The sequence below is a fragment of the Tursiops truncatus genome, chromosome 18 (assembly GCF_011762595.2).
Source record: "Tursiops truncatus isolate mTurTru1 chromosome 18, mTurTru1.mat.Y, whole genome shotgun sequence".
Classification (NCBI taxonomy): domain Eukaryota; kingdom Metazoa; phylum Chordata; class Mammalia; order Artiodactyla; family Delphinidae; genus Tursiops; species Tursiops truncatus.
This window is the reverse complement of record NC_047051.1, coordinates 6,226,513-6,470,305: the sequence shown is the minus strand read 5'-3', so window position 1 is coordinate 6,470,305 and position 243,793 is coordinate 6,226,513. Positions and strand designations below refer to the sequence as shown.

Sequence of the window (243,793 nt, the reverse complement as noted above, 5' to 3'; positions counted from 1 at the left end):
TTATATTCTGGTCTTTTTTTTTTTTAATCTGCATGCTATTTTATTTCCATTAGAAAAATATTACCTATATAAAATTTTGTCAGCTGCTTCTCCTTTACCTCTACCATTCAAACTTAAGTGCTTTAATTTTACTCAAGTAAAAGCAGAATCGTGTTATCTGACACGAGAACTAAGTATTTCACACCATTAAATTAACAGGGTTTAACTGAATTAGGTGTGCTCCTTAGTATTTCTCAGGAATAGCAACTCATCTTTCCTACATGGCACTTCCCTTTACTTTTATTTTTCTGAGTAACTATGTAATGCGTGTCTCTTCTCCCACATCCAGTAATATGAGTGTTATAGAGGTGTAATTTATAACATCAGTAACTAGATTCATCATTAATCTTCAATTCACATTCAATTCCCCTTATTATGTGGTGTTTCCAAAATAACTTCAGATATTTCAGTCAACCTTACGCTTCCCAACAAAGATTGTAAAAATTAAGATGTTAATTTAAAAACATTATTAAGATTCCAGACTAAATAACACTGGGCCCACTCAGAGCGATGCTGTCATGAGGGGTCCTTGCACAGCTACTGCTTCAGTCTCAACACTTTGCCCTCCTCTGGGCAAAGCAGCAACCTGAGCAGCTCTCGCGGGAAGACTACTCTGGAAATACTGCTTGTAGATGTCATTGACAGTATTGAAGTCGTTTATGTCAGCCGGCAGAACAGCTGTTCTTACCACGTTCGTGAAGTCACAGCCCGCTGCTTTCAGGATTTCACCCATGTTTGTAAGAGCTTGTTTAGTCTCTTCTGCCACCCCTCCTGGCACAAGCTATCCACTTGCAGGATCCACGGCTAGCTGTCCTGAAATGTAAATGGTCCCATCGACTAGCACAGCCTGACTGTAGGGACCAATGGCCGCTGGGGCTTTCGCGGTGCCGATCACCTTTCTGATCAAAGACGACACGGCTAATGCTTTTCCCTTGGAGACAACTACCCCGTATACTGCTCCTACACGCGTCTCACGGGTCTGTTCTGGTCTTCTTAAAATTGCCATTTAAGCAAAACGAGTAGCATCCCCCGAAGGGTTTGTTAAGTGGAAGTACAGCATAGCCTAGAGAACCGATGATAAATACGGATTTTAGGCATTCTAATTAAAACTCTTGGCCCTGCTGTGCATAAACGCTATGGATTTTCCTTTTTTTTTTTTGCGGTACGCGGGCCTCTCACTGTTGTGGCCTCTCCCGTTGCGGAGCACAGGCTCCGGACGCGCAGGCTCAGCGGCCATGGCTCACGGGCCCAGCCGCTCCGCGGCATGTGGGATCTTCCCGGACCGGGGCACGAACCCGCGTCCCCTGCCTCGGCAGGCGGACTCTCAACCACTGTGCCACCAGGGACGCCCTATGGATTTTATTAATACGGCAAAACTCAGCCTGACTCTCTACGTGCCCTTGGAGCAAGGAGACCCCACCTTTTCAACGGCATCATTTGCAGTGACTCTGCTCCCAGCCAACGCCTCTTTCAGTTCAAAACATCTTTTCAGATTCAATGTAAATGCATCTTACAAACCCACTGTTTGTCCAACGCATCAATTGATTTGACTCATAAGCCACTCTTGACCCTCTTGTACATCCCTCTCCTACAAATAATTTGGGCCTCATGCTTCCTTACTCTTCCTTCCTTCTAGTAGTTTCTCTTTAATAAAAAAAAAAAGATTATTGTCAAAACAACCTTTGGTTTCTCCTTTCTGTCAGTAAAAGGAAACAATGATTGAAACAGCTGTGCCCAGGAGCACACAGCCATCCAGAATGTAACAGCGTCTAGGAGATGTTGACAAGCGTAATTTACAGATCGTCACCGTTATGAGAAAAAGAAGGGATGGATAAACAAATGCAATGGCACTTTGTGATGGCAGTTCCACTAGGACAGACGGCTGGGGGCAAGACAACAGCCTTGGGCAAGATATATACAGTGAGACACAAAGTATGAACCTGTCTTTTCAGTTCAGATGGAGACAAAAGGCGAAAACGTGCCCATCAAAAATCATATACTAACAGAGTCAAACTCAAATTCTACTCAGAGGTAATAATCCGATATAAGTCATTCACAGACCCTGTGCCATAGCGCATTTCCCTCGTTTTTAGCCCAATCTGCAATGCCTGCAAAGGTGGCTTAATTACTTCTCAGTTTGAAGATAAAATGATGTGTAGTAGGAAAGTCAAAATTGACTTGATTATTATAAGCTATGAACGTGGCTTTTAGCTGTCTTGATAGCTAGGAAGCCAAAATAAAGAATTAAATCCAAGCTCTGCGTGTGCAGACAGAAGCCGGACTTTGGATCCTAGAGAACCAAGTTTAGTCTGAGCATTCTTTCCGTTTGGGGAGATGGCAGAGGACTCTTCTGTTTAGAAAGCTCGGAGTGCTGCATTTCATCAAATGTCACCTCATCTACCCACAAAATGAATCAGGGAAAGCGTAAAAGATGAAGAGAAGAGGACAAAGCCAGCCTTCTGGGTCGCACCTTGATTCTTCCACTGTTGAGATCCGCAGCTCCCCAGGGCCTGGCGCCGGCGGACTGAACGCCAACCCTGGGCATATACGCTGGGGTTGAGAGCAGACTGAAGGCCAATCCCGGGGACACGCTGGGGTTGTGAGCAAGCCCGGGATGAGCCGTAGCCCCCTCATCCTGGTTGCTGCCCAACCACGGGGTGATTTCTTGTAGGCTGGTAGAGGGGGGACAACCCACTTTGGCTCTGGGGCAGGGGCTGTGCTGGGTCCTCAGAGCCACACAGCTGTGGTTTCACAGGGCAGCACAACAAAGTTCTGAGCTCCAGCAAACGGTGCACAGGCTGAAGCGCTGCCACCACCATATATGCACTGTGTTTCCTTCTTTCTTTCTTTCTTTCTTTTTGATTATTTTACTTGAAGTATAGTTGATTTACAATGTTGTGTTAATTTCTGCTGTACAGCAAAGTGTATCAGTTATACATATACATATATCCACTCTTTTTTAGATTCTTTTCCATTGTGGTTTATCATAGGATATGGAATATAGTTCCCTGTGCTATACAGGAGGACTTTGTTGTTTATCTATTCTATATCTCATAGTTTGCACCTGCTAATCCCAAACTCCCAGTCCATCCTTCCCCCTCCCCCTTGGCAACCACAAGTCTGTTCTCTATATCCATGAGTCTGTTTCTGTTTTGTAAATATGTTCATTTGTGTCATATCTTAGATTCCACATATAAGTGATACCATGTGGTATTTGTCTTTCTCTTTCTGACTTACTTCACTTAGTATGATCATCTCTAGTTGCATCCATGTTGCTGCAAATGGCATTATTTCATTCTTTTTTTATGGCTGAGTAGTATTCCATCGTATATAGGTACCACATCTTTTTCCATACATCTGTCGATGGACATTTAGGTTGTCTCCAAGCGTTGGCTATTATGAATAGTGCTTCTACAAACATAGGGGTTATGTGCTCTATTTCTAGGTGGGACAGGCTAACGGAGCTTCTAGTTTTTATAATGATAGCTGTAAATATCACTAAGAGGATTTTAAAATGCTAACTGCCACTGATAGGACCTCAGTTCCTTAGATTGTGGAAGGTACTACATCAGTCTCAGCAAAATGGCATCACCGTCCACCCAGCTAAGCAACTGGAAACCAAGCTCTCCCTAAACACCTTTCCTAAGCACCCCACACCTCACAGCCAACCCTTCACCCACTCCTGCTGGTTTACCTTTCCCAGTATGGGAAGATGCAAGGAAAGGTTTGATCAGAAAGCTAAAATAATCATGTCTTTCTCCCAGTGGGTGAGAATCTTCCTCCTCTTCTGGCAAACAAGAAAATGTCTCACTTCAGTTCACGTCCGGATGAGATGGTGGTGTAGGTGCTGGCGATTCTGTCACTGATTGACTTGACACATGGCCGCTCCATCCTGCCGTTCATCTGCCCCGAAGGCTGCGGTGACAGGACAGATGGCCACCAGTGGAGGGAGGGCTCCAGTGATGCCAGGCAGTAGGACACCTGCACTAAAGACTTCAGCGCTGGGGAACACCGGGGCCCCTGCCCAGTGTGGGTGTGATGGGGCAGGGGGCTAAAGGAATTCTCTAGCCCCCTTTTCTGATGGGAAGTGCAAGACCAGTAAAGAAAAGGCTCTGGAAGGAAGCAATTGGGACCTTCTTGGCTGTCTCTGCCATCTCTAAACTTCCTACCCCCTCTCTGCCTGGGCATTTGGGCAACAAGGGCGGGCAACTCAGTGACCTGTGGGTGTGGGGTGCCCAGCACCCAGGGGTGCTCCAAGCATCGCTCCTCAGAGAACAGGGACAGGCTGAGTTACTCTCGGCGCCACTGGGACAAGGAAACCGGAAATGATCTGGTCAGACCATAAAAGAACATGTGCTGGGAGAGTATTTTGGTAGAATCATCCTGTATTTCTTACAAATGATGACACATCTTCAGCCTGCCTTACGACGCTCCTGATACCTTACCTCACGCTCACCCACTGTAGCCCAGAAGTCAGGGTGCCTCTTGTTCCCTGAGGGACCCTGGGGGCCCAGCAGCATGGCTGGCACACCAGAGACCCAGAAGAAAAATGAAATGAATGGATGAATCGAACTGGGATTGGAATTAAAATCTGGTCCCAACACTAGTGTTATAAACTGATATGGTGGTTCCCCCTAATCGTATTTTGAAAACTGTAGTTAGATGTTTTCAGGTCACCAGTACTATTTGAGCAGCAGCTGTGGTCCGTTTTCAGCTGGGAATAACTGTCTCAGGTGAAGGGGCTTAAACTAAGGCAGTCTGGACACAGGAGTGGGGTGGGGACACTGCTGGCTGGCGCTGCCGCGTTTGAATGATTCCCAGGCTGTACTCGTGGCGGCACTGGCTGTCTGCAGTGTGTGGCCCGGAGTGAGGTCGGCAGCTGTGGCCGCACAGCTCTCATGTGTCCGAGCTGTTGTCGGGACCGAAGATAAGAGAAACAAACCACACAGAATACGAGCCTCAGCGATCCCAAGTAGCAGAGGCCCTTGTTTCAGTCCTGTTGCTCTCCAGGGGCCCAGACTGTTCAAGGATGTGGGAATTCTATAGTTTGGGCCGAGCCCTTCTCCTGGACTGTTTGGATTCCCACCCTACGTGCTGAAAGAGCACCCAGAGCATGAACACACGTGCTTCTGCATCTGAAACTACTTTCTCCTGGACAGAATATAACAGATCAGACCCTGGACTGCAGAAAGCTGGTATTGTTATTGAGTGGGAGCATAAATCCTGACTATATCAGAAGTTTCGGATAATATCAAGAGTCCAATGAACACAGGATCTCCACTGGACTTGGACAAGTAAATGGAATGAACCCATCAGGACTTTGTTTCATTATAAAAAAGTCTCTTCCAACGGAAGAGAAGATAATCCTTTTGGCTGTGATATTTCCCCTTGCTGTCTTCCTCTCACAAAATATATTCATCCAAAGAGGATGTTTTATAAATACACACAGATATTTTTTCTCCCTTTCTTTGGGGATTCTGCTGTGGTGCACTGAAAAAGGATAAATCAGCTTAAGAGAATTTTTCAAAACGCAATCCCACTCCAGGTTTAATTATAGACAATATAGGTCAAGTTATTTTAAATAGGCCCCAAAGTGGTTGTCCCTGAACTACTTTGTATGTTTCGCATGAGTCCGTTTCCCTATTACTGAAAAAAGTGGACAGTCAGAAGTTAGACAAACGCCTCCTCTCTGTAAGTAGCCTGTGGACAGGCTCCCTGGACAGTAATAAGCAGATGGAACTAGAAGATGCTGATGTTATGGTCACTGGGTCTCCTTTCCTAGCACATCAGGAGGGCGAGCCCACACCCGCGGCTGCCCTCTCCTATGCTCCCGTGTGAACACTTTCTGATGGGCTCTGAAATCACAGGGGCTGGCTCCCACTCCCAAAGGAGGCAAGGGGAGACGGCAGGCCTGGCGTGGCAGCAACGCAAAGCCCAAAGCCTGGGAAGAGACATCCCCCCTGTGCCGACACATGTTTTTATTCAAATCAGAAGACATTTTTCCAGGTGAACCAAAATCCGAGAATAGTCATTTACTCCATTTCTGGCTTGGCTCTCCAGAGCTGTCCATTCCCTCTCAGTGCAGGGCCCCCAGGTTTGATTACAGGTCACCCCAGCTGCCCCCAATAGTTGAGATTAGGAGTGGAAATAGACATCATTTCCTTGAGGCCCTCACATCTATTTTAAAATATCATTTTCACTAAGCTGGCTATTAGATACTGCCTAAAGCTCTGCATGACGGTGGGAAAGAAACACACATACATAAATGCGCACGCGCGTACACACTCAATTTTCATGTCATTTGAACTTGGGTTTGCCGTTTGCCAGGACTGATCTGTCTTTTAACAAGACCAGGAGCCACTGAAATAGAAAGTCACAATTCCAAGAATACAAGTCTCATCTTCAAATACATCTCTGTGTTAAGCGGCTGGATGCTGTGACCCAATGTCTTATGTATACGCTGCGATCTTCAGTCGGCCTCCCACCTCGCTCCCGCTGCCCCTGTCACAGCACAGAGCTGTGTTAATTCTCTCTTCTCCTGCTCACGTCGGTGTATCACTATCTTCCCCCCACCTGTCCCTCAGCCTGCCAGGTGTGTCCCGTGTGAGTATCAGTTTTCCCAGGAAGCCTCTGCACTCACTTCCAGCACAGCCCGAGCTCTGCTCATCAGTCATACACTGACTTATAATTTCTCACTGTGTCACGTGGTGACAAACGAGGCCAACTCACAAACGAGGCCAACTCCGGAAGGAAAAGCACTGTGTTTTATACCAAAGAAGAATCTCTTTGGACCCAGACCATGAAGGCCCCCAGGAGATGCTCTGCCACTTCCTCTTAAAAGTCAGACAACACGTACCAGCTACCGGTGTCAAGAGTACCGGTTCTATTTAGCCTACTGGAGATCTTCAGTGATGTCTCAAAGGACCTCAAGCTCTTCATGTCTGAGGACTCAGTCCAGGAACCTCCGCGGAGCCCACCCATCACATCTTCCATCTCAGTGAGTGGTACCCCATTCATGTGGTTCCCCAGCCAGAGACCTTGACCTCAGCCTGGCAGCTACCTTTTCCTCACCCCTTATTCCAACACATCACCACTCTTACCCGACTTACCTCCTAACATCTCTCCCACCACCATGGACATCTCTCCATCTCCACATCCATCACGCTGGTCCAAGCCACCACCATCCACGCCCGTGTGGACCACAGCCTTAGCTTCCCATTTGGTCTCCCTGCCCGTCTGTTCTGGAAACGTGAGTCTGCTCAGATCACCGTCCACACAGGGTCTTCCTTTTGCTCCTCCGTAAGGAGCGGGCTCCCCCTCACTGTTTAGGAGGCCCTGCAAGGTCGGGCCTGTCAACCAGCTACCCAGCCTAGGGCTCTATCGGCGCCCCCTCAACTCCATGGACTCGCACGTCCCCTCCCCTCCGCAGTGATTTTCCACACAGGCCCCTCTCCCCGCCACACCTGCTGCCATCGTGTCCCCTCTTTCTTCCATCTCAGAGCCTGCACCCCGGAGCTCCCAGACGAGGTTGCACCCTCCAATACCGTTTCTTGTATTTAAAAGACGTGCTCAATCCCTCCACCAAGCTCCACGAGGGCACAGAGCACGTCTGCTTTGCCCTCTGTTGTATTCCCAGTCCCGAGCACAGCTGCTGGTCCAGAGCAGGCACTTGACTTGAGGATCATTTTCTGATTCCACAGTCATCATCACCAAGTGGCAGCATCTTCCAACCACTTTCGTGGACACTAGCTCGGTTCACCCTCAGAACGGTCTCCTTTCACAGATGAGGAAAGTGAAACAGACAGAGGGTCTGTGGACTTTCCAGACTGCAGTGCTGACAAGGATCGGGCTGGATCCGTTTTCTGATGCCCAGTTCTGTGCTTTCTCTACATTGCGCTTTCTCACTTTACTGTACCAAGTATGAATGTAGCAATGAAGTCTGAAGGACCCTGCCCCTGGGTCAGACTCCAGCCTGGCTCTGCGTCACTGTGTGACTTCAGGCAAAGTGACGCTTCTCTCTAGGTCCCAACAGTGCCCATCCACAGGGCTGCGGAGAGAATTAAACGGGACAAGGGGTGGTGGGCCCCTGCCAAGGGCTTGGTCCACAGTAAGATACGTAAATGTTAGCTAGTAACAAGGAGGGATAAGCAGTCTTACTTCCAGTACCTCTACGTAATTCCCCTACGCTAGCAGGTTACTTTCTACACTGTAACTATGCTAAATGCCATAAGCGCTACAGCTTCTGATTATATAGCATCAAACCCTTTTGCTTCGTCGTGTTAGGGATTTTAGCCCTTCTTTGCTTGCTACAGATGCAAACTTTCTCCTCACTCTGGCTAGCCTACTTTATATGCCCCAGAGCTTCCCCTCTCTTCCTCAACTCCGGGACCACCTGTATCTGGGCAGAAGCCCAGAAATCTGCCCCTTTGGTCCCCCGGCTATAGACTCCCAGGGGCAGGAAGGATTCTAGCCAGCCACAGATTCTCATTTGGGTTGTTCTACTTCTTTCTTCCCTGGCTAGGCCCAATCCTCCTAAAAATCAGTGTAGATTTTCCTAGAAGGGAATGCAGGAGCAGGCGGCCACGGCTGTGCCCGGGCAGGCACTTGCTCTGGGGCAGCCTAAGCTGACCTGCTTCTGCTTTGCTGAGAAGCGTACTCTGTCCATCCATCTCGGGTGCATTCCTTCTTCTAGCAGAACAGCTTACCTATTGCAAATAGAGGTTAATGACTGAGACTACCAGCACGGGACAGCTCACTGGCTATGCCAAATCCACCCCACGGAGAAATGAGTTCCCCGTCTCCTGGGAACTCCCCACTTTAAACCCTGTTATCTTTAAAGCAAGCGCTAACATGTGTTACTTGAAATAACAATACAAACTCACGGAGTACGGGTGAGTTCACGGTCTGAGACTGTTCTCCGGGGTCAGCTGAGATTCACAGCTGCCCAATGTCAGGACTGATGATGGCCACTCTGATGCCAGCACGACCGTGTCCCCTAAGCCTCTCTATGTCCCCGGCTATGGGACAGGGGTACCCTGGGATCTGAACGACTGGTTACCCTTGTGTTTCTTCCTGTTGTGAGAGGCTTGTGAAACACCAGGGAAACAGGACAGGTTGAGAGTCAGATGCCTTCAAATCCTGGCTGTGCTTTGCAGCCTTTGCGACTTAGCCTCTCTGAGCTCCAGTGTTCCATCTGAAAAAAGAGACTGTCTCATGTATAGTCTCTGGGTGGTTGTTATAGCCCTGGGGGGCCTCATCTGGCGGCTAGAACATATTACCAGGTCAAAACACACGACTTCCACCATTCCTCCCTATTTTCAGTTATAACAATTCTTTAAAGGTATGTTATATATATGAACTTCAAAAATTCAACTACTCCCAAGTATAGTTTTCTTTTTCTCTGACTGCCCGTAATCTCTACCTCAAGCCTCTGATTTTCCTCAGTTTGGGGAAAGGTAGTCTAGTTGCTTTTAGGCGAAAGTTAAATCGCATAATTTCTCAATTTAGATTGACAGAAATCAGCCACTTTCCAGTTCGAAACCCCCCTCTCCTGGGTTTTCTTCTCTCCTATGCCACCCCGGCTTGATTCCAAGTGGGTCCTGGCGTGGGCAGGGGCGGGTGGCCTCTGTTTCTCCTTCCATCATGCTCCTGGGCTGGCAGCCTTTGAGCTGTGACTCATCTGGAAGGATTCTGAGTGTCGTCTTTCACATCACACCCACTGCTGTGTATAACCATGCCTTAAGGGCTGTGATCCCTGGCTCTGTCCTCACAACGTCCTCACTGTGGCCTCTCGTTGTCATGTCCACGCCCATCCCCTGTTCCATCTCATGTTGGTGGTGTTCTCCATCCTTTGAAGCTCTCGGGAGTCTTATTCTGCCCTCCCCGCTCTCTACCCGCCTCTGCTCTGTCACCCTCAATCCACTGCAGCTCGAGGGAGGTCAGGGAGGTCTGTCACCACCAGGAGTCCAAGTGAGACGAACAAGGCAAAGCTCCCCATCACCCTGGGATCCCCCAAATTATGGGGGCTCCACTGGGTTTTAGTCTCTCCTCTTGGACTTATCCTGAGGCAGGTGCATACAGACTAAGATTGCATCTTGAGATTCTTCTGGAACACTCTTCCCCCTTCCCAGCTTGGATAATTTCCCTCTAATTGAGGAAGAGTAGGAGGCTGGAGATTAACACCTGCCCAGATTAACGGCCCTCTTCAAATCTTCTGGCTCTCAGGCTTTTCAGGGTGAAGCTGAGAATCTGAGTCCTTGTTGAACTACGAGGCTGTACTGTTTCGAGTGGTTACCCTGTCAGAGGCCAACCAAGTTAGAGGCTGGGCCAGAGCACACCGACGGATGCTTTGAAGATGACTCACCACAAACTGACACTTTACACACTGTCCTGCTATAGATGTAACTTGTTGCCGTGAAGAAGTGAGAATCTGTCTCACCAAACACTAAATCTATTTGCCTTTCCTATAAGCTTCAAAAGAATAAGACCCAAAGGATAATAAGAAAATGACCATATGGACTGTGACTTTTTCTTTTCAAAAAAATTTACTTAAAAAATTAAAAAATAGTATCATTGACTGTGTTGTGTGTGTGGGAGACTTTTATGTGTACGGTTCTATGAATTTAAAAACATGTATAGATTTATGTAACTACCACCACAACCAGAATATAGAACAGCTACACTACTCCAAAAATCTGCCTTTGCACACCCCACATCCCTGAACCCTGGCAACTACCAATCTGTTCTCCATCACTATGGTTTTGCCTTTTGGAAAATATCATATACATAGAATCAGAGAGTATATGCAAATTCTCGAGTGTAGCTTCTTCAACGCAGCATAATGCCTTTTAGAATCACGCGAGGTCTCACGTGTATCAATAGTTCATTCCTTTTTAACACCTGTGGGGTCTGTGGCGATTTCCCCTCTTTCATTCCTGATGCTGGTAAGTTTGTCTTTTTGTTTGTCAGAATTACAATAGGTTTATCGATTTTACTGACTGTCTCAAAGAACCAGCTTTCAGTTTCATTGATTCTATTATTCTTCTGTTTTCAATTTCATTGATTTTTCCTCCTATCTTTATTATTTCCTTTCTTTTGCTTGCTCTGGGGTTATTTTTGTGCTATATTGTACCCTATGATACATGCTACAAGAGTAATTCTTTTTCTAGTGTCTTGAGGTAGAAGCTTAGATCACTGATTCAGACTTTTTGTCTTTCCTGAGTTTCTAATACTATAAATATCATCCTAGGCACTATGTTAGCCATGTTCCACAAAGTTCTAAATGTTGTAATTTTATTTTCCTTCAGTTTAAAGTATTTTCTAATTTCCCTTGAAACTTCTTTCTGATACACGGGTTATTTGGTAGTATGTTATTTAATTTCCAAATGTTTGAAGATTTTCCTGTTATCTTTCTCCTACTGATTTTTGTCTAATTTCATCAAGGTCAGACAACATATTTTGTATGATTCTAATTATTTATTTATTTATTTTATTTTATTATTATTATTATTTTTTGCGGTACGCGGGACTCTCACTGTTGTGGCCTCTCCCATTGCGGAGCACAGGCTCCGGACGCGCAGGCTCAGCAGCCATGGCTCATGGGCCTAGATGCTCCGCGGCATGTGGGATCTTCCCAGACCAGGGCACGAACCTGTGTCCCCTGCATCGGCAGGCAGACTCTCAACCACTGCGCCACCAGGGAAGCCCCATGCTTTTATGTCTTTTGGAGAACTGACCCCTTTATACATAATGCAGTGTCCTCTTTATCTCTGATGATCCACTTTGTTCCAAAGTCTGCTTTGTCTGAAATTAATATTGCTATTCCAACTTTCTTTGGATTAGAGTTAGCATGGTATATCTTTCTCCATCCCTTTACTTTTGTGAGTATCTTTATTTTTATTTATTTTTCTTTTAATTGGAGTATAGTTGATTTACAGTATTGGGCTAGTTTCAGGTACACAGGAGAGTCTTTATATTTAAATCGGGTTCCTTGTGGACAATATATAGTTGGGTTAAAAAAAATCCTTTCTACCTCTGTCTTTTAATTGGTATGTTTAGACCACTCACATTTAATGTGATGATTATTCTAGTTGGATTAATATCTTTGTAACTTTTCTAATCATTGCATTTATTCTTCGTTTCTTTTTCCCCCTCTTCTTCGGCCTCCTTTCTGCCTGTAAAATAGATATAAAATTATGGCCCTGCATTTCTTTCAAACTGCAAAAATAATGGGGAAATACTGTTGCAGAAAAGTTTGAGAAATGATATCACTTCCTATTTATTTTGTCAGCACAGTTCGCATGTTGTCTCTGTTTTCAAGAGAGTACTGTCATGTCATAGAGGCTCAGTACATTTGAATTTTAAATGTTTCTTCCTCTGTTCCTGGTAAAGCAGATGTCACGGGCCTTCACGCTCTCCAGGGACTGAATTACAGATATAGATTGTTTGACTCTCAGGTTTGTGCAATATATAATTGCTTTTATGAATTATCTCTTAGGGAAGCTGCTTGCAGTGTGTGACATCTATCTTATTCTTGCTTAGTACTTTGACTGTCAGGAATAAAATGAAAAATGAAAGCAGTTGTGTGATTTTAGTATCAAACCTAATTTCAATTACGTCTGTGGAACAGGCAGGTCTGCAGTTCGCACTTTAGTGAACAAGGGGCGGAGAGTGGCACCTGCTTTTTGTAAAACGCCCTGGAATTTAAGGGAATATTTGGCAAGCACTCTTCTGGGGGCACAGATTTCATTTCCAGCCAATGCCCTGTAGATGTCACCATTGCCACTTCTCACAGGGAAACGTTCACCGCGGGCTGACAGAGGCCAAACTTGCTGAACCATTTGGTTGTCAAGGAACCAGGAGAATCTGGTCGTCCTGACCTGTTCACAGATACTCCTGTGAGCGTGCCAAACTCTGGGATATATCCTCATTCTGTGTCATTTTCATCCACTGTCTGGTACCTGGTATTACAAATCACTCCAACCTACAGAAACTCCTCCCTCGTTTGGCTTCTTTGAGGTGGGACTTCCCCTGTTTTCAACAGCCTTTCTCACCATCTCCTGCGTTTCCTTTCTTTCCTGCTCCTCCTTGGGCTGAGGGGCTGTCCTGTGTCTGCCTTCCTCTTCTGTACACATGCTCTTGTCAATTTCCTCCCTCTATAATGTCACTTCTATACAAATGTCTCCCAAGTCTACAGCTTCCTTTCTACAGCTTCCTTTTTCCTCCCCTGACATCTAAACCCATGTTTAACTCCCTAATGGAGCTCGCAGCATCACAAAGCACAAAGAATCTTGGAAACCAACAAAGGGGAGCCACTCCAGGCAGGCAGGGATGCTGCCTGTGGGATGGCCAGAACCCATCAGCTGAGCTAATTTAAGAGAAGCAGAAATTCACAGCCACAAGTAACTATAAAAAAATAAGCTCATCCCACCTGAAATTCCTGAGAGGACGGGAGATAGGGAGGATGCTCCTGGAACGTGGGATGGCTTCCATAACTGACACCCCAGGCCAGGGATTCTTACTACTTCAAAGAGCTGCTTGGCATAGCTGGGGCGGGGAGGGGGTGTTCTATCCCTTGATATTGGGAATATTTTGATATCTGGGGGTTACGCTAAGCATTTCCTTAAGCTCAAGTCCTAAGGGTAAAAGCTAACACTCATGGTTCTCCCAGCAAAGGAATGTGGTCACAATGACCTTTGGGACACAAAAGTTCTTTTAGAACAACAATCACTGGAATAGCCAATTTACTATTTCATCAACATTCCCATCAGGTCATATACTGAACTGTCAGAAATGCCAACCTAGGTGCTCACTTTTTCTCTAAGGCTTTAGTTATTCAAGATAAAATTAAGGAAGAAAAGATAATCACAGGGCACTGTTTATAAGGGGGAGAAGCACAAAATACTATATTTAAATGGACATTTTTAGGATTTAGGGAGCAACAGAGAGCGTACGGTTTTCAGGGTTTTTTTTTTCTTTTTTCTTTTTTTGGTTGCATTGGGTCTTCGTTACCGTGTGCAGGCTTTCTCTAGTTGCGGTGAGCGGGGGCTACTCTTCGTTGTGCGCAGGTGTCTCATTGCTGTGGCCTCTCTTGTTGCGGAGCACAGGCTCTAGGCGCGCGGGCTTCAACGGTTGTGGCTCGCAGGCTCTAGAGCGCAGGATCAGTAGTTGTGGTGCACGGGCTTAGTTGCTCCGCGGCACGTGGGATCTTCTCGGACCAGGGCTCGAACCTTTGCCCCCTGCATTGGCAGGTGGATTCTTAACCACTGCGCCACCAGGGAAGCCCCTCGGTTTTCAGTTTTGATCAGATGTAATCATTGCCCTGAAGCTCCCGGTGGGAAAGTGTCCTGACACATAAACTCCCTTGGCAGCCGGATACAACAGCTTCTCTGCTGTTTTGGGGCCCTAGGGCAGACTTTCATCCGATGATCCATGCGAATGTATCAAATGGCAAAAGCAAGCAAGCATGCATTTATTTTCCAAAAGGATTCTACACAGCCTGCTCGGATGGAAGCAGCCAGCTATGGAGCCCGGAAGGTGAATCTGGGCCACCTTGACCAAGAGGAGCCGCCGTCTGTTACAGAGGAACCTTCGCACTTCCAAAAACAGTTCCGAGTCCCTGGATTTCCATCCGCAAATCATTAACTAATCTACCCTGGGCTTCAAGATAGGGAGGGGCCACCACTCTGCAGACAACCAGGTTGGACTGTCCTCTGCCCGTACACACGCTCCCCCTCCTCTTTACTCACAATAATCCCTCCCAGCTCTCTGTCCCGGCCCCTGCCAGTCTCCTTCCCAGGGCGTCCCTTCCCACTCACAGTGCTGGGCTTCTACCAGAACATACACCATTTTTGTTTGTGGCTTCAGGTTGACTATTACCTTAGATCATTTTCTCTAAGCATCCTCTACATGTGTTTAACTTTTAGATTATTGTTTCACATTTTGTTCTTCCCCCTTAACTACATCAAAACCTTGAAGGCTGGGTGGAGAGAGAGAGAAACGACCACAATATTGTGGGAAAAATATGGGGTGGATACGGGCTGACCTGCATTTGTATCGTGGCTCCATTGCTTTCCAATTCTGTTGTCTCTGGAAGGCTACATAACCTCCCTGAGCCTCGGTCTCCTCGACTGTCACATGAGAATAGTGTCCACACCAGGGTGGGTTAAAATACTATATGTAAAGTGTCTAGGACATAGGAGATGGTCAATAAACAGGAGCGATATTGTTATTAAGGTGCTTTGCCTTCTACTTTTTTGAACCCTCCACAGAACCTTTCATATGGTCGGGGCAGGGTTGATAAAAATCTACTAACATAAGTGAATTAAAGATGAAAAGTTAAGTATATGAACTATATTTAAAAATATGTATCCCTAACTAACAACAAAAACATAGATAAAATGGGACTAAAGCTGCAACTAAAGAGCTGGCAAGACACAACTAAGGAGCCTGCCTGCCACAACTAAGACCCAGCACGACCAAATAAAAGAAATAAGTAAATATTTTAAAAAACATAGATAAAGTGAATACGGAAACATGTCATTAAGTATTAAACCTAAATGATGAGTATTTGGGTGTTATTCTTTCCACACTTCTCCACAATTATTCAATATATTTTTTGTGATAAAACGTCAAAGAGTAAAAGAAAAAAATATACATTCATACATATACACTTTAGGGAGAAGGAGGCTGATGCATCATTAATTTTGATTAAGCTTAGAAAGTACACAAATGCTTGACATAAATTTTCATGCCTTGTAGGCCTAAACTATTTAATAAGAAATAAGAAATAGTTAAAAACCATCGTCTATCACATTCATAAAGTTAATGATAAAAATGACACAAACCAATATGAAAAAATATAGAATAAATATAATAAATCTGATTAAAACTAAAACGAAAATAAATACACCCTCAGATGTAACCTGTGTAAAACCTGATGCTACAGGGCGAGGCAGGACCACCTCCTGGATTAGCCGCCAGGGGCTGCCAAAGAGTAGCGTTCCCGGGAACCAGGCAGCAAAAGGTAAAAGTCTTTTAACTTGACCCTGAGAAGTGAGAGTCCCTGAGAATCACACTTATTAGTACAGTCCCCCCAGAGGTCTGGGACCACGGATTTCAGCACAGCTGTCTGGCCTGTGGTGAGGACCGTGCCTTGTTAGGGGGAACCGAGCTGCCTGGAACGAGCACAAGCGTGAGGTAGGTGTTGGCAACTAAATGTGGCATCTTAGCATCCCTGGACGCTGGGCTCAGGCTGTACCACAGCTGACAGCTTTCACAGCCGCCCTGCCAGGAGCTGTGAAACATGGGGCAGAAATGAAAGATCCCTATCCAGGTTCCGAATTCCTTTTTCCAGTGACCTCCATACTTAATAGCATCAGCACATTCTGGAAAAAATATACAGCAGCAGCAGCTGAACAGCTGGACTAGAAGATTAATTCTATTCTTAAAGTTCACCCCAAGCCAAATCCTTTATATACATAAAATGAAATAAGAGGGGTGTGGTCTGTGTTTCAGCTTTACATTCCTCACATATGTCTTATTCAACCCGCTGGAGAGTAAAACATTTGTCACATTTTCCTTGTCCTCAAAAAGAATGTTTTACTGAATATTTGTTCAAAGCACCTTTGCCCATTAATTCACTCCATTCTCACAATAACCTTGTAAAGAGTTATTATCAAACCTATTTGAAATTGAGGAAACTGAGAGTCAAAGATGACTCTCATCAGAGGTGATTCTGCAGCGGGAAGCCGAGGGGAGCAAGGACGTATTCCCGTTGGTGATGCTGTCACGGCTCAAAGAGGGGCCGCAACTCGCTCAAGGTCTCGTGCAAGATGGAGGTGGAGGTGGGACCGGCTCCTTGCTGGCACGGCCCCCTCTCTCCACTACGCCTGCTTTGTAGACGAATATGCTACAGCGTAGAAAAGATACAGGGGTAGAGTTCCAGCAGGGTCTTCTAAGCAGAAGAGCAAAGAGATACTGCTTTTTCAGGCTGGCTATGGAGGCCACGCCCTGCACAGCTGCCATGCTGGGCTGTGACCATTGCCCCATATATAACAATAATAATAATAATGCATTGGCTTCCCCCAAGAGGGACACGGGTCATGAGAGCATCTCAGGATCCTGAGCCCTTGTAGTAGGGGCCCCATCATCAGAATTCCCAGGTTGCCTGGCCTCCACTTCCCCGCGTGCTCCACTCTGGTCACACCCCCTGGTCTAGTCTGGTATTCCTGGAAAACTCTCAAATCAATCATCTTAAACCATGTAGAACACATGCCAGCCTGAGTGGAAGCCGCTTATGTTCAACTGCAGACTTTAAAAATGTCCATTTTTTCTTCTGAGGTGTCTCTGGAGAAAGAGTTGAGATCAGAAGGACGGAAAAAAGAGCACACCGTGTGGGAAGTGAAATGCCATGGCCATTGGGGAGGCCTGTCTGGAGCTGCTGGCTGTGACTTACTGAAAAGAAAATGAAATTCGTGCCCACCATCCATCTTGCTGAAATGTCATGCCGAGTGCGGCTCCAGCCAGTAGGGGGGTCTCATGGAGATGGCTACAAATCACCTGCCCTTGGGTCTCTGCTTGAAGAGCCATGTGTATGCTGCAGTGAAATAAAACTCGTGGTCCATGGGCCAAAAGGAATTTTCCTGGGGCCTAGAAATGCATCACTACAGGGAACCGACCCTTATTCAACACAGGAACTCTCTTCTCTGCCATGACGCCATAAATGGGGTCCAAAAGTTCTAACTTGAAAACACAGCGCATGTTACCAATGTGTTAATTCGATGTCTGCTGGCATATCTATCCACACGAAACCTTTATCAAGGATTTGTCATGAAGCTGGATGATGTATGGAAGGTGCAATCCCAGAGCGGGCAGAGTTACAAAGTAAATGTTATCACTGAACTGCAACGAACAACGCTGTTTTCCTCTCTTTATTAAAGACTTCACAGTCAGTGGAAAATACACATCCAGCTGAAGAACGGAAAACACGTCACTCTTTGTCTAATAAGAAAAATGCTCAATATTTACCATGGCAAGTCTGGCCCCTTTGGCACCTCAAAAATGTGTTTGTAACTTTAATTCTTACAGGGGTGAGAACGCAGCAACTGCAGCTCTTTAAGGTTGACCCCAGTGGTACTAGACCAGAAGGGAAGACATAAAATTCAAATTGGCCATTTACTGCTGGTGTTAACACTTTGACCAGGGAAGAGGCAGAAACTATTGGTAAAACTGAAACCTGTTTGTCTTGTCTTCCATCACAACAATAACTTGGTAATTAGCTCTTTGGGCCAGAAGCTTTAAGCAAGAAAGGAAACAACAGAACAGGTCAGCTCAGGCTTCCACACTGTAGGGCAAGAGAGGCTGCAGGCTATCGTCAAAGGTCAGAGAGCCCTCCACACTTCACGGTACAGATAATAAAGGAAACCAGCGGGCATGGTGCTGGTTAATATTCTTCTGATTTTCTTCTTTAAATTAGTTAGAAATTTAGTTAGTTCATTTTCTTAGTTGGGGGGCATTTATAAAGCATTTTTACCTTCATTTACAGATACCGGAAGGTCCATACATGAAACTAATGCCTTACGGGTTACTGATGTGCTAACTGATAATGTTTAAACCTCAAAGGTAAATGTTCAAGTTCTCCCCCAAACAGGGCTTGGCCACCTCAGGGTGGAGCACGAACGCACAAAGACAGACAGACCCGCGCTCCCACCGCCGCCCTTTCACATTCAGAGGCAGGAAAGCCAAACTACACCATGGCTGGTAACAGACTCGGAGTCCGGATGGCCCAGGAGCCTCTGGACACTCAGGCTGAGGGAACCAAGCCTCTCTGCACTGTCAGAAGAACCGAGGGGGCAGGGAGGACGCCCCTACCCCATGCTGTCCCGCGTGCACTGTGAGCGTGGCCCCGAGGAGAGGCCCCAGCCCGGCACCTTCCGGGTCCCCTCAACAGCCAAAGTGGCACCGCCCTGTGGCCCTGGCTCCCTCTGTACTGAAAGGTGTAGACAGTTCAGACCCTGGCCGTCTCGGGTCTAAAATGCAAACATTCACGTGCTCCATTCTCTTCCAAGACCTCACCTTCAAAGCGTTCATTTATGCCCTTTCCCTTCTTTTTTACACCATTTTCCCTTCTGCAGTCCAGGTTATGGATCCTTCCTCCCAGACTAACGTCTTCCACGCTCAAGTCTAAACTGGGCACCCAAAACATTACGCGGTGCTGGCGGAGATGCTGTATGACCTGAAAATCAAACTGGTCTCTAACCCCAAACTCGAACTGAAACACACACACACAACAACCGTCACCACCGCCATCCTCCCCGCGAACCGAAAGCCCTTCAACATTCACCAGATGTGGACTCACCTTCCTGAAGAAAAGCTGAGTGGACACGGCGAGTGCCTCAAAGCCCCGGACGGCCTTCCTCAGCTCCCCCTGCACGAGGCCCAGCTGCCGCGCCTGCTGTTCGTACCGCTCCTTCAGCCGCTGCACCAGCTGCCGCTCGGCCTCTCGGGCCTGCGGGTCCGGCTTGGGGGAGGCCCCGTTGCGGGGGGCCGTGGGCCTCTGCTTGGGGTATCCTAGAAAGAAAAACAGTCACCTGTGAGTCACATTCAGCCCGAATGTGACAACCGCTCCTTATGACCGAAGGATTCCATCAAGTAGCTGACAAGGAATTGCCCATCATTTGTCATTTTAGGTGTTACAAATGAAAAACGGGGACTTTAAATATGACTCTGTTGATGTGGTCTGAAGTGCAAGGTTTCAGGCCTGGAAAAAAGAGTACCACACAAAACGGCCCAATTCCTTCTAGCTGCCTGCATTCTTCTGGGTCTGCTTAGAGAGACTGGAGCAGTTGTGTTTTTGTTTTTGTTTTTGTTTTCTTCAAGGGGATTCCTCTTTGAAAATGTCTAATGGGAAATCAATCAGTCAATCCAGGTCGAAGTCAGAGTTAACACCTAGCAACTCTTTCACTGGGCATCGGGGAGTAAACGCCTACACGCCCTCCCCTCCCTTCAACCCTTTCTTTAATGTCAGGTTCAAGTCACGTGTCTGATGACCTCTGCTGCAGGGATTTCTGGCTTTAGATTCCTACAGCACCCATGCCCTGCATGTGAGCATTCACACCACCCCCACGGCTGAAGGTCCAGTCCCAGCCACCATAACCCCTCACCTTCTAACGGGAGCCCTGCTTTTTCTCATCTTTCACTGCACAGAAGCCAGAATGATCTCTATAAACAGAAAAGAGCCCACGGCCCGCGTGGACCCCTCCCTCCACTCCTTACGCTCCGCTGCAGTAAGAAGAAAGTGCTCGTTCCTTACACGGCCCACAAAGCCTCTGAGATCTGGCTCCTGCTGGGCAAATGTTAGGGGTGTGTGTTGAGAAGGGTGCACAGAGGGAAGAACCAGAAACTCTGCCTGGGGTTGGGGAGGCTTTAAGAAGATTATCAGGCTGAAGCATTAAGGCGTAAAGGCCCAGGAAAGAGCTCAGAGACAAGCACTGCATCACGGTCCCAGACCCTCGGGTAAGCAAGAGTCTTCCTCGGATCGGCTGTACTTCTAGCATGAGGCTCAGGCAGACCTGACACCCCCAGAGAGCCCTGCGGTGGCCAGTGGACTTACGTTCCCAAGAATATTCTTTCCTTGGCTCCAACAGGTCACGTCCTAGAGGACATGACAGGGACACGGACCACACAATCATGAATAAACTTTAATGTTTCCACCGTTCTTTCGTCTCCCCGCTCTGCCTCCAAAACATCAGGGCGTAACATATAGAACAAATCGGAAAGCAGTGGCCTCTTCGGTACCTGATACCGTGAGCTGCAGCAGAGTCATGGGCCTGAGAACACACAATGGCCTCACCTTTTAAGGGGAAAAGATTGTTAACTGATCTAAATACTTCTGATTGTTAATTTAATGGTAACCATGCTAATTTTAATCAAATCTTCCTCCTTTTAAGAAATCATCAGAGGGCTTCCCTGGTGGCGCAGTGGCAGGCGCAGGAGTCCGCCTGCCAATGCAGGGGACGTGGGTTTGAGTCCTAGTCCGGGAAGATCCCACATGCTGCGTAGCAACTAAGTCTGTGCGCCACAACTACTGGGCCTGTGCTCTAGAGCCCATGAGCCACAACTACTGAAGCCTGCGTGCCACAACTACTGAAACCCGCACTCCTAGAGCCCGTGCTCCGCAACAAGAGAAGCCACCGCAATGAGAAGCCCGCGCACCGCAACGAAGGGTAGCCCTGCTCACCGCAACTAGAGAAAGCTCGCGTGCAGCAACGAGGACCCAACGCAGCCAAAAATTAATTAATTATAAAAAAGAGGAAATCATCAGAGACTGGAATATGACATATCTTCAACTAGTACGGCTTAATGGAATAGTAGAATGTGAAATTATTGCTTCTTTAAAACTGTCTTTGCGGCATAAGAGTATACAGCATTCCAGAAGGCAAATCAATCTTAATATATACTTAATTCCAACATTCTCAATACTGAAAACAAAAGAAAAATAACTACTGACAAAGTGTGAGAAATTTCACTGCCTGCATTAAATTCTAAGGCACAGCCTAAGGCCCAAGGCACACTTTCCTCAGGGTTACCGTTTGCCATTTTATCACTGCGGCTGGTGATTTTATAAACACTCCAGTGTTTGTAATGTGTTGAGGTACCGGGTGCCTGACACCATTACAACAGAAGGCACTTCTTTTAGAAATCTAAAGAAATAATAAAACATCCTTCCAGCTCAGCCAATTAAAGCTAATTGCAATCTATAGCATACAGAGTTACCTCTGAACTTGTGGATATTAGTAAATGTTCATGTTTCCCTGTGTTTCTGGCTGTCAGATTTATCCTCTATTATTATTACCATCATCATCATTATTTTTAGGTTAGCAATTATATTGTGAACAGCCGATATGAAAGGATTTGGTGAAATCCTATTCTTGGTGTTTACTTTGATACTGGTGTTGTTATTAAACCGGTTTTATTCACACACTCAATATTCGAGGGTTCTACTGAACACCGGTATACTCAGTCCACGTTTCTACTCCTGGGGCCACCAAACCGATGTTCTGAGCCAGGACATTGGCTCCCCTGTTAACATCAGCTTTTGACATGAACATATCAAGCCAATGTTTAGCCGTACTGTGACACCACACTGCCTGATGAAACCAGTCCTTGCGTGGGACTCCAGGCTGGCGGCACTTCACAGCACAGACCAACGCTCAGGCCTCAGTGCTAAGACTACTGGAAGGAAACGTGGAGAAACAAGGTTGCATGTGAAGTTCTCTATCGCTTTTAGTTGAAAAGGGATATGGGGAGGGGGAAGGGTAAGCTGTGACAAAGCAAGAGAGTGGCATGGACATATATACACTACCAAACGTAAGGTAGATAGCTAGTGGGAAGCAGCCGCATAGCACAGGGAGATCAGCTCGGTGCTTTGTGACCGCCTGGAGGGGTGGGATAGGGAGAGTGGGAGGGAGGGAGACGCAAGAGGGAGGGGATATGGGAACATATGTATATGTATAACTGATTCACTTTGTTATAAAGCAGAAACTAACACACCATTGTAAAGCAATTATACTCCAATAAAGATGTAAAAAAAAAAAAGAAAAGGGAACTGCCATCTTTTTAAAAATTGGGTTGGCCAAAAAGTTCATTTGGATTTTTCTGCAAGATGTTATAGAAAAACCCAAATGAATTTTTTGGCCAACCCAATATATCAAATATAACTTTGCCTGTGACTAATAATCATTTGACTGTCGTCAGCATAGCTCTGATCCTCGCTAAAAACAGCATTCTTTTCCTGTGCTGTGGATTTTGTCAAATATGTCTACAGTTATTCCCTGAAGTATCGTTCTGTCACTCACTTTCCTGTCCGCCCATATGTCCGACCATCCCCAGGACGGTACGGAAGGACGGCCTCACAGCCTCACCCACCGTCCTGGGGACAGAGAGCTTATGTTGAAAGAAGATGAATGACACTCAGCCAGCTTCACCTGGTTCATTAAAAATTAAAAAGGATTTTGCTTCCTTCTGCTGTCTTTTCTTAAAAGCCAGCACATGATGAAGTTTAAATACAAACCTGCTTAGGAAGTAAAGGGTAAATGGGAACACGGGACAGAAAAGTTGTGAGCCAGTGATCACAGGCAGCTCATGGAGCACATGGTCGGCACTGGAATGACTGTGATGACGGTGACCCACTTCTGACCTCTTACACCCAAACTTCTCTGGAAAAGCCACCATACACGCTTCAAATGAGGGCCGTGCCACATCCCCTGAGGACATTTCCATGCGCTGGAAGATTTTATTACCTCCTTCCCTGTTCTTTGTGGTACTTATATTGTTTCTGGGGAGGTCAAAGGTTCAAGGCAGGCAGACATGCCACTGACTTCTGTCTGCAGCCAGGTAGAGTCAAGTTACGTGTGTTTAGTCTCTTTCCAAAAAAAAATCAAAACTCTGGTCGCCTAGAATATTCTGATTTCCATCCAGTTAAACTAGGAAACTGAGATAGCTTCATCCACCAGAGGGCAGACAGCAGAAGCAAGAAGAACTACAGTACTGCAGCCTGTGGAACGAAAACCACATTCACAGAAAGATAGACAAAATGAAAAGGCAGAGGACTGTGTACCAGATGAAGGAACAAGATAAAACCTCAGAAAAACAACTAAATGAAGTGGAGATAAGCAACCTTCCAGAAAAAGAATTCAGAATAATGATAGTGAAGATGATCCAGGAGCTCGGAAAAAGAATGGAGGCAAAGATTGAGAAGATGCAAGAAATGTTTAACAGAGACCTAGAAGAATTAAAGAACAAACACCTGGAAGAATTAAAGAAAAAACAGACAGAGATGAACAATACAATAACTGAAATGAAAAACACACTAGAAGGAATCAATAGCAGGATAACTAAGGGAGAAGAACGGATAAGTGACTTGGAAGACAGAAGGATGGAATTCACTGCCACGGAATAGAATAAAGGAAAAAAAATGAAAAGAAATGAAGACAGCCTAAGAGACCTCTGGGACAACATTAAACACACCAACATTCGCATTATAGGGGTCCCAGAAAGAGAAGAGAGAGAGAAAGGACCGGAGAAAATATTTAAAGAGATTATAGTCAAAAACTTCCCTAACATAGGAAAGGAAATAGCCACCCAAGTCCAGGAAGCACAGTGAGTCCCAGGCAGGATAAACCCAAGGAGAAACACACCGAGACACACAGTAATGAAATTGACAAAAATTAAAGACAAAGAAAAATTATTGAAAGCAACAAGGGAAAAATGACAAATAACATACAAGGGAACTCCCATATGGTAAACAGCTGATTTCTCAGCAGAAACTCTATAAGCCAGAAGGGAGGGGCACGATATATTTAAAGTGCTGAAAGGGAAGAACCTACAACCAAGATTACTCTACCCGCCAAGGATCTCATTCAGGTTCAATGGAGAAATCAAAAGCTTTACAGACAAGCAAAAGCTAAGAGAATTCAGCACCACCAAACCAGCTCTACAGCAAATGCTAAAGGAACTTCTCTAAGTGGGAAACACAAGAGAAGAAAAGGACCTACAAAAACAAACCCATAACAATTAAGAAAATGATAATAGGAATATACATATCGATAATCACCTTAAATGTGAATGGATTAAACGCTCCAACCAGAAAACACAGGCTCGCTGAATGGACACAAAAACAAGACCCGTATATATGCTGTCTACAAGAGACTGACTTCAAACCTAGGGACACATACAGATTGAAAGTGAGGGGATGGAAAAAGATATTCCATGCAAATGGAAATCAAAAGAAACCTGTAGTAGCAATACTCATATCAGATAAGATCAACTTTAAAATAAAGAATGTTACAAGAGACAAGGAAGGACACTACATAATGATCAAGGGATCAATCCAAGAAGAAGATATAACAATTATAAATATATATGCACCCAACATAGGAGCACCTCAATAAATAAGGCAAATGCTAACAGCGATAAAAGAAGAAATCGACAGAAAGACAATAATAGTGGGGGACTTTAACACCCCACTTACACCAATGGACAGACCATCCAGACAGAAAATTAATAAGGAAACATTAGCCAATAGACCAGATAGATTTAGTTGATATTTATAGGACATTCCATCCAAAAACAGCTGATTACACTTTCTTCTCAAGTGCACACAGAACATTCTCCAGGATAGATCACATCTTCGGTCACAAATCAAGCCTTGGTAAATTTAAGAAAACTGAAATCATATCAAGCATCTTTTCTGACCACAACGCTATGAGATTAGAAATGAATTACAGGGAAAAAAACTGTGAAAAAAAACACAAACACGTGGAGGCTAAAGAATACATTACTAAATAACCAAGAGATCACTGAAGAATTCAAAGAGGAAAGCAAAAATTACCTAGAGACAAATGACAAAGAAAACACAATGATCCAAAACTTATGGGATGCAGCAAAGGCAGTTCTAAGAGGGAAGTTTATAGCAATACAATCCTACCTCAAGAAACAAGAAAAATCTCAAATAAACAATCAACCTTACACCTAAAGGAAGTAGAGAAAGAAGAGCAAACAAAACCCGAAGTTAGTAGAAGGAAAGAAACCATAAAGGTCAGAGCAGAAATAAATGAAAAAGAAACAAAGAAAACAATAGCAAACATCAATAAAACTAAAAGCTGGTTCTTTGAGAAGATTGATAAACCTTTTGCCAAACTCATCAAGAAAAAGAGGGAGAGAACTCAAGTCAATAAAATTAGAAATGAAAAAGGAGAAGTTACAATGGATACCACAGAAATACAAAGCATCATAAGAGACTACTACAAGCAACTCTATGTCAATAAAATGGACAACCTGGAAGAAATGGACAAATTCTTAGAAAGGTATAACCTTCCAAGACTGAACCAGGAAGAAATAGAAAATATGAACAAAGCAATCACAAGTAATCTGTGATTTAAAATCTTCCAAAAAACAAAAGTCCAGGGGCCAGATGGCTTCACAAGTGAATTCTATCAAACATCGAGAGAATAGCTAACACCCATCCTTCTCAAACTCTTCCAAAAAATTGCAGAGGAAGGAAAACTCCCAAACTCATTCTACGAAGTCGCCATCACCCTGATTTCAAAACCAGAAACAGATACTACAAAAAAAAAATAAAGCTACACACAAATATCACTGATGAATATAGATGCAAAAATCCTCAACAAAATACTAGCAAACAGAATCCAACAACACATTAAAAGGATCATACACCATGATCAAGTGGGATTTATCCCAGGGATGCAAGGATTCTTCAGTATATGCAAATCAATGAATGTGATACACCATATTAACAAATTGAAGGATAAAAACCATATGCTCATCTCAATAGATGCAGAAAAGGCTCTTGACAAAATTCAACACCCATTTATGATAAAAACTCTCCAGAAAGTGGACATAGAGGGAAACTACCTCAACATAATAAAGGCCATATATGACAAACCCACAGCAAACATCATTCTCAATGGTGAAAAAATTAAAGCACTCTAAGATAGGAACAAGACAAGGATGTCCACTCTCGCCACTATTATTCGACATAGTTTTGGAAGTTCTAGTTTGGGAAGTTCTTCTCTAGAACTAGAGAAATAAAAGGAATACAAATTGGAAAAGAAAAAGTAAAACTGTCACTGTTTGCAGATGACATGATACTATACATAGATAATCCTAAAGATGCCAGCAGAAAACTACTAGAGCTAATCAATGAATTTGGTAAAGCTGCAGGATACAAAATTAATGCACAGAAATCTCACGCATTCCTATACACTAACAACGAAAGATCAGAAAGAGAAATTAAGGAAACAATCCCATTCACCACTGCAACAAAAAGAATAACATACCTAGGAATAAACCTCCCTAAGGAGATAAAAGACCTGTACTCAGAAAACTATAAGACACTAATGAAAGGAATCAAAGATGACACAAACAGATGAAAAGATATACCATGTTCTTGGATTGGAAGAATCAATATTGTGAAAATGACTATACTACCCAAAGCAATCTACAGATTCAATGCAATCCCTATCAAATTACCAATGGCATTTTTTATAAAACTAGAACAAAAAATCTTAAAATTTGTATGGAGACACAAAAGAGCCTGAATAGCCAAAGCAGTCTTGAGGGAAAGAAACGGAGCTGGAGGAATCAGACTCCCTGACTTCAGACTATACTACAAGGCGACAGTATGGTACTAGCACAAAAACAGAAATATAGATCAATGGAACAGGATAGAAAGCCCAGAGATAAACCCGCGCCTAATCTATGGTCACCTAATCTATGACAAAGGAGGCAAGGATATACAATAGAGAAAAGACAGCCTCTTCAATAAGTGGTGCTGGGAAAACTAGACAGCTACATGTAAAAGAATGAAATCAGAACACTCCCTAACACCAAACACAAAAATAAACTCAAAATGGATTAAAGACCTAAATGTAACACCAGACACTATAAAACTCTTAGAGGAAAACGTAGGAAGAACATTGTTTGACATAGTCACCGCAAGATCTTTTTTGACCCACCTCCTAGAGTAATGGAAAAAAAACCAAAAATAAACAAATGGGATCTAATGAAACTTAAAAGCTTTTGCACAGCAAAGGAAACTATAAACAAGATGAAAAGACAACCCTCAGAATGGGAGAAAATATTTGCAAATGAATCAACGGACAAAGGATCAATCTCCAAAATATATAAACAGCTCATGCAGCTCAATATTAAAAAAACAAAAACAAAACAAACAAAAAAAAACCCAATCCAAAAATGGGCAGAAGACCTAAATAGACATTTTGCCAAAGAAGACATACAGATGGCCAAGAGGCACATGAAAAGCTGCTCAACATCACTAATTATTAGAGAAATGCAAGTCAAAACTACAATGAGGTATCACCTCACACCAGTTAGAATGGGCATCATCAGAAAATCTACAAACAACAAATGCTGGAGAAGATGTGGAGAAAAGGGAACCCTCTTGCACTGTTGGTGGGAATGTAAATTGATACAGCCACTATGGAGAACAGTATGGAGGTTCCTTAAAAAACTAAAAATAGAATTACCATATGACCCAGCAATCCCACCACTGGGCATATACCCAGAGAAAACCATAATTCAAAAACACACATGCACTTCAATGTTCACTGCAGCACTATTTACAGTAGCCAGGCCATGGAAGCAACCTAAATGCCCATAGACAGACGAATGGATAAAGAAGATGTGGTACATATATACAATGGAATATTACTCAGTCATAAAAAGGAACGAAATTGGGTCATTTGTAGAGACGTGGATGGACCTAGAGACTGCCATACAAAGTGAAGTAAGTCAGAAAGAGAAAAACAAATATCGAATATTAACACATATATTTGGAATCTAGAAAACTGGCACAGATGAACCAGTCTGCAAGGCAGAAATAGAGACACAGATGTAGAGAACAAACGTATGGATACCAAGGGAGGAAGTGGTGGGGGGGCTGGGGGGATGAATTGGAAGATTGGGATTGACATATACACACTAATATGTATAAAATAGATAACTAATAAGAACCTATTTTATAAAAAAATAAATAAAATTCAAAAAACAAACAAAACAACAAAACAAACACAGACCTTCAAAATGGGGCTTAGTGATGGTTTGGGAGTCGTTAAATGAAAGAGTAAAAGTACTAGTTTTTTACTCTCTGACCCTTGTAAACTTCCCAACTGTTAATGAGGCTTATCCCCAATGCAAGTGTTCAATGTGAAATATATGAACAGAAATACCTAGACCAGTGTCTTGCGGTGACCTTCAGACAGACGATTTCACGTGTGCACTTCATGTCATGTGTTTTGTGGGGACCAAAATATCTGACGACTTTTACCAAGCACCTGCTCTGTGAATGACACAAGCACAGCCCAGTGGATATGCAAAGGAATGAGGTCCTGCCCTTGCCGGTAAGCAAGCGTCAGGAGGGGCCCGGACGCGGCTGGGTTTCTAGTATTGACTCCTCACCGGGGCTCTCACCGCTCAAGCACACTGCTGATCCACTCTGCAACATCTCTGACAGATCTCACGGGTTTGGGGGCATACCCTAAATCCAGAACATTCTCCCATTATCTCGGTCTTGCCCCAATCACATCCTACTGGTTGCATTACTCTGATTAGGGGCAGAGAGAATCTACGATGGTCCCAGTGACAGCTGACAACCCAGAGGAAAGAGCTAGTAACCTTATATTGTTACAAAGGTGAATGCAAACAGTTTGCGTGCAAAGGCTGAGCGCCAGCAAGAACACGACCCTTCAAGATGGAAAGAGAACATGAAAAATTCATCTGCAGTCATCTGGTCACTATCCAGAGGATTCTAATGGAGGGAAAAGCCTGGTTTAATTTTAAAGCTGGAAGCTTAACTGACATTATAACAAGCAAACTGTGCAGCATTGGGACCTGCATATTTATAATCTCAGAGAAGGCCCATGATCTTAATACTTGTAAACAAGAAAGAAAAGAATGAAAGGACACAACTCTGACAGCCCTCCAGCTTAAGGAAAAGCACTTCATGAGTTTGGTCCACATCCTAACAGAGAGGGGGTCTGTTTCTTGCAGGCTAGCACCAGCATGACACCCCGGGGAGCACCCCAGGCCAAATTCTTTGTGGTCCTGGACAGGCTTTTTCTTAAACGGATCTAAATTTATTTCAGAAAAATTTGCCCAGCGGCACACTCCCTTCTACTTAGCACTGGCACTCGTTTGCCTGCACGTGGTTAGTGGCGGGGAGAGGTGAAGGGCAGACGGCATCACGGTAGGAAATTTCCTTCCGGCCAGTTCCGAGCACGGGTGAGGGCAGGAATTACTAAATTGGGCAGCGCCCGGCCGTATAATAAGTACCCTAGAAAGAAGAGGTTTACCTTTCCCACTCCAATGAAAGAGCAGACTTTTCTATTTCGATGTATAGAAAAAGAGAGAGAAAAAAAAAGGATGTTACAAGCAGAGTTTCCAAAGACAACTATGAAAAATCTGTTACTATAATCCACGCTCTAGACAAAAACTGATGTAAAATAGTCTCATCTTCAGGAAATTTCTTATTATTTACCAGAAGTATAAGTGCTATTTATGAAGGTAAATCTGATTGCCTCCTTTCTTTGAGGGTGAAAAATCATGGTTTAATAGTATTATAGCAATTGCTTAATTTTTATATTAAAAATTATAGCTACTTCTGGCCAAGATGAAGGATGGGATTTCCCTTCTCATCTGAAACTACCCAAAACACTTGACCAAAATATATAAGTCAGTGGATTTCAAGACATTAAATATTAGGAAATGAAGCACAGTGAGCCCCAGAGTCAGAAAACAAATGAAGTGCTCCCCACAATCCCTACAATCACCTGACCGTATGGCCTGGGTGGCCTTCCAGGCCATGGCACAGAGAGGAAACCCACGGGGAGCCTGGTGGCTTCCCCAAGTCGGGAAGGTGGAGCTGCGGGCTCGGGAAGTTCAGAGGTCAGAGGTTACAGGTCAGAGTAGTCAAGAGGACAGAGACAGACAGAGACACACAGAGGGACCCCTCGAGTATCTGGACAAGTCTGATCAGTGCAGCCTGTGAGGACAGTGTCCAAGGCCAGGGAAAGCATTCCAAGCAGGATTAGAGGGAACACTCCCAAGAGCTCACAGGAGGCCAGGATTAGTTCTTGTCCCACTGGTAGAGTGGAAAACCTCACGATTCCCAGGGCATCTGAACACCCGGGAGGGTCACGCCCTGGTGCTGTGCTAAAATCAGCCTTAGACTGATCGCTAGTCGGGACCACGTAACAAGGCTGATGAGAAAGACCCAAGATGCTCAAACTCTTTCCAAGTCACATAGTTTCACCCAAGAACAAAGCTTAAGAATATTTACAGGATTAAAAAACATCCAGTACCCAAAAAGGAAAAATTCACAACGTCTGTCAGCTAAAAAAATATTCAGGCATGCAAATGTGCAACCCATAATTGGGAGGAAATGCAATCAATTGAAGCCCGCCAAGAAATGACACCTGTGATTAACAGTTATTATAACTATATGCCATATATCAAGAAGCTGGAGGAACAATTGAACACGTCAAGTAGAAACAAAGAAGACAAAAAAAAAAGACCTAAATAAAAATTCTAGAGATTAAAACCTCAAATGTCTGAGATGAAAAATACACTGGATGGGATTAAGAGTAGATTAGACACTGCATAAGAAAAGATTAATGACATGGATTTTCATAGCAGCATTACCCACAGTAGCCAAACGTTGGAAATAACTCAAATGCCCATCAACTGATGAGTGGATAAACAAAATCTGATATATCCATGTAACGGAATATTATTTAGACAAAATCAGGAATGAAATATTGATCCATGTTTTGACATGCATGAACCTCGAAAACATGCTAAATGAAAGAAACTGAAAGAAAAGGGCACATACTGTATGATTCCACTTATATGAAATGTCCAGAATAGGCACATCCCTGAAACACAGAGTAGACTAGTGGTTGTCAGGGGCTGCGGAAAGCAGGGGATGGGAGTGACTGCTGAGGGGTGTGGGTTTCTCTTGGGAGTAAATGAAAATGCTCTGGAAGTAGTGGTGACAGCTGCACAATTCTGTGAATATACTAAAAACCACTGAACTGTACACTTTAAAAAGGTGAAACGTACAGTATGTGAACTACAGTTCAGCTAACAAAGAAACTCAATCAGAATGTTCTGACAGACCCGTCTGGACAGGGGGACTCGGGGCGTTTTGCTGCCGTTTTATCAAAATGCCAGGGTCAAAACAGCTGCCTCAGAATGTCCTGTGTCCCTTTAAAATATGCTTTCTGTTATCAAGAAGCTTAGAGTCATGGAAGGGTAACAGGTCTGATATGTTGGTGCAGCACATGACCATGACCTGCAGCACAGACATAATTCCTATTTTACCAAAGAAGCAGTTGAGACTCAGAGAAGTTATGTTATTTGTCCAAAGTCATATATCACGTGAGCTACTGAGCCAGGATTTGAACCTGGTTCAGTCTGTTCTTTTGGGCCAAGCAACCTGGCAACCTTTAGAATTTGCAGAAGAGTTTCGAGTGAAGGCAACTCAGTGTAAGCATTTTCAGATGCAGGAAGAGAGCCAGTAGGAATTGGTGTCACAGATTGAAGGAAGGAAAGTTTCAGGAAGGGAGTGATCAATAATGCCAAATGCCACAGAGATGTGATAAGGAACAGGACATGTCCACTTAGACCTAATAACCAGGAGGTCACTTGTGGCCTTTGCAGGGCAGTGGAATGGGCGGGGTGGGGTGTGGCGCTAGCCGGCAGCGACGGGAGGAGTCCCTTGTAAGCAAATGGACAAAGACGGGGATCATGGAAGACTCTTTCCCAAGCCTGGCTACAAAGGTGGGGAGAGAAGTGGGTCAGAAATACGCAGGTCAGGGGAATTTTGTTGTTATGGCTTGTTTTGTTTTGGGGATGGGACTGATGACATAAAACACAGTGACCATCCTCAGCTTATCTACAGATCAGCAGGGGAGGGGAGCACACCTCAACTTCACCAGCCACTCCTCACCCAGATGACAGTAGAAGGTTCAAGGCCTGATATAGGCATCACTGGTCCAGTTCCCTTTCTTCTTTGGTATCCAGTAATCTGAAGAAAGGAGAGTCACCCTCAGAGAGGGATGAAGGAAGCAAGGAGGGGAGGCTGGAACCAAAATACTATGCCCCCAGGTCTGTCCATTATCCACTACATAGGTTTCTGTTCACCAAAGCTGGCTTGAAATTCCCCTGTGGTAATCTGGACTCGTGTTTCTGCTCCCTTGCATGCATATCCTGCTGTTTTGAACTGAATGTTTGGGTTCTCCCAAAATTCATATGTTAAATCTCTAATCCCCAATGTGATGGTATTCTGAGGTGGTGCTTTTGGGAAGTAATTAGGTCATGAGGGTGAAGCCTTCATGAATGGAATTAGTGGTCTTGAGAGAAGAGACACGAGAGAGATTACCTCTTTCCCCCACATGATGACACAGCAAGAAGGCATCCACCTGAAAACCAGGAAGAGGGTCCTCACCAGTAGCCAAATCAGCCAGTGCTTGGATCTTGGCCCCCCCCAGGCTCCAGAACTGTGAGAAATACATTTCTGTTGTTTAAGCCACCGGTATGGTATTTGTTATAGCACCCTGAGCTGACTAAGACACCTGCAGAACGCCCTTGAGTGTGAGTGGAATCTGTGAATAGGACGATTATGTAACATTATATACAAAGGGGGAGATTATCCTTGGTGAGCCTGACCTAATCAGGTGAGCCTGTTAAAAGCAGACTTTTCTCCAACTGGTTGGAGAGTGGGAAGTCAGAGATTTGAGGCCCGAGAAGCATTCAACACACCATTACTGCTTTGAAGATGGAGGGAGCTGCATGGCAAGGAATGAGGGGGCCCTAAGAGCTAAAAGTGCCCCTACAGACAGCCAGCAAGTAAACAGAGACCTCAGTCCCACAACTACAAAGAAGTGGTTCTACCAACAACTTGAATGCGCTTGAAAGTGGATTTTTCTCCAGAGCATCTATTCAAGAACTCAGCCTAGCCGATACCATGATTTCAACCTTGTGATATGCTGAACAGAGAACCCAATGAAGCTACACCTGGATGTCTGACCTGTGGAATTGTGACCTATAGAACTAATAATTGGGTGTCACTTTTAAATTTTATTTATTTATTTTTATATTTATTTTTAGCTGTGTTGGGTCTTCGTTTCTGTGCGAGGGCTTTCTCTAGTTGCAGCGAGCAGGGGCCACTCTTCATCGCAGTGCACGGGCCTCTCACCGTTGTGGCCTCTCTTGTTGTGGAGCACAGGCTCCAGACGTGCAGGCTCAGTAGTTGTGGCTCACGGGCCTAGTTGCTCCGCGGCATGTGGGATCTTCCCAGACCAGGGCTTGAACCCATGTCCCCTGCATTGGCAGGCAGATTCTCAACCACTGCACCACCAGGGAAGCCCGGGTGTTATTTTTTAAAAAGAAAAGGGAAAGGAAAAGATTAGCAAACATATAGCAGGAGAAACTAGCCAAAATTAAACACACAGAGAAAGAAGACTGAAAGAAATGAACAGAGTATCAGTTTGGACAGGTGTGGGGCAACTACCAGTGGCCTAATATATGCTTAATTGGAGTCCCTGGAGATGAGGCTGTTAGGGTGGAAAATTTTTGAAGAAATAATGGGCAAAAATTTTCAAATTTGATGAAACGTACATACCCACAGATCAAACAATCTCAAGAAAATTCAAGCACACACAACAAATCCCACAAAGAAAATGACACCAAAGTATAGTGTAATCAATTTGCTCCAAACCAGTGATAAAGAGAACATCTTTAAAGCAGTCAGAGAAGAAAAAGACACACAGGCACAGAGAAATAAAGATAAGGATGACAGTCCATTTTAAATTGGGAACCATTCAAACCAAAAGACAGTGGAACAACATCTTTAAATACCTCAAGAAAAAAATAATGCCAACTTGAATTCTGAACAAAATAAAAGTTATCTCTCAAAGATGAAGGTAAACAAAAACAGGAAGATTTTATCACCAGGAAACCTCCACTATAAGAAATTTTAAAGGAAATCCTTCGGGTAGAAGAAAGATGATACCAGATAGAAATCTGGATCCACATAAAGGAATGAAGAACACCAGCAGTGAGAACTAATTGAGTAAATCTATAAGACTTTTGCTTAAGAAGAAAACTGAGTGCTGATAATCAAAAATAACACTGTAGTGTGGGTTTATACACAGAACATACGTGGAAGGAAAATGTTTGCTAACAGTAGCACAAATGCCAGGAGGAGAGAGATGGCAGCATACTGTTGTAACTCTTATACTATATGTGAAGTGATATAATAATACACTTGAAGCTAGAATGTGTAAAGATGTAGACTCTGAACCTTAAAACCACCACTAAAATAACACGACAAGATATAGGTAGCTAATACATCAACCAAGGGGAGGAATGGAATCATAAAAAATAAGTAATGTAAAAGAAGGTAGTAAAATAGGGGGAAAAAAGAACATGTGGGATAAATAGAAAATAATAGCAAGATGGTAGATTTACTCCCAATCAAACCAATAACATTAAATGTACATCAAAGGTAGAGATTTGAGACTGGATAAAAATGGAAGAGCCAAGGATAAACTGCCTATAAAAAACCAACTTAAATATAAAGAGACAAATAGATGAAAAGGAGAAGTATGGAAAGAGGTATTCCATGCTGAAATGAACAGGAAGCTGAGTGGCACTATTAATATTGAATAAAGTAGACTTCAGGGAAAAGAATATTACCAGGGATAGAGGTTCATTTCATAACGATAGTGGAAAATTCATCAAAATGATAAACAATCCTAAACATTTATGTACCTAATAACAGAGCTTCAAAATACACAAAGCAAAATGATGACAGAGCTGAAAGGAGAAAGACAAGTCCCCAGTTATACTCTGAGATTTCAATAACCTTCTCTCAATTACCGATAGAACAGTAGACAGAAAATCAGTAAGGCTATAGCATACTTGAACAATGCTATCAACAAACTTGAACTATGACACTGTAGAATATTCCACACAGAAACGGCAGAAAAGGCATTCTTTTTAAGCACATATGAGAGATTCACCAAGACAGCCCTTGGTGTGGGTCATAAGACGAAGTCTCAATAAATTTGAAAGGATTCAAGTCATCCAAGGTATGTTCTCCAACCACAATGGAATTAAATTAGAAATAAAATCAGAAAGATCTCTGGAAAGTCCCAAATACTTGCAAACTAAAAAAACACATTTCTAAATAATCAAGGGGACACAAGAAATCAAAAAGGGAAACCTGAAAATATTGTGAACTCAATGAAGATGAAAACCCAATATATCAAAATTTGTAAATTATATATCTAAAAGCAGTATATAGAGGAAAATTTACTGTACTAAGTGCACACTAGAAAAGCAGAAAGACTTCAAATTAATGACATTAACTAATTAAATCCAGTGTAAGCAGAAGAGAAATAATAATGGTCAGAGTAGAAATCAACTGTATATCCTTCTGCAAAAAGAGAGTCAAGCCATACCTCACACTATATACAAAAATTAAATTAAATGGATCATAGACGTAAATATAAAACCTACAACTATAAATCTTTTTAGAATAAAATGTAAGAGAGAATCTTTGTGACCTTGGGTTATGCAAAGATTTTTTAGATAACACTCACAATACGGTCCATAAAAGAAAAAAATATGAATTGGACTTCTTGAAAATTAAGAACATCTAATATTCAAAAGACATTGTTAAGAGAAGCAAAACAAGCCACAAATTGTGAAGAAAAAATTGCAAATCACATAGCTGAAAAAACTGTATCCGGAATATATAAAAACTCTCAAAATTCAATAAAAAGAAGACCAAAAAAACCCAAATGATGAAAGATTGGAATATATATTTTATCAAAGAATATACACAGATGTCAAATAAACAAAAAGATGCTCAACATTATAACATCATTAGTTATTAGGGAAATGCAAATTAAAACCACGAGATACCACTGTGTACCTACTATAATGTATACTATTAAAAAAACTGACCATACCAAGGGTTGGCAAGGATGTGGAGAAACTGGATCTCTAAGACACCACCGATGGGAATATAAAATGGTAAAACCACTTTGGAAAACAGTTTGGAAAACTTTTAAACAGTTTTAAAAAGTTAAACACATAGCTACCATATGACTCAGGCATTCCACTCCTAGCTATGTGCCGAGAGGACTAAAAGCAGAAGGCCATACCAAGACTTGTACAAATGTGCACAGTAGTTTCATTTATAACAGCCAAATCCTTGGGGAAAAACCCCCGAAGTCTCTCAATAGGTAAATGGATAAACTGTGGTATTTACACAGTGGAATTCTATTCACCAATAAAAAGGAATGGACAATTGCCATGTTGGATAGATCTCAAAAAAGCCATGCTGAGTAAAAGAAGCCAGATAAAAGTAGAGTATATATGATTCCATCTGTATCAACCTTTAGCAAATACAAACTGATCTTTAGGGACAGAGTGGGGACTGGGGTGTGGGTGCAGAGGGCTAGGTGGACGGGATGACAAAGGGGCACCAGGAAACTCCAGGGGATGGTGGACACGTCTGCCGTCTGGACTGTGGTGATGGTTTCACATGTGCATACATATGTCGAAACTCACCAAACTGTACACTTTCAATATGTGTAGTTTAATCTTTATTAATTATACCAAATAAAGATGTTTCAATACAGAATGCCACACACTTTCTTTTGTTTCGTATTTTCTTGGCATAAATATTTCAGTCCTTTTATTTTCAACCTTTTAGGATTTTTTTTTTTTTTTTTTTGCCACGTGTCATGAGGGATCTTAGTTCCCCGACCAGGGATTGAACCCGTTGAGGAACTAAGATCCCTGCAATGGAAGTGTGAAGCCCTAACCACTGGACCACCAGGGAATTCCCTAGTATTCTTCTATTTTAGGTGTGTACTTTGTAAAACAGTCTAAAGCTAGATTTTACATCATACAATGTGCACTTGATAAATACTGTGTGACTGTTTAATAAATGAATCCAGTCTGCTAATCTAAATCTGTGATTCAGTCTAAGAGTTTAGTTCATGTACATTCATTATGACATATTTAAATTCATTTCTTTTTTTAAAAAAATTTATTTATTTATTTTTGGCTGTGTTGCTGCGCGCGGGCTTTCTCTAGTTGCGGCGAGCGGCAGCTCGGCTACTCTTCGTTGTGGTGTGTGGGCTTCTCATTGCAGTGGCTTCTCTTGCTGCAGAGCATGGGCTCTAGGCACACAGGCTTCAGTAGTTGTGGACGCGGGCTCAGTAGTTGTGGCGCACAGGCTTAGATGCTCTGCGGCATGTGGGATCTTCCCTGACCAGGGCTGGAACCTGTGTCCCCTGCGCTGGCAGGCAGATTCTTAACCACTGCGCCACCAGGGAAGTCCCTGAATTCATTTCTAATACCTTATTTTATTCTTTCAATTTCTTCCATATCCCTACCTCCTCCCTTCCTTCTTTCCTCTCTCTTCCTCTCCCTGTTTTCTTTTTCCTTTCTCCCTCTTTTGCTTTCATTTATATAGATTTAAATTTTTCTTAACCCCTCTTTTCAACTTTTCCCCTTACTGGTTCAGAACTCTATTTTATTGGTAATTCTAAAAATGTTAACATGTATAGTTTAACTTAACCAAGTCTGAAATTACACAATGTAAAACATCTTTACTCTCTTATTGGTGAATAGAATTCCACTGTATAAATACCACAATTTATCCATCTACTTACAATATAAGGACCTCACTCACAGTGGCTTATTTCCTTGTGTGTGTAGCAGTTTCACATTTTATTCACCAAGTGGACACAAGTACTGTAGCATTTTAAGTTGAATTTTCAGACTGTAGCGGTAGCAGGCATTCCAGCTCCCTGATTGAGGCAGGGCGGATTGAGGTGAGGATTTCCTAAGGGAGGACTGGTTCCCTTCCCACCTTCTCTCAGAGCCAAAGCACAATAGGCCAGACTCCTGCAGGGTGAGCTTTTTTCCCTTCCTAATTTGTCTAGTGAGGGTGTTGCCCTTCAGAAATTCCAGATTTATGAAGGGTTCTCTGATCTCATCTCCCACCCTCTTTAGGCACTGGGCTTGTAATAGGGAAGAACAAATCTGACTCCATATTAGATCTGTTTCTTTTGCTTTGCTGCCTGTGCTTAGTCATGCTGGCTCTGCACCTTTTGTAAAAGAATGTTGCCTATAGCCTGAACTATACAGGATAGCCTATTCTCAAGGCGCTGACCTTTAAGAAGGTCATTCTTATACAGAAAAAATGTTGCAGAACAGAGAAAAGCATTTGTCTTGTTGGAGGTTTACAGGAACAGCCTAACCTGACCTACACCCACAGCTGCAAGAACAAAGGATTTCGACACCAAGAAGTTTGCAACAACTAACCGCGCCCCTCCCTTACCTTGCCTTTAAAAATGCTTTGCTGAAACCCTTTGAGCAGCTGGGGGTCTTGTGGGCACAAGCCACCCATCTCCTTGCGTGGCCCTGCACTAAACCTTTCTCTACTCCAAACTCCGAAATCTCCGTTTGTTTGGCCTCGCTGGGCATCATGCACACGAACTTTCGATTGGTAACAGGTTTTGTCTCCTGACCCTCTCGTGTGTGGCTTTGGATTACTTCCTATACATTTTTAATTTACCAGAAATATTAAAAAGTTCACTATTCTCCAAGCTTTCTGGTTAACAGTGTGGCAACTAAGAGTGCAGTTTTGGGATTCAGAGTGTCTGCATTCAAACCAATACTCTACTACTTACTTCCTGTGGCTCTGGGCAAATTAACAGAAATCTCTGTACCTCAATTTCCTCACGTGTAGAGGGAGAGGCAATAATAGTACCTGTCTCCCAGTTACTGTGGGCCTTAAATACATGGATCTATCTAAAGAGCTTAGGACTGTGCGTGGTAGACGGTAAGAACTCAAACATTAGCTGCTATTACTGCTACTACTTGTGTGCTTAAAGAAAATGTTCTGAGGTTATATCGCACTCTATTCTACAAAGGGGTTGATACCTTACAGCATGAGTTTTCTTAATAAACCATTTTCAGCTTTCATGTGACATTACATAGCTTATTCCTATCAGGATGTAACTAAACGAAATAACAAGTATTTGATATCTACCATTTATTTCTCTGTTTTTCTTCTTTTTGGGAAATATTCTCTCTTGAAGTTAGATCTCCAAAGTCTATTTTTCAATTATAAATTATTTTATATTCTGTTGGAATAGGAGATACTCCTACACAGAGAAGAATCTACCACTTCAACGTAGCATAACATTTTGTGTTTTAAGACAAAATGATGCCAACAGCTGGTTCATTTCAGCTAGACTCAGAACACATCCATACGTGTATGTCAAGCCCTGGAACCATCACTCATACCACATGGGCTGGCACTGCTCCACTAATGACATTTGAACACAATAAACTCCAAGTTCAAGTCTCCGCAGATAACACAGTTCACGTTTCTTAAATACCTGGCGAATGAAGCTTGGCGGCTGAAGCCGACATTCTCTTAGGAGATGAAACTGCAGGTTTATTAGCATCTTGATCTTTCTGTACTTCTTTCTTTGTTCCTATACACAGTTTAAAAAGAGAAAAAGAAACAAAGAGAGTTCATTACAACTGAAACAAACACAGACTGTGTGTGCAAAGGGAGGCTTAACAAAAGGCACAGAGAACAAATAATATTTGGGTGATTTGTTGCTATGGCCACCACCCCCTGTGCTTCAGGAATGACACACTTGTTTAGAGCAGAGGGAATTTCGTTTTGAGTGGTCAGAGGAATAAGTACACTGCTGTCTCTGATTTGATGAAAACCACCCCTATCTCTGGAGGTCACCGCACCCCAACGACCCTGACAAACTATCTGGGAATTAAAACTGTGCTGTCCTCAGTCTGCCTGCCTCCTTCTGCCAAAACAAATTTTCATGACATGGAGAAGGAAGCTGTAGCCGAATCTAACTGCTGACGACTCCACCATCATGACAGTCGAGCCGCAGGGGACACAGTCTGCCTCTAATTAATTTCCACGCAGCTGGTCCACCGAGGTGACCTGGACAGCCTCTGAGCTCGCTCTCTGCTGCAGCTGAGGCTTTGTAGAACCTGCTGGCAGAGCCGGCTGCAGCAGCACGGGACAGCCTGAGCTCGGGCCACGTCTAAGACCAGGCACTCAGGACACAGCACCGTTTCTCCCTTGTGTGCTGGGCACAGACCCTCCCCGTCACATCCCCTTCATCAGAAAGTCCAAGAATGATGGATGGAAGATCAGGAATAACGCCGACCTGGGTGTACCTAGACCCGTCTCCGCCTCAGCACAGTTTATTATGTCGTTTCAGAAATAAACCCTCGAGATGGTGATGGCTCCTTAGAAGCGGAACACAAACTTCCCACTTTGCCCCACGCCCTGCACCCTTACTCCTCTTCCAGAGGTAACCAGCTAGCAATTTGGCGTTTACGCTTCCAAACCACGTGTTAGCTGTTAAAATAGCTAAATGTGTGATAATAAACATACTTCTACTTGTTTCTTTGTGCGCATGTACCAGTATCTTTACAGGATACACGCACAGATACACTTTTGCTGGGTTAAGATCCTGCTCATTTGCAACATTACCAGACACAGCCCAACTGTCCTCCATAAAAGGCAACTAAATTTACACTCCCAACCAAGTGTAGGAGGCCAGTTCTTCCTACACGCCCCATGCCCTACCGACACTGAAGTCTCATCATTTCAATTTCTGCCAGACACTTAGAATCTTTTCACATTGGTCATGTGCATTTCTTTATTTGAAAATTGCCTAATTAAACCCTCTGCCCATTTTTCTTACTGGTGTGTAGGAACTCTTCATTTATGCTGGATATTAATCCCTTGCCTGCTATACAAATTGTATTTTCCAGCCTTTCACTTTTTACAACTTATTTAGAGTACCTTTCCTTCTACAGTAGTTTTAAAATATTTAAATGTTCAAATATGTCAACTTTTCCCTTACAGCTTTAAAAGCACTATTACAGATCATTTATATGTATGTGTGCGTGCAAGTGTGTGTGCGTGCGTGCGTGTGTGTGTGTGGATGACTGGGGAGAGATCATTTCCAGGCTTTGGAGAGGGAGGCACGTATCTGGAGCCAACCTCTCTGTCCCTGTCTCCTCTTCTGGCCGCCTGACTGGGCTACTGCTTCTCCCGACACCACCGGACCTGCCTCACCCCTCTCTATCCTTGTCCACCTGTCTCCTGCGGCTCTTCCCACACACCTGTGAGCACCTCCTCTGTTTTGCCGCCTTTGGACAAACTGTTGGAGTCTCGCTGGTTTACCTCTTCTTTGCATGTCTAGCCACTACTTTTTTCTTCCTACTCTCAAAAAAGGTGCTTCACGCATTTAGCGAACATACCCCAAGCCCTTCCCGTCTCAGCAAACGGCTCCACCCTTCACTCACTGTGCTCAGGCCGAACACACAAGGAGTCACCTTGTTCGGCTCCCAGCCCCCATTCAGTCCATCAGCAAAGCTTGTTGGATCTCCTCGGTGAACATCTCCCAGGTCTGACCACTTCTTCCCCCTCCCCACTGCCCCTGCAGAGCCCAGGTCACCATCGCCCCTTCCTCCTTCTTCAAGGCCTCCCACCGGCTCTGCTACCACCACCGCCGCCCCTCTACTGCATATGCCCCCAGGGCAGCAGGTGAATGAACTTCAACCCAACTTAGAGCAAGTCATTCCCAATCTCAAAACCCTCCTCTCACCTCCCAAGCTACTCAGAGTGAAATGCAGACTCCTCGCCACACTAACAAGGCCCTACAGACCAGCGCTACCCAACAGAAATACAATGTGAGCCACTTATGTAATTTCAAATTTCCTACCAACAACATGTAAAATGTACGAAGTCCAGTGCGATTACCTGTAATAATATGTTTTATTTAAACCAACGTGCTGAACATCACTTCAGTGTCCAGCACTGGTCATACTTCAAGGGCTCACTGACTGACTGTGGGCCAGTGAACAGCACAGCCCAGAAGTGCTGGTCCCTAGGCTACATCAGACACCTGTGGGAGTTCATTTTATGTGTCAACCTGATGGGGCTACGGTTGCCCAGACATTTGGTCATACCTTATTCTAGATGAGAGTAACATTTGAACTGGTAGACTGAGTAAAGCAGACTGTCCTCCCCAGTGTGAGGGGGCCTCATACAATCTGTTGAAGGCCTGAGTAGAACAGACAGTTGGGTAAGATGGAACTTCAGCTGCCTGACTGGTTGATCTGGGACATCAGTCTTCTGCCCTTGGACTGGAACCTACACCATGGGCTCACTGACTGCAGGTCTTGAGACTTCTCAGCCTCCATAATCATGTGAGCCAATTCCTCACAATAAATCTCTTTTTATATATATGTATTCTATATTCTATAATATATATAATATATACTATACTATACTATATATGTACTCTATACTATATTCTATAATTATATATATACTATATATGAGTATATATAAAGTATAGACATAATTACATATTTAAAATATATAATATATTTTTATATATTATATATATTTATAAATATATTAAAATATATTAAAATCTATATATTTAAAAATATATTTATATATTTATTATAATTATATATTAAAATATATTATATAAAGTATATATGTAATAGTATATATGTTATTCATAATAAATATAATAGGATATTCTGTATTATAAATATATTAATACATAAATATATATTATTTTCCTATATAAAATATGCTATGTATGTACGTATATATCTCCTACTGTCTCTGGAGAACCCTAGCTAATACACACACACACACACACACACACACACACACACACACACACACACACACACACACACACACACACACACACCTCTGCACCTGCTCACACACTCCAGCCACACTGCCAGCCTTGCTGGTGCTCAGACTCGTTGTACTTCCTCCCATTCTGGTCACGTTAGCTTGAGCTCCTTCTGCGTGGAATATGCTTCCCCGAGACCTTAGGCTTGGTTCACTCATCTGCTCATTCAGGTCTCTGCGCAGATGGCAATCTTCAGGGAGGCTGTGCCTGACACTCCAGGTAAAACAGCCCTCCTGCCACCTGCCACTCTGCCCCTCACCTGCTTCATTCTTCTTCACAGCACTTGTCACCGCCCAAAACATCCACACATCTGTTTGTTTACTGTCCACCTTCCCCACTAGGACATAAGCCCTGGACAGCGTGGCCATTCAGTCTAGGCCCCACTGTCCGCCCATCTCCTACCGGGCTCTTTTCAAGGCAGGCCATGTCCAGGCATTTGGGGGTTACAGAAGGCTGGACCGGCGGGGTCCTGAAAGCCCAACCCTGACTCCACTCCACTGAAGCCACGCCCACTCTGCAGAGTATCCCACTTATGGATCATCTCACTCTTCTATTGCCTCCCTCTGCTCAGATTTTAGGTTTCAACGAACACAGAAAGTCAGCCAGACTCCTAGGAACTCAGAAGGGAAGAGTTAAAGGCCAAAGTGTGTGCTAAACACCACACTTTAAGGGGTAACTAAACGTAAGTATTTATTCAGAGTCTCAAGAGTTTCCATCCAGCCTTCATGGAGTGCTATCTGGCAGCTTCCATCAAAAATTTAAACAGTGACAGACTTGACCCAGCAATTCTGCTTCTACAGATCTCTCTTTGGAATACTTCTGCAAGTGTGAAAAGATGCACATTTAAAGACATTTCATACATTATTCACAACAACAGAGATGTATAAATAACCAAAAATGCACACAGGGGAATGATTAAATAAACTACTGTATAACCATATGATGTAGCACTACGCCACCATTAAAAAGAATGAGGTTGTTCTGTATTATACTGGCATGGAAAGATGTCCATGAGAAATAAATTAAAAAGCTAGCCGTTGAACAGTATGCACGGTATTATCCCATATTTATGACGCAAAAATGTTACCTGTATTATAGTTGTAAATATATAAAAATAACTGAAAGGCCATTTACTAGTTTTTTTTTTCCATTTACTAGTTTTTAAATGTTTTTAATAATGGTTACTTCTGAGAAGCAGGATCAAGGGAATTTTACTTTTTATTTTAATATGCTTCTGCATTATCTCCACTTTTAATGATGAGCACACACATTACTTTTATAATAAAAAATAAAAGGCCTGAAACCAAAACCAAAATGAAAATAATCTATCAGCTCTCTGAAAGGATAAGGAAGGAAACCAGCCTAGTGCAACCAATTCTACGAGAATCACTTTGATCGGAAGTTCCACGACCCTTCCCCCAGGAACACAGTGCTGCCTGGAGAATTCCTGTGTGGTTCTGGGAGCTCTTGACGGCACAGAAAATTAAGGCGATTAGTCAAGACTTACAGCTGTTCTTGCAGTTTTCTTGCAATCTGGACTCAGCTTAAATGTTTTTTGAGTATACCGTCAGCTTTCGTTTTACTCTGTAAGATCCCAGAGTACCCAGCAATGCCAGTTTTGGTCTCACGGTTTTCCTGCTGCCCCTCTGGCCACTCTCCCTTAGTCCTTTCCCTACGCCTAGTAAAGCTGCCCCAGGATTCTGCCTCGACCTTCTCCAGGCCACTCTTCTGGATGAGCCTGTCCATTCGGCGTGCTTATACCACTGAATTATACCCACTGATGACTATAGAAATCTGTTATTTCCAATCCAGATGGGCCCAGACACCTCTCCTGAGATCCAGACCCGTTTCAAGGTGTCAACTAGACATGACCACTTACCTACTGGATGACCAGATCATCACACCCTACACGGAGCTAATTATCTTCCTCTCCAATCCACTCCTCTTCCAATATCTGCTTTCCTGGACACCTGTCCCCCTAGTCACTGAGACCAGAAGCTAGTGAGTCCTCGGCCTTATCCTCCCAAATCTAATCGGTTACTAAGTCTCTCTAATTCTGCCCCTTTATCCACCCTCACGGTTTCCCTTAGCTAAGTCCTCCTCATTTCTTGCTGGGACAACTAGGAAAGTCTCCTAAGTGATTTCTCAGTCTGTGTCTCACATTCATCTTTAGTCAATTCACCCTCCTTACAGCTGCCAGGACGACCTTTCAAATTACGTGATTTTACTTTTAAACGCTTTCCAGGGGCTTCCCTGGTGGCGCAGTGGTTGAGAGTCTGCCTGCTAATGCAGGGGACACGGGTTCGAGCCCTGGTCTGGGAGGATCCCACATGCCGCGGAGCAACTGGGCCCGTGAGCCACAACTGCTGGGCCTGCGCATCTGGAGCCTGTGCTCCGCAACGGGAGGGGCCGTGATAGTGGGAGGCCCGCGCACCGCGATGAAGTGGGTGGCCCCCACTCGCCGCAGCTGGAGAAGGCCCTCGCACAGAAGCAAAGACCCAACACGCAAAAATAAATAAATAAAATAAAATAAAAGCTTTCCAAAGCTTTCCCTGGTCTTCAGTAGGAAGCCCCAGTTCTGTGTTGTGGAACAGGCAAGCTCCAGGATTGCACTTCCTCTGCTGCGTGTCCCCTGCTGTGACACCGTGGTCCCCTACGATGCTCTGTGCTCCCACTGGGCTGTCTCGTAGTCTGGAGGGCTCAGTCTCTCCCTCAGCTGCTTGGCCCACCTCATCATCCTCAAATTCAGCTCATCCCCTCTCTTAAGCCCTTCTGTATGAGTTTCTGGTTTGCCCCTGGTACAAATTACCATGACCTTGGTGGTTAAAAACAACACACATTTATTCTCCTACAGCTCTGGGGTGGGGGGTTGTCAGAAGTAGGAAATCAGTCTCACTGGGCTACTGTCAATGTGTCAGCAGGGCTGGTTCCTTCTGGAGGTTCTGGTGGAGAATCCGCTTCCAGCCTTCCTTGGCTGTGGTCCTTCCTCCACCTTCAAGGCACTTCACTCCGGGCTCTGCTTCCATCATTACACCTCCTTCTCCTCCACCTCCTCCCTCCTTCCTCTTATAAGGACCTTGTGATTACACTGGGTCTATCTGGATCACTCAGCACACTGTCCCCATCTCAAGAGCCTTAACTTCATCGCATCAGCAAAGTCCCTGTGGCCTTGCAACGTAACATTCATAGGTTCCAGTGACTAGTACATGGACGTATTTGGGGGCCATTATTCAGCCTATCACACCTTCTCTGTCTACCTGAATGAAAAAATGAAGAAACTCTTTTTGCTCACCAAAAAGGTACTCAGTACTTGGCCTATATGAGCACCCTGAATCCCTGTCACTCATTTATGAAGCTTTTCCTAATTTCATCAACTCCTCTTGAATAGCAGTCTTTCCTTAGAGCCCATTCAGCTTTCCCTGTTTTCTTTCACCCAGCGTAGACTGTATGCCTCTAGTGGATGGATGTCTCTTATCTGGCCTGACCAGCTTCTATTTACTGAACCCATTGCTGACCTTTGAGGAACCAACTCTTCCCTGCTCTTGGTCCATGTAGTTGGGTGGGGCTGACCTGCCTGGATCTGGAGGTGGGCATGTGACCTAGGCCTGGCCAATCAGAGCTCTACATCACGCCAGTGTGACAGAGCATCTTGGCTTAGAAATAAAAAGATCCAACCTGGGATAATGAGAACCCTACCTTGAGAACTTTGCTGGAATTACTAGAAAAGAATTCTTTTTCTGATAGACACCTAGGCTGGTGGGATGTAAATCCGAACTGCCTTTGACCAATAGAAAAGAATTCTTTTTCTGATAGATACCTAGGCTGGTGGGACGTAAATCTGAACTGCCTTTGACCATCTTTGACCAAAGGGGAGAGCCTTTGTGAACAAGAAGCTAACCAAGGGGAAAGAAGGGGCAAGAGTTGGAAAACATTGATGATGACCTTGTTTAAGTACCGTGTACAGCCTCACCTTACATTAGCATCATCTCCTGAACTTATCAGTTATATGAGCCAAAATCTCTCTGATCTTTTGCTTTCTTTTTTGCTAAGGCAGTTTGAATTGGGTTTCTGTAACTTGCAACCAAACAAGACCTGAATTACAGGATGCCAGCCAGTGGAAATAGCTCCTTAATGAATACATATACACACTCATCTCTCATGGGGCTGTATATTGGCCAAAACTACTCCTTGTGTACCTTACACAGGCTGAGATTCAGAGCTATATAAACGAATGTGTATATACAAGATCCAGAGCCCTATCATTGGGGTGGAAGGAAGAAGGCGGCAGGTGGGGAAAGAAATGCCAGCCTCACTCTGGTCTCAGACAAGAAGTCATAGAGTTTCATTTGAAACATGGTCACAGATGGTAGTCACCCATTTCCAGACGATCCCTACACAGTCAAATGGCCCTAAAGCGTTTCACCATAAATAGAGCAGCAGAACGCCACCCTAAGGCCTAAGCTGGAAGGTGCTCCCTGGCAAAGTGTACAGAGCTCCTTGGAAGAGGGAAGAATAGCGAGCGAGCTCAGCTTCTCATGCGGACAAGGTCTTCCACGGTGATCTGAGTGACCCTGACAAGTGTTTGTGTTTTATTCCAAGACCCACCTTGTGGTTTATTACAACCTGTTCACCACGATGCTTAAGGCCAAGCCCACCTGTGTGGGAGCCGTGAGAATGTGACTAAAGCTGCCCAATCAAGAGCGATGGATGAGCACGAGGCTGTCCTCTTAAAACAATATGATGGGCTCCCCTGGTGGCGCAGTGGTTGGGAGTCCGCCTGCCGATGCAGGGGACGCGGGTTCGTGCCCCGGTCCGGGAGGATCCCACATGCCGCGGAGCAGCTGGGCCCGTGAGCCATGGCCGCTGAGCCTGCGCGTCCGGAGCCTGTGCTCCGCGACGGGAGAGGCCACAGCAGTGAGAGGCCCGCGTACCACAAAAAAAAAAAAAAAAAAAAAAAAAAAAAATGACGACAAGTGTCAATGGCTAAGTCAGGATCCTCACTGAGCACATCAAAATGGAAAGAAAAATTCAATTTAAGATAACGGTTAGAAGAATGCTATATACTTTTTTTTACAATACGCACATCAAAAAAAAATCAAAGGGAATTTGCAGAGGCTCTTAACCTCACCCACAATAGGCCACAAATCCCTGCAAATCAATCTTGGTAGAAGTAAGAAAAGATAAGAAAAAAAGGATAAAGAAATATGCACAATAACTGACTTTATCCCCCAACCGTCTAACCTTCTCACTCCATCCACCTGTGAAAGCACAGGTAACGGGGCTAATTCTTCCCCCAGCCCTACAGACCTCACCCAAACAACATGAAAAGCCATGTTAGGAAGATGAAGGGGAGCAAGAAGAAAAAAGAAAGGTCAGCGTGGCAACAACGAGTGCGATGAGCATCAGGAAGGGAATTGGAGGAGGTGATTAGGAAAAAATGAACTATGTCATCAGGAAGTAGGGATTCTGATGTCACTTACGAGACAAACAGAATGAGGGAACATTTCAAGGGAAAATTTATAGGGGTTGAATAGGATGAAGAAAGGAAATGTTATCTAGATACGAATACATCAAATAAAAGAGGAACCTGGATGAGGTATAAATGAGAGACAGAGTGCGTAAGAGAGGATTCAGGAGGGCTTGCAGGGATAAAAGAAGGAAACAGGTTTTAGCTGCTTTTAAAAAAAATCAGCAGGAATATCTGATGTTGGTGAGAATGGAGTTAATGAGGGAGCAATCTGAATACACTCGAGAAAATGCTGGATTTAACCTGTTTAAGGTTCATTCCATGTCAACTCCATTTATTGCATGCACGAGGGCAGACCTTGTAGCTGGAAATTTAAAGTAAAATAAAGGAGGTCTCTGTCCTCAAATAGAGACCTACAAAAAAATCAGACTCACAACAGAGACCTAATTACTTCCTGGGATAAAAGCAGGGATGATTTAATTCTGAAGATTGTTATGAAAAGGTAAGGATAAAAGAATGAAGAAGTGGGTTTGGGGGGAAAATATTATATCTGTTTAAAAGCTTTGTAATCCCCCAAATATATTCTTATTCATTCATTATTAAGCACCAAGTAGGCACCAAGCACTGTCCCAGTGCAAGAGATACCTCTTTTTGGATCTCTCCTGGTGCACATGACACTCAGTACTCCCAACAATGAACTCTGTCACCTAACGAAACTTCCTCTCAGTCCTATTTTCTCTGTCCCGGTAGATGTGTCTTTTGCCTGAGCCAGTAATGTTGATCGCATCCTTATCCCCTCCCTCATTCTTACTTCTTATATGCAATAAGATGCCAAATCCTATGAAACATACATCTTGTATCTCTCTTAAATTTAGTCCACCTCTTTTTTTCGTAGTCACTGCAACTCCTTAATTCAGATCACTGTCACTTCTCTTGCAGAACTGCACACCACCTCCTACCTTCTCTTCTCTCCAGTGAACTGTGCTCCAACTCATCCTCCAGACCTCAACCTAGAGGTCTCTGGATACTGCTAATATGCTCTGTGGCTACAAGCTCATTGCACTATAGGTTGAAAGCCCTTCACCTGTCCGTGTTCCCCATTAGACAATGCATCACATGAAAATCGCCCACTCAGTAAATATTTGTAAATAAATAGAGCTGGTTATCATTACTAACTAATCACGTTCTTCCTTTGTGGAAAATGAAGTCAACCTTGAGATTAGGTAAATTCCTGATATTCTGAAACCTCTTGTTATTTTCTTCCTCTTTTTCATTTCTTCTGCAGTACCTCTCTCTCCCCACCTAATAAACAGGCACATCCTAAGTGAGTAATGAGAAATCCCCTTACACACTCTTAGAAGAAAAATAAGTAAAGCTCTGCATATGATGGATCTGTGGGTGGAAAATAATCCAGTTCTGGGGAATCAAGACACTGCGTGATCTATTAGGCACTGAGAAAATGTGAATAAGTAAGTCGTGGTGCAAAAAGTACTTTGTATTTTTGAAACTACCCAAATAGATACTGGGGCTTTATTCATTGTGGCAGTTTTAGTTAGGTAAGCCCAAATGAAAGAAATGGTCTGGGATTATTTGTCTCATTCCATCCAATAATTTACTTTCACATTAATTCAAGAACACAATAAAATTGTGCTTTTCACAGCTAACGTTTTCCCCATATAAATATGGTCTACTTAGTATTAAATGAGTGCCCACACGTTAGTTCCCTGTAGTTTTATTCCAAAGGCTGCATCATCCCTTTCTTATTTTCTGAACTATTCATTCCTTGAAAAATCCAAAGCATTCCCTTATTCATTTGTTCATCATGTATTTATTGGGCGGGTCTACCGTACTTGATGGGGTGTTAGCTGTTGGAGAGTCCAAGGTGAAAGACAAAATCTTTACGTCCAGAAATTCACTAACTAGTGGGACATGTAAGTAGTGACAAGATGATGCATCAGGTGCCAGCCCAGTGGTCTGGCTAAAGATTTCTCAGGGAGCTCAGAGGAAGAGTCAGGTAGGGCCTCACCGAAGAATGTTATGTTTGAGCTGAGGTGTGAACTATGAAGGACAATCACCACGAAGGACAGGACACAACAGGCGTGGGACCATGCGCAAAGGTACAGCACGTTCAGGGGCAGCAGGGTGGGGTATGAGACGTGAGGGTTTGCTCGAGTCCCACCTTCCTGGTCTCTAGCCCTCTACGACCTCCAGCTGCACCAGGCAAATATTAAAAATGCTTAGCATAATGCCAGGCACCTACAAACATGGTACTTATTAACAATATTAACTTAATTGTTATAAATGTTTGTTTAGAACCTATGGATTATAAGTGCAGTGCCAGCGTATTAAATCATTCCTGAATCAGGGTGACAAGAATTACACATTCTTCTTTTTCCAATAAGGAATCGAAGGTTAGAGAAGTCAGGTAACTGAATTAAAGTCACCCAGGTGTTGCTGGGTCTAACTTCAAAGCTCACTCCCTGTTTCCTCTGCCATCCGAAGTCTGTGTGGTAGAAACTCTCAATTAACAGTGGCTTACTAGTAAAGTTATTCCACTCATTGGAACAAAAATCATGTGGAGACAGAAATATGTCCAAGGTATCTTTGTTTTTTTAAACCTAAAAAGATGTAGCCAATGAATAAGAAAAGGGTCCCGTAACCTTGCTGTTATATTTTCCCAGGTCATGGGCACAGAAGCACTGCAGGCTGGCAGCCCAAGCAGGTGGGTTCTCTGCTGGGTGATGTTGGTCACAGCAGCTGTGTGAAGAGGCCCGTCACTGTCAGGGCTACAGAAAGGGCACCGGCACCGGGTGCAAGTACGGGCTCTGCAGCTGGATGCCGGGGCTTACACCCAACCCGTAAATCTCCTCGTTTTGTTATCCTGGGAAAACTACTTGATCTCTCTAATCCACAGTTTCCTAATCTATAAAATAGTCTTAAGAATAGTACCTACACATCATAAGGTTTTTAAGTGACGATGAAATGAAAAGGTGGGTACGACTAAGCATACAGTAAGTACTCAATAAATGCTGGCCATTATTATTATTACAGTTGCTCATCAATGAACCATCACATCTGTTTGTCCTGTTTAATATTTATCCCATTGTCCCAGCTCGGATACACAGCATGGTACTGTCACATCACTTAAAGCTGCATATACTTAATGAGTGAGGCATTCGGCTTTCATTCATTCCCCATCTACCTGCCATGTGGACTGTTCAACAATCAGAGCTACTGCTAGGCTGGGGGACTCTGTATTTCAGGGTCCTGCATCTGGTGGTCGTGTGCAGGCTTCTCATTTTCAGCATGGGCTTTAGACTCCTAGCAGTGAGGCTGCTTTGGGGCCCAAAGCGGTTCTCCACACAAATATGCTGATTGATGGATTGAAGACGGACAATATGAAGACTCTGCAATGTCCAAGAAACGTGTTATTCTTTGCCACTTATCTTAGAAAACGGATGGCTGGCATTTGTCTCTTTCTTATTATATTTGCATTTATTCTAGCTCCCCCCATCCCTGCTCGAAGACAGTAATTAGTATTTGGTATTTCATCAGTGTAAGGTAGCTAGTAAAACATATAAATCTGGAATGAATTGGAAAGTTTTAAACACTGACATGTAATTAAAAGTTCCATGATCCTCAGGCTAAGAGATGGGGCTACACCATGGTAGCACTTTGCATAACAATGCATTTATAGTACAGGAGGCAGAGTTCTGAAGCATATAAATGTCAGAAATCACAATGGAAAACCGGCTCTCCAGGACCATTTGCATTAATTACTTCTGGGCCAGCTCCCATAGCTCTTCGAGGCTGACAAGCAGAGTGGGCAAAAATACCAGGCGTGTAACCTCTGAGATGCAATGCGTGCGTACACTCTTAAGTGAGAGCTAGGGTTTTGCGCCTTACCTTGGAGGGACCACCACACAATAAAAGGTTTCACATCAGCCTGCAGGGGGCCTAACAGCAAGGAGGGTCACGGCATTTTATAAATTCTCTCTGGTACAGTGAGCGCGTCCCCCAGTGCTTCCCAAAATATTATCCATGCCGCTGTTTCCATGGAAGAATTTGAAAGGCAAAGCAGAGAAAGGGAAATGTATCCTGTCCCTTACTTGGATCCTCCTGTGGCATTTCATGATAATTGTTAAACAGCCCTCTAGGCCACTAAACTGGCAATAGAGGATGAGGGTATCAGAGCTTTAAACTCAAGTGTCCACACACACACACACAAAATCAAACTGTCCCAACGAACTGCTTAAAGGGCAATGTTTGTGTAATGATTAAGGCCAGGGTGGACTCACCAGGAAAATCAGACACTGATGAAGAAGCTGTAAATTTTCTGTACATTTTTTTCACGCTGTCTGTCTTTTTAGCACTTCACAGCTTGCAAGTTTCTCCATAAAAGGGACGGAAGGGGAAAGGAGGGTGTTTATTTTAAAATTAATAAGGAGTCTAGTTTTTAGCAGTCCTAGCCCAAGATTTTAAGGGGAGGGAAGCTTGGGAACCTCTAAGATTTACGAAGAGGGAATCCATGTGTTCACCTGCACGAAATGCCGTTCCCCACCATTGGTGCCTGGCAACTTCGACTGACCCGTTAGGTCTCTGCCTGCGCAGTTTTTGTGCACTACAGTAGGTCTGTATGATACGCCTCCGCTGTGCACTCAAGCATAACTGTAATTAAATAATTACATGTGTAAGTACAACTTTTATGTTCCTCTCTCCTGTTACACCATGGGCTCTGTAGCAACAGAGACTGTTTCTGTCTCATTCATCATGATTTCCCCAAGCATCCAGCACGGAGCTCAACTCAAAGAAGGTGCCCTGTAACGTCCGTGGAATGAACGGATGCCCGTCACTCCCCGGGGTGACTGAGCTGGACCCTGGGGTCACAGCGTGTGACTCACAGCGCCTCCTGGCCGCTGCGAGGAACCTCCCCACTGCTGGCCAGAAAGAACAGCAAACAGACCTTCCAGGACACCCACGAATGCCACCCTCTGAACGATGAAATGGACAGTCACTCCATCCATCATCCCGCCATACTTTCCTGTCTCTATGACCTCATGCAAAGGAATGGGTCTCAAATGTATGGATTTTTCTCCCACAAAAGTTCTTTCTAACACTTCTACTCTCCTCTATCCCCAACCCATTGCAGGTTCCCCTTTGGCTTCACAATGACAAATGAGCTAAAGTTGGGCTAGCCACGGGGACCCAGCCTCAGGGAGAACACAGCCAACACCAAGTGATAACACCATCTGCACTGAAAAGCCCAGCACAGCCTAACTGCTTTGAACTTGCCTCCTTCAGGTCCCACTCCCGGGTCAACGCGGGCTTCCACATTGTGAGGTGCCGTGATCCCCTCACTGTCAGAGAAATGATAGGTTCTTAGAGCTGTTTATGTTAGAAGAGCATGTGCTACGGCAAGGAGAACCTCTCAAACCATCCAGACCCAGGATTCCAGGGGCACAGTGATCCCTTTACCTGTCCTGTCCTTTCCTAGAGCAGAACATTTTATTTCAGCAAGCTCTTACTCAATCTCTTCATTGAAGAGAAGAAGAGTCACCAAAAGACCAAGGTTACGTTTCTAGAATTCTTCCCTTTACACAGCCACAGAGAGGATGTTCAGTACTTTTTTTTTTAACCATTAGCACTAAATCCACAGCAGTTTCCTTTGTCGTCACACTGATGTCAAGAAGGCAATGGGGCTTCCCTGGTGGCGCAGTGGTTGAGAGTCCGCCTGCCGATGCGGGGGACACGGGTTCATGCCCTGGTCCGGGAAGATCCCACATGCCGCGGAGCAGCTGGGCCCGTGAGCCACGGCCATTGAGAGTGGCCGTCCGGAGCCTGTGCTCCGCAACGGGAGAGGCCACAACAGTGAGAGGCCCGCGTACCACAAAAAAAAAAAAGAAGGCAATGAAAAGAAAAATAATAACAAATAAATAAATAAAGGGAATTCCCTGGCAGTCCAGTAGTTAGGACTCCGCGCTTCCACTGCAGGGGGCATGGGTTCAATCCCTGGTCGGTCGGGGAACTAAAATCCCACAAGCCGAGGGGTGTGGCCAAATAAATAAATAAATAAGAAGGCAATGATCATTATTAACTTACAGGAAGATGATATTATAGGAGTGGATCATGCTTAGCACAGTGCATTAGTTCTCAACCTGTGTCTGGAAACCTGGGGAAAGAGGGGCATGGACAGAATACAGAATTATTATAGGGGTTCTGGGAGCTGTATGTGCAGCAACTAGCATTGTCCCAGAAAGAGAATTCAACCTCTAAGCTGTATTTTTCAATGATAGTTATTTCAATAAAATGTAATTAACTGGCCTCCATCTGTGTAGGAATCTGTAAGTGGCACAGCACAAAGGTTAGGTATATACCTTTTAAAGTCAGACAGATCTAGGTTGATTTCACGTTCTGCTGCATAGAAGCTGTATGACCGTGGGTGGGAGGGGGGTTTACTTTATTTCTCTAAACCCCAGTTTCCCCTAGAGCTAAATCAGGTAGAATATAGAAATCCCCAAGCATACTGCATGGTACACAGAGAATGCTCAGTAAACATACTTTTGAAAAGAAGAAAAGAAAAAAGGAAAAGACCTGAACAAAATAGTTTTGTTATTTATATTCCTGATATCTAAAACATTTAAGCATCCTTCCAATTACCCAACATAGAATATTACACTTAAGACAAATGAATATTGACTTATTTGCCATCATAAACTGAACTAAGACAACTCTTACTTTAGAGGGACAGCTGAAAACACATGCCAATCATTTCCTTCTAAGGGTCCTCTAAACTCTCGATTATAGAGTTAAATTTCATAAAGGATGTACTCCTAGATTATACTTTAGCTCCAGTAAAATATCTCTCCAAACAACTCATTTAATATTGTCTCCTTGATTTAGTTGATTTATGGCTATAAGAAATTGCTACAGTCAAAATATGTCTGCGTTATTTGTAAAGCCGTATTTCAGTGTGACTCCATATTTCTGCCTTTAGGAATCCATCATAAAAACACCCTGCATTGCTCAAGCCCTGCCCATTCCCAGGAAGGGCTTGTTCTCCTGACTGGCCTTTGGCCAGCTCCTGGGAGCTGAGCTTCTGGCATGTTCTGACTGAGGAAAGCGTTCTGCCTACCTGAGGTCTTGGGTCACATGGTACCAGTTTGCCTAGACAGTCCAGCAGGTGCTATATGCCAATGTAACTGACCCATAATAAAAACCCTGGACAACCAGACTCAGGTGATGTGCTGTTGCATATCGTTGCTGAAGGAATTAAGCACACCTGTATGACTCCACTGGGAGGGGACCCTTGGGACCTGGTGTCTGGTTTTCTCTGAACTTCGCCCGGTGAGCTTTCTTCCTTTGACTTTTTACTCTGGATTCTTCCACTTTCACAAACTGTAATGATGAATATAACAACTTCCGAGTCCTGTGAGCACTTCTAGGGAAATCATCAAGCCTGAGGGTAGTCTGGACAACCCCAGCAAAATGTTTTTGCAAAATAAGCTTATTGCAATTCCTTGCTTTGTGGTAATGAAACACTGAAAACAACCTAAATACTGAACAAGGGATAAAGAGTCCTACAAATTGGGGTAAATCAATATGAAGTTCTTACGACAGGACTAAAAGTTAAATTTTCACATGTTTATCGTGACATTGGAAAATGCTTAGGATATAATGTTAAGTGAAAAAGCAAGATACAGAAGTATCTATAAAGCATCAGCTCAATTATGGGGAAAAATCCATACCTGTTTAGAAAAAAGAGTGAAAGGAAATATGCCAATATATATTATTGGTAGCTATTCATGGACTGAGATTATGAGATATTTTATTGTTTCATTTTTTTCTATATTCTTCATGCATTTTTCTGGGAGCAAATTATTATCCCATTTTTTACTGAGTTGTTTTTATGTATTTCATTGTAAAAACTGAAACATTTGGAAAAATTCTAACTATAGAAGGAATACAAAACTTAAAAATGCAAGTTCTTTTTCCTAATCACAATTTTTCTCCAATTGGACACCACACTGATAATAGCTATTAACTATTTAAATGATACTTTCCACCTTTTTTCTATAAATATACAAAAAGGTATACGTTAAAAAAAGATTTATTTTCATTTCGAGTTTTGAAAAAATGAGATCATGTTCTGTAGCTTTTCTTGCTTTAACAATATATTATGGACAGTTTCTGAATAATTCCTATCGATCTAGCTCAATCTTTTCAATAACTAAATAAGCGTCTATTGAATGGATACATATTGTAACCTATTTAAATATGTCCATATTGATGGATATTTAGATTGTTTCTAATTGTTTAGTATTATAATCAGTGTTGCAGAGAATGTTCCTATACATATATCATTGCTGCTTGAGCAAGTATTTTTGTAAAAGAGAGTCCCAGATGTAGAAATACTGGATTACACGGTAAAGATAGTTACATTTTCATAGATATTAACAAACTGACCCCCAAAAGACTGTCCCAATTTACATTCCCACTAATGCTATAAGAGTGTTTTTTTGCCATGTTCTTACCAACACCGGCATGTAATAAACCTTTTTATTTTTTCTAATCCAATATGAAAAAGATGGTATCTTATTAAAAAAAACTGAACGTATTTAGTCATTAGTGAATTCGAACATCTCTTCATGTTTATGGCCACTGACCTCTTTGTACTTCTATTGTATAAGTCACCCATTCATATATTTTACCTACTTTTCAAATGAAATTGTACTTTTTCTATTGATTTTCATAATAACACTTTGTTGAAGCATTTTCATTCAGTTTACCATCCTTCTTACCTCTAGGATGTCCTTTATTGCAGACAATTTAAAATTTGTATGTAGGTAAATCTATCATTTTTTAAAGGTTTCCAGGTTTCACATCATGTTTAGAAAGGCCTTCCCTATTCCAAAATTTTAAAATATTATCCAATTATTTTCCTATCAGAAAAGATATGTTTAAACTATACAATTAAAATTATTGTCCATTATGTTGTTCAATATGATTTTTTTTAAATTCACAGAGTTAAAATTTTACACATTTGTGCTTAAAAAATAAGTTTCTCTCTTCTGATAAAGTGGCACACTCTTTTTTTTTTTCCCCCTGATTGTGTTTCTTCTTTTGCCCTTGCAGTCAGGAAGCTCTGAGCCCAGTTTTATCAGGCTCTTCTCTTTTTTATTATTTGGATTTTTATCCTTGTATCTCTGTTATTCTGTGCCCTTTACTACATGCTGCCTTGTATCTTTTCTGAAATCAGAAAGTGAAAACATAACACATAAATCAGAAAATGATTAAACAAATAATAAATAGAAAGTGATTAAATAATTTTAAAAGTCTATTATATTTAATTTAAACTTCTTCAGGTCATTTGTTTCTTAATCCATCTTACTATGAATTCCTGGTCTGCTAGAATTAACTGGCAGCCAGCTGATCGGATTATAGCTCTCTTGCTCTCACTCTAATTATCAGTGTACAAATCTGTTTACCTTATTTTGAGCCCCTCAAGGTTAAGGACTGTTCTAATTATTCTTGAATCCAAGTCACCTGGAATCACCAAGGGAAAGAAGCAAAGCATCACAGTTTAGAAATGTTTCCAACAGCATGCCCTTAAAACAAGGGTTGGTGTTACCTAAGTAATTAAAATAACCCAAACACCTCACAGTCCCAGGAAATACAATTATTTGGAATTTAACTGTAATCTGCACGCCTGCCTTCTGCTTTTTAATTAGCTTGATGACAGAACAAGGTGATGTGAAAGCTGATTTGGTAGTAGGAACTAGATTTTATTTAAATGAAAAATTCATAGCAGTGGAACAAATGCAAACCTAAAATTCGGTAATAAAATATATCTTTTAACCACAATTTTATACTTGTTGTTAAATTAGGTGTTAGAGTGGGATGCAAGTTAGAAGAGAACATCCTGAAATCTCTCAAGGGAGCCCTTCTGCTTCATTTTCCCAATCCGTGCCTTCCCCTGATGACTGCATGTCACAGGGGTCACAGCCATAGTCTACACAGCGGCTGGCCTGGGGTCCTCCGTCTAGTAAAGGGTGGTGCTTAATCCTCGTTCTAAAACACCCTTGGGGCATCCTTGGCAGTCCAATGCCTTCCAATGCAGGGGGTGCAGGTTCAATCCCCGGTCGGAGGGCTAAGATCCCACATGTCTCACGGCCAAAAAACCAAAACATAGAAAACAGAAGCAATATTGTAACAAATTCAATAAAGGCTTTAAAAATGGTCCACATCCAAAAAATAAATCTTAAAAAAAACAAACACCCTAGCACCTCCTCCTTATGTCAATAATGGGAAAATATCTAAGAAGCTTTATGTCTTTGGAAAAATCGAACACAGAGCCTTAGGGCGTCATTGAAATAGGCTTCCGAGCAGACCTTGACTAAGGCTCGGGAGCTCTGTCCACTGCCTGTCTCACCCAGTCCTCCAGAGTCTGGGGCTACCCCCTCTGCCCCCCACTCCCACCCCTGCGGACCCTGGAGAAGGAGGCTGCAAGTAACAGAGCAAGGCTGGCAGAGCTCACAGTTACAGAGAGGAAAAACTGGGGGAGAGAGAGAAGGGAAAGAGAGATGTGACTGGGGGCAGCTGCCAGCTGCTTCTACCGGACGAGGCCTGTGGAATTTGCCATCAGAGCCTAAGAAGCTGACCTCGGGGCAGCTGCATAAGGGATGTGAAACAGGTGGGAGTCTCCGAGCATCTGCTGGAGCCTGTTCTAGGACACGGGGAAAGGCAGGACTCTCACTTGTCCTCAGGAACTGGTCTATTGCTTCATTATGTAACAACCTGCCCAAGTCACAAGTACTTTCTGAGCACTCGGTGTGGAAACTGGTAACATCATGGTGACCCTTTCTCTGCTGGGAACATCCCTTACCCCCCATGAACGCACAATCCCTCCTCACACAGTATCATTCCTTCCCCTCTCTTCCTTCTGGTTAAACACCTACTTTTCATGGCATCACCAACCGAATTCTAACCAAGACGTCTCAAGGAGAGCCTGGCCTGAGGCAAGGAATCCTGTGTACCATTTCTGTTTACCACCATCCCCAGTTCACACATGTGAAATCTAATGGTAATGGGGGACCACAGATGGAATTCTTATACTCCACAGCGGGATACTTATATTATTGTGGAAAAAGCACAGGACACATACACAACCTATGTGATTTCCTGACGCCACCACATGACTTGGGGCAAGTCCTTTCACCTCTGAATCTTGATTTCCCATCTGCAAACTAATACTTTCCTTGTCCACCACTCTAGGTTTTTGTGAGGACCAAATCACATTTAGCACATTAAAGTGTTTTATAAAGTAATACAAAGTGGAAGAGAATTCTTGTTATCAAGATCACATGGCTTTCCAAAATCCGCTACAGAGCAGAAGTATTTGAAAAAATAATGAAATTTTTATGGTCTTAAACACTGTTGCTGCCTTGCCCTCTATTCTTCGCACCTGAAATACCTTATTTCCATTTAGCTCTACCTCCACTAAAACAGCTAAAACAGCCACTCTCTCTGCACAGTTTTCAATGGAACACTTTAAACATGTACTGAAGCAGAGAGACTAGTCTAGTTAACTATGTACTCTATCACCCAACTTCAACAACAAGCAATACCCATGTTTCATCTTCTGTAACATGTTGACTCCACGTGCCACCATCCTGGGTTATTCTGAAGCAAATCCCAGAAAGCGTATCACTTCATATTTGTGCGTTTCTAAAAGACGGCTTTTTAAGAAAACATACCCACAGGGAGGGATAAATGAGGAGTTCGGGATTAGCATACACACACTACTATATATAAAACAGACAACCAACAAGGACGTGCTGTATAGCACAGGGAACTCTATTCAGTATTTTGTAATAACCTCTAAAGGAAAAGAATCTGAAAAAGAATAGAATATATGTATATGTACAAATGAATCACTTTGCTGTACACCTGAAATTAACACAACATTGTAAAGCAACTATACTTCGATTAAACAGAAACAAAAACATAACCACAAATACTACCATCATACTCAGAATAGCAATAATAGTTTCTTAATGTCATCTAAGAGCCAATGTTGGTTCACATTTCCTCAGTTATCTTTAAAAAAAATTTTTTTTGGTGTGTTTGTTTGAATTAGGATACAAAACAAGATCCGTACTTTGCAACTGGATGATAAGTCTAAGTTTTTTATAATCTACAGGTTCCCCCTCTATATCCTTTGTCCCCCTCCCAGAATGTTTGTTTATCTGCCTTTTTTTTTTGCAATTTTTGTTGTTATTTCTACTGTTGAGTAAGTTGGATGGTTTGTTTTATAGAGTTTTTCAGTCTGGTTGGTTGATTTTATTCCCATGGTGTTATTTAATATGCTTCTTTGTCCTTTCTCCTTCTAGTAAATTAGTAAATCTAAAGGCTAGGGCGGATTCATTTTTCCCCCGAGACTAACTCACATGTAATGTTGTACATCAGTATTAGTTCGTAACGTCTGGTTTTCCCTTTCCATTGATGATCATTGCCTTTACCTACTGATTCACTAAAGCTTTGAAAAGGTGATATTCTATCATACCTTATTTATTAACTAGAATGCTTTTAAACACTAAAAGAGAACTTTGCCCTCCCAACTATTTGGTTATCATGAGATACAGACTGAATAGGAGAAGTGGCTAAAATATTTTATTCTTTTCTTTCTTTACCAAATTTCAAAAAAAGTTTCTTAGCATCAACCAAAGTGTCTAGTTTTTATCTTATTCTGTATCATTATGACCTCATGGATACACATATATTTTGATTTGATGAATATTATTCTACTGCAATTATGAATCTTATTTATATTCAATCTCTTCCTTCCTTCCTTCCTCTCCCTCCCTCCCTCCCTCTCCCCTCCCTCCCTCCCTCTCCCCTCCCTCCCTCCCTCCCTCTCTCTCTCTCTCTCTCTGTCTCTCTCTCTCTCTTTCTTTCTTCCAGTAGGAGCTTATTCAGTCTGACTCTTGAGTTGATAGAATCCTAGTAGTCTTTGAATTCCTCTTGGCTGTCTGTTCTGGGGTCTACAGTTCCTGCCCTAGACCTGGAACCAGCCATTTCTTCGAAGACCCTTATCTCCTGTTAATGCAAAATGTATTGAGAGATCACAGTCTGGGCACTGGGGGTACTCTATGCTATTGGTCTAGTCACTGTTTATAACTTTTCAGTGGACAGAGCTGGCAATACTTTTTTTTTTTGCGGTACACGGGCCTCTCACTGTTGTGGCCTCTCCCGTTGCGGAGTACAGGCTCCGGACGCGCAGGCCCTGTGGCCATAGCTCAGGGGCCCAGCCGCTCCGCGGCATGTGGGATCTTCCCGGACCAGGGCACGAACCCGTGTCCCCTGCATCGGCAGGCGGACTCTCAACCACTGTGCCACCAGGGAAGCCCGGCAATACTGTTTAATGATAAATTTCAGATAAGTTCATACTTTATCCCATAATGCCCATATCCTATTTTTCCCATAATACACACATTCAGAATAACAGCAGATTTGGAATCGCCATAGCCACGCTACCACCAATAATGTAATTACTAAAAACAGTTTAAGATTTTTTTTGCAATTCTTTTTGAACATAGAGTACATGCTATTAGGGTGGAACAACCAAATTACTCTTTTAAAGTCACTTGGAATAAGTCTTCTTATTCCATGGATGTATGACAATCCATTCAGCTGGTCCCCTGTGGAGGGACAGCTGAGTCGTTTCAGTATTTTGCCATTTCAAACAGCACTGCAGTGAATCACTTTGTGCATTCTGCTTTTGCCAGTCTACCTTTGGGAAAGATTTCTGGAGGTGGGACTGCTAAGTCAAAGAAAAAATGCACATGTGATTTTATTATTAGATATTGCCCATTTCCTTTCATAGGAGTTGAGCTATTTTATATTCCAGCCAGTACACGTACGAGAATGCCTCTTTTCCTGCAGATTCACGACAGTGTATGTTTTCAAACATCTGGATGTTTGCCCATCTCACAGGTAAGATACTATAGTCTATTGTAATTTTACTTTATGTTTTTCTTATTATGAGCGATGCTGATTCTCTTTTCATATGGCTAGGAGCTATGTGCATTTCTTTTTCTAAGAACTGTCTGTTCAAATTCCTAGTCCATTTTTCTGTAACAGTGGTTTCACAAGTGTGATCTCTAGACCAGCAGGATATGCAGCGCCACCTGGGAATCATTAGAAATGCAAATTCTCAGGCCCCACCTCAGACCTACTAATGAGATGCTAGGATGAGGCCCAGTAATCAGTGTTTTAACAACCACTTCAGGTGATTCTGATGCACTAAAATTTGACAAACACTGGTCTATAGGATTGATTCAACAACTGTATTTTAACTCAGTGCAGGCTTGACTAGTTATTTTCTATTTAAACCAAGGCCAAACCGTTAAACTGGAACCAAGAGTCAAAGGCCGTGTGACATTCATTCATTGATTCGTTGATGTATCCAACCATTAACAAACAGATGGTAAGTAGCCACTGTGTGTCAGTCACTGGGGACACTGCAGCAGCGGGGATACTGTGCTCAATAAAATGGACAAGTCACTGTCCCCAGGAGCTTCTCCTCCACTGAGGAAGAGCAAAACCAAACAAGTCAATTTAAGTCTTACCAAAGGGGATTACAAGGTGGTACTCCATTGAAGGGCAAGTGGTCAGGGAAATGCAAATTTAAAATAACACTTCCACCAAATGGACAAAAAATTTTTAAAATGCTATCTATTCTTAGCAGGGATATGGGTGGAAAGGTGAAGCACTGCAGCCTCTTTGAAAAGGAATCTAATCATATCTATTAATGCATCAAACACAGCCATCCCACTGCTGGGGATCAATCCTGTAGAAAGAATGCCACCAAGGACACGTACTGCAGCATTGTTTATAGCAGCAAACACCAGTTACAAAGTGAATGTCCACCAGTGGGGGAATGGTTCAATAGATCATGGTATATCCACGCCAGGCAGCCATTGAAAAATGAGCCATACACTGACCTGAGGGCAGCTCTATGACATACTTTGAGTAAGGAAAGTAACATGTAGAAAAATGGGTACAATCCAATCTTACTTTTAGGAACTCACGCAAGCCCATCTGCGTGTGTACGTATATGCACTGGTACATGAGTACAAGAGCACAGAAGAATAACCTGGAGCAATGAATAGCCACAGGGGTGAGCCATCTACCGTGGATTCAGGCTCAACATCCAAGCTTCCTTCCTCTTAGTGTGTCTTCCTACAGCGCGGAAGATGGAAAGCTAAGCCACATGCCGCGTGCTTGGACATCCCACGGGCAAACGTGTACGCTTGCGATCTGGGAGGAGAAGGCGGGGCGGGGCCAGCACCTTCGTTTGTCACACCTTTGCGTCAGCTGAATTCCCTGTGTCCCTCACCAGCTTCCTGGGTGTGGAGGCGCAGGGCTCGGGGCACTGGCTTTGCGGGTGTGGATAGAGCAGGCACGGTGTGAGCTCGGGAGCAAGGCTTTCTGCGGTAGCCGCTGATCCCTGCATCCCAGCATGGGTGGTGCGGGCCTGGGACCAGCAGGTGGATGGAGCCCCTGAATCCCTGTAGAGGCAGCAGTTGCCCCCAGGGATCAGGGACCCACTCCCGGGGGCACAGTCTGCAACTCACTCCTACTGGCCTTCCAGTGATTTCATCAGCGCCTGCTTCCCTGAACCAAATTTGCCTAAAACAGCTTGATCCTTTTTTCTTTGCAATAAAAACTGTGTGGTCTGATGGGCTACCAGTCACAGAGAGGAGTGAGAGGGAGTTGTGAGAATTTAAACATAGGAATATATGAAAGTGCCTTGAAAATTGTGGTAGTGTTATTATTATTAATTTTAAATGCCATCTGAAACTCATCTGTCATCCCATCTAGACAACTGATTTACCCAAGGACTTTCAAAAGACTTTAATGCAGAAGAGGCTCTCCACTGCGGAGCTTCTCCACAGCGCAAGTCTTACCCGCCGGTGTGGTCGTGGATTTTGGCGCTGGAAGCAAACTCCTGCGAGGTGTTGTCACACTGGAGGATGCTGGAGGGGCCACCCGGGCAGCCCCTTTGGGTGTGTCTTTGGAAGGCAGAGCTGCCTTCAGAGCCGGCTGGTCTTCAGTGCCAAAGGCTGAACCTGTGGAAGCATACAAGTTCATGAAAAATGGATGGACCCCCTTGCCGTGTGCCACTGTCGACCATCCTACCGCTGCCACCTGCTTTAGAACCTGACCCGACTCCTAGTGAGTGGCCCTGAAAAGCATTTCTCTGGGACCAGATGTGGAAAAGAGCTCCCTTTAGCCACCGCAGGGGAGTCTGTCATCCAAATCCCCCTGCCAGGGGCTCCACCAAGGCCAAGAGCAGCCTCACTTCTCTGAAGATTTTACACGTGTGCTCACGCACACACAATCTGCTTGTGTGGATGTGGAGCTGCAGACACACACGGTAAGCATTTATTTTGTGACTCACAGGGGATGAGCAACAGTGAGAAACAGTGTGAGTGACCCAGGGGAGACGAGAGTAAGAACGCACATGTGCACCACTGGTCCAGGAAGTGTATTCGGCGCTCCCTGAAACCCAGCTGATTCTACCTTGAGAAGAAGAGGCTTGGGATGAAGGTAGACGGGTGAGAATATGGAGACAGAGAATCCCTTTGAAACTCATGAAGCTTTTTGTCTGAAAAGCTGAGGCCTCATCAAACTAAGAGGACCTTGCATTAGAGCCCAGTTTACTGCAAAGGCAGATATTTATTCATCATTTCGGTTTCCTATTCAACACAGAACAGGCTCTGCGTCTATAGGACAGCTTGTTTACGATGGACTGCTCTGAAGATAGGGCATCCTGGGATTTGTGTCAGATTTAAATGCCCGGAATGGCCGTGGTCTAATATTTTCCTCTATATCTTTTCAAACCTATTATGGTTTATACATTTGTAATCTCTTAAAGACAATGACACCACCATCTATTCCTATTAAAGGATAAATCTTCTAAATGTACCTCTGGGTACAGCTGCAAGGACTAATCTACTAAATTAAACAGAGTCTGACTATACTGAGATTACCGCTTGTTGGGGATAAAACTATCCAGTTAGGAACGTGACCATCTACTGTGGAAAACAGGCAATGACAGGTGGAAGAAGTATACAGAATTTTAGTGAAAGATTAAATTGTTTTGTTTTCATCATTTTAAAAGGGTAGTCATAACATTCTATTTAGACAGGGCCTGCATCAAAATGATAACATTATTAAGTGGCTTTAGTGTTAAAATACTCAGGAGTTTTATTCAACCCCTTAGAGTAAGAGATGGCTGCTCTCCTCCCTCTGAAAGTCTGTTTAAAATGGGTAAGATCTGTTTGGTTTCTAAAGAATAGTGTATTTAGGAAGGAAAACTAAAGAACGTGTGATTTCCTAACAGAGAACCTATGCCCTATAGTTCTTTGAAGGTCCCGTGCAAGGTTTTAAATAGTTTTAAACAGGGCTAGGAGAATGCATTTGCTCCACACAAACAGAATAAAAATGATGAAACTCCGCTGAAAGGATGTACACTGTATCCTGAATTTCAGATTAAAAAGCAAGCACAGGACAGCCATATGCAGAAAAATGAAACGACCGCTATCTCACACAGTGCACAGAAATTAACTCAAAATGGATTAGAGACTTGAATGTAAGACCTGAAACCATAAAACTCCTAGAAGAAAACATAGGCAGTACACTCTTTGACATTGGTCTTAGCAATATCTTTCTAGATGTGTCTCCTCAGGCAAAGGAAGCAAAAGCAAACATAAACAAAAACTATATATAGAAAACTATATATAGTTTTCTATATATAGAAAAAAAACTATATATATAGAAAACTAAAAAGCTTCTGTATAGCAAAGGAAACCATCAACAAAATCAGGGGACAACCTGGCAAATGGGAGGAGATATTTGCAAATAATGTATCTGATAATGGGTTAACATCCAAAATATATAAAGAACTCACACAACTTAACAACAACCCAAACCATATTAAAGAAAGGGCAGAGGAGCTGAATTTTTCCAAATAAGACATACAGATGGCCAACAGGCACATGAAAAGATGTCCAACATCACTAATTAGGGAAATGCAAATTAAAACCACGAGACATCACCTCACAACTGTCAGAATGGCTGTTATCAATAAGACAAGAGGTAACAAGTGTTGGGGAGAAAGTGGAGAAAAGGGGGCCATCAGGCACCGTTGGTGGGAGTGGAAATCGAGGCAGCTACTATGGAAGATAGTATGGAGGTTCCTCAAAAAATTAATGATAGAACTACCATTTGATCCAGCAACTCCACTTCTGGGTATTTGTCCGAAGAAAACAAAAACACTAATCCAAAAAGATACCTGCACCCCATGTTCACTGCAGCACTATTCACAGTAACCAAGATATGGAAACAACCTAAACGCCCATCAGTGGATGAATGGACAAAGAAGATGTGCTACACAAACACATACCTACACACACACCACGTAATACTACCCGGCCATAAAAAGATAAACTCTTGCCATTTGAGACAACATGGATATACCTCAAGGGGATTACGCTAAGTGAAGTAAGTCAGACGAAGAAAAATACTGTATGGTTTCACTCATATGTGAAATTATAAAAAGCAAATACCCCCCAAGCCAAAATAAATGAAAAAACTAAACCAAACAAACAAACACATAGATACAGAGAACAGCGGTTCCCATAGGAGAGGGCTCCGGGTTGGGGGCTGGCGGCAGGAGGGCGAAATGGGTAAAAAGGATCAGCTGTATGGTGATGGATGGAAACGAAAATTTTGGTGGTGAGCACGTTGTAGGGTATACAGAGGCAGAAATATAATGGTGCACACATGAAACCTATATGTTATAAATCAATGTTACCTCAACAGAAAAATAAAGTAAGCACGTGTCTGATCGAAACCTCATCAAGAAAAGGGACACCGGGCACCTGCAGAACAGTGAGTCTTAGCTTCTGAATCACAGCACAGGCTCACCAGTCCCATCCTAGGACTCAGAGAATCTCTGGGGGTTGTAGGACATTTTGAGGGGGGATGGCAATGGCTCGGCCACTAGAAATATTTCTCATGGAATTATCTAATGTTCAGCCTCTGCTGACACACTGCCAGAATCATCTATTCACTGCAATGTGTAGTGGAAGTTGAACGGAACATAAAATCTTCCACACAGAGCCTTCTATTTAACTATTAAAGTTTCTTAAGAAGGGGAATATTTTGTAGCATTTGTGGAGTTCAAATGCCCTTTTATCAAATGCTCTTGTGCCTGGCATTATTCTCTTACGTGAAATTTATAATTCAGTGAACATGTCAATTTGGAGATCCGGCTGCTCTCCAGGCTGGGAAGTAATTCATCTGTTTGAAGAAGGAAGCATCAAGGAAGCTCTGTACTCCCCTCTGAGAGAGGTCTTGAATACCGAAAAGTAAAACAAAACAAAATAATACAATACAATAAAATAAAACTGAACCCTGCTCTTGTCCCTTATTGTGGGAGACAGCTCAGCAGTGAACAGTACCCCTCACTGAAAACCAGCTTAAGTCAGCCAGTACTTAAAGACACATGATTCAGTAAATGACAAGTACTCTGAATTTGGAAACGGCTGCTGAATTCTGTAACTGCTCGGAGACTTCACAACAATGCAGACGACATCAAACCACGGCATGGTAAGAGGAGAAAACAACCGGAAATACACCGTGCCTGTGTGAGCCGGAAAGATGCTCTGGAGGATACAGCTAGTGAAAGTGGTCCACGCATCTGATCAGTCATCCCATTCCCAACCAACCAGAACCTACTGTGTCCCGAACCATCCACATGATAAATGGTGCAGACTCGGGGGAAAGACAACCAGGCCTCCTCTCCCTCCCACCTCCCTGCTCCTCGTTTCTTCATCTGTAAGTGACGATAACGATAACTGACTCCACAGAGCTGCTGTGAGAATCAAAAGAGCTAATGCAAGTGGATTTTTAAAAAGGTGATGCAAGAGTTAGTCAAAAAAAAAGAAAAAACCAAACGTTTAGAGCGGTGTCCGGTGCATGGTATGCTCTTATGTGTTAGTTATGAACACTTACAGGCTAGCAACACAGCAAATGAGCTTTTCATAGGAACCTGGAAAGTATTCAAGGATTAATATCAGATGTCACATCATCATCACCAAAGTATGAAGGGATTCCTCTGCTCATAATAACCAAAGGACTACAGCGTCCTGCTTCACTGCCGGATAGGGGCCACCTTTTGTAGATATCCAAATCATCATATCATTGACTTGCTATTTGGAAAGTAAGATCTCCTTCATTAGAGTGTGAGAATTTGCAAGGCCTATATTCTGCACGGTTATAGAATTCAGCTGGGTCCATTTCTATACATAAACCTGATCTCTCTACCTTTTTCTCTTCAAACTGTCAGGACAACGATGCTTGTTCAGCACCAAATCCTAGGAGAAAACCAGCTTCTTATTCTTCCTCCAGGGACAGCTCCTACAGTTCATTCCCCACATGCCTGAACACCCTGAGCTGATCAATTGAGTCTTTCAAATTTTCACTGGCGGTCCAGTGGTTAGGACTGGTATTCAAGTGGTTGGCGCTTTCACTGCCATGGCCCCGGGTTCAATCCCTGGTCGGGGAACTAAGATCCTGAAAGCCGTGTGGTGCAGAAGAAGAAAAAAACTTCATGAAGTCATGAATTTCAGACCATATTCAAAAACTAATTAAAGGGCTTCCCTGGTGGTGCAGTGATTGAGAGTCCGCCTGCCAATGCAGGGGACACGGTTCGTGCCCCGATCTGGGAAGATCCCACATGCCGCGGAGTGGCTGAGCCCGTGAGCCATGGCCGCTGAGCCTGCGCGTCCGGAGCCTGTGCTCCGCAACGGGAGAGGCCACAGCAGTGAGAGGCCCGCGTACCGCCAAAAAAAAAAAAAAAAAAAAAACAAACAAAAAAAAAAACTAATTAAAAATGAATCAAAGACATAAATGGAAGGGCTAAAATTATAAAACTCTTAGAAGAAAACTGAGATTATGCTTTCTCAGATATGACACCTAAAGCACAAGTAACTAAAAACAGATAAATCAGACTTCATCAAAATAAAAACATTTGTCCTTCAGAGGGCACTATTAATAAAGTGCAAAGACAACTGACAGAATAGAAGAAAATATTTACAAATCATATATCTGATAAGGGCCTAGTATCCAGAATACATAAAGAATTTTATAGCTCAACAATAAAAAGACAAGTAACCCAATTAAAAATGAACGCAGGATTTGAATAGACCTTTCTCCAAAGAGAGATATTGATACAAATGGCCAATAAGCACATGAAAAGATGCCAACGTCACTAGTCACTAGGGAAATGCAAATCAAAGCCACTAAATACCACTTTCAACCCAGTAGAATGGGTATAATTAAAACACAGACAATAAGAAGTGTTGGTAGAGATGTGGAAAAATTGGAATCTTCATACATTGCTGGTGGGATTGTAATACAGAGTAGTCTCTTTGGAAAACAGTTTGACAGTTCCTCAAAATGTTAAACACAGAGCTACCATATGACCTAGCGGTACTACTCTTGGGTATATGCCCAAGAGACTTGAAATCATATGTCCACACAAAGCCTTGTACACAAATATTCATAGCAGCATTATGCATAATAATTTAAAAGGGAGAACCGCCCAAACGTCCATCAAGAGATGAATGGTACATAAATGTGGTTTACTCATACAACAGAATATTACTCAGCCATAACAAGGAATGAATTACTGATAGAAGCCACAACATAGATGAACCTTGAAAATGTTATGCTAAATAAAAGAAGCCAGGCATGAAAGGCGACGTATTATACAATTCCATTTATACGGAATGTGCAGAATAGACAAAGCACAGAAGCAAGAGGAGATTAGAGACTGTCAGAGGCAAGGGGGCCAGGGGAGAGAGGACTGACTGCTAATGGGTAAAGGGTTTCTTTCCGGGGGTAATGAAAATGTTCTGGCATTAGGAGTGATGGTGTATAACCTCGTGAATATACTAACAACTACCAGATTTATGCATACAAGGGTGAATCTTATGGTATTTGAATTATCTACAAAATCAATCAATTAAAAAATTCTCATACATCAGTTTTCTTTCCTGGATCCCCTGGTTGGAACAGGTTCCTCGAATTGGGATTCCGCTCTCACCTCTCCCCTGAGAACTCCTGTTCTCACGCAGGAGTGATTATTCCTCCTTCCCATCCAGCGTCCCTGCACTGTGGCTACAGCAGATCCCAACCCGTCCGTCCCAGGGTGCTTCCGTCTCCTGGTGGCACACTCTTCAATAACACAGAAAAGAACACCCCTGGAACCCACTACTGCATCCCACCCACTACAGCAGAAGGCCCAAGCTCCCAAGTGAGAAGGATGGCATCGCCAACTCCTTCACTTTTCTCATCTACTCCCACCAAATTAGGTGTGGGTCTCAGCGGCTCTGGTCCTACGCCACAGACAGAGGAGGCCACGTGCAAATTCAGGCCAGACAAGGCTGCACTAAAGGAATGAAAGTCCCTCACAGGACCTGAGGCACTGGGCGGAGGAAGTGTAGATTTATAGGAGCCCTGATAGCCCCCTACAAAGCGATGAGTGGGATCTACCCAACCTGCTCGAAAGGATCATTCTGACCAAGACTGCAGTCAGGACGAGATGTTAGGGTTTGCGATGCACATCCCAATGCTCTTGTTACCACTTCATTTACTGGGAAGGCCAATAACTAAGACTGAACTTTATTATTTGTTTTGTAAGTATACACAGAAATTTTATTTATTCTTTTTTTTAACATCTTTATTGGATAATTGCTTTACAATGGTGTGTTAGTTTCTGCTTTATACCAAAGTGAATCAGCTATACATATACATACATCCCCATATCTCCTCCCTCTTGCGTCTCCCTCCCACCCTCCCTATCCCACCCCTCTAGGTGGTCACAAAGCACCGAGCTGATCTCCCTGTGCTATGCGGCTGCTTCCCACTAGCTATCTATTTTACGTTTGATAGTGTATATATGTCCATGCCACTCTCTCACTTCGTCCCAGCTTACCCTTCCTCCTCCCCGTGTCCTCAAGTCCATTCTCTATGTGAGACTGAACTTTAAAAGAAGAAAGAATGGCAAGGAGGAATGAACACTAACCAGACCAGGATGAGGCTCTTAAGGGGAAGGTTGCAGAAGAAAAGCAAATCAGTTATTAATACTGTGAAGGCATTACAGCCAAAGTGGAAGAAACATGTTTTCCTGATTCTGAGTATTCATCCATATTACAATGATTAAACTAGTCTCTTCACTGATTTTTTAAAGCAATCCCAGGCAATCAAGTTGTCTAATGTTCTGGCTGCGCGACTGCCTCATTGACGCATATTTCATTGATTTGGCAGCATTTATCACCTGGCAGCAAAATTTAGTTTAATTATTAAGGTACCAACTGGATGTTTTATTTACCACCTCCTGCATATTTTAATCCAGGTGGATGCTTTATTTCTCACTAAAGAGCTAAAGTAAACCTGCTAGCTCACCATTTCGGCAAAGAAATATCTTTGTCAAAATGAAGGAGACTAAGCCTTCTCTGTGCCACGCTCTGCCCCAGGCAGGAGGCACAGGACAGACGTGGTCCTGTCTTCACAGCACTTACATTCCAGTGGGGGGACACCTGGAGCACAGACAGGGACGGACAAAATCATCTCAAACTGCGACCAATTACAAAAGAAACACAGGAGCAGGACCAACTCAAGGGTGAAAGGGGTACTTTAAGTGGAGAGGTTGGGGAAAAGGTAACGTCTAAAGCAAACATTTCTCTCAGCTGCACACTGGCCCCCGCCCCCTCCTTTATTCTTGATTATTAACGACCATCATTGTTCTGGAAACTCAGAATTAAAGCGTCAGAATCCTCCTGACTCTCTCCCTTCTGTCGACCAGTGCAAGTCAGTGGGCTTCCATTTCCGTTACAGACTCCAAATTTAAATCCCTGTCTGCTCCTGCGGGCACCCAGGTCAGCCCCTTAGCACCTGTCGGGGACACCATGGCATGGACCCCACTCTTCCCCCGTCCTCCCCTATTCCTTCATTCAGTGAATCCGCCTCCCTATACCTCTGTGTGGTCTTCCACATAAACTCCAAACTCTTGTTTGTGGCCCTCGAATTCTTGCATTATCTGGTCCCAACGTATTTTTCCCACCTCAATTCCCACATCACATCAAGAACCATACAAACTCCAGGCAGGCAGGATTCTACCCTGTGAATTCCTGCCCCGCCATAAACAAGGCTACGCTTCAGAAGTATATGCTGTATGAACAAAGTACTGAGTGCAAACCTGTCCCGTGGGGTCAGTGCTTCCTTTAATAGTCAACTCTTCTTCTCAATTTCTGAGCCCAGAGACACTAAAAGCTTCACACTTCCCTCAACAGCTCCCACGAATGCAGTCACTGAGCACGGCCAAGGTGGGGCATCGGTTGCCTAAAAGGTGGGGACTGTCTATGGTAGTGCGGTGGTTTTCAAACATTTTTAAAAACAGTACACAGAAAGATAAACAGAATTTAATGGTTTTGGGGTCTTTTTGCCCAAGCACCCCTACCCCTCTCCCCAAGAGAGGGTACCATTTACCTACTACTTTTCCTCTATATCATTTCAGTACTTGCTTTAGTCTCATCTCACACATTCATCTCTGGGTTTCATAAAGTTTGAGAGGATAACAGTTAAGTGGTTAAGACTGCCTGGGTTCAAGTCCTGGGCAAGTTGTTCATTCTCTCTGTGCCTCATTTCTTCAACTGTAAAATGGGGATAACAGTGGTATCTACTCATTAGAGTTGTTGTATTAAAAGGGTTATTACACGTTTAGAATAAAGTGCTTAGGACAGTATGAGGCACCTATAAGCCCTTAGGAAAGGCAACATTGACCTTACGCCACTAACCCAACACTGAGCCTCATTCAAAGCCCATCAGCCTTGTCAGCCTACTGTCTCTTGTCTTTTCTTCCAACCACCAACATCTCACGGCTTCACATCTTTCCAAGGCAGTAACTGGAGGCTGGCTCTGAAGAGGCAGCTCTAAAGAATCATGGTTCTTCCTCTATCCACCTTTCCCCAGTAGCCTAAGTCCTAGTGAAAGAAGGAGAAACACATGGCATGCATTCCACTACTCCCACTTCACCTAGAGTGAATGTTAACTTCTCACTAATCCAGGGCTGGCCTTAGCATCTTCCTCAACACAGTACTCCAGGAATCTGGTAAATGATTCCAGCCCTGGACCAGAGGACATCATGGCATCCTAACCATCATGGCATCCTGATCAGGATGCTGGATTACACAGCATCCTAATCAGGCAGCAGGACACACTTCTCTAGGTCAGGTACTGGGTAGAAGAGGGCTCCTCTAGGTCCACGGAAACTCTCTGGATTCCTGCTGCAGGGCCTCCCCTCCTGAGCTCTGCTGGCTGGACTTTGACAGCAAGGTCTTAAGAATAATAACAGTAATAGTGCCATATAGCAGAGTCACAGACACCACAGGCTCTGCCTAAATTCAATACCTGATGTGAAACCTACTAGTAATATTCTCTTTAAAGAGTTAATTAATTAAGCCTCTTTTATGAAATGGCTTATTTATTTACCCTCTGTCATTAGGTTAACCTGAGAATTATGTTCTTTTTTCAATTGTTTTTTGTTTTGTTTTGTTCTGGCTGTGCCACGTGGCATGCGGGATTTTCGTTCCCCCACTAGGGATCGAACCTGTACCCCTTGCAGTGGAAGCGCAGAGCCCTAACCATTGGACCACCAGGGAATTCCCAACCTGAGAATTAAATGAGAAAATACATATAGATCACTTTGCAAAGTGCCTGGTACTCAATAACTGTTAGCTGTCATCACAAGTATCATCAGCTGTCATTCTGTCAAGTGCCCCATCTGTCCCACGTGACTCCTAATGGCACCTTGTTGTATGAAATCCTGTCCCATGCAAGCCCTACGGAAATACCCTCAAGACATCCCTAACTCCACCAGATCAATAAGGGAAGCAGATTAGCAGACGCCAACACTGACAGCCATCTCTACCTTCACACGTTCCCACTGCTTCAATAGGTAGTTTTCACAGTGCCCCAGGGCTAGGCATACTTTCCCAAAATTTCCTTCTTTTAACAATGATCACAATTAAATCATCACAGAGGATTAGAAAAAAAACCCCACCTTTGTCCCCCTACTCTCTATCCACCCCTCCCCATCCAGACTCTCCAGAAAAGCTTCCTCATCTCTTCCTGGAGTTCATTCTAATACATAGCAAAGAGGGTCCTCTTTTTTTTTTTTATGTCTGCTCAGGAAACAGGGGGAATATGGGTGCAGTTGAACTGGTAAGGTGAGATTCACAGTCCAGGAACACAAAGGTTAAAGGGAGAGTGGGCCTGTATGAGTGGTGCCCTTCCCTCCCATCTGTGACATCCTGCAACGTGGGCAGGCCTTCCCGTCTTCCGTAGCCTCATTAAATGCCACCTTCTCTATAACATCTTCTCTTAGTTCCCCTCTAGGGAACAGAGCTACTGTAAGAAAAACCAAGCTAGTTAACAAAGAGAGCAAAGGCCAGGGGTGATCATACCATCTCTCTTAAAATCATAGATGTAATCATGGAAGATAAAAGTCAGCATCACCCAGCCCAGGACACTTGTGACTTAAAGCTTCTTTTTGACTTGAGAAATTCTCTTTAATATTTACCAAGTCACATTCCCAAAGGAGAGAACATGGTCAAATATTGATGCAGGTTAGTGACTTAAAAGACCAAGGGCTAACACGGTATTTCAAGAGACTTTTGAGTAATTAAAAGCAACTTCTTACCATTCCTCTTTTATATCAATTAGACCAGTTGTAATAAATCCCTTTTCCTTATCTGAAGTACTTAAAAGCTTGAGGCCTCATCCATGAATACTCTGGTTCATCACTGTGTGAATCTTTTAGTAGTTAATACCTTGGGGAAAACAGTTAAACTGGAGCATTTTAATTATATGCTTAATATGGGAGTTGTTAAAAGATAAGAGCAACTGATCTGAACTCAATTTAAATTCTGCTGAAGTTATTAATAAGCTATAAGAAATTACAGAAATGATCAAGGGCTTATCTACTGGCTTTTATTAATAGAGCAATAAGAAAGGTTAGGTGTTCCACTTCCATAGCTTGGATTTGGGGCTCTAATATAGTTTGCTATTTGTGTCACAGATCTGTTTAATTAATTGTTTTGAAGCATCCGAGGAATGCATGAGTTACTACACATCAAACACCGCTTCTGTAAGCCACAGTCTGGCAGCAAACCAAGTCCAAATCCTGAGAAACCAAGTCAAATGTTGAAAAGTGGGTCATCGCAACTGAGCCCTAACCTTCTTTCCTATATATTTATAAACCCTTCAGGGGCTGCTAGAAGAAGTCAGAATTGTACCTCTAGCCGGGATTTCTTGCCCTCTGAAAAAGAACCCTTTCTACTTAGTAGTTTCTGGAGAATATGAAACCTTTACGGGAGAAGAAACTGAACAGCCTGTTAAAAAATGAACAGCCGGGCTTCCCTGGTGGAGCAGTGGTTGAGAGTCTGCCTGCCGATGCAGGGGACGCGGGTTCGTGCCCCAGGTCCGGAGCCTGTGCTCCACAACGGGAGAGGCCACAGCAGTGAGAGGCCCGCGTACCGCAAAAAAAAAAAAAAAAGAAAGAAAAGAACAGCCTATTGGCTTTAGGAGGTTTGCCAACTTGTAAATCCAAATAATATTCATCCCTTGAACTCTAAGAATTTTCTCTCCCCTCCAGAGAGCTAGAAAATTCTCCCTTTTCCTTTAGGGTCCAAGAGGGTAGTTATCTTCCTTTTTTTTTTTTCTCTCTTTCAACATAGTATTGGTTTTGCTCCTCAGTGACAACTTCATTATTTTTTCCCTTTGGCCCAGAGCTTTCCAAAGGGCACTATCTACATCTTGGACTGGATACGTCTTTGCTGTGGAGGCTGCCCTGAGCGTCGTAGGATGTTTAGCAGCGTCCCTGGCGGCCTCTACCCAGTGGATGCCGGTAGCACCCTCTCTCCCTGCCCATCCCCAATCTGATTTGTTGTGACAATCAAAAAATATCTCCAGATATTGTCACATGCCCTCTACGGGCAAAAACCATCTCCAGTGAGAACCACTGCTCTAGTTGAATGAAAGACTGAAAGATTTAGTGAAAAGACAGTACTTACTCGTCTTACTGGAAAACGAGACTGGTAACATCTAAAATTCTGCTGGGTTAGCTTTGTAGCTAATTCTTTAATAATTCTTGATAGCTAACTTTTGGTTACTTCTTTAGCTAAACTAGGGCTCTACAAAAAATACCTTCAGTATTCAACAACGCTTTAATGCCTGTCAAGTAACGGACCTTTCCTGCTTTCCACATGTAACACCCTCATCTGTCTCAATCAGAAACTGGGAAAAGGTACTGAAATCCTCCTGATTCTGACAGCCTTGGTCCAAAACCATGAACCCCCAGGAGCTGTACTAATGTCCAAATAACATAAATAGCAACTGTTTTCAACTGAAATTGTATGGGGAAACCTCAGTAGAAAACAGATGGTAAGCTCTTCAAGTAGTTTAAATCATCATGGTTTAATGGCAAATACGTCATTCCTTGGAAGAATCCTAGGGTTATAGAGAGAAATAAACAGTTTTTAAAGCATTATAGTTACTGGACTTATGAATCAAAACAAAACAAAGAGAATCCTTTGCTTTGCTTTGGCTGTGCCCTTCTGGCTCCAGTGAAAGAGTACTGTGGTGGCTGAGGCCCGTGGTAAGCGCTGCACACTGAGAACACGGCAACCCTGCGACAGTCACTAACTTTTCTTCCCCTGCATCTTCATTTGTAACATTAGAAGAGCAAGCACCGCTGGGACCACAAAATCATGTCTAGAGTATCTCATATGCAGTAAGCACTAAATAAATGGTAGGCTCCCCTCTCCTGGCCTCTGAAAACCATTTGCTCTTCCTTAGTTTATGGACACGATCCTTTTCCTCAAAGTCCTTCCCAATATAAATTTCAAAATTGAAATCCCTATTTCCATGCATTGTTATGGGTAAAGGTATGACTGGTACCTGCTGTTCAACCATCATCTACACAAAATAAAATCACAAATATTGAAAAACCTATCATAAAATCACTCAGGCAAACATTATTCAAACTGGTTTTTGCAAATTATCGTCAACAGACTCGTAAATGAACCTTACAACCCCTTTAAATGCTTCAGATTTCATGATACGTGAGCAAAGGCTTCAGTTGACCGCTTCCCTTAGGGAAATTTCTCAAGGATGCTGCTAGCAGCCTCCACACTAAGCCTGAAGCAGTGAAGCCAGGCCTGTCTCTCAGCTTCTGGATTTTAGGAATCTCTGATCCCACGCTCATGCTTGTGAGTTTCAACTCTTCTGCATCTCCTCTCTCCAAGGGCTTTCCTCTCCATTCCTCCAACAATGGCGATGTCTTATGCTGGGTAACCGTGAGGTGCAAACCAGGCACGGGTGAACACCTGGGGTCACCCCGCAACCCCAGAGGGCAGGGAGTCCCATGTCTGCACTGGGCCATGTTCAGCATCCGTTCCTGCCTGCTCTCCCACAAACTGAGGAACTGACGGCTCATGAATTCTCTTTCACTTCTTGTTTTTGTCGTTGTTAGAAATTCATAAAGTTGAAAAATGTTTGTAAATAAAAAATAAGTATAAATATTACTCATAGAGCTGAAAATTCATAAATTAAGGTGCATAACCAGAAGCATTTCAATCAGTAGCAGAATCTGAATTCTGCATTAGTCAGAACATGTGTCTGAAGGGCACAGAATTCCAAGAAAGCCTCGCCTTAACTAAGTGGCAGGACCTTTGGGCCAGGTAGGTACAGGGAATGGGGACTGGAACCTAAGGCTGTGTGCACAGAAAGCAAAGAATGGGCCAGCCTGCTGCCTAGGGGCTTAAGCAGAAGTGGAATAAATTGTTTCCTAAAATATCAATGAAATGGAACATCTGCTAAGGTCTCCTTCCCTAAGGGGACTTCTGGCAAAGTGTTAGGCAGCAGATAGGAACGAAATCCTGGGCTATTCCAAGGAGGAAAATTTTTATTTTAAATAAACGCAAATTCTAAACATAAGTGTAATCAAGATATGTGTGTGAGCTGGATGCTAAAATGTCTTCCAAGAGCCCTGTTCCCCAGTGTACATGCCCTGCATAATCCGCAGGAAGGTGAATCTGAGGGATTTGACTCCAGTGAGTAAGCTGCATTATACAGCACACTGGATATTAGGAAAGGGAGTTATCTGGGTGTGCCTGACCTAATCACACTAGCCTTTTTTTTTTTTTTTTTTGCGGTACGTGGGCCTCTCCGGTTGCGGAGCACAGGCTCCGGACGCGCAGGCTCAGCGGCCATGGCTCACGGGCCCAGCCGCTCCGTGGCACGTGGGATCTTCCCGGGCCGGGGCACGAACCCATGTCCCCTGCAACGGCAGGCGGACTCCCAACCACTGCGCCACCAGGGGAGCCCCACACTAGCCTTTTAGAAGCACAGCATTTTCTCTGGCTGGAGGCAGAAGAGCAAGTCAGAGATTCAAAGCACTCGAGAGATTCAACGCCCCATCCCCAGCTTGCAGGTTGAGGGGACCAGCAGCCGGGAGTGTGGGCAGCCTCTGGTTGCTGAGGGTAGTTCCCCCCTGACAGCTGGAAAGAAAAGGGGACCTCAGTCCTACAACCACAAGGAAGTAAATTCTGCCAACAGCTGAATGAGCTAGGAAGTGGATTCTTCCCCAGAGCCTGGAGGGGAGAATTTCAGCCCAACCAACACCTTGACTTCAGCCTTTGAGACCTTGAGCAGAGAACTCAGCTCCGCCATATGTGAGCAAATAAACAGGTATTGTTTTAAGTGGATAAGTTGGTGGTAGTTTGTCAGGTGACACTAGCAAATTCCCACGGACTACTAGCTAGCGCATCAGCCGAGTAGGCGTGACGAGCTGGTCCAGCACAGTGCTGCACGGAGATGGGCCCCAGGGCAAGGGAGGCTGCAGCAGAGGCGAGGACAGTCCAGGACACCCCAGCTGTCGCCCTGATCCCCTGAGCAGGCTACCCTAGTGAAAAGCACGTGGATCCACCACATATAAGCTGGAGTGATTCAGAAAAAAGGCTGAGTCCTTCTGAATCTACATTTCCTCATCCATAAAATGGGTTCTAGGGCAAATCAGAAGAAATAACCTAGACGAAGCATCTAGCAGGGTTCCTGACACACAGTAGATATTCGCTGAATGTTACCTTCTTTCTCCAGTCTCTTTCACATCCTCCTCTTTCTCAAAAACAAAACGAATTATTTTCAACGATCCCTTACTTCATCTTCTTTTAATTTAATTTATTTTTTTATACAGTAGGCTCTTATTAGTCATCCATTTTATACACATCAGTGTATACATGTCAATCCCAGTCTCCCAATTCATCCCACCACCACCACTACCACCCCCGCCGCTTTCCCTCACTTCTTATAAAGTAAATCCAAGCTCCTTACTAGACCAAGGAAGGCCACTCCCTCCCTGGATCTTAAAGTCTGATATTAGACTATTTATCATGCTATGAATATACCATGATGTTTCTCGCTTTGTTGCCTTTAAGCATGTGGTTCTCTCTATCTGGAATGCCTTTCCCATGCCCCTCCTGCCAGGTGAACTCTGTTTCATTCTTTAAAACTCAGCGTAAGCGTTACAACCATAGTAAACTCTCCTGGGAAGGTTGCAGATAATGGTAATAACATTTGGCTCTGAGGTTCCCAAGTCCTCTGCATGTACATCTACTTGCCCCATGGTAGCATGAAGGAGTTTGGACTTGATCCTAAAGGCAACAAAAGGCCACCGAGGGGTTTCAATAAGGAATGACATGGTCATGTATACATTTTAGAAAGATGGCCATGGCTGTGGAATGGGGAAAACGGATTAGAATGGGGCAAGGCTGGAAACAAAGATGCAATCCAAAGCTGTTTTAGTAGATCAATAAGACAAAGTAAGGGTCCTAAGTAATATGTACTGTAAACAGTACTGGGTACACCAACTGTTCTGCAACAGTGAAGGTCTGACCAGAAGAAGGCAACTTCAGAGGAAGCATTTAGAAGCAGGGGAGGGGCCAACATTACTGTTGGTGAGCCATCACTGGGTTGAGAATACCTGCTTGGACAAGTCTTTAATGAGCTAAGATGTGCTAATGAGCCCTGATTTGGACCAACTCCAAGCCTGGCAGGGTCCTGAATGAGGTGTGAGGAAAGTTCATTCCAAAGCAGATAAAGCTGGTTTATGATCAATTAAGAGTGAGAAAAGTCACGTGACTACAAACCACTTAAGAGTCCCACAGTAGTAGAGATGCTGCTTGTTTCTTGCAAAATGTCAAAACATTTTTAAACACCAGAATTAAGTCTTCTGTTTCTTTCCTTTCCCGTTTTTAGGAAGTGAAATACCCGTCTATTCTGTTGACAATTGTTCTCAAAGCCACATGCATTTGCAGACCTTAAAGAAAACAGGACATGAAAATATAGTGATGACAATAAAATGTAATGATGCCCTCTTCCCTTTGTTGGTGCTTTGCCTTCCTCGCCCCTCTGTCCAGGCTCGGCCCATGCCCCTCACTGTGGCCCTTCCTGCCCTGAACAGTCAGCATGGGGGCTCAGGCTCACCAACCTCCCTTATAGGAGGTGGCAATGGGGCCCATTTCAATGCCAGGACAAGCTGTCCAGTGTTGGCCACCAGATTCCTGCTCCCCAAGTTGCTATCTGGCAGACACAGTGATACACCCGTGCTGGTCACGGGGCTCCCCCCTGGCTCACTGTCATCTTACAAACCACAGCCTCACAGCTGGAATCCCCAACAAGGACCTCTGCCTCTGATTTACTGCTTCCTATGATGCTAATGCTAGAGTAGACCCCTGTCACTGCCCAGGCCTGCAGGAAACAGAAACTAACACTGGCGGAGGGCTAACACCAGACACATGACTTTTACTGAACACCTACACAGATGCCCTCATTTCATCTGTGCAATCCGCCGCTCATTTTGCAAAAGCAGAAACTAAGGCTGAGTAATTTGAGCCGGGACAGATTACAAAGGCAATAAATGCATAGTCAGCATTCAAATTCGAGTCTGATTCCAAAATCCAAGTCCTTTCAACAATTCAACACAGCCTGCCCAGAAACTGAAGGCTGTTCCCGAACCTCAGCTGTCTGGCGGCCTGGAGGGGTGAGTGATGCCTGGGGATCGATCCATCGTCTAGAAATCAGTGGCCCTGCACCTGGAGCGCCCATTACCTTCTACCCCGCCGCCCCCAGGCTCTGGCCGACAGCTCTGCTTCACACAGCAGTTACGAGTCCACGAACCACAGAACTGCGCTCTCCTGGCTTCCTCGAACCCCAAAGGGCAGAGCCTGGATTTTCAAGGTGTGGTCCTAAGAGGAGTCTTTAACCTGGTGTATTGCTGACACTGTTAATTAGCCTTTGATGGCATTTTCTAGACAAATGTAAGACCATCACAGAACAAGGTCCCCAAATGAGCCAAAAGAAATTCAGAACCAATAGTGAATATGGGCGAGATCCTTTACCTTTGTGTATAAATAGTCAGAATTTTAATTCTGGGGTAATGACAGTTTGACAGATGGACCAGAGGGGACTGCAAGCAATCCTAACAGAAAAATCACGTAACAGAGGAAGAGATCCTCACTTAATCTCCTCTGAAATGGAACAGCACCAGGATTGGTCTCAAAAACAAAGCCCAAGGCTGATCCGCCTCCCTTGCCCCACCCTCATCTGGGTGCTTCCATCCCTACTCCCTTAGCCAGTTCTGCTCACACGTGCCTCCAGCTACATGGGGTGCAATTACAGTGACTGCAGTCGTAAAATATTCACCTGGGAATGACTTCGTGCTGATGCAAGTGTGCACCGTGGGCAAAAATCATTTTGCTTGTGAGCTAGGGGATACTCAGAACTTGGCATCTTTCAGAAAAAAATCACAGGGCACATTTAGTTCAAGTCAGCAATTTTGTGAAAAAAAAAATTTAAGTGGTGGCACGGGTATTGTAACTTTAAAACTACCGAACAGCGGAGAGAGAGGGAGAGAGAGAGGAGAGCAAGGCAGCAAGTGGTCCATGATTATATAGTCCGACTACTAGCTCAGCTGGCAGTTATGTGTTTCCAGATCAAGAGTACAAAGAGTTGAGAACGTGCAGAACGAGGGAGGTGGAGGATCTGAGCTGACAGTGTTTTCATATTTCTATCAAGTGCTACTCGATTTTCCTGTCACAGGGAAGGAATCACTGGGGCACAAGGAGAAAGCTAAATGGATTGGAAGCTTAGCAAAGGCAAGAGACACTTACTTTTAAACCGAGGTGGGGTTCTTCCTTGAGTGACCTGAAGTTGTGTTTCTTGGAATGGAGACCCCACTGCTATGCAACTGAAGCACTGAGAAGGCTAAGCTCGCTGGACATGTCCAGCTGCTCAGAAGCAGCAGCTCATGGTCACATGGCACCCATCTTCCCAGTAAGCAACCTGCATGCCAGTAAGACGCACTGCTGCCCTGCACTAGGGCACGTCCAGTCAACCGGGTGGCCAAACACCACTGCCTGCTCTTGCGTGAAGTATTTCTTAAATCTACTCTTCCATTCCTATGCCAGTGCCTGGGTCCAGGTCCAGGCCATTCTTTTCTCTGTCTTCACATTTCTTTGTTCATTCACTCATTCACTTATTCATTCATTCATCTCATTCAAAAGACCCTCCTCTGTGCCTGGAGAAGACTACACCATGTAAGCCCCAGTGGAATGAAACATTTAGCAAGGAAGACATTAAGCATATAATCACACTTGGGACTTCTCTGGTGGTCCAGTGGTTACGAATCCGCCTTCCAATGCAGGAGACTTGGGTTCAATCCCTGGTCGGGGAACTAAGATCCCACATGCCGTGGGGTAACTAAGCCCGTGCACCGCAACTATTGAGCCCACGCACTTTGGAGCCCGCGCACCACAGCTAGAGAACCCTGCGCACTGCAACGAAAGATCCCGCATGCCGCAACTAAGACCCGACGCAGGCATAAACAAACAAGCAAATAAATAAATAAATATTTTAAAAGAAATAATAAAGTCATTTGAAATCTTTAAAAAAAGAAAAGCATATATAACACTTAAAATTATCCACAGTTAGACATAATGGCAACCAAACCCCCCACCATCATTGTTGCCCAACTTTCCAACTTGCTCTTTTTTTTTTCCAGAGCCCAGGTCACCTTCTAACAAACTATCCCATTTCTGGGTTTATTATGTTTGTTTATTTATTTAGTCTCACCTGTTAGAATGTAAGTCTACAGGGATTTTGTCTCTTTTGTTCGCTGATATATCCCAACACCTACGAGCGCCTGGCTCGGAGAAGCTATCTGATAGATAGCTCTTTAGTAGATGGATGAATATCCTCAAGCCGACCACCGAAGAAAAGTACAAGAAAAGAATAAGTTCTAACTTAATCCGGGGGTGGGGAAGGTCTGGAAAGACTCATCCACAAAGTCGTATGTAAACTAAAACCTGAAGGATGAGGTTAGTTAGGTGAATGGGGTGGGGAGTGTTTGGGGAAATGGAGCGGCACGTGCAAAGGCCCTGAGATGGGAAGGAAGGATGAACTTGTCAGTGGTCTGAAGGATGGTGAAGTCAAGAAACAGGGGCACAAAGGGTGGCGGTGATGCTTGGTGAATCTGAATCCAGTAAGAAGGCGGAGCCTGGGTCACATATCTGGCTTTTAACCAAAGAGCTACTGGAAGTCACTAAAAGGCCCTCACAGGGGAGCTCATGATCTGATGTACTTTTTTCAAAGATCCCTCTGGCTGCAGTGAGGAGACAGCAAGAGTGGTTATTGAGTGAGGGGTATGCTTTTGTGGTAGTCCAGGCATGAGATGACAGAGATGGTGGTAAAGACAGACAAGAGGACAGATTCAGGAAATACACAGTGGGTAAAATGGACAGGAGTTGCTGGTTGATTGGAAGCGGTGGCAGAGGAAGTTCTTACAGACGCCTCCCAGGAGGAGGATGGTAGCATCACTTACTTTGACAGAATATTCTAGAATATTCTAGAGTGGGGACAGATTGCAGGGAAAGGAGGCAGGTCATGAATTCAGCTTTGGGCAAACTGAGTTTCAGAGCTTGGTGTCATCCAGATAGAGATGTTGAACAGACATTAGATGTCTGTTCAGATGTTAGCTCTCAGGGACAGCTGGACCATCCTACTGAAGCATCCTCCCTGCACTGTCATCCCCACTTCCACATCAACATCCAAGAACAAGGACCACATCTGCATCTAGACCAGCATCTAGAATACTGCCTGGCCCATAGTGAGGACTCCATAAAATCTGCTGAATAAATACAGAAGCCCAGAACAGACACTAGGCTGGAGGTGGAAAACGGGGAGTGGACAGCGTAAACTGTGAAGCCACTGGATGGATGTGATTGTTGGAGGGAGAAAAGGACTTAGGGTGAAGCCCTCAGAAGAAAGGGAAAAAACTCAAAATGTAAAATGAGGTGTTAAAGACAGCAAAGTCCCAGAGAAGCACATCTAGTATAAATATCCAATTCTCTCTCTAGGTTGCCCTTCTGGCAGAATGTTCTTCCTGCTTTATCTCATCAAGAAATGTCCTTGTGACACCTAAAATTTTCTCCCATTTTAAACCAATCTGTCCCCTCCAGCCACTTACCTTTTCTCAACACACAGTCCCCACACATCCCTTGCTCAGTGTGGCCAGGACACTCTTATCCTGGCTCCTAGAAAGGGCTAGTTAACAGGACGAGTCCCAAAGGTATACATTGTTATTATCGTTTGGTTACCTTATGTTTTAGCTAGACCTAGTTTAAGAACTCAGTCAGAAAAGACAATGTGTCCATGGGAACAAGTTATTTCATGCTCTAACTAGAGCCCTCGCTTGGAAGTACTTCTCCACTGATTTGGAGAAAGGGGATTACTTCACCTGTAAAATTAGTTTGGACAAGAGGTGGGATCCTAGAGCCTGAAGGACAAACCAGTTTTATTTCCATTCCAAGCTTGAACTGCCAGGTTCAGAAGATTCCAAATGCTTGGTTCTAACTTCTTATTAAAACTTCAAAACGGTATGGTGGTTCCTCAAAAAATTAAACATAAAATTACCGTATGATCCAGTAATCCACCTGGGTGTATATACCCAATTGAATTAAAAGTAGGGAGCTAAACAGATGTTGGTACACCCATGTTCACAGCAGTGTTGTTCATAATAGCCAAATGTGTGAACGCCCCAAACACCCATGGACAGATGCACGGATAAACAAAATATGGTCTATACTTTACAACGCAACATTATCCTGCCACAAAAAGTAATGGAAATTTGATATGTGCCACAGCATGGAGGAACCTTGAAGTCATTTTGCTAAGTGAAATAAGTCAGACACGAAAGAAAACAGAGAGCATAACTGTACTTATGTGGAGTGTCTGGAATAGTCAAATTCACCGAGACCGGGGCTTCCCTGGTGGCGCGGTGGTTGAGAGTCTGCCTGCCGATGCAGGGGACACGGGTTCGTGCCCTGGTCCGGGAAGATCCCACATACCGCGGAGCGGCTGGGCCCGTGAGCCATGGCCACTGAGCCTGTGCGTCCGGAGCTTGTGCTCCGCAATGGGAGAGGCCACAACAGTGAGAGGCCCGTGTACCGCAAAAAAAAAAAAAAAAAAAAAATCACTGAGACTGAAAGGAGAAACCCTGGTGATTGCCTGGGGCTGGAGGGAGGAACAAATGAGGAGTTACTGTTTACTGGGTGCAGAGTTTCAGTTTGGGAAGATAAAAATGTTCTGGAGATGGATGGTGGTGATGGTTGTGGAACAAGGTGAATGTACTTAATTCTACTGAACTGTACTCTCAAAAAAGGCTAAATTGGTAAGTTCTATGTTAATGCACGTTTTACCACAATTAAAGACAAACAAGGAAGCAAACAAACCAAAAGCCCTCCTAACACCCCAGATGTCAGGCATTCTATCCCAACCTCACAGGCAAGGAAGGCGAGGCTGAGTGATACTACCTGAGTGAGTACAGAACTTGGCTCTTAATTTATGCTAAATAGTGATGCTCCTACGAACTTGGGTGGAACATCTTACGTTCCTTCTCCAATTTCCACCACAGCCTCACTCACAACTTTAAATCTGAAATCAGCATCTAGTCACCTCCTTCTTCTTCTTCACTTTGAATTGTCACTGAAAAGAGGGACGCTTTCATGAAGTTCAAGAGAGTCGGTGACTGGATGAAGAAAACACAGCCTGAGTGACAAGATGACCAGGCATCCCTGCTGCCCTGGGTTTAAAGCTCGGTCGGCACAGATCTGTAGGAATCTCACATCTTCTGAGCACTGAAGATCATTTTTGTTTTCCCCATACAGGTGTTCAAACTGGAATTTATGGGCAATAAAACACTGGAAATTCTTGGTACTTAGCTAAGAAATTTTCCAACATGTATTAAACTTGTAGTTTATCGGAAGAGCTGATCAATATCTTTTCAAATTGAGAAGACCTATTTGAACTAAATTTAAACTGAAATTTCTGAAAGCCTAAAATCCAAATCCTTCCCTCCTCTCTGTGAAAGCATGAGGGAAAGTGAGACCCTTCATGTCACAGGGACAATAAATGTCTTCATTCTCTCCCTCCACGTGCTTCCCTGGGGAGTGGGGCTCAGAGATGATCTAGCATGGAGAACTCAGCCGTGCAGGAGAGAATGCATTATTTCCGAAGATGGATCAGGACAACAGAGCAACTCTTCATTTTTCAAGTGAACGAGAAGCCTACTGTCCTGAGCAGCTGTAATCAATAGCGCTGTTCTGAGGCCATTAAGAAGAGATGCTGACATTGAAGCTCATTAATTTTCCTGTCCAAAATCCCACAACCAAATTCTTTGGGACTTTGGTGACAGAATGAAATGTTCCCTGCTCACAGCAGAACTGTAAGAGCCAATGTCTCCACCACATAATCCAAACACTTCAACGTAAATATTTTATTTTCCTCCTTGTTCACTGGACTAGCTCGCCAGCCGTTTCCCCCTATCCATTTCTGTAAAAACCTCTTAATGTTGCCTTTGCCTGATTTCATTGCCTAAAAGCCCAAGTGCCCTTCAGCAACACTTGCTTAGAACCTTGGTCCTAGTGGAGTAAGAGCTGGGGTGGAGGGAGGGGGGATGAGGAAGCCCAAGCAGGGGCTCTTTGGGTTCAGAGGGTTTCAATAGGGACCTTCACAATGAACACAAGGGACGCTTGCTCGCTTGCTGCTGGAGAGCACAGACGGGAAAAGGATGCCCTGGACTGGCCATCCCTCTGCCTTGTTTCTGGTCTCGTGTCTGGCGGCAGTGTGAGATCTGAACTGGAGGAGCTCTGGGGGTCTCTCTGGTTCTGGAGACTCTTTGGGGGACTCCGGAGGATCGGAATGATCTAGAACTCTGCCAGGTCAGTCTCAGGGTGCCCCCAGGTCAGGTCCTTTTCTCTTCCCACGGTTTTCATTCTCAGCCTCTTGCCTCTGCCACTACTGCCCTCCCTTCCAAATTCTCCCCCTGCATCTTGTCTTTCACAAACTGTCCACTGGGTCAACACCTCCAAAGCCTCAGTCATTCCTGTACCACCTTGGCTATTCCTGCCACATCTGCTCACCACTCTGCTAGTATTTACTGAATATTTAGAAAATGAACTCTTTTTTAAATAAACTTTAAAACGTTTTTAATAATGGATTTTATATCAAACATAAACACACCAGTAACATTTTCCCTAAATACAAGGTAACTATTCAATGGAATGCCCGCAAGACCATGTTAAAATCTAGCTCTACACCTGAGGCCACTCTCTCTCTGGGGAAAAGAAAGGTGAGCAAGTGTTAGAGGGTCTTTAAAGATTTTCTCCTTGGTGAGTGATAGGGTGGAAGGGGAACTGAATCAAGCTCTCACGTGGCGAGTCCCCAGGACCTGACACAGGTGCCCCTAACTCAATGTCAGGCTTTGAGAAACTCTTCCTTTCCACACCAGCCTCTGCTTGGAACACACTCTGGACTTCCTTGCCTCCCCCAAACTGATCTCTTCCAAGGCTTCCTTTTCCCCTGCACCCTTCTCCAGACCAAATTCTTATTCTTCCATGGGCCAAATACTATGGAGTTGAGTTGGAAGGAAGTTTTGCCATCTCTGCTCGCCTCATTCCCACCGAAACCATTAATCAGCCACCACATTCCTGTGAAACTTGCCCGTTATCTGAGGCTCATGCCTGAGGCTCGACCTCCCCTTGTCCCCATAATCCTGTTCCAGTACCATGGTTATTCCCTCTTATTCATCAAAATCCTTGGCGTCTGGCTCATGTTTTTACAATCCCATTGAAGCCCTTACCAGGATGTTGTCAACATCCAAATGAATGATACATCCAACACTCTTGCCTAATAATTCCTTTACACCTTCAATTCAACTGCCTTTTGCTTTCCATCCACCTCATTCAACCTTAACCATAGCCAAGCACCGCACTTTGGAGCCGATCCACATTCGACACCATAAACTCCCATATCATCGCCAAGCACAAGTCCCCATCCTGTCAGTTTTCTCACGCCCCTGACCTCACTGGCACTTCCCTTGGACTTCAGGCGGCCATTCAGCCTCCATATCCTTCCTTTGCTCCTAATCAGCTTCCTCCTGCTTTCACTTGCTTCTTACTCATCCTGAAATTTTCCATCAGTAGGGTCTCCCATATGCACTACCCCTTCCTTACTGAGCCCCTTCTTGGTAAAATCCCAGCCCCGCGTCAGGAATCCAATTCTCGCTCTCTGCTCTCAGGCTGGCAGGGGAAATGGCCCTTCCGTGTTTGTATCTGCATCAGAACCGTGTTAGCGCTGTGTGTCTCTAACTACCGATAGGCCAGCAGCACCCAGCGGACCGCTGTCATCTGCCGCTCCCGGTCCCTTCAGCAGGTATCCCAAAGTTTTACCTTCTTCTCAAGCCGTCTAGCCTCAGCTCCTCTCATCTTACTATTAGCCTCACACTTTGAGAAAGTTGAGGTCAACAGGCAGAGACTACTTTATCTTCCTACTTCCACATCTGTAAACCCATCTACGAATATACCTGTCCTTGACTCTTCCTCTTGGTCAAGGCCAACTCTTCCATGTCGTATTAATCCCATCTCCTACCATCTCCTCTGGAATACCATTCCATCGATTATTCCAGTGCTTTTTCAACCCTGGCTATAAATCAGGATCATCTAGGGAGCTAAAAAGTATATTATGAGTGTCTGAGCCCCACTACCAGGTCAACCAAATGAGCGTTTCTGTTCTTCTTAAGTAGCATCCCTCCCCACTGCCCTCAACCCGGATGGTTCTATTGATAACGTGCAGCGAGGGTTGAGGACCACAGAATTGTTCCCTTATTCTTACGTCTTCAGAACTTCCCTTCTTGGTTCCCTGCCTCACGCTTATAAAGAGTCTCAAGGCTGTGACATTGAAAAGACAATCTTCCCTTGATGCGCCGAGCCTCCAAGGCTTTAGTTCTTGAATGTCTTCAAAGAGCAGCCACCAGCGTGACCCCACTAATCATGGCCCTTTGATATCGAAAGCCACTGCTAACTGGCTTCCAAGCTCTCCCATGCCCCGAAAGCAGATGTAACCAGCAGCCTCCACATTCCCATATCAGGAGACACTTCTGGTCTCATCTTCCTGGGTCTTCCAGCTGCACCTGCTGCCTTGACAGTCCGCCCATGGGCTTCTGTGGCTCCACCCTTTTTTAGTCCCTCCTCCCGCGTCCATCAGGGTTTCCCCCTAGTGCAGAGCTGCCTGCCTCTTGCTGCCCCCCTGCACAGAGGTGCTCCCCAAGATTCAGCTAAGGCTCTTCTCAAACTACACATTCTCCCAGGGTGACCTCATCCCTCTCATGATTTCACCTCCTCTTACACGCTGATGATACCCGATTTCCATCTCTAGCCTTGACTTCCTGCTGCGGCGTTACACGAGTACATACAAATACTTGGTGGACAACTCTCCTTGAGTGCCTCAAATTCAAACTACCTCAAACTTTTCTGGTTTTGCCCCCACTAAGTGTTCCTCTTTCTGCATTTCCAATCTCAGTTACAGGCACTACCATCTAGCCAGTCTCCTAAGCCAGAGCAAGTTACTTAACCTCTCTGGGCCCAGTTTCACATACAAAAGGAGGATGATAAGGATACTCTCCTCCTCAGATATTACAGCAAGGATTTAATAAGACAATACACGTAATGTACTCAGAACCATCTCCACCAATAGTAGGTGCTCAATTAACGTTAGCTGTTATTGTTAGACTGTAAGGTCTTCAAAGGCAGGGATGATGTCTTACTTGTTTCTGCATCTTCAGGGTCTAGCGCAAGGGTGCTCAGCACATGTTGATATGAACAGAAGTTGAACCAGTATGGCTTCCAAGGGTTCTCTACCCCGGAAACCACACATAGACAGGTTGGCCTATAGCCAGGGTAATGATATCATCCTAACACACAATTCAGAGGGGAAAGGGGGCACTAAAATAATTAAATTATACAATTTTTGAAAGACATATTATCAAAATATTGGTTTTAAATGATAATACAGTTCTATTAAGCAGACAGATAAAATGAGTTGCATCCATAAATTTGAATACTATTCAGCAAAAAAAAAGGAATGAACTACCAATACAAGATATGACATGGGTGAACCTCCATCCTTATTGAAAGAAGACAGACGCAAGAGACCATATGCTGCCTGGTTTCGTTTATGTGAAATTTCCAGAAAAGGAAAACTTATAGACAGAAAGTAGATTCCTGGCTGGGAGTAAAAGTGGGCATGAGGGATCTTACTGGGGTGATGAAAATGTCCTAAAGCTGGACATGTTGATGGATGAACCACTCAGTAAATGTACTAAAGATCACTGACTTTACACTTGAAATGGGTGATTCTATGCTATGTACAAAGCTATTAAAATTATACAGAGCTATTAAAATTCATAGCTATTAATTTTAGTAGCTAACAAAGCTATTAAAATTATACAAATTTATATTTATAAAAAATAAATTATAATAGAGTTTTATTTAAAACTACATTCAAAATGAAAATTATTTCTTAAACATCAAAATAACATACATCTGAGATGACTACTAAACTGAACGGGACGCTGGGGTAAGCAGACCTGAAATGGGGCTGGTACAAGCGAGGCAGGATGGACAGTAATCCCAGCCACAGCACACCTCTCAGACCAACATATCCCCTGCTAACCCAGAAATGGGCTCATTTCTGGGGCTAAAAGGACAGAGTGCCAGAGAATAAGTCAATTTGCCTACTGTGCTAGGCCAACACCCACATGTTAACGTTTTTCATCCACCTAAAAATTAAGCATCTACTATATACTGGGCACCCCTAGATGCCAGGGATGAGAAGATGAGTGAGAAAGGATCCTTGTCTTACAGAGGTTAAATGACTTGCAGGAAGAAAGAGACTTAAAACAAATGCAGTTAAATGTATGACGTGCTTTTATTTTTCAGAAATAAGTACTGGGTAGGTGGGCGTTTGAAGAGAGACTGAGTGTTAATTCCACCTATCGGGGAGAAGGCAGAGCAGTAAAGACTTCCAAGGGGATGTGACTCTAGAAGGAGAGGGTCGGCTAGCATATGCCAGGCACTGTGCTAGGTACTGGGCATGTAAATCCCTGTCCGCATGAAGGTAAAAGGTAACACACAAGAAAACAACAAATTAATACATCTTAACAAATAAGACAATTGCTAAGACAGGAAGAGATTAAAGTGTTGGGGGGCTGTCCTATACTGAGCTATTAGGCATTTGATTTTCATTTAAAGTCACTCTAGGGGGCTTCCCTGGTGGTGCAATGGTTAAGAATCCACCTGCCAATGCAGGGGACACAGGTTTGAGCCTTGGTCTGGGAAGATCCCACATGCCGCGGAGCAACGAAGCCCGTGAGCCACAACTACTGAGCCTGAGCTCTAGAGCCCGCGAGCCACAACTACTGAGCCTGCGTGCCTAGAGCCCGTGCTCCACAACAAGAGAAGCCACCGCAATGAGAAGCCCACGCACCGCAACGAAGAATAGCCCCTGCTCGCCGCAACTAGAGAAAGCCCGCGCGCAGCAATGAAGACCCAACGCAGCCAAAAATAAATAAATAAGTTTATTTTAAAAAATAATAAAAGTTAAACAAAAATAAAGTTACTCTAGAAATATGTCAATTTTATAGACAAGAAAAGAGAAACTGACAGAGGGAAGTGGTCTGCTCAAGGTCACACAGAAAGTGGCAAGGTCAGAGCTGGGAACAGCCCCTCGATATTCTAACCCAGGTCTGGGGCTCTTCAAACTATGTTCAAAGTTCTTCTCCTCTTTGTAATTTCAGATTAGAGCAACCTGCATTTGATTCATGCCAAATTTAAAATATATTTGAGCTTTTTCTTCTCTCCTTTATCAATAATTACAATATAAAAACAAATACATAACATCTTTAAAGAAGCTGGTAGGCAGAATGAAAGAATGAGGCATCTTTGGTCATTTAGAAGAATTATAATTTTTCTTTTCTGTAAGGTTGGATTTTATGTCTAAAGTTTTCATGAAATTGTCATACCTACAAACTCAAAAAAAAAAAGAAAGCAAATCAAAGGATAGATTCGAGATAAAAACAAATGCTGTTCATGGAAAACACTCTTCATAACATAAAATTCTAAGAAAGGTAAAAATTGCATTTGTTTGCTGAGAACATTCATCCCACAATCAGAACTTCCCCACACCTGGGGATTTTAATCATATGCGGTCACTCAGAACCAAATCATCTACAGATGATAATGCAGGGAAATGTTCACTGCGCATCGAGAATCCCACTGAAGAAAAGTTAATATTTTATTTTTTTACCTTGCACTGGCAAAAGCTCATGTTTCTAGCATTACATTGTGATTCATGCAGTGCAAAGGCAACTGAAAGATAGCAAAAGCGGGAGGAAGTGTCCTCGACTTGGCAAACAAAGATCAGATATTCGATCTCACGCTAAGAGTGTTTCCAACATCATTACAACAGCAGTAAATCTGCCGATGGCCACTGCCACGGCACATCAGGTAGTTGGGATTTTATATGCTAGGATTCTTACACTTAGAAGATGGCTAATTAGGCCAGAGCTGTCAGCACACTCTCCCGTGCGGGCACTGAGTTTTTAAACATCTCCATAGTTTGTTAGGGATGATGCTGGTGATCGTATTAGACAGCACTAGGAATAATAACGTACATCCTGATGAAACACTGGCCACATTATCTGCAGTTCTCATGGCTTCTGTGGTCTCTGTTTACTGACTGCGGGGCTGAAACAAAATTACTTCTCTTTCCCGAAGGACTTGCGATGGAAACCCGAGCAGCTTTGTCTTACGTTGACGTCAGCAGTTTCTAACCCTATGAGGTCTTACAGAGGGGCTACGGGAACCCAGAAACCATGTGCAAAATGAATATTTTTCTGAGAACAAGGTCCATAGGTATTTTTTTTCAGATTTTCAAAGGAGTCTGAGCTCCTCCCAAATGTAAGAACCTCTTGGACTGTTCCCACATCTGTCTACTCTGGTGAGATCTACCCCCAGAATCCAACAAGTGGCCTGACCCCTGAGGTACCCCAAGCACCACAGAAGAAAATGCAAGTTCCGTCCATTCCATGCTCTGTCCATCCCTCCCACTGGACCACGAATCACTGGTGATTAAGACTACTTCCGTCTTGTACAGCACCCAACACAGTAACTACCCCGGTAACAGCTTCTCAGTGAGTATTCGCTGAGTTTAATTGAAGTGAATTAATTGAAGAAGGAGATGTGTATAGGCCATATAACTGTATAAACTGAGGCCCCTAACTGCACCACGAAGCATGGTCAGTGTAATCATCACTCCAGATTCCCAGGCAATGGTGTGCACACGATTGGCACACAGGGATCCTTTTCTACCTTTGCCCCTTTGTTTCTCATGGGAAAATTCTGGATAAAACAGAGCCAGATAATTTTTAATTGCATAGTTGAGCTGAAACCAAGAAAGGGAAATAAATCACCAGCTATAAAAAGTCAAGAAGGAATCAAAGTCACAGAAGTAGGAGTCGCAGCCAAATGACTCCCTGGACGTTCCCTGAACATCCAGGGTTCTGACAGCCCTGTGGGCACCGAGTCCAGACCACGAACCACAGGGAGCTGGAGACTGAGCTACCTGCCCCAAATCATGACATTCAGGGACCAGAGTATTCCGCCTTTGGCCTGGAGAAGTAGCAAAGAAGCTCCCCACTTGCCAGGGGACTGGTACAGGGTCACCCAAAGAAACGGGAGCCTCCTCGGCCTGAGATGGGATGGGTATTAGGGCACAGGAAACCCAGGCTGAGAAATGACCATAAAATGGACACAGGGGCTTCCCTGGGGGCGCAGTGCTTAAGAATCCGCCTGCCAATGCAGGGGACATGGGTTGGAGCCCTGGTCCGGGGAGATCCCACATGCCGCGGAGCAACCAAGCCCATGCGCCACAGCTACTGAGCCTGCACTCTAGAGCCCACGAGCCACAACTACTGAGCCCACATGCCACAACTACTGAGCCCGCACTCTAGAGCCCACGAGCCACAACTACTGAGCCCACATGCCACAACTACTGAGCCCACATGCCACAACTACTGAGCCCGCACTCTAGAGCCCACGAGCCACAACTACTGAGCCCACATGCCACAACTACTGAGCCCGCGGCGCCTAGAGCCAGTGCTCCGCAACAAGAGAAGCCACCGCAATGAGAAGGCCGCGCACTGCAATGAAGAGTAGCCCCCGCTCACCACAACTAGAGAATGGCCACGTGCAGCAACCAAGACCCAACGCAGACAGAGACAAATAGATAAATAAATAGATAAATAAATTTATTTAAAAAAAAAAAAAAAAGGACCCAGAACTGGTGCAAGCCCCTGGGCCCTGTTAGAGACACAAAATCATCTAAAGGATGCTTCTACGACCCAGAGCACACAGGACTGCCCTGGAAAGCCACAGCACAGAACATGAGCTCACAGTCAATCAATTCCAAAATGTTAAAAACCTTTAAAATCACTTCTGGTGCTCACGGTTCTATATAACTCAACGTAAATACCTAAAACAGAAGCAAACCAGATCCACTGGAAATTTTTTAAAATGGTTTTTTTTTAAACAAGTCTTGGATCAAATAAGGTATCAAAGTCACAATGGCAGAAAGTCACAAAAATTCAAAGGATACAAATGAAAACAGTTGGCCTCTAGGGTTAAGCTTATTTCCTGTGTGTGTGTTCATCTTTCTACCTTCCTCCTGGTCTTCACGACAAAGAATAAGAATTGGCAACTGGTCACATTCCAGGACCTGATGGGGACAAATCTGCTAGCGACCAATAGTAAAAACAGAGCCTAGGTGTGACTGCTCTGCACCTCCCTTTCTGAAAGCTGGGGTGATGACACAGCACCTGCTCCTGCACGAGAGGAGGAAGGAACATCTGGTTCTCTCTCTCCTCTTCCTCCACTGTACAGGCGCTGCCATGGCCCAGACCAGTCCAACACCAGACATTCTGAGCTAATGTGCCTCTTCTGGCTCAACAATATCTTCCTCTATTTGCCTTTCTCATTATGCTGATGGGCATGGACTATGCTTTTCTAATCCTATATTGAGTTTGGGCTTGCATACTGAAAGCGATGGAATAGAACAAGTCTCTAGAAACTAGTGCTATTTATCAGAAGCTATTTAAGTCTATTCTGGCTAGGAAAAATTAAGTGTTTTACACTGTTCATCCCAGCTTTCTAGGTTCTGTATACTGGGGCTTAAGTCTTAGGGACCTTATGGGAAAAGGTGAATGAATGAGGTCAGGATTCTGTATCCTTGTAGTTCCAGCCAATAATATAATCAAATAGGACCAATCTCACCCTAGTTATTTAATAAAACCTTCAGAATACAGCCAGTCAGGTGTATATTCAGAGTAAATACACCTTCTGTGCTAATACAAAATAAATGAAGTAAGCAATCAATGGAAGAAGTTATAAAAAATACAAATAAATATGCCCATGGAAAGGCAAAAGATTGTCCTAAAGATTTTAAAAAGTAATAAATTAGGCAAAAGAAGTCATGGTAGATAAATTAGAAATTGTATTTTGAGACAACAACCTCAATATACCACACAAACCTCTACCTAGTCAAAAATTAGGTAAATATATAATAGTGGATATAAGAGGGGAAGACAGAGATACAAGTAAAACTTAACTGTATGCTAATGTTTTAGGAAATTGGGGAGACTGGATAGTTTTGCAGGAAAACATGTTACAGAAATTAACTGGAACACCTAAATAGGCCAAAAAACAAAGAAATCACTGAGAAAGTTGCCAATTACTGATTTATAATAAGCTCCAGGCCAAAATGGTTTCATGAATGAATTAGTATGCCAATTAATTAGTTCCAGAGTACAGAGAAAATAACTCAGTATCAGAAAAATCTATTTAAATAATTGAGTGTATCAAAAACTCAAGGAGGAAAATCACAGGAGTCTGTTGATTATTGATTTAAACAATGACAAAACTGACCATCTATTCCTGATTGAAAAAAAAAGACTGACTAAAAATAGAATAGAGATAATTCCTTAAAATGATAAAAGCATGTATTTCACACCATCAGCTGAACCACTAAGATTAACAAACACTAGAAACACTCCCAACAAAGCCCAAAATGAGATAAAAGTATTCATTAACACCATTATTATTTAATATTATTTAAAAACTGCATCTAAACAAGAGAGTACAAGCAAAGTTTTAACATTATAAATGAAAAATAATCATCATTATTTGAATTCTTTGTTAGCATATCATTACTGACATACCTGGTAAAAATATATCAACTGAAAATACAATCAGTAAGCGTTCAATCAAAGGACCAGTTAAAAGTATAAACAGCAAGAGTTTCACTGGTTTAAGGAAGCACACAAAAGATCCCATTCAAATTATTGACAAATCAATTAAAAACTTATATACAAACTTACCTGAAAATGTGTGAGGCTAATAATAAAAAGAAGTACTAACTCCTATTTCGTGGGGAGGTGATCTTGAAAAAATGACTTTGAAAGGCCACCCTGAAGAATGAATTTGTGAGACTAGCTGGAGGTGTAAGAAACAGAAAAGGAAGAAGTAAAGAGGTTGTAACACTCACCAGAGATAAACGCTATATAAATACCAGCGCTAATGCTATAGAATTACACGGCATGAAACAGACGAATCCATAAATGGAGAGTCCAGAAGGAAATCCCAGCCAGTGATAAAGGTGGTATTTATATCAGTTTAAAAAAAAAAAAAAGGAGCTATTTTCTAAGTGTTTGTACAACTGGCTAGATGGTGTCTGGCTACAAATCAAGCTTGACCCCATTCTCAGGCTTTCCATGAAAATCCATTCCAGGTGAACCAAAGATACATATTTTAAAGACTAGAGGAAAATATGGCTGAGCAAAATCCAAGACCAAAATCAAAATAAACAACCGAATATGTCAGGAATGGGGAAAATCTTCGTTAGAAACATTAAAAACAAGAACAACAGAATTAACGGTAAAGGTATACACACTTTATTAAAAAAGTAAAAAACAAAAAAAATCCTATGATAAAGTTAAAAATATAAACAACATACATGTGGAAAAAACATTTACAAAATATAAGATAGACAAAAGTTTACTAACTTAAACTTTTTATTAATTAATAGGAAAAAGATGAACATCCACACAGAGAAACTGATGAAACACACACAGGTAATTAGCAAAAGAAGCAATGCAAGAGACCAGTATATGTGAGAAGATAGACTTACGGTGAAAAAAAATGCAGGTAAAACTAGAAGACCTCTCTTTCTGCTTATCTAACTGGCAAGGATACAAAAGTCTGGCAATAGTCAATGTTGGTGAGAGTCTGTGGAAGCAGGCAAAGTCATCCATGCTGCTGGGAGTATAGTGATTTCACCATAAGGAAATTTGGCCCAATACACATCTATTAGTATTTTGTATAACCTTCAATCCACTTTGAAGAGTCAGTCTACAGAAGGCAACTTGTCATATATGCAAGGTTGCAGTATTGCTAATAATTGTGCAAAACAAAAGCAAAAACAAAAACACTCAGCCCACATACACACAAAATCAAAAAAAAGCTAAATTAAACACAGACTTACAGACTTCAGTTTCTAGTCCGGAATGTAAGAAACTTAGAAGTCATCACTCACACCCACACAGTAAGAAAAAAGCTCAAAAACTTAAAATCAGTAAATCTTCTTAGATCCATCAGAAAACTGAGGACACAGGGCAAACTGCGGCCCCCAAAGTTGGAGAGAAAGACAGACAGGCAGATGCAGAGAATCACAACTTCCTGGTGAAACCCACAGGCAGAAATCTCTGCAGGAACCAGTACTGGGGGCATGAAAACTTAATTGTAATTGAGGAGCTGCTAGGGGCTGAGTAGGGGCATTTCTGAAAGTTAAAAACTCCAGGGGGGCTCAGTCTTAGTGGGTGACTCACACTTTTGTTGAGTATTACCTCCAGATGCCCGACCACCTTCCACAGTGAAGATCAGAGAAAAATCCCATGCTTCCGGCAGAGGGAGGGGAAAAGTGGGCATTCTGAAGTAAGTCCAGTGCCCATTCTGTTCTCAAAGAGGCCTGCCCTTAAGAGAAACTATCTCACCAGAGACTCACCAACTGTTGCTAGAAATATGAACGTTAAAGGCGCTTCTGGTAGGTCTCAGATGGAAACGAGGAACATGTTATTAGAAAGTGGAGGAAAAATGATGCTAAAAAGTGACAGAGAACTTGGCTGAATTGCATTCTGCTGTGCTGTGGAAAGTAGACCTTGTAAGTAATGAACCCAGATATTTAGTTGAGGTGATTTCTAAGCAAAGTGTTGAACGTGAGGCCTGGTTTCTCTCTGCTGCTTATAGTAAAATGCAAGAGGACAGAGATAAAGTAAATTAGATATAGGAGTGATGTGTCTACAAAACAAAGAAAGTGCCAAAGACTGTCAGCAAACCACCCAAAGCTAGGGGAATGGCATGGGATAGATTCTTGCTCTCAGAGCCCTCAGAAGGAGCCAACCCTGATGACCCCTGGATATCAGACATCTAGCCTTCAAAACTATGAACAGTAAATTTACGTTAAGTCACTCATTGTGGTACTTTAAGGTAGTACCCCTAGAAATCTAATTTAACAATCAAGTGGGATTTATTCAAGTTATACAAGGCTGGTCCAACATTAGAAAAATCAATCAATTAATGGAGCCTACTGCTAAACATACTAACAAAGAAAAATCATATGAGCGTATCCATAAAGTCAGAAAAGCGTTTGACAAAATCCAACACCCATTCGTGATAAAAACTCTCAGCAAACTAAAAATAAAGAGAAGCTTCCTCAATTCGATAAAAAACATCTACAAAAAACTACAGCTAACATCATACTTAATGCAGAGAAAACAGGTGCTTTCCTAATAAGATCAGGAACACAGTAAGATGTCCACTTTCACCACTCTTGTCCAACACCATACTGGAAGTCCTAGCCAATGCAATAAGTCAGGAAAAGGAATAAAAGATATAGAGATTGGAAAGAAAAAAGTGAAGCTGTCTTTGTTCACAGATGACATAGAAAATCCCAAAGAATCAACAAAAAACTCCTGGAAATCCTGGAATAAGTGTTTATATCAAAGTTGCAGGATACAATGTTAATATACAAAAGTCAATTGCTTTACTATATACCACCAATGAACAACTAGAATTTGAAGTGAAAAACATAATACCATTTATATTGGCACCCCAAAAGTGAAATATTTTGATATAAATCTAACAAAAAAATGTACAAGATCTATAATGAGGAAAATGTAAAACACTGATGAAAGAAATCAAAGAAGATCTAAAAAAAACACAGAGAGGCATTCTATAAATATGGATAGGAAGGCTCAATGTTGTCAAAATGCCAGTTCTTGTCAACTTGATCTATATATTCAATGCAATACCAATCAAAACCCCAGCAAGTTATTTCGTGGATATTGACAAACTGATCTTGAAGCTTACATGAAACAGCTAAAGATCCAGAAGTCATCCCAATATTACAGGAGAAAAAGAGATGACTGACATTACTCCACTTTAAGACGTACTCTCATACTACAGTAATCAAGACAGTGTGGTACTGGAGAAAGAACAGACAATATAACACAGAGCCCAGTAACAGACCTACATAAATATAGTCATCTGATCTTTGACAAAAGAGCAAGGCTGACTCATCAGAGAAAGGATAGTCTTTTCAGCAAATGGTGCTGGAACAACTGGACATTCACATGCAAAAAACTGAATCTAGACACAGGCCTTCCATCTTTAAAAAAAATTAATCCAAAATGTATCATAAACCTAAATGTAAAGTGTGAAACTCTAAAATTCCTGGACGGTGACATAGGATAAAGGTTAACAATCAGGTGATCTTGGGTTTGGCAATGACATTTTTGATATAACACCTAAATCAAAATATATGAATGAAAAAATTAATAAGTTTGTTTTCATCAAAATTTAAAATATATGCTCAGGGACTTCCCTGGTGGTTCAGTGGTAAAGAATCTGCCTTCCAGTGCAGGGGACGTGGGTTCGATCCCTGGCCAGGGAACTAAGATCCCACATGCCGCAGGGCAATTATGCCCACACACCACCACTACTGAGCTCACTCGCCTAAACAAGAGAGCCCGCATGCTGTAAACTACAGAACCCACGTGCTCTGGAGCCTGTGTGCCACAACTAGAGAGAGAAAACCCACACGCCACAACTAGAGAGAAGCCCGCACACCATGACTAGAGAGAAGACCGCACGCCACAATGAAAGATCCCACATGCCTCAATGAAGATCCCGCATGAAACAAGACCCAATGCAACCAAAATTAAATAAAACAAACAAAATGCATGCTCTATGAAAGACAATGTTCACAGAATAAAAGAACAAGCCATAGCCTGGGAGAAAATATTTGAAAATATATATTTCATAAAGTACTGGTATCCAAAATATACAAAGAACTCTTAAAACTCAACAGTAAGAGAACAAACAACCCAATTTAAAAATGGGCATGAGATCTAAAGACACCTTACCAAAGAAGATACACAGATGACAAATAAGCATATGAAAAGATGTTCAACATCATATGTCATTAGGGAATTGCAAGTTAAAACAACAATGAGATACCACTACAAATCTATTGAAACGGGAAAAATTCAAAACACTGACAACACCAAATGCTAGAGAGGATGTGCAGCAACAGGAACTCTCACTCATCACTGGTGAGAATGCAAAATGGTACAGCCATTTTGGAAGAGAGAGTCTGACAGTTTCTTTCAAAATTAAACATACTCTTAAAATACACACACACACACACACACACGATCCAGCAATCGTGCTCCTTGTCATTTATCCAAATGAGTTGAAAACTTACATCTACACAAAAAGCTGCACATGGATGTTTAAAGCAAATTATTCACAACTGCTAAAACTTGTAAGCAATCGAGATGTCTTTCAATAAGTGAAGGGATAAACTGTGGTACATCCATACAATGGAATATTGTTGTGCAATAAAAAGACATGAGATTTTTAAGGAAAAATAAAAGGGGGGGGACCTTAAATGCATATTCCTAATTTAAAGAAGCCAATCTGAAAAGGTTACATAATGTATGTTTCCAACTGTTTGGCACACTGGGAAAAGCAAAATTATGAAGACAGCAATAAGTTCAGTGGTTGCCAGTTGTTCAGGTGTCAGGGAGGAGAGAGGGATGAACAGTTGGAGCACAGGGGATTTTTAGGGCAGTGAAACTACCCCGTATGACACTGTAACAGTGGACACTTGTCATTATACATTTTGCAAAATCCATAGAGGATACAGCACAAAGAGTGAACCCTAATGCAAACTACTGAATTTAATTAATAATAATCTGTCAATATTGGCTTATCAACTGTAACCAGCGTATCACACTAATACCAGATGTTTTACCCTATTATTAATAGAGTAAACTGGGACAAGGGTAAAGGGGTATATGGGAACTGTCTGTACTTTCTGCTCATTTTTCTGTAAACCCAGATCTGTTAAAAAATAAAACCTATTAATTTAAAAAAATAGCAAAAAAATTAAATTAAATAAAAATTAAATAACTCTAGAAACAATCTAAATGTTTTTCAGTAGGAGATGTTTTACTTAAATAATGGTGGAAACACAGAACTGAACACTATGCAGTCTTTAAAGAGTGTGATACAGTTACGCAGTCCTCAGTAATGAATCGCCGTTTACAATAGATCACATTATGCAGCAGAACTACTCACATCATATGAGATGATCTCTTACAAAATTATCCATCAACAATATGCATGTATATCAAGCAATGTCTGGAAGAACCATTTCCAGTGAAACATTCAGGCAATGGTGAGAAGGGGCAAGAACTGTGCCTGTCTGAATACTGATGAATCCCCAGCACCCAACCTGCACACAGTAGGTACTCAACAGACACTTCTGAAGTGAAAAATTGAAATCAATTCTTTTGTGTGGTTTTCTCTATTGCCTGAATTTTTTCTTCACATGAAACCATACTATCATCATACTGGGACAGAGACTGGAAGCTATTTTCACTCTAGGAAAGTCCATCTACATACTTTACGGCAAAAATCATGCTGGGTTCTTGACACTGTTTGAAATTCATTGAATAACTGCTCAATTCCCCATTTTATCTTATGAAGGTCGGCCCAGTCCTACATAGCTTTTCTTATGAGAAGAACCTACAAAAATAATTGCCTATTACTTCTCTTCAATATGTGAGGCACAGCAGTGGCAATATTCCATTTCAACCTCTCAAATGTCTTTCTCAGATGAGAATAACCTTCTGAAATGGGAATGCCTAAAATGGCTCGGTTTTTTTCCTCTTCCCAAAAAGCATTTTAAAAAGTTGTTTTCCTTCTTTTCCTATCAACCTCCAGGCGATACGGCAGATTTACCTCTCCCTTTCCAAATCATGGCAGAAATGTTTCCCTGGAAATAGCAACTTCTTAGAACTAAAAAGCTGAGATTGGATCACTGCAAATACAAAATGTCTGTGGGTGGGTGGAAGAACAAAGTTATGTCTCTCCCAGCACACTCTGAATTACGGCTTCTCATGGCATACCAGCTGATGGCTGTTAACCATTGGTGGTAATAAAACTGTTTAGTTTTGTGCTTCAGATGATCAAACTTACATAAAAAGAAGTCTAAAATGATATCCACATTGACTGCAATTTGACCTATTACACTTCTGGGTACATTTACGCCAGCACGCTCACCGACTCGGTCCCAAGAAGCCAGTGGGCTCAGTGTCACTGTCCCCCTAGGGGCATCATGTCTGTCCTCCTCTGTCCTGCCTGAGCAGAGTTCACATCTTGGTTACCTACCCCCCACCATGCCAGGCTCAGGGTGTTTCCACATCGCCGAAAACTTTTTTAAACATACTTATAGTTACCAAGGGGGAAAGGGGAGGGGGGGAGATAAATTGGGACACTGGGATTGACATATACACACTACTATATATAAAATAGATAACTAATAAGGACCTACTGTAGAGCACAGGGAACTCTACTCAATACTCTATAATGACCTATGTGGAAACAGAAACTAAAAAAGAGTGGATAAATGTATCTGTATAACTGATTCACTTTACTGTACAGTGGAAACTAACACAACACTGTAAAGCAACTATACTCCAATGAAAAAAAACACTGTACTCCCAATAAAAATTAACTTTAAAAAAAGAAGGAAATCCTGCCAACATGGATGAACCTGGAGGATATTATGCAAGTGAAATAAACCAGACACACATGAACCCACACAAAACGCAAAAGCCAAAACCCTCAATAAATGGCCCCAGACAATGGTGGAACCACATCACAATTGGAAGGAATAGAGTGGAAAGAAAGAAAGGCAACAGCGAGGCCAGCATGTGACTGAGCCCACATTTCATACGGTGTTTATTCAAAGTAATTGTGATGTTCTTTTTCTTCATACCCAGGCCCAATGCTTTCACGTCCCCTCTGGACAGGAGACTCTGAACTTTTAGAGACATTCACTGTCAAATATATACACTACCAAACGTAAAATAGATAGCTAGTGGGAAGCAGCCGCATAGCACAGGGAGATCAGCTCGGTGCTTTGTGACTACCTAGAGGGGTGGGATAGGGAGGGTGGGAGGGAGATGCAAGAGGGAGGGGACATGGGGATGTATGTATATGTATAGCTGATTCACTTTGTTATAAAGCAGAAACTAACACACCATTGTAAAGCAATTATACTCCAATAAAGATGTTAAAAAAAGAATCCTTTCTAGTTTGGTTTAAAAAAAAAAAAAGCAACCCTAAATTCAAACACTGTAACTCTTGTGAGGAATGCTTTCACTCCCACAGCATTTAATATGGACATTTCTTGTGGAATAGTGAATACCCAATGCTGTGAAAGAAGAATTTTCTACCTACTTGAAAGAAAATAGAAGCATATTAATTAATTCTGAGTCACAGATAATGTGGAGAAACCCAGACAATACTAATTCCCTCCTGCCCCCCACCATCATATCTATTGAGGTAAAAATGAGAAAAACATGGATGGAATTGCTCAGTTAATTCAGGTCAAAACGAGGAAATTTACAACCCACCAACCACCCACCACTCCCTGAACTCTTTCTGCTTTGACTATCTGGTTATAGCAGGGTTTCACAGTAACAGTGCAGATCAAAAACTCAACAGATTAGAAACCTGCAGTGCCCTGAAATGGGAGTCAGGAGTCTGGGTTCTGAATTCTTCCCCCTCAACAGCAGTTTATTTTTGATACGCTGTAAAGTTTCTTCCAGCTCTAACATTCTTGGAGTCTATGAGGATACAAAGCAGAGATTCCAAACGGACACCTGCAAGCCAAGACAGCTCAACAGACACAATGTTTGGCCCACACATTGTTTTTGGAAATCATGGAATTCATCATATTCAAAATGGAGGGATTTCACCAAAAATATGAATTTCTGCTTTAATTTAAAAAAAAAATCAGAAGATATGGAAATATACTAAATGACACCTGGCTGGAGTTGGGTAGTGGCTTCCACCTTCAGACAGGGCACTGACTCTTCAGTTTGCCACAGTCTCTACTGTTCTCTAATGTCTACCCAACTCCAACATCCACCCAACTCTAACATGCAATGTCAGCCGCCATCAGTCATCAAGCTGTGCCACTGTTTCTCTTACACATGAATGGAAGGAAGTGAAATATTTCTTTATCCATATTAAAAGCAGGAAAACACAAGACAGATCCAAAAAGCTGAATGTGCCATAAAAAACATGAGAAAGTAATATTCTTCACTTCCACACAGAAATATGCTAGGTGTTTAATACGCAAACATGCGTGTCTGCACTGAAAGAGTACGGCATAAGATGCCATTTTTAAATAAGCCACAATAAATGCTGACATCAGGAAAGATTTGTAAGAAAAACTTAATAAAATGAGGGAAAAATTCTACTTTGTTTCTATTAAAAACTATCAGATTTGTTTCTAATAGAAACAAAGTGAATGAAATAGCTGCAACTGTGAAATAATGAATTAAGTGAAACAACTGCTGAGCGGTCAACCTTTTAGGGATGGTGAGTTTATAAAAATGCTAATTGAACACAGCTGTAACTATGTATCCTGACCAGACAGAAATAGCCTTGTGGAAATCTAAGTGTGATTGGAAACACTGTTGTTCAGGGTGTTGAGGAATTAGTGGAAAACTTGCAGGAGAAGTTGAATGAAAAGGATAAATTGTGACATTTTCTCTTGCAGCTGATGAGAGCACTGTAAACTACATTTACTTGTGGGTTGAAGAGAACATTGGTGGGATTGAAGAAGTGTTGGACATGGTGCCCATGAGATAGACAGCAGCAGGAAATTATTTATATTGATGGGTTGGGGAAAGCATTTAAGTGGGTTTTGGGTTTTTTTTTGTAATTTAATGTAGTAATAAGCATGTCTAAAGATAGTCCTCCCATGTGTGGTAAAATCACACGATATAAAATATAACACGTTCGTGTTATGTTACGTAACATTCAACAACAACATGTATAAGAATAATCTGAGTCAGTTCACTGAATCATTCACCAAGAAAGGCTTTGCACTGAAAAGTTAAAAACAGAACATAATAAAATTATGAACTAGATACACTCCTACAGCTTGAACCACAGCAATTCAAAGCTTGGCTGGATGGACCAGATGTATAATATGGTATTTAGCAATACTATATAAAGTCAGGGGGTGGTGCTGAAGATATTTTTTTGTGTTGAGAAGTCAATTCGTCCTCATCATGCAAGCAGAATCCTGAGGGTAAAAAAGTGGATCAAAGACTTGGCATCCTTGGATGATGCTGCAACCCATCTAGATAATTTGGATCCTCTTTTGTTGAGATACTCACAAGTGGTACACAAATATAGGAACTATTAGTGAAGTCATATGCATGAATAATTCAACTCATTTTCCTATACTTAAATTAGTCTCTAGAAATGAAAATGAAGGCCCAAATTCCAGTCCCCAGATTGTGAAGCTGAAACCTCAATTCCTCCAAAATGTTATCTGATTTTAAAGTTTATGAAACTAAATTACCCATGTTTAACTGACACTTTTCATTATCATGTATGTTCAGTCTGCTTCTGACTATGAAGGAATAGCTTGTAGTACATCAACCTTCCTACAGAAAATAGTGACAACCACCCACACACAAAAATACAGAATTTAGCCACTTGAAGACATCAGAGAGCAACCAAAGCAGCCAACATACCAGCACGAAGCAAAACATAGTAAGATGTGAGCCAGACCTTCCCTCTGCTTTCTCCCTGAAGCTTTCAGTGACTTGCAGTGCAGGCCACTATGCAGAGTAGGAAGCAGCAATCTAACCTTCCAGCATCTCACAAGGTGATGTTATCAGGGTTTTTTCCTCTTGGTTTTCAGTTATTTGGTCCTCTCTTCTGGGATGCCTGGTAGTTTTTGCCATAATGCTACTCACTGTGTATGGAACATTTTAGAGGCTCTTGATGATGTTACCATCAGCAAGAAAGGATCCGATTTTCACCTGGCTGCCAGTAAGAGTACAGAAAGATCCCTGGTCAGACTCAAATTTAATATAACTAAGGAAGAAATGCCCACAGATGAAAATGAGTTACCTCTGGAGACAGTGAGTGTCTTATAGTGACAGGAAAATGTTTAGAAATTTGGCCAAGCTCTCTGTGGAGATGTTTTAGAAAGTATTATTGTACTTGAAGTACGGTTAGATGACCTTTAAGATTCCCTTCCAAAAAGATCCCATGCATCTGTTTTCAAGGCAAAGAAACTAGTAAGCTAAAATGAGCCAGAGTCCAACCCAAACATCCAAATTCACTTACAGGATTCATGCTTTTAAAGCAACATGAACAGATCCACCTGACTCTCTGCTGTTATCAATACCACAGTTGTTCCAGAATGTTCCATGAAAAGTCAATGAAAGGAAATAACACTTAATATAGTATATCTTAAAACTATCCTTGGGCTTCCCTGGTGGCGCAGTGGTTGGGAGTCCGCCTGCCGATGCAGGGGACACGGGTTCGTGCCCTGGTCTGGGAGGATCCCACATGCCGCAGAGCGGCTGGGCCCGTGAGCCATGGCTGCTGGGCCTGCACGTCTGGAGCCTGTGCTCCGCGACCGGAGAGGCCGCAGCAGTGAGAGGCCCGTGTACCGGAAAAAAAAAAAAAAAAAAGAAGAGAATGAAGGAAAAAGAGAATAAAGTACTTTATAGTAAAGGGATGGTTCAAATGTAGACATTACATGAAAGTTAGAGGTCAAAACAAGAGCAAAGCCTATAACCAAAGGTGGAACCAGAGAAACAACCAGGAATCACTGCAGAAAGCTAGAGGTCAAATCAGATGATGACTTAAAGGCTTAAAGAGCCAGCAGAAATCAAGCCTCAGAATCAAGGTACCAATGTCTAGGGAACCTTAAAAATGCCCACAGCCTGCCTCAGTCAGGAAGCCCCTTCACGTTCACGTCATGGCAGGACCAACAGAACCTCCCCAGAGGGCGGCACTCCAGCAGATGGAGGCAGCATGGTGGCTTGTACCTCTCAGACCTTCGTTCGCACTATGGATGTTGTCAGGTCATGTATCTCAAGTGAGAACACCACTGCTCCCAGGGCTATGCTGTGATGAGGCAGGGAGAGGGCAAAGCCACTTAGCACGAGCCTGTCGGCTTCCGAATTTACAAGAGAGGGGCAATTTGTTTGTTTAAAATTTGTATTGCACAGATCACACATACATATCTAACTTCACATGATTATATAAATGCAGTATTTTCTTTTCCCCTCCCTCCTCCTTCTTTCATCCCTCCTACCACAGGTAACCTGGTGAGCTACCTGTTTCCTCATGCTAATATTATTTACAAAACATACAGAAACATATACAGTTATTCTGGCATTGTTTTATAAACATGGGCTCTTAGGTGCATTCCTTGCATTTTGCTTTACTCGCAGAAATCCCTTCAAGTCGTGCAGCAGGATTCCCATTTATCCTCTTTAATGGCAGCACTATTCCACACGGTGGTGGCTCCACAGTTTATATTCAACGGCTTCCCTGTTCAGTGCCATTCATTCTATTCCAATTTTTGCCATGACAAGTGGTCATATGTATCGTTACACATGTATCTTGAGGTACTGATGCTTTTATTTCTATGAGACCAATTCCCAGAAGACTGCTGAGTGAAAGGGTACATGTATTTTTAATATTAACAGATAATGCCAAATTGCATTTCAAAAAGGCTGTAATAATTCACAAAAGTGACACTATAATTCTATTAATGTAAAACTGGATATATTTTGGAATAAGATGCAAAGTTCGCACGATTTTTTTGGAAAACACATAAGGCTTCAATGAAACATGAGACCTTCAGCTATCTACACTCTAATATTCTCTAGGCTGTGGGTTTTCTCTTCTCTGCCAAGTTTGAGATGTCCTAGATCACATGAGAGAAGCAGTACGTAACCTATAGGAATAGTGCGTAACTCTTATCTGGTGGAGTTACAACAGCAAAGCCTGACACCAGTTCATTCCAAGGATAAAGTAACTTCCCTCCCAGAGGCTATTAGAGTATCAGCCTGACTGTAATTTTATCCTCCTCTGTTTTTCACAGAAGGAAAGCATCCCAGCCCAAGTGGCAATAGAGTGTTCTCAGAGTCTCCTCAGCATGCCGGAGAGGACGCTGTCTAGGGACAGCCTGAAGAAGTTGACATGATGGGCTTCTTCGTTCCTCCCCAGCTAGAAGAGAAGCCACCAAGCTCGGTCTCTTGCTACAGCTCCAGGAAATGGGCCTTGGGTCACATGCGCCCAGGTTACAGAGCCATCCATCACGGCAAGGAGACCTTCAATGATGGCCGACACCCCCAGCCAGAGGCGGGGCTCTCTCAACTTTTCATGACCTAACAGGGGTTTTTCTGTGTGGGATGGGGCCACCTCTCTCACCTCCAGATTAGGGTTCCAGGCACAGTGCAGAAAAGAAAGAAGACCCAGGAAGCCTGCTGTCATTCTAAAACCTGTAATCTTCTTGAAGCAACTCTAAAACCAAACATCATCTTCACAATGGTTTAACTGCGGCACTTAAGCGAACCTTGACAAGTCACAAAGCTTATCTGTGTGGTTATCTCTAGTTACACGAATTTCTTTCTTTGGCTAAAAAGGCATAAAGAGATCCCCTTTCCTCAGCAAAGATTTTAATATTAAAAAGGCTCCAGGGGCTTCCCCGGTGATACAGTGGTTAAGAATCCACCTGCCAATGCAGGGGACACGGGTTCGAGCCCTGGGCCGGGAAGATCCCACATGCCGCGGAGCAACGAAGGCCGTGCGCCACAACTACTGAGCCTGCGCTCTACAGCCTGTGAGCCACAACTACTGAGCCCGTCCGTGTGCTGGAACTACTGAAGCCCGCGTTAGAGCCCGTGCTCTACAGCAAGAGAAGCCACCGCAACGAGAAGCCCGCGTGCAACGAAGAGTAACCCGCGCACTGCAACGAAGAGTAGCCCCCGCTCGCCACAACTAGAGAAAGCCCGCGTGCAGCAAGAAAGACCCAATGCAGCCTAAAATAAATAAATTTATTTAAAAACCAATTAAAAAGGTTCCAAGTGTAAATAAAAGCAATTCAAGTTTTTAAGAATTTATTTCCACATTCTATGGATTTTGATGATCCCTACTGAATTCCACAGTCTTAAAGATTTGTAGGGGAAAAAATGTTTATGTCGTGTTTAACATTTAAAGAATGAATCTCGGTCTTGTTTTGGGAATTCAAATGGAGTTTCCACGAAGTATCAAGTGATGTGGCCTCTGATGGAGCGAGGGTGTCCAGCTCTCTGAATTCTTCACATGAAAAGCTTTGCTATTACAAACATTTAAAATCTAATGCCGGGACTTCCCCAGAGGTCCAGTGGTTAGGACTCCACGCTTCCCCTGCAAGGGGCGCATGTTCCATCCCTGGTCAGGGAACTAAGATCCCGCATGCTGCATGGTGCGGCCAAATAAATAAATAAACAAATGACCGATACTGACAGGGTTTTTAAAAAAAATCTAATGCCAATCAATCAATACATAAAAACAAACCAAAAAGCGTTAATGAATGAAAGTTTACATATAATATAAACACATTAATCGTTTGTTAAATGAATAATTCTTTTTTACAATATGTCCAAAATTGTCATGTCTCGATTATAGCAAAAAAACTACTTCATTAAAAAAAAATCTAATGCCAACATCTTCTCTCCATAGTGTAAATGAGAACATAAAAAGCCACTTAGACGCTGAGCGTTAAATTTGGCCATAACGTCAAATATTATTCGGCAGAACCAAAAATGAACTATCCCGCGAGTACTTTATACCATTTTCATTTTAATTTGAGATAAAAATGAGGGCAAATCTGAAAGGTCCACTTAGAATCTGTAATGTTATCTTTTTAATCTGAAGGAGGTTGCTTCATCAGCACGTTCTAAGATTGATGGCTGAAGAAGATGAGATACAGGCTAATATTAACTCCGTGCAACACTGGAAAAATACGGCCGGCACTAACTTAAATTTAATATGGCATCTTGGGAGACACAGCCCTAATTCTACAGGACATTGTATGCTAGAAGCATGAAGTAATGAACAGAGAGAGTTTATTAAAGAGGAGGCACAATTTCTTATTTACTTAGACTGCTGACAAATTGTTGAAAAAATTACACAGAGTATGGTACATCCCAGAACAATATTAATGTTGTATTATCATTCTTGTTCCAAAAGGGAAACTGGGTATTTTAGTGACAGAAAGTATTCTTTCAGTCAGCACATGAACTGTGATAATTTATGACCAGCAAAGCAGTTAGACTTTCTGACACTGCCTTACCTAAACTGGTAAAAACATTTTGATGCTAATTGGGTAAGACAAGAAAACTAAAGAGAATTCACTGTAGTTACTTAAATCCTGTCACTGATGTCCACGCCTTATGTCTCAGATAAACTATTCAGATGTCTCTTTCTAATCATGTTTTCTGAATTAATCTTTCAGCTGGTGGATCATGATATGATTCACTGAAAGAATGTCACCCTCAATTCTATGATCATAAAGACTGATGGGAGCCGGGATTGAAAGGATGCAGAATTGCACTGTTGTGATAGGCAAATGTGAAGGTAACACCACACCACTCTGCAAATTATCTTTTCTTAAATCAGGTTTGGGGACTAGTCAAGATGGCAAAATATGATCACATCTTGATGTATATCCTCCGCTCCAAACATACGCCCATGACAGATTTAAAATATAAATAGAAGTAGCCATGGTCGTCTTCCAAACGGAGATAGATTTGTGAATCAGGACTGGAACAGAACATGAAGCCGTGGGAAGGGTCCACGAGGCTCCCAGTCTGGAGACAGATTCCCATGGGGGCAGGGATACACTGCACTGCACTGCCCAGAGTGGCCATCAGAGACGGCGGCCAGCCTTGTGAAGGACGCTGAACAAGTCTGCTGTTCACTGCAGACCTGGCGAGGTTAAAGGAAGCAGACACAGCCTGGTGACGGGAACCGTGGCAGCCTCCGCCCGCCTCTCCCCGCCCCCCCACCCCCACCGTCCCACCTCTCACTACATCCCACTGCACTGGACCGGATCAGCGTCATCATGGCACAGGAGCTCAAGTCACCTATGAGGACCTCGTTTTGACTGGACAACTCAGGGCCTGGCAGACACAACCATTAAGCAGGGAAGGCAAACGTGGAGGGGGAAAAAGAGAAACAGTAATAACAAAATGAGTAAGTCAAAGCCTCAAAATATTAATACAGCTAATGCTAAGAAACACAGCCAGCAAAATCTACAGGAATTTACCGTGAACGAATTCATTTCATGGACTAGTCTGACAAAGATTTTAAACTAAGTATGTTTAGCATACTCAGAGAAATAAAATACACCCATTAAAAAAAAACAAACCACCAAGACTTTACGGAATGAAAACAGGAAGAAATATAACAACATATAGATCCAGAAGAGAAATAACTAGAATGTCTGGAAATGGAAGATACAGTCATTTAAATAAATAAAAACAGTCCAGGTGGGATGAACTCTAGACTGGATGGTGGAAGCAAGATTTAGTGAATTAGAAGAGGGCTCTGCAGAATTCACCCACGAAGCAGCAACGTAAGATGAACAGTTAAGCGACCCAGGAGACAGATGAAGAGCAGGAGAAACATTTGAAGAGATAACAGCTAGGAAGTTACAAGGCACCCAGGACTAAATCATACAGAAGATGCGACGGGTCTTTTTGAAGTATCAATAAATTACAAAGTGCTACTGAGAGACACAAAAGAACACTTGAATATATGCAAAGATAGAGCATATTCATGAAAAGAAAACAATACCATAAATATTAGTTCTCCCCAAATTATTCTATTAACTCAAAGAATAATTATAATAAAAAATCCTAAGAATTTTACTTTTTAGCTAAACAAACTGACTTTAGACTTCATATGTAAGAACAAAGGTCCAAGAATAGGCAAGATAATGATAAAGAGAGAAATTTCCCTGCCACATCTCAAAACGTAGGGTAAAGCTATTGTAATTAAGACAGTGCAGTGCTGACACAGAGACAAACAGAATGCAGCAGAGCAGAGAGCTCAGAAACAATCCTAGACACATTTAAAAGCAAGGAGATGGGGGTGAACCCTGGCCATGTGCAAAGACTGTTTAATAAGCAGTTCCTGGGCCCCTGGTTATCTCTGAAGAACAAAATGAAATGAGACCTCTACCTCATGCTAGACATAAAAATCAACTGATCAGGGGCTTCCCTGGTGGCGCAGTAGTTGAGAGTCCACCTGCCGATGCAGGGGACGTGGGTTCGTGCCCCGGTCCGGGAAGATCCCACATGCCGCGGAGCGGCTGGGCCCGTGAGCCATGGCCGCTGAGCCTGCGCGTCCAGAGCCTGTGCTCCGCAACAGGAGAGGCCACGACAGTGAGAGGCCCGCATACACCCAAAAAAACAAAAAAAATCAACTGATCAGTTGCAGGAGGAATAAAAATTATAGTATGAAAAGTGAATTTTTAAATCTTTAGAGAAATATACTGGGGGAAAAGCATGGGTAGGAAAGAATTTCTCATGAAACACAAAGAGCACAAACCATAAAGGAAAAGATTGATAAATCTGTTTAAAATTAAATTAAAGTGAAAAACCTGTGTCCAAAACAGATGCCACAAGTAAATTTAAAATGTATCTGATATTCGTATAATGAACCAAGGATTGGTAACCAGAATGTATAAGAATAAAATAAGGAAAAGGCAATACCTGAATAGAAAAATGGAAAGCATATAAATCAGCAACTAGTAGAAGAAATCCAGTCACAAAAATTATATTCAAAACAGGTGCTCACACAGACTAATAATTAGGAAAATGAAAATTAAAACGCTACAATACTATTAACGCCCCTCAGTTGGCAAAGACAGAAAAATCTGACAGCAACGACTATTGGCAAAGATGGGGAACAGTCTTTTTATACAGCGAATTGGAGCGTCACTTTGAAGGGCCTTTGCCCACACCCGGTTGAAAGAAGAACTATGCACATACCTTATGACATACCCAGCAATTCTACTCAGAGATTTTCTCAACAAGTGGTTCTCATCTGAACCGTAATGACTGGAGGATTATCTTCTCAAAACTCCCAAGGAGCAGTCCAGTGGTTAAGACTCCACGCTTCCATTGCTGGGGGCACAGGTTACAAAACTAGCACAGTTCTGGATGCGTAGGCAAGAAATTAATTCATACAAATAATGGGTGATTTGGGGCATTAGGGCTTAATTCTCCAGGGGACTCTCAGTGAGGTAGGCTGTGACAGCTGCTCAGAGCCCGCTGCTAGAAACAGTCTAAAGTGAAATAAACTATGTGTTCATCCACAGTACAAATATACACACTGCAGTACACACCACAACACTGTATAATAGTTGTCAGGAAAAGCTCAAGCTAAATGATGTACCAACATGGATATACTTAAAAAATAATGGCAGTGAAGTAAGTCAGACAGAGAAAGACAAATATCATGTGATATCAGTTATATGTGGAATCTAGAAAACTGATACTAATGAACTTATTTATTAAACAGAAACAGACTCACAGACATAGAAGACAAACTGATGGTTCCCAACGTGGAAAGGGGGAAGGGATGAAATAGGAGTTTGGGATTAACACATACACACTACTACATATAAAACAGATAACCAACAAGGGTCTATGTATAAAGCACAGGGAACTATATTCAATATCTTGTAATAACCTATAAAGGAAAAGAATCTGAAAAAGAACAGATTTATATATATATATATATATGTGTGTGTGTGTGTGTGTGTGTGTGTGTGTAACTGAATCACTTTGCTGTACACCTGAAACTAACACAACACTGTAAATCAACTAAACTTTAATTAAAAATAAGTAAATAAAGGGGGAAAAATCATCATGCTGTACACCTTAAACTAAAAAAAAGGAGAATGGAAAAAGTAAGTTATGGAATATTACATACAGTTTGATAACACTGATGTAAAAATGTAAGATATGTAAAAACATACTATATTTTAAGTGTAGGTACAAATATGTGTAGCAAAATATAAAACACACGCAAGGGAATAATAAGTACCAAATTCATATGCGGAGGAGACTGAGACTGAGGAGAGGTTCACAGGAAAATCTAACTAAACTGTAATGTTTTAACTCCTTAACAATCAAATTACGTTAAATATTAATACCTGTTAAACCTTTGTGGTTGGGAGATGGGTGTTTGTATTACCTCCTATGCTTTTCTCCGTGTTTACAACAGCTCTTACTTTAAAAAATAAATAAATAAATAGACTAGGGACTTCCCTGATGGTCCAGTGGTTAAGAGTCCACCTTCCAGTGCAGGGGACACGGGTTCGATCCCTGGTCGGGAACTAAGATCCTGCATGCTGCAGGGCAACTAAGCCCGCGAGCCACAACTACTGAGCCCATGCACCTCAACTAGAGAGCCCGTGCACGGCAACTACAGAGCTCACGTGCTCTGAAGCCCGCGTGTGCCATAACTAGAGAGAGAGGAGCCCAAACAAGACCCCACACAGCCAAAATAAAGAAAGAAAGAAATACTTTAAAAAATAGCCTAAAGAAATCCACAAAATGTAGGTGTGCACATCTTTCTGTAACACCTGCAGGACGTGAAGCCTGCGTCATCTCAGCTGGGTTATCTGGACAGCCTCTGTGATTCTCAAATTCATCTTCCTCCCTTCCCTGCTGCCAGAGCCATCTCTGTAAAACACCCATCTGTTCACGTCAGTCACCTTCAAAGGCGCCACCTTCAGACTCCGGAGCAAGTGCACAGGCCTTCCTTGATGCAGCCCAGGAAGCCATTGCCAGGCTTACCTCTCAGTGCCCCGCCCCCTTTGATGCTTCCAAAATACGCATTTCTTTTAGTTCCTTGAACACGTTACACTGCTTTTTGCTTCTGTTTTTTTGCTTAGGTTGCTTCCCCTCATGAAGCACTCCCGCGACAACTGCTCAGGCCCCACCTTCACCGGGATGACCCTCCTGACCGGGCCAGGCTGAGCTGAGAGCCCTTCCATAGGGCTTTCCCCCCCCCATAGGGCTTTCAAATCTTCTCTCTTTTGGAAGATGACACTCTGTGTATCTTTCAACACCAATCCAAGAGCTGTGACCTATTAACTATTGTACCTCTTAAGACTTAACACAATGCCTGGCCCAGAAGTGCTTAATGGAACTGCATGGTGAGCTCTACTACTCTCCCCCTTTCTAGTTTTCCCTGACTCAGTACTCCACATCACTGCCTGAGAAAACAAGAATTACACCCAAGGAGTATCAGTCTCCTATCAGCTCCTGCATTGTTTAGCAACCGCAAAGAGATCTCTGCTGACCTGAAACAAACTGACTGCCAGATATCTCTAGAGCAAAGATGCGTTTATTCAGGATCAGAAGAGAATTGCAATTCAGGGTCTGCAACCATGGCGAGTCGTGTGCAAGTCCCCACATGGCAAGGGAAGGAGAAGAATTTTATAGAGGGGAAAGGAAATTGGGAGGGCTAAAGTCAAACAGTCCATGGCTTTTCTTTGGCTGAAAAGGGAAAAGGAAAGCACAGGAGTTTCACCGGTCCTGAGAGCTCCCTCTTCTGGGCCCCCAACTCCATTTAATTGAGGTTTCTGTTTATTAACTTTTTACATCTTCAAGTTATATTAACATGACTTCTGCAGTCAGAAGGCTGGAAATAATCCATTTTCAATGTTCTGCTCATTGGTCTAATATGTAAACTCATGCTATTGATTCAGTCTCCCCAATGAATTAATCCCGGATGAAAATACGAAATGCATCTTTTGGTTATATCTTCTCTTCCAGTACTTCCATGATATCTTCTCCCCCACCTCTTCCTCTCACGCCGAAGGCATCCTACTGTCTGTCTTACATCTTAATTTACCATCTCTGCTTTTCAACCACTCTGGGATTAATAAATTTAAAACACAGAGTGCCGTTCCTAAGTATTCTGTAGGCAGCTTGACTGTGGCCTCAGAGATAATGCACCAGTTTGGGTTTAAAAACAAACGACTGAAATTTCCAGTGGAGTGTGGGAAATGAGACATGGCTGGCTTTTTTAACAAGCAGGTTTCATGCCTTGAACACAATTACACACCTATTGTTCTGTATACTTACTAACCTCGACCTTTTCCCAAGCATGACCTCACTAAATCCCAGTCTCAGAAAACTTGAACAAAACATTTAAGACCTAGATGAAGTTTATGAGCATATACACACAAACTGTAATCACTTAATTTGACTGATTTACTACTCATTAAATTATGCCCAAGTACCATCAATGCTTCAATAAAATATTTTGACACAAAGCAAATTTTGAGATTTATGACATCCTTATGGACTTGCAGGCTGTTAACAGCTCTTCCCAGCTTTATTTACTACTTGGGAAATAACTCACTGCATTATACTCACCACATCACTGACGTATTTCTTTGCAGATGCCGTACAAAGTCCTACTCTGCAAGGTCCTGGAGACTTCGCTATGGTAAAGGGGCCGGTATGAGAAACAGATGATTATGTGATTTCACAGTCATTACTGTACAACCACACCCATTCAAAAAAGTCAGAGAGACACTCAGGGAAAATGTACCCTGAGCTATTGCTCTTTCTTTTCAGGTCTGAATATGAAGGCTCTCATGATCAGGGAGCAGTAGGTTGACACTTAGCCCCACCCCCAAGATTTCCCAGGATCATCGTCCGCTGAGTGGTCTGATGATCAGCGCTGGCTCAGTCCAGCTGTGGTCTCTTGGGCACAGCAGCCCAGATACCCCACAGTCCTCAGCCCACCATTTGCACATTAGTTAGCCTTCTTCACAAACACTGCAAAAGAGCTTCCAGAAGCATAGAGAACACAGGCTCATTCCCTAGCTGCCAGGATGTCAAAATCTCAGTTATGCTGGTACCCAGGGAGACAAGAGTTAATTATCACCTTTCTCCTTAACAAGTGCTTCTCATCACTCTTCTCTCTTTTTATTGTTTCTTGTGGGTTTTTTTGCGGTACGTGGGCCTCTCACTGTTGTGGCCTCTCCCGTTTCGGAGCACAGGCTCCGGACGCACAGGCTCAGCGGCCATGGCTCACGGGCCCAGCATGTGGGATCTTCCCGGACCGGGGCATGAACCTGTGTCTCCTGCATCGGCAGGCAGACTCTCAACCACTGCGCCACCAGGGAAGCCCTCATCACTGTTCTTATACCTGTACTTCTCCTCATAAATCAGATTCCCTCTGCGCCAATTATGCAAACGAGGCAAAAACAAAAACACATTGATATCTTGGAAATCCTAGTGCCAGCCACAGAATGTTGAAGCCAGCAAGAGATTGAGATTCCCTGTGACGTTTTCCCATTTCCTACTGCTCATCACTGTCTAAAGAGTCACCCTCCAACTCAGACTGGATTTCTGAACCTCCAACAACAGTACGACTAACAATGATTACGACTTGGACAAGCTGAGGCACCCTGAGACTCCGGAGCGATGGGTCTGAGGATGCCCAGGACCGAAACCTCTAGGCCCCGACATCCGGCCACGTGGCAGCTGTAGATGCTGCTCCCGCTCCTCTGCACAGGGTTCCAGAGAGCCCTTCTGTAATGACGTGGCTATGCCGATATAGTCTCAGAGCAAATCGCTCACACCTGGCTGTTTGAATTAAAAGGGGAAAACACGTAGTCACCAGAGTCCACTATGGTGATGATGTAAATGCCCCCAGGCTAACTGTGGGCGAGGTTTCACGGTCCAGAAATGCCTGGGAAGCAGCCCTTGGCTGATAGAGTGCCACGACACTGTTACTCTGATAACCTCCAAAGTGCTGGAATGACAAGGCACTAAGTTACACACACGAAGTGCTCTAGCTTGAGAACGAGAGCACAGTTAACTAGGAAAAAATGCCAAGCAAATTCATCCTCTATCCAGCAGCACTGAACTGCTGTGTCCAATCAATGCAGCTTCTCATGCTCGCCTGTGCCTACTACCCACAGGCCCCTGAGCTCTCCTGGGAGTCTGTCAAGGCCACAGTGAGGTCAAACCAATTCCACGACACATGAGTGTTCCGACCACCTCCACAGCCTGGGGCTTAGCAGAGGTGGCCGAGCATGTGGACCATGGATTCTGGAGCCAGATGACCTGGGTTTGAATCCCAACTCTACCACTTGCTAGCTTTATAGGCATTTTTCTTTGCCTTGGTTTTCCCACCTGAATAATGGGGTTAAAATAGTATTTAACTCAATAGATAAACAAGAGTTTACTGTACAGCACAGGGAAATATATTCAATACCTTGTAGTAACCTATAATGGAAAAGCATAGAAGAAAAAGAATATAGATATATAGATATACACACACACACACACACACACATATATATATATGTATCACCAAATCACTTTGCTGTACACCTGAAACTAACACAATATTGTAAATCAACTATCCTTCAATTTTAAAAGAAGTACTTAACTCATGGGTGGCATAAACATTGAGTTAATATGTGAAAAGCACATACTAACGTAGTGCCATACTGTGTCAGCCGTCACGATGTTACTTTTCTTATTACTAGAGCACATGGGAGAAGAAAAAATAGGTGGACCCTCGAGGATTAATCACTGAAGACACTGTCCCCTCCTTCCATAAGAGCGACTGCTTGGGGTCCACTTCAGCTGTGAGATGGTGCTTCCCAACTTAATCCAATGGACAATAAATTATATTTTAAGTGTAATAAAGGAAAACAAACAAAAAGACATGTGGTTGGGCTACATAAAAGAGCAAAAGATTAATCAAGTAAATTGGCAAGTTAAGTAATTACAGGAGAAAAAAAATCTCTTTTTTTTTTCCCCCTCCAGTGAATTTCTTTAAGGGTCCCCTTGCCTGGGCTAGAGAAAATGATTTTTATCCTAAGTGGGTATTGCCAGTTTTAATGACTTAACTAAAACAAAGATAGCTTTATAGCCTTAATATTGTGAAGATAACATGAAGAACTGTTATGAGAATTTAACACATGGGAGGCTGTCTCTCCACGGAGTGAAATAAATACTAAAAATTGTAATCGTCTCTTCCTTAACAAAAAAGATCTCCGTAACAAAACAAATTACTTTTGGCTTTCTATCCTCTGAAGAAGTTTCTAAGAAGTTCCCAATGATGAACTTCTTGAACCTAACGCTTGTGAAAGTCCTGAACATTAGGTTCTGAAGTCTATTAGGTCTGGGCTTCCCTGGTGGCACAGTGGTTGAGAGTCTGCCTGCTGATGCAGGGGACATGGGTTCGTGCCCCGGTCCAGGAAGATCCCACATGCCATGGAGTGGCTGGGCCCATGAGCCATGGCTGCTGAGCCTGCACGTCCGGAGCCTGTGCTCCGCAACGGGAGAGGCCACAACAGTGAGATACCCACGCACCGCAAAAAAAAAAAAAAAAAAAAAGAAGTCTATTAGGTCTAGTTGATTTATAATATTGTTAAAGTTTTCCATTTTCTTATTGATCTTCTCCCTAGGTGCTCTATATATTATTCAAAGTGGAGTGCTGAAGTTTTTAACTATTATTGTTGAATTCTCTATTTCTCTCTTCAATTCTTTCAATTTTTGCTTCATGTATTTTGGGTCTCAGTTGTTCGGTGCATGTATGTTTATAATTGCTATGTAATCTCAATAGATTAATCTTTTATCATGTTATTCTTCTTTGTTTCTAGTAACAATTTTTATCTTCAAATCTATTTTGTCTGATATTAACATACAGATTCTAGTTCCCTTTTGTATACTGTTTGTACAGTATATCTTTTTCCATTCTTTTATTTTCACCTATTTGTGTCTAAATTAAATCTAAAGTGTGTCTCTTGTACATAGCGTACAATTGGATACAGTTTTTTTTTAAATCGTGTTCAACTCTCTGCCCTTTAATTGGAATGTTTAATTCATTTGATTTAATATGATTATTGATAAGGCAGAATTTGTGTTTGCCATTTTGCTATTTGCTTTCTATATTACTTATATCCTTTTTATTCCTTTCTTCCTCCATTACTGACTGCTTTCTTTTGTGTTAAATATATACCTATTGCCTAGTTTACTATATTAATCCCCTTGTCATTTATTTTACTGAAGGACTCTTTTTAGTATTTCTTATAGGGAAGATCTGATAGTGATGATTTTGTTAAGGTGGGGATGTTTAATTTCTCCCTCATTATTGGAGGACAGTTTTGCTGGACATAGAATTTTTGGTTTATTTTTTTTTCTTTGAGCACTTTGACTATGTCATCCACTGCTTTCTGGCCTCTACAGTTTTTGATGAGAAATAAGCTGTTAATATTTCTGAGTATTGCTTGAATTTCTGACAACTTTCTTCTCTATTCAAGATTCTCTCTTTATCTTTGGATTTTGACAGTTTAATTCTGATGTGTCTAAGATAATTCTCTTTGAGTTTACCCTACTGGGAATTTGTTGGGTTTCTTCGATGTGTAGATTCAAACTTTTAATCAAATTTGGGAAGTTTTCAGCCATTATTTCATCAGTGTTCTTTCTTCCCCTTCTTCTCCTCTCTTTTTGGAACTTCCATTATGCATATGTCATTATGTTTGATGATGCCTCACAGGTTTCTGAGACTCTTTGTTTATTTTCATTCTTTTTTCTCTGTGTTCCTCCAACTGGATGATCTTAATGATCTATCTTTAGGTTATGTGATTCTTCTGCTTGCTCAAATCTGCTGTTGAGCCCCTCTAGTGAATTTTTCATTTCAGTTATTGTACTTTTTCATTTCCAGAATTTCTATTTAATTCTTTTTTGTAACTGCTATCTCTTTTTTGGTATTTTGTATTTGGTCAAGGCATTTTTCTCATACTTTACTTATTTAGACATGGTTTCCCTTCATTCTCTGAATATATTTAAAACATCTGCTTTAAAGTGTTTGCTAATATATCCAAGGTACGGGCTTTCTCTGGGACAGTTTCTATTGACTGCCTCCTCCTCTGTGCAGCCCCCTCCATCCTGTGTTTGGCCATACTTTCTTAATTCTTTGTGTATCTCATTAATTTTTGTTGAAAACTGAGCATCTCAAATGATATAATTTGGCAATTTTGGAAATCAGACTTTCCTCTTTCCCCAAGGTTTATTTTTGTTGTTGTTTGTTTAGTGACTTTTCCAAATGAATTCTGTAAAGTCTATATTCATTTGTCAGGTATAGCCACTGAAGTCTCGGGTCTATTATCTTAGCAGACAGCTAATGATTGAACAGAGGTTGCCTTAAATGCCTGGAACTAAGAAGTCTCCTGTCTTTGCTGAGTGGCTCTGTGCTGTTGGCACATGCCTTCAATACTCAGCCAGGCAGTTTACACTCCACCTCAGCCTTTGCTTCCTGCTTGCCTAACGCCTCAAGTTCAGCCAGAGGTGAGAGCTTACGGCCTCCTCAGGTCTTCCATGAGCATGCACACAGCCCTGGGAATATACACAGACCTAAGTATGAGCATGGCCTTCTAGATTACCAGGAACATATCAGAGCTTTTCCGAGCCCCCCATGGATACCTCATTCCCCAACTTTTTTAAACTTTCTGGTTAGCCCATTGTTTGCACAACTGTTATCCTCTGCCTCAAATCACTTTTCCATTTTGGAATCAAAGTGCCTGGAAGATTTTAGGACGTTCCAGATCCGGCCTATACAAGAGGGAAGAGAGTTCAATCCTAGGAAAGGTAACAATTTTTTCGAGGAGATACTAAAATGGGTAGGCTTAAAATCAAGTGGATATAAGTAAAGTCTCTTTTCAATCAGGCTCACGAGTCCTGTTATGAATATCTGTATATTGAGGAGAACATCATTTATGGAACATTATACTTTAATCAGAAGACCAGGACATGAGTGTACCAATAAGGTCAGAAGACCTACCCTGAGACATCTCACAGGGCACTGTCCCACCAACAGTAGCCAAATCTAATATTATGTGAACAACCCAGTATCCCTGTTCATAATGGACTGAACCAGAGAAGGCCACTGGACTCAAGGGAAGCCAGTACACAGGCTGGTCAGTGACCCCTGACCTGGAGCAAAATGATGAGTGGGTATAATCAAAAGCTTAAAGAAAACAGAAAATAGATCATGAACTACTGTGTGAAATGCTGCAGAGTTATCTGAAGATACAGACGTATGGCCATGGATACCCATGCAAGTCCAACCTCTCAGGAAACATTTCAGGCATTTCAATTCCAAAATGAGTGAACTTAAACACCTGCAGACTTACCATAGAAGGGCTGCAACTTAATCTGCTTTTAGTGAAACACAACTTCTGACTTTGCCCTACATCCCACTTCTCTTTCTTTATCTTAGGGATGTTTGGTTTTTTCCAATACCCTAAAATTAATGTTGTGTCTGTGTCTGTGTCACTGTGAGCCTCTTCTTATGTGCTCAGTACTGGAGTTCAGTGACCACGGGGTTGTGTGCTTCGTGCGGGTGTAGCCTTGTGAGTAGAGAGATCAATCAGCCATGGCAAAGTGGTTATGAAAAGCTAGCCTTCGAGGAATAACTTCCCTCTCCAATATTAAAGACTCATAAATTATTCAACCCCCTTGGAAGAGGGTTTTACAGAGAAGTGTTCAAAGTCATTAAACACCACTTTTCTTTTTAAAAGAACATCTTCATTTGGAAACCAACCAAAGACAAAATAGTGAATCAACCAAATTTAGGACTGAGAAAGCGTTCTCTTCATTTAACATATTTTATGTTCCTATTTTTGGATAAAGTATTTTCACCTCACAGACCTACACAGTATGGATGCCTAAGAACACAGCAACTGCTGACTAATTTTTAGAGAGTTTATTTATGGTCCACCCATAAAATTTCTCCTCAGTCTGAGGAAAAAAGTCCTACAGGTATTTTCAAAGGAAAGGACCTAGCTGTTTTTATATAAAAGTGAGATAAACCAGAAAATCTGGAAACCTAAATGAAATCAGAAATCATAGGTACAATGTGAAGCAACAACGTACCTACTGGAATCACAGTGCAAGTCAAATGTACTTTCAGATTTTCCAAATAAAAATTTAAAAAATAATCAAATTTTCAACGTTTGTTTTTAATTGTTTGAGAAACATATTTACTTTCTGTGCTTTTTTCCCCCTGGGTTGAGGACGCCTAGCATCACTGTATAATATTTAGTTTGCTGAGAGTAGGTATAAGAATTCTAGGAGACTCAACTGAAAACCCCTTCCTCAGCCATCCATATGGGTGTTTCTGTCTCTCTCCTCTAAGGAAGAACCTCTCCATGGTTATTATCACAGTTCCTGCTAAGTATTTCCAGTGGCATTGCCTCAAACAATACCTTTTGACAAAATTCAGGCCAGTAATTGATCTATTAAAATCGTAACCCCCTTTACATTTAAGTTTACAGGTTTCTTTCCACTTCCATACCATTTCTTTGTAACTTACTACATGAGCCCATGTTAAACAATCCCTTGCATTAACATCCCACCCAGCCTTAGAGCCTGTAATGATTTCCTTTAAATTATGATCATTATTTACAGTAGCTTTTCAGGTTTCTTTCCTTCCTTTAAATGAATCCACCTTCTCTCCTCACTTTTCTATCTACATTTACTCTCTTTGTGGTCTTATCCAGGCTCATAGCTGTCAGTCTGACCTAAAGGCTAATGGCTTCCAAATTCTTATCTAGAATCCAGACCTCTCCCCTGAACTCCAGACGCGCATATTCAACTGCCAACTCTGCCTGCATGTCTATTAGCATCCCAAATGTAAGATGTTTAAAAGTGAACTTCTGGTTTTCCCCTCAAACCTGCTCCCTGCCCCAACATGGTGGCCATAAGGAGAGTGAGGAAGACATCTGGGCAAATCTTAAGGTGAGAGGACCCATCATGGCTCCCTGCCCAGGTATTTGGGCATGGAAGAGATCTGAAAGTCTTCCCACAATTTAAGGTAAGGTAAGGTAAACAGAAGACAGCTGAGAGTCAAGAGCCACATGCCTACTGGGGACAGCCACGATGCAGGGCATGGGGACCCGTTAGCAGAAGCTCGGAGAGAAAATAGATAAGGAGGATCTCAGGAAAGCAGTAGTGCCAATGAAAGCTGAGATACGGAGATGGCCCAGCCAACTCGAGAGCTCGCCCAGCCCTGTAAACAGTACTATGTACCACTTGCACCAAGAGAACAGACAATGAATGACACAGTTCAGCTATGGAAAAATGAAGAAAAATATGACTCTCTTCATGACCAGGTTGGGATTGTAAATTGAAACCCACTAAATATATAAAGAGAACATACAAATACATGAGGCTGTTGGGTGACTCTGTCTCTGGTACAGTTGTACCTGAATGTTTACATAAATTATATATTTAAAATATGTATGATATTTAAGTAAATGCTCATCAGCCACACCAGGATTCAAGCAAATCTCTGTTGTAAGTTTCAAGAAAAAAAAACCAAAAAAGCATATTTTTGAGACCCTGCATAATTGAGCTTTGTGCTTCCAGACAGCAATTGGTGGCCATGGGCACGTAAAGCCAAAGGTCTATTTCTGTTAGCTACACTCAACTGTCTTGCTCAAAGGCAATCATTAGTGAATTCAATATATCCAGCAATCTAACCAAGCACTCAAAATACTGTAGCCCTCCAAGCCAACATGCTCCCCAAGGTCATCGACAGTCTGTACACATGACAGATACCTACACAGGCTGCTTTCTTTGTTATCATCCTAAAGCGATTTTTTTTCTAGCACATATATCAAGTGGAGAACACACCTTGTCTAATGGCTATTGCAATGGGGTATTGTCATTTTCTCCTCTGTTACTGCCTATGGAAGTTTCAAGTGGAAATAACTATAATTATGGAGGGACGGACAGCATATCCACCTCCCCTGGGGGTCAGTGGAATCAAACCCCTTTCCTTTACAATCAACCATAAATAATTATGCTTTACTGTCCATTAGTCTTTGCATCCTGAAAATAAGAGGCATAGTCTTATAATCGGCGTTCATCATTGAAAGAAAGGATTTAGACTTTATCTTTACGATGTATAAGTAATACTGGACTTCAGTGTCAATTTTTCTGTTTCAAATTCTTTTCAGCTTGTAATAAAAGAATGTAAATTTTCTAAAAAGAGCACTAAACAACGATATGTTAAGAACCTCAAAAATACGATTCTCAGGTCATGGATATACATAAGACTTAAACATTCTACTCAGATTCAAACTATCCATTTGATTTATGAACATATTATTGGCTGAAAATATAATTGAGGTATGAAGAGGCTGAATGACTGTCAGCAGAGGAAGAGTGAGCTGCTTCAATTTAGGGGCTAGAAAGAGGCTGGCCAGACACAGTTCAGCATTTCACATTTACTCTGCAAATAGTTAATCTTTATAAAACATAAACAGCAGGGAATTTAATTTTCATGAAATACTGACCATAAATAATCACCATCTGCCCCCCTGGGACAAAGGAATCAGCCCTTCAATTTATTCCACCCAAGGTCTGCAATACTATGCAGAAGGGAAATTCCTGTGCACGTGACCATGGGGGTGTTAGGAGAAAACTGTAATTTGCTGCAAACCAAGTTGGACAACAAAGTCCCTAGTCAGTGGAGGGCAATATATTTATTAGGCAAATCGAGAGTAATTTTAGAATGCAAAACAGAATGAAGTTTGGCTAACCTTTTATTCGTGTACCACTCCTTTTTACAGTTCAAACCTAACCTTGTTTCCATGGAATAAAATGCTTTCAAATTCCATAATTGAATATGGACAACCATGAAACACTAATGAATAGAGCATGCCAGCTACTGTTCTGCCTCTGATGGCTCACTGGTTATTTTAAATGTTGAGGCTTAAGCAGTGTGAAGGATTTCTCAAGGGTAAAACAGTAAATAGAAATGTGCAAACTACCATTGGACCCTCCTTCGTTTGTTGTCAGGAAATTGGTTTCTTGATAAGCTCAGAGGTAAACAGAATACATTAAGAGTGCACCCAAACAGGCAAGATGCCACATTATGCAAAATAAATGGTGCAGGCATATCACTGTTATGTCCAGGTAGCATGGAAACATCTGGGATCGATGAAGCACATTTTCCAATAAAGTAAAGAAAGCCTCATTTAAGGGGAAAATGACAGTGAAACAGCTGTTAACTTGTAAGTGTGATGTTTCCAATTAATATAAAATCAAATAAAATCAGGCTGCCTTTGCAAGGACAACGTCACAGTTTACAGTCTGCCTTAAAGGGAAGGGAGTGCAGAAGGCGGTACTCCTTGAAGAGAGCAGGAAAGTGTCATCCTAAGGGGGGAGGGGTGAAAACAGCTCAATTCAAATCTAAGTCTAAGTCTCAGAGGCTAGCAGACAGTAATATATGCAAAAGATATGCTTTCTGCAACTTCCGTTTCAGGAAACAGACAAAGGGGAGTTTGAGAAGTTTATGTGTGTGTGCACTTGAGCCACAAAATAAGAGTGGAAAGAGCCACGTCATTTCTTTGAATGCAGTACCGACGCAACCATAACCTTCTCAGAAGGTTCGAATAATTCATCATCTTGACCTTCTTCGGGAGAGAATCAGTATGCTATTTCCATCCTAATCATTCACGCTGAACTACAATTTTTTCCTAAGGAAATGGAAGACATTTAACACAGTACTGAAGGCCCTAGTATCTCCAATTACTAAGCCCTTCCACTCACATGTGAAAATTACAGATAGGCAATAGACCAAAAACTGGAGCTTTATAAGCAAATAAATTAAAATGTGAGGGTAAAACCAATATGTAAAACGTTTAGCATCACATAGGTGCTTAAATTTTAATTTATTTCCTTAAGATCCTTAACATTTAGGCCTAAGGAGAAAACAAAATAAACTCGAAAACTGAAGCAAGTAGCTCAGCTACTTACATATCCTGAGGCTCAAACTTACCAAGGAACAGCATCCTTTCTCGATGTTTATTTGCAAACAGACAAATCCTTACAGTAGAATGGCTGACTCTAAGAAGTAAAGATCGAGGATAGAGAGATGCTGATTTTAACACATTCTACCAAATATCAGTAAAGAAAAGAAAGATAAGTCATGGGAAAAAATCTATAATAAAAAATCAACAGGTGCAATTATTTTGCAACCAACACAGACAAAATCCCGGATCAAAGAATGAACTGCCCGGAAGGGTGTCTGGCATGCAGTAGGCACAAATCCCATGTATGTTAGAGGAAAGAATGAATGAAAGAATGAGGATGAGAACCTATGAAAAATGTGATTCGACGATTTCTATGATCTTACTTAGGGCTGGGATAGCACTTGCAATCCCAAAGCAAAATTTTAAACCAGGCCCCTTGTTTCAAAATTATTAAAAATTTCAAGATGGTGACAACAGAACATGAAAGCAAGTGTGAGGCCCTGCTGAGAGCCGGGCTCTGTGTGGCTGCATGGCTCGTTCACCCCCAGAGCTGGCCCTGCTCCTGTCCACGGCGTCCTATCCCAGGCTCGCCAATGCTTGCAGGTCACCGTGGTTCTGAGTTCAAACACGCTCTTCCCTCTTCCTTGCCCTCAGGTTCTGAGCACACACAAGGGCTTCATTTCCTAATGTGCTCCTTCACGTTTGACCCTTAAATCTCTCACCTTCCCTTCTCGCCCCAGAACATCTCCACCCCACACCCTGTTCATAGCTTACCTACTCCAAAGTGGTGTCTAGCCCCACCTCGCACCTACAGTACCCTTCAGTTCCTAAACCCAATGGACACTTTCTATTCCTTACTTATATTTGTACACATTCATCTGTTCACTATGCATTAATTCTTTTAGTCAACACATACTTATGAAGGGCTGCAATGACCCCAATTTTATGCTAGTCACTTTACAGTGTTTACAGTGGTCAACAAAACCATTGTTCGCGTGTGTGTGCATGCATGCACACGCACACGCACACACACACACACACACACACACACAAGGGCTGCTCCTCATAGAGCGACTTCTAAGAAGCACTGATCTCCTGAGTTTCCTCCTACCTGTCAGCTCCTCCCAACTCTCTCCGCTAATTCTTCTCTACCCTAAACGTTGTCATCCTGAGTCCCTAGCCCAGGCCCTCTTCCTAGGTGAGCTCGTGTCCACCACTCACACAGTGATGATTTCGCAACCTACATATTTACTCTGAACTCGACCCCAAAGTTCTCTGCCTGCATATCGACTCCCCTGCTGCACATTTTCACCTAGGTGGCCCACACGCATCCCACACCCAGCCCGCCCCAATCTGAACTCACAACTCTGCTCCCTCCTCCGTTTCCCTCTTCCACTTTGTACACAGCTTAACCTGATCTCCTGTGCTTGTGTGGGACCCTGCACTAGGCTGGAAATGTCCCTAATGCAGTGCCTGGCGGTAGGTAGACACTCAAATTTTTGTTGAGATAAACAATCCCCCAGCCTAGGGTTCTTTTTGTAATTTTACCTCCTTGAACGATTTCAAGCTTGAGTGTGCAATTGAATCTTATTATAATAAATTAGAATGTTAAATTCCGTCAGAGCCAAGAATCTTGCACCAAAGAAGATGCTGAACGGGACACTGCCAACATTTAATTCCCCGTGAAATATCAGGTCTGACTAATCTTTTAATTCATTACGCCACTTTATTCAGTTTATTAAATGCTTTGATTTGCTGGATGACTTTTCTCTTCACAGGCCAAAGAGTATTCACATGGACAAGAGTAAATCCTTGATGTATTAAACCCTAAATACCTAGAATCGTAAATCACTTTGGTCTTGTTTTGACCAAACACTTTCAGGAGGAGAGGAGACAGAGCATGTTTGAGGGGCAGTGACCTTACAGAGCATCAGGTTCTGCACCTATACTTTAAAAATGACAGAGCTGAAGCTCAGTAAAGTCAAGTGGCCCAGCCGTGTCACACAGGGAGGCACTAGCAAAGCAGTCATGAGATTCCAGACACAGATTCCTACTAACGGGTGTTGTTTCCACGATACCACAATCATCCATTGTCTCCAAACCTCATGGCAAAGACCGCTGGCTGTCTCCCCATGTGCATTTCTCCTTCCATCTTAGTACTAGAACCCCATAATTTTAGTGGAGTATGTGGTCACCTGGAAGAAGAAAGACACTTCCCAGCCTCCCTTGTAGCTAGGTAGGACCAAGTAGCTAAATTCTGATGCCTGAAATGTAAGCAGAACTAAAGTGTGCATCTTTCAGAAACTGCTTTGAAAAGAAAGGGACTAGCCTGTGTTTGGCTCCTCTTCCTTCCTACGGACTGGAATGCTGACAGAATGGCTGGATTTCAAGCAGCCTTCTTGGACCATGAGGCAAAAGCATTGAACTGAAGTTGGCAGAGAAATATAGTAGAAGGAGCTTGAGTCCCTAATAACAAGTCATACAGGCCCTCCAGATTTCTCCAGATTCCTTTCACATGAGAGAAAGATTAATTCTGCCTTGCTTAAGTCACAATTATTTTAGATTTTCTGTCATATGCAGGCAAACGTAATCCTGACTGATATAACCCATCTGCCCTATCTTTCCTCCATTTGACTCTCGCCACTTGTAGATCTCACCTCCACTACTGTGAATATCAGGTCTACTCTGTCTTCCCCATCCCACCCTACAAGTCTCATCACTGCTCACTTAGAAGAGGAAGTTCTCAAACAGATCACACTTCTGCCCAATTACCTGTGCTTTTTATGTCAATACAATTCTTATTCACTCAACCAGGATTTAATTGTATCCAATGTTCTATATTTATAAGGCAAAGGAGTACAATGAAACATTGGAGAAAGGTTTTTGCCTAGAACCTGAACAAAAAGAGCTCTACGTTAACCCAAAACTTTAATTCACTAGAACCCTCCATCCCCACTGACCAAGTCTTGCGGCTAAATGAAGAGGCTGTGTTTACAAATTTCCTTGTAAGAATATGCACCACAATCCACAGTTTAAACACGGAGAAGAGGAAACTGGAGAAGGTACAGCAAATTTCTAAAAGTCAAACACCAGTCAGTGAACATCTTATTTCCTGATGCAAAGACGAGTGAGATAGAAAGCCTTGCTCCCTCAAATGCAAGCCTGGGATGGCTGCCACGTTTTAGAAAGATTTTTCTTTTTTTTCTTTTTAATCAATGGTCTCTAAACATAGAAGGCTGTTTCAAAGAACCACGAACAACAACCACAAGAGACACACACTTAATGGGAAAGAGAACCGCCATCACCGTCCGGGGCTGGAGGACCAACTGGGTTTCACAGCCGTTTCTCCAAGCTGCCTGTCAGCCCTGATACAAGGTGTGAGCCTCACCCAGGACCTGAGAGCAGATACCTGCCCCATTTGAGGGACCTCAGGGTGGAGGGGCAGTAAGGAAACCAGATAAGATAGGTGGGCTCCGTTGGAAACGCGCTTATGTTAGTAGCATTTGTGTCCAGTTTTACGGTGCACGAGCATCTTTATACACAATCTGTCATTTGATTTAAATAATTCAGCCCCAGAGTCTCCTTGGCTCTCTAGGTCTCTTGGAAGTAGAAGCTGATAAGGAGTGGCATGAGTATTAGGGGCGGGGTTGACGAACCTCGAGTGGGAATTCAGCTCCAATTCATTAGTGCTCAATTTTGTTTCCGGTGTCAGTGCTCACGGGAGCAGAGTTAATAGCAATGCAGTAATAATAGTAATAATAATAGCAATAGGGTAATAATGCAAGCTTCCTTGCTTTTTAGAAGCTCTCATTAAGAAAGGCTCTTTCTGCACTTATGCTAAGATTTCGTCTTCTCAGATTCACTGCATCCTTGTACATTTTCCTCCACCTGGTCTAAGTCAGTTGGTCCCTCATACCTGAGCATCTTCCTCCCCTAGGCTCTCTGTCCCTGCTTCCTAGTTTTCACTTCCACAGACAATTCATATCAGGCCTTTACTTCCTTCTCCACGCCCTTAGTAGCCCCTGCTGTACCTCTTCTTTGAACCTTTTCTAATATATCAACATGCTCTTCACAGTGAAGGATCCAGGGGTCTCTTGACAGAGAAACACTCTGAATTGACAGGTCTGGAGGATTTAGCTAGAGGTGAGACAATATGAAAGGCACATGCAAATCATCAAATCTTTGTTCCAGGCACATCTGCAACTTCCTTGTCATCACCTTTACTTTCTGCAGATTTGGCTAGACAGTCCTTGTGATGGAAGAGAACAACCCTTATGTTTATCACATGAGAACTGGCTGGAAATGTCCTCAGCTGCTGGCCCAAATTCAGGAGAACAACAGAAAATTAAATACTTGTAGAGCAAATAGGTAGATAAAATGAGGATATCTTTAAATTGAGAATGAAATATATAATTATATTTATGTGTATAAAATACATACACATAATTATCTATCTATAGATATCTATCTATCTATCTACCTATCTGAAATTTTGCCCTGTCCCAGCATAATCTCCTGTGTACAATGCAGATACCTAATGCTTCTGACACACATATAAATTAAAAGTCTGCCTTATTCTGATATAAGCTCACTGCTGCAAGCACCTCCTCTTATTTTCCAATGCAAAAGGATGAATCACACACTCGAAACCATTTTATTTTCCAAACAACTATTTTTATTTTACTTTTAAATGCTTAGAAACTGTGTTACCTAGACACACGCATGCTATCCGTTTCACTCTTTTTTTTTTCTGTGAAATGAAAGGCCATTTCACCAAAGGACCTAAAAAGCACCCCATCCTTGGGCTAATATTCCACTTTCCTTTTAAATCCCGCTTTTATAAACGCGAACCACTGTGTTTCACTCTGCAGTTTCATGAGAATTAGTGAGATCTGTTTTAGATTTCACTTGCTGTCTTGCCCCAACAAGCCTGGGGCACAGAAGTGAGAACTGAGGCAGCTGTCCCACTAAAAGCCGGGGCAGGTCACAAACCTAAAAGGAAAGTTACCTCACTGGTGACTACTCCACAGCTAATTCCACTGTTAATATATGGGCAGGACTGACGTGTGCATGACCTAGAAATGATACACGGTACAACGTATTCTTTTCACATATACACACATGGATTCATAAAGTGAAAGGAGTCGTGTGTGATGTTGTATGCAAAACATTAGCATTATCCCCGCACCCCGAGGCGAGGCTTAAATAGCAGAATCAGCATTTCCCAGCTTGACTCTCCTCCTGCTTTGAACTTTACTATAGTGATCCTGGAATAATGGTAATAAAGACTCAGGGAGGAATGACGAAGGGGCAATTGGCTCACGAGGCTGCAAATAAAATACTCTGGCTGACAGTAGTGTCATATTTGAAGGCCTCGCCCATCTTCCTGCTTGAAAATTTGTGCTTCCTTGTTTGGGTAAAATTAAGTAAAGCAAAGGCACAGACAGAAATTTCTGACCTGTGCATTCTGACCCCCGCTCTGGCACTGCCTAGGCATTGGTAGGTTATTTAATCTGTTCAACTATAAGACGAGGCGAAGGGCAACTACCCTCCTTGCAAGAGTGCTGAGAGAATTCACAAAAGAACACTGACTGCTACACTGTCAAATCCAACACGTTTTATAAGAACAGGGCTATCATCTCATCTAATTTATTGAGTGAGGTGCTTTTCTAAGCGCCCGAACGTGTGGAGCTCAGCTAAAATGTGAAACATCATCAACGTACATAACAAGCACAAGTCACGCTCAGGGCTAACGTGAGTCTGGAAAGTCCAATTGTTTCTTGTTTAATGACCAACAGTCAAGGGCAGTCATTTGGGTAACATAAAAAACATTCAGAATAAACCCTCCTCTAAATATTCTGGGATTTAGTGAGTTGTTCTGGCTTTTTTCCAAGTTTGCTCATCAATGAAAACTTTAAATAAATTTGTCATACTAGATACACTAAATGTCAGCTGATATCATTTAAAATGAGATTAAGCTCAACAAGATTATACATCTCACCTGTCCCTCTGTACTTTGGTTAAAAGGACACAAAAGCGTTGGTTTGCTTCCCTCTTTGTTTCTCTGTTCACGTACCCTTTCTATTTCTTTCGGTATTATACACACGTGACTTTGAAAGGGCAAGTATAATATTAATTAGGTTCTTTATTGTGGCTCATTCCTGAAATATATTCTGATTTTAACTTTTCTGGTTAAATAAGACAATTAAAAAATCTAATTATTTTCTAATGGTCAAATTTAGGAGCCATGCAGATGGTTCTGAGTTATCAATATGGGAAGACTGTATTACAGTTCAACTTACATAAAGCACTAAGCTACTTTTATTTAGAAAGGAGTTGCTTTTAAAAAATGATTGTATTATTAGAAGTACTTTATTTTTAAAAACCCTAATAATTGGTTCTAGAGAATACTTGAGAATTAAATCTGAAGAACACAAGAACCTATATGTGACATTAAACGTAAAACATCCGGCTTGATAGATGCCCCTGTTCTTCCAAATTACATTGTTGGAAAAACTGAATTAATTACACAGACGTGTACTGAAAGGCAGTTGAAATTCAGTTACTTTCTTTAAATCATCAATTGAGCTATATTACTTTAAAAGTAAATTAAATATTATTGTTAATAATGGTAGGCTACTGACCTGGTAAGCATTTAAATGCCAAATCCTTAAAAAACATTTTCAGAAGCGAAAGTCTAAAAAGATGTCTGTATAAAATCTATTTGTTTTGAACATCTATATGTAAATACATATAAAAACCACCACTTCAAAGAGCTACTAGTCTGCGTTCCCAAATAAAAACCTATGTATTTAAGTATGTTACAAACATAGAAAAAATAAACCATATCCACTTAAATCCTGGACATTTATTGCTGAGAATTCCTGGAGGATGAAGAAACTTTCAGAAAGGTAGAGGTAGATAACGGGCCTGGAGCAGACACCCATCAACAGTAGCAAGAAGACTCATGGGTTGTTCTGTGTCTAGAAATGGGGGTACAAGGAAGCCCACTTTATATTTAGGAAGAAATGACATCTCAAGAAGGTTTGCTGAAGGGTTCATTTGTTGGAAGAATCCTACAAGAAATTCTACTACAACCTTTTCTGGTTTTCTACGTCAGTCTATTTTTCTCTTCAATTCTATGGATCCATAAAATTGTGTCTCAAAGCTCCTGCAACGTAAGTTTCCAATCCAAAAGTACTGATATTTACAGATAAAAATCCTAGTCCTAGAGAAACAGATATTGTACGAAATTTAAAATCCTGTGTCCTCACTCCAATTAGGATGAGTGGGAGGCCATTCTTTTGACAGTAAGAGCAGAGTTCACCTTTCCCCGGTAGCTGTACCCTGACACGAGTGTTTTGGTAAGAAACATGCTTTCTCACTGCATCAGTTTTGTGGAAATTCAACTTCTCATGGCATTTAACTATCCCCCACTGTCCTTAGTAGAAAAGAAAAAATGCTTCAGAACAGCAGGAACTGCATCTCAAACAGTTTGCTTCCAGCCAGAGCACAGTGGACAGGTTAACGTTGTATTGCTAGCGGAAATGTAATGACGGCCAAATAAATATGGAAGAGAAGAATTTGAAATTAAAAGATGAATAAGTTCTGGAGATCTAATGCACAGCATAGTGATTATAGTCAACAATACTGGTTTATATACTTCAGATTGCTTAGAGACTACATCTGAAATGTTCCCACCACAAAAAGAAATGATAGTTCTGTGACCTGATGGAGGTGTTAGCTGTATCAAATCAACACGTTGTACACTTTAAACATACACAACGTTATACGTCGACTATATCTCAAAAGAGATTCTCTGCAACACTGTCTACTCATGAAAACACAAAACTTCTATCGGAAATACAGCAAGCGTTTTAAAAGAAATTTTTTTTAATGTTAAATAAAAGAGCCATTAAAAAGGACCAATCTCACATTGACTGTCTTCTCTTCCTTCCAAAATGTTTATTAAGGCATCAGGGTAGACAGAAGGGATATCACACCAAGCAAAACCAGGCTTAGGTCTCAGCTCTTAAGCAACTCACGGGCTATACAGAGGTTGAGGGAGATGATTAAACAACCTTAAATGTAACTATGGAAGTGCAGCTCTGATAAGAGCTATGAAGGAGAGGAATCTGAAGTGGGTATTGTGTGTCTGGTTGTGGAGGGTGAGGATTAATGTGGTCAAGAAGGAAAGGACAGGCTCCCCTGAAGATGAGATGCTTTAGCTGAGATCTCTTACTTAGTGCGAAAAAGAAAGGGGAGGACAGGCCCAGGGTGGGAGCAGAATATGAAAAGGTCCTGGGGCAGGAGGAAGTATGCAAGCACCTGAAGGATGGTCAGGGCTGTGTCAGTGGAAAGAGTGAGGGCAGCTTGTATGTGATGACACCAGAGGGAGGAGAGGGTCATCTCACAGCTCCCGCCGAGCAGTGCAGATTTTATCCTAAGAGCCATGGCAAACCCTAGCCTCGAGCTTTCCAACATTTTCCTGATTACAGAGAAATTCATCCCTGTTCCTAAAGTTAAACCTTTAAGAATATTTTTCAATATTTCATAATGATACATTTCTGCCTTAAATGAAATGCCTTTTCCATAATTTCAATGCCTAAGTAGGAAAAAACCACATAATTATTTTAATTTGTTTCATTTATGACTAGTAGTAGAGCACCTGATTTTAAATTATTTGTACTAAGGTGGAAAAAATGATTTCCTCTTTGAAATTATTTCATAAGACCAATACATAATTACATGTGGTGTCAGGATTTTCTCAGAAAATTTTTTCATGAAAGCACTCTTTATACTAAATATTCCATAAAAGGATCTTATCTGCAGTCATTTCTCTTTGTGGGTTCCCACTCCAGTGCAAAAATGCTACGAATTAAGTTCACATATCTGTTATCCCTAAACAAAGGATGGTAATACCTCAAACCATATTACCTAATAGAAAGGCTTTTCTCCAAGAACCCTGTCAATAGCCAATTATAAAGAGATCATCTCTGAGCACTCAGGCGGTTTATAATCACTGACATCATTAAGATTTATGTAAGGCACCTGTCTTCCCACCACAGTGCACCTTAGCCAAAACTGCTGTCAAAAATATAGGCTCAATGCCCAGGGCTGCTAAACTTAGGACAGAAATAATGGTGCAAATAAAATGAGCAGACAGAAGAAATGTCACCGGATAAAACAATGCTGCATGGAGCCTGGAAGGCAAAGGAAGAAGGGCCTGTGTATTTCAGTCCAGCGCAGGCACAGGGTCACTTCCGAGCTGGACCCACAGGGCAGGCGTCTGGGATTGTTCAAGCTGCTCCCCATTTTGTCTGCCACTAATCTTGCCTCACCACCTACAGGCAGAGCTGGGTAGATTTTACAGCGTCGGGAAGGGGAGATGCTGCCTAACGATTCTTTTTTCGGGATCTTCTGTTCTCTCCGCGACAGTGGGGACCGGCCCGACAGCCTTGCTCTGGCTTTTCTGAGCTCCTTTCAGGGCAGGTAAGAAAGGATGGGAACTGGAATTTTCAGCAGAGTTCAATCACAGGACACATGAGATCAAGAAAAAGGTGTCGGAAACAACCGAAGTGCCCATCATCGGATGAATGGATAAAGAAGATGTGGCACATATATACAATGGAATATTACTCAGCCATAAAAAGAAATGAAATTGAGCTATTTGTAATGAGGTGGATAGACCTAGAGTCTGTCATACAGAGTGAAGTGAGTCAGAAAGAGAAAGACAAATACCGTATGCTAACACATATATATGGAATTTAAGAAAAAAATGTCATGAAGAACCTAGGGGTAAGACAGGAATAAAGACACAGACCTACTGGAGAACGGACTTGAGGATATGGGGAGGGGGAAGGGTGAGCTGTGACAAAGCGAGAGAGAGGCATGGACATATACACACTAACAAATATAAGGTAGAAAGCTAGTGGGAAGCAGCCGCATAGCACAGGGAGAACAGCTCGGTGCTTTGTGACCACCTGCAGGGGTGGGATAGGGAGGGTGGGAGGGAGGGAGATGCAAGAGGGAAGAGATATGGGAACATATGTATATGTATAACTGATACACTTTGTTATAAAGCAGAAACTAACACACCATTGTAAAACAATTTTACCCCAATAAAGATGTTAAAAAAAAAAAAAGGTGTCTTCATCCATTTAGGGATTCAGGACTCATGATGCCTGGAGTGGAGGAAAGATCACGGAGGCTATTCTGAAATGCTTTCCCTGATGTGTGCCGACATTCATCGTGAACTTCAGAAGTGCCCCACGGGTGGACTACAATGTTGGTTCTGGTAGGCAGGACAGACTGGGCTGCACCGTCTTCTGTGGGCTCAGGAACAACCTGGCCCACCCTGGGGTCAGCCTGGCTGGGCCTACCCTTCTAGTGGTGCTGAAATGAAGTCAAACTCTGGGGGCTGTCTTAACTGAATTTGACCAAGCACCACATAACCATCTGTAGCTGTTCTAGAGCCAAACCCCAGAACAGGAATTGAACATACAAACACATCCATGCACAAACATGCATGAACACACATGCAGCCTGGCATGCGACTCATATTGGAGTGTGAGGAAACACTTATTAAAAACTCCTCTACAATAAAAAATGACTGTGTGTGGTACCCACTTTGCTCCATCTGTGCCCACACAATGGTCAGCCCTTGTGAACCCATCCAACGGGGACGGAAGGACTGGCCACATGGACCCAGAACAGCTCTCTGGCCTCATGCATGATAATCTAGGGTCATAAAACAAAGTAGCAACAGCCTGTTTTATTTTTAAATTCAGTATTTTGTTTGCTGTGGATTTTTAACATTATTTTTTAAGAATATTGCATAAAAATATTATTTACTTTATCGATGAGTTCTTTGGCATCCAAGGTGAAGGCTTCACTCACATCACCCTAATTCTGGTCCTGTGACACACACACCACACACACACCCCACACACACAAAGGCTGGACTGGACAAGATCTGACTTGTAGGGAGTGGGAGAGACAAGACACAAAGTATTTTCTTCAAGGCCTTCAGAATCCACTCAGCTCTCTACACTCATCCGTGACCCCCAGCAGACAAGGATCAAACCCCTGGGCAGCATCAAGGAACAACAGCCAGCCTCAGACACACCGAGTTTTAGATCCTCAGGGGTCTGATCCGACTCTAGTAACTCCAAGTCCATCAGAAAGCAAGAAAGGAAGCATCTTGCCCTTAAAACACTTTGTTTACAAGTACGTATACACTCTGGATCTTACCACCAAGAATCTTATCAAGCAAGAGTGAAATTTTCACTTAAAAAGGGCCAGCCTTCCGGGAAGATGGCGGAAGAGTAAGACGCGGAGAGCACCTTCCTCCCCACAGATACACCAGAAATACATCTACACGTGGAACAACTCCTACAGAACACCTACTGAACGCTGGCAGAAGACCTCAGACCTCCCAAAAGGCAAGAAACCCCCCCACGTACCTGGGTAGGGCAAAAGAAAAATGAATAAACAGAGACAAAAGGATAGGGACGGGACCTGCATCAGTGGGAGGGAGCCGTGAAGGAGGAAAGGTTCCCGCACACTAGAAGCCCCTTCGCGGGCGGAGACTGCGGGAGGCGGAGGGGGGAAGCTTCGGGGCCGCGGAGGAGTGCACAGCAACAGGGGTGCGGGGGGCAAAGTGGAGCGATTCCCGCACAGAGGATCGTGCCGACCGGCACTCACCAGCCCAAGAGGCTTGTCTGCTCCCCCGCCAGGGCGGGCGGGGCTGGGAGCTGAGGCTCGGGCTTCGGTCGGAGCGCAGGGAGAGGACTGGGGTTCGCGGCGTGAACACAGCCTGAAGGGGGCTAGTGCGCCACGGCTAGCCGGGAGGGAGTCCGGGGAAAAGTCTGGACCTGCCGAAGAGGCAAGAGACTTTTTCTTACCTCTTTGTTTCCTGCTGCGCGAGGAGAGGGGATTACGAGCGCTGCTTAAAGGAACTCCAGAGACGGGCGCGAGCCGCGGCTAAAAGCGCGGAACCCAGAGACGGGCGGGAGACGCTAAGGCTGCTGCTGCCGCCGCCAAGAAGCGCAGGTCACTGTCCACACCCCTCTTCCGGGGAGCCTGTGCAGCCCGCCACTGCCAGGGTCCCGGGACCCAGGGACAACTTCCCCGGAAGGACGCACGGTGCACCTCAGGCTGGTGCAACGTCACGCCGGCGCAACGTCACGCTGGCCTCTGCCGCCGCAGGCTCGCCCCGCCCTCCATGCCCCTCCCTCCCCGCGGCCTGAGTGAGCCAGAGCCCCCGAATCAGCGGCTCCTTTAACCCCATCCTGTCTGAGCGAAGAACAGACGCCCTCCGGCAACCTACACGCAGAGGCGGGGCCAAATCCAAAGCTGAGCCCCTGAGAGCTGTGAGAACAAAGAAGAGAAAGGGAAATCTCTCCCAGCTGCCTCAGGAGCAGCGAATTAAAGCTCCACAATCAACTTGATGTACCTGCACCTGTGGAATACCTGAATACACAACTAATCATCCCAAATTGAGGAGGTGGACTTCCAGAGCAAAATTTATGATTTTTTCCCCTTTTCCATTTTTTGTGAGTGTGTATGTGTATGCTTCTGTGTGAGCTTTTGTCTGTATAGCTTTGTTTCCACCATTTGTCCGAGGGTTCTATACGTCCGTTTTTTGTTTTTTTTATCTTAATAATTATTTTATTTTAATAACTATTTTATTTTAATTTATCTTCGTTCTTTCTTTCCTTCCTCCCGTCCTTTAGACAACGAATCATCACAAATTGAGAAGGTGGACTTTGAAAGCAAGATTTATGATTTTTTCCCCTTTTCCTCTTTTTGTGAGTGTGTATGTGGATGTTTCTATGTGATATTTTGTCTGTATAGCTTTGCTTCCACCATTTGTCCTAGGGCTCTATCCGTCCGTTTTTTTTGTTTTGTTTTGTTTTTTCTCTTAATAATTTTTTATTTTAATAACTTTATTATATTTTATCTTACTTTATTTTATTTTACTTTATCTTCTTTCTTTTTTCCTTCCTTCCTACCTTCCTTCCTTCCTCCCTCCCTCCCTCCCTCCCTTGTTTCTTTCTTTCTTTCTTTCTACTTCTACTAATTCTTTCTTTCTACTTTTTCTGCCTTTTATTCTGAGCCCTGTGGATGAAAGGCTCTTGGTGCTGCAGCCAGGAGTCACTGCTGTGCCTCTGAGGTGGGAGAGCCAACTTCAGGACACTAGTCCACAAAAGACCTCCCAGCTCCACATAATATCAAATGGCGAAAATCTCCCAGAGATCTCCATCTCAACACCAGCACCCACCTTCACCCAACGACCAGCAAGCTACAGTGCTGGACATCCTATGCCAAACAACTAGCAAGACAGGAACACAACCCAACCCATTAGCAGAGAGGCTGCCTAAAATGATAATAAGTCCATAGACACCCCAAAACACACCACCAGACATGGACCTGCCCACCAGAAAGACAAGATCCAGCCTCATCCACCAGAACACAGGCACTAGTCCCCTCCATCAGGAAGCCTACACAACCCACTAAACCAACCTTAGCCACTGGGGACAGACACCAAAAACAATGGGAACTACGAACCTGCAGCCTGCATAAAGGAGACCCCAAACACAGTAAGATAAGCAAAATGAGAAGAGAGAAAAACACACAGCAGATGAAGGAGCAAGATAAAAACCCACCAGACCTAACAAATGAAAAGGAAATAGGCAGTCTACCTGAAAAACAATTCAGAATAATGATAGTAAAGATGATCCAAAATCTTGGAAACAGAATAGACAAAATGCAAGAAACATTTAACAAGGACCTAGAAGAACTAAAGATGAAACAAACAATGATGAACAGCACAATAAATGAAATGAAAAATACTGTAGATGGGATCAATAGCAGAATAACTGAGGCAGAAGAACGGATAAGTGACCTGGAAGATAAAATAGTGGAAATAACTACTGCAGGGCAGAATAAAGAAAAAAGAATGAAAAGAACTGAAGACAGTCTCAGAGACCTCTGGGACAACATTAAATGCACCAACATTCGAATTATAGGGGTTCCAGAAGACGAAGAGAAAAAGAAAGGGACTGAGAAAATATTTGAAGAGATTATAGTTGAAAACTTCCCTAATATGGGAAAGGAAATAGTTAATCAAGTCTAGGAAGCACAGAGAGTCCCATACAGGATAAATCCAAGGAGAAATACGCCAAGACACATATTAATCAAACTGTCAAAAATTAAATACAAAGAAAGCATATTAAAAGCAGCAAGGGAAAAACAACAAATAACACACAAGGGAATCCCCATAAGGTTAACAGCTGATCTTTCAGGAGAAACTCTGCAAGGCAGAAGGGACTGGCAGGACATATTGAAAGTGATGAAGGAGAAAAACGTGCAACCAAGATTACTCTACCCAGCAAGGATCTCATTAAGATTTGATGGAGAAATTAAAACCTTTACAGACAAGCAAAAGCTGAGAGAGTTCAGCACCACCAAACCAGCTCTACAACAACTGCTAAAGGAACTTCTCTAGGCAAGAAACACAAGAGAAGGAAAAGACCTACAATAACGAACCCAAAACAATTAAGAAAATGGGAATAGGAACATACATATCGATAATTACCTTAAATGTAAATGGACTAAATGCTCCCACCAAAAGACACAGATTGGCTGAATGGATACAAAAACAAGACCCACATATTTGCTGTCTACAAGAGACCCACTTCAGACCTAGAGACACATACAGACTGAAAGTAAGGGGATGGAAAAAGATATTTCATGCAAATGGAAACCAAAAGAAAGCTGGAGTAGCAATTCTCATATCAGACAAAATAGAATTTAAAATAAAGACTATTAGAAGAGTCAAAGAAGGACACTACATAATGATCAAGGGATCGATCCAAGAAGAAGATATAACAATTGTAAATATTTATACACCCAACACAGGAGCACCTCAATACATAAGGCAAATACTAACAGCCATAAAAGGGGAAATCGACAGTAACACATTCATAGTAGGGGACTTTAACACCCCACTTTCACCAATGGACAGATCATCCAAAATGAAAATAAATAAGGAAACACAAGCTTTAAATGACATATTAAACAAGATGGACTTAATTGATATTTATAGGACATTCCATCCAAAAACAACAGCATACATATTTTTCTCAACTGCTCATGGAACATTCTCCAGGATAGATCATATCTTGGGTCACAAATCAAGCCTTGGTAAATTTAAGAAAATTGAAATTGTATCAAGTATATTTTCTGACCACAACGCTATGAGACTAGATATCAATTACAGGAAAAGATCTGTAAAAAACACAAACACGTGGAGGCTAAACAATACACTACTTAATAACGAAATGATCACTGAAGAAATCAAAGAGGAAATTAAAAAATACCTAGAAACAAATGACAATGGAGACACGATGACCCAAAATCTATGGGATGCAGCAAAAGCAGTTCTAAGAGGGAAGTTTATAGCAATACAATCCTACCTTAAGAAACAGGAAACATCTCGAATAAACAACCTAACCTTGCACCTAAAGCAATTAGAGAAAGAAGAACAAAAAAACCCCAAAGTTAGCAGAAGGAAAGAAATCATAAAACTCAGATCAGAAATAAATGAAAAAGAAATGAAGGAAACGTTAGCCAAGATCAATAAAACTAAAAAATGGTTCTTTGAGAAGATAAACAAAATTGATAAACCATTAGCCAGACTCATCAAGAAAAAAGGGAGGAGACTCAAATCAATAGAATTAGAAATGAAAAAGGAGAAGTAACAACTGACACTGCAGAAATAAAAAAGATCATGAGAGATTACTACAAGCAACTCTATGCCAATAAAATGGACAACCTGGCAGAAATGGACAAATTCTTGGAAATGCACAACCTGCCAAGACTGAATCAGGAAGAAATAGAAAATATGAACAGACCAATCACAAGCACTGAAATTGAAACTGTGATTACAAATCTTCCAACAAAAAAAAGCCCAGGACCAGATGGCTTCACAGGCGAATTCCATCAAACATCTACAGAAGAGCTAACACCTATCCTTCTCAAACTCTTCCAAAATATAGCAGAGGAAGGAACACTCCCAAGCTCATTCTACGAGGCCACCATCACCCTGATACCAAAACCAGACAAAGATGTCACAAAGAAAGAAAACTAAAGGCCAATATCACTGATGAACATAGATGCAAAAATCCTCAACAAAATACTAGCAAACAGAATCCAACAGCACATTAAATGGATCATACACCATGATCAACTGGGGTTTATTCCAGGAATGCAAGGATTCTTCAATATACGCAAATCAATCAACGTGATACACCATAGTAACAAATTGAAGGAGAAAAACCATATGATCATCTCAATAGATGCAGAGAAAGCTTTCAACAAAATTCAACACCCATTTATGATAAAAACCCTGCAGAAAGTAAGCATAGAGGGAACTTTCCTCAACATAATAAAGGCCATATATGACAAACCCACAGCCAACATCGTCCTCAATGGTGAAAAACTGAAAGCATTTCCACTAAGATCAGGAACAAGACAAGGTTGCCCACTCTCACCACTCTTATTCAACATAGTTATGGAAGTTTTAGCCTCAGCAATCAGAGAAGAAAAGGAAATAAAAGGAATCCAAATTGGAAAAGAAGTAAAAGCTGTCACTGTTTGCAGAGGACATGATACTATACATAGAAAATCCTAAAGATGCTACCAGAAAACTGCTAGAGCTAATCAATGAATTTGGTAAAGTAGCAGGATACAAAATTAATGCACAGAAAACTCTGGCATTCCTATACACTAATGATGAAAAATCTGAAAGTGAAATCAAGAAAACACTCCCATTTACGACTGCAACAAAAAGAATGAAATATCTAGGAATAAACCTACCTAAGGAGACAAAAGACCTGTATGCAGAAAATTATAAGACACTGATGAAAGAAATTAAAGATGATACAAACAGATGGAGAGATATACCATGTTCTTGGATTGGAAGAATCAACATTGTGAAAATGACTCTACTACCCAAAGTAATCTACAGATTCAATGCAATCCCTATCAAACTACCACTGGTATTTTTCACAGAACTAGAACAAAAAATTTCACAATTTGTATGGAAACACAAAAGACCCCGAATAGCCAAAGCAATCTTGAGAACGAAAAACGGATCTAGGGGAATCAGGCTCCCTGACTTCAGACTATACTACAAAGCTACAGTAATCAAGACAGTATGGTACTGGCACAAAAACAGAAAGATAGATCAATAGAACAGGATAGAAATCCCAGAGATAAACCCACGCACACATGGTCACCTTATCTTTGATAAAGGAGGCAGGAATGTACAGTGGAGAAAGGACAGCCTCTTCAATAAATGGTGCTGGGAAAACTGGACAGGTACATGTAAAAGTATGAGATTAGATCACTCCCTAACACCATACACAAAAATAAGCTCAAAATGGATTAAAGACCTAAATGTAAGGCCAGAAACTATCAAACTCTTAGAGGAAAACATAGGCAGGACACTCTATTACATAAATCACAGCAAGATCCTTTTTGACCCACCTCCTAGAGAAATGGAAATAAAAACAAAAATAAACAAATGGGAACTAATGAAACTTCAAAGGTTTTGCACAGCAAAGGAAACCATAAACGAGACCAAAAGACAACCCTCAGAATGGGAGAAAATATTTGCAAATGAAGCAACGGACAAAGGATTAATCTCCAAAATTTATAAGCAGCTCATGCAGCTTAATAACAAAAAAACAAACAACCCAATCCAAAAATGGGCAGAAGACCTAAATAGACATTTCTCCAAAGAAGATATACAGACTGGCAACAAACACATGAAAGAATGCTCAACATCATTAATCATTAGAGAAATGCAAATCAAAACTACAATGAGATATCATCTCACACCAGTCAGAATGGCCATCATCAAAAAATCTAGAAACAATAAATGCTGGAGAGGGTGTGGAGAAAAGGGAACACTCTTGCACTGTTGGTGGGAATGTAAATTGAATCAGCCACTGTGGAGAACAGTATGGAGGTTCCTTCAAAAACTAAAAATAGAATTACCATATGACCCAGCAATCCCACTACTGGGCATATACCCTGAGAAAACCATAATTCAAAAAGAGTCATGTACCAAAATGTTTATTGCAGCTCTATTTACAATAGCCCGGAGATGGAAACAACCTAAGTGTCCATCATCGGATGAATGGATAAAGAAGATGTGGCACATATATACGATGGAATATTACTCAGCCATAAAAAGAAACGAAATTGAGCTATTTGTAATGAGGTGGATGGCCCTAGAGTCTGTCATACAGAGTGAAGTAAGTCAGAAAGAGAGACACAAATACCGTATGCTAACACATATATATGGAATTTAAGAAAAAAAAATGTCATGAAGAACCTAGGGGTAAGACAGGAAAAAAGACACAGACCTACTAAAGAATGGACTTGAGGATATGGGGAGGGGGGAAGGGTAAGCTGTGACAAAGCAAGAGAGAGTCATGGACATATACACACTACCAAACGTAAGGTAGGTAGCTACCAAACGTAAGGTAGGTAGCTACCAAACGTAAGGTAGAAGCAGCCGCGTAGCACAGGGAGATCAGCTTGGTGCTTTGTTACCGCCTGGAGGGGTGGGATAGGGAAGGTGGGAGGGAGGGAGACGCAAGAGGGAAGAGATATGGGAACATATGTATATATATAACTGATTCGTTTTGTTGTAAAGCAGAAACTAACACACCATTGTAAAGCATTTATACTCCAATAAAGATGTTAAAAAAAAAAAAACCACAATGAGCTATCACCTCACCAAAAAAAATAAATAATAAATAAATTTTTAAAAATAAAATAAAATGGATATCCAACATGGACCTACTTATAGCACAGGGAACAATTCTGCTCAATACTTTGTAACAACCTAAATGGGAAAAGAATTTGAAAAACAATAGATACATGTATATGTATAACTGAATCACTTTGCTGTACACCTGAAACTAACACAACATTGTTAATCAATTCTACTCCAATATAAAATAAAAAGTTAAAATTTTTAAAAATAAATAAATAAATAATTAAAAAAATAAAAAGAGCCAGAATTATATGATTTAGAAAACATAACATTTTAAAGGGCCAACTAAGGTCTCTGTTTTAACTCAATCACTTGGTAGTCTATTTGTTGAATAAACATTTGTCTAGGGGGTTGAATGACATTGCTCACGTGTAGAATACCACAGAAGTGTGTCAGTAAACCCCTGAAGTTCATTCCGTGATATGTAAGGGTACTGTTTAATTTACTGAGATTCTACTCTTTGCTATGAAATATTCTAGGAACTTGGGATACATTCAGGACCAAACAGACAAGTCTCTGCCTCTAAGAAAGTTACATTCTACAACAGGCAGCCACCCAATAACAAAACATATCAACTGTATAATCATATGGTATGGGTACTGTTTGAATAGTGTCCTCCCAAAATGTATGTCCACCAGGAACCTGGGAAGGTGACCTTATTTGGGTCGTGGCAGATGTAATCCAGTTAAGCTGAGGTCACACTGGATTCGTGTGGGCGCTGAATCCAATATCAATAGTGTCCTAAGAAGAAGAGGGAATCTGTACACAGAGAGACACACAGAGGAAAGACGGCCACATGGAGACAGAGGCGGAGATTGGAGGTATACTGCCAGAGGCAAAGAATCCAAGGATTTCTGGCAAGCACCGGATGCTAGAAGTGTAGGAAAGTCAAGGAAGGATTCTTCCCAAGAGCCTGCAGAGTGTGCACGGCCCTGCTGACACCTTGATTTTAGACTTCCGGTCGCCAAAACTGTGAGAGAGTAGATTTCTGTTGTTCAGTTTGTGGGACCTTGTTACAGCAGTCCTAGGAAACTAATGCAGGAGGTTAAGAGGCGGTTAAGTGTCTTGGAAAGTAAGGGACTGGGCATGCTAAATGGGGGGAGGGTTTTCACCGTTAAATAGGAGATTCAATGTAGGCTTCACTGGGAAGGTGAGAGTAGAGTGAAGATTTGGAGTTGGGAGAACTGGTGATGTGGATCCCGGGTGAGGAGCCCTCCAGGCAGAAGTGGGAGTGAGCCTGGCAGACCCAAGGAAGAGCAAGGAGGCTCGTGTGGCTGGAACGAGTGAGGGTGGGGAGAGTCCAAGAAGTTTATGGAGTTGACCGGGGACACGGGACCATCACGGTAGATCGGCTGACTGCGTCTCGCGGTGGGTACTCCTACAGTTTTGAGCAGAGGATTGACATCATCTAATCTGGTTCTAAAAGGATCACTGCAGAAGCTCGGGTGACTTTAGGGATAGGTCTACTGGAGAAACCCATTCAGAGACAATGGAGGCTTGGAGAGCAGAGGCAGTGATCTAAGTGGAAAGATGTAGTTTAATCCTGAGTGTACTTCAAAGGTAGAGTTGCCAGGATTTGCCGACCGACTACATGTTGGCGTGTGAGAGAAACAGGAGCCAGAGACCGCCTCAGATGTCAGGGGTTTGGGCCTGAGCAGCTGGAAGAACGAAAATGCAACAGCTGAGAGGGGGAAGCTGTGGGTGCAGAAGGCTCTGTTGTGGCGGGGGTGGGGGGCAGTGCTGGAAGTCAGAGGCTTGGTTTGCCGCCTGCTAAATTTTAAGATGCCTGGTAGGTATCCAAGTGGAGATGTCAGGCGTGCGGCTGGGTGTATGAATCCACGGTTCAAGAGAAAGGAGTGAGCTGGAGTATAAAACTGAGTCATAGGCACGTAAATGGAATTTAAAACCATAAACCAGGTGAGATCACCAAGAGCATGCAGGCAGAGAGGAGGCCTAGCCACTGATCCCAGGCCACGTCGCTCTAAGGAACCGGGAAGCCACATGCAGCAAGTTGTCAAGGAGGACTTCATCCAGCAGGACAAATGAGGCTGCTGGGTTAAGAGAGGTGGGGACAGGGAAGGAGTCTGCAGTTAACCCTGTGTGTTCAGTACCTTTGGATAAAATGCATAGGTGAAACCTTAATGAAAACGGGTTTGAAAGAGAATGGGAGAACTGGGTACGATGAGTACCGATAACCCTTTCATAGCGTTTTGCTGAAAAGAGGAGCAAATTATTAATTTTAGTTTGCAACGATATACGTATTCCAATTGGTCAAGTTCTTCAGTGATGTATTAGTAATTAATCTATTTCTTATAAATACCAAACTATAATATATATACTACAATGTTATACACAAATAATACATGTTATGTAATTATGTAAATGTAAGTCAAAGAGAAAAACAAATATTGTATATTAACACATACACGTGGAATCTAGAAAGATGAACCTATTGGTAGGGCAGGAATAGAAAGGCAGATGCAGAGAATGGACGTGTGGACATGGGGTGGGGAGGGGAGGGTGGGATGAATTGGGAGATAAGGTTTGACATAAATACACTACCATGTGTGAAATAGATAGCTAGTGGGAACCTGCTGTACAGCACTGTGCTACACAGCTCAGGGAGCTCAGCTCGGTGCTCTGTGATGGCCTAGTTGGGTGGGATGGGGGGCGGTGAGGGAGGTCCAAGACGGAGGCGATGTGTATATGTGTACGGCTGATTCACTTTGCTGTGTGGCAGAAACTAACACAACATTGTAAAGCAATTATCCTCCAATAAAAAAAAAAGACAAAATTACTCAGTTGAAACAAAAATTATATAATGTTTTCAATCAAACTTTTTATTTTGAGATCATTGTAGGCTCACATGCACTCATAAGAAATAACACAGAGAGATCCTGCATACCCTACACCCAGTTTCCCCCAAGAATAATGTCTTGGGAAATTCTAATACAATATAACAACTGAGACAATCACTGAGACAATCTTGTTCAGTGAGACACTGTCTCAGTGAGACACTGAGACAATCTTGTTCAGATTCCCCTAGTTTTACCTATATTCATTCGTGTGTGTGTGTGTGTGTGTGAGAGAGAGAGAGAGAGAGAGAGAGAGAGAGAGAGAGAGAGACCACAGCATCCCTCGTGTTGGCCTCTCATAACCACACCCATCTTCCTCCCACCTCCTCATCTTCCAGCCACAACCCCTTGGACTGTTTACAAATCTGTTCTCCATTTCTATAATTTTGTCTTCTCAAGAAGGTTATACAAATGGAATCATACAATATATAACCTTTTGGGCTTGGCTTTTCTCACTCAGCAACACCTCGGAAGATTCACAGGTTGATATGTATTGTGTATCAACAATGTGTTCTTTTCAGCTGCTGAGCAGTATTCCACAGTATGGACAGACCAAAGTTATTTAATTGTTTACTGAAGGACTTGTGGGTTGTTTCCAGTTCGTGGCTTTTACACAGAAAGCTGCCATGAACGTTCATGTACAGTTTTTTTGTGTGAACATAAAACTTCATTGCTGTGGGATAAATGCCCAGGAGTACAACTGCTGGATTGTATGGTAATCGAATGGCTAGTTGTACATGGAATTGCCAACCTTTTCCAGAGTGGCTGTACCATTTTATCTTCCCTCCAGCAAGGTATGAGTTGCCTAGTTTTTCCTGCATTCATCAGCATTTGGTGTTGTCACTATTTTTCATTTTAGTCATTCTGATAGGTGTGTAAAGTGACCACACTGTTGTTTTAACTTGCATGTTACCTACTTTTTCCTTGATGGACCATGCTTTTGATGTCTAATCTAAAAATTCTTTGCTAAGTCCTAGGTCTTAAAGATTTTTTCCTAAAAGTTTTATAGTTTTAGGTTTTACATTTAAGTTTGGAGTATGTATGTGTGTACCCATACATGCTCCTTAGGTATATACAGACTATTAAAATAAATCTAAAACTTACTATAAAACTACTCACTAATTTTTGCTATATGTCCATCCAGTCTTGTTTTTGTGTAAAAAAGTTTACATTTATAGATGTGTATTTTAAAGTTTACACACACACATATATAACACATGTATACATAAACTTTTAAAACACAAAATTAGGATTGTATCACCCGAACTTTTCAGTAACAATCACGAACCTTCTCCACGGTAATGCTCTGTAACATCATTTTTAAAGCTATGCAGTATTCCATCACACAATGTTGTTTTTTTTTTTTTTGAATTTTTGAATTTTATTTATTTTTTATACAGCAGGTTCTTATTAGTTATCAATTTTATACCCATCACTGTATACATGTCAATCCCAATCTCCCAAGTCACCCCACCCCAAAGCCCACCCCCCAACCACTTTCCCCCCTTGATGTCCATATGTTTGTTCTCTACGTGTGTGTCTCAACTTCTGCCCTGCAAACCGGTTCATCTGTACCATTTTTCTAGATTCCACATATATACATTAATATACGATATTGTTTTTCTCTTTCTGACTTACTTCACTCTGTATGACAGTCTCTAGATCCATCCACACCTCCACAAATGACCCAATTTTGTTCCTTTTTATGGCTGAGTAATATTCCATTGTATATATGTACCACATCTTCTTTATCCATTTATCTGTCGATGGGCATTTAGGTTGCTTCCATGACCTGACTATCGTAAATAATGCTGCAATGAACATTGGGGTGCATGTGTCTTTTGAATTATGGTTTTCTCTGGGTATATGCCCAGTAGTGGCATTGCTGGGTCGTATGGTAATTCTATTTTTAGTTTTTTAAGGAACCTCCATACTGTTTGCCATAGTGGCTGTATCAATTTACATTCCCACCAACAGGGTAAGAGGGTTCCCCTCACACCCTCTCCAGCATTTGTTGTTTGTAGGTTTTCTGATGATGGCCATTCTAACCGGTGTGAGATGATACCTCACTGTAGTTTCGATTTGCATTTCTCTAATAATTAGTGATGTTGAGCAGCTTTTCATGTGCCTCTTGGCCATCTGTATGTCTTCTTTGGAGAAATGTCTATTTAGGTTTCTGCCCATTTTTGGATTGGGTTGTTTGTTTTTTTAATATTGAGCCGCATGAGCTGCTTGTAAATTTTGGAGACTAATCCTTTGTCCGTTGATTCGTTTGCAAATATTTTCTCCCATTTTGAGGGTTGTCTTTTTGTCTTGTTTGTAGTTTCCTTTGCTGTGCAAAAGCTTTTAAGTTTCGTTAAGTCCCATTTGTTTATTTTTATTTCCATTACTCTAGGAGGTGGGTCAATAAAGATCTTGCTGTGACTTATGTCAAACTGTTCTTCCTATGTTTTCCTCTAACACTTTTATAGTGTCCAGTCTTACATTTAGGTCTTTAATCCATTTGGAGTTTATCCCTCAAGACTGTTTTGGCTATTCGGGGTCTTTGGTGTCTCCATACAAATTTTAAGATTTTTTGTTCTAGTTTTATAAAAAATGCCAGTGGTAGTTTGATAGGGATTGCATTGAACCTGTAGATTGCTTTGGGTAGTATAGTCATTTTCACAATGTTGATTCTTCCAATCCAAGAACATGGTATATCTCTCCATCTGTTTGTATCATCTTTAACTTCTTTCATCAGTGTCTTATAGTTTTCTGAGTACAGGTCTTTTACCTCCTTAGGTAGGTTTATTCCTAGGTATTTTATTCTTTTTGTTGCAGTGGTGAATGGGATTGTTTCCTTAATTTCTCTTTTTGATGTTGAGTGTATAGGAATGCAAGAGATTTCTGTGCATTAATTTTGTTTAATACATCTCGTATCATCGGTCATTTTGGTTATTTGCAAACTGCTGCTCTATCAAATGGAGCTTTCCACATTATCTGAGGTCTGCTGGTTCCTCTTGTGTCCTCTGGCTAGTGTGTCTCCTCTGGAGGTGGCAGCATGGAGGATGGGCCGGATGCACTGAAGAACAGACCTGGACCCATCGTTCCTTCTCATTACTGCCACCCTCGGACAGTGAGTTTCCTGAGCGTCTTGAAATTTAAAGAATTCAAAAATCATCTGGCAAAGACCCAGGGCAAAACATGAGGAAGTTTGGGGGTGAGGAGGCCAGGGCAGATATGGGAGCCAGCCAGCTGGAATGACTTATTTTTCTCTTTGCCCTGCGTCATCCTTTCTCGAGAGGTGGGCACAGTGTGTGTGTGAACCAGTGGACAGACAGAGGAAGAAGACGCAGAAGCTCCCCTCACTTCTTTGAGACTCCCTGAGTGTGACAGAAGTCAAAGAGGTATTTTTTCTTCTGTGGTTTCCTTGCTTGACAAAACACAGCTCTCCTGAACTGCTACAGACTTTTCTTTCCTGATCTAGTTGCCTCTGTGGTCCTGATGCTGCCAGGGTATGGAAAGACAGCAGTGATTTCAAGCTTCCCAGACCGACCTAGGCTCAGCCCTGGCTCTGCCATTTCCTGCTTTCTAACTGGCAAAAAGGAAGTAACAACTTACCTTGTGGAATCATCCTGAGGATTAAATAAGAAAATACGTGAAAAGCACCAGTGCCTGCTGTTCAGCAGGTCCTCTAGAATTGGTAGCCTTTCGATCCATTTGTAGGGGGTCCCTCCCAGGGATCAGTGTCCCGCTTCCCGGGAGCAGAGACACGTGAGGGAGTGAAGGGTTTTGCTTGTGCCTGGGTGCTGGCATGTGCTGTCCTCAGCAAGGCAGAGGGGTTAGAATCCACCATGCGGAGGCACTCACGCCAGGAGTCAGAGTTCAGTTTCTAAAAGTCAGAGACACTTAACCTGGCTTTTCAGGTTTCCTTGGAACTTCTTTCTCTGTTTTTATCTTGTCTCTTAGACCCTTTAACAAACTTTCTGAATTAATGGTGATGGACCTATGTCCACCACTGATCTTTCCTACCTCATTTGAAGAGCAAACCTAGGTGTGAAGATTCACCCTGGGGGTCCGTCGGAAATGCAGATTTCTGCCTCTAACTCTGGTGATTTTGACTAGCGGCCACACACAGTATTCATGTATTCCTCCTGATCTGGGAAAGTCAGTCCCTCCAGGACCGAAAGAGATGTCTGAAGCCTGCGGCACTCATGGCCACACACAGTATTTCATGTACTCCTGATCTTGGAAAGTCAGTCCCTCCAGGACCGGAAGAGATGTCTGAAGCCTGCGGCACTCATCGCCGGGAGAGGCAGTGCAGCTGGGCCTCCATCAGCCTCAGAACCCAAGGTCGTGGCCACTTGCTATATTTTCACGGCAGGTATTTAGTTTGGTTACCATAGTTCAATATTAAGACCAAAATATTATCATTTTCTAAATCAAATAAAACCCCAATATTTATTTGTGGACCCGTTTTTCACTTCAAGATACTATTAAAATTAAAAAGGGAAAAACACCAAGTATGAGTGAGTATGTGGGGAAACTGGAACTTCTTTTTTTTTTTTTGGCCACACTGTGCAGCGTGTGGGATCTTAGTTCCCCGACCAGGGATCGAACCCGGGTCCCCTGCATTAGAAGACTGGAGTCCTAACCACTGGACCACCAGGGAAGTTCTGACACTGGAACTCTTATACACTGATGAAGGGAGGATGCAAATTGTTAGAACAAGGTATCTGAGGGTATTTTGCTCTAATTTAGTAAGGGTGGAGATACGGAGGTGTGTGTGTGACCGAACAATTCCACCTCCTGAGCTAGAGAGACATTCACACGCGTGCACCAGGACACGTGTGCAGGCACGCTCAGGACAGTATGGGCTATCATAGCTTTGCACTAGGAATAAGCCCAAACGCCCAAGAGCAGTGGGACAGAGCACACACAGTGGAGTTCAAGGCAGAGTTCCACTGCAGTCATGAAAATGAGTGATGCAGGGCTGTGCGTGTGAACGTGAGTGAATCTCAAGGACGATGAGTAAGTCACAGAATGCAGAGCATTTTGATATCATTACCTAGTATTTAAAGACAATGCTTGATGTTCCTCACAGGCACACGTTAGCTCAGGGATGAAAGTCTTAGCAGTGTATTTGTCAGTATCAGACTCCAGGGTGCCTCGGTGGGGAGGGGAGAGGGGTGTGGATTGGGACTGATTTATTTCTTTCAAAAGCGATCTGAAATTTGGCAAAACTTCAGATGTTCTCATTCTGCGTGCCGAGTAGATGGATGTTTGTTTCTGTTCTTCTATAGTTTTCTAGGTTCACAGAACTTCAGAATCATTTTTAGAAGATATCAGTACAGATGTTCTGCATCAACTAAATAATAATCCTTCTCATTCCAAACTTGGGAGTTTATGAGACTCTCTGCTTGTGTCATCAGAGTAACCCCAAAGTAGGCAGGGGAAGTGCTGCGTCCATTTGAAGAGAGGGAAGCTCAGAGCAGCTAGTGACCAGCTCAACGTCACACAGCCAGTAAGAGGTAAAGCCAGGATTCAGACCCAGGTTCCAAATCCATGCTCTTCCCCTGCCCCAACCCCCCATCATCTGACACCTTTCTAGAGCTCTTTATTTGTAATGAGCACTTCAGTGCCCTGTATTGTATAACTCTGAGCCTTTTTTCAATAACAGGAATCACTTTCATTTGGTAGACTGAAACGTCCACATAGACAGCTATTTCAAGATATATTAATATATTAAAGTGACATATTCAGGAGCATAGGGTAAAGCAGTGTTGGAACCTATACTGCCACCCATGAACTCCTAATTCATGTAGGATTTATTCTTTTCAGCCACAAACTAATCAAGTTTATAACCGTTTATAATCCAATTCTTATAAATACTTTAACATAATTTGTTCATTGCATGATTATAACATTAAAACATGGTAGGCCCCTAAATTATTAACAGTAGGGCAAGGGCTAGGTAACTGTGGTTAATTCAGTCATTAACGTTTGCATCGTGAAGACTCTTCAGCAACGGATAAGAACGGTACTTAGCCAGTGTGCACGGGTCCGGGTGAGTGGCTGTTTATGGCTGGTGTCCACTCTGATTAGCTACTGCCCATGACTCCTGTGTCAACGCCTGTGCTGTACCAGTTGTTAAGTATCTTTAATAATGCCCTTCTTACAATGCACCATTAAGTGGGTAATAGCAGGAATCAAGTTATATTACACTATGATTACAATCATAGAGATATGTGTACACAAAAACCCCATATATGCACACGCACACATAACCGACTTACGCAGCTAGAATTACTGGTGGGTTTTCCTCTATCACACACGTTTTCCACAATTTGATACTGATTTTATAATTTGAAGATCAAATATTGGAATCTGTTCTTAGAGTACATCTGTCCTGAGTCAGCCACTTTATGACCCTATCCTAGACTTTTCACTCAATCCTGCTCTTCCCGCGAGGGCACAGTTTATGTGCCGAGGCAGTGAAGCGTAATTCCTGGCTGAAAAAGGAGACACAATGGCTCTGCTTTGTTTTCAGATAAGATCAAATGCACTGGACTTATTTTATGTGTCTCTATTTTGCCAAGGGTACTACAAATTATATAGACATATGGAAAGACCAAATGCTATCAGCTCCTCTTAATGAAAGTCTTATCCTCTTCAACCCCACAGTTCTCTCAAGTCTTCTTTTTCCTATTGGGATGTTACAGACACCCTCACATCACTTCAAGGCTGAAAACGCATGCTTCGTACTATCAGATAAAGTACAGTTTCATCAAATATAGGTAAACCTTTCAAATCTTATAAACCCTTGTGATGGTATTATATTTTATGTTTCTCAACCTTCCTAACCACGAGAATTCATCCTTACAATTCAGAGGGATGAAACCGGAATTTTAAAAAACAGGTCCAGGTCTTTTGTTACACATCCGTATGTGTTCAGAATGCTCACTCTTGGGATTTCATTCCATCACCAGGAGTTGACATCAGTTAAACTTATCTTCTTTTCCACTTACCCTGATGAAAGGGGCTATTTGAAAGTGACTTACATCTTTATACCAAGAGCTACTTTCTCTCTTTTTGAAATGATCAGTTTCTTAAGAAATTATAGATTCAAAATATAAGGGGTAGCCATGAGGTTATGAATTAAGAAGCAGAAACACCAAAACAGCGGAATATTTCACTATATGTAATAGTCAACACATAAAATCCAATCCAGCTCAGCCATATTAAGTGATTTCAAGTTGGACGTCAATTAAATATATTATGTAAGCAACAGCTGTAGCATATGGCAGGATGGTAGGTAATTTGAATTCTTTTCATGCACTGCTTTTCCTGCAGGAGTATCTAGCAACATCCCAACACTTGGTTTTTTATCTGGCATTAGCTGTGCAGAAATCCCATTTTGCACTCTCATTGCAGAAGTGTATCACTTATGAAATTGATTCCTGACACATGGTGTTGTAAGAAGGTTAATGGTTAATTAATTTAGCCAGTGGTAGGATTTCCTATGTTTAATAATGCATGAGATGATGGCCTTTTGATTCGTTTATATTTCCAGTAAGACTATAAACTTCTGCAATATTATGAGAAAGATATGTAAAATGATTGTACGGATTAGTTCATGTTTTCAAACACTGGAAGCATTTGCAAATTCAAGAGTAACCAAACAAATGAGCTCAGATATTTAACAACGATGTACTTCATGATGGAAATCCATGCTGAAAACTTAGTTCTCCATAAACCTTAAATGCTCACAACTAAGAGTTTATTTTCTATTAAGAGGGTCTATAAAACTCAGTGATATTGTTTCTCCCTAATTTTTCTAGCCAGATCCAGTGAACAATGGGAGAGCAAAGCCAGGGTTGGAAGAAACAATAATAATAATCTGACCTCCAACATCTGAATGTGCCTCTATTTGCCACCCTTCAATGCCTTTTGAACGGGGAAGATTCGATTCTTTTAGGTGCCCATGGCTGGGTCTTCTTCCAGCCACCCTGATACTCTTTTTGCTCTTAAAACTCCTTGACTGAGCAACCGAGAGTACAGATTGGCATTACAACCTTCTATTTTCCTTCCTACCAAATAAAACCCAGAGTCTCCAAAATGTTAAAAGACACAGTGTCGTCACCTGATCCTTTTCCAACTCAGGTGAAAGGCTGTTAAAGAAAACCAAAAAGGAAGAAGGGGAGGAGGAAGAAGAGGAAGTAAGCGGGAGGGAGAAGTGGCGGGATGGGTGGGCAGGGGGAGACCATGCTCACTCAGCAAGAGTCAGGGGAAAACTAGAGAATGGGCAAGATGGGACCAAGGCCCTGGCATCAGGGCAGCAGTAGAGCTGGAGACAGTGCTGGGATGGAGGGAGCATAGTGCCCACCACCTTCCCCTCCAGGAGATGGAAGCCCGCAGCGGGAAAGCGCTGTGCACCGGGAGTCCCCGGACTCCCTTTCAGAGCATTTGCAGTTGTAACGTTGGGCGAGAAGGGGCTCAGGTAGGGAGGCTGAGAGACGGTGTGCCCGGCAGCCAGGATGGAACCAGGATGGGGTAGGAGTTGAACCGGCTCGTTTGTTTCCGAGGAAAATAAATGACTGTGCGTTTGAGGGCAGTTAGTTAAATTTAGCAGTTAGAGTCTGTCATGCAGAACTGGAAATGTGAGCTTTTATTTTATTTTATTTTATTTTTTAACATCTTTATTGGTGTATAATTGCTTTACAATGGTGCGTTAGTTTCTGCTGTATAACAAAGTGAATCAGCTATACATATACATACATTCCTATATCTCCTCCCTCTTGTGTCTCCCTCCCACCCTCCCTATCCCACCCCTCCAGGTGGTCACAAAGCACCGAGCTGATCTCCCTGTGCTATGCGGCTGCTTCCCACTAGCTATCTATTTTACGTTTGGGAGTGTATATATGTCCATGCCACTCTCTCACTTCGTCCCAGCTTACCCTTCCCCCTCCCCGTGTCCTCAAGTCCTTTCTCTATGTCTGTGTCTTTATTCCTGTCCTGCCTCTAGGTTCTTCAGAAACTTTTTTTTTTTTTTTAGATTCCATATATATGTGTTAGCATACGGTATTTGTTTTTCTCTTTCTGACTTACTTCACTCTGTATGACACACCCTAGGTCCATCCACCTCACTACAAATAACTCAGAAATGTGAGTTTTTAAACTCTGTCTTTAGGCTGTTAATAGGTGAATGGTAATGACAAGGCAATGAGCCTGCCCTGTCTAACCAGACAACTGAGCTTCCGTTTGGCCTGCACTACTGCAGTACACTGAAGTGGCAAGACCCACCGGAACTGCCGACTGGTCCAAATCAGCCAACTTAGAAAGAACTTTGGACTATTTAAGTGCAAGGCACTATGGAGCTCATCTGGTACAACTCACATTCTGTGTGTGTAGACTTGAAATGCAGAGGGTTAGGGGACTCTTCCAAGGTCACACAAATGATCAGCCTCCGAAGTATATAAGGTACTTTCCCTTCACACATGAAGGCTCCCAGATAAGAAAAATGAAAGCATCCCGGTCATACTTTTCGGAAACTCCTATCCTAACAGCTCAGAAGTTATGTATTCTTCTTTAAGGAAGATTCATTGGTGACAACTGAGACATGGTGAATATCAGAATTATGCATACAAAATTCTCCTTTTACAACTAGATGACCAGGAAGACAGGAAGTGTCTGATTTCAGATTGTGGCTCTGACAGATAACTGTGACTGCAGAAATCACACACCACCAGCTAGCTGGTAGCCTCTATTTTATCAGCTATAGGAGTTCTCCAAGGAGAGGAGTTGATGTCTATTGTAAGGTGACAACTATGACTTTAACATAAATGATATCACAGGCTTCTTAGATGAACATTACTTCTTTCTTTCTTTCTTTCTTTCTTTTTTTTGCGGTACGCGGGCCTCTCACCGCTGCGGCCTCTCCCGCCGCGGAGCGCAGGCTCAGCAGCCATGGCCCACGGGCCCAGCCGCTCCACGGCATGTGGGATCCCCCTGGATTGGGGCACGAACCCGTGTCCCCTGCACCGGCAGGCGGACCCCCAACCACCGCGCCACCAGGGAAGCCCACATTACTTCTTTCTTGAATGTACTTCATTGATGGTTAATGAATGTGGCTTAGAATCAGCTCAGCAATAGATTCAGCTTTGACCTCATGATATATAGGCTTTATTTGGATTTTTTTAACATATAACGGGTCTTAGAGCCACCTTGCTAAAGTTAACCAGAGTATTCGCAACAACTGTTGTTACCTGCTAGTCCTTGGTTTGCTATCTCGTTGGTTTTTCCACCCTGAGTGAAAACTGCCCCACAATAATAATTCATCAAGTTATTTGTTCATCCATCCATTCATTCACCAAACATGCATTACATACTTGAAATATCCTGTACAGTGCTAGGCACTCTGCATAAATGACCTTTCACCCTTAAAACAATCCTGCGACACAGAGATTTTTGTGTTTCCCATAGTACAGACAGGAGACCAATGAACTCAGGCCTGTGTACAATCAGGGCACTCCAGTCTGCTACCCCAAGAAATGCGACACGACAAGCCAAATACTATTCATCTCCATATGGACGTTTAGCCATATCTGCATAGGAGGTAACTAGCCTTTCTTGTTGGATAATTTATTTATCTCAAGTTTCCAAGTAAACATTTTTCTCCTGGCATGTCTACCAAACCTTAATGGTTCTTGGTTCAGAAATGGCAAACACTGTGCAATTCTAAAATAAAGACAGCTGCTAAGGTTGGCTACATGATGGTCTATAATACGAATTGTCTGGTCATTTTTGTTTTAAAATATCTGTGTAAAGAGCTGAAATATTTGGATCAAGAAATGGGAGTGTAAATCTGTTTTAAATTATAGTAACCACTTCTCAAAGGTTTAATTCTCCACTTTTTTCTTAAATTGAACATGCACGCCATGGATGTAACTCAAGTGCCAAGAAAAGCGGGTTAATAGGTGTCTGATGACTCTTCGAATGTATTTGTCTCAGATGTGCTCTCTGCTAGGAAGCCTGTAGTGTGTTACTTGGCAGACAGGTCCACAGGGCGACCTCACCCCCATAATTTCCACCTCCTATTGCTTATGCCCTGTGTAACCCCTTCACCTTTGAGTGCAGGTGGCGCCTGGGACTGGCTTATAAGCCACAGAAGATGGCAAAGGTGATGACATATCACTTTCAAGGTTAGGTTATGTTATGTAAATCTCTATCCTTGACTGGAAGAAGAGATTCTCCTTGCTAATCTGAGGAGGTAAGTGGTCGTGCTGGATAAGCCCATGGGTCAAGGAAGTGCAGGTGGCATCTAGAAGCTGAAGGTGACCTCCAGGCAACAGCGAGCCAAAAGCTGGGACCCTCAGCAAATAGCCCCAGGAAATAAATCCTGCCAACAACCTAAGTGAGCGTGGAAACGGATTCTCCCCCCACCCCCAGCTGAGCCCCCAGATGAGGATGCAGCTAGCCAAGACCTGACTCTGAGTCTTGTGCCCAGACTCCCAAGCCATGGAAACTGAGAGAGAGGTGTGTTGTTCTAAGTCATTTCTGGGATTAGTTACACAGCAATTAAAAAACACTAACCTAAGTACTCATGTGGTGGTTTCGCAGCCTCCTGTGTTTACCTTTCCATCCCCCTCATTGGGCTGTGAGCTGGCTTACAGAATGGGACTGGACTGTGTCTTGGTTTACTTTTGTTCCCCACTCCCCCTGGTGTTTAGCACACTTACGTGACAGACAGTCAGGAAGTGTGCGCTGAGTGAATAATCCAGTGAACGGACAAATGAATGAATATGGTACCTTAGCATTCCGGTGTCTGTATCAACCACACGCCGCTGTTTCCTCTAATATCTCTTGGTTAATCAACGTGCTGAGGAAACTGAAACTATTTCCTTTTCTAGGCAAGTCGTTTGTCTTCGTTAAAATGGAGCTGCTGTCCTATTTTCCGGTCATACTGTTTGATTAGACCCTTCTGGAATATCTTGTAGAATTCTCCGTGGTTTTCACTAGCCTACATAATTCTGTGCCATCAGCTACTTCGATGAGCTATAGCTAGTTTTCTCCAACTAATTACTTCAGACGCTAGGCGCCAATTCCTGAGGCTCCCCATTAACTCCTTTCTATGAAGGGAATCTGCACAAATTTCCTTTCTCTGAACTAATTTAAATCCACACGACGAGAACTTGATCTCTTATTCTGTCGTTAGCAATAATAATTATATTCAGACTTTTAGACGATGAAAGCACTTTATACCAATTATTTTATCTGTGTTATGCCCAGAGGTAGGCTTGCTACGTAATCCCCATTTTTTGGATAAGAAAAGAGAGGCTGAAAATGTTTTTGGAAGTAACCTGTAGGTTATTTATTTTCTCAATCAACAATTTATTAAGCACTGAGAATATGTGGAGAATGGTATTTAGAAAAAATGAAAGGAAGGAAGAAAGGGAGGGAGGAAGGAAGGAAAGAGGGAAGGAAGGAAGGAAGGAAGGGAGGGAGGGAGGGAGAGAGGGAGGAAGGAAGGAAAGAGGGAAGGAAGGAAGGAAGGAAGGGAGGGAGGGAGGGAGAGAGGGAGGAAGGAAGGAAAGAGGGAAGGAAGGAAGGAAGGAAGGGAGGGAGGGAGGGAGGGAGGAAGGAAATAGGGAAGGAAGGAAGGAAGGAAGGGAGGGAGGGAGGGAGGGAGGGATGGAGGAAGATGTGTCTTGCCTGCCTTATTAAATTATAAGTTCTCCATAGTTTCATCTGTGTTTTTTCAATTTTACTTCTTCTACTAGTAATTCCACAAGAAAAGCTGGGCATAAGGCTTCATCACCTTACAGCTAGAAAAATACAGCAGACTTCTGCTTGTCTTAGCGCTTCTGGGGTTTCCCGGCCTCTGTTTATCCAACGCAGGATTTGGAGAATATTTTGTTAAGCTCGATCTTATTGCTTCTGAGGTTCCTACAGTGATTTCCTGTGACTAATATTTAAGATACAATCATTCTTGCTTGGTTAAAGACCCTTTTAGACATTTCATTCACCTTCCTTCCCAATCTAATATCCTCTGTTAATGTCTTCCTTATTTCGTAACCAGGAATTCTCTACATCAACTGTGATGACTAGCTTATCGCCCCTTTAAGCAAAACTTCTCCTCCACTTGTTTTCTATACACCATCTCTTCAAGCCAACATGCCCTCCTGGATCACGCAGGACAACCTGACTTCTCTCTCCTCCTATAAAAGCGGGTACATTAACCTCTGATTCACCTTTTCCTCCTCAATTAGGCCTTAACTCTTTGCCTCTCATACGCCTGAACTTTTTCATTTTGCTGCATTTATACCAGTGGTCCCTCAACCAGCAGGATTAGCATCACCTAGAAACACACATTCTTGGACCCCACCTCGAATATACTGCATCACAAGTACTGAGGGTAGATCCCAGAAAACCATTTTAAAAAACCCTCCATGTGACTCTGATGCCCTTTAAAGTCTGAGAGCAAATGACTGATATGTGTAAATATAAGTAAAAACACATACAAACATACACACACACACACACACACAAACACAAATTTCCAAAAGGGTATGTCACTGAAAAAAATCAGATCCCCATTTAGATCGTAAGCTATTTCAGATGGCAGGAAGCATATGATAAGATTTCACTAGTATTACGAGTGTTTTTCTAACACCCGTAGCACCTAGAGCAGGGTTTTGCACATATTTTGTACTTAACTACATGTTCAGCTAAATGCCACTTGTTCCTTTATCCCACCCTGGCTTATTAACAACGCGTATTCGACCAAAAGGGTACAAAGGGAAGAAAATAAATGAAGCACATTATTCTTATTAAGTATGTATTTGCAGCTCTCATTAAGTCTAGGAAAACCAAAATTAGTTCTGCACACAGAGCTCTTGCCCTGGGGCTCCTGTGTACCTTCTATAGCTATACCTTCTTCAAAAGGTTCCAGTCAAACTGAGCTATTTGTGTCTCCCCAGCAGTATCTCTAAGCTGTACCTTCTACCTGGGATGCCCTCTGTTCCTTACCTGCCTGCATAACTCCTCTGTATCCTTCAAGGTTCACCTTCAAGAAGCTTCTCTGCCCCCCATTCCATCATAGTGAGACACCCCTCCCTCGTGCTCCCGGGGTACCCTCTATTTATCCCTACCCTGGCACTCACTACACTATATTACAAAATCACCTCCACCTGTCTGTCTGTCTGCTCCACAACACTGCATAGTAAGCACCTGAAGACAGACAGGTCTCACGGAGGTATTCTATTCTGCTTGTCATGTAAGTTGTTGACCAGGAAAAAAAAATGGCTAAGATTTGATATTAGATGTAATTCAGTTTTCTATGCTTTAATTTCCTCAACAAGCAAACATGAATGTATTTTATGCCAGCAACCTATGTAGTTCAGAATTAGAATGCAGCTCATCTCTGCTGGTCCCTGAAGGGATCGGGGATCCCCGAGGCAGTTTCGGTTCCCCTCCTGATGTCCAGCGGACACTGCCACCGCCTTTCTCCAGCAGCTACACCAGTGATCCAGAAGCATAAATGTCAGACTTGGGAGAAGCTCCGGCACAGGCTGTGTTGCATTTTCAAGCACGACCTGCAGCTCCCGTGGGCAAGTTTGCACAGGGCTGCTTCCCATGAGGACAGTCTCCTTGACTGTGCACTGCATGGGCTCCACTCAAATCTATGCAGGTGATGGGTCACTGCGCTCCGGGGAGGAAAAGCTCATTTTCTTGTGATTGGTGCTTCCTAATCACCTAACAGGGCACTGGGGCACGCAGAGGGGAAAAGACAAACAAATACCTTTGGGTGATCATCTTCCAGGCCGGTGAACCCCACTCCACTGCTCAGGACAGAGAACAATTTGTTCAGGACACCACCAAGCACTAGCGACTTGGTTGCCTACAAAAGGAAACCATCCCATAATTGCTGCAGCATTTAGAGCTAATTCCTGTTCTCCTTCACGGTCTCTGGCATCCTGTCCTACAGGACACAAGGCTGCAGAGAGGGCAGCCTCATGGCAAAGCCATGTAGGCACGGGACCCCAAGAGCTGTGTGCAGTGCCAGGAAATATAGTGGCGCCGGGAACAGCCCAGAGATTCCTTAGGAACTGTCATCCCTCTGAGAAGATGACCTTCCCATCCTGTGGGCATCCGTCTCCTCATAGCTTGTTCCTAAGCGTCTGAAGATTCCAAATTTAACATTTTTCCTCACGTATTCTTAAATGAAGATATTCTCCTCATTTAAGAAACTGCTTATCTTGATGAAATCAGGAGAGATTTTCTGCATATATTCATAAACATATTCTGTCTCTCAGTTGTGAGGGGAGGAAAGCTAAAATGAGGGTTTAAAATGGCATCTGGTTAGCAGCCCCCAGTGCAGTTCCTCATCCGTGAAAACTCAGAGGAAGAAGAAAACCCTCCCGGCTGACAACCATGACTACAGGCACCCTAACATTTCAATGGGATGTTTGGGGAAACAGTTGCTAATCACTGGACAGGTGATGCTTGGTGGAGAGAATCCAACCTAGGAAATGCTGGCTGATGGAAGATGGCAGAGGAAGGGGAGGATAGCTACTCCTCTGGCCCCAGACACCTCTGTCTCAGGGACCCAAGACCTGCACAAGTCAGAAATTTAACAGCACAAGAGTGAGGAAGTCATGACCCAAAAGGACTAGAGCTAAGTATCAAAACCAATGAGAATAGATATGAATCTAAAGAATGGTTGTACCATTATTTGCAAAATGGGGCAGCTTTCCTTACATGGTAAGGAAAACAAGACCCGTATATATGCTGTCTACAAGAGACCCACTTCAGACCTAGGGACACATACAGACTGAAAGTGAGGGGATGGAAAAAGATATTCCATACAAATGGAAATCAAAAGAAAGCTGGAGTAGCAATTCTCATATCAGACAGAATAGACTTTAAAATAAAGACTATTAGAAGAGACAAAGAAGGACACTACATAACGATCAAGGGATCGATCCAAGAAGAAGATATAACAAATCTAAATATTTATGCACCCAACATAGGAGCACCTCAATACATAAGGCAAATGCTAACAGCCATAAAAGGGGAAATCGACGGTAACACATTCATAGTAGGGGATTTTAACACCCCACTTTCACCAATGGACAGATCATCCAAAATGAAATAAATAAGGAAACACAAGCTTTAAATGATACATTAAACAAGATGGGCTTCATTGATATTTATAGGACATTCCATCCAAAAACAACAGAATACACTTTCTTCTCAAGTGCTCATGGAACATTCTTCAGGATAGCCCATATCTTGGATCACAAGTCAAGCCTTGGTAAATTTGAGAAAATTGAAATCGAATAAAGCATCTTTTCCGACCACAACGCTGTGAGACAAGATATCAATTACAGGAAAAAAATCTCTAAAAAATACAAACACATGGAGGCTAACCAATACACTACTTAATAACCAAGAGATTCCTGAGGAAACCAAAAAATACCTAGAAACAAATGACAATGAAAACACGAGGACCCTAAACCTATGGGACGCAGCAAAAGCAGTTCAGAAGGAAGTATATAGCAATACAATCCTACCTCAAGAAAAAAGAATCGTCTCAAATAAACAACATAACCTTACACCTAAAGCAATAAGAGAAAGAAGAACAAAAAAATCCCCAAAGTTAGCAGAAGGAAAGAAATCATAAGGATCAGATCAGAAATAAATGGAAAAGAAATGAAGGAAACAATAGAAAAGATCAATAAAAGTAAAAGCTGGTTCTTTGAGAAGATAAACAAAATTGATAAACCATTAGCCAGACTCATCAAGAAAAAGAGGAAGGGGACTCAAATCAATAAAATTAGAAATGAAAAAGGAGAAGTTACGACAGACACCACAGAAATACAAAGCATCATAAGAGACAACTAGAAGCAACTCTATGCCAATAAAATGGACAATCTGGAAGAAATGGAAAAATTCTTAGAAAGGTATAACCTTCCAAGACTGAACCAGGAAGAAACAGAAAATACGAACAGACCAATCACAAGTAATGAAATTGAAACTGTGATTAAAAATCTTCCAACAAAAAAAAGCCCAGGACCAGATTGCTTCACAGGTGAATTCTATCAAACATTTAGAGAAGAGCTAACACCCATCCTTCTCAAACTCCTCCAAAACATTACAGAGGAAGGAACACTCCCAAACTCATTCTATGAGGCCACCATCACCCTGATACCAAAACGACACAAAGATACTACAAAAATGAAAATTATAGACCAATATCACTGATGAAAACAGATGCAAAAATCCTCAACAAAATACTAGCAAACAGAATCCAACAACACATTAAAAAGATCATACACCATGATCAAGTGGGATTCATCCCAGGGATGCAAGGATTCTTCAATATATGCAAATCAATCAATGTGATAAACCATATTAACAAATTGAAGAATAAACACCATATGATCATCTCAATAGATGCAGAAAAAGCTTTTGACAAAATTCAACACCCATTTATCATAAAAACTCTCCAGAAAGTGGGCATAGAGGGAACATATTTCAACATAATAAAGGCCATATATGACACACCCACAGCAAACATCATTCTCAATGGTGAGAAACTGAAAGCATTTCCTCTAAGATCAGGAACAAGACAAGGATGTCCACTCTCACCATTATTCAACATAGTTTTGGAAGACCTAGCCATGGCAATCAGGGAAGAAAAAGAAAGAAAAGGAATACAAATTGGAAAAGAAGAAGTAAAACTGTCACTGTTTGCAGATGACATGGTACAATACATAGACAATCCTAAAGATGCCACCAGAAAACTACTAGAGCTAATCCATGAATTTGGTAAAGCAGAAGGATTCAAAATTAATGCACAGAAATCTCTTGCATTCCTATACACTAATGATGAAAAATCTGAAAGAGAAATTAAGGAAACACTCTCATTTACCACTGCAACAAAAAGAATAAAATACCTAGGAATAAAACTACCTAGGGAGATAAAAGACCTGCATGCAGAAAACTATAAGACATTGATGAAAGAAATTAAAGATGATACAAACAGATGGAGAGATTACCATGTTTTTGGATTGGAAGAATCAATACTGTGAAAATGACTATACTACCCAAAGCAATCTACAGATTCAATCCAATCCCTATCAAATTACCAGTGGCATCTTTTACAGAACTAGAACAAAAAAATCTTAAAGTCTGTATGGAAACACAATGGACCCCGAATAGCCAAAGCAGTCTTGAGGGAAAAAAAACGGAGCTGGAGGAATCAGACTCCCTGACTTCAGACTACTCTACAAAGCTACAGTAATCAAGACAATATGGTACTGGCACAAAAACAGAAACATAGATCAATGGAACAGGATAGAAAGCCCAGAGGTAAACACACACACCTATGGTCAACTAATCTATGACAAAGAAGGCAAGGATGTACAATGGAGAAAAGACAGCCTCTTCAATATGTGGTGCTGGGAAAACTGGACAGCTACATGTAAAAGAATGAAATTAGAACACTCCCTAACACTGTACACAAAAATAAACTCAAAATGGATTAAAGACCTAAATTTAAGGCCAGACACTGTAAAACTCTTAGAGGAAAACACAGGCAGAACACTCCATGACATAAATCACAGCAAGATCCTTTTTGACCCACCTCCTAAAATAATGGATATAAAAACAAAAAAAGCAAGTGGGACCTAATGAAACTTAAAAGCTTTTGCACAGCAAAGAAAAACATAAACAAGACGAAAAGACAACCCTCAGAATAGGAGAAAATATTTGCAAATGAAGCAACTGACAAAGGATTAATCTCCAAAATTTACAAGCAGCTCATGCAGCTCAATATGCAAAAAATAAACAACCCAATCCAAAAATGGGCAGAAGACCTAAATTGACATTTCTCCAAAGAAGATATACAGACAGCCAACAAACACATGAAAGAATGCTCAACATCACTAATCATTAGAGAAATGCAAATCAGAACTACAATGAGGTATCAGCTCACACCAGTCAGAATGGCCATCATCAAAAACTCTATAAACAATAAATACTGGACAGGGTGTGAGAATCCTCTTGCACTGTTGGTATGGAGGTTCCTTCAAAAACTAAAAATAGAACTATCATACGACCCAGCAATTCCACTACTGGGCATATACCCTGAGAAAACCATAATTCAAAAAGAGTCATGTACCACAGTATTCATTGCAGCTCTATTTACAACAGCCAGGACACAGAAGCAACCTAAGTGTCCATCGACAGATGAATGGATAAAGAAGATGTGGCACATATATGCAATGGAATATTACTCAGCCATAAAAAGAAACGAAATTAAGTCATTTGTAGTGAAGTGGATGGACCTAGAGTCTGTCATACAGAATGAAGTAGTCAGAAAGAGAAAGACAAATACCATATGCTAACACATATATATGGAATCTAAAAAAAAAAAAAAAGGTTATGAAGAACCTAGGGGCAGGACAGGAATAAAGACGCAGACATAGAGAATGGATTTGAGGACATGGGGAGGAGGAAGGGTAAGCTGGGATGAAGTGAGAGAGTGGCATGGACATATATACACTACCAAACGTAAAACAGATAGCTAGTGGGAAGCAGCCACAAAGCACAGGGAGATCAGCTCGGTGCTTTGTGACCACCTAGAGGGGTGGGATAGGGAGGGTGGGAGGGAGACACAAGAGGGAGGGGATATGCGGATGTATGTATATGTATAGGTGATTCACTTTGTTATAAAGCAGAAACTAACACACCATTGTAAAGCAATTATACTCCAATAAAGATGTTAAAAAAGGAGAAAGAAAAGTTCCCCACTAGGAACCGAAATTTTCAGTGTTATAACTCCAATTGTGAAAAGAACATCAATATACTATTCCACAAGTTCTGGGCCCTGGCACAAGGACAGAAAAACAGAACTACAGATCTCCCAAATAACAGAGCTAAACGACAGCCAGTCCTTTCTGAATCTTAATGTCATTCCAGATGAAAAAACAGACTGCCAGGAAAATAAAGTTCCACAGCGATGCCTGGATTTATGAGTAATCATGGTACTAAATATTTATAAAGCAGGGGAAGTGTGCAGAGTGTCCATCATTCTGTAAAACTGTGCCTGCCTAAACATTGAGAAAAGCTAAAGAAATGCTCTACTCGGCCCCATGATCAGGGCCACGGTTGGAATACAGTCACAGTTTTATCATTTACAATTTCCTTCCAACTGGGGTCATCGTTTGATTTAGAAAATAAAAGCATCAAAGATGAAAGGTTTCCTCTTTTTCTTATTTCCCATTTAATCACTGAATGTATTCAGTCCTTGTTCATTTTTATATGTGAGCAAAACGTCAAGGCTCAGAAAGACTCAAAGCTGTTAAGATGGTCCTTTTTGATAAACACAGATGAAGGCAACCTGGCATTCCCTTATACATGTACTAACTGCACAAGTACTACATGGCTGTCATCAAAATTTTAAATAGTGGCAAGGAAAAGAAAAAACAAAACAAAATAAAACCGAAACTGCCTCAAATGCCACCATTCAGAGATATTCACTGCTGATTTGGGAAGTGATATGTTTCTTCATCCTTGCTCTTGTAGGCATCGACAGTTCTTTTTTTTTTTTCTTTTTATTGACATATAGTTCACATATAAGATAGTTCTTTTTTTAATTTTTTTTTATTTTTTTTGTGGCCACACTGCACGGCATGTGGGATCTTAGTTCTCCAACCAGGGATCGATCCCGTGCCCCCTGCATTGAAAGTGCAGAGTCTTAACCACTGGACCACCAGGGAAGTCCCAGTTCTTTTTTTTAAGTTAAGAGTAGTGAGATTTAATTTCCATGCATTGATATTTGGTTTAGTCCCTACGTTTTATGGCACTCCACAATTTAGAAAGGGAGGTCATCCCGAAGACCTCTCACACCCAGCCCTTCCTCTCCACCCTGCCTCTGTCCAGGTACAGGCCCCGATAATCTCTCCCCGGACCACTCCTCCCTGGTCTCCTTGAGTTCCCCCTCTCCGCACTCACACCCACTCTCCACACTGCCTCTCGGGCACTCCTATTTAACTCACAAATCTGAGTCATTCCCGGCCATGCATTTCCTTAGGCCCAAATGCTTGCCTGGCAGTGGGCCCCGGAGGACCTATTCCTGCTGGCTTCCTGCACATCAGGCCTCTGAATTCACACTGCTATTCCCTCTCTGTCTGTCCCCCCTCATGAACTCTGCTGTGCCTTCCGGTCTGTCTTCTCTTCCTCCACCACCTTTCTGATGTCCCAAGCAAACTATACATTTGCCCCAGAGGCTCACTTTCTCTGTACACGCCTCCGTCATAGCATCTTACAAACATCTGCTTCAGTGTTGCTCTCCCCACCCGACTGCAGCTCTTGGAAAGAAGGGATGTGGGGTCTTTACAGGTTGGTATGTATAGCACTTTACAAGGTATGCGGCGTGCAGCAAATAGTCAATTAAAGCATTACCTGAATACATTAATTTTTCCCCGACTTAATTGACAAATATAATTGTCTATATTTAAAGCGTACAATGTGACGATCTGATATATGTATACACTGTGGAATAACTACCAAGATCAAGATAATCACACATGCATCATCTCACACAATTAACTTTCTTTCTTCCTTTTTTTATTTTGAGATGAGAATGCTTAAGATCTACTTTCAGCAACTTTCAAGTATATGATACCATATTAATAACTATAGTCACCATTAGATCCTCAGAACTTATTCTTACAACTGAACATTTTTACCCTTTGACCTACATCCTCCTATTTCCCCCTCCCCCTGGCCCCCTCCCTCTGGCCCCTTCTATTCTGTTGCCATGAATTTGGCCTTTTTACCCCCTTAGATTCCACAAATAAGTGACACCATGCAGTATCTGTCTTTCTCTGTCTAGATAATCTCACTTAGTGTAATGCCATCCAGGTTCATCCACGCTGTCACAAAAGGCAGGACTTCCTTCTTTTTTAATGGATGAATTTATATATACATATATATGTATATATATATATATATCTCAGTTATATATATTTTTTTCTCACATTTTCTTCAACTCTTCATCTGTTGATGGACACATAGGTTATTTCCGTATCTCACCTATTGTAAATAATGCTGCAATGAACGTGAGAGTGCAATATTTCTGTGATATTCTGTTTTCATTTCCTTTGGATGTACACCCAGAAGTAGAATTGCTGGACGGTACACAAGGGTTCCCTTTACCCACACGCTTTTGTTATTTCTTGTCTTCTCGATAAAAGATAACCTAACAGGTGTGAGGTGATACCTCATGATCTTGATTTGCATTTCCCTGATTAGTGATGTTGAGTACATTTTCATGTGCCTGTTGGTCATTTGTACGTCTTTAGAAAAAAATGTCGATTCAGATCCTTTGCTCATTTTTAATTGGGTTATTTGGGTTTTTGTTATTGAGTTGTATGAGTTCATGTATATTTTGGATATTAATCTCCCATCAGATATGTGGTTTGCAAATATTTTCTCCCATTCCATAAGCTGCTTTTTCATTTTCTTGATGGTTTCCTTTGCTGTGCAGAAGCTTTTTGGTTTGATGTGTGCAGTCTCACTTATTTTTCTTTTGTTGCCTGTGCTGTTGGTGTCAAATCCAAAAAAATCATTGCTGAGACCAGTGCCAAAGACAGGACCCCCCTGTGTTTTCTTCTCGAACTTTTATAGCTCCAGTTCTTGAATTTAAGTCTTTAATACAGTTTGAGTTCATTTGGGGGTATGGTGTAAGATACTGTCCAGTTCCATTCTTCTGCATGTGGCTGTCCAATTTTCCCAGCACCATTTCCTGAAGTGACTCTTCTTTCCCCACTTTGTATTCTTGGTTTCTTTGTCATAAATTAATTGACCACATATGCATGAGTGTCTGTTCTTATGCCATTAGCATACTGTTTTGATTACTATATCTTTGTAATATAGCTTGAAATCAAGAAGCATAATGCCTCCAGTTCTGTTCTTCTTTCTCCATAGTGTTTTAGCTAATCAGAATCTTCTGTGGTTCCACACAAATTTTAGGTTAGTTTTATTCTTATTTTTCAATTTTATTTATCTTTTTATACAGCAGGTTCTTATTAGTTATCTATTTTATACACATTAGTGTATATATGTCAACCCCAGTCTCCCAATTCATCCCACCACCACCACCCCTGCCCCCCAGTGTTTTTCTATTTCTGACAAAAATGCCATTGCATTTTGATAGGGATTGCACTGAATCTGTAGGCTGCTTTGGGTACTAAGGACATTTTCACAATATTAATTCTTCCAACCCATGAGAATGGAATAGTTTTCCATTTATTTGCGTCTTCTTCTTCAATTTCTTTCACCACTGTCTTATAGTTTTTAGCATACAGGTTTTATACACTGAAAGAATAGTGTATAGTGTACACCTCCTTGGTTTAATTTATTGGTTAAATAAATTGATTAAATTTAATAAAAAGCTTTTTTATTATTTTTTGTAAATGGGACTGCTTTCTTAATATCTCTTTCAGATAGTTCATTGTTAGTGTACAGAAACACAACTTATTTTTGTACGTTGATTTTGCATCCTGCAATTTTACTGAATTCATTCATTAGTTCTAATCATTTTTTGGTGGAGCCTTTAGGGTTTTCTATATTTAATATCATATCATCTGCAAACAGAGACAATTTTACTTCTTCCATTCTGATTTGGATGCTTTTTATTTCTTTTTCTTTTACTATAGTTAGGACTTCCAGTACTCTCTTGAGTAGAAATGGCAATTTTGAGCATGCCTGTCTTGTTCCTGATCCGAGAGGAAAGGCTTTTAACTTTTTGTCATTGTGATGTTAGCTGTGGGTTTTTTGAATATGGCCTTTATTATGTTTAGGTACATTACTTCTATACCTAATGTGATGAGATTTTTTTTATCACAAATGGATGTTGAATTTTGTGAAGTGCTTTTTCTGCATCTATTGAAATCAGCGTATGATTTTTACCCTTCATTCAGTCAATGTGATGTATCACACTTATTGATATGGGCTTGTTGAACCATCCTTGCATCCCAGTGATGGATAATAATGGTGTATGATCATTTTAGCATGCTCTTGAATTCCACTTGCTGGTATGTTGTTGAGAATTTTTGCATCTAGGTTCATCAGCAATATTGGCCTGTAATTTTCTTTCCTTGCAATGGCCATCTTTAAAGCCACACTGTGCAGCAGGAAGGATGGAATTATTAATCCCATTTTACCGCGTGGGGAAACTAAAGCACAGGTGATTTCACAACTTGAGTGACATGGTTGGGGTTCACACCCACACTGTCCAGCTCTAAGTTCACATTCCTTCTGTAAGACTAAAGCCAGCCTGAGCTGCTGCCAGGATGGGGAAACTCAGCTTAATAGCCCGACTCTCTTACAGAATTTGTGTGGCAACCATGTATCTATCCCTTGTCAACCTGCATGGAGCAATTAGCGCACAAAGCTCATCTTCTAGTGAGGACAACCTTGCTGAACGTCCCAGTCAATGACCTAAGTTCAAATTGCAGACCACCTTCCCATCCTGAGCCTCTCTTTGCCCTCATCCCTGTAGCTACAACCCCACCTCCTGCTCTCTCAGTCTGGATCGAGGCTATCTCTCCGAAGCTCTGACAAATCCCTGTGGTTCAGTCCCCACCCCCCTTTTTGGTGCTGAGCTCTTCTTTCTTAGGGGCTGGGGAGGCACAAAGACTGAACAGGATCCTCGGAGGCACAGGACACTGACCTCCACTGTCTGATTACACTGTGGCTCCCCTGGGACTGGAACCAGAGACACTGTTTCCCAAGAATCAGGAGACAGAGTGAACAGAAGTCCTTCCAAAAGGGGAAATGCCCAATACACTTCTCTCCCTGTAAAGCTATTTTTAGTTCCTTCAAGTGTCTCTGAATCCAAGCAAACCAGGGAACTGCCTGAGTTCGTAGTTTCAGCGTGTTCCAACTTTGACAGAATACATTATGTCATGTGGAAAGAGAGCCAGGCAGCCTAACTGCATCACAGACCCACGGCGCCCGCTCAGAAACAGGGTCCTCATCAACGCTGGCGGCGTCCAGACATGATTTCTGAGGACTGGTGACCCTCTCAGCAGTATACGGAAGAAAAGCAGGGATTGGGTTTGTGCTGGGCAGATCAGCCGCACGAAGAAAGAGTGGAAACAGTGATCAGTGCAGGACAGCTTCCAAACTGAAAATAAAAATGTTGCACAATAACGTTAGGGAGAAACCTGGACTTTGGAGTAAATAACGCATCATGTATCTATACCAGCATCTTCACACGCAGCCTCAGCCTGCGTTTCAGAACAAACCTCTTGCCAGAACTTTCAAAGAATCCGATTATAGAAAGAGAAAAATACTAATGAAGGGTGAAGTGGGGAAAAAAAGTTACCCAGCCCCGAACAGCTGTTTATGAACTATTTTCATCTAAATGCTGCATGTGTAGGAAAATGAAAGAGCTAAATCCCAAAGTGGGTCACAGAAGTGGAAAGAATAAATCAATCATGACCCAAATAAATGACTGATTCTATCGCTGAGGCCAGTGGGTGACGTAGGAGGTGAGGACAACAGCCAAGTCCCTTAATGGCTGAGCCAGGGGTTAAGGGAGACAGCGCTCTTTGTGGACTCCGTCTACAGGGGTGACGGGAAATCACCTGCCAATTAGGAGAGTTATTCTTCTCTACATAATTGTTTTTATTACGCTCAAGGATAGGCATGATACGTTCTGACGGACTTCCCCAGTATTCATTCATTCAGGACAAACTGAGTTGTGGGATTGGCACACGGAGAAACGTGGGTCCTGCCTGCACGTAGCTGTCAGAGCAGAGGAGATTCAGAAAGCAAACGGGGTGTGATGCAGTGTGCGTGCAGGGAATGCTGAGCCAGGCGGCTTCTCCAGGGAAACAGAGCCAGCAGAATATGAACACGCGTATGTATGTGTGAGTGTGGGAATAAATATATTTTCATACACACACACACAGAGTTATTTCAAGACACTGCCTTACACAATGATGGGGGCTGGTGAGTCCAAAATCCATACCGCAAGCCTGTGGGGAAGAATCTCCCAGGCAGGAGCCAATGTTGCAGTCTTGCTGCAGAATTTTGTCTTCTTCAGGGAAGCCTCAGTTTTGCACTTAAGGCTTTTGCAATGATTGGATGAGGCCCACCCAGATTATAGGGGATAATCAATCTCCTTTACTAAGAGTGGACTGATTACAGATGTTAACCACGTCTACCAAACGCCCCTATAGCAATGCCAGGATTGGTGTCTGACGGAACTTGGGAGACTACAGCCCAGCCACGCTGACACATAAAACTGACTGTCACGGAGCGGAGGTCCGGGGAGACCCTCACTCACACTTGGGCCTGGAGTGGGGCGGGGAGACGGGGAATCAAGTAAGTCTCCTGGAGGAATTGTTAATAAAGACTGAAAGCCTGGAAAGAAGGGCTGTGGGAGAAGCCGGACCACCGGGGGGAGCAGGCAGGCAGGAAGCTGGTGGGCACAGGAATGGGCTCCCGGGAGCCCAGGTGGAGGCCCCAGAGCCAGCATCCGTGGCAGAGAAGTGAAGATGCTGAAGCCAGGCATCACAGTGCTTCCCATGCATCACCTCCTAATCCTCATAGGTACCCTGTGACCCAGGGCCCACTAACCACAGTCTGCTGATGAGAAGCTGGTGCAGAGCAAGGCCAGCTAGCTTCCCAAGGCCCCACTGCTCCTAGGCACACAGGCAGGATCCCAACCCAGGCCTTCTCACCAGAGATGGGGTCTGCAGGTTGTGGGATGAGCTGGGGTCAAGGGCACACATGGAGAAGTTACTTTAGCTTTGGACAGAAATAGGAAAGAAAGAGCTCAAGGTGAGCACAGAGAGGCAGGTGGATAAGCAGGAACTCCAGAGAACCGGGGAGGTTTGGAGCAGCCATGGTAGGAAACAGGGCAGGAGGGGAAAGGGTGGGAAGGATGGAGCAGATGGGCTGTCGGCGTGGAACTGAGGTTCACTGGAGTCACAGAGGCAAGGAGCTGAGATGACCGGGTACCAGATGCCTCAGCCACGCGAGCTCCCGGGAAAGAGTAGAGTTTAGGCAAACAACAAGTCCAGGTGCCAGGACTCCCCACCAACCTGATTGGGGGCATTTGGAGAAAGCAACGGAGTGTCAGAATAATTCACGTGCTTAACCGTATTCCTCCTTGGTCTGCCCCAGATACAGTCAGTCAAATACGGTGAAGGCTGCAGTCCAAGTAGAACACAAAGCTCTGGCTTTAGAAGGAAAAAGAATCCCCTTTCTTCCATATGTAACCTTTGGCCAACCCAGCTGAATCACTTCAGTTTTGAACATTTCCTACTGACTCCATTTCTGTGGATCTCAGGCATTAAAACGAGAATGCTTCAAACAAAACGCTTTCTCGTTTAGGTCTGTTGTGATGCTCCGTGCAGGAAGTACAATGAGTAATTTAACTTCTATCTTTTTCTTTTTCTTTTTTTTCCTAAGCTTAACCAAAGGAAGTCCTCTGGATTGGGGGAAAAAAATCATCATTAAAGAAAACGTTTGCCACTGTGAGGCGTTACTTTGTTGAGTGACTTCAGAACATCTCGGATGTACAAAGCTCAGCCCTCACAGTGTGAATCCGGCACCAGATACCCACTGGTGTCCCCTGGTCTCCTGGAAGACACTTCGACAGAAAAGGCAAGACGCGGGAGCTGACGCATGAAACGCTGTCCTTGTGGAAACGGCATGGCGTGTGACAATCCAGGTGTTTATATTTTTCGTTGGAGTAGGTGGAAATGAAAACATTTAGATTGAACATTTCTTCTATCATTTTAAGCGATTATAAAGTTAATGTTAGATGTGCTCCTGTTGACGGCAGTCACATGTTGCTTGGCAACCCCAAGTGCCTCTCGGGTTGAACTGCAAACTACTGGAGAAGCTACTCATTTTTAAACCGATGAAGCTGCTCAAGAAACTGAATGTGGTGCCTACCACACCCAGACCGCACGATGATACAGGATATTTACACGTAAGACGCCCCCACAACTGGATGGAACACCAGATGCCCCACTGGACCTACAAGCTTTTCTGAAGTCATCAAAATGACATCCTGGCCCACTTGATCCAGTTTTCTAGTTCCTTCGTGGCTACTGTATCACTGGCTCTCACCAGATTCTTTTAAATGTATTTTTAAATTGTGGTCAAATATATATAACATAAAACTTACCATCTTAATATTCTTCAGGTCTACAGTCCTGCGGCATCAGTACATTCAGCTGGTGCAACCATCACCGCCATTCATCTCCAGAACTTTTCTCGTCTTGCAAAAATGAAACTCTACACCCATTCAACACTAACTCTCCACTCCCCCTCTCCCAGTCCCTGGCAAACCACATTCTATTCTGACTCTGATTTTTGAGTATTCTAGGTAGTCATATATATGGAATCATACAATATTTGTCCTGTCTTGTCTGGCGTATTTCATTTAGTATAATGTCCTCAAGGTTTTCCCATGTTGTAGCATATGCCAGAATTCCTTTTTAAGGCTGATTAATATTCCATTATATGTATATACCACACTTTGCTTATCCATTCATCCATCAATGGACATTTGGGTTGCTTCCACTTTTGACTATTGTGAATGATGAATGGTGCTATGAACATGAGTATACAAATATCTCTTCAAGACCATGCTTTCAATTCTGTGGGGTATATACCCAGAAATGGCCTGCTGAATCATATGGTAATTCTGATTTTAATTTTTTTTTGCGGAACAGCCATACCGTTTTTCATAATGACTGCACCATTTTACATTCCTAATAGCAACGCACAGGGATTCCAGTTTCTACACATCCCCACCAACACTTATTTTATATTACTTTTAACAGTAACCATCAGTAAATGTTGTTAATAAGAAACATAATCATTAAATCTAAGTATGGTGAAAGGAAGCTAAAGAGATACTTATTAGAGAAGTTAAATCAATGAATAGTGATTGTAAGCTTGAATAAAATGTTCCAAGAACTGATAAGAGAATATAAAATGATAGGCTTTAAAAAAATGACCCATCCAAAGATCAAGGATAAAGAAAAGGAAATATGTATGTTAGAAATTATAGTCAATTTTATCTTTACCAGTTTTAAAGTTATTTCCAATTTTTAAACCTTTACTTAGCACCTAAAATAGAGCAGGCACAGAACTAGGCACTGGGAACACTGCAGACCCAGCAATGGAAAAGCTGATGGTCTAGCTGGAGGACAATCAGGTACTGGCCACAAAAGCTACATTTTTTTATTCCTTTGCTATATGGTATGTCCCTCTGACAGAGCTTAAAGGGACTGAAGGAAAGAAACAGTGATATGAGTGGAGACAGGAATTTGTTTAAAGTCACATTGTTTAGTTTCTTTTCTGTTTCTCATCATTGGGCAGATGTAAAGTTCAACTCCTGTAAGAACCTCTACAAGTAATTAAATAGCTCTTGTTTTCAGCCTGATTCTTTACCAATCTACCCATGTCCCTTCCTCAGCTAGGCAGAGATTAACATGAGTGCAAGCAGGAGAAGCCACTCTAGACAACATTGCAAAACACGTCTTTTTGTCTCTATTAACAGATGCCACTGAGGAGGGAAAGAAAAGTAACCTAGATCCTCCCAAAGGAGCTGTGAATACGGGTGGGGAAAAGCTATGCCTTGCACGAAATAGCAGGAAAACATATTCTCCTTTTTAGTCATCAGCAAAAAGTGAGTGTGGCTGGTAGAGAAGGAAATGTAGCCCAGGCAGTGACAGGACCCACAGGGGTGAGGGCTGATCTAACAGTCCCCTTACTCATCACTCCTTCTGGGGAAATGTGCCCCCGGCTCACTTCCACCAACACAAAGCCTTCTGTCCTTCAAGACCTACTGCATCTCAGCCCCTCCCTCTCCCTCCAATGAGCCTCATCTGCTCACCTAGGATGACTGTCCCAAACTCAGGGGCAGGGGCCCAACCCAGGGGCAACAGTAGAGCACAAATTTCTGCTCCGCACTGGGTTACATAATAAGTAGTCCTATTCATACTACATTTTATAGCCTTCAGCCTATTGCGAGCCTCAATTACATGCTCTCATTCTCACAATACAGTGGGGAATGAGGTTTGGAGAAGTGAAAGGGTGAGTGGGGCCTTGAACTGTGACCTTCTCCATGAATTTCTGGGCTCTTTCCACACCCCTGCCTTAGCCTAAATACACCTTGTACAGAACTTCACTGTATTACCGTAGTTCTTTAAAAAATTCCCCATATTTATCTATATGATATTGCCTGTCCAAAATCAATATATATATAACTCCTTATATAAAATTAGTTTTCTAGAGAGAAGTCTTTTTTTAAAAAAAGAATAACAGAAGTATAAGCTCCTTAATGCCCAGACCCTCATCTTTAGCACGTATTTCTCCCTTGCTCCTCCAGCGCCCAGCACAGGACAAAAGCAATGGGCTATTAATGAATATCTCTGGAGTTTTTTCACTACTATATATAATATAGATCACCAACAAGGACCTACTGTATAGCACAGGGCACGTAACTCAGTATCCTGTAATAACCCATAATGGAAGAGAATGTAAAAAAAAGAATACCTATCTATCTATCTATATGTATAACTGAATCACTTTGCTGTACACCTGAAACTAACAAAACATTGTAAATCAACAATATTTCAATATAAATTTTTAAGGTATTTCTGGAGTTTTTTGAATATGAGCATGATCGGAGATACACGTCTGACAACATCTGTCCAACTTATACTGATACCGTTTTCTTAGGGATGAGTGAGAGTTATTCCTTATAGCTGTCTCATAGAACATCTAGATGGTTACCTCTTGAGTAGTAATAAGGAATTACAGGGAATTTTATCATCACTGAAAGAACACTCCCTCGAGAAAGAGCGAAAGATGGGAAATTGCAAACGTTCTCACACGGTTAGGGAAGTGATCCGGCGTTTTGTTCCACGTATTGTCTGTCCCATAACCTGACATAACTTATAGAAGAGGCTGTTATCAGTCTTTCCCAAAGACAAGCAGGTTCTGCTTTTTCTTGCTATATTAATTATTTTATACAGCCTCCTTTCATCTTTTAATTTTCATCAGAATGTTGTAGAGATTACTGCTGCCCCACATTGATCTCGTTGCCAGAAGTAACTGAATTCAGTCGTGGAGGGGACTGTAATGCACACCAGACCCCAGGGGCACCAGGCCATCCTTAGGTGGTGGACTCCCCAGTCACTTCCTACTGAAATTTAAACTCCTTCTCTGGTCTCTGATAACAATGGGACCATTAGCCATTTGTCCCCTTTCTTTTTATTCTTCTCTTCTCTTAAAAATGTGATATATTTCCATCTTCTTTTTTCCTCTCTCTTTTTCTTTTCTTCTCCCTTCGCTCCCCATGCTTAGAAAATATAAGTGAGCAAACATATTTAAAAGTCTCCAATAATTCTAATTATTAACGTTAATGTAGAAAGAAATCTAGGCATTGATCTTTGTTTTTTCATTGAGATATAGCTGGCATATAACATTGTACAAGTTTTAGGTGTACAGCGTAATAATTTGATATATGTATACCCTGCAAAATGATCATCACAATAAATGTAGTTAGATCCATCAAAAGTCTCATAGAGTTTTGTTTTGTTTTTTTACTTTAATTTTTTTATTGAAGTGTAGTTGGTTTACAATGTTGTGTTAGTTTCCGGTATACAGCAAAGTGATTCAGTTACTATATATATATATGTATATATATATATATATATATACATATATATATATAGTAACTGAATATATATATATATGCGCGCGTGCACACACACACACACACACACACACACACCTTCTTTTTCAGATTCTTTTCCATTATAGGTTATCACAAGATATTGAGTATACTCTCTGTGCTATTCAGTAGGTCCCTGTTGTTTATCTATTTTATATATAGAATAGTGTGTATATATAGAATAGTGTGTGTAATAGTGTGTTAATCCCAAACTCCTAGAGATTTTTTTTCTTCTGATGAGAACCTGTAAGATCAACTCTCTTAGCAATATATAGAGACAGCATAATTTGTATGTCCTTCAATCATAACAAAGGAAAAATATATGGGAAACAGAAGGGGTCTTTCCTTACAGTTTCCGAATGAAAATGTAAGAAGGAACAAACTTGTGCCCTCGGGGCCCTGGACCCCCTGCAAACCTTCTGCTCACGAGTCTTGGGACCAAAGACACAGGATCCACAGAAGGCGTGTCAGAAACCATGGTCCCACCCCTCACTTAAAAGGGAGGACACCGGAGGCCCACAGATATGTGTGACTTGTCCAAGATGACAGCCCAGGGCAGCATCTAGATCCGCGTCCTCTGAACTCCCAGCTACCCTTCACTGCCCCCACCACCTCTCTTGGAGTCTGGGAATGAGCACAGGGTCCTGCCAGTCTCTGTGCTCAGCACACAACACTCGCACCTCCACCCTCCCTGTCTCTGGGGATCGCTCACACAGAACCGCAACCAGTACCGACCCACGGCTAACAGGCTCCCGTGTACTGCAGGCAGCTGGACTAGGCTTCCCGCAGATCCTCAGCAGAGGGAACGTCACGGGAAACTGCTAGATTCCAGTTGCTGCCAATTTGCATCGTAGGAGCTCATTGATGGAATCGAGCTACACGTGGAACAAGCATCCATTTCTCCAATAAACCCTCCTGGAGCGACACTCAGTGCCTCTCACCCTGGCGGGCATCATGGGATGAGGCGTCGGACTGATGCTCCAGTCCTGGGTTCATCACTAACTCAACCTGGGGTGGTGATGTCTCCTCGACTTTCCTTACATCCTCTCCTTTTTTGTAGAACGGTCACGATCACTTGGATGACACCTGAGGTGCCGGTGTGGACACTGTAGGCTTCCGTGATGGTAAAGCAAGGCTTCTGGCAGCAACAGACAGCTAAGGATACAGGAAGAAGGAAGACGGTGCAAGCACGAAGATGCCCAAGGCATAGAAAGGACCAGCCGGAGGGAACTGACATTTCCTGGACAGGTAATCAGTCACCAGCCAGTGAGCACATATATTCCTCAACTGAAATAAAAACTAGGAAGAACTGGACTGTTTCTTGTGTTCTTTCAGAGCCACTGTTGGACACAAACTAATAACACCTGCTTGAAACAACACCTGCTCCTTGACCTCTGGCTTAATTGGCATATCTGTTCAGTGAAACCACTGTGACAGGTCCATCCAGGCTCATTTGCTTTCATTAGCAAACCTCACTGGTGGGGCTTCCCTGGTGGCACAGTGGTTGAGAGTCCACCTGCCGAGGCAGAGGACACGGGCTCGTGCCCCGGGCCGGGAGGATCCCACGTGCCGCGGAGCGGCTGGGCCCATGAGCCATGGCCGCTGAGCCTGCGCGTCCGGAGCCTGTGCTCTGCAGCAGGGATGCTGCAACAGTGAGAGGCCCGCGTACAGCAAAAACAAAAACAAAACAAACAAACAAAAAAAAACCTCACTGGTGGCAACAGAAGTCTCCTGTGTAGGCACTGACTTTAGAGGCAAACCTCGGGGCTAACGGCACCCGAGATGTGTTGGCATTTTTCATTTTCTATTCAAAGAGGTGAGAGTAAATGGGTGTTGGCAGTTAACAGCTGAGGCTGTCTGCTTGTCGTCTCCCTGCCACACACAGTTTCTAATAAAGAGGTCTAGGGAAAAGATTCGAGCCTTGGATTTCTGTGACAGGGGCCATGGTAGGAGATTCTGGGGTGGCCGTTTCCCATCACATTTATTTGTGGCAAGGGCAAGAGGTCGAGGTGGGGACACTTCATTGTGACTTTTGGCAAAGTTGTAGTAAGGTCGTATGCATACACACATACGTCCAAAACACACACACACACACACACACACACACACACACACACACACACACACACACACACGTCACACGTACAGGAATGGAATGAGGATCCCTGCGTTGCTGCTGTCACAATTTAGGAGCCAACCCTAAAGGCTGACGAGAGGGTGTGGCAGAGGGACCAGCAGAGGTGGAAGAGAGCAGGGCAACCCTCCTGCGGCTCTGAGAGCTGCAGGTGGCCCTCCGCTGCCACACCAGTGGCAACAATGACGGCCCTTGCCTGCTCAGGCCAGGGCTGCGTGTGCTCAACCCAAGTCCCTCCCAGGGCAGCAGGCAGGGAGATGCAAAATCTGTGTGTACAGCATCCGCGTTTCTGCTGGAGAAATCCACGACCCAGGTTAAGACGTTACCTAAGAAAAAGCGTTGTGAAGTATCTCATTCTTTGCCCTCAGCAACCCCAATACACAGAAAAAGGACAAAGCACTCCACACAGATGTACAAAACTAACATGGTTACCAGGGCGGAAGCGGGGAGGGATAAACTGGGAGACTGGGATTGACGTATACACACTACTATATATAAAAAAGATAACTAATAAGAACCTACTACATAGCACAGGGAACTCTACTCAATACTCTGTAATGACCTATATGGGAAGAGAATCTATACATATGTATATGCATAGCTGATTCACTCTGCTGTGCACCTGAAACTAATACAACGTTGTAAATCAACTATACTCTGATAAGAATTAAAAAAAGAACAAAGCACTCAAATTAGGGAAAACATCACGGGCACAGTGAGGAAGTGCTCTCATGTGGAAAAGAAAGTGGACTGAGGGAATTTTCCGGAACTTATGGGAAGAAGTAACCCTCCTTACCAAGACTGACAAAACTCTTCCTTTGGGGTCAACTTGAAATTAGCACATAAATGGAACCAGAGACTAAGGCCTGTTCTACGAAAGTGACATCGCAGCATCTTAGCTGTACTGGGAGAAGGTTCTCACCAGTTCCTTAGGGAGGAAGAACTAGACCTTTAGATCAGAACCTACCACTTACAATCTAAACTGACTGCATATATTTAGAGTAAAAATAATACACAGTAAGTGTATCTAATTCTACCACGTGGGTTTAATTATTCTCACGTACCCCCATCGTCTTCACGAAGTCCTGACCTGCTTGACAAGCAGATCTCTGAACTGAACCCCATGCAGCCCCCCACGTAGCGACACTGGGGTCAGCCAGCCAGGTGTGGGGGTGGGCTTGAGGGAGGTGGGCTCACGTTTACCTACGCCTGAGTGTGCTTCCCCAGTTCTGTGAGTGGCCCCCTCACCCTTCCTGTCACCCCACCCTCTCAGGCGCTCTTGCCCTCTCGGTTCTGACACTTTTCCATCTGGTCCTTTCTTTCCGTGCCCACTGCTGACACCTACTTCAGGCTCCCACCAACCCTTGCCTCCCAGTCGCTGCCTGTTATGGGAGCCAAAGAACCCTCTGACATCACCATTAATTGATTTTCTTTCTCATCAAAAGCAAAAGGAATTACTGATCTGTGCTGCCCCATCTGCTGCCTTAAGGAAGACCCTGCAAGGATCTCTAGGAACCTTCCCAGATGATAGACTGTGCGTATTACAGCAATGTAAGAAAGCACGTACTGTTGGTCAAGTTCCCAGGAGAAGTCAGTATGAGTCTGGAAGTCATGCACCTCCCTGTCTCTGTTCTGATGCTGGACTAATAATCCAAGATGCTCAGCGTTAGGCAAAGGGCCGGAGCAAGGTGACTTCTAAGGTGTGACTTTCTATATTTTATAGGAAAAAATCAGGGCAGTAAAACTTGTGAGCTGTTCTCTGTCTGTTAGTGTCCTGAAAGGTCCATCTCATATGACAGGAGAAGAATAACAAAATAAGGTCAGGCCAAGACGGGAAGAATCCCTAATTTTGGCAGAACTGAGACCTCTCACTCTCTGTCTCTCTTCTCCAAACGAATTAACTTACGTTTTACCATATTAATGTTTCTCAAATACGATTCTGATCATTCACCACTGAAGAACCATAAATGATTCCACACATTGATAGAATTCAGCCACAAGGTCCCAGCTCTGAGAGCCAAAAGTGGTCAATTCATTTAATTCGATACCTTCCAACTTTTATAATAAAAATCTGAGTCCACTGAGGTTAACTGACTTTCCCAAAGATTATTCTATTACCATAAATGCTGATTTTATTACATATTATGCATGCAAGTGTGGCATATTTCTTATCTCAGTTCATAGTTCAAAGCATCCTTTCTTCATAAAATACCTTGAATATGCTAAAACATGCAAGAACACGGCACTATTAACCTTTTGAAGGGCTATGTGACTTCTAACAGTTTTGCTCACATATCTGATTCAAAATGGATAAACTAGGTGTTACTTAAGCAATAAAGAAAATATTTTCACTTACAGGCAACACCGAATAACACCCAGAAGAACTCATTCTGATGTGAGTGTGTGAAGGAAGCAAAGAAAGGGAAAAAAGAAGGAGTTGAATGTGTGGGAATCACTGGGAAAATTAACAGCGAGATTCGGTGAAAATGATTCTGTTTTTTTCCTTACAAAGAATACTTTACCTAATTACAGATACCAGGGAAATAGGTATTTAAATCCACCAGTGGCATGTGTTTGACTTCCTCATTTCCAGAGAAAATCAGGAGCTTATTTTGGGTTTTGTTCTCACTATTCTCTTTTCCCCACACACCCAAATCGGGTTGAGATAGCCAACAGAGTAAAACCCTAGTACAATGGAAATTAGACTCTAGCAAAATGAGAAGCTGTGTGAAGCCCTTTTCACGCTGCAAAATCAAATGTTCCCATTTGTTTCCTGCAGACATTACAGGCACAGAAATAAAAATCAGATCCAACTCTCAGTTTCTATTCTGAGCAGAGGTTTTAAAAGCCATCAGCTTAGATTCATGTGCTATGTATTAGTCACCTTGCATAAATACATTTCATTTAAAGGGAGCCCAACCGAATGTACTCTCTTAAATGATAACATGCTAAGGGCACGGCAGAGCCCTTTTAGATAAAGAGATAAAAACATGACTTTCCCTGCCTATGTTTTATAAATAGCCAAACAACCAGAAGCTTGTAGCCCAAAAGTAAGAGACGCCCATGAAAATCAAGAGATGAACTCCTAGAACTGCCACCTTACGGTTTCATGAATGACGCATGTTTTAGTTTAACGCTCAGAAAGGCATTCACCGTACATGAGAGAGTTGAGGATAACAACTGTGAAATGGAGTGAACGTCGACTCCCTGACCTAGATGTTATCAATACCAGTTTCTTCAACCCACACCAGACATGGTTAATCCACCACGGAGTTTTTCCATCTGAGCTTTTAAATCCCTCCCAACAGAGAACTTTCTGCATGTGGGAAACGGATGGAAACAGCCACTGGAACATTATTATTATTATTGTGCAAGGCCCTGTTTGCATACATTAATTCCATTTAATGTTCTCATCAATCCTACAGTGGCTTTTGACATTATTTATTAGTAGTAATATTATTATTATTTTACAATGAGAAAGTAGAGGCACAGAGAGAGTAAGTAACTTGCCCAAAGTCACAGAACTAGCTAGTGGCAGAGGCAGGATGCAAACCCAGCAGTGCACTTGCAGAGACCACATTCTTCACCACTATGCTATACTGACTCCTTTTATTTTTAAGGATGTCACTTTATTTTATTTATTTATATTTTGTAACATCTTTATTGGCGTGTAATTGCTTTACAAGGGCGTGTTCGTTTCTGCTTTACAACAAAGTCAATCAGCTATACATATACATATATCCCCATATCTCCTCCCTCTTGTATCTCTCTCCCACCCTCCCTATTCCACCCCTCTAGGTTCGGTGCTGATCTCCCTGTGCTATGCTTGGAATGTAAAAAAAAAAAAAAAAAAAAAAAAGGGTTCTGGAGAACCTAGGGGCAGGACAAGAATATACTGACTCTTAAGAAAGGAAAACCAAAACCAATACAGAGAGAAGATGGGATTTTAACCTTCTTCCACGGAAGGTTAAATAAAAATAGAAATTTTCAAACATACCAAAAAAAAAAAAAAAAAAAAAAAAAAAACCCCAAACCGGGAAGTAAATAGTGCAATGAACCCTCAGAGTTCCATCATCCAGCTTCAAGGATTATCAAACTTTTGTCTAACTTTCCTTATCTATACTGCCCCCCCCTCCAGGTTTCTTTTGTTCTTTTCTTTGCTGGATTATTTTACAGCAAATCCAGACCATCTGTCATTACCTAGAAGCAGAGTGGAATAATTAGATCTGAAGATACAACGCAGTAGGGCTGAGACAGCCCAAGGGGACTTGAGGGGCGTGGGGTCAGGACGGGCAGGTGCTCCGTCCTTCGGGTTCCTCCTCCCCTTACCCCTCCCCAACGCTGTGCCATCTCCAGCCACAGCCCCCTCACAGCTCCCTGCAGGATGCACTTGGATACCCCATCTCCCCACCAGACACTAACTACACAGGGTGTCCTGGCCCCAGCACTGAGTTCCATGCTCACCCCATAACAGATGCTGCAAGACTTCAGGACTGGGGAAGGGCAAGTAGACAACCCGATCTTCACAAAACAACACAAGCCCCCCAAATGAGGCAGTTCAATTAGACATTACGTTTACTACATACAAAACTATTATCATCCCAATTCCAGTTTATCTTACTTTGAACCGTTTAATGGTCAGTTTTCTTTGAAACAAAACAAAACACATTTACGCTCTAACCTTATCTCTGGGTAGACGTGATCAGTGTCCGAGTGTTTTGAAAAGGAATGTACAAGGACATCAATAAGGCTCAATCTCAAATAGGCAATAGCTTCTCTGAAATTTAACCTCACAGGTCCCATTCAGCTCCTTTTTCCATGAATAAAAAATGACTCCCTCTTCGCCAATGGAACATGAGACAGGTTGATGGCTGTTTCGGTAGGAGTTATTAATAATGCTTCTTGTCGACTCTCATTTATTTATTTTTATTTATTTATTTTTGGCTGCATTGGGTCTTCATTGCTGCACGTGGGGGCTACTCTTCACTGCGGTGCGCGGGCTTCTCTTTGCTGTGGCTTCTCTTGTTGCGGAGCACAGGCTCTAGGCACACAGGCTTCAGTAGTTGTGGCGCACGGGCTTAGTTGCTCCCCGGCATGTGCGATCCTGCTGGACCAGGGCCGGAACCCGTGTCTCCTGCATTGGCAGGTGGATTCCTAACCACTGCACCACCCGGGAAGCCCTCTTATCTTATTTAGAATGCATGTCAGTTACAGAAAATCAAACATGTCATGTATGTAGAAGAATTCTATAGTGTTCATAAGCATAAACGCTGAAATGAACATGCAAAAAGCTTTCATATTAACCTTTACTTTCACTGACTAACTTCCAAAATGGTTAGTGATTTCCACTTCAGATCATTATCTCCAGAACCCAAATTTTATTCAATAATTAAAAGACCACCTACCTGTTTATTTTAAGTATGAAAATAACAACTATAGCTCTAGAATTTAATGAGAATATCCAGTCTCTCTAAATTGAGATGTCTAATTGGAAACTTTGCAATTCTCTCATGAAAAGCCTCAACAGTTGGGTTTTAGCCTAATTCTTTTAAAATGGCTAATTACATGCAAGGAGATATATAAGGTCTTAGACATCTGTGAGACTAGTAGGTCAGTCCACATAACGATTTAGCTCTGAATATAATTATACTACAAATAACCTATTAACTTTTCCATGCTTTGAGTTGTATAAATTATCTATGGGTACACCACAGTCAATGGAAGCAACATTTTAGAGATAATTGAGGTAATTTAGAAAAGTGTGAGAACCACAGTGATGGAACTTCAACTATCAAGACATATGAAAGTCCTAATAGACTGAAAATGTGTTCCTGGTACAAAATACTTCTGAAAGTTGCCCAAGTTCCTCTCTCAAAGGTCTCTCTTGGGCTTCCCTGGTGGCGCAGTGGTTGAGAGTCCACCTGCCGATGCAGGGGACACGGGTTCGTGCCCCGGTCCGGGAGGATCCCACATGCCGCGGAGCGGCTAGGCCCGTGAGCCATGGCCGCTGGGCCTGCGCGTCCGGAGCCTGTGCTCCGCAACGGGAGAGGCCACAACAGTGAGAGGCCCGCGTGCCGCAAAAAAAAAAAAAAAGTAAAGTCTCTCTTGTTCTATACCCTCACATATGAGAAAATCTTTCCACTGGGAGAGAATTTCTCTTGAAATTCTACTAGTGGAAAGTCCATGCTAGGTAGTGTGAGGTATACTAAAATTATTAAGAGACATACCCTGTATCCTCAAAGAGCTGACAGTCCACAGGGGAGACAGGACATAAAAACAAATAACTATACCAAGATGGTACGTGATAAGCCACAAAAGTGATACAAGCAAGAGGCAGTAGGAGTTCCTAGGAGGAAGGACCACTTCAGGTTCACAGATGAAGGAAGGCTTCTTAGAGGAAATGGTATTTGAATCACACTGAAAATGACTGAATCCACAGAGAGATCTGTGGGAGGGGAGAGCATTCTAGAAATGAATAGTTTAAAACAAGACCCAAAGGCAGAAAAGCACAAAGCCCTCAGAGAAAAATGGGAACAGCTCTCGTTGCCTGGTTGAGGGTGTATGTCAGGGGACTGGGTGAGGGAAAGGTGAGAAGCAAGTCATGGAGGTCCTGTAACTTCTGGAAAGCAGTGGAAGTGAGTACAGGGACACATGGAGCATTCCCAACAGGCTCAAAAGAAAATTGTCTATAGGACCATGTGCCTGTGGATTAGAGAGTGAGGATGTACTGGGAATAGTTCAGGTGACATAGATTTAAACAAAGATGAGGAGGAGAAAAGAAAGAGGATAGAGTAAATGTAAGAAAGAACTGATCAGATTTGATCACTGAATACAAAGGAAGGCAAAAAAGAAAAAGAAAATGGTGAGCGGTAACGGCTGATTTTAAAATTTCCAGCCTCTGTAGACAGGAGATCATAGATGTCATTACATCATAGAGCAACTCTGAGAGGCGGCGTCACTTTGGAAAAGATAACGGAAGATTCATTTTGAGGGAAACGTTTAGTTTGAGGTGACTTGAGTCACCCAGCTGGAGATATCTGACAGGTCATTTGAAATGTAGATGAGAAGTTCTGGAGAGAAGTTGGGGCTGGAGATAGGGATTTGGTACTGTGTCCGAAGTGCTAAGAGCTGAAACTGTGGAAAAGAGGACCAAGGGGAAGATGGCAGCATTGGGATAGAGGCAGTCTGAGGACAGACCCTGGGGACCTCAGACACTGGACTTCAGCACCAAGGAGACAGACCCCACCATGATGAACCAGCAAAGCTGCATCAGAAATGGCAACCCCTTGGCTTCCGGAGGTTTTCTGGATGTACCAACAGCTCCTCCCAAAGGATCTCCTAGGTAGAGCCCACCTCTACCTCCCCAAATACTGCCCAGCTCACAACCCCCTCTGAGAAACTCCCTGATCACCCTAAACAGAAATGAAGCCTCCACCCCAACTCATTTAGAAGGCTGTCGGCACATATATCCATGCAACATGATTATTTATACCGATGTCAGTCTCTCTGTCCACATCCAGCTCTATCCCTACATCTCTAAACATTCTACTACTTTCCTGCACCAGAACAAGAAACAACAGAAAATCCTTCAGATTTCTTTTTTATTTCTCCTTTAAAGTTCTTTGTCTCATGATTTCTGGTCTCAGTTCACCGCACAAAGAAAACATGAGAATATTGCAGAGAGAAAAAGAGGAGGAGAAACTGGAAAGGACAGCTGCAAAGGCCACCTTCTTCATGTTCTTTTCTGATAGATATTTTCTGTTTCTTGAGCACCAATAGGTTAGGTGTTATTCAGAGTCCACAATGAGAGATGATCCTCCACATAAATTATTCTATCCTTGTGTGATATGATCTATTTTCACTAATGATTAATTCATGAAACCCTAAGTCTTCCTATTTCCCTTCCCACACACACACTCTCCCAAAGGTTTTAACTTTAAATTATACCTCCTTACCCACCAGAAAAATCAAGTCTATAAGCCTAACTGCTGGTTAATTTGACAACTAGGTATACTTTGGGCTATAGTTTGTTACCAACACTAAATTACACTGTAATTGTTTTTCTCCAAATTTCTATTGCCTGAAGCATATTGGAGAATTTTTAAAATGATGAGCTACATATTAGGTCAGACCTGCTCAAATACTGTGATTTTAAGCTTAAATTTAAGTTTTAAGGTAGAGAATTACTTTTTTCCTGTTCACTTTCAATCTTAAAAAAGCTGTGGGTCACGACGTAATGTCATTTGAAATTTTATTTGAGGTTCGAAATGGGCCAACCTCATAACCTCTACGTGATGAACCTGTACAGGAGTGAAGGGAGGGTGATGTCCTGCAGCACAATGAGGATAAAGGTTGCGTGTTAATCCAGAGAAACTGAGCCGCTAGCAAGAAATTTCAGGGAGGCAGCCTGAACCCACAAGGAGCACGGCCTCACCATGCGAGCTGCTCACCAAACAGCTGGCTTCTTCACATGATGGAAGGTTCCCCATCACCTGAAGTGAGTACACACCTGGGAAGGGGTGGGGCAGGGACAGGTGGGTTGGGCCTGAAGGGCCCCTCAAGGCAACTCAACTCTAAGATTTGCTTCACTAATAGAAAGAAATGACTTCACCGTACATGTCTTTACCGTACATGGCAGCTTTGAGAACTAAACAGAGGAAGAGGAATACTCCCTCCTGCTCCCAGGATGGGAGCAGGTCATTCTGATCTCAGTTCGCTCAGCTATAAAATGCAGGGGTGGACAGGATGCTAAAATACCCTCAGGTTCTAAGGACCTACAGACGATTCCTTTCCCTGTGTCGGCCCCATTTGCCAAAGCCTCGTGGAAAAGGTCAGAAAACACAGCAGGGCACTCGCCTTGGGAAGCGCTTGCCCAGCGGGGTTGAATGAACGGTGCAGAGCCTGAGCCCGGGGTGGAGGGTAGACTCCAAATGGAACAGCTGAGACCCGCACTCAGGGGGCTCCCAGGCCCCCCTCTACAGCGTCACTTGCCCATCTGGACCCAGGAAAACAGCACAGAAAAGTCACAGCTAAGCCAAGGTGGCCCACAAAACACTAGTAGGTTCACAATGAATCACTTAAAAGTGTCCCCCACACAGCATTCAGTCACGTGGACGCTGTCAGACTGTTTATAGGCACGTGAGTGTCTAAAATCATGAGTCGCACATTTGCAAATAGTTCCTCATTGTAATCATGTTTCAGATTTTGAGGCATCTACTTACTGTGGTGCAATCCCTTTTTATAGTAATATTCCTAAAATGAACCCTAAGTAGTGTCTAAAGAAAGACAAGGAACAAAAAAGGAACCAACTCTGACATCATGTTAGCTGTTTCCATGAGCTAAACTGGCAACATTTGCTCCTAGGATTTGTCTAAGAACTTTCAGCTCTTGCAAGAGCTTCGTCTTTTACTTAATCCTTGTCATCAAAGCATCATTTATTTGCTAAAGAACAGGAACAGGAGTTTTCTTGACCTTAAGTCTGGTAACAAGCATAAGCATAATGGTTAATGGTACTAAGACATCGATTCAAACATGGGCGAAGTTTTTCTGTGATTTACTGGTGAAGGACAAATTTTATATATAGTTAGGTGGCAAATAATTACAGATCAATTCTAGAAACAGAAAACAGTTCTGAATAGAGTAAATATTTCTTTTCCTATGAAATCTTTAAACCAGGAGTTACTTTCTCTGGCACATAACAGCTCTCATCTCGGCTGCTCAGGGAGTCCCTAGCTAGTATGCTTTGAAGCACAGGTGAGAAGAAATGCCCTAAGCACACCTGGAATTATTCCGTCCACACCTGTCAGCTCTCCTTTTGAAAAAGTGGCTGCCATGGGGACATGCCTCAGGTCACCTTGAGGTTCATTTTTTTTAAGAAATCAGAATCTTAACTCCTTCCTTGGAAAGATACATACCATGAGATTTTTTTATCATTCATGCTCCATCTAAAACAGAAACATGCCGCTGGGAATTTCACTCCTAAAAATGACAACAAATCGTCACTCCTCTATTTCAAAACCTTCAGACTGTTAACACGCACACACATATCGAAAAATTAAGAGTTACGCGTTTGCAAATTTGAGACTGGCACTGTGCCATGATGCAATCTCTAATTCCAGTGGGGTTTCTAAAATGATCCCCATATGGAAGTAGGTCTGAGACACAGCACCTTCAGGAAATCAAGTGAACCAAGAACCTCTCAGAAATGCTTACAAACACGTCGAGATGCATTACTTTTAGGAATAACCAGGTAGACTAAAATTTAGAACTACAGAGGTACAAATGTTCCACCCATGAGCTCTATAAAGCCGAGAAAGGATAGGGAAAAAACAAGCTTGGAGAGAGGAAATTGAAAAAACTAATACAAAATCAATCTTATTCTCAATCTCTCTTCCTCTTCCCCTTCCCCCTTCCCATCTTTCACTCTGTCTCTATCTCTTATTCCAACTTTATTCAACTACTATAAACCCTTCAAAACAGCTTTCCACATGAAAACTGCTTAGATTTCCCTGGCAAATTCTTACTACCCAACATCTGAGGTGTCATGGCTTCAGATCCAGTAACAATGACTTTGAAGTCGATGAGGCTGAGATGGGGTTTGGTCCTCAAAGGCTCAGCCCAAATGGGGCAGCCTTGGGTCTTTAGGGACAGCAGCTGATATGACCTGCTCGGACGCTATTAATTCATACTTTAAAATGCAGCTTACAACACCAGTGTCAGGAACCAGGCCTGGAGTGACACCATCTCAGCTAACAGGGACCTTCCCGGGCACAGACTAGAAGAAGCTCCGCTGGGCTTCCCTATTTTTAACATCGTTTAATTAACTTTTAGAAATCAAGAGCTCCACCAATATGAAGGCATGACAGGTAATCACAGGTGACTAAAATGATTTTCCCACTAATATTTCATGTCTTTTTCTGGCACATTAACTCCCCATAACTTAGGAAATGGTAGTGCCAAACAGGCTTTTATTTTTCTTCAGCAGATTATCTTTAAAGTCCCAACAATGGTAGATTAAGGTAGTCAACCCAAATTCTTAGTTAAACGCAAAGAAAATGCAACCCTGTTGTACCCACACGCTGATTCGCCCTCTGCTGGTCCTGCCTGTCTGGGATGCAAGCCCGCCCACCCGTCCACCCCACTTACGGTTGGCCAGCCGGCTGGGCTCGGGCTGGGCGCTGTCCGCTGACTGGGTGCTGGACACCGAGGACACGCTGGAGCTCCGGACGAAGCCAAAGGCCGCCAGCTTGGCTGCCGGGAGGCGCGAGTAGCCAGGAGGACGAAGTCCAGATTTGGGTAGGTTGGATTTTGCAGCATTTGAACCGGAAGGTTTCTTTAAATCTGCTAAAATGAACCCAAGCCAGAAAAAAAATCTCAGTTGATAGCAAGATAGAGAAGACACAGATTGTGAATATTAACCCAGATCCAGCATAAACAGACCACAATTACTCTTGCACCGTCTGATTCAACACATTCACAAAGGCGTCTTTATGAGAAAGGGCCCTCACTGCGGGCCAGGTGCTAAGAGGAGGAGAGACAGCAGGCAGACGAGACCAGAACAGACAACTCACCCTACAATATGGCCATAAAGAAAGGTATAAAGTGCTTAGGGGGCTGAATGGAATGAGGACACATACTGTTGCAGGTCACCCTAGAATTGTGAAGCTGAGATACACCTCGCTTCTGACATATGATGAGTGAAGAACCCTTGTGGCCAAACATCAGCAATTATAAACTCTATGTAATAAGTCACGGAGACACATACAAAGAATCATTTAGTGGTGGCAGGAACGAGGTGAAAGAGCACAAACTGTGTAGCTGGCTGAAATCTAGTCTCTACCAATTACTACTGTGTAATCTCAGGCACTTGACCTAACACTAAGAACCACAGTTTCCTCCCGTGGAAGGAACAGGGTTGATAAAACTGGCCTGGAAGTGTTAGTGTAAGTACTACTGCTTGTAACACAGAACTTGATAGGTGCTTAAACTGAGGCTAGGTTTCATTCTCTCCTTTTTCCATTATCTGTTTTTATGTTAGTCTAAACTTCAAAATTAGTTCCCAGATACGTGCAAAGCCAGCTAATTTGAAATAATAAAACATTATTATAAGTGCATGATCTCAGCACTCCCGTGTCTGAGCTGGGCTCCATGCATAGCTACTGTGACGATCGTCCCAACCCTATGAGAATTCTCTCAATATCAGATAGAACCAGAACATTATCAACACGCAAATGCTCGTTTTTTATAAATTCATTTATTTTATTTATTTATTTTTGGCCGCGTTGGGTCTTCGTTGCTGCACGCAGGCCTTCTCTAGTTGCGGCGAGCGGGGGCTACTTTTCGTTGCAGTGTGCGGGCTTCTCATTGCGGTGGCTTCTCTTGTTGCGGAACACGGGCTCTAGGCACGTGGGTTTCACTAGCTGTGGTGCACGGGCTCAGTAGTTGTGGCTCACGGGCTGTAGAGCGCGGGCTCAGTAGTTGTGGCGCACGGGCTTAGTTGCTCTGCGGCATGTGGGATCTTCGTGGACCAGGGCTCGAACCCATGTCCCCTGCATTGGCAGGTGGATTCTTAACCACTGCGCCACCAGGGAAGCCCACAAATGCTCTTTAATATGACATTTAAAAGGAAAAAGGGCCAAGCGTCCTGCTATTCTGTATAATTGTCCTAGTCGAGCCATTTAACAACTTTCACTGCAGCCACATCTACTGTGAGTGCTTGTGCTTACACTACAGTCAGGCAACTCTTCATTATCTACTGAAAGCTCCACCAGGTTGCAGATTAAAATTAAAATGGGCTATCTGTAAAAAAAATTCAAGGTCTAAAAAATCAGTGAAGAGTCTACATATTAGAAAGCATCTATGTGTGGAAATACATCAAGAACCAACAGATGCCAGGCTGGGCCTGCAGTGCCCTTTCCTCTAGCAGCAGCTCCCCTGAGAGTGAGGCCATGGTCACTCGTATGTCCAGGTGACGGCAGAATCTGTACAACTGTGGTTTCCTGACGTCTAGGTCAGGACTAGGAAGGGGAGGAATCAGGTGAGTGCAAAGGGAAGAGGGGACAGGAGCTGGTGCTGTGAATATTCCCAACTCAGGTCTGTTCTAACGCTTGGAAAAAAATGTTCAACTAGGACAAAGAAGAAATAATCACTGTTTAACGAGTAATATTGGCCCCTTTGTATCGGAAAGTAAATGTCATGTCAATGCCTTAGAATTATTGTTCTCTGCTTCTCTAAAAGACACAAAGTTATATGAAGTAATAACTAAAAATATGTATTACTGGGTTTGTAACAGACATGGATGTAAAAAGGAGAAAGATGGAATAGAGCTAAATAGGAGTAACATTTCTGTATGCCACTGACATTAGTGTAAATATTAAGTAGATTCTGATAATTTAAGATGATATGGTAAGCCCTAGAGCAATCAGTAAGAAGATAACTCAAAAAAATATACTGAAAAAAATCACTAAAGGAATTAAAATGCTACCTTGGAAAATACTTACTCAGTGCAAGAGAAAGCAGTAATGAGTAGAGAAACAAAAAAGACATGAGGCAGACAGAAAACAAATAGCAAAATAGCGCATGTAAATCCAACTATATCAACAGTAACATTAAACGTGAATGTACCAACCAATCCAGTCATAAGGCAGAGACTGACAGACTGGATGAAAAACAAGACTGAAACATATGCTGTCTGCTGGACAGACATTTTAGATTCAAACATACAATTAGTTTAAAAGCAGAAGGATGGGAAAAGACATATCATGCAAAGAACAACCAGCAGAAAGCTGGAGTGGCTATACTGATGGCAGAAAAAACACATTTTACAACAAGAAAGAGATAAAGAGGGATATTTTATCATGATCCAAAGTCAGTAAATCAGGCAGATACAGCAGCTGTAAATATATATACATCTAAAACAGGGTCCCAAAATACACAAAGCAAAAGCTTACAGAATTGACAGGAGAAATAAACAATTCAAAATAATATTTGGAGACTTTAATACCCCACTTTCAATGATGGAACAACTAAGCAGAAGATCAACAAGGCAACAGAAGACAAACACTATAAACCAACGAGACCTACAGACATGTATAAAACACTCCACCCAACAGCAGCAGAATATACATGCTTCTCAAGTGTACACAGAACCTTCTCCAGGATAAACTAAATATTAGGCTATAAAATAAGCATCATTAAATTTAAAAAGATTGAAATGATACAAGTGCATTCCTTTCCTGTTTCTTTTCTGTTTTTTGCTTGTTTCTGTTTTTTCATCTAACGTTCCAACGAACGTTCAGCCCTGCAATACACACAGATTCAGTACTTTCATTGCTGAGACAGTTTATGGTCATTGCCAATCTACCATTGTCCAACTTACCCTCCCTGACCTTTAACAGCAGAATTAGGGCCCAGCAATACCTTGGCAGAGACAGGTGCTGGTGACATAATCAAGTAGCATCAAGGTCTGAATATATAGGAGATGAGCCTCTGTAACAAAGTAATGACACCATTTTTCTTGTACCTGGTTTTGGAACACATTGCTATTGACTGTACTGTATATTTGAAATCAAAATTGTCCATCACAACTCTGCTCCTCTGAGCTAGTCCTACCCTTTCACATTCATTATGCACAGCAACTGGAAAGAAAAGCCATAAGAAATTCACCTCCATTTGACAACATATTAAGATCCTTGTGGGTTGCACTACCATCAACTACATTCGGCAAATTCCTGCTCCCTGGATTTCTGCCCATTTTTGAATCCTGCCCCTGTCTCCTTAAACATGTCACCTGTGATTCCCTGATACTCCCTATCCCTTCTCAAAGGACTATGGTTGACTCAGCTCTGTAGACCCCCTTCTCTGTAGATGCCTGATATCAAGCCTGTTCAGCCTAGTCAAGTTGACTTTAGCCTTACAAGGGTTATCTATGATTTATTTCCATGCTTGGGTTACACAGGACTGAATTAGTTTCTAAGTACAAGCTCTAATTCTCTCCAGAAGTGAAATGTTAATGGATTTAAGTGGTGTTAACACAACTCTAAACACACGATAAAATTTCATAGAACTAAATATACATGTACAAACACACACACACACACACACACACACACACACACACAGAGGAGTGCCTGTAAAAATGAGTGAAATCAGACTAAGTTCTGTAGTCTAGTTAATAGTACTGTTCCAATATTAATCTCCTGGGGTTTTTATTCCTTTTTTTTAAATTTTCGTTGCTTATGGGAAGCAACTAAAGCAGTACTTAGAAGGAAAGTTATATCTATAAATGCCTACATTAAAAAAGGAGAAAGATGTCAAATCAATAAAGCAACCTTCCACCTAAAGACACTGAAGAAAGAAAAGAGCAAACTAAACCTAAACCAACCAGAAAGCAGGATATAATAAATAAGACAATGGAAATAAATGAAACTGAATGGAAAAACAATAGAGAGAATCAATGAAGTCAAAAGTTGGTTCTTACAAAGATCAACAAAGTTGACAAACCTCTAGCTAGACTAAACAAGAGAAAGGGAAGACAAATCTTTAAATTAGGAATGGAAGAGGGGACATCACAGCTCATTCTTCAGAAACAAAAATAATTATAAGGGAATATTAATGAACAACTATATCTCAACAAATTAGATAATCTAGTGAGACTGAAAAGTTCCAGAAAGACACAAACTATGAAAACTTACTCAAGAAGAAATAGAAAATACACCTATAACAAAAAGATGGAATTCATAATTCAAAAACTTCCCAGAAAGAAAAGTCCAGGCCCGAATGTCTTCCCTAGTGAATCATGTCAGACATTTAAAGAAAAATTTATACCAATTCTTCACAAGTTATCCAAAAATGGGGGGAGGGGTGAAGAGAACACTTCCAAACTCATTCTGTGAGGACAATATTACCTTGATACCAAAACCAGACAAAAGTATCAAGAGAAAAGAAAACTACAGACTGATATCTACTGTAGATGCAAAATCCTCATCAAAATATACAGCAGGGCTTCCCTGGTGGCGCAGTGGTTGGGAGTCCGCCTGCCGATGCAGGGGACACGGGTTCGTGCCCCGGTCCAGGAAGATCCCACATGCCGCAGAGCGGCTGGGCCTGTGAGTCATGGCCACTGAGCCTGCGCGTCCGGAGCCTGTGCTCCGCAACGGGAGAGGCCACAACAGTGAGAGGCCCGCATACGGCAAAAAAAAAAAAAAAAAAAAAAAAAAAAAAAAAATATATATATATATATATATATATATACAGCAAACTGAAACCAGCCACCTATAAAAAGGATTATATGCCATGACCAAGTGAGATTTATCCCCAAAATGAAAGACTGGTTTAACATGGAAATCAGTCAATGTACTTACATTAATAGAATAAAAAAAAACCCCACACAATTATCTCAATAGATGCAGAAAAATCACTTGACAAATTCCAACAGCACTTCATGATAAAACACCTAACAAACTAGGAAAAAATGAAAATAATCTCAACCTAATAAGGGTATCTAGGAAAAACCCACAGCTAACATCATACTCAAGGAAAACAGACTGAATGCTTCCCCCCCAAATCAGGAACAAGACAAGGATGTCTGCTCTCACCACTTCTATTCAACATTTTATGGAAGTTTCTAGCCAAGGCAATTGGGCAAGAAAATAAAATAAAAGGCACACAGATGGGAAACAAAAGGAAAACTTTCTCTAGCTATAGACGACACGAACTTGTATATTAAAAAAAAATCCTATAAAATCTACTTTAAAACTATTAGAACTAATACATGATTCAATACATGAAAATCAATTGTATTTCTATACACTTGCAATGAATAATCCAAAAATGAAGTTAAGAAAATTTCACTTACTATAGTAACAAAAAGAATAAAATACTCAGGAACTGTAATAAAGGGTCAGACTCTATTTTTTCAATGTTTGATTGATCACAGCTGTCAACTTTCAAACGCTGCACCCCCTTCTGTGCTCCCCATGCCCCTCTGTCCCACGTCTGAGAAAGCTGGAAAGAACTTAAGCCCAGTGCTCCCTCCTTTGCCACTGGGAGGAGATTCAAACTACCCAGGCCCCTACCACTTCCACTGAACCCTGCCCCATCCCATCTCTAACCTCTAACAACAGTAAAAAAGAGCTGAGCCAGTGTCCTTTCCTGGCTCTCTCAAGCCATGCCAGGCATGTTTGAGAGGCCTGCCGATCTCTCTCCAGAGACCTCAATTATGTGAGTAATGAACTTCCTCATACCCTCTTGCTTTGTGTATGGCATCATCAGTCTTGACATCCAAAACAAATTGGGGGTGGGGGTCCCTCCTACTGAGACAGGCTGGGACCTGGGGCCCTTTGCTGCAGGGCTTGCACCTGGACACACATTCCTCAGGTAACAATACAAAGAAACGATAAGGGACTAAAAATAACTGTGTGCATGTGCACTTGGGGCAAATCATAGACAAGAAGATACAGAAAGACCCAAAAAACCCAACTGCCACTTCTGAAGAGCTGGGAGCAAAAACAGGGTGTCGGGAGCAAAAGCACGGGACTGCGCATGCCCTCCTGCACTCGACACCACCAAAGGGACGGGCAAAACCCCTAAGTCACCCCTCCAGCCTGACACACCCCTGCTCTCACCCCATATAAGGAACCAGCCAGCCCCTCTTCAGGGAGCGAGCAAGGGAACCTGTGGTTTGTTCTCGCTCCCCTCTGCTGCAGCAGGGGCCCCAATAAAGCCTTGCCTGAATTTCTTGCCTGGGCTCTAGTCAATTTCTACTGATTGTGGAAGGCCAAGGACCCTGGTCGGTATCACTGCCTCTCCAGGGTGGCCACGACAATAGGTGCTGTGATCAGGATACTGAGACAGTGACCACCATCACAGGGAGTCTTTCTTCTCGCCTTGCTTACTAACTAGCTCTGCCGACTAATAGCGAGCACGCGCTTCAAGCTGCTGCTGGCTGGTTAGCTGGTGCTTTGAGCCGTGGGGCTCTGTGCTGCATTAACGAGTCCTACAGAACTTCCGTTACACAGACTTCCCCGATCTAAGGTGGAAGTGTCAGTAATCAATTGGCTTTTAGGAACAGGATTATGGGATTGGAGTGGGCCTTGGGTCACGTAGCTTCGCCTGGACCTATGTGTACATCTTGGAATGGAGTTGTGACTGACCCTTGGTTCAGGGGAAAGACTACCCTGTCCTATATGCAGGCCCACTGGGTGGTCACTCATGAAAAAGCAGTCATTAGGGGGAAAACAAGACCAAAAACAAAAGCCATCATGTGAGCGCTGAGGTCTACATTCCCAAGAGCAGATGTCTCAGCAGGACCCTGAAATGTCTCTGCTGCCGCCTGTACCTCTGTCAGAAATCCTGATCTCAGGGTTATACAGAAAAACACCCACGGCATCTCTGGGGACAGCAAAGGAGTTAATTCAAACCCTACTGAAGCCCAGGGTCCTGAAATCTTATAAAGCAACCACTGCCACGGGAGGCCCCACCCCAGACGATGCTGAGCTGAAGCTCTCTGGAAGAACGTCATCAATACAAGCAGATTAGAGAGACACCCCGCCCCCAGTAAAAACAATAAAGGAAAAAAAGACTGGGGGTGGGCGGAGGGGGAAAGAGAGAGAGAAAGAAACTGGCATTATTCATAAGAGACACAAGGTAGAAACGATACAAATGTGCATCAACTGATGAATGGAAAAACAAGATGTGGAAGGTCAATACACTGCAATATTTTTCAGCTACAAAAAGAAAGGAACTACCGATACACGTTATAACATGGATGAACCCTGAAAACATTAAGGCAAGTGAAAGAAGCCAGACACAAAAGGCTGCACATGGTATGATTCAATTATATGAAACGTCCAGAATAGGCAAATCTATAGAGACAGAAAGTAGGTTAGTGCTTGCCAGGGGCTGGAGTTTGAGGAAACGGGGAGGGCCTGATAACAGGCATAGGGTTTCTGTGAAAATGTTCTCAAACTGATAGTGGTGACGGTCGCACAATTGTGTGAATAGACTAAAAACCACTGAACTGTATCCTTTAAAAGGGTGAATTCTATCTACTATATGAATTGTGTCAATACAGCTGTTATATTAAAACAAAACTTTTTTTAAAAAGAATAAATCTTGTCTTCAGTTCAGTAACAGGCTTACACTGAGCTGGAGCAATGATGACGTTCCCAATCTCTATCAGTATCTTCAACTTCCAAAGGGCCTGTGACAGACAGAGGACTCGGTCTGTCGTCGTGAGTCCTCCACAAAAACCCCTTCTAACCGGCAGATGGAAGAAATGTTCAGCAGATCAAAGACCCTTCCAAATGAATATGACCATAATGGGGAAATTAAATAACTTTGAAAATTAATGAATATTTTAACAAAAAACCTCTAGGATCAAATATTCAAATCCCATGCAAAGGAGCTTACGTGGGCTCACTTCTTTTATTTTTATCAAGGCTCTGTATTCTGTCAAGATTTTGCCCAAAAAAAGATACAAATTCCTGTGTGAACAACAAAAGGGATTTTGCTGCTATTAAGTGCTAAAAAGATGTGTTGCTCTTTCAAAGTAATACCGTTTTTCTTTTGACAGACGAATCCTCTGAAGAATGCAAATCTTCACATTTAGAGGAAACATGAAAAGCTGTATTTATTCTCACCGTTTTTCCTTTTGTATTGATTCTCCTTTAAAAATGACTTTGTAATGCTAGAATACCTCAATCAACTAAAATCAGATTACAGTGCCTTATGGTTCAATAGTGTATTGATAAAGGTCCATCCATCATTGTCCAACATTCTTGACATCTGAGGCAGTAAGATAAAAACTTTAAGAATGTAAATGGGGAGTCAAGATGGTGTACTAGGAGGACACAGAATTCACGTCTCCTCACAATGAGGGCACCTACCAGGCGGGGGGGGGGGGGGGCCATGGACACCTAAGGCGATGGGAGGAAACCCCAGCGACCAGTGATCTCTCCTTTTGGCTTGTTCCCCACCCTCTCTTTTTTTTTTTTTCTTTTTTCTGTTGTGGTTTTATTTTACCTTGTTGCAGTTGTTTCAAATAGTTTTATTTTTCCTGATCTTTCTAATTTTATTTTGATTTTTATTCTTTCATATCATACTGCTACTTTTTTTCTTTCTTCCTTCTTTTTTTTTTTTTTTTTTTTTTTTTTGTGGTACACGGGCCTCTCACTGTTGTGGCCTCTCCCGTTGCGGAGCACAGGCTCTGGACGTGCAGGCTCAGCAGCCATGGCTCACGGGCCCAGCCACTCTGTGGCATGTGGGATCTTCCCGCACCGGGGCACGAACCCATGTCCCCTGCCTCGGCAGGCAGACTCTCAGCCACTGCGCCACCAGGGAAGCTCTCTTCCTTCCTTTTTTTTTTAATGCGCCACAAAGCTTGTGGGATCTTGGTTCCCAGGCCAGAGGTTGGACCTGAGCTCCTGTGGTGGGAGCTCTGAGTTCAAACCGCTGGACTAACAGAGAACCTCAGACCCCAGGGAATATCAATCAGACAGAGGCCTCCTGGAGGTCCTCATCTCAGCAACAAGACCCAGCTCTATCCAACTACCTGCAAACTCCACTGCTGGACGTCTCAGACCAAACAACCGGTAAGACAGGAATACAGCACCACCCATTAAAAAAAAAAAAAAAGAAACAAAAAAACACTTTGTTACAGATGAAGGAGCAAGGTAAAAACCTACAAGACCAAATAAATGAAGATGAAATAGGCAACCTACCTGAAAAAGGATTCAGAGTAATGATAGTAAAGATGATCCAAATTCTTGGAAACAGAATGGGGAAAACACAAGAAACATTTAACAAGGATCTAGAGGAACTAAAGAGCAAACAGTGATGAACAGCACAATTACTAAAATTAAAAATACTCTAAAAGGAATCAATAGCAGAATAACGGAGGCAGAAGAACGGATAAGTGAGCTGGAAGATAAAATAGTGGAAATAACTGCTGGGGAGCAGAATAAAGAACAAAGAATGAAAAGAACTGAGGACAGACTCAGAGACCTCTGGAACAACATTAAACACACCAGCATGCGAATTATAGGGGTCCCAGAAGAAGAAGAGAAAACGAGAGGGTCTGAGAAAATATTTGAAGAGATTATAGTCGAAAACTTCCCTAAGGTGCGAAAGGAAATAGTCAATCCAGTCCAGGAAGCACAGAGAGTACCATTCAGGATAAAACCAAAAAGAAGCATGCCAAGACACATAGTACTCAAACTATCAAAAATTAAATACAAAGAAAAAATACTGAAAGCACCAATGGAAAAGCAACAAATAACATACAAGGGAATCCCCATAAGGTTAACAGCTGATGTTTCAGCAGAAACTCTGCAAGCCAGAAGGGAGTGACAGGACATATTTAAACTGATGAAAGGGAAAAACCTACAACCAAGATTACTCTAGCCAGCAAGGATCTCATTCAGATTCAACAGAGAAATTAAAACCATTACAGACAAGCAAAAGTTAACATAATTCAGCACCACCAAACCAGCTTTACAACAAATGGTAAAGGAACTTCTCTAGGCAAGAAACACAAGAGAAGGAAAAGACCTACAATAACAAACCCAAAACAATTAAGAAAATGGTAATAGGAACATACATATCGATAATTACCTTAAATGTAAGTGGATTAAATGCTCCAACCAAAAGAAACAGACTGGCTGAATGCATACAAAAACAAGACCCGTACGTATGCAGTCAAGAGACCCACTTCAGACCTAGGGACACATACAGACTGAAAGTGAGGGGATGGAAAAAGATATTCCGTGCAAATGGAAATCAAAAGAAAGCTGGAGTAGCAATTCTCATATCAGACAAAATAGACTTTAAAATAAAGACTATTATAAGAGACAAAGAAGGACACTACATAATGATCAAGGGATCAATCCAAGATGCATATATAACAAATGTAAATATTGTTTACCTAACAGAGGAGCACCTCAATACATAAGGCAAATGCTAACAGCCACAAAAGGGGAAATCGACAATAACACAATAATAGTAGGGGACTTTTAACACCCCACTTTCACCAATGGACAGATCGTCAAAAATGAAAATAAATCAGGAAACACAAGCTTTAAATGACACATTAAACAAGATGGACTTAATTGATATTTATAGGACATTCCATCCAAAAACAACAGAATACACTTTCTTCTCAAGTGCTCATGGAACATTCTCCAGGATAGCCCATATCTTGGATCACAAATCAAGCCTCGGTAAATTTAAGAAAACTGAAATCGTATCAAGCATATTTTCTGACCACAACGCTATGAGATTGGAAATCAATTACAGGAAAAAACTGTAAAAAAACACAAATACATGGAGGCTAAACAGCACACTACTAAACAGCCAAGAGATCACTGAAGAAATCAAACAAGAAATGACAAAATACATAGAAACAAATGACAACGAAAACACGACAATGTAAAACCTATGGGATGCAGCAAAAGCAGTTCTAAGAGGAAAGTTTATAGTAATTCAATCTCACCTCAAGAAACAAGAAAAGTCTCAAATAAACAATCTAACCCTATACTTAAAACAACTACAGAAAGAAGAACGAAGAAAACCAAACGTCAGTAGAAGGAAGGAAATCATAAAGATCAGAGCAGAAATAAATTTAACAGAAATGAAGAAAACAATAACTAAAAGCTGGTTCTTTGAGAAGATAAACAAAATTGCTAAACCCTTAGCCAGACTCATCAAGAAAAAAAGGGAGAGGGCACAAATCAATAAAATTAGAAATGAACAAGAAGAAATCACAACTGACACCACAGAAGTACAAAGGATTATGAGAGACTACTACAAACAACTATATGCCAATAAAATGGACAACCACGAAGAATGGACAAATTCTTGCAAGGGTACAATTTTCCAAGACTGAACCAAAAGAATTAGAAAATATAAACAGACCTATCACAAGTAATGAAACTGAAACCATTAATTAAAAATCTTCCAACAAACAAAAGTCCAGGACCAGATAGCTTCACAGGCGAAGTCCATCAAACATTTTGAGAAGAGCTGACACCCATCCTTCTCAAACACTTGCAAAAAATTGCAGAGGGAGAAACACTCCCAAATTCATTCTACGAAGCCACCATCACCCTGATACCAAAACCAGAAAAAGATATCACAAAAAAAGAAAATTATAAACCAATATCACTGATGAACATAGATGCAAAACTCCTGAACAAAATACTAGAAAAACAGAATCCAACAACATATTAAAAGGATCATATTAAACACCATGATCAAGTGGGATTTATCCCAGGTATGCAAGGATTCTTCAATATATGCAAATCAATCAATGTGATACACCACATTAACAAATTAAGGACTAAAAACCATATGATCATCTCAGTAGATGCAGAAAAAGATTTTCACAAAATTCAACACCCATCTATGATAAAAACTCTCCAGAAAGTGGGCATAGATGGAACCTACCTCAACATAATAAAGGCCATATATGACAAACCCACAGCAAGCATCATACTCAATGGTGAAAAACTGAAAGCATTTCCACTAAGATCAGGAACAAGACAAGGATGTCCACTCTCACCACTCTTATTCTACATAGATTTGGTAGTCCTACCCACAGCAATCAGAGAAGAAAAAGAAATAAAAGGAATACAAATTGGAAAAGAAGAAGTAAAACTGTCACTGTTTGTCGATGACATGATACTATACAAAGAAAATCCTAAAGATGCCTCCAGAAAACTACTGGAACTAAACAATGAATTTGGTAAGGTTGCAGAATAGAAAATTAATGCACAGATCTCTGGCACTGCTATACATCAACAACGAATAATCAGAGAGAGAAATTAAGGAAACAATCCTATTTACCAATGCAACAAAAAGAATAAAATACCTAGGGATAAACCTGCCTAAGGAGGCAAAAGACTTGTACTCAGAAAACTATAAAACATGGATGAAAGAAATCAAAGATGACGCAAACAGATGGAGAAATATACCATGTTCCTGGATTGGAAGAATCAATATTGTGAAAATGACTATACTACCCAAAGCAATCTACAGATTCAATGCAAGCCCTATCAAACTACCAGTGGCATTCTTTACAGAATTAGAGCAAAAAATTTTACAATTTGTATGGAAACACAAAATACCCCAAATAGCCAAAGCAATCTTGAGAAAGAAAAACGGAGTTGGAGGAATCAGGCTCCCTGACTTAAAACTATACCATAAAACTACAGTAATCAAGACAGTATGGCACTGGCACAAAAACAGAAATATAGATCAATGGTACAGGATAGAATGCCCAGAGATAAACCCACACACATACAGTCACCTAATTTATGACAAAGGAGGCAAGAACATACAATGGAGAAAAGACAGCCTCTTCATTAAGTGGTGCTGGGAAAACTGGACAGCTACATGTAAAAGAATGAAATTAGAACACTCCCTAACACCATACACAAAAATAAACTCCAAATGGATTAAAGACCTAAATGTAAGACCAGACACTATAGAACTCTTAGAGGAAAACATAGGTAGAACACTCTTTGACATAAATCACAGCAAAATCATCGTTTTTGACCCACTTTCTACAGTAATGAAAATAAAAACAAAAATAAACAAGTGGGACTTAATGAAACTTAAAAGCTTTTGCACAGCAAAGGAAACCATAAACAAGAGAAAAAGACAACCCTAAGAATGGGAGAAAATATTTGCAAATGAAACAACAGTCAAAGAATTAATCTCCAAAATATACAAACAGCTCATGGAGCTCAATATCAAAAAAACCCAAACAATCCAATTAAAAAATGGGTGGAAGACGTAAATAGACATTTTACCAAGGAAGACATACAGATGGCCAAGAGGCACATGAAAAGATGCTCAACATCACTAATGATTAGAGAAATGCAAATCAAAACTACAATGAGGTATTACCTCATGCCAGTCAGAATGGCTATTATCAAAAAATCTAGAAACGATAAATGCTGGAGAGGGTGTGGAGAAAAGGGAACCCTCTTGCACTGTTGGTGGGAATGTAAATTGATACAGACATTAAGGAGAACAGTATGGAGGTTCCTTAAAATTCTAAAAATAGAACTACCATATGACCCAGCAATCCCACTATTGGGCATATACCCTAAGAAAACCATAATTCAAAAAGAGTCATGTACCACAGTGTTCACTGCAGCGCTACTTACAATAGCCAGGATATGGAAGCCACCTAAGTGTGCATTGACAGATGAATGGATAAAGAAGATGTGGCACATATATACAATGGAATATTACTCAGCCATAAAAAGAAACGAAATTGAGTTATTTGTAGTGAGGTGGATGGACCTAGAGTCTGTCATACAGAGTGAAGTAAGTCAGAAAGAGAAAAACAAATACCATATGCTAACACATATATATGGAATCTGTGAAGAAAAAAAAAAAAAAGGTCATGAAGAACCTAAGGGTAAGACGGGAATAAAGACACAGACCTACTAGAGCATGGACTTGAGGATATGGGGAGGGGGAAGGGTCAGCTGTGACAAAGTAAAGAGTGACATGGACATATACACACTACCAAATGTAAAGTAGATAGCTAGTGGGAAGCAGCCGCATAGCACAGGGAGATCAGCTCCGTGCTCTGTGACCACCTAGAGGGGTGGGATAGGGAGAGTGAGAGGGAGGGAGACACAAGAGGGAAGAGATATGGGAACATATGTATATGTATAACTGATTCACTTTGTTATAATGCAGAAACTAACACACCATTGTAAAGCAATTATACTCCAGTAAAGATGTTAAAAAAAAAAAAAAGACTGTTAAAGGAAGGAGGACAGGGACTGATCTGCTGAGCAGAGGATGAGTTGGGATATGTCAGGACTAGAGGTATGGAAGTCAGCTGGGGGGCAGCAGATCAGGAGAGAAGTCCGGACATTCTGGGAGCAGGGATGGAGTAGATGTATTCAAGTTACAAAATCAGCAGGTCTGCCTGACTGATTAGCTGGGGGAGTGGTGGGAAGGTGGGAGGGTGAGTAAAGAGAAATCTTCTTTGTTGTAGGAATAAGAAAAGGCCGACATCCCTGAGAAACCTCCAAGGGAACCACTGTGGTTAAGCCATGCCCCACTGGGGTCATGCACACCTGAAGACACAGCAATGTGTAGGGACTCTAGGAAGATCCTTCTCACTGCAGAAACAACAGAAGCACGCTGTGGTCAGAAGAGCCCCGCGGAAGGCTCTCCTGCAGAGCGGCTGCACCGCCTGTGGGCCACTCCCTGTGAGCAGCAAAGCAAACCCCAGCAAGGCCCAGGGTGGATGCGCGGCACCTCAACGGGTGAGGCTGCAGAGGGACGCAGGGGGCTTAGACCCCGTGCTTTTGCTCCCTTCATTACAGGTGTGTCTGTCCACAATCCGGGAATGATGATCAGGGGAAAAACTTAACTGAGATTGCTGGCTCACTGGCATTATTTAATATCCAGGCTGGAAAGGGAACTAGTGAAAGTTTTTTGTTTTGGTTTGGTTTTGTTAATGTTTCTGGAGTTGCAAAGAGATGGGTCTAAAGGTAAAAACAGAACTCTGTGCTAAATGAGCAATAAATCATCTGCAAAACCAAATAAACCTATGTATGCAGTGTGTCTTTAATGGAGGCCCAAATCTTGAGTTTTACTTCCTTATAATTATCTAAAAAATTGAGACTAAGCATTTTTGCGTTATCGGAGTATAACCGGGATCTGAGCATCTGCATTTGCATTTCTGTTTAGATCTTGTTATCTCACCTAAAGCGACTGGATTTAATCCAGAGATTCACAAATATCCAGTGACATATTTTCCACTGTATTAGAGTAAAAACCCCGCCTTGGGAGAGTTGGTCTCTCTATACATAATTGGTCGGTGTATAAATTAGTCAAAGCCTTTGTGTTAAGAGAAGGGAACTGGAAAGGGTCGGTGGGGGAGCAGGCATGAGAGAGTGCTACAAACAGAAGGACATTCGCAGCAGGGACAAGTAATGTAAATACTGCCCATGTCATACTTCTGCTGGACAGATCTGCTTATAAATAGAAGCTGTTTAAAAAGAGACGTCAAATCCAGGTGACCTTGTATTAGCGCATCTTACAGAATTAGAAGCGTTAGTCAATTACTTTTAACTGACTCTAAACCCACCAATGCTTCTAAACTGCTGTGGGTATACGTGAGGATGGAGAAAGTTCCTGGATCCTATATGTATTTGTAGTTCTCGGGGAAATCATCAGAGGCTCAGGGCTCATCGGAAGGAACAATATCTTTATGAGCAAATGCACTTGAATCATCTGTTTTCTGATCATTGGTTTTAGCACTGCAAAACAGAGGAAAAGCAAAGCACTTGCTCTCTTTGCTAAGGAAAAGACTCAGAAGATTCTGATGACCTAGCATGTCTTTTCCATGGAGCGCATGTAAAGCACAGTTCTCACACTGCTTTTGCAATACTGACGGAACAATCATTTTACACTACTGAGCAGAGCCCCAAGAGGTGCTGGTGACTAGAGTTAAGTAGAAAAGGAGACCGCCAGCTCGTGGTGGTGGACAGAACGCAGGCATTTTGTCCCTTTCTTACCAAAGGTGCCTTAAAGTGAGAGTAATTCAATTCTAAGAGGTACAATTCATAATAACAGCTAATATTTACCGACTTCCTTCTATTAAGCACTTTACCTATTTAAACCTAAAACAAGAGACAGGTACTTACCAAGCCAGATATTTCGAAAGTTTCTGGAACAGAGACGGAGGCCCCCGACTGGCAGGCAGAGGAAAGCGCAGCCTGCAGCAGACGGGAGAGCCGTGCTGCCCTGGAAAAGCAAGTGCTGACCTCCAGCCGGACAGCCAGGGCCGCAGAGCCTCTGATCCCAGGAAGGAGGAGCGAGAGGCTGAAATGATGAGGGAGACACTATAGCCTCCACCCCACTGTCTCCCTCATCAGGTCCTGCAGTGTCCAGCAGCCAGGAATTTACCCCTACCTGGCCACTCCGTGCCAAGCCCCAGGGTTAGGGGAAACAGACTCCTAAAGAGTCTGAACAAATGGACTTGATGCCCATCCAACTCAATAGTAAGCATGAATGATCACAAAGACTTCGAGAAAAGCTGCCGGCATAACACAAACAACAAAAAAATTGAGAAAAACAAAGAGAAAATCTGCCCCTGAGCATATAGAGAGAATTCAGGAAACAAAAGCTATCTTTAGGATGGGAGGGAGAGGCTATGGGGATATATGTATACGTATAGCTGATTCACTTTGTTATACAGCAGAAACTACACACTATTGAAAAGCAATTATACTGCAATAAAGATGTCAAAAAAAAGCTATCTTTAAAAAAATCTAATTATCCCTAGAGAAATTTGGGAAGATATGGCAACAATAAAAGAAAGTGCAGGGCTTCCCTGGTGGCGCAGTGGTTGAGAGTCCGCCTGCCGATGCAGGGGACACGGGTTCGTGCCCCAGTCCGGGAAGATCCCACATGCCGCGGAGCGGCTGGGCCCATGAGCCATGGCTGCTGAGCCTGCGCATCCGGAGCCTGTGCTCCGCAACGGGAGAGGCCACAACAGTGAGAGGCCTGCGTATCGCAAAAAAAAAAAAAAAAAAAAAAAAAGAAAGTGCAATCTGCTATGAAAAGACGCAATCAGAAACCAAGACGGCATCCTTGGAAATTAAAAATACCCAAACAACAATTCAAGAGAAGTGTTAGAAAATAAAGTCCAGTCAGATGGTCTACAATGAAAAATGTAAAGAATGAAGTAACAGAAAACATGTGAGAAAAACGAGACACAAGTAATCACTTTGGGAGATCCAAAAATCAAATAATAGAAATTCCAGGAAACAGAGAATTAAAACACCAAGGGTACAGATGATTCTAAAGCTTCCAGAGAGAAACAAAAGCAGGTCTCCTACCAAAAAAAAAAAAAATAATATATATATATATATATATATATATATATATATATATATATATATTTCTCAGACTGGCACCAGGTTTCTTTAGAGCACCAGTGGAAGTCTGCATGTTTTGAAAGAAAATCATTTTCAACCTAGAAAATGATATTTGATCTGGTGAATGCAGACTAAAGGCTGTCTCAGAAAGGCAAAAACTCTGTGAGTTTGCTTTCCCTGAACCCTCTCTGAGAAAATTACCGAGGATGTACTCCAGCAAAATGAACCAGGAAACACGTGGATCCATCCCAGGAAAAAGAACGAAGGGAAGTTCCAGAAGAACAACATCTAAGCTGAGGAGGCAAACAGAAGCTGTAGGACTGCAAGTCCCAGAGGCAGGCACCAGGAGAAAGCAAAAGGCATCTTGAAACAAAAAGCCCGGGACACAGTGGGTGTCCAGTAAATACATACTGCATGATTCCATTCCTCACTTCGGTTTGAGACTTTACCTGCCCAAACCACTCAATACTCTCCAACTTCTGAACCTATGCTTTGAAATCATGTTTTTATATGGTTTTGGATTAAGGAAGGACAAGAACATTTAAAGATAAGGATACAGCCCCTTTCCATGGTATAGAAAAATCCGGGAAGACAAGCTTTGTGATGAGCGCTCATATACAAGGATAAATCAGACAGAAGTCTTGAGATTCCATATCAAACAAGGTCAAAATGGCAAAACAAAAAAATGTAGATGATTCATCCTCATCCTTTACTGTCACTTTAAAAAGCAAATAAACAGAGCAGCTAATTGCAAGGTCCGTCCCCTTCAGCTGTGTCCCGTTAGAATTAGTAGTGGATTTTTGCCTGTAGAGTTGAGTTAGAGCCGCCATTACTCTTCCTTGCTTTTTATCCTTGAAGGATTTTCCCACAATCTATTCTGATGTGAACTTGACTCACAGGGTCGGGGGGTTAGTCAAATCCACCCCCTAGAACCTATCTACTTCTCTCTATACCCTACCACCACCTTGGCTATCATTTAGGGTATCCTCCATCAGTCTCTTAAAAGGTCCCTGTCTCCATCCTTGTTACCCCACCCCACTCCTGTCCCTCAGGACCTCAATACACCTCAATCCATTCTCCAAACTTCAGTCTAACAGATATTTTTTAAGTGAAATGTGATCCTATCAGTCCCTTGCTTAATATCCTTTAACGGCACCATCTTGTTCTTAGGAGAAAAGGCCAATTCCTTAACACCACTTACCACATCATTACAATCTTCTGTCTTTTTTCTCATCCTTCTTTGACATCCTATGTTCCAGGCATACCAATCTTCACATGTAGCATTCCCTCTGCCTGGAATACCCATCCACTCCCATCACCTCCTCATCCCTGACCCCCATACCTCAAATCCTTTGCTCCTTCGTACCATACTTCACCTAAGAAACTTTCCTGGACCCCGACTTGGGGTTAGATACCCTCCTATGCTCTTCTGAGCCCAGAAGACTTTGCCATCCCAGCACTAAGTCACACTGCATCATAACTGCCTGTGGGATCTCTTCTATCTTGTTCATGGTTATATCCTCATGGTTGTATCCTCAGTGCTGAAACAACTTGACACACAGTAGGTGCTCAGTATTCATTACATATACTAATAGTGTTTGTCCAAATAAATAGAAGAATAGTTATTACGCCTGTGATGCACCCCAGGGCCACTGAAGCTGACTCTCTGGGTCTGGGCCAAGGAATCTTACATTTTAAATAAGTTTCTGCAGGGCATTTTAGGCATGCTCAGATGCAATGAAAGTAAGTCAAAGATGGGATGGCTTTGTTGGCCGAATGCACAATAAAAAAAATAGTCACTGTCAATGTCCATTCCAACAGTATGTAGAAATGGGTGACATTGAGAGATATACTAAGACAAACACCAGTACAAACTTAATGGTTCCTCCGAAGCCTCCAAGATTCGTCCCAAGGTCATCCAGTGTTATTAAGACACCAGAGGAACCATAGTTATGCCATGTTCTCTTGGACCATCTCAGGAATTCATCAGTTTGTCTTACAGGGATGTTTTCCCACCTGATTTAAATTTTTCTTGGTAGATGCTATAGTTGTCATGAAAGTAAGTAAAACTGTGATAAAAATAGTAACGTGGCACTTAAGCAATGCCAAAAAACTTGTTATTCTTTTTTTGAAATCGAAGTATAGTTGATTTACAATGTTGTGTTAGTTTCTGGTGTACAGCAACGTGATCCAGTTATACTTATATACACACACACATTTTTTTCATATTCTTTTTCATTATGGTTTATTACAGGATATTGAATATAGTTCCCTTCGCTATAATAGTAGGACCTTGTTTTTTATATATATAGTAGTTTGTATCTGTTAATCCCAAACTCCTAATTTATCCCTCCCCCTGCCCCCTTTCCCCTTTGGTAACCATAAATTTGATTTCTATGTCTTTGAGTCTGTTTCTGTTTCGTAGATAAGTTCATTCGTGTCATATTTTAGATTCCACATGTAAGTGATATCGTGGCGTTTGTCTTTCTCTGTCTGACTTACTGCTCTTAGTATGATCATCTCTAGGTCCATCCATGTTGCTGCAAATGGCATATTTCATTCTCTACTCTCATTCTTAACACAGGAACCAACACCTCACCCACTCTGTGTTTCTTCTCTTTCTCCCTTCCTTTGCCTTACAAGAATCAATGCTCTGCTTCTGTTCCAAGGTCCACCCTCCACATGGGATTGCGATCTCATTGTCTGCCACCCACCTGGGCACCTTGTTCCAACAGTTAATACCACCACACCCTTCAGCCTCTCTCCCCAGGCCACTCCCTCTCGCTCACAATTCCAACTAAGTCCGACCTCTCACACAGGCTCTGAAAAACAAAACAACACACAGCCCTGCTTCCCCTGCAGCGAGCACCCAGGGCTCTCCTCCACCGGTGCATTTTTAGAAACAGCGGTCTATTCTCATTGCTTCCACTTCCTCACTTTTCATTCACTTCTCAGCCTTACTAAGACGTGACTTCCACCCCACGTTTTACTAAAATTGCTCATTCAGAACTAGGTCACCAACTGCTTCCTAATTTCCGATCCCAGCCTCTTTGCATTTTTCCTTGTCCTGTCTTCTGTGAGACAGACTTGACCATTTTCTACCTTGGAAGCTCCCCCTTCCTTAGACTCCAATGCTACATTTTCCCAATGGCCTCCACCCACCCACCCTGCAGTCTCCTGCCTCTTGCAGGCGTCTTTCTTCAGTTACTCCTTAAATGTGGACACAAAGTCCTCTTCTTGACCCCTTCCTTACTCTGTCCTCCCTCTCCCGCCCTGACCCTGCTCATCCATTTGCACGGCTTCGGCTCACATCTAGGTGGCAATGACTCCTATACTGACCTTCGGCTCCAACTTCTCTCCAGTCCCCATTTCTGCCCTTTGGAAATTTCTACCTGAATGTTCCCAAGGAACCTCAACTCCGCATGTGTCCAATGACTAACTGTCCATCACTAGCCCCACCCTACCAAGCATCCTCCAGTCCTCCCTACTGAGTAATCGGTCCCTGTGAGGGATCTGAATCGCCCAAACTGATGACCCCTTTCTCTGACAGATACACATTCTACCATTATCCCTTCTGGTAAACTCCTGTTTATCCTGCAAAATTCAATTCAACTCACCTCACGTGGAAAATCTTTCCAGAGCCCCAACCTGCCCGAGCTGAGTTGGATAGCCCCCTCACGTGCATTCTGCATGTCTCTATCAAGTATGTCTCTCTTCCTGTTGTAATCACTGGGTTAACTCTCTGTGTCCCCACAAAGTGGGGATAATGCTCTCACCTCAGAATTCTTCCTTTAGAGATACTGAATATATGCTTACAATTTGCTAAATTTCTGACATCATCATGACCACTCAGAGTTCTCCACAATCACTACTGTGCTTGTGTTTTTAAATTGTTCCAATCAAGTTTACTTGTTCTTCAATATATATTACATTAACTTAATAGCCTACATTTTAAAATTTGGCAGGATTCAACCTGCCTTTTGAAAAAAATTACCAAAGAGGTATGTTGAACTCTAAAATAAAATTTATTTTAATAAGCAGAATTCGTAACAAAACTGAATATAAGTTGAGAAAAACTGTCTCAACTTACCTGATTGAACTTCTCTGGTTATTTACAGAATAAAGTATTTCTCATCTAGTCTTTAAAAAACTTCTATTCTGACACTTTATCCCTATCAAAAATTATTATAGTTCTTTCAGGGTACACTGGCTGACACAAAAACGTCACGCTTTCAGCAACACTGGGTACAGTTATTTTCATGAAAACAAATTACATCCTGATATGCTGTATACCAGTTAGCATTTTTTACATAATGTATTACATAATGCTGTGAGAGAGGTTTTTCAGAAAAAGGAACATAAAACATATATAAATCTACTAAAAAGGCAGTACAGAAAAGAACGATCTTTTTAACTCTTTAGATGTGAAGGCTCTAATAATGAACTGTTTTTATATACAATCTTAGGTTTCACTAGTACAGATTTTACGTCCACCTAAAGGGAGGTAACCGTCCTACTGTTGTACTTGGAGTACTTAAATAGCATCCTGAGTTTCATACCCAGGCCTGATGACAGTAAAACTTCATAGGTTTACGCATGACTGTGGAGTCAGAAAACACTGTATACAAAAACACAGAAATTATCTAAGAAGTAAGCAAGTGCTCAGGTTTATTTATTTTTCAGCAGACAGAATCACATTGAGATCTGTAAGACTTTGGAACTTCCCTGCCAGTCCAGTGGTTAAGACTCCGTGCTTCCACTGCAGGGGGCACGGGTTCGATCCCTGGTCGGGGAACTAAGATCCCGCATGCTGCGTGGCACGGCCAAAAACACCAAAAGGATCTGTAAGACTTTAAGGGTCTTAGGAAAGAGTATTCATTTCTAGCAAAGAAACTGTGTAAGAATATGCTTTGTGGGGTAGCATGTACTTACTGCACCTCTGGTTCTTCTAAGCCACTTTAAAGCCATGATACACATAATGGTACTCACAGAGCCAACACAGGAGTGGAAACAACAGAATTCTTCCCAAAGTTTAAGTCACAGGTTTACTTGTCTATAGGAGACCTAAGTGTTTTCCTACCTAAGACCTGAAAAAAATACAGTGTATGCAGTTCACATATCAAACCAGATCTTTAGGAGTCAGAATGAGGGACATCACCTGAGTTTGGAAATGTGAACGCTAAATTACGGGCTGCAGCATTGAGGGCTGTTCCTACCTCCTGTTCTCATTGCCAGTGTGATGCTGCTCAGAGCCTCGAGTGACCACGTAAAATAAAGATCTAAGAATAACCAAGGTAAGAGTGACAGAGAATCCCAACGTGCTGAATATGTGATGCCAGACACAAAATTAAACACAAATTGCAAACAAAATACAACCATATACAGAAACATTTTAAAAGTATTCTTAAAGTAATAACCAAAAAACCCCAAACAACCATTATAGTCTGAAACTAAAAGAGCAAACACAAAAGAGAAAGTTTTCTCATTAGCTACAACAAACATCACCTGACGTCAACAATCTCTGATGAATATGTAAAAGCAACTTCACCCATAAAGATTTAATTGATATGGAAACTGCCATAAACAATTACAAAATGAAACAAAATACATAAAACTAATGTTTTCAGAAACTGTACAACAACCGCCCAGGAGGGAGGAACTCAAAGACAGTCTGTCCGTCACAGTGAGTTGAAGACACAGAGATCAAACCTTGGAGAGTCAGAGGCAGTGAGAATGTGTGGGGCAAAGGGAAGGGAGATATGCAGACAAACTGTCCCCTTAGAGCGTGCTCTCAACCCGCCACAAAACTCAGATCACACTGCCCTACTTCCAAAGCCTCCAATGGTCTTCTCACTCAGACTAACAGTCACATCCTTATGACCTTCTTAGGCCTTCTGCAAGTTCCCTCAATGCCAGCCACCCCTCTACTCTCCTCCCCAACCACTCTCCCCGCTACTTACTCTGCTCCAGCCTCCCTGGCCTTCCTGCCACCCCAGGGCCTTTGCACTCGCTTTTCCCTCCCTCCCATCTTTGGGGACTGGCTTAAAGGTCATTGCCCAGGGAGGCCTTTTCCAGCCATCCTATTTAAAATTGGAATCTCCCTCCTTCTTGGCCCAGATCCCAAATTCCCCCTTCTCTGATGTCTCATTTTCTTCAATACTAGTGATTTCTCTCAATAGACCATGTGCTTTATTTATTCACTGAAAAAAAAAAAAAAAGTTTGCCTACCCCCATCCTAAAATTCTAAAACAGGGGCAAGGATTTTTGCCTGTTGTCACTGCTTTCTGCCCACACCTAGAACAATGCTGACATGTAACAGTCCCACAGTACTCATTGTTGAATGAGTGACTGAACACATAATTGACCTGTAGCAGCTGTGTAACAGCAGGTAGATCCATCATAATAAACATATACCATAGGAACCATTAAAAAATAATTTGATTTTTTATAGAAGGGCTTAGCAAGAAAACAACTAGCCATTAAGACCACCAGTTATTACCTGAGTAAATGACAAGTCACAAAATGGCAAACAGGTACAAAAAGTTCCCTTCCACTAATAGTAAAAGAAATGCAATAATAATAATAGGAGGAGGAGTAATAATAATGGTAATACTCAATCCCGGCAAGGGTGTGGCAAAGAGAAGCACCTTCCAGAAACTCTAGTGTGAAAATAATGACTACATATTTTCTGGAAAATAAGTCAGTCTTAAAAAATGTTTGGATATGTATTTATCCAATAATTAAACTACAAATAATCTATTCTGAGAAAACAATCTGAAAGAAGACAAATAAGTACAGAGATTCAAATTGCAACATTATTGAAGATAGTGTAGAATAAGCAGAACCCAACTTCCATGAATGACTTCTGGTGTTATTCCCCGTGCATTCTTCCCACTTCCTCAGAGAGGCTGCCCCGAAGCACCTCTGTCCCACCCATAGAGCACTCTCCTGGTTGCAATTTCTCAAAACACTGTGCTTCTTGCTTTGCTGACACTTATCACAATTTCCAATTATGCATGTATCTTTTTATTGTCTATTTCATCCATTAGACTATGTTGCACAAAGGCAGGAGTTCTCTGTTCACTGCTGCAGTCCTCGAGTTACACCTTCTGGCACCTGGTAAGTATCCAGAATTTGTTAAATCAATGAATAAATGAACAAAACAGAATCTTACGTGGCCATTAAAATATTTCTGAAACACTGATGGCATAGGAAATGCCTACAATATGATATTACTAGGAAAAAACAAAATTCACGTCCAGTATTAACTCAACTATTTAAAAATGCATATGAAGAAACACACGGGAAGAAAAATTTCCATAATATTAACTCTGGGCTGGATGCTAAAAATATAAGTACAATTACTTTCTTCTTCATATTTTTCTATATTCAAAGTTTTTGACAAGGGGTATATATTATTTCTATAATAAAATAAGACATAAAACCTAGAGGAAACCACATGAGCAGAAGAAGGGATGGAGAGAGGAAAACAGAGAAGTGCAGAGAGCATCAGGAGAGGACACGGGCCAGCCACTGCAGAGCAGGAGAATGGGGCTGGGATGGGGCGCTCAAGACGTGTGAACAGCTGAAAAGAGAGATACGGTCACCGCTGTACTGCAGAAAGGTCTCCCTGACACACTACAGCCTGGATGCCAAACCCAGCCCACTACAGGTATACCTCATTTTACCGCACTTCGCAGGTACTGCGTTTTTTACAAATTGAAGGTTTGAGGCAACCCTGCCTCCAGCGAGTCTGTCGGCACCATTTTTCCAACAGCATTTGCTCACGTTGTGTTGCTGGTGTCACATTTTGGTAATTCTCATGATATTTCAAACTTTTAAATTATTATTATGCTTGTCATACCGATCTGTGATCAGTCATCTCTAATGTTACTCCCACGACTTGCTGAAGGCTCAGATGATGGTTAGGATTTTTTATAAATAAAGTATTTTTTAATTACGGTGGATACATTGTTTTTGTAGACATAATGCTACGGCACACTTAATAGACTCCAGTATAGCGTGAACATAACTTTTACATGCGCTGGGAAACCAAAAACTCGTATGACTCTCTTTATTGCAATATTTGCTCCACTGCAGTGCTCTGGAACCGGAACTGCAGGCACACCCAAGGTGTGCCTGTATCTGTTTTTGTAAAATAAGTTGTGTTGAAACACAGCTGCACCCACGCATTCATGGACTGTCTATGGCTACTTTCATGCTAAGTAATTACAATACAGACCATTATGGCCCAGAGGCCTGAAATATTTACTATCTGGCCCTTTCTGAACCCTAGTCTATAGGATGTATCAGAGAAACTACGTGTATAGGAGAAACTACAAGAAATGAGGTGGTGGTCACAAGGGCCACCGCTTTAAGGGTGAAATGGAGAATGACAGTTGCAGATAGATGAGTCTTGACAAATGTCTGTATCTACAATCAGATGGAAGAACAGAAAAAAGGCTCTTTTAAAGAAGGAGAGGCATTCATACTTTAGGTGGTTACCATCACTTTACGCAATTACTATTTACAAGTACAGCAGGAAAAAGCAGTCCCTGTGGCACTGGTTACCTGCAGGGTCGGAACTGTAGAGGCTGGCAGCTGCCGCTATGGTTCCTGGTGGGTGAATGGCACTCGCTGAAGACCTCTGGCTCGCGATCAGGATCCTGCTCTTGGCAGATGGTAAACGTGACATTGCACCCAATCCCAACTGGGGCTTAAGGAGCATGGCCGATCGATAGAACGTTGGAGGAACTTCGTAGTGAGTATAGGGAGGAGAACAAAATTCTTCTTTTCCAGGGCGTTCTGTAACCTATGGTAAATGACAAGAAGGTCATTCAGAGAACCGCACATCACGGGACGAGTGCGGAACCTGGTCCGGAGACCAGGGCTCCAACAGTGACCACTCTGGAACCACTGAGCTGCTTCATCACCCATCTCTTACCTTCTCTGGGCCCAAGGTCTTCATCTCTAAGTTGACAACAACTGGATGATCCCTTAGGTCTATGCTGGTTTTAATACTCTATGAATCTACATTTCGCTGGGAGGAGAATTCCCTCCATCAGATTTTTAAATTTGATCACTACAAAATCATTGGAATTTGTGCAAGGAGTTAATCTATAAACGAAAAATGTCAATGACACAAGGAAAGAATTGAGCAAATGTTCACGGAACTATGACAGGCTCATTATTCCTAAGGAGAAAAGGCACAGTTTTCCTGGTGACCTAGTCTTACAATAAGTTGATGAACCTTATCAATTTATGTTAGGTATTAGGCTACTTAGGAAATAAAATATGCATTGTTAATGAGGGGGAAAAGGTTATTTGGAAGAATAGAGAAGTTAATGGAAAGATGTGTTTTCAGGCTTCTACATTCTTTTTACATAATTAAAAATGAGAGACTGTGAATTACCTCTGATTGTCTTCCCTAGTAAGGTGTGGCCTCCAGGAATGTCTGAGCAAGTTTCACTAGAAGGGAAGGTTTGGGGCAGAGTCTTGCTGACTGCTGAATTCAGAGCACCTAGAACAATGCCTAGCACAGAGCTGAAATCAACAAACATCTATTAAATGAAGGAATCATGTTTCATTCTTTCCTGAATCGAACAACATAACATCATGTTACTGTTGCCTGTGATTAACAATTTGGATTAAAATACAATTGATGGCTACCTTTTATATATGCAATTCTGTACTCACAAAGCCTGTTCATAGTATCAGTGTTTCTTCATGTTAAAAGTGAAAAAAAAAAAAAAAAAAAGACAACGAAATAATCTTATTTCCTTTAAGTTAAAAAAAAAGTGCCAGAGGCTATATGAAAAGACATAGATGTCAACTAACTCTGCTCTAAATCATAATACATGTTACGTGTCAAACCTCTATGCAGGAATCACAGGCATTTAACAATATTCTTTATAGCGGCTATAAAGCTTTGATCCAGGCTGTTGAAGAGATAAACCCTTCATTTAATACTCTTTTACTGATGAAATAGATATGAAGTTCTCCTTAAATTGATGTTATTGAAACAGAAGATGAGGCCTTTAAAGTTTTATCATAATCACATTGTAAAATATGCATGATTGCTATAGTAGTAGATGGAATTCAGGCCCCGGCAAATTATATTCCTGTGAAAGAACATTCTACATCTGCTCGCTGAGAAAATTTTTACCAGTTTCTACTTTCTTACTGTCAATCTTTGGTTTTTCTATTATACTCATATTTGCTCTTTTTTTTTTTTTATTTTAGTGTCTAAGTGTTTGGTGTCACTGCTCACAGCCTTTAGCAGGTGCTCCCATGAAGAAATTATTATCATTTCTAACCTACATCTGTCAGGGTTTTAGGATTGTCATGTCTTATCTCAGTAATTATTCTGTTCTTTCAAACTGTATAGGTTTCAGGGCTCAAAATCCATCATTCCATCATCTGAAAACGACCTTAACAATTTCAGGAACCTCAATGCCTGCCATTTTGTTGGGGAATTTGTCTCTGGTAAGATAAAAAATTCTTTGAAAAGGTGAAAAGTACTCCTTAGATGCCTAATCTACGTATTTTTAATAAAAGAAGAGAATCTACAAAAAGCTTCACACTCTTTTCTTCCATCTTTATTGACAGAACCCAGCAGGTATCACCGTACAGTCATAAACACAGTGAGATTAACCCCAAATGGGTTTTTTCCCTCTTTCTCTAATGCAGTAGTTGTAGAGAAATAATTCTGAAACTAAAGAATCCTTGTGATTTCAAACAAACTCCTAAAACCCATCAAGGCACACACCACAAGCAACTAAGTTCTTACTGGACTGTCCCTCTTCCTATCTGCCCTGTCCTGTTCTCAGGGGACGGCAGGCTGGGGAGACAACGGGGCAGATGCAGAGGCTTCACTGAGAAGCTACGGCAAGGAGAGGGCTTGTGACGGCTCACTTTGTCAACGTGATAGGCCACGTCACCCAGATACGTGGTTAAAGATTATCCTAGATGTTTCTCTAGTGCTGTTTTTCAGATGAGATCAACATTTAATTCAGTAGACCTTGAATAAAGCAGATTACTCTTCATCATGTGGGTGGGCCTCGTCCAATCAGTTGAAGGCCTTAATAGAAAAAGACCTCCCTTAAAGACGAGGGAAATCTCCCAGCAGATGGCTTTTGAATTTAAACTGCAGCATCAACTCTTCCCTAGGTCTCCAGCCTGCCAGCCCACCCTGCATATTTTGGACTTGCCAGTCTCCACAACTGTATGCACCAATTCCTTAAAGTCTCAACAGATAGAAAGGTACATACATATACATACCTGTATGTACAATCTGTTTCTCTGGAGAGCTCTGACAGGCACAGTATCCTACAGTGATGAGGTGGTACCAGGGAGGAACAGCAGGGTTCAGCCCTAATCACACACCTGTATGCTGTAAGCACACAAGCTCACCGGGTCCTCTCACTCTTGCTCCCTTCCCCCCTCTTACACCAGTAATTAAAAGGATTCCCGGGCTTCCCTGGTGGCGCAGTGGTTGAGAATCCACCTGCCGATGCAGGGGACACGGGTTCGAGCCCTGGTCTGGGAGGATCCCACATGCCGCGGAGCAGCTAGGCCCGTGAGCCACAACTACTGAGCCTGCGCGTCTGGAGCCCATGCTCCGCAACAAGAGAGGCTGCGATAGTGAGAGGCCCGCGCACCGCAATGAAGAGTGGCCCCCGCTCGTCGCAACTAGAGAAAGCCCTCGCACAGAAACTAAGACCCAACACAGCCAAAAATTAATTAATTAATTTTAAAAAAATAAAAAGGATTCCCCCAAGAAGTCAATAGGAGGGAGTGTCCCAGAGGCCTCAGGATAGCTGAGAGCAGAAAGCAGTCTAAACAAGTCAGCGTATTTTATCCTCCTGGCATGACTAGACCCACGATGACCTTCAGAGCCACTTCTGGGGGCTGAACACAGGAGGAGGACTCTCTGGGTTACACCAAGTCACAGCTACAGGAGCAAAGGGCGAAGGCCAGCCCATTCTCCACTTGTGATTAGAGACTACCGCAGAAATGAGCCCAGCACAACCCCTGGGGCTTCTCTGCTCTATCCTGTAGCCTGAGGAAAGGACCTGGGCCTCGAATGCTCTGATTACAGCAGGAAATGGTCCTCAGAGCGGCTGGTGCACAGTGGCACTGCTGTCCCCACACCAACGGGGTCTCCCCAGATCCCTCAGCACTACTAAGGCCGCACCAACACTCATACTATCCCACTTCCTGGAGACTTGGGGTGGCTTCTACAGGATTAAGAATAGAGAATATCTGGGGCGATGTGCATCTAATATAGACATTATTGTGTATTTTATGGAGAGAATGGAAGCAACAAAGAAAGGAAACATACATTAAAAAAATTAAGAAGGGTCAAAGAGATAGAACAGTAACAGGATTTTTGCCTACATCTCCAAATAAAGTTTCTTTCACAATTGTGTTTTGCAGAGAAAAATCTAGGGTATCTTTTTGTTTGGGGGCGGGGGGAGGGTACAAAATTACTTTATTTAACGAACTGTTACAAATGAAAGTCTCCAGTGAAGTGATCATTGAACAGAGACCTAAAGAACGTGAAGGAGAAAGGCATTCAGATATCTGGGAGAAGAATATTCTGAGCAGAGGGAAGTGCAAAGGCCCTGAGGCAGCAGAGGGAGAGAGAGAGTGAAGGAAGGAGAGGTGGTCGGGAAGTAAAGGAGCCAGATCGAGCGCATCCTAACAGCTGAGCATCCTATAGGCTCCAGCCCGTGTTCTGAGTGGCCTGAGCAGACGTGGAGGGTGTCGGGGAGAGAAACGATCTGACGCTGCTTTCCTCTTAATTGATCTCTGGCTGCCATGAGATTGCATCCAGAGAAAACCTCCTTTCTGAGCTCTGGGAGCACAACTCGCCATAGCGCCCCAGTACTGAGAGGGGCCCCAGAGTGAGGAGACTGGGTGGGTGTGGGAGAGCATCTCAGTGCTGTCCTTGTTTTGCTGCCTTGGATGAGTGACTCAGAGCTCTCCAAGGCTGCTTCCTCATCTGAACAATGATAAGAACCACAATCCCACCCTCCAGAGAATCACTGCAAGGATTAGTGAAGACCGGCAAAGATTAAATGTGATGTTATGTGGGCCCAATGCATAGTAGACACTCAACTAAATGCTAGTTGTAATTACTGTTTTGACTTAAAACAGAGCCCATGCCTAACACATTATTTCCTACTCACTGTGCTCTTGACATGGACGAATACAAGATTCTCCCAGAAGGGAAATACTCCCCCTCACAGGATGAAGTCTGACTAATTTGAACAATATATTTATTTTGGATTTTTTTCCATTGACCTAGAAGAATTATGCTCCCTTATTTAAACAAGGAAGCCGGTTTGAATGCACACCTATCTAACTTTTGTGCATTATGTCAGGGAGAATTTAAATGACTCTCTTCAGACGTTAGCTCCATCTCATCTGATCATCAAACTCTTCTCATCGAAAGTGTCCATTTGCCTACGACCTCCTCTAGCTAAAACCGTCCATTTCTGTACAAGCGCATGCATCAGAGTCTGCAATTTGCTAAGAGAGGAAATTCTGTTTTCACCATTCATAGAAAATACACAACAAACTTTAGGACGTTCAGCTTATAGACCGTATCACAGTGGCATTCTCTTACCTCCTGTAAAAACTTTTCACTCATTTGACTGAAGGGGTGTCCTGGTGGCTTGATTCCAGACACCACCAGTCCGGAGCTGAACACCCGGGGCCTCTGCAGGTCTGGCTTGAACTTGTCATAGAGGCTGGCGGCCGGCTTCAGGTCTCCACCTGCCGCCTTCTCCTCTTTGGGGAGAGGCATGTTACACGAGGGCGGGGCGTAAGGTAGCCCCACGGGAACCAGAGACGCGTCCACCTGGCCGAGGGCCTGAGGGCTCCTCCGGATATAGGTGATGATCTTGGGCCTCACGTGCTTGGGCTTGGGCATAACGAGGGGCCGGGGATCCGCCCTCTCTTCGGTCTTTTCAACCTGGGGGCCCTCCGTTCCCTCCTGCGAGGCGGGTGTGTCCTCGGGACGGGTGAGGCCAGGCTTGGGGATCCCACCAGGGCAGGGGTTCTTGTCAGGCACTTTCAGGGAAGCGTGTGACAACCTGGAGCTGTTGGCAGAAGGCGGGGCGGCCGGGGGGACCCCCGCGTCCACATTCAAGGCACCCAAGTCCGGAAAACGGCTGCTGGGTTGCACGGGCTGCCGGGCCACATTCACGGTTGTCTCTGGGTGGAGGGGCGCTGGGACTCCGGGAAGAGAATCTGCCCTTACTTGGGGGGTGCTTTCAGTCTTCACTGCAGTCTCTAGACGGTTCCTAGTCTCAGCAACGGATGTAGCGATCTCTGTGCTTTCCCCGGCTTCTGAGCTGCTGCTTGGAGGGTCGGGGGGCTCAGGGACCCCAGTTCCGCTCTCTCCAACAGAACGATCTGAGTTAAAAACCGTAGCGCCGTCCCCGTTCCCACCGCCCAGAACCCCTCTCTCCTCTCTGGCACCTGAGGGCCTGCTGTCAGTCAGATCACCAGGAACAAAAGCGACGTGACCATCCCTGGGTGAAACGCTGCTGGATGGGGCTTCACCCGGTTTCCTAGCTGCACTTGGTGAACTTCTGCCCGCGGGCTGATGCCCAGCAGCTCCCGAGGAAGCGGGGCTCGGCTTGGGAGTGGGCTGGAGAGACCCCTCCTCACCGCTCTTTTCCTGCTCGCCCCTGCCTCTTCCCATGGCCGGCGGGTGGGGCCCGCTGTGCGCCGCAGCCGAGGCTTCCTGCTGTGCTCCCTCCGTACGCGGCTCCTTTCTCCCTGGGGATGACACGCCATCCTCCTGAGGACATCCCAGCCCGTCCGCCTGGGTGGACGGGAGCTCCTGCGCGGCCCTGAGCTGCACACGTTTCAGCTCCATCTCGGGCTCGGGCTTTCCCTGACCTGGCTGTGCTTCTGGCTTCCTCAGGACGTCTCTCAAGGCTGGAGAGGAACTGGGAGCGCACTCTGGGTGAGCGGAAGGCTCTGTGCTCTGGGTGCTAACTTTGGGTACCTGTCCCCCATCCGGCTGGGTCTCTAAGGGGGTGGTCTCCTTGATTACTGAGGTAGATGGTTTAGGATGACGTGAGCTCTTTCCCTCTGAGGTACCATCAGCTGGAAGACAAGCCAGCCCTGGAGAAGGGGCTGCCCCCATCTTCTGCGGCCCCTCCCCACCACTGGGTACCGGTCGGGGGACTTCTGGGGACCCCAGCACTGCAGGCTGTGGAAGCGGCCAGGCCAGACCCCCAGCCCACTCCTTGGTAAGCATGTCCACTGCTACGGCAGAGCTGCCGGCTCTCTCCAGAGAATGCCTCCTCAGTTCTGCATTGTCAAGGGTCTTGGCCAACTTATCCTTGGGAACATGCCGGGGAACGTCAACCTCCCTCTGAGCCGAAACCCCTGGGCTGGCCTCACCTGTGACAGTCCTCCAACTTGACTGACATTGTCCCTGAAGACCCCGAGGGGCCTGCAGGGGATCTGTGCCTCTCTCCAGCATGGGCTCTTCATTCCGTTCTCTCTGAGCCATCGGAGAAAATTTAAAATCCTTCAGGCTGGCAGGGCCAACCTGAGATGCCTTCGAAAAGCCCTGAAGGGGGTGAAACTCCTTCTGGACACGGGTACTACTTTCTGGCCCCCTTGAATTTGCATTTCCAATTTCATCTGTCAGGGCACACGTCACAGGCTCATCAGGAGAGGAGCTGACCTCCAACATGACAGGGTTGGCATTGGTGTCTCCCAGACTTAGGACGCTCTCGTTGTTGTTTTTCACTCCATTTCTGTCGTCCCGTAACTCAGTGTAACATGATTTCTTAGGAGCCACTGGGACACTCATTTTCCAGCCTTCAGTGGGGGCTGCCTGCCATGCAGTCCTCCTTAATGGAAAGGGGCTTCCTTCAAGCTGCTACCTGGTGAACAGGGAATTCTCAAGCTGCTTGTTGCCCCCTGACAGCATCACTGGGCGATCCTGTCTTCATCATTTTCAGAGCAGTTTTAAAACTGGGCATTGTCTTGATACACAGCAGGATGACTTCTCTGTTAGGTTCCAGCTGAACGAGAGCCAATCAGCCCATGAGACCTAGAGAGAAATAAAAAGAAAAGCTCGCTAGATTGACAGATATAGAGTCCCGGGAGAAAAGAGAAGCATGGTAAACACAGATTTATTCATCACTTTCCTACTATTACTTCATTCACTCAATCCAGGTACTACTTCTCAAAAGCCTTTTAGACAGGGGCTCCTGCTGGCCAAATATGGGAAACTGTAACATCAAAACGATTCATGTTAGAAGTGGATTATAAATACATAGTAAATCTTAAATTTGTATTTCAAAAATTCACAGGTTCATACTGATACGGATTAAAAAGAGCGGAGGAGAAAGGAAGGCTCTTCTTCACAGAATACCAACTAATATACAAAAAATTAGACAATTAGAAAAATCACCACTTTGTATTCACCAGAGTAACAATTATCTTGGACGAGGGATGCCAATAGTTGCTAAAATCACTGAGTGCAAAATTGTTGGGGAACAGGATATTTACAGAATCTTAAAGCACCACCCTCCAGATTATTTTATTTCTTACAAAGGAAAATTTCATGTGTACAATGGAGAAAGCTGGTAGACACCATCAAATGTAACATCATCATTATGGAAAGTGCTATCATGTGCTCCGGATGTTAGGGAGTTCTCAGGCCTCACATCCCCTATGAGAGTATCCCTGCTGTAAATGTTCAACCTGAGTTTAATCATGAGGAAATAATCAGGCGAATTTAAATTGGTGGGCATTCTACAACATAGCTGGGCTACACCTGCCCCCCAAACACCAATGGACACCTGCACACAATGCATGATCCTTGCTGGATCCTGGAGTTTCAAAAACGTTAGCAGAGAACATTGGGACAATTCAAGATTTAAATGTGGACAATCTATTGGGTAAAGGTATTTAATCAATGTTAACTTTCTTGGGTGTGTAACAGTATCACAATTATACCAGAGATAATCTGTGTTCCCGGAAGATACATGATATTAAACATGACATGCTTGTTAACATGACATGTTGTCTGTAACTTACTCTCAAACGGTCAGCAAAGAGAAAAAGGTGTGTGTGTGTGTGTGTGTGTGTGTGTGTGTGTGAAAGAGAGAGAGAGAGCACACAAACATGGAAAAATGTTAGCAATTTGAAGATCCAGGAGATCCACTCGACTACACCTGCAACCTTTGTACAGGTTTGACACTTTTCAAAATAAAGAGTTGGAGGAAATTCTAGTAGCCTGCGAGTCCTGGATGATCCAGCCCCTACATACCTTTCTAGCCTCATTTCCTCTCATCCTTTCCTTTACTAGGCTGCAGCCACACTCCTCATTCCTCACGTTACCATGTTCCTTTCTCCCTGCTTCAGGGCCTTTGCACATACCCTTCCATCTGCATGGAATATGGAATCCTCCCCTGACCTCACCCAACAAACTCCCGTTTAGTCTTCACTTTGTAGCTTAAATGCCACTTCCTACAGGAAGCCTTCCTGATCCACTAGATCAGGCCCTTCTATGATGAACTTTCAAAAACCCTATATTTTTACTTTAAAAAGAAAACTCCAAATGTGCTAGGCATCAAAGAAAATATTGTTAAATACCTGGCACATACATCTATCTATCTATCTATATGGAACTTAATATGTACCCTTAGCACGAGTGAATGAATCCATGACAAGATGAATGATGAAGATCAATGTTATTTCTGCCCTGATGGAGATTAAACTCTAATAAAGTATTTAAATTTCTACCAAAGTAGCCTCACAGATCATCAGTAAACCACTCAAGGCTAACACTGTTTTATCCACTACGATGAATGCATTCATTAGGCCCTGGGGATGGGAGACTTTAAAAGTACCAAGGTTCTGCCTCGTACCCAATTCCCCCAGTGGGGAATCAAAGTGAACAGCCGCCTTCCACGCCTTCCTCTGCTTCGTGCAAACATGCACGAGTGCGCACGCACATTACACGGGAGACTGTTACGTTTCTACCAAAATAGGTTACGTGGCAACCCAGTTGTCTTCCCCTCATCATTGTTTCATATGCTACTTCACACATTCAAAGGAGTGTGTGTGTGTGTATATCCACACATGCATGTATATTTGTACATAGACTAAACATGTACATGTGTGTATATACCATATATGTATATCTACATATATGTACATTTGTATGTGTCTATTATAAAACAAAATAACATAATAAACAAGAAAACCAAAGGACTGAAAAATCACCAATAACTTGCAGCCACCCTCACGCTCCTCTCCATGCCAGCCCCCATCTTCCCAACTTAACTTTTCACTTGACAGCCTCCCATGGGCACCCCTAAGAACTCAGCTGATGGAGCTCTCTTTTCCTTTCACTTGTTTGCATCTGTACATAAGCATGTACGTCTTCCATAAATGACATCACTTCCTATAAGCTGGGTTTTGGTCAGTTATTTTTTATTTCCCCCTTCTTCCTCCTCCCCCGCCCCCCACACAAGGCACAGTGACATCCTGATCTAGGTCTTTCCATTCCTTTCCCCATGTTCGTAGAATCCTGTCCAAATACACACACCTGTGCACAGGTTTGCACTTGCATCTCCCTGCTATGCCGCACTTCCGTTCTGTCCCTGTCGCACTCAGGTCCTCATCCTCCCACCCCCTTCAGCCCTGGACCCTGCTTTCTTTTTCTCCTTCTCTGCCTTCTTCCAGGCCTGTCTTCAGTAGGCCAGTGGTACCCCCAGGTCCAGCCTCAAGCCTAACCAAGGTGCTGACACTCTGATCCCAGCCTCCATTCCCTGATACAGAGGGGAGTCTCAAAGCATCCATATTTCTTTCATTATTCAGTTTTCAAGGTGCTTTCCTTGTGCCTCTGGGCAGAAATACAAAAAGCATGTAGGCAAATCATTAAGACAGCAGTTTAAAAGAACACCGTGCTCTCTGGGTCGGGAAATGGGCGTCCTGGAAAGTCATGGAGAGCAAGACATTCCATAAATGTGAGCCAACCAGGCAAAGTAAGCATCTCTAATTCTCTGTGGGCAGAATTATAAGCATGAAGCCAAGAGCCCTCTTGGGTTTGAACTATCGAGGCTGGAAGAAGGAAATAAATGCATTCTTCTCAGCAGTGACAAACCAAACCGGAGCATTCAGACACCGCAATCCACAATGTGATTGCTAGAGAGTGACAAGCAGGTGTAAAATCTTGCTAGAAAGAGTTGTACCTTAATATTTAAGAATTACATAACAGATGTTCTCTGTCAGTAAACAAACATTGTTCATTGGAAAGAGGATGGAAAGCTAGAACCTTCTAGGGGCCAAGTATTATTCTCAGCACTAATACATGTTTGTAAATTTTAAGTTTTAAATTGTAATTACTTTAATTTTTAATTTTAATTTAAGTTAAACGAGTTAATATTTGTAATGGCCTCCAGAAACAGATCTTCACATCTCCTTGCTTTTTTTCTCTCTCTCTCCAGGTAAGGAAATGACAACACAGAGAGGGTAACATTCCCAAAGTCACACAGCTAAGACGTGACAGAGCAGGGATAGAGGCAGGAAAGGAAAATCCATGCAGAAAGTAGAAGCCGTAAAAGGAAAGCTGCCTATTGGTGAAATTATACAGATCACAGGGGAGAATAAAAGGAAAAGTCACTATCCTAAGAACAAGGAGAGAAAAGCAAAACCAGAAACCAAAAAAGGATAGGAAGCTCACACAAGACAGGAAAAGCAAATTTTAAAACCTTCTTCAATTATAAAAGGCAAAATTATATACAGGAGGTAATGTTTCCTGTTTCCTTCCCTTCTTGCACAGATTCACTCCTCCCCCCTAGAGCACCACTGTTTCACCAGAAGACAGTCACAGAATCTACACGGGCAAGAGGTTTTCTCTGGATCTGGATTTCACTCCAGGGTACTCTACTGAGATAAACATCCCTCCCACCCCAGCACAAACATGATCATAAAAATCCAGACTTATAGGGCTTCCCTGGTGGCACAGTGGTTGAGAGTCCGCCTGCCGATGCAGGGGACGCGGGTTCGTGCCCCAGTCCGGGAACATCCCACGTGCCGCGGAGCGCCTGGGCCCATGAGCCACGGCCGCTGAGCTTGCGCATCCGGAGCCTGTGCTCCACAATGGGAGAGGCCACAGCAGTGAGAGGCCCGTGTACCGCAAAAAAAAAAAAAAAAAAAGAGGCATGGGTTTTAAAAGATTGAAAAATTACTGCATACAGCCTTCCTGAGCTGCCAGGTCTGCTGTGGAATGCTTTATCAGTTGTGAATTTTCACATAAATATTCAAGCCCTGTGCCTTTGAATGTAAACGCAATTCCATCTGACTTAATAAGATTTAGTTGCCAAAGAAGCTCCAGCTACAATTCCTACCATGCAATAAATAATCCTTCAGAAGAACTCTGGGATACAGAGAAATGTACAGGCTATGAACCCAAAATGTAATGGTAAATATAATAATGATGCAAAAAAGTCAAAATCCCAACTTTCAAAGTTTAGTTGACATTTTTAATGAGCATATATTGAGGTCTATGATGTTCCACCACATTTGAAAGGATGGTTTTATGTGAAGTGACTTGCAAACATTTACATACAAGTCAATCGATTCACCTGCTTTAGAAAGTTTTGTGGTTATCACTCTTCTATGCTTTCGGCCATGGTAACCATTTAGGAATAGCCGGGCTCTTGGTCCTATTTCATATTATTTATTCATATTATTTAGGAATAGCTGGGTTCTGGGTCCTATTTCATAATGTTTATACGTTTCATAATGTTATATATGTTTATTCTCAACAGGTAGAGGTATAGTTTAAAACTTGATGCACCACAGACTGAATGAACTTTACAAGTTCAGTTTCACTGCAATATGATTAAAAGTTGAATCACTGGTTGGGGGATGATAACGAAATGTTCTGGGACTCTGTAGCTATCCGTGGTGCTGAATCCTGTGAAACGTGCCAAATTATGTTAAAAATATAACCGCTCCATGGAGCCTGCTTCATTCTCCTTATCTATGTACATATCATGAGTAGTACATCACATTTTCTTTTAATGTATAATCAGAACTGTGTTCAGAAAAACATCTTTTTTTTTTCTTTTTTAGCTAGTAGAGGCTATTTTATTTTACCTTGAGTAAAAAGAGTGAAATGCTCTCTTTCCCCCTTTATAAAGGGCCAGGAAAAGAGGTAACCTGACTTTTCAAAGGTTAGACTAATCTGACATTTAAGCAAAATATTAAACTAACTGATATTTTAAGTTTCTCCAATAAAAATGTCGCATGTTTCTCCAAAAACAGCCTCATTCGTATTTGCCAACAAAAAAGCATTTGTTTTCTCCTTTAAAAAGCAAATCCTTCCTTCTAGAACAGAATTTCACTCAGAAAATATAGGGTATTCATTCCTTGCCTATTATGTTTAATAGTTATTTTGTTTTGTGTTTGTCTTAAATGATTTTTTTCCCCAAATGGAAATACTTAGATTGCCAATTATTTGAAAAAAAACGGATCTTCAGTGTGTAAAAAAAAAGTTAAAAATATACCAAAGTCCCCTACTCCCACCCCAAGAAACAGAGATTAATGTGTAGTATCCCAGATTTTTTTAATACTTAGGAAATGAGTATTTTACCTTCAGTTTTATACTCTGTGTATCACAGACACCTCCCCACATAAATACATGTAATAAATACTTTATCATTTTTAATGACCACTTTTACCATAATTTACCCACCAATCCCCCACTGTCAGACTTTAGGTTGTTTTCAGCTTTTGCCTTTTAAAATAATTCTTCACAGAACACTGCTGAATGCATATCTTTACGGCCCCTCCCTGACCTCCTTACGATATATTCCTGAAGGTAGACTCACTATATAAACAGGAATGCACATTTGCATTTTAATACACAACTCTAAGCCCCATGAGGGGTTTTTGTTTTCTTTACAGGCACAATCTGTGCCCAGACTATATGCCAGGACCTGGCACATAATGGGTGCCTCATAATTATTTGTTGAATGAATACATATTGCCCTCAAGAAAAAAGGTGTCAATCTTCCTTCTATCCCTCTATTTCCCTGCTTCCTGCTCCATCACTGCTCTCCCAAAACTCTTCATAACTCCAATGACCAGATCGTCTGCCATTCAAATAGCGAAACTGTTTCCTTTCTTGCTTAGGAATTTTTTCCATGTTTTATTAAAGTATAATTTACATATGTAAATTTCACCCTCTTTGCTGTACAGTTCTGCAAGTTTTGGCAAAAGTAGTCAGTCTTGTGACCACCATGACCACAATCAAGATACAGAACAGTTCCAAGAGTTCCAAAATCCCCCCTTTTGTAAGTCAACCCTTCCCTGACCCCCAGGCCCTGGCAACCAAGATCTAATTTCTGTTCCTACAATTATGCCTTTTCCAGAACGTCACTGAAATGTCACTATACCGTGTGCAGGCTCTGTGCCTGGTTTCTCACACAGCACAGGGCATCGGAGATTCACCATGACCGGGGTTCTATCGGTAGCTCGCTCATTTCTACGGCTAAATATGATTCTGTGCTACGTACAGTGCAGCACAGCACCGTGCATCCGAGATTCACCATGACCTGGGGTCTATCGGTAGCTCGCTCATTTCTACAGCTAAATATGATTCTGTGCTACGTACAGTGCAGCACTGCACCGTGCATCGGAGATTCACCATGACCTGGGGTCTATCGGTAGCTCGCTCATTTCTACAGCTAAATATGATTCTGTGCTACGTACCACAGTTTGTTCATGCCTTCCCCAGTTGAGGGACATTTGGGTTATTTCCAGGTTCGGGCAATTATAAATAAAGCTGCTAAATACATTCATGTACAAGTTTTTGTATAAAACTGGAACACTTTTGAGAGTTCAAAAATGCTAAGCCAGACAGAATGCCAAGACACCAAGTACAAACTGGACATATGGGCGCCCTCTTTAGAATACACTTCTCACCACCCCAGATGATCTGGTTCTGGCGCTTATCTGCCTGTTTATTATCTGCCTCCACTCCTCCTGTATAAACTCCAGGAGAGCAGGCGACCCCCTCTCCACCCTCTGTTCACCACTCTATTCTTTTTTTTTTTTTTTTTTTTTTTTTTGGCTGTACCACACGGCATGTGGGATCTTAATTCCCTGACCAGGGATCGAACCCGCGCCCCCTGCATTGGAAGCATGGCGTCTTAACCACTGGACCGCCAGGGAAATCCCTGTTCACCACTCTATTCTCAAGTCCAGAACAGTAGCTGGCACATGGCAAGGATTCAAAAACATTTTTTAATGGAATGAAGTTCACTCAACACTAGGAACTTACCTTCCACACCTGAATAGCATTTACCATTACCAGGTGCTGTTGTCAGTGCTTTACTGCACTGAATCCATATAACAACCCTATGGCTAGAATTTACTATCTTGTTTTTACAGATGAAGAAACTAAAGCAGAGAGATGTTAAAGAACTTCTGAAAGTAAGTGGAAGAGCCAGAATTTAAATCCACAGCCCATGCTCTTAAGCCGCCAGGCTAAGCTTCCCTGAAATCCTCAATTTTTAAAGTTAATAGTTTAACAAAATCTTGTTACTTTATTTTGTTATTACTTTACGTCTACGGAAGTTACAGGCCATTTCATATGATGTTTGGCTATCTGTATCCCTTCTTTCATGCTGTGTGTGTATCTCCAAAGGGAAATTCTTTTTAACCATTATTTTTAATGGCAAACGTGAGAGACAAGCTATTTCCAGAATATAGATTTTATCAAGAGAAAATGAGATATTAGAATTTTAAGGACTGTTCGAGGCAATTAGGGCCAGATGAGAGACCTCCCAGGTCTCCCTGGCCCCCCCCAGGTCTCTCCTACCTGGATTACTGGTACCATCACCCACCTCGTGACCAAAGCTGGAAACCTGGAGCTTCCTTGGCCCTTTCCTGTAGCTCCATCCATCAGCAAGTGTGTATCAGATGGATTTCCACGGCTCATCCCAGCCATTCACTTTTCTCCATCCTCACTGCCACCATCATCTCCCATATAAGCTACTTACAAATCGCCCACCAGATCTCCCGACCTCCATTCTTGCTTCTCTGAAGAGCCGTTCTCCCTTCACAAGGTGTCCAGAGTAACATCTTGACACATCAGTCAGATGGGGTCCCTTCCCCACCACAAACACACTCCATGGCTTTCTTGCTCTGACCTGCGTGGTCCCCTCTCCCCTCCCGCACACTCTCCTTCCTCACCGTCCCCTTCAGCCTGCCCACGGGCTTTGCACTGCCACTGTCGCTCCCTGGCACCCAATGCCAGGCTCTCTGCATGGCTGCGCCCCCCTCAGGCTCTCCTGAGGTTCATCCTCTGTCCCCTGTCACAGCCCCCACGGCTTCCTTCCCAGTCTGTCCCAGCTATTCCATGTGTTTTTTCGTTCACTGTCCTCCACTCCCAGTAAAACATACTCTCCACAAGGATGAAGATCATATAAGCCCCCCTCACCACTGGTCCCCCGTGACCAGAAGGCTCTGCTACACACTGTAGGTCCTCAATAAACCCCAACAAGTCTTTGTTGAATGCATGAATACGGTAGCGTAACTGAACCCTTCCTAATGTGTTTGGCTCTCTGGGTAATTGCCTCACCGAGCACATATTCATCACAGAATCACTGAGTGGGAAGGAACTGAGACATTAATGAGTTTAACCCTCTCATTTTCTGAGGAAACTGCAGCCTAGAGAAGCTTCAGGACTGACTCAAAGTCGCCCAGCCACGACCTGTCACAGCAGGGGGAGGAGGGCAGGCCCCTCATATCCCTTCAAGGACCTGACAGCCTCAGGCATCGGGAAGGCCAGGGAAACAAGGGCTCGTGGACACAGGACCCGAAAGGGCTCTGAGATGGAGCCAACTTATAACCATCAGCCAATAAAAAACACAGTGCGAGGAACAGTGGGAAATAAATCCATAAATGAAAGGTCCTGATCTTCAGAGAAACGGTAATCTGCTGAGGGAAAAGGGATATGATGTAGATGCAACTAATAACAACGGTAATAAAGGCCAGGCAGGTGTACTCGAATATGCTGTTAAAGAGACATACTCAGGACCACATGATGACAAGGAGGGGGGCAGGAACTGCAGCTGAGAGGCTGGAGAAAATGAGGTCTTCGCCCCTTCTTGCAATTTATGAAAGGGTGTGTGTGTGTGTCTGTGCGTGTGTGTAGTTTTACAAGGATTCCAGCTGGCCACCTTACACGCATGTACACCAGAAGTACTGCGTCGTTCAAGGTCTGGGTACTGGGTGTGTGATGCTGCAGTCACAGGTCCCCCTTTCTTCCCCATGATCCCTTTACCTCTTACTCCCCCAGTGGGGAAGGGCTAAGGGAAAGAAGCCACTTGGAAGATTCAATCTGTCAAACACCGCTTGCTCTCAAAAGCATTTCTGACAAAAGGGGGCAAAATAATTGCTAAAATGAGGCATGGGATTATCTGTGGATCTCATTTCTCCTTGCAATCCCTATATTCTTAGCAGAAGAAAACTCAAAGAGTTATCCGTTCTGGTGAAGGAAGAAAATGTCATCATCCAGTTTAAAAGACTGGCAGTTTCAAAAGGTAGCAAGAACAGCTGAATTTGACCACCAAGACTTGGTGATAAATTCCCTGCCATTACTTCATGAGACAAGTCAGAAAAGCTAATCTATTGAAGACTAATACTCCATCTACAAACTACTAGAGGAGACCCAAACTCTTCCAATACCATTAGCATGGGCTTGTGTTTATTAACAGGAGACTGAAAAGAGAGACAGGCTTCAAACCCAGATAAAAGCAGATCCTTCTTGACTTATAGGAAAGGAAGTGTATTCACACACAAGCGGTTCAACTGGCATCCCAAGTGCTGAGTCAGGCGAGGTTTTGGTTATAGAGTTACGGAGGAGTGAGGAGCACTTTTTAAAAGACTGAGCTCCAATGTTCGTTTGAAAGGCATGTCCTGCCTCCTTCTCCAGTGGCTATCTGGCCTGTGAACTCACACCTGGTTGCTTCACAGCCTATGTCACCTGCCTAGCACCTGAAGGCAATTGAGGACACACTCGAAAGAGCGTCTTAAAAGAGCATCTCCTCCTATGCATTTACCTGCCCAAGTGTTAATATAACACTGTAATATTCATGAGTTTATTCCCTTCTTCTTCGTTTCTAACCACAAATGGCTTATGTGAATATTCCCAACAAATCCACCCTCCCCCTTTCTTCCCCACTAGACCTCTGGCCCAATCTGCTCTGCAATGCGGACGCTGGGTCAGGCAGTTACGGGAGAATCCTGAAGTCTGCTCGAGCAGGTGGGGAGGGAGGCTGCTTCCTGGGGGCTGGGGCTGGGCCTGGGGGGTGGCTTTGTACAAGCTGAGAGGCAGGACCAACACCTTCTCAGACTCCTCTGCCAGGCCCCGCTCGAGCTCGCTTCTCCAAGTGCGTTTATTTCAAAGCAGTAGGCGTGCTCGAGCTGCACACCTTGACTCTCTTCCGTGTGCCTCAGACCCTGGCAATGGACTTCAGCATTCATGGTGGGTGTGACACATGACCCTCGCTGATCTGCGGGACTGCAGGCTGTAAATCTCAGGGATTGTCTGCTATCTGAAAGGAAGAGAGAAGTCTCTCTCACACCATCAGGGATAAGGTGAGAATCACCTTCAGCTCAAAAGCCTGCGCTGGGTCACTACCAACAGGGCTCTTTCAAACCACTTTTTCCCAGAAGGTGCATTTCCTTTATCTTTCATCAGAAGCATATAACCTTTCTTCTGTCAAATGAGCCAGATACCTAGAAGGATAAAGCTAAATATTTAACACCATGATGCAGTCCAGGCAAAAAAGTTTGTAACAACCAGACAGCAAATAAATAAACTTCACGGTGACTGCAAAAAAACTACAATTAAATGGAAAAGGATATACGTTCATGGCCCAGGGCCTTTTGTGAAGAGTCTCTGTATTTTCATTAGTTATACTATGTAATGAATAAGGCATTTTTGATCACCATGTTTGGAATGTCTTTATCTCTATGGGAGAGATAAAGAAATGAAGATAAATAGAAAAAGAAAAAATATATTCCTTAGTTAGGAACCAACTTGGCCGAGAAACATGCAAGAAAAATAAATGATCTATGCTGGGGAGAATGACTGGATCTTCTATACAATCAAGCTGAATGAGTAATATTGCTTTAGTGAACTTGTATGATTCCTCCAACATTTCACCAAAACTTGAAGAAAAATAGAAAAAAAAAAAACCCATAAGATTCCCAACAAAATTCAGGAATGCTTCCTTAAAGAGCAACATGGCGATGAGTATCTGAATAGCACTCAGTCTACAATCCCAGGGTGGAAAGCTGGCTTGCTAGCATTTTCGGGATAGGTCAGGGGCTTCACGCATTGCATCTTAATGATCAAACCTGACAACTTCCATAAGCAACAAAAATCAAACACTCCCAGAAAGCACAAACCTGAGTAAGGATGAATTTTAATGGTCATGCTTTAAATATTTAAAAGCACAGTTTAGAAATTCACTCTTAAATAACATGAGATGCTCAAACATCCATTTTAATCAAAAGAAATACCATGAAGTCTCATGCTTCTCATCTTTTCAATAAAACAGCCAAAAAGCTAATTAGTCACTTTCATTTAGTGATTCACAATCACATCCTCGTACATGCATGACATGTGTGCATAAGTTTCAGGCATGGGAAAGGGAGCCATGATGCTAACTGGCCCCCCAACGCGCGGTCCTGACAGCGTCCAGGAAGGCTCCTGACCCGTGTCTGGGGACTGCTCCTCTAACTGGGCAGCTCTCCGAGGCTGCAGGAGCACGTTTACACACTGACTGTCCGCCTCTCGACCAGAGAAATAGGATCCAGGTTTACCCTTCGGGTCTCTTCCGAACCAAGTATGAGCACAGCTCAGAAGGGGTGGAGACAAAGGAATCTCCAGGGAGCAGGCTGGTGTCAATAGAGTCGTGATGCAGTGAATAAATCAGGAGAAAACCTCTCTCCAGGCAGACAGGCCTGGCCAGGGGTCCTGGGAGCGTTTGGGGTGAGGGAAATGGTCTGCTCAACCCCACGGGAAGGCAGGTAGAGTCGCACCAGCCTGGAAAGACCAAGGCCTGCAGCCTGAGAGCCTGGCAAGGGAGCGGGGAGACCTGTGCCAGGCCCTCTGATTAACGTGAAAGGAATAAAGTGATACTGGAAAAGTAACTGCAAACTCTCCGCTCCCCACCAGAAGCTAGGAGGCCAGAGGAGAAGCGAGAAAAGGAGAGGAAACCCAAGGATGCATTGAAGTAGAAAAAGACAACTGATTCAGAGAAGAGGAAAAGAATTTACTACTTCTTTGTACTGGAATTACTACTACTCCTTTGCCTGGAATTCCACCTGCGCGAGTGTGTGTGTGTACGTGTGTGTGTGAGAGCACGTTGCATAGCTCTTCAGCCTACACACTCTCAACACCTCCACAACAGCAAAGGCGTACAGAGCACAACACATGGCTCTGGATTCCAATCCCACTCACAGGTAGGAACGGACAGCTAAGAACTACAAGATTCGTAAGGAAGGCCTCAGATGAAAAAGAGACAAGGCATTAAAGAAAATACAGAAAACAGAAGAAACCTTTTTAAAATGTATGTTCTAACTTGCGTACAATACAGTCCACTCTTTTTACTGCACAGTTCTGAGTTTTGACAAATGCACTGAGTAACCACCAATCAAGATGCAGAAGAGCTGCGTCACCCCCCAGATTTCTCTCCCGTCATCTCTCATAATCAGCTCCTCCCCCACCACGACCCACTAGCAAACATTGATCTATTCTCCATCCCTATAGTTTGCCTTTTCCAAAATGTTTTACAAATGTAATTATACAGCACGTAGCCTTTTTTAACATCGAAGTATAGCTGACTTACAATCAACCTTACATTAGTTTCAGGTGTATAACATAGTAATTCAATATTTTATAGATTACACTGCATACAAGTTTATTATGAAATATTCACTGTATTCCCTGTGCCGTACATTATTACATCCTTGTACATGTAGCCATTTAAATGTGGCTTCTTTCACTTTTAATATAGATGAATCTAGATAATAACACCATATCATTATTATTTTATTAATATAGTTAGTTATATTAACATTGTTAATATTAATCTAGAATGCATATTGCATTCTGGATTCACTCATATTAGCACTTGTATCAACAGTTCATTCCTTTTTATTGCTGACGGGTATTCCACTGCATGGCTGGACCACAGTCTGTTTACCCATCACCAGCTGAAGGACAGAAGAAAACATTTTAAAATTCTAATCAATTCCCTCAGAGAGAGAAGAGTGTCCATAAAACAAGAATAAGATGCTATAGAAAGGGGCAGTCTGGGAATATGTAAGAGCTCATAGGAATTAAAAATATGACAAAATGCAACCATCAATAGAAGGTTTTAAAGATAAAATCTAGAAATTCGATTAGTCTCAGAAATTAGAATCCCCCAAAAGGAGAAACTAAGAAAGATAGAATAATTAGTGTATCAATGCAGGCGCTCTAAATTCTAATAGAAATGCAGGGGGAAAAAGAGAGAACAGAAAAAACAAGAGAAAATTACCAAACAAATAAAACAAGAAAATTCTCAACACTGAAGAACATAAGTGTCCAGATTATAAGGGCCCATTGAGGGCCCAGAAAATAAAATGGCGCCTACTGCAAAGCACAGCATTATGTACCCCGAACGCACCAGGAATAAAGAGAAGTTCCAGGGAAATAAACGGAATCACTGGCAACAGATCCCTGAACAGTAAGAACACTTCAAGAAATAATGATTTTCACCTAGAATTCCATACCCTGCTAAACTATCAAATCAAGCGTGAGAATAAATTCATTTTCAAACACACAGTAATTCAAACACATCTGTTTCCCAAACCTCTGAAGAATATGCTTCTGCAAAATGAATACATAAATGAAGAAGACAGGGGATCCAGGACAGGGGACCGAAAGAAAATCCCAAGAAAACAAGGGTGGGGCCCAGGCCCAGAGATGCACCGGTTCAGACAGGAGCAGAACAGTAGGCGTGGAAGGCAGACCCAGTAAAAAGAGGCAGCTGGGGGTCCTGCTGAGCTGGGACAGTTGCGCTGAGTGAGAGTGTCCTGCAGGCCCTTGGCACTCTCTTCGCCAGGTGATAGGGAAGGCTGTTTCTTCCTTGCTTGTCTCTCTAAGAACAAAGAAACCTTCCCAGAAGCACCCCTGAGGCCACCCCTCGCAGGGCAGGGGAACGGGGCCCTGGTGACTAGCTTGGCATCATCAGGAGTTACTGAGTCAAGTGGCCAAGGGGTGGACATCAGAACAAAATCAGGCTGCACCAGCAAAGAGGAAGAGGAAGGGACTTCTGGACA

General features: G+C 42.6%; 1 protein-coding gene, 1 non-coding gene and 1 pseudogene across 2 annotated transcripts; all 3 read right to left on the bottom strand.

Moving 5' to 3' along the window:
- Window positions 1–541: 541 nt before the first annotated feature.
- On the bottom strand, window positions 542–1,045 carry LOC117308871 (2-iminobutanoate/2-iminopropanoate deaminase pseudogene; annotated as a pseudogene).
- Window positions 1,046–18,905: 17,860 nt separating this feature from the next.
- Window positions 18,906–229,235, bottom strand: LOC141277099 (microtubule-associated tumor suppressor candidate 2-like). Its single transcript, XM_073795480.1, has 8 exons — window positions 227,025–229,235; window positions 221,963–222,203; window positions 195,624–195,821; window positions 64,881–65,042; window positions 40,071–40,169; window positions 19,397–19,608; window positions 19,114–19,309; window positions 18,906–19,027 (listed from the first exon to the last, which is right to left on the bottom strand). Exons 1-8 carry the CDS (start codon window positions 229,233–229,235, stop codon window positions 18,906–18,908), a joined length of 3,441 nt encoding a protein of 1,146 aa, XP_073651581.1.
- On the bottom strand, window positions 155,158–155,230 carry TRNAR-UCU (transfer RNA arginine (anticodon UCU)). Its single transcript has one exon. It is a non-coding gene; the product is annotated as a tRNA-Arg (tRNA).
- Window positions 229,236–243,793: the final 14,558 nt, after the last annotated feature.

Bases quoted from the DNA above. Each gene is read 5' to 3' on its own strand.
- LOC141277099 (XM_073795480.1), bottom strand. From the start codon at position 229,235: ATGAGTGTCCCAGTGGCTCCTAAGAAATCATGTTACACTGAGTTACGG. The intron at 222,204-227,024 runs GTAAGAGAATGC...CATTTACCATAG, and splicing joins GTGAAAAGTTTTTACAGGAG to GTTACAGAACGCCCTGGAAA. The intron at 40,170-64,880 runs GTAAGACTTGCG...AACTGTGTATAG, and splicing joins ATCCACGACCACACCGGCGG to GAACAAAGAAAGAAGTACAG.